This window comes from Pholcus phalangioides, unplaced genomic scaffold, assembly GCF_987345545.1.
Source record: "Pholcus phalangioides strain wild (caught in Gottingen) unplaced genomic scaffold, Ppha-v1.0 ptg000011l_1, whole genome shotgun sequence".
Lineage (NCBI taxonomy): Eukaryota > Metazoa > Arthropoda > Arachnida > Araneae > Pholcidae > Pholcus > Pholcus phalangioides.
This window is the reverse complement of record NW_028301604.1, coordinates 58,969,520-59,236,782: the sequence shown is the minus strand read 5'-3', so window position 1 is coordinate 59,236,782 and position 267,263 is coordinate 58,969,520. Positions and strand designations below refer to the sequence as shown.

Below are 267,263 nucleotides of genomic sequence, written 5' to 3'. Positions count from 1 at the left end.
CATGGTTTCGCTCGCATGGATTTGGTAATCTGGAAATTGCTTGATGATTGCTTCCAATAACATTTGAATCCCTCATGACCCCTTTGGGTGTTGCAATTCCAGAAATCCCGTCTTGGCGCGTTGGCGCGTCTCTATATTATAAAATATAATACTGACCGAATTTCATATTTATAGCTTCCAGCGATTTGGGCTCAGCGATAATTGCCCCATATAACTTTTGAACCCCCCCCCCCCCCACTTATGTCCTCCTTACAGTATGAATTTTGAGAAGTTCCTCGTTAGTGAGTTTTCCCATTACAAAATAAACTACAGATTAAATTTTATAAATATTGCTCCAGCGGGCTAGGCTCGACATGATTTCTCTCTATAACCTTTGAATCCCCTTAAGGGTCGAATCTCGAAAAACCCCTTTTTAGTTAGTCTTTACGTCATGAAATAAAACTGCTGATGCTGACCAAATTTAACAAATGCAGCTTCAGCCATATCAGCTTGGCGATAATGAATCACAGTCGGGACATCTTATTATATATATATACATATATATACAGATTTATTTTTTGCCCTTCAATACTCCTCCGCAATCACTAGATCGGGAGAAGTGGGTGTCCAAAATATTTAAGTTGCTGCTATAGACACTTCGGTTGAAGTATTTTAGAATTTGGATAAATGTATTCAAACGCATCTATGCTTGCATGTGGGAGACTATATTCAGCATTGATTCATGGACTATTAACTGGTCTTTTTTTACGTTTTTGAGGTAAAAGTATATAAATTTTCAAGGGTCATGAACATTTTTTATGGAATTTTGGGCTCAAAGTGAGAAGTTCCTGTATCACAATACTTTGTATCAGTTTAGGGAAAAAACAAAATGTCATTGATTTTCCTGTATCAAAAGGTGCAAAAAAATCTAACTCGAAGAATTTAGCATAAAAAAAACCATCAAAAATTGATTAATGACGTTTGAAATTATGATCTGAGCTAATAGCAAAAAGAATCTAACATGGTAGAATGGTTTTTTGTGCAAAAAGAAAGTAAAAACCATTTTCTGTTTTATATAGGTATTGCAAACAAAATTAAATCTAATGGGTGATAAGTTCTCTCTAATCAAGCCCAGAAATATATAGCCCATGATTCGTATAGCACTAATAGCATGCGGTAGAAGGGTGATTTGTATAAATATAACAAAATAGCCAGTTAGTACAATTATCATCCTGAGGGCGGGATATCCTATCAGTAGCATAGGCTCCCGTGTCAAGTGATGTTTTGATGTCCTTATCTAACTGCCTTAACATACTTACACTCGAAAATCTCAGTACCAAATTCTCATTAAAACGAGGCCGTCCAGGCCTGTCCGGGTAAGCCCCATGTGTTGGAACAGTACTGTCTGAAGTTGTGAATTACAATGGACCTCGAGCGCAGTACTTGAATTCATGTTTTATGTACTGACATATGTAATTTTTGCTTAGAGAGAGAGAATCAATATCAATCCGACAAATTATGTTTTTTACACAGAAGTCATTTTTGCATTTAAAAGATAGCTTCTAATAGTCATCTTACTCTCCCAGCAAGATCGAGTCCTTCTTCGATCGGATCAGCGAGATTCTGCCTTTTCAATACCAATGTCATAAAGTACCTTATAACTCCAGTTTCAAAGAGGTTAAAAAGCGAAAAAAAATCTAAAAAATTTTCAACTGTAGGGATAGAAGTTATCCCCCATTTTTTTGGTTTTAATAAAAACATAATGTGACTTTAGAAACAATCATATACTAAGATCCTAAAATTCGGATATAAAGCTTTATCGTAGCCAAACACATGGCTTTCGTTTTTCGTAGAATCTCATTTAAAATAAATTGTTTGCGATATACTTGTACTGTAATGTGGCGTGTTTTCAGTTACTCGGATATTAATCATATAAAATGACACTGAATAGGGACAAGAGACTGTTTTGCAGTTTTATGATGATGGACCCCGAGAATACGGAAGCCTATAAACTGGCCTGTTATATAGAAGACTAAGTCCATAGCTTAGAGTAAGAAATGAAAGTCCTGAAGATTAGTAATACGTACTACTATAGTTTAAGCCAAACTCAGAAGAAGTGAGTAAGATATTCAGTTGAAGTGCAGTGGATATAAAAAGCTTTGAGAAAGAGTGTTCAAAGAGTGAAACAAGAAGAGTGTTCCAGGAACTCGTATTTCTTATGAGCTGTCATAATCATTTTTCATTCGAATGTTTATAATGACAGCTTTCTAAGCTAAAGTGAATTTTTATAAATTAAAACGAAAAAACTTAGCCTAAGAAAATAAAATGATAATTTCTAATTAATTGTAAAATAAGGATTCAATTTAGTTCCTGGTCTTAAAAGACTAAACTTTATAATATGTTCTGCCAGAGAATCAGAGCTATCTTATCACGAGTATTTTCTGCTTATTTTGAAGCTGGTCAACATACCAATATATGAGGCGTTCAGAGCTAAAGTGAATCAGTCTATAAATTATAGTTTTGAGATAATCGAGGTTAAAGTTTAGTAACACTAGTTGAATCCTAAAGTGATTTAGAAGATATAATTTTCTTTTTATTGTTGTAGTATGAAGACTAACTTAAATATGGGTCATAATTTGAAAATTCAAAAACAATAATTAAGGTGGCAATTCAATTTTAAATCAGAATTTACTGGACTTGATCTACTTAGCTCAGAACGCCTCATATACGAAACGAAAGGTGGACCAGAATTGCCTGAACATAATCGTGCAATATCTTCAACAAACGTGGATGCAAAATTCTCCGAGTAGTTACAAAAACCACACGTCATTTTCGATAAAACACGTTTTATCCGCATTTATCCTATTCCCCCCCCCAGCTTTTCTCTGTATTTTAAATTAAACTATCTCAGTGAATATTGCACTTGGAAACGTAGAATTTCTTTTGTTAGCCTCAGGAGAAACAGGACAACAAATTTCTAATTGGGGTTTTGAAGACAGTGTGAGTGTAAAAATTTAATTTTTCAACTTTAATACAACCCCTTGAGACGTGAATGATACATCTGAGTTCAACACGTTATTTGGATACTTTTTCTAGTTAGGCGTGTGCCTCTAGGATGAACGCAGTGAAATGCGATGCGTGCTGATAGCTATGCTTCTGGATACTTTTTCTAGTTAGGCGTGTGCCTCTAGGATCGACGGTTCGCCTCTAGGATGAACGCAGTGAAATGCGATGCGTGCTGATAGCTATGCTTCCTTTTGTTTAGCAGATTAGGCCACGTTCACCCTGTACAAAAGGAGGCGACAGACGAGCATAATTTTTTGGAACATAAACACCCTACCAACCCTGGTCTATCTCGAACTTTTTTCGAGTTAGGGTGGATAAGGAAGTATGGAAGAAAAATGCGTTAAATCCTTCATGGCAGTGTTTCTCAAAGTGTGCGTCGCGTTTCCCAAGGGAGTCACCGACCTTTGTCAGGAGCATCGCACCGAGCCTGAACTTGAACTACCAGACAGATACTCACGTTAATATTCCTTACGGAACCTCCAAAGCAGCAGTTCCCAACCGGTGCTCCTTGTGCACTCTCCAGGGGCTCCACGGCCGCTCAAGGAAAATAAAAACAATAGTAAAATTAAAAAAAATAAATATGACAGAATATAATAAATAAATATATCACGATGCAGGATCGACATTTCGTCAAAAAAAATGTTATATTCAAGTCTATTTTTACAGATTTTCTTGGTGATAAACCTGCGGGAACCATCGACTCTACTCTACTGTACACTTCTGGGAGGAAAAAATACTCGTCATGCCGTCTCTGGGTTTTTCTCCGCCATCTCCTCCCGATACAAGAGCCGTATGACGTCGCCATTCGATTCGGAACGTAGCCGCCAAACCACCCCTCCCCGAGAGTGGTCTCGTCTCGCAACTACTGCTGCCACCTGGATTTCGCTGTCGAAGTGGGCGTTTCACCGCTTGTATTTAAGTGTCGCTACCCATGGACTTTCACGATGCAGGATCGACATTTCGTCAAAAAAAATGTTATATTCAAGTCTATTTTTACAGATTTTCTTGGTGATAAACCTGCGGGAACCATCGACTCTACTCTACTGTACACTTCTGGGAGGAAAAAATACTCGTCATGCCGTCTCTGGGTTTTTCTCCGCCATCTCCTCCCGATACAAGAGCCGTATGACGTCGCCATTCGATTCGGAACGTAGCCGCCAAACCACCCCTCCCCGAGAGTGGTCTCGTCTCGCAACTACTGCTGCCACCTGGATTTCGCTGTCGAAGTGGGCGTTTCACCGCTTGTATTTAAGTGTCGCTACCCATGGACTTTCACGATGCAGGATCGACATTTCGTCAAAAAAAATGTTATATTCAAGTCTATTTTTACAGGTTAGTTCGCTTCACATTTTCATACCAACTTATTTAATCTTTATAAATTTAATATTCTTTGTGTCGATCCTGCATCCGACGTTTAAAATTATTAGGTACTGTGTGTTTCTATTTTTTGCTCAACCATCAATTTTTTACTTAAAATATATGTGTGCTTTAAAGAAAAACCCTTTTCGCTCCGGTCCTTGTTACCACCATTCAAAATTGCTCCATTCAAAACCTCTTCCCTTTTTCCCTCTTGTCCTTTTTACCCACTTGGCTAGCTTGCTTCTACTGGCGGGAGATATCGAATCCAACCCTGGGCCTAGGGTCAGCCACTCCCCAACACGCTCTCAAAATAGATCAAATCCTTCATCTGAATCTTCGACTCTTTCGGATAACTCATCCATTCTCCGTAATATTCAAGACACCCAAGTAGCCATTCTTGACAAACTTACCCTCCTCACCCAAAAACAGGACTCATTCAGTCATCAGCTAAGTGATCTATCCCACCGTCTTAGTGCAGTTGAGGAAAAACTTTCCCCAGTAGAGGAACTCCAAAGCCAAGTCTACGACCTCTCCTCTAATCTCTCTGAACTCCAATCCTCCCTTACCAATAAAGTCATCGATCTTGAGGATCGTTCTCGACGGGATAACTTGATTTTCCGAAACATTCCTGAAGAATCTGACTTCGAGTCCTCCTCCACCCTCGAATCCAAAATCATCCAATGCTGTTCTGATCACCTTGACGTAAATATTACACCTAGTGAGATAGACCGCTGTCACAGATTAGGTTCCAAAAAGACCCACGGATCCAGACTTACCATAATAAAATTCAACAAATTTAAAATAAAAAGTGAGATTCTAAAAAATGCCTCGAAACTTAAAAACAGCAACATATCTATCTCAGAAGATTTCTCTTTCGATACACGCAAGCTTCGTGGTCAAATTTGGAGAGCCAGTCAAAAATACCGTGACGAAGGCATTAAAGTAAAACTTATCCACAATTTTGCACTCATAAATAATACCAAATATGTCTGGGATCCCGATATTAATGATATCCGCCCCATCTTCCCCGCTCATACTGCTTCGAACCTTTCTATGCCCTCCCTCTCCTCCCATATTTCCTCGGTACCCCCTTTAGGCTACTCCCCCCGAGCAACCCTTCCGTCTACACAACCTCCAAATTAAAAAATACCTACCAGTTGGGAACTATTAACACTCGCAGCCTGAAAAACAAAACTGATTTTCTAGAATCATTCTTACTCATCCATAATCCCCATTTTCTTGGTGTTACAGAGTCATGGCTAAATAATACAATCTCTAATTCCGAAATTTTGCCACCCGATTACAATGCTTTTCGAAAGGATAGAAACTCTCGGGGGGGCGGGGTCTTACTTATTTTCAAAAAATCTATCCCTTTAACTGAAATTCTATTAGATTCCGAACTCGAAATTGTTGGAGCCGAATGGCTTCAACCCAACTGTCCCCCACTTGCCATCTTTTCTGTCTATTTCCCTCCCTCTCCTGATTTCCACCTTTTTGAACAACTGGAAATTATTCTTGAAAAATTTTATAAAACACATTCTATTCTTATCTCCGGAGACTGGAATCTTCCCGGCATTGACTGGAAAAATATGGAATCCCTGTCCGGCAATCACGGAATTAATAACAAAGTCCTAGATATCTTCCTTAAATTTAACTTGGTCCAATCCATTTTTGAACCCACAAGAACCACCCTCTACTCCAGCTCTACCTTAGATCTCATTGCTACCTCCAATCGAATTTCAGTCCTTTCCACCTCCATCTTTGAGGGTTGCTCCGACCATAATATCCCAGTCATTAACTTTTCCCTCCGCCACTCTATCCCATCCCACAAACTCGCCCCTAAACGTAATTTCAACAAGGCAAATTATCCACTTATGCAAAATATTTTTCGCTCTCACTTCAATGATTTCTTATCCATATCCTCTTCTAACAATATCCACACCCTCTGGACCTCTTTTAAATGTATTATAGACAAATGCTTAACTACAGTTCCAATTAAAAATGTTTCTCCTAAGTCTTTTTTTAATCCATGGATCACCAGAGATATTATTCATTTAAAGAGGAAAATCCGCCGAATCGCCTTCAAATATAAAACTAACAAATCCAATTCACTCAAATCCATAATTTCAGCCTCCACCCGAGACCTCAGAAACCTCATTTCCGTCCAAAAGTCCAGATACCTCTCTCATTCTCTACCCCATTACTTAAAAACCAATCCAACAAAATTCTGGAGTTATCTTAGACCTAAATCTGTTGGTCCCACTTCCCTGAGAAGTTCAAATAAATATACATTTTCTCCTTCAGAGATGGCTACCGAATTCAATTTAGCTTTCTGCTCGGTTTTCTCAATAGACCCCTCTCCTCCCCAATACTCTTTTTTTGATTCTATCCACAACTCACCCCCTATATCCTTCTCCAAACAAGGTATCCTAAAACTTTTGAAAAAACTGAAACCCCATTCTGTTGGCCCTGACGACATCCCAAATTCTATTCTTAAATTCTGTGCTGATGAAGTCGCCGACTATCTTTTAATCCTGTTCAATGTTTCACTAAATTCTGCTACCCTCCCGAACGACTGGAAAATCAATAAAATTATTCCTATCCACAAAACGGGTTCACTTTCCAATCCCCTTAACTTCAGGCCAATAGCAATCACTTCCTCCTGCTGTAAAATCTTCGAGCATATTGTAGCAAAAGAAATCCGTATCCACTTAGACTCCATCAGCTTCTTTTTCCCCAACCAACACGGCTTTAGACAATCTCTCTCTACTACCTCTCAACTGGCCCTCTTCATCCACGACCTCTCTGGAGCCATTGATAAAAACCTACAAACTGATGTCGTATTCCTAGATTTCTCTAAAGCCTTTGATAAAGTTCCCCACGATAAACTTCTTCTCAAACTCTCCCGCCTTGGCCTTAACGTTCAATTACTTAATTGGGTGGAGGCTTTCCTAAAACACCGTAAACAGTTTGTTCATTTTAATGATCATAACTCGTCATCCGCCTCCGTAAAGTCTGGGACCCCTCAAGGATCGGTCCTCTCCCCGTTACTTTTCCTAATTTATATCAATGACCTTCCTCAATCCCTCAACTGCACCACTAGACTTTTTGCTGATGACTGTGTAATTTACCGTATCATTCTCCATCAATCTGATCAAGAACTTCTCCAACATAACCTGGCTTCCATCGCCGACTGGTGTTCCGTATGGCAAATGCCAATGAATATCTCAAAAACGGTTCACATGAAAGTTACCCGTAAACTTCTTCCTCTTGAATACTCCTACTCCATCAATCATTTACCGTTATCCCAAGTTTCACATATCAAATACCTTGGTGTCATTATTTCAGCCGACCTACGTTGGAACAAACACATCGACTACATTTACCAGAAGTGTCTTAACAAACTTTTCTTCCTCCGCCGCAATCTTAAACACTCTACTCGGGATATCAGACTTCTCTGTTACCAAACTTATATATCCCCCGTCCTCTCCTACGCCGCTGAAATCTGGGACCCTTACACCTCCAGTAATATAGACAAACTTGAATCTATTCAAAATAAATCCGCCCGATTTGTTCACGACTGCTGGTCATCTTTCATTTCTGTGTCCGAACTTAAAAATGAACTTCATCTCCTCCCTCTCTCTACTCTTCGTTTCATCTCTCGATTAACATTGCTTTATAAAATTTTCCATGGTCAGTTCAACATGGATACTTCTGGTATCTTAGCCAAACCATCCTACATCTCTAGAAGACTCGACCATTCCCTTAAAATAAAACCTATTTTTGCTTCCACTGACTGCTTTAAATACAGCTTCTTTCCTCATACCATTGGTGAATGGAACAAACTCCCAAGCTCTATTGTTGAATCTCCCTCTATCACTAGTTTTTTATCCAACATCAAACAATATCTTTGTCATTCTCAATCGCATCCTCTTGTATAGGCCCAAGGGCCAACAATATTGTATAAATAAATAAATAATAAATAAATAAATATAAATATTTTTAAATAGTAAAAATAAATCAGTAACTTTGATGAATAAAAAATTGCCCTACGGGACTCCGCCATAGAATTTTTTTACTTAAAAGGGCTCCGCGAATCAAAAAAGGTTGAGAACCGCTGCTCTAAAGTAAAGGGTATCTGTCGAGTCGCAGCGAGCTGTAGATATTGATTTGTGTACCTAAATATGCTTTGTAGTGATTCTTTTATACGAGTGAAAATATCTACCAAACTATTCCGGGAACCATGAATTGGGTGAGGGAGTCGCGGGGGGGACAAAAGTTTGAGAACCACTGCTTTATGGTGACACCATTTCCACCAAACTATCTGGATTTATTGGCAAGCTACAAACCTTAAAAGATTAGCGAAGTTCAAAATCGAACTGTCGCCAAATTCTCTAACCACCAACTCCGCAACCTTTCTAGCAACAATCGGTCAAATTTACCAAAAACTTGTCCATTGCAACAGCTTTCGAAAGAGAGTACAATGAACCATATCGGTGTTCTAGTTCAAGAGAAATTTAGCTTTTATTTTTTGTTTGCAATACAGTAAAACCTTTTTTTGCGGGCACTGGCGGACAAGAAAATTCGGCCGTAAAAGAGGGGTGACCATAATCACTGGTTTGAAATGTATACTTTTATTATATAAGGGGAAATTATTATTTGGCCGTAAAAGAGGGGTGATCGCATCTAAGAGGTGTCCGTCAAGAGGGTTTTTACTGTAGATTAATAAAATCAGCGTTTGTTGATTTTACCAAGTCGACATTTCAGTAGATATTGGCGATAATTCCATTTTGCGCTTTACCAATTTCTCAGCACTTGTTGCTTGCCATTAAATCCAAATATGCTGATAGAGGTGGTGCCACCTTCTAGGATTTCCTCTGCAAAATCAAATTGTCACCAAAATCCGTAACCGCCAATTCCTAATTTTCGTCGAATATCTAACTTACTTCGACGAACATCGATTTCAGTGATGTATATATATATATATATTGGCAACAAAAAACTAAATTTCTCCTGAACTAGAACACCGATATGGCTCATTGTAGGCTCTTAAGGGCCGTATTCACCGCCGACATGGTTTAAACTGTAGTCACAATTTTTGAATGAGAGATCAATATAGATTGGTTAAAAACCTGAATTTAACCAATCCGTTTCGATCTCTTATCCAAAAAGAGTGACTGCAGTTTAAACCATGTCGGTGAATACGGCCCTTAGAAAGCTGTTGCAATGGACAAGTTTTTGGTAAATTTGACCGATTGTAGCAAGAAGGGTGTTTGTGGAAATGGCGGTTACAGAATTTGGAGAATTCGATTTTGAACTTTTCCAATCGTTTAGCTCACCAATAATTTTTTTGTTAATTGGAAATTTAATAATAATAATAATAAATTTATTGGCACACAATTCATACAAAACGGGGAAGAGGCAAAGCGTATTAATACGTTTTTAATACGCTTTGATACGAACTTTGAAACTGGTGATGGGGTTGAAGGCGTTTAAAAAGGAGTGTAAGAGAGCAAGAAATAGCGCAAGCGATTTGAAATCGTTGGTGTTGTGACAGTAAGCCAGTATAGAAGTTGAAGGGCGAGCCCATAACTTCTAGGAATAGGAACGAATGCAGATTTTTTTTCACAGGCCCACAAAAGTTGTCGTCTATGCCCGCAAACTTTAATAAAGATCCGAGAACGAAAGTGGCCGTCCAGGTATGCAAATGAGAATGGGAGCATGAGAAAGCATGAATGTGCAGAGTAGAACGAGAGTTGCGAATGAAAAAAACTTTTACTGGAGCACGGCTTCTTAATTTTTAAGTTGGCTGCATTTCATTGGTTCTCGTCGGGCTCCGTTTCTTGTAAAATTTGTGAGAACGTTTCCCAATTTCCAAATTTATTTTTTTCATTGGTTCTTGTGGGACTCGGTTTCTTGTGGAATTTATGCAAACGTTCTCCAACTTTTTTAAAGTAGACGTCGGCCCCGGGAAAGTCCAGTTTTGGGCCGTCGTATTGGGAATGCCAAGTGGATGCCAAGCCATCCACATCAGCAACGAAATCCACAGTCATACTTTTCCAGGCCCGTCTGATGCCGATAGAGTGGCTCGAGCGCGCTTGCGTTGCCTATATTCGTGGCAGTACTGCGCGTTGGTTTTGGGTTCGGGCACAGCGTTTCTGGTGTCATTGTCTTCGTCATGTTGTATTCTACGCATTCGTGCGAAATTTTTCTTATTTTAGTTGTACTTTGCACTCATATATCGCGACGTTTTGAAAAAATCCGGAAATATTCAGTTTTTTTAAATTTACTTCCTTGTATCTTTTTGAAAATATTTAGGATACTAACTCCATCCTCAAAATGAGTTATAGCACATATAATCCTCTTTAAAACAGCACTTAGTTCACTGGGAGTAATTAAGTAATTTTTGAGATACGACATCCCCGTTTATAGACACGTGTCGAATCCGAAAACTCGGAAATCGTTGGTTCATTTTGCGCTTCAGCAGTTGCTGAGGTCAGTCTGCCACAAATAAAAAAATTGACACTAGCACAAACTTTAATTTTTCCTCTCTAAAAGGAGACCAAAATGTCAGCGCTATGTTTATTTCTGATGGAGTTATTGAAGTTTGAAATTACTTCGACAAAAATCGTCGCTCATTTGGACGCGATTGCTTCCCCCACACTCGGCATCAATTTTAAAGACGTTTTCACGTCAAAAAAATAGGGAATAAGATGACGAAATAAATCTGAAATAGAGATTAAGAAAGGATTTCTTTCTCATTTCTATCTATAAATATACCAATTGTGTCTTTTTTTATCTTGGCATTACACAACTGCAAATTTTTCTCACATTAGTGGTACTATAATACAATGTATATTTTTGTAGTATGAGTACAGGAACTTTACTTGAATATTAAAAAAAAACAACCACAAATACAAATCATTTAACTATCAATAGTTTGTTTGAATCGGTGATGTCGGTTTGTTCAGTATGATTTGTTGTTCAGAACATTTTAGGAAAAGTTCCATATTTCACGTCTTGAAGCAGACGCAAGGTCTGCTAAAATGTCAGAATTATATATGTGCACAAAAAAAAACAACTGGACGATCTGGTGACGGAAAAGATAAATCGATTTCTCAATCCAATCATTTTTATCCTCTTCCTACTATCCCTAACTCGCAGTTGCTCTAGTCGATTGGGAAATTCACTCAGTAATACCGTAGTGGGTCTTACCGAATTCGCTGAGCTAGAAACATCTCTATATATCTCACATAAATACTACAAGAATACACAAATACTACAAGAATACACAAATACTACAACAATACACAAATACTACAAGAATACACTAATACTACAAGAATACACTAATACTACAAGAATACACTAATACTACAAGAATAATGGAAGGCGACACATATATAGCTGGTGTTTTTTTCCACTGATGTTATTTAGCTACATTGAAGTTTTTGTTTGCCTGACGATGGTGAAATATAAAAGACTAAAAATCTTTAAGAATATCGCGTTAGAGGGGTAGAATTCTCCGTTTGAAATGGTTCGCCGACCTAAATCAATTTGTATTTTTGCACAATACGCCTTTTACTGGATGAAACTTCTAAAAATAAATATAGGTAATAAAATTTTCGAAAATATATGCTTCCAAGAGTTTTGACCTGCTGAATTCCCTAGAAATTTGCGCAAACTCTGAAATAAATTTTCCGAAATTCAGAACCTACCATGTCAATAACGTCCTACTTTTTGTATGCAAAAATATGAGCAGACTCCGACTACACACAATTACCTTTACTATAACAGCACAGTAACAGGGGCGTCGGAAGTGTTTGGAACTTGTGGGTCTTGAGTTTTACTTAGGAAATTTTGATTTCTGAATGAATTTAGTGGGTGTTCAGTTCCATGCCATTAATTACAGTGGGTGCTCAAGCACACACAGCACCCTGGCTCCGACGATACTGTCTGAAACATAATGGCTTTCGTAGAACCGAATTCCATGATCATGAATCTCCTCTACTTCATCACCATTCCCGTGGTCGTGGACGGTTTAATTACGAAATTGACTTAAAATACTTTTTAATTTTTAGTTTAGACTGAAATGGCATGTATCCTTCAGTAATGATTAAGGATTTCTATTTTATGAGAGATTCGCAATAAGCTAATCGTGACATCTTCATTACCATCTTATACATAAATTTGAAAGTATGTATGTATGTATGTTCTTTATACAAATCTACAGTTTTAGACCGATCGTCGCCAGATTTTGCATATATACCAAACAGAACCGGGATTGAACCGTAGGCTACTTTAAAATTTCTTCAGAGCTGGGCAAATGCCCGAAATGGGTGAAAAACTGTCGGGGCTTCAACAATTACTTTCGGAACGTTTACTTTGGTTACCGTGGTTTCCAACAATGAATAGACGTGTATATATGCCTTTACAATGGTTTGTCACACCTTTAATTCTGTTATTATAACAGTTTATTTTTTTATAACGGTTTGTAACTTTTCCAATCCTCCCAGTAATTGAAGAAAACCCGGGAAGAGCGCCGGGTATTTCTGCTAGCCTATATACAGGGTGTTCTGCAAGTGCTAATGCGGCCTTTATCTCATCAACCGCTCATCGTAGGGGTATAGTTTCAATTTAAAAAATGCTTAAAAGGCGTTTGAATAATATTCGCTGCACAAGGTGGACATATGACGTCACTAACAACAGAGAACAACAACTACGACGACAAAACTGGGAATAAAAATGTTCAACGCCAGCTGATGTTCAACGCCAGCTGATGTTCAACGCCAGCTCAATGCTTGCCTCAAATCATCAACACTCTGGCACGAAGTTAAAAAATTATCATTATTCACTAACATGCGAGTTCAACTGCAAAATGACTCAGCCCTGCAATCATTTTCACGTCAGTTGATCAAACTTGGCAATGGAAGAATTCCCGTAGACCCAAGCACTGGACTGATTACGTTCCAAAATGTATTTTGCCAGTTGTTAAATTCAGTTCAAGAACTTGCAGCCAAAGTCTTCCCAAACATTCAACAAAATCACCGAAACCATGAGTGGCTTTGTGAGAGAGCGATTCCGGCATCGAAAAATAACAGTGTGAACAAGATCAACGAAAAAATCCTAAAAATTATTCCGTGAGACTCCACATCTTACAAATCGGTTGACACTGTCACAGACTCAGTGTAGACAGTTCTGTATCCTGCAGAATTTCTGAACTCTTTGGATATTTCGGGTGTGCCAATACACAACTTGACCCTCAAAGTCGGAGCACCTATAATGCTTTTAAGAAATTTGGTGACACCGAGTCTGCAATGGCACCAGACTCTGCGTGAAGAAATTGCACAATTACATCATTGAAGCAACGATTCTAACTGTATGTGCCAACGGAGAAGACGTCTTTATTTCACGTATCCCAATTATCACTGAAGAAATGCCATTCGCTTTCAAGCGATTACAGTTCCCGATTCGTTTAACTTTTGCCATGACAATCAACAAAGCGCAAGGCCAGTCGTTAGCAGTGGATGGTATCAACCTACTTGAGCCCTGTTTTTCGCACGGACAGTTCGCGTGTTGGTAATCCTAAAAATTTGTACATCTACAAACCAGATGGAAAAACAAAAAATATTGTGTATCCACAAACGATTTTAATTAAAATCTTTTTGATTAAGAAATAATTAATAAGCTATACATATATACATTTTTTACGGGACGGGCAACGTCGCCGGGTATCAGCTAGTTAATAATAAGAATAAATCTGAAGATCTTCTTACTCCATGAACTCACCACAGATCATCTCTCTCGGGGATAGCAAGATAAATGTAGATTTTATAGTATACCGAATTTTTAGAAATGTGTGTGTGTGCAGAGCCTTCATTCAATTACCACTTCACAACTGGTGCTGCAGAAATGCGTGAGACGGTTTTAAAATTATTCATTGATAGACCAAAAAGCCATTCTCTCTCTGTCATTACCAAAAACGCAACTAACTCCTGGCCGGTATTTCAAGGAGGCTGTTGTCACTTCTACACAGTCACATATTGGGCAAAAGACTACTTTCGTTATCAAATAATTTTCCATTTTCCCACAGAAACAACACTGTATATGTCTGTTGAGGCGAGATCGAAAAATCGTTCATCTTTGTCTAAAATTCTCTGCTTCCTAATCATCTGATACCAGCATTGTCTGAATAACTCTCTTGAAAGCCAAAATATAACAACTTCTCTCTCTCTGGGAATAGCATAAACATTTTCTGAATAAAACGATTATGCTTTCTGCGGCTAATTATGTTAAGCGTTTCGGCGATATATCTATAGATCTTCACGTATCAATTCATTGGAGTAATTTATAAGATAGACGTTTCATTCTGAGACAGAGCTGAAAATCAATTTATTATGTTCACGCAAGATTAGTCACTGAGATTTTCTTCTAACGAAATATATGTGCATCGAAATTCACACGATTTCTCTACGCGCTTTCTCTATTACTTTCATTGTCTTGATAACATAACTCTGTGGAGCAATGGAATTTAGAAAGAATGCTCATTTACTTAAGCAGCCAGATAAGGAACGCTTGGCCAAAGCGGTTTCATTTCAAAGATTTTATGACGTTGAATCTCACATGAAAAATAAACCTATTTGGTGAATTATTTTTTTTAATTTCTATGTATGCATTGCTAGGTTGAGGCTGAGAGGATCTGATTTGGTTCATTTATTGAATGCTGGTAAAATTCTTCAATAAACGCAATAAATTCTTGAGTGCGTTCAAAACAGCATTAGTAAGTTGACTGTTCTAAGATTGTTGTTATTTTTTAATGGAAATTCTTTTATGATAAATCTAGATTTGGTTTGAGTAATTTTATACAGGAAATTTTATGAGCCACCGGCACCACGAAATCTGGGGGCTCAGACAATAACATTTGTGAATTTGAGCATCTCAACTGACCCTGACCTAATTATAATTGATTTGAAACATTATACAATGAAAAGCAATACAATAAATAAAAAATGTAGCTTCTTTTCGATTGTTTGCTTTTAGCTGAGGTAATCTACAAATTTCGTTTATGAAGCTAAGCACTTGTATTCTTCTTCCTCAAACTTTGGGAATAAATATTTAAAAAAAAAATGAACGAAACATATTATTATATGTAAGTTTAGAACTTTAATTCATGGTTTTTTTGGGATATACAACTAATCAAAAATATAAATCTCGGCTATTTCTACTTAAGGAAAATGCCTTCAAACTCTGTTGAGCCCTTCTCAGATCACTGTTATACACAAATTATATATGCATAAAAGAAAAGATACCTTTTCCCTAACAAACGCAGTATGATTCAGCGTCATTCAATTGAGAAATTCAAATTTTCTTCTCTTCAACATAATATTTACGGAGAAAAAAACCGACACCTTTTTTGCGTAATTCAAGTTATCGATAATATGACCTATAACATATCGTCTCCCTCATGCCAGAAGCATGAGTGTGCAAATTTTCACTTTTTTGGGTTTATCAGCTAGTTGGATTCCTTTATTTTGCTAACTTTTGTCAGAAACGCGAATTTTTAACCCCTATTGAAACACACATAACAAAGCATTTTAGGGAAATGACACTCATAGACTAACATGGGTAGAGCAAACATTCAAACGTCATTTTCCCCATTTTGGAAATTTGCACATTCATGCTTCTGGCATGGGGGTGGGGGGGGGAAGATATGTTAATTAAATTACATAATTAAAAAAAATGCTGCCGCAGGAAGTCCCACATCAAGGGGTTAGCGCACCAACCTCTCGGTGAGTATAAAAAAAAGACGCTGCCGTTCGGAAACGCAAATAAATTGTAGGTCCCGGTCTAATCAGCCCTCGTGTGCAGAAAATGACCGTGGTGCGACAAAAATGATCAAGTTATCAAAAACAAAAAACAAAAATTTTTGGACAACAGCGGTTTGTTTTTAGAAATGAATAGAAATGAGGTGATGAACGAAGTAATGATTTTAGTTTATCCTGGAATCACAAAATAATTAGTTTTCATCTTCCATTTTTTATGACAAACCGAATAATGGAAAAATTTAAATATCAAATGGAATTTTCGATTTCGGTCATTTGTCTCTTCACTGTTTGTTTTTCTAAATATGATTTTCGTGTTTGTTTTTCTAAATATGATTTTCGTGTTTGTTTTTCTAAATACGATTTTGAGTATTCTATTGTTAATAACATAATGGGAGCCGTACTGAGATGCCATAACATAATAAGATGCCGAAAACATTTTAAACTGTAATTGTTAGACTTCATGACAATTTGTAATTGTGATCGATTTCATGCAAATGCTTATTGTGTTAATCAAGTTAATTGTGTTGTAGAATTACAGTCAAAAGTTGGGATGCAACGTGTAAATCTTCCAAAACTTCTGAAATGGAGCTGAAAAAAAATCTCATCTCGTAATGGATGTAGGCAGACATTACTACCCAAAAGTCAATGCTATATAATATGAAAACATCAGATTGTCCCAAAAGTAGAGACATTATATGATATTTTGTACCGATACATTATGGTTTATTTTTTTATATTGTAACAGAAGTTATACAGATACATGGACGCATTTTTTCTGAATTTTTGTATAATATTTATAAGAAGATATACAGTGAAACCTCGCTACAATGATACTCGATATAATGATGAATATCGCTCTACGACGATATTTCTTCGTCTTGTTTGAAAATCTCTATACTCTAATGTTAAACTGCTGCCTCTCGACATAACGATAATCTCTCTACAACAATATTTTTTCTTGGTCCGCTAATTATCATTATATCGATGTTTCACTGCATACATATGTCTGGTATGCGTCTGCACCATATAGAAGGAAAAAATTAATTTTGTGTGAAAGTTCATTTTTAGAAAAAAGATCTCGATTAGAAGGACGATTTATGCTACACCATAGTTGGAGAGAAAGAGAATTTGAAAATGACTATTATGATTTGTGTGATGCACCTCCTCTCTCTTACCATTACAATCAGTTCAGTTGAAGCTTTAAGAAAATAGAGGTGCTCTAGCAGATACAATTACTTTCAATGAGTCAATTTAATTAAAATGAGGCAGTGAAGCATCATCACTTATAAGGGTGAATTTAGTGCCGAAGGCTCTGATAAACAATATGGTGGCTTGTATCTATCAGAAACGAGACCTTATATGATTAAGGGAAAACCCAAATGTTGTTCCACACGATAAACACAGCATTTTGAGTGAAACTATCACTGGCAGAACCCGGGAAAATAACTGTTTGATATTGTACAGCAAATTGAGCTCGCCGCAGTCCATCACGCTTGGAATCGAGTTTGCTAGATGACAGTTATTCCCCCCCCCCACTCCCGCCCACGCGAAGTTATATTCATTGCATTTTCTCTTCCTCAAGCTAATTTTCTCAGTATAATTTTTTATGATAGAAACTGATATCTGTGAATCTGATATTAACATTAATTAGTTATAGATCCTATTGAACCACTCTCTGAAACAACACGATTCTAAGTGAAATCTTTGCATCGTATTGAGTTGTTGAAAAAATTTAAGTTCAGTGGAAATGTTGTTTCTCAATAACGCTGAGAATGAAATGAGCAATAACACTATATTTAAAACATAGCTACTCGTACTTCGTCAGTTTCACATAAATAGCTCAGAGAAATATAGTTTATAATTCTATCTATAGTTTGTAATGGTCTATCACCATTTATGGGCGATTTACTACCCATAATTCGTTTCATTCCTTAGACATCATTCATGAGCTGAAATGGTAAATATAATAATGTGCAAAGAATTCACAAATTAATACCATACAATTAGATTGATGTTAATATTTATGTAGATAATAATCAATAGATAACGGTTCTTCCAATAGTGTAAATCATAGTTTCCCAAACTTTTCATTCCATTGCCCCCTTCTTCAGAAATATTTTTCTCTCATCGCCCCCCCCCACTCAAGTGAACCCATAGGATCCTATGTTAAATCCGTAGCTTCTATCACCCCCCTGGACCATTCCATCGCCCACCAGGGGGCGATATTGCCCACTTTGGGAAACACTGGTGTAAATCATCTTAGTCTGTGCCAAGTTTAGGGTAGCGGCAATTGGTGGAGTCGTCTCTGCTAAAACCACGGTATTTCGCTTCATCCGTATATTTTTTAGCATTATTAAAATTTGGGGAATTGCAAAATGAAACAAAATTACAATATAAAAGAGTGGGATTTGTTCGACGGAAAATTCTTATATTTCTTTTCAAATTGATGAAATTGTCGTCACAAACAATTGCTTTGTGACACACATTGTTTGAAATAATTATGGTATAAATATTGTTCAATCACGGATATAAAGTCACTAAAATGAAGAGTAATAAAAAAAGTTTGTTTTTTCACCTCCATGAAATAAAAACTATTTATTTCTCAACAGCACTAAATCCAAACACTCGCGTAGCATATGGAGTATTTATCGTTCGAAACTTGTCTAGTGTGTGTGTTATTTTTAGGGTAAATGCAATACGAAAAATCAGATAAGATGGAAAAAATAATGGTTGTAAAGGTATACATTGATAATTACATTAACAGCTCTGTTTGGGGGACTTGAGTGGCCGTGAGTTTTCTTCCTCAAGAGGAAGTAATTCTTCTGGTTAGAAAAGATTCTGAGAAGGACTGAGCAAGTTGCAAACAAATGAAATGACAGAACGTTTTTAAGTAGTTTTGATTGGGCAGATGTTTTAAAAAATCGGGTTGCAGCATTCACATGGTATGTTTACTTGTTAAAACAAAATGTATCACGTATTATTTTTCTATTACTGCAATACAAATCCACCTAAAACCCACTACCTAGTATCTTTTTACAGGCCTCTAGAGAACATAAAGTAATTCGAAAAGATGATAAATAAAAATGGATAAAATATTTACGAATAAAATATTTGATTTGAAAAGCATAAACTATAAGCACTCTAAGACCTTTATTTGATGGCAGTAAACTTGATGTAGAATGCACTTCAAACACTTCAAATTCTCGAGATCTCCATTATATACACGTGAACAACAGTGTTCGAGATTATAATTTGGACTCTAATATATGAACAGCCAAATTCCCATGTGATTTCTTGTGCATAAACCTCAATGATCTCTCAGAATGTTGCATCTATTTCTTCGGGAGATTAATTTTATGGAATAAAGAACAAATACACGGCATCACATAATTTTGTAACAAATGATGTCTAACTAGAAACAAGTATCGATCACTTATTAAAGTGAAACTCCTATTACCACGTCAATTACTACGACTGACACTAACTTCATTTTGATCCAAAGTTTGTAAAAGACTTCAAATGTGAGTTAGAGGGTGAAATTTCAAGAGTTTCGTCATTAGAGAGTACATAAAAGATACCTATGTCTATCCGCAAGCATTAAACAATTTATGTTAATATTGAGTGCCGTGTTACTAAAGGGTGTGATGAAATTTACAGTAGAATTGGCGTTAGTAAAACTTGAAAATGAATGATTTTTAAATCTCAATGATTTCAATCTGATGAAAGAGAGGGATGACTTTCTTTTGAAGATTTTGAAAATACTTAATATGTATATATTGCAGCTGAGGAAAGTAAAGGGACTGAAGCTTATATGGTACCGTACTTTACAGGTGTTATCACAAAAATAGATCAGGATGCCTCATAACACACTTTTATGTCTGATACAGAATCGATCATATTATGTCGATCATATCGACAAAGGGAAATTTATTACCGATTAACACCAGAACTACCGCACGGCTATTCTGACCTTAGTTTAAAGGACGCTTGTTTTAATCCAAAATAGATCCACATTTGCAGCTGCATCATGTATTTTTTTCTTTAGCGGTCAAAAAGACTGCTCCGGTAGTTCTGAAGAGGATGCGGAAATTCCGTAGTTCTATTGTTAAATTGGGTCGGTTAACTTGATAGTGTACTGCTTTTGGTTCTTGTTGATTCCGTTCAAATTTCTGGGCACGGAATTTTAACAATTCCTTACTTTTTACCTCTGTGAAGCATTGAAGAAAATATAAAGTAGACAATGGTTCTGCGCGACGAATCTTCAAGAAAGCCGTAACTACCACTGATCATCAGAAATGAGAGAAAAAATCTAGATCCGAAACCGAATCCAAACGCCTGGATGGGCCTCTCATTCTCACTAGCTTGTACGTTGTAAGTGAAATAGATCTATTTCTTGGGAGGGTGGGGGTGATAGACACTTTATTTTTGTCCAAGAAAATACTTTCTGCGATCAGAGTGAATATCTGAATTCATCAAAGCAAAGCCTGTTCCGAACAAAAATACTCAGTTGAATGAACACGACGGCAATATTCGCCAAATGTGGAAGAGTTTATAATGAATCAGTGATTAATGGTAACAAGTACTTTTTTTTAAACTTATTTAAATTTGAAGTCCGTTTTAACGAGAGCTCACAATCACGCCAAAAATTGTCGTTATAACAGACTTCTCATTATGAGCAAATTTGAATTTTTTGCTTTGTCAGGTTATAAATTGTAGAAAATTCCTTCTTTATCTGCATTACAATTGTCTTTTCGATAACTCCGTTCTAATATTAGCGAATGAACAGGAATGCAGTTGTGAAATTGATTTTCGGGATCACAGCGCAGTTTATTCTGATAGACATTTCTGCATAGAATTTCGTATCCTCAAAATGATTTAGCGTACTGACCGAATAATTAAAATTGTCAATAATTATATCACTATTCAATTTCATGACTGCACGGGCTCATTAACATTTTTTTCCTAATCTCAAAATCTCAAAGAAACTCTCAAGAGAGACAGAGCAAACTTTCTTATTGGGTTTGGTTTTTTAGGACAGGGTACATAAATAAAACGTAGAAGAAATCTATACCTTATTTGGAAATTTTTCTAATTGGAAGTATGCCTCTAGAATCAACAGTTCGCCAGTAATTTGTTGCCAAGGGAGCTAAGGTATCACATTGTAGGCATAGGTAACGTAAACACACTCGGACAATTCAGGCCGCATTTGACGAGCCTGGGTCCAGTACGGATGTGGATTGCAATTTTTTTTTACATTGCTGAAGTACATACTGGAGGGTGTCCTGTAAGTGGCCTTTTTATTATCAATCGTCCGTCGTAGAGGTATGATTCCGGTTTATAAAATGATTAACAGACGTTCAAAACCTACCCTGTAGCAGTATTGAGAGTGGAAATACAGTGTGTCACAAAATAAAAAAATCTAAATTTTTATACGGTTCCTGTATGCGCAAGAATCCAATTACAAATTTGTTGCCCTGTCTCTCCTAATGTCATGAAAAAAAATGCGGGAAAACGGTTTTGTCGCATTTATCGCTGTGCTTTCTCAAATTTCCTCCGTTTTTCGAATTCGAATATCTCTGTGAATTCAATCATACATTACCGTCCCACCCTTAGAGGCATACAGCAGGTCCTGAAGTTCAACGTTTCGAGATCAATCTCCCTTAACACAAGAAGTCCATTTTACTCAAAGCTTTCTCTGAAATAAAATTAGGTTATTTATATAAGCTACCTATTTCACTCATTCTCCCCCTTTTTTTGTGTTTCTCCAACTCTACATCGAAAAACAACAAACAAAATTAAATAAATAAAAATGGGAAGCAGGGCATCGACAAAATATAGATAAAAATCCCTGGGGAATATATCTGTGAATATTACACTTAGAAACATGGAATTTTTTTTTGATGGAATCAGGAGACAAGGCAACAACTATATTGGAAGTTGAAGCACAGGGGAACTGTATAAAAATTTAGATTTTTTTATTTTGTTACACACTGTATTTTGACTCTCAAAACTGGTACAGGGTAATTTTTGAACGCCTGTTGAGCACTTTTTAAATTGGAATCATACCTCTACAACGGACGGTTAATGAGATAAAGGCCCTGCTAGCACTTAAAGGACAACCTGTATATTACACGAATGACGTATTCACGAAAATAACTGCGTGTTATTTTCCCGATTATTAAATATTAATATTATAACTATTGCTATTAATAATCATTTTTTTTCTACAATTTGCAATAACATTGAAATTCTTGGTTATGAAATTGTGATTTTCTCTTTAAAAATGTAGAATAACTAGAAAGCCTTGAGATTCCATTTCCAATTCGCGCCAAATTTTTCATCTTCATATACTGCTGCTTATAAAAAATTTAGAGCAGTTTCATTAAATATGATGTTCTGATCGAATAAAACAATTATTTTTTTGATTATCACTCCATAACAGCATAGTTATCGGAGCAATAATCCCAAAATTATGCTTGAATTTCAGAAATGTGCATTTTTTAAAGAAAATTGCGTAACTGTGAAATCACACAAGTCTCCGGTTATTACTGTATTACTTTACAGAAGACTTTGTATTCTTTGCTCTCAAGTGCATTCAATATAATGAACCTAAACTAACAACTGAAAAACCATTTTTTTTGTTGGTTTTCATGTTTTTGCTCGATCAAATCTCACATTGAGCAGATATGCAAATGTAATTATTACGTCGAGTGACGTAGAGAGATCGTTTAAAAAAAAGATTGTGTGAACTACGAACAGACGGAAATGGGCATGTCGCGCGATTGAGATAATATAATATTTTTCTCTCCGTTTCAGTTACTATTTTTTTTTAATTTTGTGTCACAAAGACATCTCCTTATGCACCACACAGTATAACATAGGGCCATATATAATGGTACAATCAGCATATTTACCGTGGAAAACAAAAAAAAAAATTATAATACTTTGTACAAAAGAGAAAAATGATTTTCAAAGAAAATAAAACAATAATAATAATAATGATAAAAAATAAATAAAAAAATAAAAGTAAACAGAAAAAAAAATTTAAAATAATAATAATAATAAAAAAATAGAAAAATAATAACAGAAAAAAAAAACAAACAAAAATAATAGAAATGTGAAAAATAAATATATATATAAATTGAAGAAGTTGTGATAAAAGGAGAAAAAGAAAATAGTAAGAGAAGTAAAAGAAAGAAAAGAAAAAGGCGTAATCATGAAAATACTTAAAAATATAATAAAAATACGTAAAAGAAGAAAACGAAAAGAAAATATACACATATAAATACAAACAACACGAAAGAAAGAAAACAGAAGCATCTGTTCTTAATGCTATGTACAAATCTTCGAAGGGCACACAGTCTCTTTTGAGAACACCAATTTCGATGGTATTGGTGGCCATTGAATTGATAGCTTCCGTAGATCACGTTCAAATACAGTTCTGTGAATTGTCATCTTTGAACACTCAAAGATCAGATGTTTGGGATCCTCTTTCCCTTTCCCCCAACTGCATATGTCACTCTCTGCTAAGTTGAACCTTTTGAGATAAGATTTGAAATTTCCGTGTCCAGTTAAAAACTGGGTGACAAGGAAATCCGGAAAAAAGTAAGGTTGCTTTAACTGATAATGCACTTATGGAAAAAAACGTTTCGTCCATTTAGCGGTATTGGATTTTAAAAACTCGGTGTTCCAACTTCTGTCGACTTCTTCGCTGTAGAGGCGTTTCCAGATCGAATATGGAGGTTTGCATACTTTACCAATTCTTCGGAGAGCAGTGGAGGATTTGGCCATTCATCTGTTCCCTCGTTTCCGATAGTGCCACAGTAACTTCTCACAAATGAAAAATCTATTACTATCTTGTTATTGAAACAGCATTTTAAAAGGCACTGAACATCGACAATTAATTTTTCACTATTGGTTATGTCTTGAAGGGCAAGAAGAGAAGAGAGAGAATCACTGCAAATAAGAAAATTAGAGCCAGAGAATTCGATAACTTTTTTTAGAGCGAGATTAAGACGAAGGAGTTCCGTTTGGAAAACCGAGCAGTCACAAAACCGTCAGTGTTACCCACAATACCATACTTTTCCTGGATTATTTTATCGAAATTTTTAATTGAGATCGGTTTTCTGGCAGCCGGATGAGATTTTTGACACACTAAGCTTTCCATTTTCAGCAGCGTTGTCGTTCGATGAAGTGAAGGAGCTTCTAGCGAGCTTGTGGTTGAAGATATCGAAATCAATTGGAGGAATTCCTGCAAAGATAAAAGAGCTTCATAGCTTATTTAGTCCTATACCCCTTCACTATTCTTAGTAGAAACCTTCTCTGTATTTTTCTCATATATTTAGCGTTTATTTTTTTTCTAGAGACTATCACTCCAAACGCTTGAAGCATATGTGATTGCGGGAATAATCCTCTGGGACTAAATAAGTTTCATGGCATCAATGTTCACACTAAAATTATTTCAGAGAAGTTTTTTTGATTTGCGAGACAGGTAAGACATATGTTTTTTCCAGCAAAACTTGTTGTCAATGTGATAACACCAAGATACTTTATATCTTCGACATTTTCTATCGCGTTTTCACCAAGTTTTAAGAGCAGCTCCATTTCATCATTCATTTTTTATGTACCATCATAGCTTTGCTTTCGTTTGAGTTGAATTCTAACTTGAAGAGCTTTGACCATTGAACCATGAAATCAAAAATATCTTGAGCGAGATGGCAGACAGTCCCAAAATTTTGTCCTTTGACGACAAGAAGCAAGTCGTCAGTAAAAGCAATTTGATGGCAGTTCTGAAAACGTGACAATTTCTGCTTCAGTTACTATTGAAAATGTTATTTTCTCTCTGAGTTAAGGATTTGGAATAAACAGCTGTTATACTTTAGCATTAAAAAAATTCGTGTTGTTATTTGATTTAATTTAATTTTTTTCAAACAAGGGGATATGGGCCGAAGCACCAAAATCCTAAAACAGGGGCCTTCAATTTTTCAGACGTTGCGGGTCAAATTAAACTTTCCATGAAGCCCGCGAGCCACCAAGTCATACCGCATTATTCTTGGTTATTAAACAGGGTTCCTCAAATTGTGTTGAACACTCTTATTTACTCTTTTAATTTATTTCTTCCATTAAATTTGAATTTTAATTTATTTTCAAATAATTTCCTTTCAGTAATTAATTCATTAATTCTTTTCAATTGATTATTTTTTTATTTTAAGTCTGAAATTCACCCAACAAACCTGAAATAATTTTTTCATTAACTTTAATTTTTCATTAATTATGGAATTATTTCTTTCAAAAATTCTTAATTTTTTCACGAATTATTACTTCTAACAATTCTGAAATTACTCTTTAAAATTCTGGAACTAATCTTAACAATTCTAGAAATTACTCTCAATAATTCTGTAATTATTTCTTTATTCTACACTCATGTCCATAAATTAAGGATAATGCCAGCTCCGGCAAATAAAGGTTCAGAAACAAAACAAATGTTACTTATTCATAAAGCCCATTTATTAAACAAAAGATAAAGAACAAAAACGATGGTGTATGTACGATACCATTCATAAAAACTACGATTTTTGCTCCCTGGAGCAATTGTAAAAAATATCTCCTTTACAAAAACTTACTATTACATGGTTGGTATGATGGTTAATACATTGTATGTCTCCCATGCGATGAAATACAGTCCGTACAACGCCTAGGCATGCTGAGTATCAAATTATCGATGTGATCTTGGGGAAGATCACTCCACTCAGCAAGCAGTGCTCTCCGAAGTTCCGGTACACATGTAGGAGGTGGTTGACGGGCTGCAACTCGTCGGCCAAGCAAGTCCCACACATGCTGTATCGGATTCAAGTCAGGTGAGAATGCTGGCCATTCCATACGGGTTATATCCTCAGATTCAAGGCATTCGTTTACGATGTTTGCTCGGTGAGGACGGGCGTTGTCATCCATAAACACAAATTCTGCGCCCATGGCACCCCTAAACAAACGTACATGTTCTTCCAGAATGATGTCCCGATAAATTTGGGCTTTCATGGTTCCGGTTTGAACATGCAGATCTGTTCTGGAACCCAGTATAATTCCACCCCAAACGAGCAATGCTGCACCACCGTAACAGTGTCGTTCAATGATGTTGTCTTGGTGGTAACGGGTACCTGGCGTTCTCCATATGAAAGTCCGACGTGAATCAGACTGCAAGCTAAACCTGGACTCGTCGGAAAACATCACACAAGCCCACTGTGACGATGTCCACATTGCATGTTCTCTACTCCAGGCTAATCGCTGCCGACAGTGAGTTACCGTGAGCGGAACACATCTGACAGGCCTGCGAGCATAATAGACCAATATCTTCCAAACGTCTGTACACGGTTTGCCTTGAAACTGTGGTACCCGTGGCTGCAGATAGCCGACGAGACAGGTCGGATGCTGTGCTCCGTCTGCTTCTTTTGGCAGTTACTGCCAAATACCGGTCTTCATTCGGCGTTGCAACTCGGGGGCGACCTGTACTGTAACGTCTACTGACATTTCCGTTATCTTGGAATCGTTGCCAAAGTCTAGAGATGACACTTTGGGCAATTCTAAGTTCCTCGGATACTTCCATCTGAGTACGCCCACATTCCAGGCGGCCGATAATTCTACCACGTAAAAAATCATCCACATGCGTCCTCTGTGTCATAACTATCCGCTTATGGCACTGAGCGCCTTACAGAACTCTTGTGAACAATTTCACTTCTTTGCCACCATTCCTTATATACCTCCCTCTTACACTCTCGTCATTGTGACGTACTATCGGCATCATCTGGGTGCTTTCTGAAATTTGCATATCATTCTTGCAGATGTGTGTGATAATTCTACAGGTGAAATTTTTACTTTAGATTTCGATTTCCGTGTGATTCTGAATTATGCTTAATTTGTGGACATGAGTGTATTATTTTTTTCAATAATTATCAATTTTTTTCAGTAATTATCAATTTTTTTCAGTAATTATCAATTTTTTTCAGTAATTATCAATTTTTTTCAATAATTATTAATTTTTTCAATAATTATTAATTTTTTTCAATAATTATCAATTTTTTTCCAATTATTCTAAAATTATTTTTTTTATTAAGGTGATTGTTAGCATTTCTTTAAATTCTGTTACTATGTATACCTTTTGGATGCTGAATTTGGCCAAAATTAAAACGTAGGTCTCAAGAACTGTTTTGACTCTGAAACCTCCGAATCCATTACGACGGCACTTTTGTACAGCTTTAATATTGAATTTCGAAATTATATTAGTTATAAATACAGCAGTACAGATTTGTCAGTAGCCAGTTTGAAAATCGTTACTCTACTACTACTATTAAATACTCTAGTTTAATCGCAATTGTCATAAAACTAGAGTATTTAATATTACGGCCGAGAATTGCTCAGATCACTTCGTTTTTCTCAAGTTGAACGAATTCAGTTATTCAACATGGAAAATAGACATAAAAGTTATCCTGATGAATAGCAATTGCTGGCACTTTGTGATGGGCACAGCTCAAGAATATCCTGACGATGCTCCAGAACGAGACAAGAGACTGCATGGCGTAAGCAACGAGGTTACACGAATATTTATCAAGGTGTAGAACGAAAATTTCTTCCTCTAATAAGTAACACGAATGACGGAAAAAAAACGACATGTTTTGAAGGAAAATTTCAAACCGACATCCAGAGCCAGACTAGTTAGTATGTTTAATCGACGAATTTTACGAGCTGAAATTTTATCCAGGCAATAAGACGATTGGCATATTTTGCAAACGAGTTGCCAAGAAACAACTTGAAGTCAACGATGCGGGATTCAAGATTCTGGAAATTTTGTGCTGTTTCCAGTTGACTCGGCATTTACCAGAAAAATATAATTTGGAGCAAATACTATATCGTTTAGTGGACGAAGAATTAACTTTCCTGAACGCCGAGAAGCAACTTATTTGTAAAGCTGGTAGAATCTAATTGGAAGAAAAAGACTAACACGACAGCAATTGAAAGTGTATATGCGATGAAATCGACAACAAAACGTAATAGAGTTAAATCGGGTCGTCGTTACCAAATCAACAGCAGTGGATGCGTGTTGGGCAAACAAATGAACAATCTAGGCTTTCAACCACCTACGATCATCTTATGGGGCCGTCGAAATTCTGTAAATACTGTAAAGGGACTAATCACACACCTGGTGGATCGATGCTTCGAAAAGAAAAAGTGAGAGTGATCATCAGTGTGTTTGTGTGTGGGGGGGGGGGATACCCAGACTATGTTTTGTGATAGTGCGATCACCGATCAAGATCTCTCTCATCGACCATAAAGATGGAAGAATTCCTGATTGACACAGCAGTGACAAGTTTTGATGGTAGAGAATTACCATCACATCGGAAGCACTAGTAGCTGACAAGGACCATACATCCAAATATCCTTAGGGTAGGTGATATTGGTTATTATTTGTTATTAAAAATGTAAAAGGTGTGACGTTAACGTAATTGTAACGGATGTATTGTATGTACCAAGTATGAGAAGTTTATTAAGCGGAGATAGCTAAAATAGATTTAGGCGGGAACAAAATTACTTGGCATAAACAGCTGTGTTACTTTAGCATGAAAAAAATTCGTGTCATTATTTAATTTAATTTAATTTTTTTACACATTTTTTAATAAAAATGAAGTGTGGGGGAAAAAGTGTGTTGCGCGAAGTAAGTATTCTTGTAGCTGTTTAAAAATTGGAAAATCTAGCCGTGTTTTGACATAATAAATTATTTTATATATATACAGTAATTTTTTTTTATCATTTCTAAATATTTGGGAAACTTTTGGATTCTTTACGTTTCAAAGCTAGTTAATTACACAATGTTATTTTTCCCAATACCTCAAAGTAACTCTGAATGCACATTCAGAAAAATATATGACTTAAACTTTGATGAAGCTGAAAAATTCCTAGAAACACCTCTCAACATTTAAACACAACACATAAAAATAACTAAAAAACCCTATTAAATACTTCAGCTGTCCAGCTAACACACGCTGAGCAATTAGTTGGTTCGATTCTAGAGTTTGGATTGTTTATTGTTCTTCTTATTGTTTCTGTTTATTGTTTACAGTTCTTTTCTAGAAAGAAAATGTGTCCATTAGTATAGGGGTATTTAATCATCGAACTTTAGTAGCATTTAGCTCAATGCATTTGCTAATTAAAGGTCGTTCTTTCGTTACGAGTCTATAATATGACCGAAAGAAATTCGGGGTCTAGTAATTGAAAATATCTTTTCTATTTAACGAACGCGCAGTTGCCTCAGTTCTGCAACTACGAATAACTTCAAGATCATTTCGATTTTCCTATCAAAGGTACTATACAGTGAAAGAAGAAATTAAAATTGGTGATTCTCTCTCTCTCTCTGTTAATTCTTTTGCTTCCTAAACTGCTATAAATGTCTTGATGAAAACAAAAGCCAGTATTACTCGGCATAAAGTAAGTTATAGATGTTATAAAAATAATTCAAAAATTAATTTCTGTTATTATTAAATTTATTAAATTATTATTAAATTAAATTTTTTTTCTTCCATTCGATTAGTTTATATGCCTTTTCAATCATTTTGCAATTATTTTCGTAATTATTTCACTGATACAGAACAACGTGTTGAGAAGGCAATGTGTTAGAAGAAATAATCCATTTTCTTGCTAATTTATCTACATTGTTTTTTTGATTATGTGATTGATTTACATATTGATTTTGATTATATATATTGAAGATAAAATTATGTTATAAAAGTTTTTCGGAAAATCAGAAGTTCCTATTTGTAATAAAAGCGAATATACAGTTTTCTTCATCCAAGTTCTTCAACTGAAACACCAAATTACAGTCTAAATAAATTCTACATCTATCAATTTATGTCGCCCTTGACCGAAAACAAACGTGATACTTCTTTTAACACCTTCAACCGAAAGTTTTATAATACCAATCACAAAACTCGATATCTTTATATTCTCATATTTTATCGTTGCTTTCGCTTTCATTTTACGAGACCACGGTGAGTAATATGGCGACAAACTAGTTTAGTTTTGCGTTTATATTTCCGTTATTTTCATTCCTCCTGAGCCTAGAAAACCCCATCCGAATCAACTTGGCTTTATATATTCTATCGGGGGGGGGGGGGGTGTGATACGGATATAACCGAAAACATGAAACTCGTTTCACAGTCTAGACGTTGGCGAAGATAACCCAACAAATGGAATTTAAACTGAAAGAAAGAAGATAAAGACATGTCCGTCTCTGTTGATCTTTTGAGAAAATACTAAGCACAGTAAAATATTATTTCAAAAAAGTCCAAAATATACAAGATAAGAAAACAATTCTGGAGGACTGATATGATATACATATTTCGAGAGATATAAGATAAAAACGTCGTAGCTTAAATAAAACCAAAAAGTTTTCGCGTACGTGCGAAACTTTATGAATAGAAGTATAACTATATATGAAGTGAGAACTATAGTCCGTTTCAGGTTAACTTTGCAGTGAAGGGGAAGCCTCTTAACCAATGTATCGATGCGTGACCTTGGTAAGGTGTGGCCGATTCTCGCCAATCTCACTGAGAAAAATCTTTTTTTTATGTGTAACGTAATGCGTGTGAAAAAATTGCACAGTAAGTTAGTAATAATTATAGAATTAAAAAAAAAGAAAAACCACTGCCGAGATACTTTCAAAAATTAAAGTGAGGTTTTTGAAATCATTTTAGTGTGGCTATCTCCGGTGGAAAGAGAGATACAAGCCTAAACCACTGTGGGGGCCCCTCTCTCACTTATTTTATCTGAAGAGACACTAAAGGCAAGGAGCATCTGGAGAAACAGGTGGCCCCTGCTGTGGATGGAAGATGGCATTCGTGTGGGCGGAAGACGCGACTCGTGTAAACACTCTCCGTGATCGGCTCTCTTTAGGGGATTCGGAAACTGCTACTACCCCATGGACATGGCAATAAATAACTAATTTAAAAAAGGAGGACCTAAAACCAAAACTTCTGCACCCATAAAGAGCCTCTCACAATGGTATCGGCGCTCTCGTGGAAGAGGAACACTTCCTGTAATCCATGAGTGATTATCTGAATTCACTGAAGCCTATTTTCGGGAGAAAATAAAACTGATTGTGGTGTGTGAATATTCGTATTGATGTAAGTCTATAACTTCATGTAAAACTGAATGAAAAATTGTATCGTTATGAAAAATTCAACCAAATAATGATGTAAAATATATATACCGTATATAATTGTGTAACGAAAAAAGCACGATATTGATATTGGCGGGGAAGATTTCTAGGATATTGCGCCAGAATGTTCTTGCCGTTGCTATGGATTTTTCATAATGGTATATATATTAACCAATATTAATTCTAATTTATTAATATTGGTTAATTAATACAATTAATCAATATTTTTTCTAATTTACAAATTTAAACGAATGAACATCGGTTCAAAACGATATTTCTTCAGTATTTTTTTCAGAATCATAGAAAAAATTGAAATATTCTGAATACAGGATCATCGTAAACCAACGATACGTGGGAACTATATTTTGCGGCGAAGGAATACACTCTCTACTTTTTTCTTCACTGCAATGTTAACCTGAAACAGACTATAGTTTTCATTAGTTCCGAAATAAAATGTAGGTTTGATTACCTTAAGAAAAACAAACATGAATGAATGAATGAACGCAAACAATGTGTTTTTGTCATTTTCCTAACAAATTCGAAGCATCAAAGTTCATTTTATTTGTTTTCTAGTTTTTTGGAATCTATTAAAGTTCAGAAATACATTTTTTGCTATTTTGAAAAAAGAAAAATGTCTCGTAAATACAGATTGAAAACAAATAACTAAATCGGAATATGGTTATTAACTGCTTTCAGTAAACATGCCGAAAATTGCAAAATCGTTGTATTTTTTTTTTAAAGTGGACATCGTATCACCTAATTTTGACAAGACACTAAAATATAAATAAATTGAAGGGTATTTTGACGTGTAAAAAAACTATTTTTTACTAGAACAACATAAATTTTACAATAACATAAAAAACACTATCCAATTGTTATTAGCCTATCCATAGACCATTCAAAACTGCTGAGTAAAAACTTGAGATTCAGATTTATACTACACGCTTTAAAAACAATTTTATTTATGAACCAAACGCATCTCGTTTTTTCCTTTTATGAAAAAATTACTTCTCATGCATGTGCTTTCGGAAAAGTGAGGATATTTTAACGCTATTACTAGATTGAGCAAGACGAATTATACAGGGTGGTAACTATTGACAGCCCAATAATTGCACACGTGATTTCTTGTGAAAAACTTATACGGAAAAGTTTTTCCGTTTTTGGATCGGGAGAATATTAAGTGAATTATAGGGTTTTGAAATTTTGTGACGTGCCATTTTTCTAACGGTCAGTTATGTGCCAAACTCCAAACGAAAGTACATTTCTCCGCCAGCAGCGGGTTGCCACTTGTTGAAAATTAACTGAAATAATTTAAGTTGAATGCGAAAATGCCATTGCTTTAAAATTTTCGTAGCGACAGGTGACGTGGGGACATCAAAGTTGTAATTTCAATGTAAGTAAAGCTGACAGCAAGGGCTCAACGAAACACGGAGAATCAAGGTTTGAGCTCAGTTTATCAATCATAAATGTGTCAATAAATATACACGCAATATATCACTTACATCGTTCACATAAATTAAGAAAAATCCATGAAAGTAGCAGTAAATTCAAAAAATTCTTAGCGGATTTTTATGAAACTTGGAGAAAAGTACTGCGCGGAACACCTAGTAAGGTGTAAAATGAATTAAAATGAGTTTCTTCAAAACTTATATTTCACCACTACTACTCTTACTTTCAAGACATTTATGAAAAGAGATATATCTTAGCTGGGGTTGGCAAGCTAAGTTATCAGTTTACACTAATTGTTTTCAAACGGACCATGGGATGTATTTTAAAACTCGATAATAATTTCAACAAACATAAAAAATTAAAAATCAACACTTATTTTATAATAAAGTGGGAAATAAAAGGTTACGATATACCCATACGTATGAGCAAATATATATGCATATATCATGCATTGCTTATAGTATAACATATGTTATAATTATATAAATAATTGTAACTGTATAATCAATTATAAATATGTAATTAGTTATAACTATCTAATTAACGTTAGAAACCAGTGAAAATAAAAAACCATATATTTTATACTCTCTCTTTACCGGTACCATATTCAACCTTAACCCTTTCCGTGGATAGGACAAACCACGAAACTCCCTGTAAAAAGCACCATATCTTTATTTTTTTATGAAGTAGGCTTTCTTCCAGTTTTAAAAAGGGGAAAAGTGGGGGGGGGGTGATGGAAAAATGTGTTTCATTGAGGAATCGGCTTTCAAAATATTTGCGCTTCACATTGCTAAAATTTTGAAAGCAAGAAATTTTTCAAAAAAATTGAAGTTTTTAAGAAAGAAGGCGAGATATCTCTTCAATGCTGGTTAAAGGGTTAATGAGCAACTATTTCATAACGCAAAGGAATGTCAGGTTACTTCATTGTTCGACCAAGGATCGTCGGGTAAGTTTATTTGATCATTTTTGTCGCGCCACGATCATTTTCTGCATACGAGGGATATACAGACCGGGATCTACACTTTATTGCCGATTCCGAACGGCAGGGTTTCTTATACTCACCGAGAGAATGGTGCGCTAATCCCTCGGTGTGGGACTACCTGCGGTAGCAATTTTTTTTCCTGTAGTCATGTCGCCGTTTCTGTTGTAGTCATGTGTCAGGAAAGTTTTTGAAAATGACGAACCGGGTATAGAACTCGCGACATCTCTAAACATTCTTTGGTACTTCAGGCGAGTATTTTACCTGGGCTACCACGTCCCCGGGTAAGACTTTATTAAAAAACGTTTGTTTATATAGACTGCTTTTGCTACTAACCATTTATTATTCAGGTTATGCATAAGAAAGCTCTTTATGAAAAATATTATTATAATACAATCACTAAAACATATCAATTTTTCTGACAAAAATTTTAATATTATAAATTGATAAGATTAGAATTGACAATAAAAAAGAATAAAACTCCACATCTTCAAAAATACCTGGCTTTAGTAAAAACCCATGAAAGTAGGGTCTTTTATTGCTCTGCCAAGGATGATAGTCAATTGAGAAAGAAAAACAGGAAAAAAAGGAACTTTCGAGGGTAAACTAGTTACGCGAAATCAGATAGGCTGCAGAATAAAAAAACCCATTGAACCGTCTTAAGAAAAGGAGGATTAGCGATCAGTGATTGATTACCTGTTGTCCTTCTTTGTTGTTATTGAAAGAAAAACGATTTTAGTTTCTAAACGATTGTAGGTTCCGTTAGAAGTTCAAGAGAACCGAAACATTGCTGCAAAGTCAGTTTTTCACAGATCGTAGAGAAGTACAATCGTTCTTATAATAACATTATACTTTAATTGCTTTAATGATATCAATATAACAAAAATAATATCTAAAATCAAACATTGCATTGTATGTGTCAAAAGTATCGAGAATGCGTATTTTTTTACATAAAATATTAACGAAAGCAACATCCAAAAATGTTTTACCACCCTATTTATAGTAATAACTAACATACACCTTTGTAATAATTTTGATAAAAATATCAGAATTTCAATTTGACTTATAACAAAAAATTAAGGAAACGCTGTCTAAAAAGTATAGAGAAAAACGTATGAAACAGTGATTTTCCAAAGAAGTTTAAGAAATTTCCATGAAGTTTGATTTCACATTGACTTCAATTTGAGTAGTAGTGAAATGTGCGTATCTGGGCCGTAGGACAGTAGACCGAGGATAGTAGTGAAATGTGCATTTCTGGGCCGTAGAAGCGGCTATGGGAAACGTCGCAATTCTCTACTACTCAAATAAAAGGAAATTACGAAAACTCCTTTTGCATTTCGACACGCTATGGGTGTCGTCTTCAGAGGATAAACTATCACGCTGACCGAGGATCTCACTTGGATTGATTACCAAATCTAAACTCTCGGTTGCTCAGCGGAAACAAAAAAATTTTATTTTATTTTTTTCTTTCCTGAATTTTTTGTACGTCTCTAGAAGCAGCGAAATGTTATGCATATATAGAAGGTAAATCACAGAAAATAAATTAAATTTTCTAACGCACTTCTATTGGCACTTGATGAAAAATAAATGCACATGTCATTTTTCTAGTCTCTTTGAATTGTGACACCCTTTTGGTATTTCCATAAGCTCGTTCATTCTCCAAAAAAAGCTTTTTTCGGTTGCTCAATATACAATTACTACACAGCGCTTGCTGGACCTCACTTTTCAAACTGAACTTGCGACCACACTGCATTGTTTTCAAGGGCCAAATTTGATTCTGAAAAAAAATATACCAGTTGGGCACAAATGTACTGGGGAAATGACTAATTATAGGTCTATGAATAAACTAATGCATAGCACAAGCAGACTAATTAAAATACGAATAATTTTCTGTAAATGTGACTTAATCACAGTATAGCCTTTGTCAAACCATTGGCTTGAATATTTGAACAATAAAAATTAGATGTGTGCTGAGAAGTGAAGTACACAGTACAAATTATATTTGCTTTACGCGTGTTTCCAATTAGTTCATGAAGTCAACAGAACACTCACTATAAAGTGAAGAAACGTTGCAAAATTACTTTTTATAAATTTACTTTCAGCACGAGCAGAACCTTGCGTACCTGCATTTATTTAGAAGTTGCCAAGTTTTTCCTTAGATGTCGAAGGTGATCGTAAATACTTTCTACAGTAGGACCTCGATTATCCGTGAAAAGGATTAACCAGAGCGAAAAAATTACAAAATCTCGCGTAAAATGAAAGGGAGCCAAGCACGAAATTGTTGTTGCAAATAACGTGAAGTTGTGCGATGGGCATGACTATTTAGAGTATATTATTTCGTAATTATAGACGAAGGTATGATTATTTGGTTTATTCGAACTTGTTTAAACCGGTCATTAATGCACAACGGGGAACAGAAAAATAATCATTGTCCATAATGACAACGTCTTTAAATCCCAATTTTTGCTTTACTTATAGTTAGGACCACTGACTTCATTTGGCCTTGGAAAATGCCCGCATTCATCCAGCACCTCCTAGAGATAGGCCTCCTCACAGGTTTCCAAGTTCATCTGTAACGTCATTAAGACTGCCTAGCCAGTTTGCCACATTTTGAACCACAGCATCCTATTCCTTTTTTTCTTATTTTGGCGTACAATCTTCCTGGTTGGTTCACAAATACCGCATGGTGATTGGATGTGGGGCATAGAAATCGGCAATTCTGAGCCCGACTGTTTCTTTTCCGCACAACAATGATACTGCATAGCTGCCAACTTTGGAGATTGAGAATTGGGGAGGTTTTTGCGTTGATCCAAATTTTGCACAAAAATATATATGAAAGGGATTTTTGAAAATGTTCTAGTGATTTTTCATTGGTCAAAGTAAAATTGTAGGGATTTTTCCCCTTTCAGAAACATGACACCGTGCAAACCATCGCCGATGAGCACCAAGTCGCCAATCATTGCCAACCAATAGGTTGAATTACCTGTCATTACTACTCTCAAATCAAATGTCGCCATCGGGCCTGAAACGAGACATACAGACTGAATGGAGCATATGTTTAGGGCCACAACTAAGGATGGACAGGCGGGTCTCATGCCTCGGGTGCTGTACTAGAGGGGGCGCCAAATTTACCCTTCAACTGCTCCTTAACATTACACAGTGGTACCAAAATGCATGCTTGCCACCGCCTGACAAAGTATCTAGTTGTGGCCCTACATATGGTCAAAGCAGATACAAGTCATCTCGCCTATTTCGGATGTCAAAAGGCCGAATTGTTGCTGGCTGTTTGGCGAGAGAGAATTTTTCATTCTCGCAACCAAAAAAATATTTTTTGGTCATTTGACACGAAATGGCGGCAATTTACATTACGTTTGTGACGTCATTTGGGGGATTAAAAACGAAAGCAACGGTCCATCTCTCCGGGTAAATTCTTTGGGACTAACCTTTTCCTCAAAAGTAGGGATTTTTTACAATCACGGGCGAAATTCGGGAGATATAAGAATTTTTCGGGATTCCGAGAGATGGAGTATAAATTCGGAGACTTGGCAGCTATGATACTAACACGAGCAGCGGAATTTTTTCCTTCAATATTCTGAGGGAAAATGGACTACTTGCTGACATTACGAGTAGCATGCGGCGGCCTTCTATTTGATTCATCCGCCTGATTCACCCCCTTCCGACTTGCATCAAAATCAAAGAGAAGTTTGATTTATTAACAATTTTCTTGGAAGACCACGGGAATCACCAAAAATGTTCTTAGAAGACTCAATTGATAATTTTTGCTGCCTTCATGCTATTCAAATTTGAACGCCGCTATCCCGTTGTAATGTGATGTTCTTGACTTACTAGAATTGGCGGCCGTGGGCTCTATAGCCGCTTATCCTTCTGGTAAATACGTCTCTAATAATGATGTTTAAGTTGAAAATTGGTGTCATTTACTTTTGTGTAGACACTTTGGACTTCAAATTAATCAAGTTAGTTTTGACAAGTTTCCTTTGTCTTTATATATTTGACTACACTAGAAAAAATTAAAATCATTGATCGAGAGGATAAATTAAGAGGAAAATTGTAGTTTCAGCTGAGGTGAAATTATGAGGATAAGGGGAAAAAAAGGATCAAGTGGAAACCAAGATGAAGATAAAACAAAGGAGGAAATAATTATAAACGGAAAATGGATAGCAGTTGCACAATTCCTGCGAGTAATTTTACGAATTATATAATTATTCTACTTTAAGAAAGAGCATTAACTACTCAATAAATTTATTCTAATTTAGATATCGGCGCATACACAAAATGATAGTGGCGCAATGAATGAATGAACGCCAGGGGCTCTGCCACTGGACTTATCCCGTTGCCGAGATCTCTTCCAGCCCAGCTTCGTGGCAGAGTCTGGAACAAAGCGAGTGCACCTAACAGTCTGAGTGTGTAGCTAGTGTTGTGCTTGATATTTCAGTGCTGCCATTTGTACTTCAAATTGTGAGTGAAGTGTAATGATTGAATATTTGTTACGTTGTAGATCTGTTGCTCTCTGTGGCGAGACTTTTTAACGGGGAGATCGGCTCACATTCGTGCCTTGAAGTTGGAAACCACAGAAAACCAACTTCAGCCGACCACCACTGTGGCGGTTCGAACCCGGATCCTCGCGATGCGAGTCCGTCACTATAACCACTCGACCACCACAGCGGCTGATAGTGGCGCAGCAAAACTAAAAAAAATATATTGTCAATTTAAAACAAAAAAGGTTCATGTTTGAAGTTTTTAAACGAACTCATAGAACACGCAGAATTTTGAACACTTGCAATAAAAAAAAAAAAAAAAAAAAATGGCCTAGAATTATTTTTTACTAGGGCTGGTCCGATTAACCGATTAATCGGGTCGGTTAATCGATTAATAATTGTTAATCGCAGTTAAAAATTTTCGTTCAGTTAATCGACTCGATCAATTCGATTAAAATTTTTATTAAAAGTTTGTGAATTAACTTGATTTTTTTGAAAAAACCGATTAGATGTCTTATAAGTCATGTTCTATACAGAACATTTTGAATAAGTTACCATATTTAAAAGTATTTGAATCAATATTTTGATCAAATTAGATTCAATGAGAAATCAACTCAATTTCAAATTGAGTTTGATGAAAGTTTTGGAATACAATACCAAAATTTATTGTCTCCACTATAAACAGTAGTTTTTCGTATTCTTGGAAGCATCAGCTCATCTCCTGACAAGTACCATTCGAGAGGAGTTTCTAGGAAACCAACCAACAGTAAAATCGAAAGTAGTTTCGGAAGTGAATAATAACCAAAAATAACCGATTTAGAAAAAAAGACAAAATCCCAGTGAAGAAATTACAAGGTTTTGGCAATTATGTTTAGCATATTAAATTGCTCGAAGTGGGCAGTCTTAATTTATTAACCTATTCCTATATTTGTTTACATCTACTGAATAGGTGAGTGAAATGAATAAAATATATTTTTATAGCATCTATTAATATTATATAGTGACAAAGAATATTCTACTAAAATTCGATTAATCGATTAAAAAATGTTGATTAACTAGTTAAAAATTTTAGTCGATATTCCCAGCCATATTTTCTACTGTAAAGCTGAGACACACAAAGTGGTAAAAAAAGTAAAGGTTAACACAGCGGAAATTCCGAGATATTTTGGGTTCTTAAAACACTCTCATATCGGCTATCCCGAGCCTGTTGTATAAGTTTTCTTCTCCTGATAACAGGTTTTCCTTATTCCTATCAATTAAGTGCCAGTAGGCGGACTCAAGCTTCGTTCAAAGTAACGTCTGATTACAGAAGGGGAGATAGACGATACTTTTCTTTTCCCTTCGAGGTAGTATAGTATTATTGCGTACAGCATAAATAAAAAAAAACGATAGTTTTCCCTCTTCCTTGTTATTATTATTATTTTATGTTTTGGGGAGGGGGGGGGGGAAGGCGAAGCATTCATCAGCTCGCAATCGAAAAAAATATTCTTCTTGAAAATAGGTGGCAAAATTGCTAGAAGGTTTAGTGATTTCTAATGTGGCAGTTATAATGCGAATCAAAATCTTAAAAACAGCTCAAAGAGTTAAGATAGAGGAACAAATAAATAAATGTGATAGTGATAATAAGTTGCATTACCAATTCAGAAGATTCAGAGAAAACAGTAAGTTTCATGTAAGATATGTTCTAAATTAAATTAGTTAATTTTATCAATTGGTCAGATTTATAGAAAAAAGGGAGGCTTCAAAATATTATTTATTATTTTCAATAATAAATATTTCAATACCATGAAAAATATGAACTCTTCTCTTTCAGCTAGTTTTTCTATGGCATAATATATATTTCTATGGCATTATAGGAAACACAACATTTATGCAACACAAAATATTAAAAGGATGATATACACATCCTATTGAATCCAAAAGCTCATAATTCATAAAACTCTTATGCATAGAAGCATTCCGGGCGCGGTAGCCCAGGTCGATAAGATACTCGCTTAAAGTACCAAAGGATCTTCAGAGGTGTCACGAGTTCGGTGACCGGTTCGTCCTTGTCAGAAACTTTACTGACACAGGGGTACAACAGAAACGGTGACATGACCGCAGAAAAAAGATTGCTACCGCAGTGAGTCCCACATCGAGGGGTTAGGTGCACAAGCCTCTCGGTGAGTATAAACAAGGCTGCCGTTCAGAATCGGCAATAAGTTCACGGTCTAAATAAGCCTTGTGTTCAGAAAATGACAGTGATTTGACAAAAATTATCAAACAGAAGCATTTTAGTAGCATATACATGGGCATTTATGGCCAAGCTCACATTTAATCGATTCTTTTAATCCAAAAGTGATGGAAATATGTTTCTTTCTCCGCTCTGTAGCTTAACTCATTTCGAAGAATTATCAAATGCGGGAATAATGTTTAAGCGAAAAAAAATGTTCAATTTTGAACAAGAAATGCTTCTGATAATTGTTTTTAATTACGCTACCCTCTCATGAATTCATTTTGCATTCTAATTAAATCAGTTCAATTTACTTTCTGTTATCTTTTTAAATTATTTTTGCTACGGACGCTTAAATAATGTCTATGATGTTTTGTTATGCAAGTCGTATTGCTGAACTGTTTTTTTTACTCCTCGTATTAATAGAAATGAAGATAAATGGTTCGTGCTATTCCCCCTATATGAACTGGCTTTTATCTTTTGAAAACATTTCATAATTTTTTATCTTTCTTTTTCAAGAGACTTTGCATTGTGTTGAAAACATTAGATGGTACATATAAGCGCTGGTACATATACTTTTTAAATTGCATATCAATAATACCACAACCTAGATCGCTGTTTCCTGGAATGAAAATTAAAAAAAACTTTTTTTTAGTTAGTCAAATGAATTTAACTTTACCTGTGTGCTTTGGGCTCTATACAGGGTGTCCTGTAAGTGCTAATGCAGCATTCATCTCATTAACTGCCTGTCGTAGTGGTATGATTCCAATTAAGAAAATTCTAAAAAAAAAGGCGTTCAAAAATTACCCTGTACCAGTTTTTAGAGTGAGAATACAGTGGCATCAAGAGAGATAGAGCAACAATATCCACATTCAGATTTTTTTTTATTTTGTAACAAACTGTATTTTTCCTCTCAAAACTGATACAGAGTAATTTAGTTTTGAGTTTCATTTAATTTAGTAGTTTTGAGTTTCATTTAATTTAGTAGTTTTGAGTTTCATTTAATTTAGTAGTTTTGAGTTTCATTTAATTTAGTAGTTTTGAGTTTCATTTAATTTAGTAGTTTTGAGTTTCATTTAATTTAGTAGTTTTGAGTTTCATTTAATTTAGTAGTTTTGAGTTTCATTTAATTTAGTAGTTTTTAACACATTTTGAGCATTTTTCAAATTGAAATCATACCTCTACGAAAAACCGTTGATGACATAAAGGCCGCATTAGCACTTACAGGACACCCTGTATATACCACCTCCAGGTAATACTCGGTACATAGACATTTCAGAATGTTGTGGGAGAGCTGCAATTTTGAAAACGGTCTATCCTTTGTACAGGGTGGGCATGAATAAAAACCGGAAAAATAATCGAAATAAAAAACGGTTTGCCGTGACCTAGCACGGGAATTTTTTAAGACAGGAAAAAAAATAACTCAAAAAACAGCCGATGGGTGGTGACACTGACGTACACAAGTCAAAGAAAAGAAACGTGAATAACGAACAGAATGCCTCTAAATCGTTTATTACAGCAGTATGTGTTCCACATGACCACAACCACAGGCGATAACACATTGCAGGCGAGTCACGAATCCAGCAACGGTAGAGTGCAGCAGGTCCACATACACGGTTTACACCGGCGAACTGTTTGTGGATTAGGAACGCAAGTTCTTATAGTCGTCTCAATTACATATTCCCACAGAAGTCGCTCGTACCAGCGCCACCTATCGGCTGCTTTTTAGTTATTTTTTTTCCTGTCTTACAAAAAAAAATACCTGTGACCTAGCGATGCTAACCCTGCAAACCATTTTTTATTTCGGTAATTTTTCCGGTTTTTATTCATTTTCAAATTTTCTACGGACTTTTTGCCCACCCTGTATTTAAGTTTCCACATTCTGGTTTTTTTTACAGAAGTGCTCGCTGTAGCTCGCAGAATGTCAAATAACTGATGCTATCACGTGGAGAGCATAAATACTGGACGGTGGTGACGTCATTGGTGGTAAATTCGCATATTTCGATGACTAATCGTGAAAATTCTTTATTGTATATAAACTTTTGCACACACATCCAAGCACGAATTCCACCCCTTTTCGCAAAAACTTATTTTTATTACGAATTACAGCACTGTTTTTTGCATTCGAATGTTCAAATAATATTTTTAGAGAGAAAAGTACTGATAATCTATATTCTTCTGTAATTCGGTTTTTTTTTTAAATTTAAGAGCGAATTTCATAAGTGTCTAAACTTTTGCGATGCGCTGTACACTGCTATTCACTGAAAGTGTAACTAACAAAAGATACGAGTTATTGAATTTCTCCAACAAAGATATTTGCTGGCGAGAAAATATATAAAATATGTATGTATATGTAAGTATATAAAGGAATAAGGTTTTGAAACCGTGAGGTAAAAAAGAACATGCTACATTTGATACTTTTGTGAGCCCACCCTTCAGCACTAGTAACTTTTTAAGAGGGTGCACTGCATCTTCGCACACGGTGTTGTGTTGGTGGGTACAGATTTTCGATGGATGTGTCTGTGGAATATTATTCCATGTAAGTTGAATAGAGTCGGAGAATTTGACGGAAGTGTAGTAACTCGCCAAGACTTATGGTTCAACCTTCTTTCTATTATATCAAACAAATGTTCGATATCGGGTCATACCTATATACATTCTATAGCTGACATTTTGATCGTTTGCATCTCTTATGAGTGTTCATGTACAATTACGTTTGCCCAATTTCTAGTTTCTCCGATTATTTCTTCTTGTATTGCGTTTTTTCTGAACAGCAGAGTAATATGTCCATTCATGCATTTTTTCCTTATTTTTTATGACAGTATTTCAAAACAAAAAAGAAAACTAATCCCTTTTGTTTCAAGTTTGGCCCGTTGTAAATAAATCGGCTCTTATAGAAAATAAAAGTCAAAAAGGGTGGTATAGATATATATATAGCTTCTTGCTCCAAAATCTAATTGATTTTGTGTTTTAAGTTGTTAGTTTTGCATTAAAACACAAGCAGCTAGCTTCAACGATGGACTAAAGTGTTATTTAAGGAGTTTGACGTTCCTTTGCAGATCTAGAAAGACTAGAACAGAGTATTAAAAGTATTCTGCTACATGCATAAACTCATGTTGGAAACTTTTGTGATGTTTAAAAGTAATTGTTTATTTGTATCTCTTGTTCCAATGATCCGCATTTTTTCTTAGTAATAATGTATACAAAATATGAAAATCATGGTGTCAATATCTTAACAAATTTCCAACCTCTCGATGAGTATGAAAAACAAGCCTGCCGTTCGGAATCGGCAATAAATTGTAGGTCCCGGTCTAATTAGCCCTCGTGTGCAGAAAATGACCGTGGTGCGACAAAAATGATCAAATGATCAACTTAACAAATTTCAAAATGTGCATTCGCACAAACATACTCGTAGGTAATTTAATTTTAAATTTAATAGGAGAAGAAGCTTTCTATATATATATATATATTTTCATCGTACAAATAACTATTAATATCCTTCAATTAGTAGAGCGTCCCCCCAGAAAGAAAAGCAGCCTTAACCTATCTCGTCGACCCTATTCGATTAACAGTCGTGAGTGCGTTTAAAATGAATAGCATTTAAGCTTATGGAGGATTTAGAGTATCACTCTTTAGCTGCACCAAAGTTATTTGATGAACGTTCTTCTGAGAGTTAAATCGATAGTGACAGCCAGTCACATTGAAGTAAGAGAATTACTTATTACTTGGCTAATTAGTTTCAAACCCATGTGTTTACGTTTGCAAGATGATATGAAGAGTTTTCAGGCAGAGCAAGCTAATCCAATATCTAGTGGTGCAAAATATAATCTCAAAATCATTTATTTGATCCAGAGGATGAACGCGTAAAATAACCATTACTTTGAATTGAAATCTGAAATCCATCAATCACAAATAAATTAGTGACTTTTTATTTCATGAATAAATGCTAGACTATATCGATTATTTTCACAGATTTACAAAAGTTAAACTTGCATTACAAAAGAAGTGCAGTATCACCACTGTTTTTGAATTTTTTGAATATGTTCATTAACACATTGTAGACCGAGTTTTTAAGGAAAAGCTAAATTATCCCATCGCCTACGTATGAGTATAAAATGTGGTAAAATAACAATAATTCAGTTGAATAATTTTAGAAACAATTTTTTATATTAGTATGACCACACATTTATAAAATGATGACGATAATAAATAAATAAACAAAAATCAGTAGCAATATATAGAGTATATCAAAATTTATACGTCGATAGTTTGGTTATGTGAGAAAATCAAGGTGGCAGTAGCTTCTATTGTATAAAACTCCTGTATAGGATCCGAATTCAACATGTATTGGTTCACGTATTTTACATTTTGGAACATTTGTGATGAGATAAGCACTTCATGAGTATTATAATGTTTTTATAATTAATTTTGTATGCATGATAATTATAATGTATGCTAAATAACTTACGCTGATTTGGAAATTATTGAAATGAGGTTTTTTTTTCACAATGCATATTATTCTGTAATGCTCTAAAAATATGCAAATTTATTATAAACTTTTGAATACAAAACACTTATAGAAACTAATGACAGAAATTTTATAGTAATGAATTTTCAAGATAAAAATTTTGGCAAAAGTGCACTAAGGGTGTTTACTAATAAATGCGACGGAAACACAACTGTTTAGGGTTCTCTGATACATTTGTAATTTTAAGTATTGAACAAACATTTTCGCGAAAATGAAATTAAGAAAAGTGTTTATTTTTACAGTTTAGTTTTTTACACTTTATCTTTACTTGTACTTAAAATAATAATAAAAAAAACAAGGAAAATCTACACTGTCCACAAGAGAGCACTTTCTTAGCTTAAATGGGAAAACCTTGTTGTTTGAAGAAAGTTTTAACCGGCTGAATGCTACACATCAACTATTAAATACCGATTTACTTGCGCTTTTTGTGTACGAATGAGACACACAGGAATAACACGATTAGTGCATTTCTAAAGATGTTGGTCTTTATCGGTATCTTGAGAAACAACGCTTCAATACTCTCCTCTGGATACTTTATGAAAACTTTTCAGTATTTGAAAAGTGTGCTATATAAAAATTGGTTGAGAATCGGAAAACACTAGATCACTTTTTCTCGTGAGGGTAATCACTTTAAACAATGGAAGAAAAACAAAATTAATAGAATGAAAGTCAACCCTAATATATAGTATGTGAAACCTTGGATAGTTTATTTATAACCCGTCATAAATTAGAATTATTCATAGTTCTATGTGCAGTTACAATTCGATGTAATTCCAGCCAAATGTGTGATTCAATTTTCATTTTCTTCATTTATTTCACGTATAGGAAATTCTGAAAGCAGAAATATTTTGTAGTTTTGTATAGGCATGATAAATTTAAGGAAGTTGGTAAACGATCTTGTCTTCCCATGCTTTTCTGTGGGGAGAATCTCCTTCCTTTAAGGAACATTTAAAATTTTTCTATTCTATTTAAGCACTCATTTTTTTACTCATATTTTATGGATATTTTTATACAATTTAACGAGAGCATTTATTATTTTCATTCTTGGTCATTTTTTTCTCGAATTTTAACTTGAACAACATGCAATATTTTCGAATTAAATGCGGTAAATCGTTTTACCACATAAATGCTGTATTTAATGCTGTTTTTTTTGTCAATTTTCCTCCATTTTCCGAATTTGAATGTCTCAGCAAATACTGCTTTTAGAAACGTGGAATTTTTTGTTGGCATCAGGAGAAACCGGGCAACAACTTTCTAATTGGGTTTTGGAGCACACGGGGACTGTATAAAAAGTTTATATTTTTATTTTAATAACTATATAACCCCTTGAAACATGAATGGTATATATATCTGAGTGGTACACGTTATATGAATACTTTTTCTAATTGAAAGTATGCATCTAGATCAACGATTTGCCAGTAAAATGCCATGCGTCCTTTTACATATGCACCCGTATAATGTCTGCCATGGTTTGTGTTAAGGTGCGTATACACTAGCGCGCCGATCCTGCAACGCACGACCCCCTGCAGCAGTTCTAATCCGCTCGTGAGTACACAAACTTCTTTTGTGTTCCTTTCTTTTCTTTGTGTTCGTTGAAAAAACTGATTCCAGGTGGGTCCAGTGAAAACAGCTCAAGAATCGTTCGCAACACCTTACAAATTACGGAACAACCAATTGCGAATGCTTTCTTTGCATGATCTGCGCATTAGTGTATACGCGCCTTTATATGTTTAAAATACTTCTAGTGCAGGTAGAACAAAAATTGTACTTTGGTACAACCAATTAGCTCTCGTGTGCAGAACATGACCATGATGCGACAAAAAAAAAAAAAAAATCAAATGATTAAAAACTTCTATTTTTTTCCATTTATGATGATGGATTTAGACTAAAATAGACGTAATCTAACTCAGTATAAAAGTACTGAACTGTTTACGATGTATTCGTTATAAATGTATATCATTGCTTCGTGAGTAACAAAGAAATCTATGCAAGATCATCTTGCATAAACTAACTTGCATTCAGTTCATAAGAACATCTTTATGAAGAAATGAAGCGCTTTTTAGTTTGCTAGACATACAAATACAAGGCCACAACAGGTAAAATTGCCCAACGAGGTGGCTGAGAAAAGATGTCCATAACAAATATGTATGTCATATATTTCTAAAATACAGCAACCCAATTAAAAATGAAATTATAAAAACTAAAAACTATATATACATAATAAAAATATTATACAATGCCCATAAAAAATATGTATGGTGGTCTTATTCTAAATATGGACAGTTTCTAGATTTATCCCAACATATTTATCGTATTTCTTTTTAAACGTATCAATAGTGTTAGAATTTACTACCCTCGAGGGTAAGCTATTCCATTTATTAACATCCCTATTAGAGAAAAATTCCCCGTGACACCACAATTAAGGTCACAATAAAGTCACAAATAAGGTCTCTTGCAAAATTTATTTAGCTCAATCATTCCGATAATATCGAGTGGTTATCTTTTTTTCTTTGTTTTTTGATGAGATTGAAAGAAGATTTGATAGATCTTAACTGGTGAAATCCCGGCGTCTGTCATTCGTCTATTGAACTTGAGAGTAATGAATCGCATAACTCTGTACGTCTGTATGTTTCAAGGAAGACAGAATAGCGGATTGTTGTGATTGCTTACTACTTTACTTGGAAGAGATGAATTGAAAATTTTCTTTATTCTCCCAGAAGTTTGCCCCACCATGAGGAAAGCTAGCTTGCGTCAGTGAAATAATCTCGAAAGAAAACTAAATCGCGCGCGAGCGCGTCATCTTCGGATATCTTGAAAATTGCTCGAAGCAAAGCTGCGACCGTGGGAAATGCTTGTCATGAACTTATAAGCCTGCGGCATTGCTCGATCGATCGTCTATTTTAAAATAGACTTTCGTGAATTAGGCAATATTTGCTTTCGAACCATAGTTTCTTTTTTGTTCGTCGTTTACTGTAAGAAAACACCCAGAAAAATAAGAAAAAATATGCCAGTAAACAAACACTCCACATTATTCAGTCATATATTTTTGAATACATGTTAAATTTAAAATACAACTCAATTAAAGTTCCGTGTTTATTTTTTATAGCTTTACCATGTTATTTCTTAGTTTTCCTTTCATTTGATATTTCTGCAAAAATTGTTTCATGTGGAAATGAAAAGGCCTTAGTTTTTGTATTAACAGAAATAATTTTAAGTGCAGAGAACTATATTTTTTATACAAATACAAATACAACGCCACAACAGGCAAATTGCCCAACGAGGTGGCTGACTTAAGAACATCATGGATCCCCGAGCCATTTTTTGGAGGCCCTACCTACTAGTGCTACACCACACATGCACCCCGCCGACAACCCCCCCCCCCGCGGAACTCCCAACGAATCGGTGCATGCGGGAATGTGCGTGTACTTGTAGTGAAACCTGACGTGAAGTTTTTTTGTTTATCTGTAATGCTTGTTATGTGTAGTGCTGCCATCTGCCACCAGTTTTTCTAACTATGAGTGAAGTGTTATGATTGAATGATTTATCGTTGTAGGACTGTTGCTCTCTGTAGCGAGACTTTTTAACGGGGAGATCGGCTCGCATTTGCGCCTTGAAGTTGGGAACCACAGAAAACCAACTTCAGCCGACCACCACTGTGGGGTTCGAACCCGGATCCACGCATCACGAGTCCGTCACTATAACCACTCGACCACCACAGCGGCAAGTGTTTTAATCAAGTGTTTGATACACTGCACCAAACCGTGAATAGTGGTAATAACCATGCCAAATTAAATGTTGCTTTATGTGCATTCTTTCTCAAACATAGATAACTTGCAAAAAATTATCATTGTTTCGTCTAAGATACCGTTTTACTCCTGAGTTAAATGAGTTATCATTTAAGATCTCTAGGTATCTTGAAACTGTTGCTCTCAGCCACCACACACACACACTGATGCTTCGACTCAAAAGTACTCGATGTGTATGTTGTCTATGTTCGATTTCATAAGAGATATTCACCGCCTCTTGTGTTAAACATTCACTCAGGCTGCATTCAAGAATTAGCATTGTGATGATTTGAGCCTTATCATATGTCAAATTGTCTAATGAAGGTTTTGCATGCTATGGAGATCATAGATTAGTTCTTGTGACTCGATTAAAGACCCCTAACCTACGTGAACAACTTCTAAGGACGACAGGAAGCGGGGATATCTCTTTCTCTTACAATCACAAAATCAAGATCAATACTGCACATTCAGCTAAACATTTCAAAATTAACTGTTCATTGACAGCTGGCAATGGTACAGACGAATGGTTTAATGTGATGCACTTTTATATTTATATTTTTTCAACGAAAAATAATAGTTTAAATTATTTGGATCAGATTTTTACAAATATTACTGACATGATTTGAGAAAAGAGCCCAAAGATATTTCAGATGGTTAGAGAGTGAAGGTGAATATTTGTTTGGACTTACTATAACTCCAATGGAGTGTTCGACATAGCTTTCTTATCGTAAAAAATACTGCTTTTGAATCGTAATATAACTAAGGTGATATATTTAAAATACAAAGAAGATTCATGAAGAGACATATTATATACACTAACGAAATACTTCCTGCGTGCACATTGTTAGTAAAAATGTGAGTATATAACCATTTCACTTTTAATTGAAAAATAACAAATTATTACCAACTACAAATTACATTAAAGCATGTAAAGATTTTGATTATTATACAATCTACACAGTACAGTATACACTAATACCAAAATAAATATCTTCCTACTTTTGTTTTGTAATTATAAGATGGTACTGCTGAAGTATTAATAGTGATGAATTTTCATTTCCAAAGTTATCAAGTTGAATAGCAAATAGGAGTAAATAAAATTCTGCATAAAAAATGTGTTACAGTGATATCGTACAGTACGAGTATATCAAATAAATGTGAATTTTAAATTATAAACTATATTTTTTATTATAGAAAATGTTTTTTTTTCATTTTTCAAATTTATAGTACGCTCGAATACATACTGTTGAAACTTTTGATTAAAAATTTCAAAACGGGGTAAAAAAGAGAAAACTGTCATTTTTCATTGGAGGTGATAAAATGAAACAATTTTATCAGAGATAAGACCTAACAGAACTAGACCTAAACAGTCAATTTTTTTTGTTCTTACGTTTCTTCTTTTCTGAAAGACACAGTTTATCAAGCGTTCAAAATGCAACGCTAGAAAATTCTCTAGAGTGTCATTTAGGAACTCGCATAAAAAAACCAATTAAAAACTGAGTAGTAAAGAATTACTTCTGTTGCGTCCGTAGGCAACAATTCAACAGTTTTTGAAGGTGCACTGACATTTTTACTGACTGCTAAGTTTGTGGTTTAAACTCCTTTGACTTTTGAGCATTTGCACATGTACGCTCTTAAGATGAATATTCATAACAACCGAAAGTATGCTCGAAATTTCAAAGCCTCTTTTACGTCAGCAATACCTAAGGACATATAATAGCAGAACATGAAACTTAATGGTATAGAAACTCTGAATAGAAGCACTAGAACAACTATCAAAGGATAATATTTGTTTTAGTGAAAAAAATCTGCGATGCAGATGCTTGTTTCAAAAAATGTTTTTCCAAAATTTATTTCGTCAGAAGTTTAAATGTTTAAATGACATATATTAATGGAATGGCTCCCAGCAAAGATACCAGCCGTCGCTTCATTTGACTATCATACCATTACGATATAATGTCCGAAAAATATAAAGTGTGTTTCTGTTGGATCCTCCTTTGCTTTTACTTTCAAATATATGCTCCAGAAAACAGCATTCTACTTGCAACTTTTGCTTATTTATATCAGTTATGCCTTTCCTTTTGCGGAAAAGAAGGAAAGAAAGCTCTTTAGTCTAATTTTGAGCTTTTTTTCAACAGAGATAGCTACATTAGTACTGATCCCATTCTATAGCCTGATGAAGCTACTATCATCACTGTGAAACATAGATATTGTCGTTAATCATACGAACCGTCGTATCTTGATATTTTGATCATGATGATCTTGAATATATTCTTAATAATCGCATTAACACGATAACATGCAACCACCCTACTAAGTAGGATAGAAACGTAATTTTTTACCTGTGAAAACATTAGTTGTGTTTCATCATTAGATTTTTTTAGTCTTATATAAGGAGACAACACTTTTGGGGGAGCGTTTGAAGTGAATTTGGGTTTTCATGAAACCCATGGGCCAATTTTCAGTTCCCCATTTAAAATGCCCATTATCAAAAGAATATTTGTCTTTTGTGTCGTTTTCGTGGCTTTTTTTCAAACTGCTTAGTTTGACGGAGATGTAAGATATTGTATACAGCTTGTCCAGAAAATCCTTACCTAGGCCTTTTTTTTCTCAACCGTTGGTCACAGGAAAAACTTCCAATTGCAAAAATGTTTTAACTAAGCAAATATTCACATTATGACACATTTACTTAGTTACAAAATCTAACTTTTTATATGTTCCCTTAGTCGTTCTTGAAAAAATTTTTCCATTTCGGAAATATGAAAAACAAAACAAATGTCACTGCTGTGCGAACGACGAATATTAACAAAGACATTAAATTTTAAAGTTTGGTAGGGGATTCAATATTGTTTATAAATCGAACAAAACAATTGTTAAATTTGTACTCAAGCAAATAATGAGATATCGGTTATAAACATGGCTCTGATGTTTTTACATTGAGTGATTATAATTGATATATTTACTTTAAAAAAAACCAATAATATTTGCAAAATTACTTGTTTGCTGACCCGAAAGGGATTGAATCGGTGAGAAAAGAAGATCAGTACCTTTCCGAAATTCTCAATTCCAGATAATCAAGTTTTAAGTTTCAAAACCGGCATTTTTTTTGTGTGTGTGCGTATGTGTGTTCTTTTACTAATTCAAATTTAAAACATGCCCGGAATTAATGAAGGGAGGTTGGTATAGAGTACTGCTCTTACACTCAATGTTTAGGCCTACATTTATGGAGTCGATTCATAAAAAAGAAATACAGAAAAAAAGGCGGAATTTGGACTTGTACTGTTTATCTTCTGATTAAATTAATTTTATTCATTAATTTTGGCATACATAGAAAAATATAGCTAAACTAATAGAGAATTTCACTTACTAGTAAATTATAAACTAGTAACACTGAGTGACATTAAAGGAGATGGCAGCTAGAAGATGGCTTCTGAGCAGCAAGAAATTAAAAAAAAAATTCAAAATTTGAAATAAATATCTCGCTCAATTTTTGTCGTGTGGTGACGAAACGTGTTTTGTTTTCCATATTACAATGGTAAACAACTGCAAGGGTGAACTTTTTGTAGATGCGACTATAGGCCCTTGAAAAATATAAAGGTTAAATTTTGTAATTTTTTCGAAAATTAATTTGATTATGAAACCATATGAATTTTAGTTCATTTGAAACATTTTCACAAAGGTTTTGTCTACGACCAACGGCTAAGATAAAGACCTAAAAGAGGACTTTCTAGCCACGCTATATTTACGTATATTCGTTGAGTAACTTCATGTTGTTCCAGTATTTTTCAAGAATATTTCAGGGATTTAGCGCATAAGGGATATAAGACACACATATACTTAACATTGCACTTTTGCCCTTGTGCTCTAGACCACTCATTTGTAATTGTGGTACAATAACATTTTTTCTTCAATTTTTTTTAAAGATGAGTTTTCAATAATAACAAAAAATTGTCTTCTATAATATAGAAGACAATATTCTATTATTATAGATTATAAGCCGTATAAACTCTGTTTTAGAACCAGAGAAATATTCAATAAATTATTTTTGAAAAAGGGTCATGTTAAAGGAAGTTACTATTTTCTAGCTGCTCCAGAGCTTGAAAATTATATGAAAATACTCAAGAAGGGTTATAACTCCAATCAAGTCAACATAACTTCTATTCTAGGTCTTAGCGTTCGATGTAACACTGTGGGTAAAATGTTTGAGTGATTTTAACTTTTTCAAAAGAAACTTACAAGCACAACACGAACCTCTTTAATCTACTAGCATTTTCATAGTGAGAATATCATTGTAACACAAACAATATCACAACATTTTTTTTAAATATTCACTTTAAGTAGGCTGACATAATACCATACAGTATGACAGCATTTGAAAGGACGCCATCAAATATCGGCAAAGAATGTTACATTTTCATTCAATTTATCTTGATTTAACTAATTACTCACAAAGCGAATGGAAGTATGTAGGCACATTACACAATAAGTATTTTCTAGATCCCTAAATCTACTCTTTTCAATGGAAAAAATATTTCTATCATACCATTACACAAATAGCTCACTAAACATAATTGAAATAATTGTTTAACATCACTGACATTAGGAAAAGTTCATAATGCTATTCATAGCAGTGGCACTTCAACGGTAAAAATAGAACCTTGGAAAAACAAATACTCACCGAGTTATATAAAGTAAACTATTTATGACAAAAAATAGTTAAATTATTTTAAAAAATAGGTACTTAATTTTTAAAGTGTTCCAATGACGCGGATAAGAAAGTTTTACGTTAGAGAAGCATATTTATCGAAAGTGAAAGGAATTTTGTATGTAATGAGAGATAAGATGAGTATTTATCAGAGGAAAAAGAGAATTTTGCGCCATTTGAGCGCTTTCACTACTGATTTTTTCAGATCCGATTAACATCATCCTTCCCCACTTGGGGTAGATGCAACGAAATACACAATACAAACGTATTATAAATTTGCATTGCACATGCAAATGAAAAAAAAGCCTACGTAGAGAGAAAGAAACAAAGTACTAAATAATATCTCGAGAGTAAATAAGATCCAAAAATACAAAGAGTTAAAGCCAACTCATTTTTGTTTAACAAATATTGTCTGGATAATTCACACAGCTTCGAAAATACAAAACGTACTGCCCAATGTGACATATCGTTGAAAAGAAGAAAGTCTACGTTCCTGTATGGGTGTTTCGTAAAATTCAATCGGTGCGGTGACTAAATCAAATGGGTTTCGTACTATCAAAAGCCGAATCCTTTGCCATTGTTGAATGCTATTGTTGAACGTTTATTTATTATTATTATTCAACGAATTCTTCACCTTAACTTTTATGGGTACAATAATCTCACAGCCTCCCCTCAATTTTTTATAAAGATCGTGATCGAAGTGATTCGGGGTCGCAAGAAAAACCCAATTTTTAAAAATAAGGAATTAACATCTTAAGAAGATTCCTTCCTCAATTAATATTCGTTCGGATAGTCGAAAACTTTAAAAACCCGCTCATTGAAAAAAAATGTGATGCGTTAAAAAAAATTATATTGTTTAAAACTTTTTTAAATAATATTTTGTATAAGAAAACTGCGCGTGTTTTCTATCATTAATCAATACCATAAGTTATTAATGTAGCATTATCTAAATGTAGATAATAATAATATCATAAATTTCATTAGTATTGTATTATAAATAATATAATATATTAATAATAGTATTATATTAATATATAATAATCATCAAAAGCACACACAGAGACATATACCTTATTTTGTCCTTATTCAAGTAAGTAAAAAGATATTTGTGGGTCAAAACTTCCCATCCAGCTGATGTAGGGAAGTAATTTAATTATTTATTTGCAAGTGTTGTAAGTAACAACTTATATACATATATACCGATGCAGTTTATATAGAATATAAACATGCCTTCGTATTCATATTTTTTTCCGTTTCTCTTCGTCGATATAAGCATTATATCCAAGGAACTGAACCCAAACGGTCTAACATTATGCTTTCACCAACTAAATTCATCAGTTAACCAATCATCTGAGCATGATGTGCAAGTTCCGTTTAGTTCGGTATTCACACATTTATATCCACCCATTGAATCATATGATGTGCTGCTTCAAAATATACGTCATCATTTGTTCAAGGCGACATTGCCGTTGAGCTGCGCACAACTATAAATGTCGATTAGACGTTAGTTTGGTTATTATCGGTATATACACGTGTAAGTGGTTACTCAATCATTGACACCTGAAGTTTAGAACTCTGAATTATCATAGTGATTATATTATATTAGGAGGCGTTTTGGAATTTGTCTCGGTTGTTTGCGAATTATTCCAAGTGATTGTATTTCGTAATTATTATTCTAAATTTCCTATCTATTACAGATCGTGGTTGACACGGTTGTGGTTGTACGATCGTGACATTCATATATTTGAAGGCATAATGATATGATTTACTGAAACACGGATTATGCGCAAAACAGCAGAAATTATGCGATTATTATTCATTGCCATATTTTCCATGAAGCAGGCTCTAACATCCAATCACTTCACATATATTTTAACCACTTCACGATCGAGGACGTAATATTGTGTCTACGCCTGCGGATAAAACTCAACAAGTTCTCGCTGTTTTCTTTCCTCTCTCCTCATCATGGCGAGGCTTCGTTGTAACCCTACGAAGTTGTTCTTTCTACCTTCCTTATACTTATATAAAATTATTAGTGATTTTTTCCCCATATATATATGATGTATCCTTCTACTATATACAAAAGAGAACGGGTTGGGTGAAGGTTGAAAAAGAAATCTACTTCGTATACCTACTCTCTCATATCTCTTTCCTCTCTCTCTCTTATCTGTACTTATCTGTTATACTGGTTATACTGTTTCCTTTTCATTTGTTTTTTCCTTCCCCTTTTCTTTTTCTTCTACTTTTTTCCTTCAACGCCTTTCCCTTTCTCTAACGTGCGGTTAGGTTAGGACAAGGTTACCATATATATCGCTTATTCGCCAAATAGAGATCATCCGTCTCACCAATACATTGTAAGCGAAGTGGTTAAGCTTTCATTGTTTTCTGTTTTATCCTTTCACCTCTACAATGATAGTAGTGAAGTTGTTGGTCACTTACTACGTCTTATACCTAGTTGGAATTGAACCACGATGTTATTTGCCTGAATCCACTACTTAAAGAGGGAGGGTGATCCTGATACATTCGATCATACAGTGACATGTACAAAAAAATTAAATTTTTGGATTTGAGAGTTTTCTTAACAACTACAATTGTTTTAGCATGAAATAAATAATCGAACGCAGTTGAAACGGTTCCAGATACGTAAGTGGTCAGTGAAAAAAAATTAGATATGGACATTGCCGTGTTCAGTCATTACAAAAAAAATTTATTATTCAATATTTTCCAAATTTTGAGCAAATTTTAATGAAATCAGAGTCCCTAACGTCATGCGTCACAAAAAACAACACTTAAAATTGTTGAAAATGTTTTTAGACAACTATCCATATTCTTGCTAAAAGCATAATTAAAAATTTCCATATTTTAAAGTTTTACTTTTTCAGTAGCAAACAAGCAATTTTTTTTATAAAAAATATTCGGAATTTTATATGATTTTCAATTTTAATCAAGATTTATAATATATTTTTCAACGGATGCGAAAAAATATTCCGTCGATAATGGAAAAATGTTGAAAAATGTGCGGTTCATTAAACAGCATTTGTTTCCACTCAAATTGGGAAATGATAAATAAAATATATATATCGTAGAAATAAAATCAAGATATGAAAATATAGAATGAAAAAATAGCAAAAATAACTTTTCGAACGACAAAAACGTTAGTGCTGCTCACTTGTTCATTCAAAAAATGTACTTAAAAGGAGATTATTTGAAGAGAAAATGAATAGAAGTTGAAATTTTATGAGAGTGAAATAGAATCTATGCAGTAGGTCGTCATCAGGGAGAACCCCATGCGTGGTTCGAAAAGAGTATGCGTTTCTGAAGGGTGGCTATGTCTGATTACATTAAAAATACCAACCCTTGTTCCCGACGCCTGCCTTCTCAAAAAACATGTTGGACGAAAAAAATGACAATGAAAAAATATGTTGAAGAAATACAATACTATAAAAAAATATATACAGGGCTTTCAGATTATAAGCAAGATGAAGCATGAGAAAAATATATACAAAGTTACTAGAATACAGAAATTACAGGGAATATTTTACAGAGATGTATTTATTCATTTTTTCTTTAAATAATTTCCTTTTAAGTATATATATAGGCCTATATATATCCTTTTAAGTATATATAGGCCTATATATATCCTTTTAAGTATATATATAGGCCTATATATACATGGTGATTCAGAAAAGATGGGAAGAACTTTAAAAGGTAATAGTACACGCCAATACAAACAATTGTCATCAAAGAATGCATGGTCTAACATGAAACGCAAACGCGCTCTGCGTTTCGAAACGGCCGCTCCGCAAACGTTAAAACGGCATTGGTTGAAATTTATCGAAAGAAAAAAAACACCATGCATGCAAATGTACCCTGGGGAAGAAGAATAAACCGCGAAATTTGCATACGGTTTCTTCTTCCTCCTCAGGTTGCATATTTGCATGCATGGTGTTCTTTTTCTCCCGGTAAATTTCAACAGGAATGCCGTTTTAACGTTTGTGGAGCGGCCGTTTCTAAACGCGCTAGCGCGTTTCCGTCCAATTTAGCTATCAAATAAGATATATGAGCATTGACTGGCTTTCTTGTTTGTCAACTGATAGGAAAGACTGCGAACAAAACAACGAAGAAAGTCTTTCAATTACAAGTATTTCACCAGCATCAATATATAACATACTGAATATTTACATTTTCATAGACACATACAGAGAAATCTACTTTCTGACTTGATATATTCACAGCGTTAATTTTCGTTTTGATACGGTTTGACTTTACGATGATGTAAGTTTCACATAGTAGTGACATCTGATACGATTCCACGAAAAAGATTTACGTATTAAAAAAATATAATTACGCTACGCACATAGCAAAGAATATGCTTAGGTTAGATAAGTTCCAATTTGGAATGTAAAATCAATCGCTTGCTAATACAGCACAATAAAATTGAAATGATTTTAAAAAGAGAAGTTCCTTAGAGATAATACCGTTCGTAACTTCAGGTAATTATAAATCACATAACAAAAAGAGTTTATAAATATTTTTTTTCACGAATTCAATGATACATATATAGGTTTTGGGGCGAGAAATTCGGGAATGCGATGTAAACTAATAATTGACATTTCCTGCTTTAGCAGTTTGCTTAAAATTTACTGAATTAATTGGTCTCCCCCAAAAGGTGTTTAATATCAATGAATCGTTGTTTCTTTTCCCGGATCGGATTTAAAAAGTCACTAAATATATTCTTCAGGTTATGCAAATCCGTAACGTACACCAACAAAAGGAATCACTTCATGCACTCACCCTCATTCGTATAGTATACCAATAGTTCTTTCGATTTAGTTTTTCCCATCAAGATATACTTTAATGAGAGACACGACTTTAACGGGGGAAATGTCATAATGAAGCGATATGATAGAAGAGTTCTGGATAATTTCCTCTTTATACGAAATCTCATACCTCTGTACAAAAGGTTTATTTTTGTAGGTTAAAATGAAAGAAAAAAAATCTCTAAAACTTTATTCTCATGATTCATAAAAAAGATCAAATATGGAGGGATGCAATGGATCAAACACTGATATAAATCTTATGGAGTACGGATATGTTACATTATATTTGTATATCTATCTTTTGTTGAAAAGTTCCGTCCAATCAATAATACACAATACCCATAATTATTATGATATAAGAAATAAAATGAGTCTATTTGGTGTTGCAGAATTGCAGGGTTCTCTCTTATCACAATCAACAACCGAAACGAGGGCAAGTAAGTCGGAGCAGTTGAAGTTGAACTGAATATCTTCCTGTCCTGAATAGAACGAAATCTCTATTATATATACGTATATTATTTACGTGAAATAAAAATGCAACAGCTGCTACATTAAGGCCTGAAAAGTTATCCTTAAAACTTCACTTTAAAATTTAAAAATTTCTTCTCTTTGAGTTAAATTTTTGTTACATGCTTCAATCATTTTCACATTTTGTTCGTTTTAACTGCACTAGATGAAGTCGTGAACACAAAATGTTCACCATCTTTTTTTGAAAAATAAGTTGAACTATTCACATTCAGAAGAATCTGACCTTGTGCGATAACCGTATATAAGTAGATACAAGAACAGAAACAAGACAAATTCACAAAAACATATACGCACAGTATTACATGACACACATGACATTCCTCGATTATTTTACTACTACAAAATTCAATATTTATTGTACATGCGCAAAACTTGGCACCAATTTTCTGCTGTTGAAATCGAGACGTAAAATTGACCAAAAAATGAGAACTGCAAAACTTTATTTCACTCCATGACTAGAAAACCATTTAAGCTGGTTTCAGGTTTGTGATTTTTAATTTTACACCACACTGATGGCGTCCCGAGCTTCTGCTCCTTCTTTTAAAGTATTGGACTGATGTTTCCCATTCACGTATTCTTCTTTCGTTGCTGCTGCTTCAACGCCATGTTTTGTTGCATGAACTGTTACAGCCGATTTCTGATAAAATTCGCTGGAAAAAGCCGAACCTCGCATGCTTCTTAATGCTGTTAATAACCGAGAACGACTGTGAAATGGAACATGAGTGTCTTTCTTGCAGCAGCAAAGAGCTCTCTGAAAGTACCTTCGGAATCTGCGATTAAAAAAATAAATAAAAACACAATGAAGTAGGTTATAGAAAAAATCCGAATCTCTATTCAACTTTCTACTGAGTTCAATGGAAAACGATCTCATACTATGGATAAGCGTAGGCCACTCTATATCTATACACAGGCTACACTCTTATCGTTATCCAAAGGCTCATTCCTAAACCGTAGTTTTAGAAATATAATTTCAATTAAAAATGTTTCGAATGTCAGACATCACCTTAGAAGGTGTTTATGACTGTGTATTAAAATATATGCATTTTATTCATATTTTATGTGTGCTTTTGGGAAATAGATATACAGGATGCATAACAAACGGGGTATGACGTTTTACTGGCGAACCGTTAATCCTAGAGGTATACTTTCAATTAGACAAAGTTTTCAAATAACATGTAGCACTCAGATATGTCATTCATATTGCAAGGGTTTGTATAGTTATTAAAATAAAAAAAAATAACATTTTATAGTGTCCCGTGTGCCTCAAAACCCAATTAGAAAGTTATTGCTAAGTCTCTCCTGATGTTCCACATTTCTAAGTGCAATATTCACTGAGATACTCGAATTCGAAAAATGGAGGAAAGTTAAGAAAAAACTGCTCTAAATGCGGAAAAACTGTTTTAGTCATATTTAACGCTGTTCCCAAATTTTCTCCGTTTTTCGAATTCGAATATCTCAGTGAATATTCAACTTAGAAACGTGAAATTTTTTTATTGGCGTCGAAAAGAGAAGGGCAACAACTTTGTAATTGGGTTTTGAGGCACACGGGACGCTATAAAAAGTTAATTTTTTTATTTTAATAACTATACAAACCCTTGCAATATGAATGACATATCTGAATGCTACATGTTATTTGAAAACTTTGTCTAATTGAAAGCATACCTCTAGGATCAACAATTCGCCAGTAAAATGTCATACCCCCGTTTGTTGTGCACCCTGTATAAAGTAAGATGATTGAATATCTGTAAGAAAAAGAGAAAAAACAGCCAGGACAAGATATTTATCATCTATTCACATAGGTGCTATGTGATATTCTATACTATTCTGTACTCTGTGACAGAATGAAGAATATTGAGCACGGCTAAATGAATGCGCATGATAGTTATTCACCGGCAGCATTTTTTTAGGCATGTAAATAGTAAATAGGCATGATATTCAAAATCGCGTAAGAAAATTAAAACCATTTTTCAAAAGGTGTAATATCATTTTTCATTCGAAATTTAAAGAAATATTTTCTACCGTCACAGAATAACAAATGAATTTTCTATTGCCATTTCTCCAACAGTGCAGAAATATTTGTTTCCTAAAGTAAAATATGTATCTTCTTTTACCCATTCATTGGAAACAATACCTTGACGCTTCAGGAGCAACAAGAAATTTTTCTAGAGTGTTTGGAGGCGTGAAAAATAAAGTTTGAAGAGGGAGAAGTGAAAAAAATATTAGGTAACGAACTCTGACCTCATTAATAACACACCCAAGTGTGTATATGTGTGCTTTCGTAATTATTTTATATTTTATTTTACAAGAATGTTTTGGTGAAGTTCCGGAAATGGAATTTATACATTAATATTTAAAAGAGATAAAGAATGCCAGTGTCATATGAATATCAATAGTGCTTTTTGCACAGCGTTTTCAAGAATTTCATTACTACTCGAAGGTGATTCTCGATGTTTTGGGAAATGATTTTAGTATTTTTGATTTCATCACAGTCGCTTTCAATCAATTATTTTTCTCTTTACTACAATATTCAATATTATGCATTCCGTGAATTCTGTCAATTTTAAAGCGTTCCTCATGAAAAAGCTGATTAGAATTCGAGATCCGAGAGACTCCTTCACTTATACAAAACGATATAAATAAATCTCTGGGAATTTTATGATGTATTCCAAGAAATATGATTAGCACGCAAACGAAGTTATGAAGACGGGCCCATTTACGCATCGCCCTCGAGTTCTCTGCAATGATGACAGCGAGGAACTATTCGTCAACTCATAAATATGTTATTTTAGGAAATTGCTCTCAAAAACGAAATTCAGTCGAACCTCATTGAGACGAACTCGCTTAATACGCACACTGTATTATATATTATTAATTTTTTCTGGTGATATATGCTTTTTTATATTGGGTATTTTGGTTATATTTGACATCCATATTTTTTATGAGCATAATCTTTTCATCCACCTCGTTAGGCAATTTTCCTGTTGTAACCATTTGTATTTGTATGTAACATTGTCCCATATTTCTACATTTATGCTTAAGTACCAACGTTTTTTCCTAAAAAACACTTTGATAGTTTATTGTTGCTTGTGTTATTTATTTATTTTATTATTCACTGTTTCTATAAATTTTACTTGATGCCCTTATTATTTGTTTTGCGAAACTAAAGCGGAAAAACAGTTTGTTCTTTTACTATCGGAGGGCATTTCAGTCTCTCGGTACAAAAAAAAACTTATGGAACAGTTCTCTAATAACAGATAAATCATTTCCAAAAACATCATTGAAATAATAAATTTTATCATTAGTTTTGTTATTTTATCGTTTTATCGACATATTTTGTAATATCATTTTCATGCATGCTACTCTAGTTATATTATTAATTCGTAACAAAGAAATTAAATTACAATCTTTTTGAAAAAAATACAGTTTGCATTTATATATACATTTTAAGTACATAATAACTACGTGAACGATTCACTAAGAATATTTTATTTCTGAGATTACGTGTGTGTATGTAAGGTTTTATTTCTCGCAAATAACACGCTACCTCCTGTAATTTGCTTTCGTGTCACTGTAACAGTTATTTTCACTAATTATAGAAATACTAATTTATTTTCACACGATCTAAAAATTAAAATTAAAAAAAACAAAACCCCACTTTTATACTTGGTTCTTATATAGAAGGTGAAATTAAGGAAATCGAATAAGATCAGTGTTGGCCTCAATTTAGGTCAACAGAATGTTTTTAAAGAACAAAGTTTTTCGTTCCTTTTATGATTCAAAGTGGTATGAAAATTTCATTATCATTAACAAAATTCATAGTGCTTTTGCACATCCATTTTTAGTTTCTTAAATAAAACACACAAAAACGAGTTACAGTAGAGGAACACAATGATAGGTTTCTGGAAGCGAACCAAAACATGCGAAGGAAAATATATTTTCCAAAAAAAAAAAAGAAATGAATGCATTAAATTGTGTGAGAAATGAACTGAATATTTATGGAAGAATTCCTGAAACTTTTTTTTCGATAGTGTATATATATATATATATATATATATATAGACATGGAAATAATCGTCAATATTTTATGCTATAAAGCCTAGAAAAATTCATCCTTGCATTGAATTAGCGGAATCAGTCGAACCGTGTAAATGCATATTCAGCGAATATTGGAAAAATGAGGATCTGTTTTAAATAACATTGTGTTTAAAAGAGTTTGAACGAAATTCAGCGATTTAACCGAATAAATGACGTATTGGTGGAAATTGAATAGTCGATATTCATTCAGATGACTGTTCATTTGTTTCTCCTGTAATATATCAAAATAAAAATGAAAAAATCTTATAATAAGTTCGGAAAAACAACGTTTTAGCTATACCATTCCGCAACTGTAATCACAGGCTCGATACAAAATTTCATGGTTTCACTGGAGGCAATGAATAAATTTGCGGTTTGAGTGATAAAAGTTAGCGAAGCATATAAATGAGGAAATATAGATTAAATTTAATGATGAAAGTTTAAATACAACTTTTATAAAAAATATATCTAAAATTGTCAACTCGAACAACTTTGAAAAAATATGCCTTCAACTTTAACTTTTTAACTAACATGAAGTAAAACGAAGAATTTATTTGTAGTTGAAACTAGTAATCCTTGGCTGTGTAAAACTACCGATATAAGTTGTATATACACACAGTATAATATTATAACGTTATTCAGCCTAAAACGAACAAATATGTAAATAAAAGTGTCAACAGTAGAACACTTAGTTAATGTCAACACTATACAGAGGTTGGACAAAATAATGTGAACACCTGTGCAAAAAGAACACTCGAGTGAAGCTGTCGCATACGCCCACCCTCTAATGCGGAAGAGTTCTACTTAATAGGCGATAATGTGCACACATCAGTCTAGTCGTAGCAGTGATAGCGTTCGGATGCGATGTACAGGGTGATTATAAAAAAACTATCCCGACATATGGGCCCCTAACTATCATACCATTCACAGAAACTGAATGAAATTTTGGCATAAGGTATTTTGATGTATGCGCTCAAGAATGATATGGAAAACAACAGTGTCACTCTAACAGTTACGGTTACAGTGAGAAAATTTCGAAAATATCAAATGGCAACACCAAGTTTTTTGTATTGGAATGTGATCTCCATTGTGGAAAACCCTAAATAGCGTTCGAACGGCAACTGTAGCATGAAAATCACCGGCGGTAGATAGGCTAAAAGTGAGGACAACCAATAAGGACAGAGAAGCAGCATAAAATAAAGCATTTTATTGTGTTTCACAAATTTTCCACATTACCTTGTGGAGGACTAATCAGGCTGGGATCTCAGCCGAAGAAACGGTGTGACGAATGAAACGAACATTAATGCTCTGGTGCACGGCAAAATCCTTTTTACTTTTTCCTTTCCTAGCTCCGGGGATTTTCGTGCTACAGGTGCCATTCCTACGCTATTTAGTGTTTTTCAGTATGGAGATCGCATTCCAAAACAAAAAACTTGGTGTTGCCATTTGATATTTCCGAAATTTTCTCACTGTAACCGTAACTGTTAGAGTGACACTGTTGTTTTCCATATCATTCTTGAGCGCATACCTCAAAATATCTTATGCCAAAATTTAATTCAGTTTCTGTGAATGGTATGATAGTTAGGGGCCCATATGTCGGGATAGTTTTTTTATAATCACCCCGTATATTGGGGCGTTAAAACTTTGTTATGGCTGACCTCACAGATTTCGAAAGAGGCATGATTGTTGGAACCCGTCTTGCCGGGGCCACAGTAATGAAAACGGCCACCATCGTTGGTGTCGGGAGAAGTACTGTGTCAATGGTAATGACAGCCTATAGCAAACAGGGAAAGACGTCATCTACCAAGCATAACAGTGGCCGAAAGTCGAAGATGGCTGATAGACCCAGAAGGGTTTTGAAGCGGATTGTGTGGCCAGAAAGCACAAGATAACAGCATCCCAGATGTTATCTGAGATGAACACACATCTACAGGAAGGTCTATCGACAAAAACTATCCGCCGTGAACTGCATGCAGCAAACATACAAGGTCGAGCGACTATTCCAAAATCATTGGTGACACCATGCACTACCTTGAAACGACGAACATGGTGTCACGAACATAAGAATTGTACACAACGACAATGGAAGAACGTCATCTGGTCAGACGAATCGTCGTTCACATTATTCCAGATTAACGGACGTGTTTACGTTTGGAGAACGCCAGCACAAGCTTATGATGTTGACTGTCTCCTTCCTACTGTTAAGCATGGAGGGGGATCAGTGATGCTGTGGGGCGCGATGTCTCATCGTGGTCTCGGCCCACTTGTTGTCCTGGATGGGCGGGTTAATGCAGAAGTTTATGTCAGTATTCCCCCCCTGGCCGACCATCTTCATCCAATGGTGCAATATTTGTTCCCTGATTCTCGACCTGTGTTCCAAGAAGATAATTCGCCCGTTCACACTGCTGGAATTGTCGGAGACTAACTTGATGAACTGCAACACCTCGTGTGGCCCGCCCGGTCCCCTTATCTTAATATAATTGAACCTTTGTGGGGTATTTTGCAGGCCAAAATGTGCAGTAGGTTTCCACCTCCAAAGGCACGTTCTGATTTAGTGGCCTTTTTGCAGGAGGAGTGGCTACGTATCTCTGACTGTTATGCATGACTTGTATTTGTCCATCCCACGGCGAATACAAGCTGTAATTAATTAAAAAGGAGGGCCAACAGCCTATTAATAAAGATTTTGTCTCATTTCACAGGTGGTCATATTATTTTTTCCAACCCCTGTATTTGCTTATACTAACTTAAAAAATATACAGCTTATCTAGATAGTACCAAGAGCAATTAGAACAATTGCATTAATTTGAATATTAACGAAAAGAAAAATGTTGGTACGTGATAGGAAACTCGCGTTAGTACTAAGTTGTTGATATGAGTTGATGATACTAAAACGGTTGTGATTCTTATTGCTTAAGAAAATGATGCGTGTTTACAGTACCATAAAAATATTGTCCGTGAAAAAGATATTATAATGTTATGTGTGTGGGTGTGTGTGTAAATACAGTTATATAAATTCTATAAATAAGTAATAGGGAAAAATACCTGTTGTTCATCCAATAGTAGACGATAGGATTGTACATCGAGTTAGACATTGCTAGCCAGTAGATAGCTAAGTAAACTTGTTGTACATACGCCTGAGGATTGTTGATAGCCTCTGGATTATGATGCGCGTACAAGAAATACACATGGTATGGAAGCCAACACACTGCAAACAGCATAGCCACCACTGTCAACATTCTCGCTACCTGAACAAGGAAAGAAGCACCAACTATCATCATAGAAAGCGAAGTCGTAATGATGCATGTGGGTATACACAGCACTTCCTAGAGATAGAAGGCCTCCGTACTCTGCTTGCGACATCAGTAAGTAGTCCATTTTCCCTCAGAATAATCGGGGAAAAAAATTCCTTACTCATGCCAGTGTAATCGTTGTGAAGAAGAGAAATGATCGGGCTGGCTCAGAATTGGCGATTTCTATGCCCCACATCCAATCACTATGCGGTATTTGCGAGTCAATCAGGAAGATTCTACGTCAAAATAAAAGAAGAAACGAAATAGGATGCTGTGTTTCAAAATGTGGTAAACTTGCTAGGTAGTCTGAATGACGTTTATGGCAATCAGTGCAGAGGCCTTCTATCTCTAGGAGGTGCTGGTATACAACGACTATGGCAATTCCTTTTTCGCAAAAGCTGCCAGACAAAAAATAATGACCGAGAATGGGAATGGAGAAAAATGATGAAATTTTAAAATATAAATTTTTTGGTATGCAGGAACAACCTTGAGAAAGTGCTTCTTTCTTCAAGTGTATGACAATTTTTGGTGTATGTAACATTGGAATACGTTGATTCGGTGTGGGGATATTACTTACTATTTTTAGTGACATCTAAAATAGTTGAAACTTCATAACGATATCATAGTGTTGACGAACGTTTCAGTCTACTTCACCGGCTGAAAAAATAGTTACTCACCCAGCTATTTTTGATTAACGGTAATTGTCAATGATACTGTATTCACTTACCGTAATAACGGAGTATCTCAATAGCATTGCACATAATCCAGTAATTCATTTTGAACACTATGGCTTATAGAATATGCCTCATTATTAAAACTAACCCTATAAAAATGATCTCGCATGGTTTTGCTTATACTTAGAATTTTTCTTTAACATTTCAGTTATCAGTATTACGTAAACTACAAAAGGAAATGGTAATTTTAGCAGTGTCGGCTATTTCATCGTTTGCGTAAAAAATATATTTTGAAGAAGATAGTTTCACAGGAAAATTAAATTTTTTTTTCAACACAAACAATTTTTTATAAACTTATTTAGGCAAGTGTCCCTCTCTGTTAAAATAAAATGCTATGTTAATTGCGTTACTAAAAATGAGACTACAAGAATTGAATAGTCAAAAACTTACTCGTTGTTTTGACTTCACTGCCGATTTTTGTGCTTGTGTAACTTCTCCAATACCTTTGCTTCGCCAAAGGATATGAACCATCCAGGAATAAGTGACGACGATCAAAGATAATGGTATTACGTATGTGGTCAGCATAATCACAATGTCATAGCTGAGAGAAAGAAGGGTTAAGAAATTTCACATTTGAAAATATCTTGATTAATAATAATAAATTATATACATATTTTTCAGTAATAAAATTGAAATAGGGACAAACTCATTTTTTGAAACTGATTTATGATGAATGTGATCGGATTATGAGAAAGCTGATAAGACAACGCACAAACGAAAATAAAAACTGATGCAATTCTATATCTGCTTTTATATTTTAATATTTAAGACCCCCATACATTTTATTTTGTAAAATTCTTAATGTACAAATTGTTATGCACATGATTTCCACTATCAGAAACAGATAAAAACATTGCTAGAATTATTCGTGCAAGGCTGTATACCGTGGACCACATTAGATATATCTGTATCATTCATCATAATATAAGGCATCACATATGTAATAGGTTTCCTATGATTGAAACACTCATTCCGAAACTTATTAAAAGCACTATTTCTTTTGTGATGGTTCATACACTTTGTTTTTTCCCCTATAGTAACAAACCTACGTCTCTCTCGCTCAATTCTTCTCGTGATCATCGAGATTCATGATTTCTATATATTTGACTTGCATTTGGTGCAGAATCATCTTATAGGGTTCCGAGTCATAAAACACCAAAATCCAATCATATAATGACATTTAACATTTTCCAAAGATTTTTTGTGCCTTTCAAGCAAATAAAACGGAGTACTTAGTATATACGCTGTTGTCCAAGTATAAGAATTCCACCTTCTCAAGATAGATACATGTAGACCACTCATCTCTGATGATAATATAAATGTAATAATATAGAGAATAAAATACGAAAATAAATAAAAAATTAAAAGTAAAAATTCCAAGCAAAACTTAGTGGCTGCAGACTACGTTGAATGTTGAGATTATCTCAAAAACTAGAGCTAGTTCGGTAAAACCAACACCAGTTTAAAATCACCCCGAAATACCCTAAAACCGTTAAAACTTCCTGGGCAATGTGTAAAAAAAAATTTTTTTTGTTAAGTAGTGTAATTACGTAACATAAAATATGTAATGAAGATCCACTTCATTATTTAATTCATTCTTTATTATAACGAAATATAATGATGAACATTTTAACGTAAATAATACGCAAAATTGTTAAAAAAACGAACTGATCACTATTTATTTGCATTAGTTTATCAAGAATAAACGAAAACACTAGTCGTCATTTCGTTGTTCAAAGCAGAGAGGAGGGAAAGGGTTAACAAATGAAATTGGTACCAATTTCGCAGTGCTTTCCAATTATCACTGACAAGTGAATGGATGAAACATATACTAGGCAGAGATGTAGTTTCAACAATTACCATATACTCTATCTGATAACAATCATCAGAGAAGCACCGTCTGTCGGGATAGTTTTTTTATAATCACCCCGTATATATATATTATGAAAAGGCGAAAGATAAGTTACTGAAAAATTGTAAAAAGGAAAAATACGGATCAATGAGGAACTCGTTCTCAACTTGTAGTAGTAGTAGTAGTAGTAGTCGCAACTACTAGTGTCAACTTGCACGCATGATAAAATACCATTGCCTTAATGCAATTGAAAAAAAAAAAGATTCAAAATAAAGGAAACTGTTCAGTTCATAAAATTAAGCCAAAAATTGAGATTTCATTGACTCAATCTTATTTAAGATCAAATTAATAATAATGTAATCACTACCTATATTCCCAATAGATCTTTACGATCTGTCCGGGGAATTTGTTGGTGTGTTAGTAAACATCCATGTTCGAACCCAGACCTGCACAGTCAGAAGCTAGCTCCCTAACCACTAGACTGCCAGGCGGGAAATTAAATTAATTAAATTAAATTTTAAATTTAAAAATTTGTGAAATTAAAAATTTAATTTTAAATAAGATCGAGTCAATGAAATCTCTACCTTATGTTTCATTCCATGAACTGAGCAGTTTCCTATATTTTTAATCAGTTTTTATTCAATTACATTGATGTCTTGTTATTTTATCATGCGCGCAAGCTGTTTTTAATGCATTTTTTCCCGAAAATTTACAAAAAATTAAGTATTCAAGATATCAGTAACTTACCCCGGGCAAGGCGAATATAATACGCCATACGGGGGTTCCCTGGAGGGAGCATTCATTTTCTCAAGATATGTAATATATGTATTCACGATATGTAAAACTTTATACCCACATAGAATAGCACATACAAAAGAACATATGTATTAAATAAATCATTGGTAAAATTGTATTTTTAATGATATTTCTATTAGAACATAGTTTTTCACTATTTTAAAAAGTATGAGACCCTTAAGACAGAAATAATGAAATAATGCACATATACAGACAGATCGAATCAAAGACATTGACGCAAATAAGTGTGGTATAAACAGTAAATAATTAACTCGTGCTATGAAATGAAAATATGTTACATGATGGAAAAATTAATCACCATGATTTCCCGTGAGTAATCCGTATGCGCAAATTTTCTTACTTTGAGAAAAAATGTCATCCCATAATCTACAGTGGCGTATAATCCGTATGTGGAAATTTCTGGTTGTTAAATTCGTCACCAATAATCAAATATCAAGGAATGGAAGAGGTTTTCATTCAGTTTTCTTATAAAAAACAATAAAAAAACAAAATGAAAAAAAAACATTGATTCTTCTACTCGCATGAAAATATATATGAAAAATTATTTTTGAATCGTTCTTAAAAATATTTATTTTTAGTCAAATTTCTCAGGAAAAATAATTGCGGATAACACACACACACACGCAGTGTTTTATAATAAACTTTAGGAAAAAAATTCAGATGTTTTAACGTATAATCCGCTGTTATACGCAGGAAGTTGCGGTACATGGACTACTTATCTGTGAAACCGAAATTTCAGAAACACCCCACGAAATACACTGGCACAATATAATTAACGGGAGACTCGGGAAACATTCTGTGATATTAGCAATTTAAAACGAGACACAACCTTAACGAAAGAACACAGATTCAAATGTACATCCACATGCATTTGCACACTATTTCCTTTTATGAGTTCAACAAAAGCTCTTATTGTACAATTATCCACAACTTTTCCTAGGAGTACTTCCAATTATGTAAGTCCTTATAACCTAGTGGAACTACCATTAAGTGCAACGAACTCATTTTCCAAAATAATGTGATTTTTCGGAGCAATTTATTGTCGTTATTCCTGGAAAAAATTTCCTTGTGATTTCCACAGCACTACTATAAGATATGGAAAACTCACATCACCCGAAAAAATGTAAAAAGTTAACAGGCAAAAACAATAGGAAATGTAAATTATTATATTAATATCTTCAAAATGCAGTAATAGAGAATGTATATGATATTCAGAGATATCTGAATTCATACAAAGAAAAAGTAAATTTGAAAGAGAAAAGTCCGTTTGGATTTTCTTACATTAAAATCCACTCGAAATGCTCAAGTTGGTGCATCGGGTGATTTTTTAAATACTACTCACACTCCAAGTCTACCAAGTCTATGTTTTTTACTAAAAAACTCGTACTATGTTAGTGACGGATTGGATACAAAAGAAATAGTTGAAATATCAATTCAAAATTATTTTATTCACTCGCATAGAACGTTTAGACAACTTTCCAACAAGTCCTTAAAACAAAAGGATACGTCCTCCTTCATGAAAGGTTCTCTTTAGAATAATAGAATTGAAATAGATGGATAAATGAATAACACATGATTTTTAACAAAAGAATTTCAAGAACTAAAGAAACTGACATCCGTTTCATTCTTATGGTGGAATGCCTGTGTTCATATCACGTGATTTAATTTATTCGAGGGACTGGTTTGGGAAAATATTCTAGTAAAATGTATGCATGGGGAGGGAGGGGGACAAAAAAATTCTTGTACGTCAATGGTTAATATTTAAGAAAAATCTTAGCTTATAAAAAAAGACGAATTGTACATCTATTGAACGAATAAATTGGGACCGAGTTGGAGAACGTTTAGGTGTTTTATATACTTATTTTTTAAATAAACAATTAAAGTAGCTGCTTTTGAGTTATTTGACATTCCAAAACTAAATTCTGTAAAAATGAGTCAAGTTAGGCAGAGCATCCGTCATTTCCCCCTCAGTTTGTTGAAGCTTAAAATGTTATATATATATATATATATATATCCAGCAGGATATATTATTTCACCCAGATGTTCCTTATGCGTTAAAATCATGATCGCATATAGGATTTTCTTTGTAGAGAAATGGGTACGGATTCTAGATTTCTTAATAAGAAGCTGGAACGGTCAGAGTGAATAGAGAAGATGGAGCGCTGGATAAACAAAAAACCGGGATTAATCCAAACATTCAACTTTTTGAGCAAACAAGTGTCACTGGGCACCACATTGTAAACGAAATTAATAGTTCCGCAAAATTATCCTCTGAAGGAATACAGACTTTCGAAGACACCGAAGGCAAGACGTCAAAGTCTCGTGAAAGATTCTTAGACCTCTTTTCTGAAAGAATACCCTCCTGGAAATCTTTTTGAGGAGCTCTATCTTTTGTGTGCTTTGTAATGCAAACTTGCACATTTCTCTTTATTTGTCTCACAAAAACTCATCGTCAAGAGCATATTTATGGCAACGTTGAAAGAATTTTGTAGCTGCTTCGGGCTAAAATTTCGTGTGACTTCCATATTTTGTGTGAGGGTCAATGCACTTTTTTCAATCCCAACCTTTTCTTTTCAAGTTTGAAAAGCAGAGTACATAGCCATTAAAAACATTCCCAGGAAAATATTGTCATTTTCGATGTGAGATAGTATGAAAAAGGCCTTAATTCTTTAGCAGATAAAGATGCAGATGGTGTAGCTCTCGAAAAGATTTATTTTTTCATTTTAAAAAATTATAAGTCTAAACGTTTGCCAATCGCTTCTGGCTTGAATACTTGATTCAACATGCTGACTCTACAAGTACTATATAAACTACATATGACCAGTGCACAATTTTATCATTTTTGTCGCACCACGGTCATTATTTTCTGCACACGAGAGCTAAGAGAGAGAGAGAGAGAGAGAGAGAGAGAGAGAGAGAGAGAGAGAGAAGCGTAAAAAAGCACAGCCGTTTGAAATTAGTCTGGTCTTACCTCTGGATGCATGAAATGGTCATTAAGCAGCCAAAGATCACCTCTATCCATAAAACAAAATTAAGGAGATGCAATGTAAATGTGTTTTTGACGCAAATTTTAATAACCTATTAGCATTTGACTCTTTTTCATAACCACAAGTATATTAAGATATTCTAGACCTGGTATATTTTGAGGCAAACATTTTCGCAAGGTCATAGTTGCAGACATTTTGAAGAATTATTTTATTTAGATATTTAGTATTTTTATTTGTGCTATTCTATTATGGATTAAAAAATACGTAGCTGTAAGAAATAAATCATATTCTTAAACTATGGAGATACGCTTACGTTTCAGAGTTGCAGAAATAAAGCCCAAAATTGTTTGTTTTATTGTTGCAGAATGGTTTCGCAATGAACAGACATACTTTCTGTTCTCTGCAAAAGATTCATATCCAAGGGAATCAATGACGGTACTCATGATGATGCTTTTTCACCGGTTTTTTTTTTGATTTTCTAAAATCTCAAGAAATAAGAAATTTCTTCAAGTATTCAGTTCATTTTTTATGATGGTGCAGTTAAAAAAAAATACTTCGCTTTGCCTGGTATTTTTCTGAGGCTAATAGACCTATGTGATCTTTTAAGGAATCATATGATGATGATGTTAGGATGAATAAAAGATAAATAACATTAGAAAACATCGGCAAGCATCTAGATTTGAAACTCTAAAACTTCTTTTCAAATGCTTTAAAACATGAAGTATTAATATACCATCTGTTCCATCATCTAAAATTTATAAGTTATTTATTCTCCTTTTTCCTTTATTTTATTACACTTTTTTATCCTCTACAAAGAATATCATACTTGAAATTTTTTACATTAAATAATTTCAACTTATAAGTCAAACCATTTCACACTTCACAGAAAAAAAGTTGATTGAAAGTCTAACAAACACCATGCAGCTGGTGTGAAAGTATTTTTACGCGAATACAGGACTGGAACTAGGGGGGGGGGGTGGCAGGGGAAGCAACTGCCCCGGGTTGCAAAATTTAGGTGGAAACAAAGAAAACGATAATGGAATTGTGGAATTTTAAAGTTGCGGGAGAGGCAAAATCATGTTTGCCCCGGGCGGCAAAATCATAGTTACGGCCCTTCGCGAATATGACCAGTTTTCTACATACCAGGTGATAAAAAGTACGTTCAATGCATATTCCGATACCCGAAATTACATACACATACGCACAAGAATATTTCCACTTAAATTATTATGATAATGGCTAAAATAAAAAATATTTTATGAAAAACAACTACACTTTGAAACTCAAAAATAACTTTCTAATTGGGATTTTGAGCACAGGGTGTTCGTATAAATAGTTAACATTTTTATTTTAATACCTATACACAACCCCTTGCAGCATGAAGGACATATCTGAGTACTACACGTTATTTGGATACTTTTTCTAATTGGATGTATTTGTCTAGGATCTACGGGTTCACCAGTAAAATGTCATACGTCCTGTTACCTATGCACCCTGTATATCATGAACTAAGTAAATTTATTACTGTTGATTGAATATGTCTATAAGTGTAGTTATACATACCCAGTAGAGAAGTGACTCCAAAACTTCTCTTTGGAATCAATTTTTATGGGGGCGCCACTTTTTGGCCTCTTTTCTTACAAACTTATTTACTGAATGCATTGTTTTATTTTATTTCTTTGGCGTAGCCATCGAGAGGACATACCCCATCCTCTGTGTAGGGGAGTGTACGAGAGCCCTAAGTGCTCCTTAGCACCGATATTGGGAATCACTGCAGAAGAGCACTACATTATGTCGACATGAGCCAGGTGATGAGATTGTACATGTGGTCACTCTTTACCAGGTTTTATGTATACGCCAGGGCTGGACAAATCGGAAAAAAATCTAGGAACCAGAAAGAAATTTTTTACCTCAAGAAAAAGGTCCAAAATTATGTTTCTTTTGATTTTTTCCGGGCATAGAGCAACCATATTTCATGTTTGCAGATATGCTGCTATCAATTCCGAACGTTTTGTGCTGCTCTCAGCTTGCAATTTAGTAATCACACAAAGAAAATTTTAGACGCCAATACCAATTTTTTAAGTCGTCACGGCGACCTGGCGCCTAGAATTTATCCAGCCCAGGTATGTATATTTATGGTTTTTCTGGAAGTGGACCAAAAAAAATTCTTATGTCTGAACATGAAAAAAAAGTATTTCCTTTATATTTTCCAAATACAGTGCAATATAACAGTAAAATGAAATTTGAACATTTGTTTCTGGTAGGACATTATATTTATAATGTCATATATTGCTGAATATAGTGAGAGAGAAGAACGAGAAGAAAATTTAATTTTCAACTAAATCGTTTTCAATATTATGCTCTCAAGTTGTATCGGAATCTTCGTCTGGTGATAGTGACATTCAACTTAAAAACTGATAAAACACATACGAGACAAACAATAAAAAAGAGAGAAATAATTTCTTTATTTTCTAGGAAAGCTGTTAACGCTTGTTTAGTTTTTGAAAGCTGCTCTTTTCTCAAGTCGCTGAACTCATCTTAACGATTTTTCCATAAAAAAAAAAAAAACTCTTTACGTGTTCCTATTTTCTTAACGACCACTTTACTGCTCACTTTCCTCGTTCGATGAGAATTACAGAATTTTTGACACGTTGTCACGAAGATACAAGATACAGCAAAGTGAGAAATTTACTCGACATTACCATAGAAATATTTTGGTGTTCATTTTCTTACTGGGTTAAAAAGATATTGACTTGTTTGTAACTTGAACGAGAAACGCGCGCGCGAAAAGCGATATGACGCGAAAAGGTTGGCTTTACATAGGCTTAAGTATATTTTCCTCTTGTATATAAATTAAGTTATTCTAAGTTATTTTATTTTCCAATTAGTTCAGTTTTGTGTCAGTAAACACTAGGTGTAGTGTGTAAATGCATATACACAGTCATCGCTGCTTATTAGAATCACGGATGATGTTATCATTCTGATATTATTATCACTTTGCAAGGAAGCGGATTAACACAGTAACATGGAAAAAAAATTCATTTCTAGTTATCGAAACTTCGGAGAGATAATGCTATCAAATTGTTTCCCCGTCAAAAGATTTTTTGCGCATTGTGAAGCTAAGGTGTAACCAAACTTAATTTTTTTTCCTGTAAGTTATCGTCACCAGGCTACGAGACTATGTATGAAGCTAGAAGGTGTTCTCTCCCCCTCCCTTATTGACAAGCATTTCCGTGCATAATGTCGTAATCAGTCTATAGTATTCGCTGTGATCCATATACGTGTGGAGCTACTCTTGCAATGACCTTCCTATAGCGAAGGAAAGCAATTACCATAAAAATATTTTGGTCGCCCATTTTCTAACTGGGCTAAAACGATATTAAAATTGTTTGTAATTCAAGACAAGAACTACCGCGCTGTTATTTTCTGACCGATTTTTAAACTTTCATCACCGTTTGCAACTTTATTTTTCGAAATTTAATAATTTTGATTAGCGACTTTTCCTAATTCGTTCAAAGGAACCATTTGGAGCAAAAATGAAAATTTCAAGTCGTTGCATTGATTTTTAAAAAATACCTACTGAGAGGACATTTAACCGTCGCGACGGTTAAATGTCTAAACGAAATAAATGTTTAAATTATCTTTAAATAAATAATTTTATTTTTTAATAAAAACTAAATTAAATGTTTAAACGAAACTTAAATGTACTATGAATGCATTTTTTAGGGAAAATAAAACCATTCATTTTCTCTTCTGAAACTAAAGTGTAGAATCGTTCGTGTTTTCTTACATTTCAGGCGTAAGCAAACCTACAGTGTGGTTCAAAAGAAGATCTAATTCTTAAAGGTAGTAGAATGCATTGAAATGAGATCGATATTTTTAGTTTCACAGATATTTGGTGGAAAGTAGGGCACGAAGGCACCAGTGTGCCATTTGTGGATAAAGCCAAGGAGGAGAATCACATTTTATATTTGACCGTGACCATGCCTTTTGCATAGGAGGCGGAACCCTAACCCTGACGCAGGTCAGTTGAGCCCCAAGAATTTCTATGAAGCGTGCTCTCAATAGTTTATGAACATACAGGGCAATGCACGCACCCCCCCCCGCGTGTTTTATTGAATCCCTTCATTTTTCTGCCTCATCGGAACCACCTGAGTAGGAGGGAGGTGTCATTCGGTTATCGTGGAGCAACTTACATTCCAAAATTTTGAAATCAATGAATAATACGTATATAAATTTGAAAAATATAAACATTTGAGTGAGTGATTGACCATATGAGTGAGTGATTGAGTGATTGATCATATGAGTGAGTGATTGAGTGATTGACCATATGAGTGAGTGATTGAGTGATTGACCATATGAGTGTCCAAGTGAGTGATTGAGTGATTGACCATATGAGTGTCCAAGTGAGTGATTGAGTGATTGACCATATGAGTGAGTGATTGAGTGATTGACCATATGAGTGTTCAAGTGAGTGATTGAACATATGAGTAACCGAGTGATTGACCATATGAGTGACCAAGTGAGTGACGGTATGAGTGTCCAAGTGAGTGATTCATTGTATGAGCGACCAAGTGAGTGATTCATTGTATGAGCGACCAAGTGAGTGACGGTATGAGTGTCCAAGTGAGTGATTCATTGTATGAGCGACCAAGTGAGTGATTCATTGTATGAGCGACCAAGTGATTGATCGCATGAGCAACCGAGTGATTCACTGTATGAGTGACCAAGTGAGTGATTCATTGTATGATCGACCAAGTGATTGATCGCATGAGCAACCGAGTGATTCACTGTATGAGTGACCAAGTGAGTGACGTGCCATAACATCGAGAATGTGGCTATATCTCCTACTTTTTTTTTAGTAAAGCAGTTGAATACGAACACGATCAAAAATGCGTGTGTTTATATTAAGGTTGGGTGATATTGAAAAAACTAGCTGTTACCCACGGTTTTCTTGCGTGAATTTCATAAGCTGAAAATTTTTCAGCGATGATTTCCCCCATATAATATTTGAACCCCTCACGACACCTTTGACAAAATCAACTAATTAGACTAATTCTCTGACGTACGTGGGGGCTCGCTGGTGTCAGAAATTATGCTGAGCTGAATAGAAACTTATCTCCATAGTTCTGGGGCAATTTACCCTTCTGTCGATCTTTAACCATTTGCATCATATTTATATTGCATCTCAGTTGCTGTAGTTGCAACCTCATGTGCATACAGCTGATCATGCGATGCAAATGGGTTAAGAACGGGTCAAGTAGAGGCCTAATAACTAATGAAATATGTGGAACATGGCACAATATTCCTTGTTCAAAACACATAATTTCGATTAAATCTGGAAACGGTTTAGTCGTCAATAAAATGGATTCCTATATGTAGCACTTAAAAACTCAACAGATGTGAATCCATGGCACTTCAATCTATATACAGGGCGTCCTGTATGTGCTACTTCACCAAACATAAACTCTGTCCATACCGCTATATTGCAATTTACTGCCATTAGTGAGATGGGTTGGAAGTGAAGGCGCTGTCTATCGGTGGTCACCTCGAGTTCATTACGGAAAATATCTTATCTACATCCTCCCTTGGGTTCGAACCCGGGACCCTGACAACAACTTTCACGATGGTAGACGAGCATCTTACCACCATGCCACTCGGGAACCTCCTGTAGGCGCTAGCACAGCCTTTATCTAATCAACTTTCAGTAGTAGAATTATGATTCCAATTTAAAAAATGATCAACAGGCGTTCAAAAATTACCCTGTACCAGTTTTAAGAGTGAAAATACTGTGTGTAACAAAATAAAAAAATTAAATTTTGGTACGGTCTCCCTGTGCTCTAACTTCCAATTGAACAATTGTTGCTCTGTCTCTCCCGATGCCAACAGAAAAAGTTTAATGTTTTCAAGTGCAATATTCGCAGAGATATTCGAATTCGAAAAATGGAAGAAATTTGGAAAAGAACATCGTTAAATGCGGGTAAAATGGTTTTTCACAGGTTGACCGGATATACCAGTAACCGGTATACCAGTTGACCGGATATACCGGTAATGCATTTGTCGAGGGGTAAATGTCAATTGAATGGTCAAACAAAAAGCCACTCACACCGTAATATTTGTTTCAATAAAGCAGGAACAAACGGTACTTCTTAAAGCACGAAAAGAGAGAGAAGCACAGGAAAGTGAAGATAAGAAATTGACCAATCAGAATTTTGATGAATCATTATCGTAGTTATCGTTAACAGTAACCTTTGCTTCTTGGAATGGGTCAGTATGCTAGCATATTTAATGGCCGCCATTAATACTAAATAGAGTAAAAAACAATCAAATTAACATTTCATAGAAAATCTATGAGCTAAAGAGAAAAATCTATCTATTCAGCAATAGTGAAACACGTCCAACATCAATATAATGTTATGCATATTTTCTATAAAAACTTAATTGCTGTAATTTGATGATTTTTTTACTTCAAAACGGATTTAGCGAGTTACTGGATTTAACAAACATTTTCATTGGTAACAAGCTCCTTGTTAAATGCGGGTCCTACTGTAGCAGGGATAGGCCTCAAATGATGCTTTGGATTTGTCCCGCTTATTTAATTTTCACAGATAAGTTTCCATCTCATCCAGAACACCAACACACATGATAGAATCTTTCCCGAACTTCGTTTATAGCCAATATACCATTCCAGTGGTTCTCTATGTGGTGATTCCGCTACAACAAGAGACGGGAATAGTATGTTCTTCTCATTCGTAAACACTTGACTGATCTTAGAATTTTTTTGCATCATTGGCAGTCTTTTGGCGCCATTGCGACGCAAGTTTCGTAACTAGAACAACAAAATACCATCTGTAAATTGCTGAACCTTAGTTCTTGTATTTCCAAGAAGTGAATTAAGATAAATAAGTCACTTTCGATCTATCAGTTCCTCTCGATCAATGAAAGAGAATTAATGACAAAATAAACTTAATTAAAAAAGTATGAAAGAAAGAATTTACACGGAATAGAGTAGGTTGTATAATATACAACCATTGTTGAATAGTATACAACCATTGTTGAATAGTACACAACCATTGTTGAATAGTATACAACCATTTCAGGCTTTCATATATAAGTTTATGACATATCAAGACATGCATGCTATACAGTTGTGAGCAAATAAATTTCTTAGTTAACGGAAAAGATTGTGATAATTATCGATCGAAATGGATTTTTCATAAAGGGTAATCTGAAAATCAATTTATCAGTTTTTGTTTCAGATCAAAACATTTTTTTATGATATGCCGCTAAAAAAAGATATAATATGGTTTATATTAATAATTAATAACAGTTTTAACCCCTCAATGTTATTTTTTACTCACTTCTTTCAATGAAATATATTTCTTCTTCACTCAATGCAAGGATTCTTCCGAAATGGAAACCTGGTTTTTTTTAGATATTATTTATTTTTGAGAACAGATTATTCTAATTAGTTTATTATTTTTATATGCTTGCATGTACAGGATTACTTTCATAAACAGGTTTTAGCGATTTAATTACAGTCGGGAAGTGATTGCGGAAGTCTATGAGTGAATATTCGTTATTATAGTAGGTAGGGATTTTCGGCCGAGAGAAACAAGAGTATTTGTTACCATTTTTTGTTTCTTGTTTTTATCTGTCTAAAATGTAGCTCTTAATTAAATGATTATTTTTCAATTTTGGATGAATTATTTTAATTTAGTTAAAGGTTAAGAAATTTATTTTTTCGACGAAGTATATATTTCATTTTGTGTAAATTTCAATTGAAAGTTTTCTTATGTGAATAACTTTTTTAAATCAATAAGGTCTCGCGAAAATGCGTATTATTTATTTTTTTGAGATATGCACATCGAGGACTTTGCTGGCTACATTATTTTCACCTGTTCGGAATGAGACTCCTTGAAAAAAACCCCTATTTTTTTTCATATTTTCCATTGAGATATACCGTGGATCATTAATTTCTTTTTCTTTAACAACTATTCAAAGTACTTTTTAACATTATTTGTTTTTCGGAATTTATAAAACAGGCCTCAGCAAAAATCACTGAAGCATAGCATGGCCAAATTACACTCTCTTACGTTATAACTTCATAGGTAAAACTGTTGCGTCGGAGCCATGGGTGCTCGAGCACCCCCCCCCCTGCATTTTTTGGCGACGTTGAATTAAACATATATCAATTAAAAAAAATACAAAATGAGAAATTAATTCAAGAGCATAAAATTTTGTCGGAAAAGAAGTATTAGGTATAATATAATGAGAAAATAACAAAAAAATGCCGAATCATTTCATAGAACTGTGTGAACTTTTATCCGGTCCTCAATATTTGTCACCATCTCGATAATACATCTAAATATTGGATTTGAGAGTCTTCCAATATTTTTGAGCCCTCCCAGTATTTTCAATAACATTACACCTTTGTATACTGATATGTACATATGTACATGATATTATTTCTAATTCGATAACACGCTAGTCAGAGAGTTTCAAATCCTTTCTGTCTATGAAATTATTCTAATACACAACCGTTAACACAACCCCCTCAAGCAACGACAATCAGAGAAAAAAAAGGGGGGGGGAAGATTTCTAGTGAAAAACGTATTTTTATATCTACTCGTAGAAAAAATTCCTAGGGTTACTTTCTTATCTCAAATCGACGTACACACTAGGGAAGCGAAAAAATGGTGTTTGTATTTCTCCCATAGAACTTGCGACGTAATACCACGCCAGAGACGGGTTAAGCACTTTTCTTATTGGACATGGTACACCTCAGTTTAACTTACACATAATCAAGCTCGGATTTTCCACTTATGTGTCCATCTGGCCATCGGAGGTAGCACACAGTGCGCATGGTCCCATCCGGATATCTAAAAGTTCGAACTGTTGAATATAGAGCATTGGGAAGTGATAAAAGACAGCTCAAGAACCATATGATGGCAATCACTGCAGCCGTAAGTCTCTTGGAAATTCTTGGATTTAGGGGACGTACAATAGCGACGTACCTAGAAAAAAAAATTAAATAACAAATTAGGAAAAAAAGAGTTACTGCGTTTGTAAAATAAATAAATAAAAATATAAATATTTCACACTTATAAACAACTATTAAAAATTGTCAGCATTTGTATGCTCATAAAATTTCCATTCATCCAGTGTTTTTAAATACAGGAAATTGGGTTTTTGAATAGTTCAGGAAAAAGTCATTTTTAAATATTTAGGAAAAATATTCACATTTTTTTTCCAAATTAAACAATGAATTTTATTCAGTTAAGGTATTGAACTTGGACAGGAAGCAAGAGGTATACATTTGTGATTGCTGTCTTCCTTAAATTTTAGTATCTAAACTTTTGAAGGGTTTCTCTCTCTCTGAGTAATAGAAAAGAGTGGTTTGCGTAATAGAAAAAGTGGTTTGAGTCATAGAAAAGAGTGGTTTGCATAATAGAAAATAATTTTCGTTATCGTAATTTCGGGAAAAAAATAAGTTGTGGCTCAAACGGTTTTGAAGTTAATTTATGTCCTTGCGGTTTATACAAAAGTGTTTTCTATATTATAGCTTTCTTTTCCATTGATATTTTCCCGTTTTTTTTTATTTACTAGATATCGACCGACATAAGGGGATCAGAGAAGATATTTCAACTGTTTCTCTCAGAGCATATCATGCATGGCTTTTATCTCTTTTGTCATATATAACGAGCACCATGCTTTCGGATTACATCGATATCGAGTATATTAAGGAGAAAAGATGGAAAAGGAGCCTTTTGAGAAAAGGTTCAATGCACATATATGCATTAATATATGCATATATTAATGCATATATGTGCCTTTTTCAGCGATTCCGTTAAACTCATGTATGTAACATCTAAGTTTTTTTTGTTTGGTTCAAGCTCTATATTTTTAAAGCCAATTCAGTAAATTTTGTTTTAAAAAACGAAGATTTGGACTTTCGAATATCCTTTTTAGACGACTATTTGAACCGTGAAGCAAAATGGAATGAGTGAGATCTTAAGGTAAACCCGAAATAATATTAGATAAGTTGAGTAACTAAAATTTATATATATTTAAACGTTTCTTCATTGTTTTATATTATATATTATGCGCACTTATTAAGCCTATTCAACTTATCCTGTGTATGTGAAACATCATTCTTTGCTCGTTTATTTTTTCAAAATGTAAGATAATATTAGTACCCTGTGAGTAATCAATATGTAAATCAGCAATTTTGTAATAAAATACAAACATATAATATTTGCTTGGTAATGAACGTATTCAATTTATTACAAAAAATTCTTGTGGGTATTGGAATAATCTTTGGCATAGCTTTTGACTCTTTCTCTTTTATATTTATATTTATGATTTGATTTATTCTTTATCTGTTTCACTTATGTTTCATTTTAAATGTTTATGATCGAAATAATTACGATACAAATTTGGTTCGATTTCAAGAGCTGCGATATATCTTGACATTAAAATTTAAAAAAATTTGTTGTACATTGTTTGTTATTAAGAGAAATCATATCCCAGGGGAATGGTATGGGTAATGGTCTCTTGTATGCTTTCTTAACTTTCGAATCCCTGAAGAGCATTTTGTTGTTTTATTCAGAGGATTTATTAAATATTTTTAAAGGTTTTTTTAAGGTAAATAAAAAAAAATTTCAAAGTAAAAAACAATAAAATTGGTGAAATATTCTGTGAAATAAATTTTTCATACAGCAGTATTTATAATAACCTAACTAAGAAGAAGACCAAACCAATAGCAAAAAATGTGATCTTAAAATATCTTCAAATACTCTTTCAACTTTATAAGGAAAAGACTGAGGTAAGGTTAAACATGCTGGTATTTTAAAATAGGTAATTGCTAACAAATCTGGAGGTTTATATTACAGTTAAGTTCGAAAGAAGATAGAATAAATGGAATAAAAGTTATTCAAGTTCTCTGAAGGTTTTATAGCAAAAGCGTAGAGAATTCAGGCTCTTGAAAATTGAGTTTAGCAAGAAAATTCATAAATTTCAAAGTATCTGCACAAAGAAGGAAATTTTTGTGTTTTGTGAATTTGATGTTTCAATTAGAGAACAGAGAATTTTGAAAAGAAAACTGAATTTGCAATTTTTTTGCACATTGTTTTTGAATTTACAACTGCTCTACACCCGTTGTATTGGTGTTTCAAATAAAAACATCGTCTTTTTTTTTTTAAATGTCCGTATAATGTTATTCTTTTTTATATGCTCTGATCTCACACTAAATATGTGAATTTATATTGACGGCTATAATAATAACAATCGTATTTTCTCGATAAAAATTCTTTTTTTTGACAATAAATAGATACCTACTTAACAGTAGAATACACAGGATTTTCTCTGGGAAGACGACGGAACCCCGAAACACCAATCTGCGCATGCATGTATTATATACAGGGTGTATAGTTAAGTCTTAATTCACCCTCTATGTTTTAAACCGTTGGTTATAGAAATATGCAGTGAAACTCCCCTAGGCGGTCACCCCTATTCCCCAGCCACCCCCTTCGTGGTCAGTTTTCCTTGGAACGGACAATAGGCTCCATAGACAAAATACAAAAATCACCCTCATTCCGCGGCCATCCCTGTGTGCAGTCAGCGGTCAACCTGTCCGCGGCCACTTCCTTGTAGATAAGAGTTTAAAAAAAAAAATTTTGTGCGTTTTTTCTTCTTAGTGCATTCAGAGCTGGCAGTTCTTTTTGTATAATCTTTATCATACCTCTTCGGATCAATCGGATTTTCTGTTCATGTACGACATTATCAGGTTGGAGACATTTGTAAATAGGATGACAAAGGCTAATGTTATACGGTTGCTGCTAGCCGATAAGACAGTTTAAAAATTTACTCCCGGGGTGACGGTAAAGCAGACATATAACCTATGATCTGTACTCGATAGGTGAAGGATGTGAAAGTTTTGGCTTTGAGGATACTTTCGTCAGAGATTCAGTCGAATAACAGTGAGGGAGTAAAATAAATGTGATGAAAGAACATGTACAGTACTTGCTATAAAGAACGAACAGATCTCGGATAATACAGATTAAGGAATTGATCAGATGATCTGGTATTTCAAGTTTTGCATAAGATACAGCGAAACCTCGATATACGTAAGTCCCCTTTCACACGCAACGATTTTGTCGTGTCGTCCATCGATACCGAACCAAGAAAAATATCTTTGTAGAGGAATTATCTTTAAATCGACAGTCACAAAATGATCATCACATGTCATCAAATTTATGCCGCTGTGGGCAACTTTTCTAAATTGACGTTTTCAGTATCACCAAAAAATGTCCTTTTGTGTATTTATTCGCTGCAAAAAATATTTTAATTGATTAGCTGATAAAAAAAATTCAGTTAGATGTGTATTGCTCCTGTAAAGGGGTTTATTAAAGTACACTTTGGTGTATCACACAAAAAAGTAGCGATACCGAACACTTTCGGCGATAAGGTGATACCCAACACCAATATTATTATTTGACATCCTCGGAAGAACTGAAAGGTGACATGAGTTAAAAAAATATACTGAAAGATATTTTGAGTGAAAATTAAGTAAAAATAATAAAAGTTGTGTGTGGGGCGATTTCAAAATCTTCCTAAAAAATATTGTTCTAGAGGGCTTTATCATAGTAAAGGATATCGTTGTATCGAGAGAAGTGTAACACTACAGACTATAGGCTGTTCCAAACAGTATTTGAAAAATACCGTTGTAGAGGGTTTGTCATTATATCTAGTATCGTTGTAGCGAGGTTTCACTGTATATGTATCTGTTTTGTGGGCATTCTAAGTAAACCGAGCATAAGATTTTTTTGTGACATTGGAAACCGTTATTTTGACAAGCCCTCTGAAATGTGCTTTTCCTGTCATACAACCCCTATTCGGCGGTGACTTCCGCATACGGCCACTTTCTTGCGGAACGTCGAGTGGCCGTCTTAGAGGAGTTTCACTGTATTTTCAATTAACTCTTATAGCGGCAATGCCTAAAGGCGCGTATACATTAGCACGTCGATCTTGCAACGTACGACCCCTTGCAGCGGCTCTAATCCGTTCGTAGGTGTACAAACTTTCTTTGTGTTCCTTTTTTTCCACCTTAAGGATCATGCAATGAAAGTATTCGCAATTGTTTGTTCAGTAATTGGAACGGTGTTGTGAACGATTCTTGAACTGTTTTCACACACTGGACCCACGTGGAATCGGTGTATTCAACGAACACGAAGGAAAGAAAGGAACACAAAGGAAGTTTGTGTACGCACGAGCGGATTAGAACCACTGCGGGGGGGGGGGCGGCGCGTGCGTTGCAAGATCGGCGCACTAGTGTATACGCGCCTTCAACTGCTTCTGTTCAAAGTTTGCTGACAGAACTAGAGAGACAGTGGTTTCTTCCTTTCCCTTCGGGGCAGTATCATAGGCGGAGATAGACGTGAAGTTCTGGGGGGGGGGCACGATGATGATGGTGCCAATTCATAGAGGTCTCAGTAGAACCTAGATTATCCAGGCTAATGATGGGGGAAGGTGATCACGTATATAACCGAAAAACGCGATTATCCTTTTCCTGTCAGCCATTCTGCACAGTTCTAAAACATACAATGAGAATGACACAAATAGGGAATAGTGCTGGTCCAGCCAATGAGTCATCCGGTCACGCATCTGAAGTTACACCATTCTTGTGCCTTCTTTTTATTTGTAAAAAGGGCAATACATTTCAACTAACACCCCCTATGCCTGAGAAGTTTTAAAAAGGCATCGCGTGTAATTGGCTGTAAATCTTAAAATATACATCGGTGCTGGCTCTGGACGGGTGAAGACTCGTATCTCCACCCATTGATAGTATACGAATATGCGCACAGTATAAATAGAATAAGCCGGAGTATTTCTCTCTTCCTCGGTTGTTTTTTTTACTATTCTCCATATTGGAGGGGAGGGGGGGACAATCTCAGATACACAAAATCAGAAAAAAATATTCTTCTTGAAACAGTTACGGTAACCTGATCGGTAGAGACGTGGGTTCTAACGCATAGTGATAAACCACGACCGGTGTGTGTACGAATCCAAGTTCCACACAATTTTTTGTAATCTTTCTTTGTTGTGTTTTACTTAAACCATCATTGTCAGTGAGGTTATTTTTAAATATGTATACTTATTGCAGTTCCGTACACAATATCATGAACATTCAAGCACTTCAAAATATGGAAAACAGATGGACATCAGCAAGAACGCAAAACAAGCACAACTCTGAAAACATAAATACGTTAGGGGCCAAAAATATAACTCAGAACACACATTTTGACATGTAGCACCTCAGCCACCTCGTTGGGCACTTTGCCTTATGTGCTTTGTATTTTATATTCATATTTATAAACAAATGCGGCCTTTTACAGAGAGTTTGGTGACTTCCACTGCGGATCAGTGAAATTTTAAAAACCGCTTAAAGGGTGAAAAGATGTATCCAAATGACTTGCCAATTTTAGACACGTCATTTATTTTACTACTGACCATAAATGTGTAGTCCCAACTCATAATTGAAAAGTTGTTGTCTTGTCTCCACTGAACAGTATTTGCAGAGATATTGGTCTCTGAACAAAAGGGTGTCTCAAAATTTAGAAAAGTTTTAATAAACTGCAATTTTAAAGAATCTTGCGCGAATTTTCACGCTTTTTTTTCAAGTTTATCCCTTAATATATGCTGTTTTTTCCCTATCTCTGGCTATTTTTGGATCCAAATATCGAGGCGCGGTAGCCTAGGTCGATAAGATACTCGCCTAAAGTACTAAAAGATGTTTAGATGTGTCGCGAGTTCGATACCCGGTTCGTCCTTGTCAGGAACTTTCCTGACGCAGGGGTGCAACACAAAAACGGCGACATGACCAAAGAAAAAAGATTGCTACGGCAGGGAGTCCCACACCGAGGGGTTAGCGCACCAACCTCTCGATGAGTATAAAAAAAAAGCTGCTGTTCGGGATCAGCAATAAATTGTAGGTCCCGGTCTAATTAGCCCTCGTGTGCAGAAAATGACCGTAGTGCGACAAAAATGATCAAATGATTAATCCAAATATGTTGGCTAATTCACTCTCGGAAACAATGATTTTTGAGCCTAGGAGAAATGCAGACGAGCAATATTTTCTGATTGGAAGTTAGAGTTCTGGGACACACACATACACGCGCAAAAGTTGAAGATGTGCATAAACTACTTAATTTTACATACTATTCATAGCAAGTAACTATTTTAAAAAGCCTCAGATGATTTTTTGAGTACCAATTTTATGTTGAAAAACACGTAACTAATGTTTCGGTTTTCAGGATTTTTGTCTGGGTAAAATTAATCGCGATCGGTAGTTTAACGGAGCAGCGGCTTAACATAAAACATGGAATAAATGAGTTCCAGCAAACTTGACGCTTAAACGCAGACATCAGCAGCCATTAAACGCTATAGCAGCCAAGAGAGTCGCCATTAAACGCTATTTCATTATGTCTTTATTTTCTTGAGCAATACATTTTTTCAGTCAAGAGTTTATAAATTTACAAATAAACTTTTTCACATCTTGATATTTCTTTGTTCGAAAAGAAAACAATGGATGTAGCAAAAGCAGAACGTAATTGATAGCTCCAACGACTATGCAATTACAGTATTTTACGAACGGTACAATTTTACAACGGCGCATAAAAGAAAAATAATTAAAATATTATGTTGGTAAAAAACAAAAGAGGAAAAACAAATGCAAGAATGTGTGTGTTGTATTTTCCCCCCCTAATCATCTGGACGGTATGATCAGACAAGAAGAGGAAAAATGAGCGCATCCATATACTTATGTGAGGTTTACGGTGAATAACTGTATTTAAAAAAATCGAGAAAAACAATAATTTCCGCTTTATATACAAGATTGCCACGATAAGCTAAAAGCGTTTCAAGATGGAATTACCGCATAGATTTTCCTGTAGCCATGTTCATATCTTACTGGCCCGGTAATTCCTTATGGCGAAAAAAATGCATCACGTCCTACAAAGTACTCTCTTTGAGGTTTTGTTTGTTGTCATTTCCAAGAGCACAGACTAGACGTTTTTATTCTTCTGGTAGATTATATCCAACCACAGTTATTGATGCCCATGCTTTGGAAATAATCGAAGAAAATAACAAGCTTGCATTGACAGATTTAGCGTAAACATATCGATTTGTGTAGGTTGGCTCAGACGAGAAACAACTCTTGTAACAACATTTTTATATTTATTCAACGTTGCTCTAACAAAGTTATTGTGAAACACTAAGTTTATTTTAGATTATTTTTCATCTAAATTCGTTTTTTTTTGTATGACGTGAGCTCTTTTGTTCATTTTTTCATCGCTGTTATTGTCTTATAATCAGATATTTTTACTTCCCAATACGAAACTACAAACTAATTTGAAAGGTTTATGCTGTTGAATCTCATTAATTGAATGCTATTGATTCGTTCATTTTATCTATGTATGGAGCCTTGAATAACATCGTCCACAGGTTAAACCGATAACAACTGTCTCGGATGGGCCATTTTGAACACAGTGTATACTATCATATTATCTGATCTTCTTTGATAGATAGCTGAAAAGTGAAATGAGGGGAGTATTATCCAGATATGTTTGAAAGAAAGCCTAACCAAGACTGTCATCACAATTTCTTTATACCGAAAAATTAATCTTGAAAATAAATTTATTTTCTTATCAGAGCGTGAACTTTCCCATAATCTTATTTTATTGCCAACACCAGAATTTACGCCTTTTTCTCCGTTCAATCCCCAATCATAAGATGTATAGATATTTATTATTTACTGAAAATGTTTTTTCTATTTTACTTTGTTTAGAAAAAAGAGAGAGAGATCATACTCTTATTCAATCAACTCTTTTCTGGGACCTTTCATCTTTTCATTTTCAACCTCAGTCTCATAAAACCTCTATTATCTTCCCTCCATTACCTTCACTCTCATAAACCCGCTCTGAAAGGACCTAAGATGATAATCTGCTTTAGTGTTCGATTGATATTCATTTACGAATTTAAATTAAAATTGAACTCTTTTATATAGAACAAGCTGAAAGAACTCTTTTTTTTTTTTTTCAATTTCTAAATAAAATTTTTTTACTCACATTCGCTTGAACTTTTTCTAAAGTTGATTTGAATTCATATTTCTCATTAATCGTAATGCAATTAAGTAACTCTTTAATTTTATTTAGTGAGCTTCAAATAATTTTCTACGTCTCACATGTTTAAAAAAATGAATATAAGAGAGAATCAATATAAAACTAAGTAATATTTATATAAGATATAAAGTATCCATTTTTCTTTCTAGTAGTCGGTGAATTTTAATGAGCTGCTAATAAGTGTGAGTGACCCGATTATGGAAAAAATAATAACGCAAGGGCGCTTTTATTGCAGTATAGAGAGTTGTATATTTATATTTTCCATTAAGAAAAGGATAATAAATTTTCAGCAATTTTTCAAATAATATCTAGCGAGCTCAAAGTGTGGTTTACGGAAGAGAGAATTCAGCTTTTTTGTCCCCTTGTCCTTACTATGTTTTGTATTACATGTTACTATAAAGGATATAATTGAAAAACATTACCAACTAAACAGCATTATATTGTCATGATCACAATTCCCCCCTTAACACGTATTCATTCTATAAATCTACCTTCATATATATAAATCAGAAAATAAAATGCTCTGGGTTTCTTTCCTTCGCTTAAGAATCCTACATCACAATCATTTTATTTTACTATAACAGGTATGTACAGCTGCGACGCAGTCACGTCTAAATCGTCGTTCACATGACAAAAGACGTCATGCCATAACATGCTTTTTGATTTTTTGGATTTTTTTTAACTTTTTGAACCTACCATAAACGTGGCTGGTTGTCAGGTGTTTTTGTTCAACCAATTAAATTCTAGGAAGCTAAACAAAGGAAAACAAGAGTTGACTCTCTCGACCACTTTTCTGGTTTAAAGTGGTGAGTGAGCAAGTTAATTTTTGTTACTGTTGTTTAACTGATTGGGGATGAGTGAATATAAGAAAATGTGGATTAAAAAATGTCTTGAGTTTATATAAGAAATCAGATAAAAGTTAAATGTTCCACAATATCTTGAGTATTTAATTGATCAATGTATTATTTTATCTAATATGTAGTGTATCTCGGCTCGCGACAATATTATCTGAAAAATACAGGTAATATCATCAATAAGAATAAAGACACACTTGTTAAAATAAAGATACGTTAGACAAAAAAAAACGTTGAATATTTTTTTTTTGAATTTTTACAAACCGAATAAGTGAAATAGTCAAGCAAATATTTCTGCAGAATAATTTCGAAAATGCAATGTTCAAAAATTTTTGATTATGCGATTATTTTTAATTAATATTCAACTAGAGCCGTGCCTTCCTAACTTTTAATGACAAGGACGATATAAATACATGAATAGTTTTAATCGAAAATAATCACTATTTGAGTATCTAATATTAATAATGTTGTGGTGAACAGTATACGCAGTGGTAGCTGCACAAACTTTGAGCTCTTTTTCATTCTTCTAATATTTCAGTTTTTATTCTTTTGAATATTTTAGTAATTTTTCTAAATTTATGTTATATAGATATATGTATATGAATTATATATGTGTATATATATATATATATATATATATATATATATATATATATATATATATATTCATTAATTCATTCAATGTGAACTTTTTTTATTATATATATATATATTCATATGTAATTGTATATATATTCTGTTATTATATACGTCACACCTTCGTCTCTTTGCCCCGCCAAAACTTAACTATGAAAACCGAGGCTAATCGTCTGGGAATTACGACAAATACAAGTAGTTCAACACAGTTAAATTATTTTTGAATCTTTCAGTAGTTGCTTCTCTTTAAAAAAAACACAAAAATAATTCACTGTTATATAATGGTAGTTTACTCAAAATAAGAGTTCTTAAAACCCATGTTTCTAGGGCAACCGTTTTTGGGCACTGTTTCCACAAATGTTTTTGTACTGTTTCCTTGCTGATTGAATGAATGCTGTATTGAGTAACTCAGACATGCATTCATGAAAAAAAAAAGATTCAATTTTTTTTCAGGTTACTGTAGCGTACTTGGTCACGGAAATCGAATTTCGTAATCGAATAGACAGTGAGCAAAACAAAAGCTTTAAGCCATGTTTTCTATTGCACAACAAACTCATTCAATTAAGATAGAATTTCTCCCAATGTAAGAATTTTTATGAAGGAAAACAAAACTGATGAATAAGCAAAAACAATTTTCAAAGTACTGTAAATGTTTTTCTTCTGTGTAAAAGGTAAGAAAGTTTAGGTGTTTAAAACAATTCCGAACATAAGTTGCAATTAGGTGACGTGAGTTTTTGGTTTTTCATATCATTAATTGAGTGGCCACTTTATTATAACCACTTGATAGTTTTAAGCAAATGAGTTATGGCGTCACACTGTTGCCGCCTGAGGGCTATGATAGTATAAAAAACGGAAAGTTTATTTCCTAAAACAGTAATATAGGTGAATTGTTCATGAATTTGGGAAGTATGGGGGACGGGACGTGATTTGACGGACTTTGCAATATATGTCAGATTCTTTTCAGACAATTGAGAAGGCCATAAATACATTAACATACGGGTTATACCATCAGCCTGCTTATTAACGAAATGTTTAATTTTGGAAATTAGTATTGCCGGTGGCACAACAAGTGGATTTGTACGAAAGCTATCTACACACAGTAGTGTTTCTCATCGGTCGAGACGGGGCATCAGTCACACCGTCCGTAAGATAATGAATCTTCCGTTATTTCTTATGTACAACTTTTCGAGATCAAGAGCTCGACTCATAAAAGTTCAATTTATTGGGCCACGGTCTCCAAAAGATAGAAAATCATTGATTTATAAAATAGGAAGGTATGCAAAATAAAGTGCTAGAAAACGGAAAATACGAATAAAGAGAAAATCAAAATATTTTATGAAATAACTTCAAAAAAACTGTTACTTTACATCAGTGTGATACTTGACCTTGAATAACTGTTGATGTATTTTTGAAAGGCAGCATCTCATATCATGTTCTGGTTGTAATCTGTTCCTATTTTTAATTTTCATGACAGAAAGTGTAGAAAAACCATCTTCACATAGGTACGTACTAGGAAATGTAAGTAAAACTTTCGTAACTTCATTGAAGAGAATGTTTTTTTGTTTTTTTCCCAAACAACTTTTTTTCTTGCGCCAATTTTTATTTGATCGTAGTAATGATAGATAATTTTACCTGTTGTTTTTCCAATAGTTACTACTTCATATCTGAGGTTTCAGCAAATTTTTTGTGGAAGGACGTGGACAAGGTAGCAGAGGTACTGAGATGATACGAAAATCAAGGATATTGCCATTCGCCTAGTGCTGCCAAGGGTTAATTTGAAACAATGGAACGAGCCAGAGAAAAAAAAATTATGTTTTTCTCACACCATTGCTCGTTCCCGACTTACCACACACCAACTCTAGTCATAAATCGCCATATTTCAATTTCCAGCTAGTGAATTTGGATGGGAAAGGAAGGCGCCATCTATCGGTGATCGCCCCAGGATCAACAGGTAAAGAACTTTTCTGATGTTCTTTTGGCTGGATTCGAACTCATGGACCTTGACGGCAACCTCCATAGTGGAAGACGAGCATCTTACCACTGCGCCAATGGGACTTCCAGACCTACCTGGAGTGGTTTAAAAAGAGAAGTCACAACACATGCTTATGCGATGCAGTGGGCAGTCCGTAAGTCATAGACACAAGATTAACTTGTCACAACATAATTTTTTATGGGCACTATATGTATATTTATATTTATTGGTTAATATTAATTAATTATTGATTTTTATCGCTCTTATTGGGTTGCTGTATTTTTGATACAGTTTAGATATGTATTCAACATCCAAATTTTTTATGGGCATGTTTTTACAGCCACCTCATTGGGCATTTTGCCTGTTGTAGCCTTTGTATTTATATTTGTATAACTTGATCGAGAAAAGCAAAGTCTGGCTTATTGTACAACGTTTACAAACCAAATTTGCTCATACAAAAATCATGACTTTTCCCCGTCAAATTTCGAATTACCCAAAAAATTAGAAAAAGTTGGAATTAAACAGGAAATGTTAACATTCAATTAGATAGAGAACTCGGAAGGGGGGGGGGGCGGTTCGTAAAAGTTTGAATTATCCAAAATTCTCATAAACCAAGTTCGAATTAACCAGGTTCTACTGTATTTTAAAATCTAGCAATATACGTTCGAATAAACTTTGTTCTTGAAACACTATCTTTCCTACCCCCTCTGTTGGACGTACAACCTTGCATCATGAAACAGTGAAGACGCGTTGCACGTTCCAGCATCGTCTAGAGTTCCAACACGAATCTTTCATTCATTCAAGAGAATATCAACTTGTTCTAATCCTGTCTGATCCACCTCTGTTATTAGTTGCTAATCTTGATGCTTCAAACGATGCTGTCTTGTTAAGTACAGTTTAGTTTTAGCCTTTCAAAATGAACACTCATGTCTTTTAAGGGACTTTACGTTCGTCCCAGATGCTTCTACCCATTCGATGCTAATTTTTTTTCCAGTGAACTTCCTCATTTTGCGGCATATATTTTTTGATGTGTCTGTCCTTTGATATTTTTACTAGATGATTGTTGTCATTCCTTCTGAACTATTAATCAATATAGGGCTACTTACATTTCTGTTTTTCTTAACATCATGAGAAATTTCTTCACGTTAAGCTACGAACCCTCTGTTATCGAGGCATTTGTTATCCACTAAAATGACTCATCAACGATTTGGTAGTACTAGAACATTTTCCTCAAGCATATAATTGCGAACCAGGTATATGCATCGTGACATGAAAAAACAGGCTCTGTGTTTTCATGCGTGTGCGTGTATATATTGCATATTCTGTAAAAAGAAAAAAGAAAGAAAAGCAAAACTGCTCAGCACTGTGGACGGAGGCTTTGTTTCATCGTTTCCAGTCACAGTGGCAACGCTTTAAATATTTTGTATGTATTGTGTATTTAGATCATTCGAATCTTTCACCTCAACATGCCAACTTCATCTTTTCTTAATTGCCACACAAGTCTTCTCTTCACTTCTTTTGAAATCCCAAGCTGCGGTCTCCAGCCCTTATGTGCCACTGGGCACACGTGCAATTTTTCTCCCTGGGCATTGGGTTTAACTATCAATTTTAGCCAAATGGCTTGTATGTTACATCGACTTGATAGCTGTCTTCATAGGTAGAACGATTTGAGTGATTGATACTTGCGAGCACGCGACAAGGGTTCCACTCTACTATTAATTTTTGCTAATTTTCCCGTCACAACCCTGCCTCTTTTGAGGTAACGGAAGTAAGTTGCTTTGCATCAGTCTGGGGTTGTGAGCAGTTCTATCTATCTATCTATCTATCTATGTTGCATCGCGTTGTCTTCATGCTACTTTTTTACACGCTAACTTATGCACAATTTTAGATAAGTAAATACAAGATGGATCACACTCGATCATTAAAATTTGACGATATTATGAATATCACGAGTAATGGGTTGTCAATTATTAACCTTCATTTTAACGAGATTTATTCAACGATTACATCGTTCACTTGCTGTAAATTATTATATTTCTACGATTCATTAAATTTTTCAAATACGAAACAAAAAATTATACTTCCGATTTATTTTATTAAAATTTTCTTAACTCATTATTTGAACAACTTTATTAAAACATTAAAATAAGAAAATGTGAGAAGTTTAGTGAAATTTATCCAAGTAACTGAAATTACAGGAGAATATAAAAATTACGCGCAATCACGATAATTATTTTCACCGCAACATAAACATAAAATAAACAATAAGTTTTATCAAGAAGTTAAATGAGTTTAATTGATAGCAATTTATTTTAACAAGTCTTAACGCACAGAATAGCTTAGGGGAATGAATGGTAATGCATAAAAATTTTCTTTTCCGAGATTTAATTAAAACTATACATCATAGTATTTTTTTGAGTAGGGTAGACAGTTAAAAATTGTTATAATAAATTTTTTAGTCATGTCACATTATCTTTACAACCAATTTTGGGCAAATAAAAAGTCTAATTCATTTACGACCGAGCTCATTTACATTTAAGTCTAATTGAGGAATACCGTTCCCTTGCATCAATAAAAAGAAGGAAAAAAAACACGCGAACGAGTATTAGATGTGGTACGATCAAATCGACTCGAAAATAAACTTAATCAATAACAACACTACACTTCTTCGAATAAATAGAGAAAAAAAACTAACAACAACCGACAGCAATGCTTAATTTAAAATTCATATTAAGAAAAAAGAGGGAATTCGAGGCATTAGCATGCTTTAAGCTTTAAACTAATAGTTTTCTAGAAAGATCTCAAAACACGCAAAGGAGAAAAAAGACTGGTATGGTCGTAAAAATGATGCTCTCCTAACCATAGTAAATGATATGTGAAATTACGGGGGAAACAGTTACTCTATCGCAGAATTGTAAAAAAAAAACAGAACAGAAAACCACATTCGAGTAAAATTTGCGAATACAAAAAATATCAGTTCAACAAATAGAATAGCGAAAAAAGGCAAAACAAGAAAAACAACTTTTATTTAGAAACGTAACATCGGGTTGAAAAATGTATTTTCATGCTTACTTTTTACGTTCAATTTAGAACAGACATTGTTTTTTTAAATCAACCTATTTGATTTTAAAAAAAACAATAAATTAAATAAAAACCTAAATCTAACGCAAAATTAAATCGAGATACTGAAGATACGATAAACTCCTCTAAATATAGTGAAAAACAATGCAAAAATTTTCGGAAATTTTTTATGAACCACCATTGCCGAAAAACACTTAACTTGAAAATTTGAACTTTAAAAACGCATGTCAGCACTGCATTTTGAACCGTTTTTTAAACCATTGACAAAATGTGTGGAATGAACTTGATTACAGATTATATGTTTGTCGTGCTACGAAAGGTTCACACATCAACGATTAGTAACTGAAAAAAAAAACCTAACTTTGAATGTTTTTATTTTTATGTATCACTCATTATATAGTATTTATGTGTAATAATTTTGAAAATATAAATTTTCAAAATCGCCTAACCCCGTATTATGTTGTTACACATGAAAGTTTATCAGGAAAAGATTTCGAGATAAATTAATTTGATTTGCATAGTTATATAAATACCACCAGATGGTTCTAATGTTTTGTATAAAGACGGTTTAGTATCCCTGCACGGCGAGTTAAGAATTATGTCAGTGCCAGCTTTTTTAGTTTGATCACGTACAACCCACATGGAAGTAAGCCGGATACGAATGTCGCCGTTTCTGTTGTACCCCTGTGTCAGGAAAGTTCAGGCACTTCAGGTGAGTTTCTTATCGACCTGGTGTACCGCGGCCTATATCAAAGTCTTTGGAGATGACACTGTAAAAGAACGAACCATGCAGCAATTGTTCCAAAATTTTGATCGGTAATTCATACATGACCTCTAGAAATAAATTGCTTGGTTACTCAGCATCAGCCATCAGCAACGACGAACTGCAAACAATAGTAGAGTCTGACTCAGAGATTTTCCCATTTCGAGGCAAAATTCTCACAATTTGTTTTCCTCTTAAAAAGTCTTGCAACCGCGATATCGCCTACAATGTTAAAATTACACTCGTGAAAATATTCATCAACAGGCCAGTTTCTCACTTCCGATTCGGAGGCAGATGGCAGCACTCCCTAAATATAGAACATGTGCGAATACATGCATGCTCCGATATCTCATGTACAGCAACGTAATATATGATGGAATCGAGAGAAAGAATGTCAGATGGTGATAGCAAATTTTTATTCATATGCGAATAAATAGGAAAATAGAAAACAGAGCTAAAATGTTGGACGTCACAAGCTCCTCAATGCTAGAAAAAAACCAGGGCTGTATAGTAAGGGCTGTCTTACACTTTGAAGTTGTCACCATAGCTGTGTAGGCAGGGTCCTGCTGCAGGGCGGATCTGCTGCGTGACATCACTGCTCTGATACATTTTAGCACTTACTGTATTCACGTGGATTATTTTACAGTTTAGTTGCTAATTTCACTGTTTTAAGTGAGTGGATTCTTGTTCCTTTTGTTGTTTTAGTATCAGTGGTGTGCTCGTGGGTTATTTTGGCAATTCATTTTGGCGCTTCTTATGTAAATTAGTGATAAACAAATATGAATTGTGCGATCGCCAGGCCCGTCTTAACGCATGGGCTACCAATGTCCGTTAAAGATGTTCCTGAAGAAAGATATCAAATCATAAAACATGACCAGTGTACAGTTTTCTGGCCATCCGTGGATCCACACCAATACAGGGTGATTCAGGAAAGATGGGATAAACTTTAAGAGGTGATAGCACACACCAATACAAACAATTGTCATCAAAGAGTGACAAGTCTAACATGAAACGCAAACGCGTTCTGCGTTTGTGAACGGCCGCTCCACAAACATTAAAACGGCATTCCTGTTGAAATTTATCGGGAGAAAAAGACAATCATGCATGCAAATGTAACCTGGAAAAGAAGAAGAAACCGTATGCAAATCTACGTCACAGTGAATAAAAGGCGTAGACTCAGTATTACTAAAGTGCGCCATTATTTCGTACGTTACAACTGTTAGAACGGTTGCACGCGGAATGACTTCACAGGGCTGGCGTCCGTGCCTTTTATTCACTGTGACACAGATTTGCATACGGTTTCTTCTTCTTCCCCAGGTTACATTTGCATGCATGGTGTTCTTTTTCTCCCGATAAATTTCAACACAAATGCCGTTTTAACGTTTGCGGAGCGGCTGTTTCATGTTAGACCATGCATTCTTCGATGACAATTGTTTGTATTGGTGTGTGCTATCACCTCTTAAAGTTTTTCCCATTTTTTCTGAATCCCCCTGTATATATATAGGAGGGCGAATTAGTGGAAGTAAATGGCGTACGGTATATAAACGTCCCATATTTTACGGGATAGGACGATTATATTTCATTGTTCTTCTGGCTTGGAGGCCAGAATGACAATGAAAAAATTGGAGACCTTGGCATTCCCTCCTCCCTGCATCCATGCCAGTTTGTGGCCCACGAAGGATTTCCATATTACACATCTAGATGAAGTCGACTCTTCTAAAAGTTACGCCTCATTCAAATGAAATCAAAAAGATAACTAAAAATGATCGGAATGTTCAAAAGATGATTGAAATTATCTGTCTCTCGAAGTTGCTTTCAGTCAACACAATGAAATTTAACTAAAGTTCGTATTTCAACTGGATTAGAGAAACGTATTCTTGGTGGAAGTTACATCATAAAAAAAAACGAAATTTCCTAATTTAAGTTTTTCAATGGTTGAAGTAGCAAACCAAAATGAATATCCAGATATTAATGACAATTGGAAAGATAATTTTTGAAATAATTCAATTTAATGGGCAGTGCAGCTCTATTTCAAACTATCGTAATTAACAAGGTATCAAAGCGGGCTTGATCGGTTCACTTATAGAGCAGTGACGTCCGTTTTACTTCCGCCGGTAACGACTCAAGAGACAGCCCTTATTATATAGCTCTGAGAAAAAACCACATATCACTAATTAGGCAGCAAATAAAACAAAGGAAAAAGAACATGAAGAAATCAATAGTTACCTATCACAACGGGATTGAAAAATTTGTTATTTAAAATTCCAAAAAACTACAAATTTATATGTTTTAAAATATTCTGAAAATTCGAAACTTTATCGACATAAATAATGATTTATCAAAAACAAACGTAATAGCAGGTTATCCACCCATCTGATTATATAAATGAACGAAAAAAACATGAAAAATTGTGAGAGGAACCAAATATTTCTTAAAATAGTATATTTATTTTTTTAAATGAATAAAAAATTTAATTACATCCTCAGGTAGATGTACATTTATTTCAATAAGTATTCTTTAAAGCAGTGCTTTTCTCAAAGTGTGCTTCACCAACTTTTGTCAAGGGCGTCGCGGTGAGTTGGAGATATTGATTTGTGTGCCTATTTATGTTTTGAAACGGTTCTTTTTGCAAAATTATCTACCAAACTATTCTGGAGAGCCGCGGATTAATCCTGAATCGGGCAATGAACCCGCGGGTGACGAAAGTTTGAGAACCTGTTGCTCCGAATTGTACATTCATTCTTCATTATTTTTCGATCACCACATATGAGAGGTTCACAACCATAGTAGACCAAGTCCATTTATCTTCATTAGGGATTTATAACGCCTTAAAGTTTTTGATAGATAATTAACTCAGTTCAAGTGATGTAAAAGAATTAAATATATCAGAGTTCAGTTAAAAATATCATTTTTAATGCCCTGCTTTTACAAGTAATAAATCAGTATTTTTGTTGAGAATTTTTATAATGAGGACTTGGTCCACTATGGTTATGAATTGAAGCTTCTACGTGAAAAAATATGATGTTACAATGTATAAGTGACATTTCATTATGATTTGTTTTATATTATGAAAAATTCTTGATTTTGAAATATTTTCATTAGGTATATTTAAACTACATATCAATTACAATGAATAAAAAATGTTACCATTTGTCGTAAATTAATCACTGTGTACAAAATATTATCACCTGCATCAGTTCTAGAGGAAGCTTGGAGCCTAGTATTTGCCTTCACTGGAAGATTCTGAAATATACATGATGTATAGGTGAAATGTATGGAAGGAGATACACATCATATCTTTCTTTTTGGCCAAAGTGATCTTTCTATGGTCCGCTTACAATGCATTTTGACTTGCATAACACAAAAAAGGAACTTTCGTCCACGAACCTGTTTTTCCAAATTTATTTTTTGAAAAAGGAGATCCTCTCATTGAGGGTTTTTTTGAACTCTAACATGAAGGGATAAACTCTTACAACTCGCAGTCATCTGATATACAACCAACTGAAAGAAACTCCCTTGGTAACCTTTCTGTTAGGACAGCTTCTACCAAAGCTGTGGTAGAAACAAAATCATAATTTTTAATTTCGGTAAATCAAAATTTTGGGCATCTTTACATTCTTAATTATTCCCTTTCAATCACCAGGAATTCGAGGTCAAATGAGTCTATTGACTAGTTTCAACAGTGTAAGGACATTTTGATGTTCCGGGTTTGGCCACCACATGCATCAGAATATAGAATTAGTTCCTTATATTTAGAGGCTTTCTCTCTCAGGTGTCTCACAATAATGCTAGAAATTTCTTCAGAACCTCTTCCCCCTTCCATTTCATCCCAAACGTACATGTATCCAACATTATCATTGAAGGAATGTGCCTCAAAGTTATAAACATATTGATTACATTTATAATAAGCTACGGATTTTGAAAACTTAGGAAAAGGAAGTGCTTTTTGGTCGAATGTACAGCAGTGTCATTCGAGGCTTTATCCTCTCTTTATCCTTATCTGTTTCTATTTTCTCTCTAGCTTGCTGTGCTTTCCGCAAGTGGAGCTTCAGGGGCTCCGGCTCTGTGATGATGAATCAGTCAGTCAATAAGGACATGTTATTACAAGGCCGTAGCGAGGGGGGGGGGACTTGGGGGTCTGGTTCCCTCCCCCCCCCAAATGTGAGAAAATGGCCGAAAAAAGTGAAAAAGATTGCCAAATCTATTGTTTTATCACTTCGGTCCTCCCCCGAAATGAATGTGGTCCCCCCCCGGACGAAATTTCTAGCTACGGGCCTGTGCTATTATATATGTATAGATGATCTTTCGCATACGAGGATGAGGCGAAATAAAAAACGATATATACTGGATAAATACGCAGAGAAAGTAAAATATGTATGATGAAAGGGAGAGTTGCTAAAAATGCAGATGATATTTATAGTGCTTTTTTACATTTTCTGCAGGGCTAATTGAGTCATAAGTTTGAAGAAGGAAACGAGAACAGCCTGGTAACGATCTAATAGTAAATAATTAGTAGATCAATTACTATTAACAGCCCACTGATATCATGCAAACAAAAACACAATATCGTTCCCACTAGTAATGGCAAATTTTAGACATATTTTGTTCTCATAAAAATAGCAAATTCAAAAATGTGGGAATTTTCTTATTTTCCAAAAATCGAGGTTTTTGATTCGGCTCCTTCAAACTCACGATTATATTAGACTGAGACTGCAGTTCATAGTCAATTCTACGTGATAACGTTCTATGTATTTTTTAAATTATGTTCAACATTTTACATGCTCGTATACAATTTAGTAGCGTAATTTCTTGTGTACTGACTAATTGGATTAGCTGTCAAAGATTTTTTAGGGCTAATTTGGAATTCAAAATTTACAAAAGCTTTCAAGAACTTTATCATTTTGACAAGCCTTAATTGTTTTTATTCATGATTATGCTAATTTTGTCAGGTCTTCTTGAAAATATCTTCTCATTTTCCCGATCACATTTTTTACTGAAGGCTCGTCGAGCTAGAAAGACGGTGAAAGTCAATTGGAAATGTAAAAAATTTTTGTTTATAAACATTTTAAAATATTGTGGAAAATGAAGGTGGTCCTGTCTTTCATAATATGAAATTTGTTAAACAAAGGATTAGGATGATTTGCTGACGTGTGTAGGTGGAAGTTTTATGAAAAAATATACTCTCTATGGCAGAAAATTTCAATGAAAAGGAAACTGATGCCACAAAAAAACGAAAAAAAAGTAAATAAAAGGCATATTAATCATTTTTGGCAACTGCTAACTAAAAACAATTTAATTGACGGTCGTGTATTTCGAAACCCAACAAGGCCTCTTCACGTGTTTTCTTTAGCGCTTTCTCAACCTAATTACGAAAGGGATTTTTCTCCACAGGATTTGAATTTTGCGAACCAAATCATACCTCAAAAAGCTATTTACCTAAATTAAAATACAAATTGAATCTATATTAATTTTAATTCATAGTCTCATCTAGAAGTATCCGAGCAAGAAGTCCGAGCTCTCTTTTTAAAATAAATCAGTTGCGTTTTGATTACTTTGAAGTAATCAATTGTATATCATAAGTACATTAAAGCTCAACGTCATCTATATTTAGCCACGAATGTTTCATTTCCGTTTGGTAATATTAGGTTGCATTTACACTTTGAGACAGTTTTGACAGATTAACCAGTTTGATGAAGCTCAACAAACTCAGTCATATGAAACACAAACTCACGTAGAAATTGGAAGCACTCTCCTAGTTCGAATTACGATGAAATAGTCCATTCGTCATATTCGAACTTGAATGTGTTTATTTGAATATTATCAAAGCCTTCGTAAACGATCTTAATAGTTCTGTACGATTGGCATCTGTCAAAATTCACAGGCAATTTCCATAATGATCAATTATGGTCAACGTAAGGATATACAGTCATAACTATAATATAGTTATAATTTCGATCATCTTTCAAGAATTGACTATACTGTGTCCCTACTGATAATTCTCTTTAAAATTTACAAATCATTATTAGAAAAATCTTGAAGTAAGAATGTGATGTGTGATTAAGAAGAATAAGTTGTTAAATAAAACGCCATGAATATTATATCTGGGTTAAGTTGATTAGTATCAATCTCTGATTCAACAGGTTATGATTTCCTTTCTTGAGGTTTGAAATGTATAATTCCATTTTTGCATTAGATTCTGACTCTTTAGTCAAATTAAGAGGATCCATATGACAAGTATTTTAAACATAAAACTGCACACATAAAAAATGTGTGACGAAAAGATTTACCCGCTGTAAAATAAAAGATGATGAACATAGTAATATATGTATGTGGTAACGTCAAACTATTTCCACTGAAACAATGCATAACATTCAGAAAATGTTTTTTCTTCATCACTGTATGCTAAGTATGCTATGTTCGATTTAAAATTGTATCGTACTATATTCAATGCTTTTCTGGTGGATACAGTTCTAAATTGCATAAAGTTACGTTCAAGATACGGGTAGTACATTTTCATTCAATTTAAGAGAAAATTACTGATGGGAAGATTGAATTGACGTTTTTGATGAAAACTGCTGTATTCAAAAACGATTTGCTGGAAATAAGAAGTAAAAATAGAATGTGAAATCTAGTCAAAATAAGAGGTATTGAAATATTCCGAAGAGGCATTTCTGTTTTGTGAAATAACTGGCATTCACAGGAAGCAATGCTTTCATAAATTTTCAGAGAAATAGAAAAAAAATATTTCTTTCAAGTAAACAGAAAGTTTTCTTTTTATTTGGATCGTCAGCGATTCGTAAATCAATAAAATGTAAAATGTTTTCGGCTTAAATAAATATATAGCTCTTAAATCCTTCAAGATTAGTTCACTCTTGCGCCATATGACAATTTTTTTTCTTTCAAAATACTAAAAATAATTTAATACTTTACGAAATGAATGCACACGCCATTAGTTCCGAAAATGATTCACTTGTACCGTTCACCGTTCGAAGCTTATAATTACCTCAATTATTTCAAAAGATAAACTTCACTTGGCAAGTTGTTTAATTACTATTCCGAAGATCAGCAATTATATATATATATATATATATATATATATATATATATATATATATATATATATATATATATATATATATATATATATTCATTTATATATTAAATTCTTTTTAACTAGTTCAGTAATTTGACACAATCGGTAGTATATCACTGTATCGCGACACACATTTCATTTAATAATGACATGGCCACTGCCATTTTTGTTTTGCAAATAAAGAAATAATGATTTGGAATTTTTGAAATTTTTCTTTGTTGGGAACGAGATTATATCAAAAAATAATGATAGTGAAAGTGTTAATAGAAAAATTTGAGCAGTTTTTTAAATACAAAAACTATCTCTAAAATTGAATTTAACCTATTTCCGAAATAGAATTTAAAATATTAGAGCTCTTACAGGGTGTGAAAGTAAGTTCTTAGACACCCTTTATCTTTTGAACCGTTGGGTATAAAAGAAAACTTTCAATTAGAAAAAGTATCCAAATAATATGTCCATCTCAGATACGTCATTTATTTTACTAAGGGGTGTATATCTATTGAGATACAAAATTTAATTTTTATACGGTCCCTCAGTCCTTTAACTTCCAAAAAGAAATATATTGCTCTGTCTCTTCTGAGGCCAGCAAAAAAAAATTCCACGTTTCTAATAGCAATATTCACTAAGATATTCGAATTAAAAAAACAGAGTTAAGAAAAAACAGCGTGAAATGCAGATAAAACGGTTTACTCGTCTTTAACGCCGTTTCTCCTAAATTTCCTCCATTTTTCAAATTCGAATATCTCAGTGAATATTACATTTAGAAACGTGGAACTTTTTTGCTGACCTCAGAAGAGACGGGGCAAAATCTTTCTAATTGGAAGTTAGAGAACGGGGGATCGTATAGAAAAAGTAAATTTTGTATCTCGATACATATACTGCCCCTATTGAAATAAATGACATATCTCTGAGATGGAGACATGTTATTTGAATAGTTTTTCTAACTGAAAGTATGCTTCCATAACGAATGGTTCGAAAGATAAAGAGGGTGTATAAGATTTTAACTCCACACCTTGTATATTGAGAGAATATAAAAACAATTCATTATATATATATATATATATATACATCATCAGATATACATCATTTTCTCACTATATATATATATAGTGAGAAAATGATTCCCGATAATTATACAAAATTGATCTAAAGTGTTAATGAACGCATCTCAAGAAATGTCATCGAAAGCAAAATTAAGCTTAAGTCCAGTGATGATAGATGATCCGTTCTAGAAACAAAAACTCCGTGATTAACTTCCTTGAATATTTCTAAAACGTAAGTTTTGATCGCGATTTTCCTTGAATGCAAATTTTCCACTCAATAGCATCAAAGTATCGGATGTTTGAAAGTCCAAATCTAATATACTGTAAATCTTTATAATCAACAAAAAATATCTTTAGAAGAAAGAAAAATCTATTCAAGCGTCCTTTGGAGTTAGAAACGTGTAAATATATATATGCAGTGTGTGCGTGTATATATTGTATATAGCATTTATAGAATTATTTTTAAGGCTTAATTATAAATGAAGCATATTGTATTTCTAAAACAAAGCAACTAGTACTTGTGGTTAGTTACTAAGTCTCTTCGAACCATTTTCTTTCGCGTTTTACTATGGCCCTGAAACAGAATTTTTGTTATCAAAATTTCGAAAGCTGGATTCGTAAAATTCGTTTCGTGTCGGCCCACAAAAACAAAAAATAAAATAGAATATTTCAAATACAATTAGCGTTACCTGTTCGAAAAAGGTTTTTGAAGAGCTAATAGGAGTATCAATTTGTTTCAATAAAGTTTATTGTGAATATGTTTGGATAAAAGAAATTGCAATTTACTTCAACAAAATATTCGAACTAATATAAAAAATTAAACAAAAAATTAAAAAAAAAACAACCTGAGATAACTAGTTTAATTCACTTAGTTTCTCTGCAGCAGGTGCGTAGAACTGCTGAAATACGGTAGAGTATGTGTGTGTGGATCCCATGATCTTGTGAAAGTATCCCAGAGATTGGTCTGCAGTTATGTTGCATTCTGAGGTGGTAAGCCTCTCTTTCATAACGAGTTTTATGCTATAGAGCTCAGAATTGTGTAAAACGTTTCTGGATATGGTTGACATCTGGTGAGTTGTTGGCTAGGCTATAACTCCAATCCGAGATGGTGTTTCTCTAACCACGATTGAGAGACTACTGACTTGTGTGGTTGCATATTGTTGAGTTAGAAAATTCCGAACTCATCAGAATGAGTGCAGGACATTGGCCCATTAGAGATGATGTGCACGTCTGTACTCATTGGCGTACGCAAGGGGAGGAAGATTTTGGGGTTATAACCCCCCTCGAACAGAGATTATAGTGTTATTTTTCAGGAAAAAACGTAACCCTCCCAGAACAAAAAAAAAATTTTAACCCCCCCCCTCCCGAGAAAATTCTACGTACGTCTACATCAATTATTTCTGGAGCTTCGAATACACCGTACTATGGATTCATCATGTTCGCAGTTAAATTCTAAGCAGCGTAAAGAAAAACAGCGTAAAGCTTTGGTTTCTCTTGATCAAGATCAATTCTCTTTGATCAAGATCCTTTATTTTTATCCCACAACATTTAAAGGCAACATTAGGAAATTCATTAATAACTTATCTTACTCCCTCGTTTTAGAATGATAGTTCTATGTCGCAAACAATGAGTTTAAATGTATTTAGAAAGAAAAACTGTTTATATATAGTTTATGGCGGAAGAAAATAAGTAACCTAAATATAGCTTTTGCTTATATCAATCTATAATTTCACTCCATGCGATAAACATCGATTGTCTTTTATGCAGAGAAATCTTGTGAAATATACATTTTGCTGTCAAAGAATTTTCTTTTGTTATTAATATTTTCTTTTCCTACCCCAGAGACCGTGATATTATACGCCTGTGTATACTTCCAAACAAAAGTATATTGAAATGGTTTTGACCTAGAGAATATATTTTCCTTTCTTAAAATATTTTTCCTTTTACGACAGCATTCAATAAAAGAAAAAATAAACTGTACTTTTTTGATTTATTGGCTAGTCAAGCGTAGAACAATACTTACGAGAACGTAACGCAGATGTTGAATGAATGCTTATCATATTGAAGTTCCTGTGTTTGTTTCTTTCACCATGAAATATACTTGTGAGAACGAGAAACGGATGTTTTCGTTAGACGTGCTGTATTACGGATCTTTCAACTTCCAATCCTTCTCGTGGCTTCAAACCATCGTTCTGGGATATTTTCTTTAGGATTTTGAATTCCGAAATGGAAAAAAATGCGAGATTTTCTAACGTAATGTGAGGTTGCTCAAACAAGTGCCACTATTCTCCACTTTGTCATGACACAGCATAAGAAGGTGTTTTATATTTACGTACATATTTTATATCTACATACCCACACAAAACAATGCACAGCCATCTTAACGCGTATATTGAAACTTTGGGCACCCTAGAATATAATGGATGAGTATTTAGTTTCATGATGCTTATCCGAGAAGCATTGAATTCCAGACAGTGACTGATCGCTTCAAATTGAATGTTAATAATAGAAGAGATCATGTGATGTTAAGAAAGACGATCCTCGATGAAAATGTCACATCTGATATTCAGCATATTGATTCGTCTGTGAGTACGAAAGTGTTATCCTTGAACAGGAAAAGAAATACAAGTACTGTGCATTCAAAAAAATGTGTGAAACTTTTTTAATATTTGCCAAGTCTGAGTGATTCACATCATTTCTTGTTGAGTAAGCAAAAATACTACGTGAGAAACCTTCTGGAATAAGTTTCATCCGGATCAAATACATACAACGTACGTGTGTAGTTTGTATTTGCAAGACAATCAAAGCTTTCCGTTGCAAGGAAAAATGAATAGCGTCTCGAATTTTGAATAGCGTCTCGAATTTTGAATAGCGTTCATGTGTCAAATTTTGTGTTCTGCTATAAGGAAATTCTTCGCTCAGACTTTAAAAATGATTCAAGGTGCAATGACTCAGTAGAATTAGGGTTTCTGAGTGGAACTGGTGGTTCAAAAACAGCCACAACAGAGTATTGAGAGAAGTCGGAGGTAAGAACTTTCTTGCCAATTGAGATGCCACAGTTTCTGGGCGGTCTTTTTTCATAATTTTTGAACAATCGCAACTTTTTCGTTCGTTGTGGATGTTTGAAACAATTTCATACTTAATCAACCGTTTTTGTATCCTCGATCCCACTCATCAACTCCAGTTCAGCTCGTTACCGGCTTGCGTCGACTCAATCATTTGAAAAGTCTCAGTGAAGGATTTTCCTAGCAGGACACAAAATTTGATACTTGAAAGCTGTTGAAAATTAAATACTTGTATGACTTGCTTAATTCGTCGTACGTGTTTTGATATCGATGAAACCAAATCTTTCAGGTTAGTCTGTCTACTCAGCGGAAATTGATGTATCTGATTGATTTGGCAAATATCCATTTTTGAACGTTATAGTACAATTTTTACGATCATTAAGCACATTTTTTTATTTGAAAATTCCTTTTTAATCAGAGAGTGTGAAAACGTATTGATTTCTCAAAATTATCTTTTGACTTTATTACCTACGCCAAATTAATAAAACATTGCCAGTTAAGATTAAATTATAATTGATAATGGTAGCCGGAGACTTGAAACACTTATAAGCCGTTATGTATATAGTCAAGTGATTTATTAATTATGAAATGCAAATTTTCAAGGGATTTATTAATTGTTAGGGTATGTAATTGTTCTTTTTTTCAAACTCCCAGCTCAACAACATTCACATAGATAGCAATCATAAATAATTTTTTGGTTACCATTGGTTTATGGGAAATGACTCCATAAATTTGTCTACATAAATTTTTTTTTCTTTAATTTTTTCGAATGAATTTTGTGAATGGTATTGTACGATAATGAAATGTATTTATTTCACTTTTTTTGTTAAATTCACAAGTGTTGTTGCTCAAAATAAATCTATCTATCATAATTGTTTCGCAGAAGAATGACTTCAGATGACTAGCAACTGTTTCGAAAGCTTTTTTCTCAGTTGAACAAAGTTTTTAACGTTAAATGATAAAGAATAATATTACAAAAAAAACCACATTTGATTTAAATTTATTTTGCTGACGTAATATGTATCCAATCCAAAATATTTACGTTTTGATGATCAGTTATGCCTGTTACCCTGGATAAAAATATTGATAAAAAACTCAAAATATTTTTACTTATTCAACTTATAATCAACACGATTTCCTCATGCGTGAGTGTTACACAGAGGCACTTTTTTGGGTTCAATTATCAAATGATGACAGAATTTTTCTTTTCTTTCTCTTCTTAAAATCTTCTAATCTATATTAATACACATTAAGGGGTCTCATACCTTTTAACATAGGGAAAAACTATGCTCTAATAGAAATATCATTAAAAATACTACTTATGATTTATTTCAAAATGTTTACACATATTTTTGATCATATATAATATCTTATGCCAGTATAAAGTTTTATATATTTATAATACTTAATGTTTTGCCAATTTTCAAAAAAAACATTAAAAACAGTTTGCCCGCACGATAAAATACCATGATATAAATTTAATTGAATAAAAATTGATTCAAAACAAAAAGGACAACACACTGTTGAGTTCGTGAAGCGAAGGATTGGGATTTCATTAACTAATCTCATTTAAAATTGAATTTAAAATTATAAATTTTGAAATTCAAAAACTCAAATCTCAAACCTTTGCTTCATTTCATGAACTGAACAGTTTCCTTTATTTTGAATCAGGTTTTATTCAATTGCATTGATGTGATGCTATTTACATGCGCGCAAGCTGTTTCTAATTATTTTGAAAATTTGTAAAAAATTAAGTGTTAGAGATATGTAAAACTTTATACTGGCATAGGAGCATATACAATAAAAAATATGTGTAAAGAAATTGAAATAAATCAATGGTAAAGCAGTATTTTTAATGTTATTTCTACTACAGCAGTGGTTCCCAAAGTGAGCAATATCACCCCCTAGGGAGTGATGGAATGGTTCAAGTGGTAGAAGCTATGGGTTTCGTATAGGATTCTATGGGCTGACTTGAGTTGGGAAGCGATGGGAATAAAAATTTTGTAAAGAACGGGAGCGACGGAACAAAAAGCTTCGGAGACTATGTACTAGAGCATAGTTTTTCACCATGTTAAAAAGGTATGAAACCCCTTAATAATCATCAAAAAATAAAAAAACCCTTCGTGTCTGGCTTTTTATAATGGAGGGATGGAGGGTATTACAACTGAAAACGTAAAATAAGAAATTTTTACAAATTTAAGAAAGATTATTAACATTCATTTTACATAAAAATTATTCTGGAAACACAGGTAGTAGTCTGTAATTTAGTTTCTCTTAGTCGTGTGAAAAAAAACAGACTGTGCTTTTGAAATGTCTGTATCTTCTCAGATTCAAGTCTACTGAATAGCTGAAAATTATTTCGAAAGATTTTCTTGCTGAAACTGAAGAAAAAAATTAGAGTATTACGATTAAAAAAAAGGAAGTGGAGTGAAGTGAAGAAGTTCTTCTATTTGCTCTCTGGTTCTTATTTCAGGTTCTCAAGTTCCCAAAAAAAGTAGATAAATTAATCTCTTACGCATCCAGAGCAAATGGTTTTCGTTTTTTTCTCATTTCTATGGTAACTGCGTAAAACTAAGATTTTCGTTGTCGAGAGAAACAAATTGTCAGCAGAAAAATGCTACTGAAATTTTACTTGGATGTTTTTTCTACTTCACCATCCTCATTTCAGTTAGATTGTCAGTGTCACTGGTTGTATCAAAATATCTGCTACAACGTATTGGTGATAGTGTCTGTTATTTTGTTATGTTGAGGATAAATTATTATACAGGGTGTCTACTCTTATCGTTGCCCAATGGCTATTTCCTGAACCATCGGTATTAATTGGGAAAAATGTTTCAAATGATATCGCCCATCATCTTAAATGCCGTTCAAATGAAAAAAAATTAATAAAAATGTTACAAAATTTAAATTTTTGTACGCTCCCCTTGTCCTGTAAGTTTCAATCACAAAGTTGTTGCACAGTCTCCCTTGAAACCAACAAAAATATTTCCATGTTTTTAAGTGCAATATTAGCGGAGATATTTTGTTTTGAATTTGAAGAAAAAGGGAAAAATGCGGCGAAAGAGCGTAAACTAACGGACGGCTACTTTCCCTCATTTATGCTGTTCTTTGCCTTTTTTACTCTGGTTTATGAGTTCACTTATATATATATAGAAACATGGAGATTTTTTTGTTGGCTTCAAGACAGACAGGGTAACAATTTTTTTTTGGGAGTTAGAGGACGGGAGGGACTGTATAAAAATTTAAATTCTATAACTTATATATATATATATATATATATATATATATATATAAATACGTGTATATAGTATATATATAAATACGTAATAACAAACCAATATTAGCGCCTAAGGCAGCTAGAATATATAGTGTGCTAAATAAAAAGCAACGGATATGAATTTTTGAAAGCAAATAGCTTAGTACAAAAACGAAATCGGAATGTAATTTAAAATCTTCAGTCGAAACAAAGTAGAAAAACGATTTGAAGCAACAAAGCCATCTCTGGGTGCTTCATCAGGGGCAAACACCACAGAGAATAGCTGAAATAGCAAAAATGTTTCTGAAAGCACTTTACGCCTAAGGCTTAAACAAAAGTGCTTGTTCCCTTACGTTTTTGCCAATGTACCACATCAGAAGTCGAACAAACGAAATCGCGACAGCGAAAAATACAATCACATCGTACATGCACACTTTTAACATCAATAAATTGTGAATAATAAACAAGAGATGCGGGAAACAGGTTAAAACACCACATGTGAAATAAGTTTACCCTTTTATACAGCAAATAATTATTCTTGTGAGTTAATGAACAAACACACGTGGTGATGCCTCTTTTGAAGATATTTGAAAGTGATGAAGGGTATCTGTTGCCCACTATGGATTTCTTAAAGTTGCTTATCGCATCAAAATAATCCCCAGTGTTATTGCAAATGTATATTATTCTGCTGAGTTGATAGAAAATTATATTTTTAAAAATTTTTTGCATAAATTAGAATTGAAATTAGTCAAAAAATTGACTTTGAATTTGAAGTCATTCCTTTTGTCATAAATACCAATGAAAGCTGTGTTGTTGTGAATTTTGAAAAAAATTCAAAAAAGTCCAAAAAATCTTCTGAAATATAGCCATAGTAGGTTTTCTTTAGATTGAGAGTACTCGGATATATTGTATTACTGATTTCATGAAAATTCTGAAAATTGAAGATAATTAAGTCATCTATTTAACCACAAATTTTAAAACTAGTTCGCATAGGGATACTAGTAATTTGTCTGAAAAGATCTATACCATTAAAAAAAAAAAGAAAGAAAAAAAAAAAGGCAGTTCTCAAAAATGCAGAACTTGGGAGAGACACAAGCAATCAATTTTTTGCGTATTAATACAGTTTTCATATTTTCATATTTTTCGAATAAAAATTTACAAATTTTTAATATATCACCATGAGGAATGTTTGTAAACGGATTCTCAAAGTCATGTTTCTATAGATTGCAAATTACCATTCCTGAGAAATTCCAAAACTTTGTTATTATTATTTAATATTATATATATATGTATATATATATATATATATACCCTTACAATATATGAATGTGCTGAGAAATAATTGCCGGACTTGCAACAGAAGTATCTTAACCCCCAAAGCACTCCTATCATCCTCAGATGATAAGCTGAGTAACCTGCTCAAATCATCCTGTGATGATCAGAATTTTTTTTAAAGACGAAATTCTTTAAATGACGTATAGATGGCGTACGCATATACAGGGTGAATCCGACCTATTCTACCAAACGAAAGGGGGGAATACACGAGCCCAAGTTGACCATGAAACACCCCACCAACCCTGTTCTATTTTCAACCATTTTCGAGTTATGGTGGGCAATCGATTATGGAAAAAAAAAAGAGCCAAGTCTGAATAAATCAGAATTTACGAAATTTCTGAAAGATCTATACGTAAACTAAGCACACATTTGGAAAGAGCAGAAAAATGCTATAAGGTGTACCAATTTCATCGAAATATCTGGACTTGATGGCGAGCTACAAGCACTGAAAGATTGGCAACAGTTCGATTTTGAACTTTACAACGGTATATATATATATATATATATATCTGGATGTAATAGCGAGCAACAAGCACTGAAAGATTGGCAAAGTTCAAAATTTAATTGTTGCCAAAATTACCCTTGATTACCCTCATCGACAATTTCGCAATTACCCTTGTAACTATAATCGGCCAAATTTGATAAAAACTTGTTCATTGTACTAGCCAGCTTCAGAGAAAGAGCTTACATTAAACCATATCGGTTTTCTTGTTCAGGAGAAATTTAGTCTTTTGTTTGCAATGCATCACTGAAATCAACGTTTGTCGAAGTACATGTTCGACGTAAATTCGGAAATGTGGGTTACAGATTTTTTGGCGATCATTGATTTTGCATAAAAACTTCTATAAGATGCCTCCTTATCCTTATAAAAAAATAAATCCTATAGTACCTCTATCTACAGGACCTCCGTATTTAATAGCGAGCTACAAGCGCTGAGAGATCGGTGAGGGGAAAAATTGATTTTTGTCGCCAAAACCTACTAAAGTTACTTCGATGAACGGAGGTGTCAGTGATGTATTACAACCAAAAGACTAAAATTTCTCCTGAACTAGATCGCTGATATGGTTTATTGTAAGCTCTTTCTCTCGAGAGCTGGTGCAATGGACAAGTTTTTGGCGAATTTGACAGATTGTAGCTAGAAGGGTGTTTGCTGAATTGGTGATTAAGAATTTTGGTGACAATTCGATTTTGAAAATATTTCAGGGCCTGCAGCTCGCTATTAGATCCAGATATTTCAATGAAATTGGTGTGATGTTTTATAGAAGTTTTTCTGCGCTTTCCAAATATGTGCTTAGTTTGCGTGTAGGTCTCTCCGAAACTTCACATATCTGGGTTTTTCAGACTTGACGCATTTTTTTTCCATAATCGATTATCCACCATAACTCGCGAAAATGGTTCGAAATAGGACAGGGTTCGTAGGTTGTTTCATGATCCACTTGTGCTCGTCTATCACCCCTTTTGTTTGGCAAAATAGGTCGGATTCGTCCTGTATATATATATATATTTATTTATTATTATTTCTCCATTCTCTGGTAGGTTCGCTTGAGGGACTGAAGCTGAAGGTGGTACGCATAACGTATAGTCTTAAAAAAGTGCCGTGAATCGGTTTTGACAAATTATGAGAGCTTTCTTTTTGAAACTGCTACTCTGTTTAAACTTTCTTCGGCAAAGGAAGAACAATTAGTTTTGTTCCGCCGTTCGCTATACTAAGCTTGGAACATTTCCTCAGTGTCCAATTAAATTTTTGTCTTCAGGCTATGATTCAATTTCCAGCCATTTTTCTTTTCAAGTTTGCTTTTAAACAAAATATAAAAGAGATTTTTATTTACCTTTACTTTATACTTCATAAGATGAAATACCTGCTCGCTTGTTATCTTAAGGAGCAAATATTCTTAAATTAGCAATGCATCAAAAATAAACCATAACAGTTTCACACAATTCGGTCAAATTAACGGAAAAGAGCTGTTTTCGTCTCTGGATAAAAACAGAGGGGCCCACTTTTATCGCTGCGCAATAGGTAATTCCTAAATCGTTGGTCTCTTGGACGTTACTTCAAATTCCAAAAACATGTTTCAAATAATGTCACCCATTGTTCGAAAAGCCATTTAAATGAAAAAATATTTCTTGAAAGTTACGAAATTTAGATTTTATATGGCCCCTTGAGTCGTATATAAATCATATATCAAGTAAAACATTTTTCATGCATTGATACGTGAAACCAAAAAACAAAAAAATCATTCCTTTTATGAGTAATGAAAATGTTGAATTTGTTAATTTTAGGCATTTTCCTCATCTGGAAAAGCATCATTCTGGGCAAGCTCAATCTCATTTTCTGCATATTTGTAGTTCTTGGAGTTTCATTGATCGATTATCCATTGGCTCTGCTTCGTATAAGTTCATTCAAAACTTATGGTGGGTGGTGTTTTTTTTTTAAATAAAATTAAGGAGAAAAAGATAAAATGTATGAAAATAAACTACTGATTCCAGATTTATTATTTTTAAGATACCAATCTTACTATTCTCAGAAGTTTTTCGCTGGAAAAAGTGAAAAATAATCTGATTTATAGCAGATAATCTCTCATACAGTAGAGTGACGTATTTTATAGATAATATTTTATCGATCTTTTTGAATCGAAGTTATAGGTATTCATAATTCCAAATTGCCTTATTTTTTATTATTTTCATGTATGCGTTTTGGTGCTGCAGACATGAAATGTTTATCGATAACTGGTATTTTGTTTTCGTCACTTCTTTTTTATTTAAAAAAAATCATTGATCATTTTTGTCCACCTCGGTCATATTAAAAAAATAATACATATAACATATTATAGGTTTACACACATTCATCTATTTTCTGATACTTTCCCTTTAAGTTGAATCATCAAATTTCAAAAATTATTTTTCGGGGATGAAAATCGATAGATGGAAAGAGAAAGTTGAAAGAAACGATTCGAAAAAATACCAAAGCGTTGGGGACGGGAACGATATAATACGCTCAAAAGTTGCCAATAGCTGCATGGCTTATCTTTCGACCGACTCTCTGTTGGAATATCTTCGAAATCATAGTTCATTACGAATAGATTTTACCGACAGGTTTTTCAGAAATAAAACGCAGACTAATGATACAAAAACACTTTATACTCCCACTTGCGTTCTATTCATTAATGATAATAGCAGTGGCATAGTTCACAAGTGACATTATGGTAGAAGGACCATTTCATTAGAAGGAAAAGATCGTGTCGCGTCGTATGCACGGAAGTTCCTCAGACTGCAATCGGTGGTGCGTTACTAATAATTTAGTACTTATTGTTTGTTGAAATAACGCAATTTGAAAATAGTCATTTATCATTCGCCTCTAATATTTCTATTATGGACATGGTGTATGCGTGCGTGTGGTTACTAATGCGAATGCTTAAATTTTATATAAGCATGCATCTACATGACAAGAATTCTGGGTAACTGCGTAGACACATCTTCCCCCGAATTGAACAGAATGAACAAATGCAAAGAGTTTTTATGAATTATTTTTTATCTTGTAAATTATAACCCAATAGAATATAAAAATGTTATGAGTATGAAACTGTTGAACGCAAACAAATTACAGGAAAAGCACTTGATAATTTTTGGTTAAATACAGCCGAACCCATTTAAGTGGACCATTTAGACAGAAACGATGTCACTCTCCGCTGTTCATACGAAGTACGAAAGCCTGGATAACCAAGCGAAGATCGAGATGTAGTTCGGAAAGAAAATTCACATTCCACTGTGGGGAATCGAACCACCAATCTCTCACTGTCCGGGCGAATGTTCTAACCATTCAACTACAGGGGACAGACATTTTCTTTCCTTACAGCATATGTATGAATGCTGAATGGGACTGTGTATGGACAGCCTGACGTCGTAAGGGCTATTAGCTGAGCTAGGAGGCTGTCCATGCACAGTCATGTGCATGCCCACAGAGTAATGTGAATTTTCTTTCCGAAACTACATCTCGATCTCCGCTTGGTTATCCAGGCTTTCATACTTCATTTAGACCGTATCTACTTAATAATTTTGGTGAATTTAACCGAACATACAAAATATACTTTCAAATTTAATAATTCAATATGGTTAATATGCCTACTCAATGACAATATTATATTCCACATATAGCTTTTTACACGTAAATTATACTACACGCATGAATACAATCGAACAAGTTGTCTTTGCGTTTTACATAAGTAATTTCAAATATTTACTTAATTGCTTAATTCAATATCCCTTGATAAAACTATTTGAGAGTAGTAATGAGATTTTAAAAATGTTCATCTAATAAATTGGCCATCAAATGGAACAATACTACTGTAGTTACTTCAACTATAAGGATATCTTTTTCGTTTTTCACGCTTGTTGTACAAACAGGAAAACGCACGAAAAATTTTTGTATCCTCCTAGGGAGTTTCATTTATATTTTGTTCCAAAATTTTGGTATGAGAATATAATCAACGATGAGCTTTTTTTATGTTGTTTAAAAAGCTTATTTACTAAAACGGGGTAACAGACGAGCCAGAGTTGAACATGGAACTCCCTACCAACCCTGTCCTATCTCGAACCATTTTGATTTATGGTAAGTAATCGATTAACTGGTGGCAGATGGCAGCACTACACATAACAAGCATTACACAGAAACAAACTTCACGTCAGGTTTCTCTACACGTGCACGCACATTTCAACATGTACCAATTCGTAATATGAACGAGGTGCATGTGTGGTTTAGTAGTAGTGGTGGTTAATCGATTATGGTAAAAATGCGTTAAGTCTTAAAAAAACCTGAATTTGTGATATTTCTGGGAGACCTACACGGAAAGTAAGCACATACAGTCGAATCCCGTTATAACGAACTTCAAAAGACGGGAGAATTCACTTCGTGAAAAAGAAATTTCGTTATAAAGGAATGCCAGGTTTTCGCATTGTTCATATGTAAACTTATCTGGGGGATTATTAGAAAAGCGTTCGTTAAAACGAGATTTTCGCTATAACGATATATATATATATATATCTGGATGTAATAGCGAGCAACAAGCGCTGAAAGATTGGCAAAGTTCAAAATTTAATTGTTGCCAAAATTTTTCATCGCCAATTTCGCAATTACCCTTGTAACTATAATCGGCCAAAAACTTGTTCATTGTACAGCCAGCTTCAGAGAAAGAGCTTACAATAAACCATATCGGTTTTCTTGTTCAGGAGAAATTTAGTCTTTTGTTTGCAATGCATCACTGAAATTAACGTTTGTCGAAGTAGATGTTCGACGTAAAGTCGGAAATGTGGGTTACAGATTTTTGGGCGATAATTTGATTTCGCATAAAAATCCTATAAGGAGACACTACCTCTATCTGGCGAGCTACATGCGCTGAGAGATCCGCGAAGGGAAAAATCGATTTGACGCCAAAACCTACTAAAATTACTTCGACGAACGGAGGTGTCAGTGATGTATTACAACCAAGACTAAATTTCTCCTGAACTAGATCACTGATATGGTTTATTGTAAGCTCTTTCTCGAGAACTGGTGCAATGGACAAGTTTTCGGCAAATTTGACAGATTGTAGCTAGAAGGGTGTTTGCGGAATTGGCGATTAAAAATTTCGGTGAGAATTCGATTTTGAACTTTGCCAATCTTTTAGCGCTTGTTTCTCGCCATTAAATCCAGATATTCCAATGAAATTGGTGTCACTTTATAGGATCTTTTTTGCTGTTTCCAAATACAGTCGAGTTTGGTTATAAGATATACCCTTGGTGAATCGAGAAGTGTATGTCATAACCGACCTGTATATCATGAGCGGGGTGTTGGAATCGGATGAATTAGCAGTTGTATTATGCATACAATGCATTATTAAGATCATGGGAGACAAAATAAGCTCACGCGGGCACAAAATGGAATTGATAGCATAGGCGGATACTGAGGAGGTAGCAAAAGGGACGACCACTGCCCTCGTTCCCAAAAAGTTTTTTATAATTAGCATAGATGGTAGGGTGGAGGTGGAAAAATACATCCCTCCGGTTCAAAATACGACCGCCCCTCCTGTTCGAAGAGCCAATATGCGCTTATGATTGATAGTATCATGTATGCAGTATCTATTCGATAGTGATACTATCAAATCGTTGCTACTATCAATCATTGATATATCATGATTCGACATACACAATCTATACGATACTGTATATACTGTATTATACTATCCTACTATCAATCACTAATTGTGTAAATTGGAACCGAGAGAAAAAAGTTTTCCAAAGAATGCTTTGAGACAGCACATTGAACTATAAATCGTGAATGTCCCGGAAAAACGGAATATATGGTCACCTATAAATTTCTTGTCAAAAGAGGGAGGGGGTCGCAATGCAAAAAGTTTGGGAACCACTTCCCCAGGGCTCGAAGCATCGCTCATAGAAAATGCACATTTTGTTCTTATGAGTCTGGTTCTCAATATATTTTTTTATCCGTGTGTGTGTTTTTGTGCTTTTTCACCTTATGCAGTTTGTTATATCCGAATTATTTTCTAACTTAAGGGAGTCTTTTCTGTATGTTATAACCACAGTGTATGTTTAAAGCGGGGCATGTAATAATATGGGGTGAAAATGTATTGAAGTGAATGGGACAAACATCGGAGATTACCAAATCGTATTTTATATCCCCAAGGTCTATGGCATATCCGGGGTATCTTATAAGTGTACTCGACTGTATGTACTTAGTTTTTGTGTAGGTCTTGCAGAAACTTCACAAATTCGCGTTTTTTCAGACTTGACGCATTTATTTTCCATAATTGATTATCCATCATAACTCAGAAACGGTTCGAGATAGGACAGGGTTGGTAGGGTGTTTCATATTTCAATTGTGTTCGTCTATGATCCCATTTCATTCAGCAGAACATGTCACGTCCCCCCTGCATAAAATTGTAAATAATATTAAAACATGAGAAGGATATACGAAAATAAATAATTGTAAGAGCGAAATATGTGATGTAGTCTATGAAAATTCTTCAAATTGTTTTTATCATCTTAAAAGTAGTGTTTTATTTGACTACTTAATCCATCAACTCCGGCCATATCGCTATATGCACTGCAATTTACTGCCATCAACAAGTTGGGTTGAATTGAAGGCGCTATCTATCGGTGGTCACCACAAGCTCGTTAGGGAAAATATCTTGTTCGATATTCTGCCCCCAGTGCGAACCTGGGACCTGACGGCAACCTTCATGGTGGTAGAAGAGCATCTTACCACCACGAAACTCTGACGCGGTGTTACCGGCCTAGGTCTTATTTGACAAATTTGTCAATTGTTGGAATAAAACTAATAAGGAGGTAATTTACTAAAACGGAGGAAAAAATTTTCGGTTACTTAATAAATCAAAGGGTGACATAATGAACTGGGAATTGATAGCTTTTCTAGTCAACTTCTTAATTTTAGATTCATTTGAACTGCTAATATTTACATTTTAAATCTTCAAGTGCTGTCGGTCGTGATTATCTATTTTCTGCATTGATATTGAAATTTAGAACGTGAAGAAAATCAAAACATATATGCAACCATTCCCCGACTTGAATTTAGTTCCGGACATAAGTCGTAAGTCAATTTTTTGAAGTTGGAAATAGAGATATGAAAAACAGTATAAGGCCGGGATTACACCATAAAGTTTGATGAAAAATCTTTTACAAAACTTGGAAAAAAACTACCAATAAGAAGTCTATTGGTTACATTCACTCGAATATATCCGAATCGCTTATTGGTTACATTTTTAAAGTTTTTAAAGAACTAATTTTTTAGAACTTTTATTCTGTTTATAAAATTTAAACCTGGCCTAATATCCACTCGCTTGTCTAGGATGATTTCAGCTATTAGTTCAGAAATACCTTGCTTGGTTTAGAGTAGGGGTCTTCAACGTTTTACTCTCGAGGGCCACGTAAAAAATTTGTTGCGTTCCGCAGGCCACTCATTAACGGCGTAAGGGGAGGGGGGTGCCCCCCAAAGACGATCACAAACTAAATATATTTCAAAACATTTTTAAAAATTTAAACATTCAAATTCAATTAATTTTAACAAATATTAATTTTGAATGATTAAAAAAAAACATTTGAGATTATAGTGTCGAAAAAATTGCCTTTTCTGCTACATTAATACATTTGTTACTTGAAAATGCTTTTGAAAAAAAGTTGGTAAATCTAAATTTTTCTCAGAGATTTCTTGTGCCTCTAATGATAGATGTAGGTTGATCCTACGTACGCTCAGATACGAAAAAGTAAAAAATACTTTTCTTCGGACACATACTTAGAATAAAAATCAATTAATGAAGGAATTTAAAAAAAACTTGCATTTAACTGCAGTCACATTGCAAATCTGCAAATTCTAATTGTAGCACTTTCGATATCGACCGAGAATGGTGAGGAAAACATTTTAATAGAAATTTCGTTCTCGCAGAAGTCGGAAAATCTGTTTCTGAATTCCATTCCCAGATTTGAAATGCACTGTACATAATCGTCCGGTTTCCAAGTTGTAGATCTATTTACCAACTCTAATAATTTAGGAAAATGTATGCAATTATTGTTTTGCAAATGACGTTCTCAAAGGACTAATTTAGTTTCGAACACTTTCACGTTATAATAAAGATAATGGACAAGTAGGTTTTTTCCCAGTATATAAGCGGTACTTTAGATCAGCGTTTCTTAACCTTTTTTTGCCCGTAGCCCCTTTGAAGCATTTTTTTCTCGTGGCTCCCCTGTCTTACCCAGAGTCTTCGACCCTCATCTAAAAGCAAGATCCTTTATACGTATTGAATTGATTTTTTCAGTGAATTTATACGGAATGAAAATTTTGCAAATAAGATTGGCCCCCAGACCACTGGCCTAAAATTCATTGAGCTCCCCGCTAATTCGAGTTCTATTCAGGACCGTCTCAGCATCATGGGCCCCCTAGCCAGAGTGATGGTATAGTAGTCCCATACTTAACCGGAAATAAACAGCCTACATATTTTCTACTTATTTTCAAAATTTATTGTACTATACAAAATATCATAAGGTGGGGTCACTTATGGACATGAGACCCCCGGACATGACCCCTCACAAGAGTGGGACTGACAGCTGCAGCCCGGGACCTGATATAGTTTTCATCATTTTTTATTGCATACACAACGACACTAGCTAACTCCTCAACAAGTTTTTGTCAATACCACAAATGAAAATGGCTGCTTGTGCGGTATCTGTTGAATCCGTCGATTCTCTCATCCATAGCTACTAAGTAAAACAAAAATTCCTCACAATTTCGGATTTGAAGGTCTTGAATACATCTGCTGACAGATCCTCCACGCGTCTTGCTACTGTCACATCAGACAAACTAATGTTCGAAACAGCATGAGCCTGTGATAAGCAAAGCACATCAGCTACAGACTGAAGCATTCTTTTACGAATTCTCCATCAACGAAGAGCTTCCCACGTTTCGCAATTTTTTCTGCTATTATGTAGCCAACACGAACACAATTTTCAGACTGTTGATTTCTCCGAAGAATAATGACTTGACAGTTCAGCTTTGATTTCAGTTCATTGACTTTTTCTTTTCGAAAATGTCCCTCAATACAGATACTTTTCACTATGCTTGGTATCGTAATGTCTCTTAATATTGTATTCTTTCATCATGGCTACGCTCTCATTGCAAATGAGACGAACTACTTTATCCTTGTGTTCAACGAAAAAATAAAGGGATGACTTTTCTTGAAAAAAATCTCACTTTTTCTTCAACTTTCCTTTTTTTGCTATCACAGTTCGCCATCATGCATTTAAAGACTAAAAGGCGTCTTCAAAGACCAAAAACACAAGTAAACTAACTGTACCAATATGTACAAATCCTTCTTCCAATCAATCAAGATACATACATCCACCAGCTCCTTTCCCAATCATGCACCCAAGAAATACGATACTATGAAAATTCCGTTCATTTCTGCTTTCTCCCACTCAAGGAGTATAGGATGTACTCGAAGTTATTTATAGTGAAGAAGTGTGTATGGGGTGGGGTTTTTTTTGCGTTAAAGGCCTTATTAAGGAGCTAAATACAATACACTACACTGATCAACTTGTCCTTGTTATGTCTATATGAAGCTACTACTACTTAACCACATATGCACCTCGTCCATATTCCTCTGCGGAACCTCTAACGAATTGGTACATGCGGGAATGTGTGTGTACGTGTAGTGAAACCTGGCGTAAAGTTTGTTTCTGTGTCATGCTTGTTATGTGTAGTGCTGCCATCTGCCACCAGTTTTTCTAACTATGAGTAAAGTGTAACGAGTGAATAATTAATCGTTGTAGGCCTGTTGCTCTCTGTGGCGAGACTTTTTAATGGGGAGATCGGCTCGCATTTGCGCCTCAAAGTTGAGAGCCACAGGAAACCAACTTCAGCCGACCACCACTATGGCGACGGTGGGGTTCGAACCCGGATCCTCGCGATGCGAGTCCGTCATTATGACCACTCGACCACCACAGCGGCTCTGTATAAAGCTGGGTGACTTTTTTCTTTGTCGAAATCTTCGTTTTACCCTATTTTTGAATGATATTACGTTAATCGATCGAAATGTTTTATCGGGCCATCAAAATAGCGACGGCGGGCCACGGGTTGAAGACCCCTAGTTTAGAATATTAGGAATTCAATATTCAAGATTTGGAGTAAATCAATGGTACTTGTGTATATTGAAACGAACTATATATTTGTGAATCTTAAAACGACATTTGCGAAGTTTAACAATGAACAACAAAGAAAGTCACTTAAAAACAGGAAAAAGTTTGTTCAAAACATATCACATGAAAACCTTGTATCTATTTCTTGAATAACTCACATAATTTTGGAGAATCTTCGTTCGTATCGCATGAACTCATTTTCACGTCCAACGTAATGCCACCATATGCATTCAGAGAAGTGCTACTTTCAAGATTACTATGAGCTGTTTTCCATCCCTCCACCATTTTCAAATCACCATATACTATACAGGGTGTCCTTTACGTTCTAATGCGGCCTTTATCTCATCAACCGTCCGTCGTAGAGGTATGATTCCAATTTAAAAAATACTCAAAAGGTGTTCAAAAACTACCCTGTACCAGTTTTGAGAGTGGAAATACAGTGTGTCACAAAATAAAAAAAATCTAAATTTTTAAACGACCCCTTTGTCCCTAACTTCCAATTAGAAATTTTTTCACTGTATTTCTTGAGGCCAACAGAAAAAATTCCATGTTTCTAAGTGCAATATTCGCTAAGGTATTTTTTTGAATTCACAAATCGGAGGAAAGTTATGAAAAAACAGCAAAAACTAACGGACACGAGGCTCCTTTCCCTCATTTATGCTGTCCTTTCCCAACTTTTTTCAGAGATTTTGAATTCGAATACCTACCTTAGCGAATGTTGCACTTAGAAACAAGAAGTCCTTTTGTGCGTCTCAGCACAGACAGGGCAACATTTTTCTAACTATAAGTTAGAGGATATATATATATATGGGGACTGTATAAAATCTTTTGACAAGCTATATTTTCGCTCTCAAAATTGGTGCAGGGTAATTTTTTGAGCATTTTTTAAATTGAAACGACAGACAGTTGATCAGATAAAGGCAATATCAGCACTTAAAAGCACACCCTGTGTATAAAAATTCGATTTTAAGAAAACCGATGAGAAATATTTTATGCTTTAATTCTGAACTTCAAAAAACAAATACACCATTCCAAATTATTACGCATGAAATGAAACATCAAAATCTGAAAGTTGTTTTTCCCGGGGAGTCTACAATCTTTTGATTATTCTTGTATATTCAATTTTTTAACATACATGCATGAGGATTTTTGTCCATAACCATGCAAGAAAGAGTAATGGGTAAAATGGGATTAAAGGGAGTTTGATGTTTTTCAACCGGAACTTCCTAAGTACTATGCCAGAGTTCACAATTTTTTTATCATGCAATGTATATGGGATGATTACAAATAAAGATATACGCTATACATATAATACATTTTTTATGAACTATAAAATATGAATAAATATATATTTTTTAAATTCTGAAGACCGCGATTTTTAGAAGTCGAATGATAAGAAAAAACACAGTGCTCAAGGTTTATGCAGATGGTAGTTATTCCAAATTCCGTAATATAAGATTTTTGGCTCTTGAATTTAGGAATTTCAATTGGCAATAATTATAATTGTTAAAAATATAATGTTATTGTGAACAACGTTATAACAACAATGCTAATTTATATTTATAATAGGTTAAACTGTTGACAAATAATTACAATGTCGTAAAATTTATCGTTGAAGACTTTTAGGTCTGGCTAATGAGACCAGTTAAAAATTTCTTTTAAAAAATTGAAAAAGTAAATAAAACAAATTCGTCAAAAAAAAATTGAAAAGAATCTTTTTCCTCTAATTATAAATCGTAAAATGATTTAGCATTAAATATATTACGTTGTTTAGTATCTTGATCAGGAATTCGCTATTTAAAAATCTTGTCCTCTCTGATACTGATCGTGCCTAACTTTTTTTATTTATTTTTTTATTTCACAAATACAAACATGTAATACACAAATTCAGACATGTGTTACACGAATGCAACCATGCAGTACACAAAAATCTAGACATGTTACACAAATACAAACATATAATACACAAAAAATAAAATGGATGCACACATATTACAAACAAACACTTTGTAGCCTCAAGGGACTAAAAAGTCCTTTCAGCAGGCCTAAAAGAATAAGCTATATAGAATTTTTTTTTTTCTCTTGCAACAGCATTATTATATTTATTAGATATGTGTTCAAATGTATTTTCGCTTATCTATATATCTGAATAATGTTCACAATTAAGTTGCTTTTCGTAAAGCTCAATATAATACAACCATCGTACACCACTTCTCTCATTTATTATTATACTCTTTTGCTCTTTCAATGCTTTCATCTAAATGGTTTCGTAATCTATGCAACTGACGAAGTCAAAAATCACATGATTTATGTTTTTATTATTAAATTGATTTCAGTGTGAAAAATGTTTAATATCTTTGGGGCAATCAAGGAAAAGCTCTTTTATATAATGTTTTATTTGGTTTTGGCACTTGATAAACTCGACTATATCTATTTGTAGTTCTATTTTGATTTCTTTGTTTGCAATTATTTTTATCATTTTAGGGGTCAATTCATCATAAGCACTTGCTTTATTTCCCTTTAAATCCCTTATAACATGTTTTAACTGTTCTTGATTTATATCAGTATAAAGCATGGAATTGATTGAATTGCTAGTAGCATTATTTTGTTCCAAACAATGGGTACAAAAATTATTTTGTTCATTAGTATTTGGAAAGTCATTAGTATTTAAATTCCTCGTAATAAAGAATTTAATGGCCAAATCCATTGGATCTTGAAAGTTTAGAAGTACGTTATGTCCAATATTTTTGTTTGAAATATTTTCATTGCCTGCGTTTATCTTTTCCAATTTCTTTAAAGTTGTTTTTAATATACTCTTGTTTAATTTTTTTAATGTTTTTTTTCAAATTTGTTTCATATTCCTTGTATTCCAATTTGTATGAGACCATTTGAGGATTCTTTTTGTATTTTTTGTAAAGTTTTTCTTTATAATTTATTTTTTTTAATATATCTTCATTTATCCAGATTTCTTATCTTTTTTTTAGGCTTTTGTTTTACTGTCCTGGTCCATAAATTTGAATTCAACATTAAAATATCCATAAATCGTTTATATTTATTATGAGAATTACCATCTTCAATGACATTGTTGAGATTCAGTTTCGAGATAAAAGATTCAAATTTTTCACAATTAATGATTTTTATATATTTACTTTCCTCATTTATACTACTCATTTTTGTCTGCAGAAAGTCTATGTATCCCAATACAGGATAGTGATCTGTAATTTGGGTTTTAAAAACAGTAAATTAATGAGCACAGTTTTGTTTATTTCTATAAAAAACATGATCAATACATGTTTGTGTTATGTCTGTGTTTGTCTAGTAATTTTTTCATGTAAAGGGACTAATTCATTTGTTGCTAATACATCAAAATATTGTGACGTTATGCTATTTTTTTGCAACTACTTTCATAATGAAACCTGTGTTCAATGGAATCAAACCAAAGTAATCAAATCAAGTTTAAATTTATTCTACTGAAGAATGCTGTCAGATGCATTGATATCTATCAAGAATATTTATTAAAGCAGGAATATATAAGAATAAATTTTGAAAATGTGTGTATATGTTTCTCGAAGATACATACTTTTTCTAAAGCTTTACTTTTGGTATTTATGAGACAGAGTGAGAAACCAATCATCCGTTATGGCGGCAATTTTTATTCTAAAATTTTATTGGGACACTTTTTTCCCCGTTTCTTAAGGTGTCAGTAACGCGCTTCCATTTTAGGAGCATTTAAACCAAAATATCCTATTTACGATTCAATTTAGTGCGATCCTTTAGAATATAACAAAAGCTCAAAAGAAAAGCGTGGCCAAGTGTTCCGAAAACTCCACAGTATGAGCAGTAAAATAAATTCATTTCTTTCGTGACTGAAAATTTTCTAATATATTCTTCAATTATTATATAGTGTATAGTATGGTGTGGCATTATTGTATAGTGTGGTATGAGTGCGACTAACTATACTAAAACAAAATTTTTGATAATTCTTATCCTCAGAACTTCAGCAGTTCTAAGGTGTCATTTCGATTTCGAGCTTTTAGTATTAAAGTTCAATAGAGTGTTGAAATGTTGTGTAAAAAATTTAAAACTAAAAACTTTTAGTAGTTTGATCTGTTAAGTGTACGTTTGTATCTCCGTTGTGCGTGTGTCTGTTCATAGTTTTTCTCCAATTTCTAGATAAAAGTTAGCCTCAAGTTTTGGATGAATTCACTCGCTCTTAGATTTTCAGCAATTCACGTTTTTACATACGCTTTCTGAATAAGCGCACAAATTAAACGTAAGAAAGTTTGATATATTGACCTTACCGAGGCAAAAATCCTCAAGGTCATTATAAGATGAAGCTATTATTATTCAATAGAGCATTCCCTTTTGTCTTTTTTCACACGATGTTTGGCTGTCCTTGACTTCTCGGGACATTATTATCTCAGTTGAACAGTAATACGCATAGGATATATTTATCTCACATTATGCTAAAATCCTCTCATTTTGTATTGCAGAATCATAATCTCTATGCCATCTAAATTTATCCTATCATAGGGATTCTAACCAAAGGGGAGGCGAGGTATTATTAGGACGGAAATTTCAATACAGTGGAACTTTGTAAATTCGAACTTGATTAATTCGATTTTGGATAATTCAAACTTTTACGAACTCCCCTTCAGTTTCCTATCTGTTTTAATGTTAAAATTTCGAACTTGATTAATTCGATTTTGGATAATTCAAACTTTTACGAACTCCCCTTCAGTTTCCTATCTGTTTTAATGTTAAAATTTCTTGTCTAATTCGAAAGTGGAGAAAAAAACTCATGATTTTTGTATGAGCAAATTTAATTTGGAAAAATTCTACAAGACACACTTTGCTTTTCTTGATCAATTTGTTGAATCATCAAGACTGTGCCACTTTATACCGATTATATTTTTTCAATCTATAAATCAAGGTGTAACATTCAAAATCTGAATCTTTTTTTTCGTCATTAAGACTATGGAAAATATCGGAAAGTTCAGATTGTAATACGTTAATGAAAGTATATGTCTTTGATAGCATAAAAAGATAAGTAAATGGTAAGAAATTATTTTGTAAAAGATGATCATGAACTATTTTCGTAAATCAGGCCTTGAACATGGTCAAAAAATTCTGCAGTGATGCTTATTCCAGAACAGTGGAATAAAGTAGAAGCAAAGATCAATAATTAAAATTATAAATTACTAAAATTTGGGAAAAGGTTTCTTAAATGATGATAAAATTTTAATAATTGATGATTGTTATCCCATGTGAATGTTGATTATTAAGTTGCAAATTGTAGTCATTTTCCAGATCAGATACAGGATAGACTAATTGGATAATTCGAACTTTTTCCAGTGACTTTGGACTTCGAATTAACCAAGTTCGACTGTAATTACTAAGATACTATACAGAATTCTGTTAAGCAACCACGTAATATTGTTATTCCGTATTATTATACTTTAAATTAGAACATAAACTTTGCTATGTCCAGAAATAGTGAGGTGAAATGCTGCAAATTTTCCAGAAAAAAGAGGAACGTAACTGGGAACATTTATTCTATCTATGAAAATATTTATACATTTTTCAAATGTAACTTCGGGGATGCAAAAAATAATCCTCAGGCCGTAATATTATTTTTCCCCTTGCATGTCCAAGTGACTGTTTTATTATATTGTAGAGGTAATTACAAATCATTGATATTACCCATTGATACTCTTTCAATTTTTTTTTCCGAAACACCATATAGTGATTGATAGTATAAGTTTTGGAGACCAAAAACAAACATTTTTATTTTCTGTTACTGTTCAGCATAAAAAAGATCTTTGAAAGCCAAAGTTTTGTCTAAGATTGAAAAATTTAGTCTGAAACTAGCGCACGAAAATATTTGTAATTTTTGCGCTGAGGAAGAGATAGATATCTTTTAATAAATCTTCAGTCCCCCCCCCCCTAATATTAAAAAAGAGGATAATATAAAGCTGTATTTGAATATACGAGATTTTGACTTGAAAAGTCAACTTAATAGTCATATTTCAAGTGCATTTATCGTTTCCGGTGTTGCCATAGTCCTCGGTCAAGGTTTTTCAGTACAGAACAATCGCTCTGATTATGCGTGACGTGATGACAAGATTCGAAGACTGATTTGTCAGAAAGTACTGGGATAATGGTAAGAATTACAATATTAAGTGAATCCGTAGAAACGACAAGTAATTTTACAAATGAGTTGGCAAAAATGTACTAAATAATGGCTCCTAATGCACATAAATTTAATTTCTTCAAAAAATAGGTAGCTAGTGAGTTCAGCATGATTGTCGAGCATGTCTATCATAAAATTAAAAACTGAGAATATGTGTGTCTGTGTGATCTTTCCCGATACTTTTATTGCGAGCAACATTTTGACAGTCCAAAATCTGTTTGATTACCTGTATTTATATACTTTTCTATGAACAAAGGTCAAAATTGATCAAATCAATCATCAAATCAATAAATGGTATTAGAGGAAAACTTTTATTGCAAACACACAAGATGTTTAATAACACACGGATATTTCGAAGGTAATGCATGATGATATTTTAAGAAACTTTAAAATATATTTGTATTTACATTATTCAGGTTGATCGTCAGTTTCTGTATTTACAACATTCGTTTAGAAATCTGTCACGATAACTTGTTGAAAATTTTAAACTGTCAATTTTATCGAATTTTTCTCTGCATTTGTGAATGCGTTCTGTGGATAATTTTAGGAAAGAAATCGTGTTTATAGTTGAGCTATGTGATAGGATACCTAGCGTGACGTTCATCTGAAACCACCGAATAATTATTGCGCAAAATTATTATCGCTCTCGTATCAGTTTAGCAATAGCTATGGATTAATCGGTAACGGAAGGAGTTCGTGATGAACTACGTTTTAATCGAAAATGATTATCACGTGGTGATAACTCTAGCAGTGAGGTTGGTGGAATCCAATGTTGAAATAATGAGTTTGAACTAATCGCGCGGTTACCGCTGCGTTGCATAATGGAAATTACAACTGATATCGACGTCCGTTTCGAAATGGATATTTATACTAGAACTTAGCTTTTAACATTTTTTTACTAAAATATGTTATTGGACTAAATTTTTTCAACCAAACATTATTATTGTCGTCTCTTATGAAATCGCAGAATTATTGAATTCATATGAAAATCTATCTGTTTCATTAAATACAGTAAAAACCGAAATCTGATATAATAAACTTAATCTTAAATTCGACTTCTCACTTCTAAATTCTTAAAACTAATGCATGTTATACACTCACGTCCATAAATTAAGGATAATGCCAGCTCCGGCAAATAAAGGTTCAGATACAAAACAAACGTTACTTATTCATAAAGCCCATTTATTAAACAAAAGATAAAGAACAAAAACTATGGTGTATGTACGATACCATTCATAAAAACTACGATTTTTGCTCCCTGGAGCAATTGTAAAAAATATATCCTTTACAAAAACTTACGATTACATGGTTGGTATGATGGTTAATACATTGTATGTCTCCCATGCGATGAAATACAGTCCGTACAACGCCTAGGCATGCTGAGTATCAAATTATCGATCTGATCTTGGGGAAGATCACTCCACTCAGCAAGCAATGATCTCCGAAGTTCCGGTACACATGTAGGAGGTGGTTGACGGGCTGCAACTCGTCGGCCAAGCATGTCCCACACATGCTCTATCGGATTCAAGTCAGGTGAGAATGCTGGCCATTCCATACGGGTTATATCCTCAGATTCAAGGCATTCGTTTACGATGTTTGCTCCGTGAGGATGGGCGTTGTCATCCATAAACACAAATTCTGCGCCCATGGCACCCCTAAACAAACGTACATGTTCTTCCAGAATGATGTCCCGATAAATTTGGGCTTTCATGGTTCCGGTTTGAACATGCAGATCTGTTCTGGAACCCAGTATAATTCCACCCCAAACGAGCAATGCTGCAACCACCGTAACGGTGTCGTTCAATGATGTTGTCTTGGTGGTAACGGGTACCTGGCGTTCTCCATATGAAAGTCCGACGTGAATCAGACTGCAAGCTAAACCTGGACTCGTCGGAAAACATCACACAAGCCCACTGTGACGATGTCCACATTGCATGTTCTCTACTCCAGGCTAATCGCTGCCGAAAGTGAGTTGCCGTGAGCGGAACACATCTGACAGGCCTGCGAGCATAATAGACCAATATCTCCCAAACATCTGTACACTGTTTGCCTTGAAATTGTGGTACCCGTGGCTGCAGATAGCTGACGAGACAGGTCGGATGCTGTGCTCCGTCTGCTTCTTTTGGCAGTTACTGCCAAATACCGGTCTTCATTCGGCGTTGTAACTCGGGGGCGACCTGTACTGTAACGTCTACTGACATTTCCGTTATCTTGGAATCGTTGCCAAAGCCTAGAAATGACACTTTGGGCAATTCCAAGTTCCTTACTTCCATCTGAGTACGCCCACATTCCAGGCGGCCAATAATTCTACCCCGTAAAAAATCATCCACATGCGTCTTCTGTGTCATAACTATTCGCTTATGGCACTGAGCGCCTTACAGAACTCTTGTGAACAATTTGACTTCTTTGCCACCATTCCATATATACCCCCCCCCCCTCTTACACTCTCGTCATTGTGGCGTACTATCGGCATCATCTGGTGGCTTCCTGAAATTTGCATATCATTCTTGCAGATGTGTGTGATAATTCTACAGGTGAAATTTTTACTTTAGATTTCGATTTCCGTGTGATTCTGAATTATCCTTAATTTATGGACATGAGTGTATTTTAACGTTAATAAACTATTCTTATTACGTAAGATGGTAATTTGATGATTGAAACAATAAAAAAGTTTTCTTAGGAGGAAGTTCTCTGCAGTATAGAAAATAAATAAGTTATAGAGAGAAATATATATATGCATCAACTATTTTCATGTTAAAATCAACAGATACAGTAATACAGTAGATTCCACTTAATAGAATCAGCATCTGGTATATATTCTACCTAATGCCTAAGTTTGCTTGAAGCTGCCATTTGACTGGAAATGCTTATGCTGATTAGCATATTCCTACCCAGGTGCGTATAATAATTTGTCCTTTCGGTGTATTTAATAGCCATACCATTGGAATTAATGGAGAATAGGAGAAAAAAAGGAAATATATAGGTTATAAACTCGTATCATATATTATACGTGAAAAAAGATAACATTGTTACACCGTGTAAACAATTTTTCATTTGCATGTTCTCGATCCATCTCATGAGATCTTTTCAGTCTTTTTTTTCTACCTCAATTTAATGCCGAAAACACGCATCTTTTTCAATTATGGTATTATAACAATTTATAACTTATTATTGCATTGGAAAAAACCAGTAATTATAATATTATTTGAACTTTATATATAAACAGATAATTAGTTCCTTGTTTCTCATTAAAGATTTCCAAGTATTAATCCCCCATACCGTCAAATAGTATGGGGAGGAAATGATTAATAAAAGAATAAATTCTTATCCAATACCAAATTTTCAATAATGTTGTTCCGGACTTATTTTGTATAGAAAGCTTGATATAATAGAAGTATGTTTAATTAAATGTTGTAAACGTGGCTTGGGATTTAATAAAATTAGAATTATGAAGGACAAAACCATGCCTGAAAGTATTTAATGAAAATGAGAGACTTTAAAACTACCGAAGCAAATGAAAACCAGAAGTAGACGTCTTACTTTGGTTACGATTTCTTTTTTCTCTTAATTTCTGAAAATAATATTATTCTTTTTTTCTAAAAGAATAAAAATTACTACTAGATATTCGCAATAATGAGTTTAACTTATGCGTTTTTTCGTTCATGAGAGCAGCTACTTCGTAAAAAGTTACAAGATACAACATTATATGAATAAATGCAAATATGTTGTACTTCAGTATTTTTTTAAGTAAACAATTAATTTTTGAAACATCGCATTTCAGAATTCAAAATTGCATCTTCAAATTTGACGATGAATATGTGTACATGTAAATATATCCAAAAAAGAAAATAATATTTAACTTGACGATGTAAAGCGGTGATTTACATCGTCTTGGGTCATTCACGGATGCGCACAGCAATGACGGAAAAAAAACGAGTAAAGTAATAAAAAAAAAGTGCAAAATATGAGTTACGACAGAATATTCAAGGGAGTGCGCAAGTTTTCAACGTACTTCTGGGTGTACGAACGCCCGTGTATTCGTGGATATAAGCATGCCTTCTGTGCATTTGTAGTGGTATAAGCAAGCCTCTCATGCATTTCAAGGGGTTTCGTACGACTCCTACGCATGTCAAAATTTACACACACTTCCATTTCTAGAAGTAGGAAAACAATCCTACGTGAATTCGAGGGTACACATGCTGCCTTCACCTGGAGTAGGTGTATATATTAAATTATACTGTATTGTAACTATATTATACTGTATGTTTAAGTCTTCTATGCATTTTTAGGGATGCTCAACCCTTTTACGCATTTATAGCGTATGTGCAGCATGAAAGGTTGAGACTTCTGATGTAACGGATCAATCTTTGAACATGTGTTTGCACTTAAGTCGTAAATTTGGCTTTGTATTGCTATTCGTAATCGGCTTTGAACAGAACGAGTTACTCCAATAAGCTCATTCAAATAAATAAGATAATTGAGGAACGTCAAAATATTTTAATTGAAAGTTTTTAATGTTTGACAAAAATGTAGCAAAAAAGACTACCACGCTAACACAGTTTCCGTAAAATTTTCAAGGGTGTTCTTTTCGTTCTATGCGCTGGTCAAAGACTCTTCATAGAATTATGATTCCAAGTATAATTACTAATTTGAGATATATATATATATTTCAAATTTCTTCCAGTTCCAGTGTAAACTCGCACTCATGAAAATAAATAATTTTCATTTAGCAATGCGAAATTTTCATTTGAATCATCGGGGTTTGCCTTTGCCGCAAAGGAAATGCAAGGTCGATTTGTTGACTTTTCAATTTATTTGAAAGGAATTTCTACCATTAAAACTGGAAACTAGAGAAGTTCCTGTTTGCTGATAGCTATACATGGATGTTGATAACTAACCAGTACTAGATATTTATTACCAGGAACATCGAGGATGAGACTAATTTCCTTCGAGGAAAAAGGACATCTCACAGAAAATGTTACATTCTCTTCAAATTTGCATGCTTTTGTTCTCAGCTAAAAATTTATGATCCTCTATTAATTTTGTAGTAGAAGATTTGACGTGTTTAATTAGCAAAATTGTCATTACTTTCTAACAATATAAATAAGGAAAACGGATGTTTTATAATGATTTTCTTGAGAAGAGTTTAGAAGGGTTAGCGATGGTGACTCAGTATCTATATTTAGTTGGTGAGTAACTTTGTACACAAGTAATGTGTCAAGTGTGTCAAAAGACAAATACACTAGTAAATGTCTGCTATTTAGAATTTGTTTTATTCACCACATTTTCTCATCAATTCATGATGTTTCAGCCTGACAGTCGGGTGGTAAACGTGTCAAGTTTTGCCTCGACAGAACTTGTTCGAATACCGCGAGAGTGGCTTATTGGAACTCGTTCGAACACGACTTCAATCTGCAGTTTCCTTCCTGTCTAATTTGCCTTCATGGACATAAAACTAAATCGGCTACAACTACAACTGTTCAATCTCGTAGCAAAGGTCATTGAAATGAATTAATTCATAACAAAATAATTTATCTGTCTATTCGTTTGTACAGATCAGACGCTGCCGTAAAAATGAAGCTGAGTGCCAGCATTAAGTCGGAAATGTTCGGACGTTCTGATTAGTTGCTCGAAATCGAATTATTTGATCGGTCTATTCAAAGTTTCTTAAGGCCAAAGGATCTTTCATTCAGTTTTCATAAGGAATTTTTTAAATGTTATTGTAATAAAATATGATTTGTATAAGAAAAATAATTACTCATCGAGGTTCATTATCACGACACTTCTGACACAGCGTCAGTAAGTGACGACCCATTGGCATAGAGAACATAGTCACTTATATATCATCATGGTAATTCACGATAGCATCTGTTTGTATAAATTAAAATTAGTACACTAAAAAAACTCCTTTTAATGCTCACCCCTCAGATGCGGTCTACCCTCTTTTACGCCCAAAAAGAATTTCCCTTGTACCACAAAAGTATGCATTTCAAATCCCCAATAAGCGGTCACCCCTCTTTTACTGACGATTTTTTTGTCCTCCTGGTGTCCGCAAGAGAGGGGTTTCACTGTATCTTTAAACCTCACCGTTGAATTTGACATTAAATATATATTTAGTTTTATAATCAAGCTTGTCAGTCTATGAATGGAAAGTTGGGTGCTTGAACACAAAAAGATTATAAAAAAATATTACTAGGCATTATGTGTTTCTTAAGAAATAGTATAGATAATTTTATTTCGTTTTTTTAATCCATTTTTTACAGATCACTGCGCATTTTGTGTATCATGATCTGTCATATTTGCATTTATATTTTTCAACGCAATTAATAATAATACAAAAAATAGCAATTATCTAATTTCAATGACACTGAAGAAATTTGAGGAAAACTTTTTTTTTTTTTAAAATACCATGAAATGACATCTTGATTATTATATTGCATGGAACAATATAAGTTATGTATGAATATACAGGAGTGATTCATTAATTCCCCTTGCAGCATTTTATTTGCTTGCCGTTGATTCTGCATGCTTAGAAAAGTATCTAAATAGCGTGTAGAGCTCAGCTATGTCATACATATTACAAAGGGTTGTATAGTTATTAAAATAAAAAATTAACTTTTCAAACGAACAACCTGTCCTAAAAACTTCAATTAGAGAGTTGTTACCCTGTATCTCTTGAAGCCAACAAAAAATTTCCACTTTTCTAAGTACGCTGGGATATTTCAATATTCGCTGAGATATTTGAATTCAAAAAATTGGGGAAAAGTTTTGAAGGAACAGCCTAATCTCCAACGGACGCTGTTCTTTTCCAACTTTCTTTTGATGTTGAATTCAAATATCTGGGCAAATATTGCACTAAACGAGGATTTTTTATGGCCTCAGGAAAGGCAGAGAAAAATTTTCTAATCGTGTGTTATAAGACAGGGTGTCCGTATAGAACGTTATTTTTTTTTTATTTTATTTTAATAACAATACAACCTCTTGCAACATGAATGACATATCTGAGTACTGCACGTTATTTGGACACTTTTTCTAATTGGAAGTATGCCTCTAGCATCAACGATTTAACAGTAAAATGTAGCAAGGAATTATTATATACTGTATATACACAGTATTTCATCTTTACTGATCTTCGTAAAAGAATATTCAATTTTTTTTAATTTTTCAATTTTCTTTCATCATTACCACACGTGAGTGGCAAGTTATATGGTAGACGAATAACAATCAAATAATGATAAGAACATTTAATTTTAATCCATCATTTTCAGATTTTTTTTATTTGTATCTCTTTTCAGACGTAATGCATTTTTCTGCCGACTATTTGTAGACTCAAATTCGTTATGTGATTTCTACTCAACCATTTGTAAGATATTTAGATCTCTAATGAATATTAAACCCATCATACTGCGACATTCACTATTTCGTACGTTTAAATAGTCACTCATATATATACGAAAGAATCAGTGCTTCAAGCGAATTCTTTCAGTAAAATAGCAAGTTTCTATTGCAGTTTGGTTTCGCTTTTCTGAAAGAGTCATTTTAATTGAGAAGATTCATTTATTTTTTGGCAAGAATTCTTCTAGAAAAGTGAAACAAACGTTCTTCCTCTTATTGCGCCCAAAGGTGCACTTCTAATTACGGAGATGCTTCAGGGTATTTAAAGACAGGCAAAGCTTGATAATGTTCATCATAGTACCAAATTCCCTGCACAGAAACTAGAAAAGAATCTGGCAGTGTTGGATAAAAACTAAACTGATGTATCATAAGTAACAGTTACGGAATTTGAAGTTTGTAAACTCAAGTATATTGGAATCAGAAACCGAATTTAATGGAATTTTCAAAATGAGAAGGTTTGCTGAGGTTCTGATTTGAAAAAAAATTGGATTTTTGCATCATAAACAAGCATTTAGCTGAATTGAAAAAAAGCAGATTATGTGAACGTGTTGATGAGGAATTGAGAAGGTACTTTGTTTAAAGCAGCACACTTAATGCTGCATCAAAAGTGTTTTAGAAAGTTTATTAAAATGAAAAAAACAATTCATTTATTTATACTAATTTTAGTCTACTAAATTTAGGATTTTATGACACAAATTTATAATTAGCTGAAATTTCCAGGATTAGCGGAATAGGTGTAGTGGATAGGTGTAGAATGGATTCTGAAAAGTCCTCCAATTTCTCATGTGCGCTTCCATCCAAGTGATTTTTTCCCCATACCTCAGTCGAAAACCATCATTTTTCAATTCTAGAAAAACCTGTGCGGCAGGAATGCCTGTTTTGATTTATACCTACGTTTACCTAATAAAAAAAATTGTAAATGAGCTGCAAATTGATTTATTTGACGTCAAGATGCGAAATTTTAATGGTTAAAAATTGAATGTTGATCTGTTTTCGCCTCGTAAGTTTGAAATTATCGACGAACTGTAAAAAGTGATTTGAATGTGTTTTGTGGTCCTAAAAGTGGGAGGACTGTTTTGTTTTAATTTGAAGATCCGTTGAAAAATTGGTTGAGATATTTATTTTTTGCTAAAAAGGTCGTTGTGATCTCAAAGTTGAATTTTTCGGGTGCAGATAGGTACTTGATAGGTAACTATGCAATTTGGGGCCATGTTTGGTGTTAGTGATAGGTAACTATGAATGTTTCCAAGTTAAACTTCCGCGACTAAAATAATTCTGACTGAGATAGCTTCCTAAAGTACATAAATAAATAGTCGTAACAAATTTTATAGCACTTTATTACAGTGATTACCATAAAAAAATTTAAATGCCACAGATATAATACAATAATAGTAGTAATACTCGTAAGAATAAAAACAAAACTCAGTCTACAGTTCATATATCAAAAAATTTAGCCGTCATTCATCATCATCATCATCTTCGAAACCGTTAGTAGAAGGAGTTGAATTTTAACTTGTCTCTCCTGAGCAAGAGCTGCAAAACTTGCAACAGTGGAATGTTTGCCTTCTTGCATCTTGCTTCACAGTCTCGTGCTGCAGTTACAGTCAAATCTCGATAAGTCGAATGTGCAGCGGCCGACAAAAAACTTCGAGTTATCGTTAGTTCGACTTATCGAAAATCTCGATTCCAAACTACTGGAAATGAAGAAATTTGCACAGATAAACTACTCTAATGCAATCATATTTAATTGGGAATCAAATTAATAGTGTGGAATGGATGATTAGTTTGAATAGAGTCTTGCCCGAATAATGTCCTTGTTTTTTTCAAGAATTTTGATACGGTATTCGGATTCCTTACTTTGGAACAACAAATTTTTTCTTGAGAATTGTATTTCTTTTCATTTCATCGATAATTTGTTTTTTTTTTCAAATCTGAAGCTTCCATGATTTTTACTTCGAATTTTTTGAAAAATCTACGCACAATTAGAATTTGTGCTGACGTTGAATCCTAAATCCACTCGCAACTGGGCGAAGGCGAAATATCGATTTCGAGATTTTGACAAGACCAAATGTACAACAAATGAATTCCAAACGCAGATGATCAAGTTGATTGTAATTGGTGAGCGTTTATCAAAAAAAAAACTGGGGTAGAAGGGGAAAGGGAGATAAAAAAAGTTATTTTATTTATGTACGCCACACCTTCAATTCCCCACTGGGGGAGAAACTAAAAATGCAATTGTTTTTTTAAATTTCTCTCACTCCCGAAAACTTTGACTTAGAGGAAGGAACATTCGAGTTAAGGGAAAATTTTAACATTTACATACGAAAAAGTTCTGGGGCAGAGTAAAAACTTCGACTTAAACAGATATTCGAGGTATCGGAGTTAGAGTTATCGCGAATTGACTATTTTTTAGTCACAAGACATTATAGGATATTGTAGGAGTTCTTCGGAAGCTGTAAGAAGCTCAATCTACATTCCTTCATGAACCACTCCCATTCAGTAGAATCCAGGTTGTTCCCCAGCTGCTATTGGACTTTCAGATTGGAAGTAGCGCAACAACATTTGAATTAGTCTTGATTTGTTCTCGGAGTTTTGTTTAATCGCTGCCACCATATTTTCATCAAAAACTATAGTTTTAGACATTTTTGGCATCATCCTTTTTTGCCTCTCCTCCCTTTTAGTTGATAAACACACGTGTATCCATCAAAAACCACTGCCTTACATGGAGAAAAGTATTTCTGCACAAACCTAACTTATTTGATTTATATATCTCTGCAGGAGTAAGTTTCACCCCAAGCCAATGCGTGCATAAGAAATCCTCCATCTACAATAGACGAGTAGGTTGATGGTGGACACGCGACTCAACTGATTCGGTGATAGCTGCTAAAGTTGATTTTGTATTCTTTCTCAAGAAAACCTCATCGAAAAGTGGGGGGGGGGTTTGAGAAGCTAATTCATATTTGAGATGATCTCGTAAATTTTCATTTGACTGAAAGCAGCAATCCTGGTAAACAACTGCAGAGGATTGAATATTATGTTATATATACTCGCACCTCGACAACCACACTTTCATTCCGCTTATTATCAATGTATTGCTTGTGGCAGATATTCGCATAACTCATTTCTCTCTTTGAAGTTTAGCTTCCCCAAAGAAACTTCCAGCAACCGAGGACAGTAATTTTTCACAAACATCTTTTGCATTGTCACAATTCGTTTTATCATCAGCAACCAACCCACTAGCTACATTACTCAATAAGTGTGTAGGAAAGTTATCATTGAAAGGACTGTCTGTGAAGCAACAATTAATTGAATAGCTATGCGAAATCGGAATCATCTCATGATTGTCTGGAAGGCCGAAAGTCAACATGTTGTTCTGAGGATAGAAAGACTTCTGATACTTTTATGTCCATAAGGCATAAAGAAACCCATCGAGATAAAGAGGACGTTGTTGGGAAGCTAGGAGTACTTTTTTTTAAGTAGGTACCTATGTGGCAATCCCATGGGGTGAAATGGGGGGGGGATGCTGGAATATTTTTAGAATTTGATTTGATTTCTGTACTTTAGGAAGCTATCTCTCTCTCTCAGTCGCGAAAGTTTAACTTGGAAACATTCATAGTTACCTATCAAGTACCTAACTGCACTTGAAAAATTCAAATTTGAGATAACGATCCTTTTAGCAAAAAATAAATATCGCAACCAATTTTTTTCAACGGATCTTCAAATTTAAAAAAAAAACTCCTCCCACTTAGGACCACAAAAAACATTCAAATCACTTTTTACAGTTCGTCAATAATTTCAAAGTTATGAGGCGAAAACAGATCAACATTGAATTTTTAACCAGGAAATTTTCACATCTTGACGTTAAATAAATCGATTTTCAGCTCATTCACAATTTTTTATTGAGTAGACGTAGGTATAAATCAAAACAGGCATTCCTGCAGAGTACACAGATTTGTTCAGAATTGAAAAATGATGATTTTTGACTGGGATATGGGGAGAAAATCACTTAAGCCAAAAAGTGCTTGGCGGTCATCTTTGATCCGACATTTTGGATGGAAGTGCACATGAGAAATTGGATGATTCAGGATCTATTCTACACCTATACAGGAGTTAATCGTGAAAGTTTCAGCTAATTATAAATTTGTGTCATATCGACCCTGATTTAGGCCTAAAGTTACTGGGCTATTATAAAATATTTTCCAAATCTTATTCTATCTACTACAATAACATACGGTATGTGGATTTTCGAAGAATCCTCTGATCATTCATGCACACAATTATCATAATATGCGGAATCAATTGAGTGAAACGGATAATAAAATTTCCTTATTTGTGGTTGTTTCAACTGCCGTATATAACTTTTGGAAAATTACAAAATGTACGAAAATAAAAAAATGTCAAATATATTTTTAAAATCAAACCTCTCTATTGGATAAATATTTACTATTTCAAAATGAATGAGTTTTTAAAGTTATTTGTCTTAAACGAAGAATGTAAATACTGTACATAGCTTTTACGAAACTAGTATTTTTAACCGTTTCAGTACCACATTATGAAAAAATGAAATAACTATCACGAACAATTTTTTGTAGGTCATTTTAGTTCTAATTAAAGCCTGAAAGCAAAAAAAAAAAAACTACATTGATTTGATAAACCTGGTACTTGGAAGTTTCAATGTACAATTCAAATATGTTGATGGCCACACAATATAGAAGCCCTGGGAAAATGACACCTTTGTCCAAGTGAAAATCAATCTCACGGAAAATTTCTAGAAAGAAGGGAAAGTTAGGAGAAGAAGGTAATCCAATCATAATACCACGCTTCGATTGGATTTAAACAAAAGCACCCAATTAAATTTGTGTAAAATTAAAAAAAAAACATATTTTTTAAATACTCGGTACTTTCAAAAGTCAGAAAGGCAAATTTAAGTGCGTTTCACGTTTCTCAGTCAATTTTAATAACAGAAAGCAGTTTCATGTAATGGAAATTCTATTAACTGCTCAGGAAAAAAAGATTCTATATTCATGGAGATCACACTAAGTAATGATATTACTAACACCACATATATCTCAAGGCCACTTCCTTATTTTATTAATTTCGAATTGAAAATAAAATCTAACAATATCCTATTTCACAGTACTTCTCTGGTTTCTTTTCACATTTGATTAATAGTAAGGTTCACATTTTCGATCGCTCAAGGGCATACACGCGTAAGGTTTTCTTTGTTTTGATATGGTTGAATAGCTGATTTGAAAAATTAAAACAAGTGAGCTCACTGGCCATGAATTGTTAACTTTTTCAATTGATCGAAAAAAAATTCAAAGCGTTGTTTTTATTAATTTCTCTAGAGGTCTCGCAATAATTCATTAAATTATTATAAACCAAATAAGAGAAATATATTCAATTTTCTAATCCTTTTACACTAAAAATGGTAAATTAGTCCAACCTTCACATACTATGTATTTGAATTCAAATTTGTATTGACTGAAATAAGTATAAATAATAAAACCCTGAGTGCGGGGTGCTGTATGCAAATTTAATTTTTCCCACATGTGAAATCTCAAAATATGTTAGTCATAAAAGAAAATTAGATTTCTCATCGCTGGTTTGAATGATAAAATATTTTCGGCCTATTTCTATATACAGGGTGATTATAATTAAATTTCGTTTTTGAAAAGGCTGTAAAAAAAGAACCACTGGTCAGAATTACCTGACATTTCACCTGAATATTCATGAAGCAATGGGATTTTGTCTGGCACAAAATCTTATCACGAGTACAGCGCCATCTATCGGTCAATTTTGAACTATTTTTTCTTTTGCCAGACAAAATCCCATTGCTTCATGTATATTCAGGTGAAATATCAAGTAATTCTGACCAGTGGTTCTTTTTTTACAGCCTTTTCAAAAACGAACTTTAATTATAATCACCCTGTATATTTCCCAGGTATCAGACATAGTGGCGATGTGTTAGAAAATTCTATTGACTAATATGTTCCGATACATTTTTGTCATATATATAAGCAAATAATCTTAATGCTATTCTGATAAAATTTGTATATATAAAGCGCTAAATTCTTAAAACTATTTATTTTTCAATAAATAAAAACCTATTTCTACATAAAACATATTTTGCTTGAAGATATTAAAAAATTCTATTCATATGCATAACAGTATGTTTATGGACGACATAATTAAACGCATGGTTACAGTAATGTTCATTATAATAATGATCTTCCATATGATGTGAGTAAATTTTATAACGCGTCACTGAAACTGTACTGAAATATAACGGTTCACAATTGGCAAAAAAGTTAGCATGCTGGCTGAAGAAAATGGCTTGTCTATAAAATTGCTGGCCTGTTCTATACCAGATATAAAAAAAATCTGAAACACTTGAGGAATATAAGGTTACGTATATGAATTTGGTGTAAAAAGATATAGTTATTGTAATACGGATCAAGTTTCCCAACCTTTTTGTTCCATCGCCTCCTTCTCCTGAAATTTTTTTGTGCCATCGCCTCCCTCTCCAGAAATGTTTTTGTTCCATCGCTCCTCAACGCAAGCTAATACAAGGATCCTATATTATACCCATAGCTTCAACCGTCTCCTTGGGCCATTCCATCGCCTCCCCAAAGGGGTGACATTGTCCGCATTGGGAAACACTGTAATAGATAGTTTACATTTACTTATTTTTCCAACTGGATCAGTGTTTTTCAACGCATGGTCCGCGGACTTCCGGGGTTCGTGAGTACTTTGTGAGGGTCCATCATTTTTTCATTACTATCATTGCATGAATGACATATTTTGTGCTGCGAATTTTTTTTTGATATGCCAATTATATAACAATACATTTTGTATTTTATGGATGGCGTAGGACGACGTCGAAATTGGCCTTATGACTCTACGGGGTGGGGGCGGCGGTGCATTGACCACACTATAGTGGGTCCGTGACATTAAAAGGTTGGAAAACACTGAACTAGCTGAAAAAGCATTAGCCAGATTACAGTGGAGTATAGTATTCCACAACAAACTGAAGCGAGAGAAATTTAAAAACTTTGGAAGAATCATACACGAATGTTATATGCAGGAACTTGTGAAATTCTTTTTATACGGTAAATTTCTACATGGATGAAGAAAAAAAACAACAAAAAGAGTGAAGAAGTCAGTTATAGATTCAACTACAGTGAAACTTCCATAAGCGGTCCTCTATTCCACGGCCAGTTTTTCTCGGATCGAACAATAGGCTCCATAGACATAATACAAAAATCACCCCTATCCCGCGGCCACCTCTATATGCCGTCAGCAGCCAACCTGCCCGCGACCACTTCCCTGTAGATAAAAGTTGAAAAAAAAACCAACTCTTTTTTTTTCGAATCCATTAACAGCTAATAGTTCTCTTTGTATAGGCTTTTGTATAAACTTATAGTTTTACTACATCTGCCTAAATATATTTTTGGATCAATCGGATCTTCTGTTGTGTGACACCATCTGCTTGGAAACGTTTATAAATAGGATGACAAAGACTAATGCTTTTTTTATATGGTTGTTCCTCGACGATGAGAAAGTTTAAAAATTTGCTTCCCGGGTGACAGGATAAACAAGACAAGTAACCTATGATATTTACTGAAATGTTTTTTCCTGTCATACAATTTTTATTCAGCGGTCACCTCCGCAGACGGCCACTTTTTATGGAACGTCGAGTGGAGTTCCACTGTAATTGACATTTAATGGATTCATATAAGGAACAGTAAATGTAGTAATAACTCGCTTCAGCAAAAAAAATTACTAATTTACTAGGCGGCTCCTGTAACTAAATATTTCAGAAGATCAAAAACTACAAATACATATGGAATTTTTGCAAGAATTATATTTGAATCACTAAATTTTCACGCTGTGTTAACTGAGTGAGTTTCTATGAGTTACGTGGTCTTTTGGAAATTATGCACTGAGAGAGAAAAGCTGCAATATTATGAAAGGTCATACTTTTTTTTAGAGTGTCACACAAAAATGTTGTGCATAAAACCCAAAAAAGATGATACAGCTATGTATATTCATTTTTATAAGCCTCAAAATATATAACTATCATCCTTATACAGTATTAAATGCTTTTATGTCCAAAATATGCGAACACAGTTTAATAAACCAATGTCATTAACCATTTTTCTAATATCTCTATATGTGTTTCTTATAGGTCTTTGGACGTAAAAATTACCACACCACAAAATATATAGAAGTCCATTCTAAAAATAAGACTATTTTTAGACTGGCTGCAAGTAATGATATGTATAATACTACGAGAAAATCTCTATATCACATTTGTCCACAGACTTGCAGTTAGCATGTATCTTATACGTTACCAACATGCTGAATTTTACATATATATGTGGAATGAATTCGATCCAATGAATTTTCGAGCAAGATTCTGACCGAAATAAGACTTAAATTCCCATATCGCATGTTAAAAAGTCATCAGTGTGCATTTGAATGCTATTCGGAACACAAAAAAATGATGATAATGGCTGACTATGATCGTGCTTTGTACATCATTTTTCGATATTTCGGAAAAAAGAGCAAAAAAAGTCATCGCATCATGATTTAATGCTTATAATATTTTTACTAAACAGCCATAGTCCATTTTCTTATTGCAAACGTTGGAGATCTTTTTCTTTAAACATCTTAAAATATTTGTTTCCTCTGGTTCATTAACACTAAAATTTAATATAAATATAAGTGTCTCACAGGAAATTTTCATACTTGATCGCAAGCTCCATGTTTGTCATGTTTCACAAAAAAAAAACACAGTTTTCTCGCGCACTGCACGGAACTGGATCAAGAAATACAGTATGTCACTGTTAAAAGTCTCAATTAAAGCTGTGCGAATTCTTACTTTTTTGCATGTTTCTCACGCGTGGTTTTTTTGTAAAAGTTATTCGCTTATGTGGAATTGTGTCACTCGCAATCTCCCTTTGAAGGTACTTCTCCACGAGAAAAGTAACTAAGAAAAAAAGCCTCGTCTCAAATAATGGATTAGAGTCACAAAATTTTCATATTTCTAGTTTATTCATTTTCCGCTTGAAATGTTTAGTTTTACCCTTCCACCCATGAATCTCAAGGAAAGCGAAATGAATTAATGAGGTTAAAGTTTTAATTTTCTTAATTTCTTAATTTTCGTAGTGGTCTGTGACACATTTAGAGATCCTATATGTGCAATGTGGCGCAGTTTTGGAGCACTTAAGCGGCTATCTCTACATCACTCAAGTTACCCGCGGGACAGTCCCAGATTATCTAAGTGATCAATGGCACAGTTACAAATCATTTGAGTGACGCGCGACACAGTTCCAGAGCACTTTAAGCGGCTCGCTACACATTTCTAGAACACTTGAGCGGCTCGGACATATTTCCAGCTCACTTGAAGGATCAGCGGGACATTTAGAGATCACTAAAGTGATTTCTTTAAAGGACTTATTAATAGGAAGAAAGTTAGGTGCCCACACACAAACTAGCGAAAAGTTCTTTTCGCTTTTGGTACACCCAGTAAGATGCCATTAAGAATATCTCATATTTTTATAAAGGGCGGTTGATGACGTAAGCATCATTTAAACCCCCTCCCCTTCCCTGTCATCAAAAGTCAGTAAACCCGAAACCCCTTACCCCCATCGATGCTGACGTAATACTTGAATCACCCCATATATATATATGTCATTAATTATATCAGTTATATATATCAGTTATCCATAAGATCTTCCCTTTTATGTCCTGACCCTTATAGTTTTATTCAAACACGGAACAAAAAAGGTTCTGAAGGAAATTTAACACACTTTATCAAAATAAAAAAAATCAGGGCTAACATTTGAGGACTCGTAGAAAAACATAAATAATATTAATTACCACTATTTGGTCTTTCTTGATTTTGAGAAAACATTTTACTTCATCTTTTACAATATGCTGTAGTCAAAGCTTTAGAAGCAAGTTGAATAGAGACGATCGACTAAGATTTCATTAAAATCTATGACAAAGCAAATGCAACCGTTCATTTCGATAAAGGAGAAAAACATCAAACTTGAAAAGAAAGGAGTCAAACTGCAGAAAAAATGTGCCACATGTGTCAAAAATATGTTCATAATACATATTTCATGTACTAAACTAATTCACTGAACTAAAATTTGAAAAGATCTAAAAAGATCTCAAAGTTTTCCTTTGATTTTTGTCTTTGTCATATTTAGTTCATAATACATATTTCATGTATTATGAACTAAATATGACAAAGACAAAAATCAAAGGAAAACTTTGAGATCTTTTTAGATCTTTTCAAATTTTAGTTCAGTGTTTTTCAGCCCGTGGTTCCATGAGTAATTCTTAAACGGTCGGAAGGGTCATTTTCATATACTTCTATCGCATAAGTGGCACATTCACTGCTGAAAATCGTAATTCATTGCTTCGTAATCGCAATTCAACACGCACACGCACATTCTAACATGTACCAATTCGTTAGAAGTTCCGCAGAGGAATATGAACAAGGTTCAAGCGTGATTTAGTGGTATTTTCTCTCTTTAGGAGCGAGAGAAATTTTGGAGGCCATACCCACAGAAAGATTTGGCACGAGTAGGTACAGTGAAAAGCTACACGAATTTTTGCTTATACGCAGAGCATAAGCTAGGAAGAAAGAATGTTTTCAGTGGAAGAGCGTAAGTGTCGTATGAATATTACTGAGGTATTTGAAGTTTTCAACGAGATTATTATAAGAGACAATGGGTTGTTAAACACGGTCAATCGAGTTCTTCGACAAGATAACACCGGTATCGATTGGTAATGAACAATTTGAGATTATGGTGTCACTGAGAGTTTTTTCTAACAAATTGTTTTTTCACTAAGATACGAGAATACAATCTTATGAAAAAAATGTCATTTTTTAAAATGTAAGCTACAGGGTGATCAGCGAATAAGCCCTTATTTCAAAATTAAATATCTCTACAAAAAAGATCAATAGAATTATGCGGTAAACGATACGTTTATTAGCAAAACTGTAAGAATGTTGTACAGAAATTTCGAAAATTTAGTTTTTGTTTTAATTTTTTAAAATTTAAAAAAGAGAAAAACAAAACAAGAGATTTTGGGGTTCCGAAAATCCTCATTTGTGTGAAGAGAAACCACTGCATTCGCCTAAAGTTACTGCATGGGCTGCGGTATGCGCCAGAGGCATTATCGGCACCTTCTTCGTGCGGGAAACGATTACTACTAAACGTTACGTTACAATTTTGGAACAACTTGTCAGCACACATGGCGCATACCGCAGCCCATGCAGTAACTTTAGGCGAATGCAGTGGTTTCTCTTCACACAAATGAGGATTTTTGGAACCCCAAAATCTCCAGTTTTTTTTTTTTTTTAATTTTAAAAAATTAAAACAAAAACTAAATTTTCGAAATTTCTGTACAACATTCTTACAGTTTTGCTAATAAACGTACCGTTTACCGCATAATTCTATTGATCTTTGTTGTAGCGATATTTAATTTTGAAATAAGGGCTTATTCGCTGATCACCCTGTATATAATATATATTTTTTTAATATCTCCTGATGTCCTATTAACATAGATTTTTCTTTTGTCTTAAAAAAAGCGTCGTATTAAAATACGACACTAGAAAAACGACCTCTTTTCTGAAAATTACAAGTTCAATTTTTATAAATGCACTTCGTGCAAAAGTAATCATCCAAAACAAATTTTCTTGAATTTGTTTCTCTCTTTGTCAAGTGTTCGAAAGTTCCAACTATTGTAAAAAGGTGCTGAAAAAAAAACTATCTTATCGCAAGGAACACGCTCTCGCTCAATATGCATCAAGAAATATTTTATACGTTTAGCAGATGTAAAAGACGAATATCTAAAAAAAAATCATGCTGTCGCGAAAAGACCCATATTTTCCCCAAAGTTCAAAGTTCTGACTCAACATTTGAAATAGTATACGTAGTTTTTATCATATTTCAAAATGTTTTAACAAAAAATAAAAGGAAAAGTAAATGCGCTACCTTTTCAAACACAAAGTAACGCAATAAAGCGGTTCATCCTCAAATAGGTTATCAAAATTTGTTTTCATAGCAGATGTTAATGAAAAGAACTGACTTTCTAGTTTAAAAAATTCTATAGTGTACGTATATTAATTTCTTATTTTCGACTCTTTTCGTCAAAATACGAATTTAGAAACTGAACTTTCACTGGAACTTCATTTTCATCCTACATTCATTGATAGAGCACCGTAGAGAAAATAAGAAAAAAGGAATATTAAATTCAACTTTTTTGTATAGTATCTGACTTTTTTTTGTTCCATTTTTGAAAAAAAAAAGTTTAAAACAAAATTCTTTCATACTTACATTTTTTTTTGCAGAAAGACTGAAAAGAATTAATAAGTGCATTTAAAATATACTTATTGGAGCCATTTTCCCCAATAGCTTGTGTGTATGTTGAATTTGTTTCCCCCTTAACTTAGCTCACACAATAAAAAGACATTTCCACATTATAAAAAAAAGTTTTTTAGGCTATCAACACATTATGCGATGAAAAATGTGGATCCTTTTTTTTCATGAATAACCATTCACGACACACAAAGGGAATATAAAATTCTCAGCTTATAAATTGACTCAACTTGCTGCTCGCTTTTGCCAACGCTTTCTGTCGTCTATGTTCAGCTCGAATGAAGTACGTATATGATATAGATAGAGAATTAAAAAAAAGTAACTAAGAGCAGAAAGCATCGACGGTAACTCCATCGTTGAAGTCTCAACATTCTTTATTTCAATTTCCCTATTCTTTGGACATAGCCAACAGCAGAAATATTTTGAACGATACTCCCTGCAATTATAATGAAAGGAAAAACGTAGACGCAAACTAATATTTGATGTATGCACCAAAATTTGAATGCAAAGATTCTCTAACTTATCTTTTTTGCCATCTTTACTGAAACAAATAAAATCATAATAAATATATGGTAATTATACTGAAATAAAAATCTGTGCACAAATTAAGACTGCAAGATATATATCCATAAGAAACTGTCGGTTTTAAACACATGCATCAAAAACATACTTCTATCGATAGTTTTTGAAACATTTTAGAAGCATCTGGAACAACTTGTGGAGTACTTCTTAACATACGTTTACTATAAACATAAAATATAAAAAAACATAAAATTAAAAACTATTCTAAGATGAATTCATTTTAAATCATAATTTACGTGACGGCTAAACAAAATATATAATATTTCCCGTGAAAATCTTCAGAATGAATGTTCGGATTTCTAACGAAAAGCGCGCACTTTTTATTATGGAATTCAACTAGTTTCAATAGTAATAACTCGAAAAGGTTAGCGGATTATTTATTGCGAGTAAAATACGGATGATAAATCAGAGTACATTCCAACCTACAATATATTCATTTCGAAAATAATCAACGCTTACATTTCAAATGCAAACGTTATTGCTTCTAAATTTGCTGCTTTGCTGAAAGACTTATCCAGAAATCAGACAGCTTAATTTCGTAAGAAGGGGCGATCGATAAGAAACTCATCATAGCACCTCAAATCTCAAAGTTTCATATATTTTCTTGTCCTCGCGACTTTAATAAAGATAGCTTCTTATTCGGTAGTTTCTTCGTCAACGTTTCAAATGAAATATTCATTAGTAAAAGAGATAATATCGTGATTGATCTTTCGCTAGATATATATATATATATATAGATAGATATAAAACTGGAAAGATTCTAGAAATAATGTACCTCTAGAAAGATTTTTTCTTAAAACATATCTCTCAAAGAAATATTGACAGGTGGCTTGAAAACAGAAACTCACGGAAGTTATGTAAAAGAAAAAGAGAAGAAAATGAAGGTGTAGTGTCTGTGGGACTTACATATGATTGATGTGGGACGCATTGACTGCCAAACCCTTTCAAAAACTACGACTATTCCTCCAGCGGATAACAGCAACAGTAATGCATATTTTGCATAACTGTGGATGGTAAGAACTTTTGGCACTTGTTGTGAAACTTAACGTGTACACGTACCGTCCTTGTGTGAAGTATCGCTAAATAAAGCATTTTTCCACCCATTATTGGCTTATCATTTCTGCATCTTCATTTATCCTCCAGCTGATCGGCTCGGAGATTCCGGACATACATTCCTATGTGATTCTGTTTCATTTTTGTGTTTTCTACCTCCTCTAAAAGTTTGTACGTTGAGCTTTGAACCATTCTGTACATGCATCACGATATATATTATTAGAAGATGAAAAATATATTTATAGTTGGAAGATAATAGCGCACTAGATGATGTGTGGCGTGAAGGCGATTTTTTGTGGGGATAATTTCATTATGCCATAAAGCATCTTCACAAATGAAAAAAAAGAAGAAAAGACGCACAAGATTTTACTTTAAATTTATTGATCCTCATATACAATGACTATTGATAATAATTTGCCATATTTAGATAAGTTATTTTAATCAAGTAACAAGTAAAATTTATGAAGGCACGATAAAATATATATTGCTCCATTCATCAAGCAAATACACATTCTTAATTATATTAAACATTATAACATTATAATCTGCAAAATGACACTCAATCACCATGACGCCATATTTGCGTTTCGAAATTATTGTATAAATTACATTAAATACAAATACAAATACAACGCCACAACAGGCAAATTGCCCAACGAGGTGGCTGACTTAAGAACATCATGGATCCCCGAGCCCCTACCTACTACTGCTACACCACACATGCACCTCCCCCCGCGGAACCCCCCCCCAACGAATCGGTACATGCGGGAATGTGCGTGTACGTGTAGTGCAACCTGACGTAAAGTTTGTTTCTGTGTAATGTTTGTTATGTGTAGTGCTGTCATCTGCCCCCAGTTTTACTAACTATGAGTGAAGTGTTATGGTTGAATGATTTACCGTTGTAGGACTGTTGCTCTCTGTGGCGAGACTTTTTAACGGGGAGATCGGCTCGCATTTGCGCCTTGAAGTTGGGAACCACAGAAAACCAACTTCAGCCGACCACCACTGTGGGGTTCGAACCCGGATCCTCGCATCACGAGTCCGGCACTATAACCACTCGACCACCACAGCGGCCATTAAATTTTGTTATTCCTTCTTTCCAAATAATGTTTGTTTTTTTTAATTTTCATCCACAAATTTTTTGTTTTTATTTTTTTTATCACAAATGAAGAGGAAAAAGAAGTAATTTTTGCATGTGGTATATATAAACGCGTCGTCTAGCTAAGAGCGGATATACTATACATATGCATAATAATAATATGGCAATTTCTCTTACTTTTGATGCATTAGAAGAGCTTGTATTATTATGAAGAATTTACCGCGTATGTATGATACTCGCATTGTCGTAAATCAGTCCTAAATTGCTGGGAAATCCATATTACTGAATGAATGGTTTCGTTAACGTAGTTGACTATTAATCACTGTCTCTGACATAATCGTACATATCCGATACACTCATCCGAAGTCCAAAAAAAATTGCGCTTCGTTTTTCCCAAAATTATTACAATGATATATTTCTGATATGATATCATCGTTATGCAAGTAATCATAATTCACTGTAAAAGGGCTTATTTCGTAGGAAAAAATAACCACCTAAAGTATAGCTATGTATGAGTTTTGCTCCAGATTCCGGGATGGATGCCTTCGAAAAAACTTCATTAAATCGTAAGGAAGTAAATAATTTTATCGTATCTTCCACACAGACGTAACCGAAGTCATTTGCATAGCCAGAAATGACATTACTCAGGATATTTGGATTTCTGCCTAGACATCCATACTCTGAAATGTGTATCTGTTGGTGTTGAATTTCCAATAATTCAGCGTATCCTCAAATTTTATACCTCTGTCTGACCATCCCAGATTCAGATTCAAATGATGACTGAAGAGCATTGAGGAACACGGGTAACAAAGCGAAAATATAAATTGGATAAATTTTAAATAACGTACATGAAATTTTCTTCTCTGAATTGAAATTATCACCCAAAGTATTTTAAGGACCCTATATAAAATCCGCATTATTGCTATTTAATACTCAATTTTTTTTCATATTCTTGTAATGAAATATTTATGATTAAAAAAAATAAATACGAACTGTTACAATTTTTAGAATTACATTTACATTATAAATATTTTTTTCAAACATTTTACAATCCTATATAAAAGTAAATGAGATTTCACATGTCTCAAAAATTTTAATTATTTTTAAAGAAAAATAAATTTTGAGGAAAGAGAGAAATGGATAAACTTTATTTTCTTGAAATATTTTTAAATCTGATCGAACAAATAAAAAATATTTAATTTATTTTATACATTTTTTTTTGCAAAATAAAAACATTAAAATTGTTTTATAATTTGGTTAATTTTTAACTAGGTGGTCTAGTGGTAAACGCGACAATCTCTGTCTCGACTGATCTAAGTTTAGAGCTTGAATGTCTCCAACAGTCGTTTTGAATGGCCTATAAATTGTAGGTCTCGGTCCAATTAGTGTGCATTAAATGAGTGCTGGTCGACAAAATTAAGATTACCGACAAATTTAGTAGAAGATTTAACAAACGTTGTAGAGTATATAATATAATAGTTAGTATTATAAGGAAAAATGAGAATCCTAAAATTTCATTTTGAACGTTCAGCTGGTCGTGAATATTTTGGAAACTTATCCTCATTCAATTATTATTTCAAAAGCATCCATTTAGAATTTCTTTTAACTGTTGCCATATTTTTAAGTTAGGTCGAGTATACTTGCTTAAAGTATTAATTGAAGTAATCTTTTTAAATAGCCGAACAAATTAGTGCAGTTGGTTCCATTTTACGAGCATTATGATACATCTTTCATAGCTGGAATAACTGGAAAGTTTTCAGAATCACTTTAAATATTGCGGTTTTTGAATATCTGGACTAAGAAATGGAATATAAATTTCAATCTAACCCGATATCTGTATTATGTAAACCACTCACAAACATATACGTGTATATATATATATTAACCTCTTAAAACAAAATTGTTTTACAATCTACGAATAATTATCATACGTTGTCAGAAACTCCTGGTGGCACAATAAAAATGAGAACAGTATTACGGAAATAAATAAATACGAAGAAGAAAAAAGTGCCCAAAGACATAAGCAAATGATGAAAAATCTCATAAGATAAACCTGAAATATGCTACGTAAATATTTCATGAAAAACAGTAATAATAGTGCTGTAAGCTCATTGAATTTTCACGCTGATTATTCTCTATCCGAATACACAGAAAATGCGTTAAGAGGTATACTTGAGAGAAATTTCTTAAAAATATATACATATATTTCAGATAATGCACACTGAAAAGTGAACAACTATTTGATATGGAGACATGAATAGATGACTGAATATCTTACATTGCTCTTTTTGCCTTAATTTGCAAAGCAAAAATTCGAGTGCAAATACCTTGCTTGTATAGCAACTTACTGATAGTTTGTGTTTAAACTTGGCGCCTATTTCATGAGTCAATGAATTCCTTTCATGGAAAACTGCTTTATAAATTTATTTAATTAACAACTTACGTTTATTATGGGATTTAGTTTAACCTTCCTAAATTTAACCAGTTATCTCAGTAAAATAACCTTAATGCATTTTTATTTTCCATAACTGCGAAAAAACTTTTTTTGGTGTTAATTTTTTGTCAATCGTGAGCTTCAAAGTCTAAAGGTGTAATACTGCTTTACATTTTCCCAGGTCAACGACTGATAAGCGTTCTAATAGAACTTTCTTTCCGAAATACACGATTTTGCGTAGATTTTGCATTTTTTATTTTTAGTCCCAAAATATCTTGTATCGCAAAATACTAATACAAATACAAAGGCCACACTAAGCAAATCGCCCAACGAGGTAGCTGAAAAAATTATGGTCGTAAAAAATATGGATGCCAAATATAACCGAAATACCCAATGTAAAAGCATATATCACCAAATACATAATGCACTGCCCATAAAAAGTATTATAGTTGTCATATCTAAGTATGGATAGCTTCTCGATTTATCCCATTAAATCTGTCGAACTTCTTTTTAAACGTATCAATTGCGATAGAATTCACGACATCCGGAGGTGAGCTATTCCATTTATTAACAACCCAATACATAACTTATAATTAGATACACTGCTCAAAACCCTCAAGGAAAATGTAGTTTTTATTCAGTTGTGATTTTTAAGCATTTTAATTGATAAAATATTGACTGAGAACAATATTAGGTATTCACAAAGAGTTGCGTCACACAATCAAAGAAATTTTAATAAATTTAAATAAATAATATACATCCCGTAATTGTTTTGAACAGTGTGGAAGGGAATGCATTATAACCTGTTTCATGCATTTATAAAATGAACAATAAATTGTGGAGGAAAAATTGAATTATAATAAGTATAATATTTCTCATCAATATATAGTGATAAAATAATTTGAAGTCATGATTAAGTTGTATTCCTTTTACATCTCTGACAGCATTTTATCAAATAGAGTAAATTCTAAGTTCACATCTAATTCTGATTAGTCTATTGTTTCCTCAGAATATTAAAAATGTTTGATTGATTTTTCCTGCTTAATTAATTTCATTGTTATACTCGTTGGTGTCATTTTTCAATTAATGAAATCAGAGAGAACCAGAAATACAGCACGCTGATTGAAACTAATGAGCTTTGTAAAATGACGTCAAAATCTAATTTTGACCTACTAATTAATTTTTTCACTTGTTTACAGCAAGTATGGTGTTTCATTTTGGCGGTGAGGAGAATATGAACATGTGTGAAAGTTCGTATCTAAAAAAAACGATATTAAAAAATATATATAAATTCCCTCATTTGTAGGCTGCACCTTTTAAATTATCAGTGTAATGTATAAATCAAAGAAAATATGACATGGTATTTCATAAAACAGCGTATTATATAGTATTTAAATACAGTTGAATGCATGAAAAATTGGGAAAATTATGAATCATTTGCTTGCTTGAAAAACAGTATTAAAAACGATTAGCATTCGTAACTTATAATGCATTGCAATTCAAAAAAAAAATTGAAGCACACGTAACGAAGTACATATATGCAAATATTTTTAAATATGCTAATGAACACTAAGTACGTACTATACTTTGGCAAAGTTACTACCTTTCCTGAGCACACACACAACGCTGGATATTTTTATTACTTTTATAATAGAATACTACTAGAACTATGTTAAGAATTTTTAAAATTCTTCATAGTAGAAAAATTTTTTTTGTTTGTAAGTGACCGCAAAATTAGTACAGTAGACTCTCGATAATCCGGCCAGTCCAGTAATCCGGCGTTTTTCTTCAAGCATAGAAGACGGCCTTTTGCTTTTACATCACATTTGTCTCTACAATAGGTGGACCATTGCAAAAGACACTTCATGTGCACATGGATTATAGTTGCTACTACTGCCCAAATAGGGCATTGTGCACCGTATATAGAAACGGTTGTCAATAAGGAAAGAGTACACCTTCTGAGTTCCTACATAGTCTTGCAGGTTGATAATTTATCGGGGAAAAAGTCTGATTCAACCTCAACGTGAAAATGTGCAAAAAACTTTTGACGGAATAAATAAATTGAGTAGTCCAGTTACAAAACTCGTTAAGCGCCAACCAGTTTTTTTTACAGAAAGTGAAAAAGAAACATTTGTTGAGTATATTTTTTGAGCGGAAGCTTGTTAAAATGTTAATGCTATGTTATTAAAATTTTACATTTTAAGCAATCAGCTCGAAAAATACACTCTACAAAGTTTCTTTTGCACTTTCTGTGAAAAAAAAAACAACTGGTTGGCGCTTAACGAGTTTTGCATTTGGACGACTCAATTGATATTATGTGAACCAAAATCCAGATAACTATAAACAAATTTTCTCTCACGTTATGATATTGGTCCATTCCGTACTTTGAAGAAGTCATAACAATAATGAATGATAAAATTATTCGTGATTCCTAAAAGTGGCGTCTACTGTATTATTCAAATGGGCTTTTTCAACAAACTTCCAGTTATGTGGCGATTTCGATAATCCGGCACACCCTGGTCTGATGTGGCGGATTAGCGAGAGTCTACTGTACTTTAAATGTTCTGAAATGCATCAACAAAACAACAACGAATACTTTTTTTGCATATTGAGTATTAAAAGAGCAGGATAAATAATCCATAATTTTTTCTATAATATTTTAATATTTCAGTTTCTCCTTTCAGTAGAAATTTATTATGCATAATTCTTTTATATTTCTTTTATATAACAAATATAAATATATATATATATATATACGCAGAATTATGCATAACAAGTTCTAATATATTGCAATAGTAGAAAAATGTGAGTCTGTGCAAGTCTCAAAGCAAAACAGAAAAATAGCTATTTTTGGCTGTAGTCCAGATATGTCTTTCACCCTAAAATGAAAAAAAAATTGTATATATTTTTGTTCATTTGAATTTCATGAGGAGTATTTATTCCTGCGATTTTCTATTTGTTTTACACCTGTTCGAAAAATGTATCAAAATTTTATTTTTGCTCTACCAATCCTCTCTTTCAAGTTTGTGAATCCATACATCTAAATCCTAACATTTTATAATAAATTTGAAAGAAAGGTAAAATATTTTTGGAATTTGAGTTCTTAGTTTGGAAACTCTGCAGCTAATTCTCTTTTACAGAACTGACCAGATCGATTATCCATATTGCTGTTGCACTGAATGAAATTGAGAGGTAGCTAATGAAAATACTTAGCTAATTATGTAGTTATAAATTAACGAATTAATTATTCATATGAAATGCAGACTATCATTACAGTTATTAGTCTATGGAGGGAACCAAAAAAAACAGCAACAATGAATTTTTTTTGTATACTTTTTTTTTGTTTTCTATTCGGTATAATGTTCTTACTTTGATAGTGGCTAGTATTAAAAAAAAAAAAAAATTCAAATTTATTTTATAACGCAACAGAAATAAAAAAAACTGAAGAATTGTCTACGACACATGATTTGAGCATTATGAAATTTGATTTTAGAATTAAATCTAGTTAACCTCCACTGTGGTCCACTCCCATAAAAGCGTTAAAAATACTTTTTTTTACAGATAGGGATGTAAATTCGTGTCGCATCGTAAATATGGTTTTAAAAAATCAATAAAACAATTCAAAAAAAGTCATTTTCTCACTCTGTTTGATCTCATGCACTATATGAATGGAAAATATTAACTCTCAATTTGGTCTTTAAGGTGAAAAAAAAACACTTTCTCGTCACAAAAAAACAAATAACAATCGTGAAATCACAAGCATTATACTTTTGAGTTACCTTAACTGGGTTCGAGCGGCACGGGTAAGAGGTTAAAGGAACGTGTAAGTCCTGGTCGCTAAATATCTCAGTGAGAGGATGTACTAAGTGAATGAATGAATGTCATTATCTTGAATTTTACTTGAGATCTCTGAACACTTAAAATTTCAGCAGTTCTTAAAATTGACACCAACAATGAATTTACTCTTTCTAGATGAAAAATTATGTTATTTCTATAGCTTTTCCATATATTATGATTTATATAGCCATATAGCCATTGCCGCTGTGGTGGTCGAGTGGTTATAGTGACGGACTCGCGATGCGAGGATCCGGGTTCGAACCCCACAGTGGTGGTCGGCTGAAGTTGGTTTTCTGTGGTTCCCAACTTCAAGGCGCAAATGCGAGCTGATCTCCCCGTTAAAAAGTCTCGCCACAGAGAGCAACAGTCCTACAACGAAAAATCATTCAATCATAACACTTCACTCATAGTTTGAAAAACTGGTGGCAGATGGCAGCACTACACATAACAAGCATTACAGAGAAACAAAAAAACTTCGTCAGGTTTCACTACACGTACACGCACATTCCCGCATGTACCGATTCATTGGGGGTTCCGCGGGGGGTTGTGGGCGGGGTGCATGTGTGGTGTAGCAGTAGTAGATAGGGCTCGTAGGTAGGGTAAAAAAGGGCTCGGGGATCCATGATGTTCTTGGGTCAGCCGCGTCGTTGGGCAATTTGCCTGTTGTGGCGTTGTATTTGTATTTGTATTTGTGCTGCCATAACACTATAAAATGTATTTTCTAAAATGCAATAAAATTTTTGGAAAAGAAATTAGTGTGTAATGAGTTGTTTTTTACTATATATTTGCCACGTATAATCAATTATGTATCGGACCACAGAGGGTTAAATGATCGACTATATACTGTATGCGAGGGAAAATCACAGACACTTTCGTACCAATCGTATATCAGAATAAGCTTTGATATCCACTGCAATCGTATTGGCTGAAAGATTGTCTAAGAACACTTGAGAATAGAAAGATTTCCATTAGCTGTTTCCAGAATAATCATCGTGTCACGAAGAAGATAAAAAACCAATTACATTGAGACTTCTGATCTTAAGACTTTTTATAGCTAGCGCCAACAGCTGATAACAGTTTCTTTCGACCACCAGATTACATGGAATATTTTCACCTATTCATGTCTAGTAAGATGAAAGTATCTTCATTTCCCCTTGAAAAAAAAACACTGTAACACGCAGAAACTAATTTCTTTCTTTTTTTTTAAGTTTTTGGACAACAAACTTCACCGAAAAATTTCTAAACAACTGATCAATCTTGGGTTTCGTGAGACCGTTCTTCCGAAACCGATAAAGGAGTCTCCCGAGTTCTTGAACATTTCCAGACGGAGCTGCTTATCATTTATAAATCATTTTCTTTTTTCCAATGACATCAATAAACAGAGGGAAAAATAATATATGATATTTTTTCACAATATAAGAGACTGAAATAACATTAAAATTCCTTTTTTATTTTGTGCACCTCATTCCTCAAGCTTATCCCTATAATTACCTGGATATTTGTCATACTTCACATTCTTTTCTGAGGAAAAATTTGGCATATTGTTACAAACAGTGAATATATAATAGTGATGAAGCATGGTGTAATGAAGCATGGTAATATAACATGCAAATCTGCAGCGTTTCAAACTCTATAAACCATACTTATGTTACAGCGAAACAAATCCATTCTTTGACGAGTTTTATATTTTTTCCTGAAAATGATCCAATTTTTAAAATGAAAGAATTTTCACAATGTATCAATATTACCGACGAACATGATGAAGCTTTACACGTTATACTGCAGTCTACGCCGCTTAATGTGACTACATCGAGACTCAGGGTTTCTGGTAACAATAGCCGAATGATATTTATATCCGAAGGAAACCCCCGTTTTCGAGTGCGGTGACCACACATCCCGTTAGGTCGGTGTGACGTGAACATATATTGGTAGAACTGGACATGTCTGATTTTCTTTCCTTTCACAACTGGTTGCAAATTGCTCAATCGTTCCAATTTTTTGAATTCTGAAACAGGATTATTTTTTTTTTTTTGCGATAAAATCCTGCATTTTTGTTATTCAGCCATTGAGAGGCGTTAGAATGGAACTGTCTAATGTATATATCATGAAATTACGACATTTTTCTTAATGTACAATACGTTTCATAAATCCCTTGAGAAATTCTTTCGGAAAAAAAGAAATTCGAATCTGATCGACTGAAAGGAACTGAAGGAAAGGGCTTTTTTTTTATCGCACATTTCACTTCACTATAGGAAGGTCATTGCAAAAGCAGCTCCACACGTGCATGAATCACAGCGAACACTACTGATCGATTACAACATCAAGTACAGAAATTTTCGTCAACAAGGGAGGGAGAGGGGAACACTTTCTAGTCTCCTACATAGTCTTGCAGCCTAATAACGATAAAAAAAATAAGTTTGGTTAAACCTTAGCTTCAGAATAAGCAAAAAGCATACTATGGACAAAAGGAATTGATAACATTATCCGAAGTCCCAATTACTATAAACGATTTTTTACATTTTATGATATTGGTCCGTTCCGTTCTTTGCAAAAGTGATGAAAATACCCGTATTATTACGTTATTCTTGATTTTAATAAGTGACGTCGATTATATTCGTATATTTTAAATACAGGGTGGGCGAAAAGTCCGTAGAAACTTTAAAAATGAATAAAAACTAGCAAAATAGCCGAAATAAAAAACGGTTTGCAGGGTTAGATTTTAGCGAAAGCCCACCTCTCAAATGCTTCTCTCTGTACGGTGTCCGCTGGTAAAAGTTCATGACACGACTGCAATCTGTAATATTGCGGACCGAGGTAAGCCCAAGCGTCTGGCAGCTTCACGAGCACTCTGGTCCCTGCAGATGATTCGGACGCTAACGCCTCAATTTCGGCTGCAACACGCGGCGAACGTGCCTTCCTTAAATTGACACGGTCGTCCGGCACTTACACGATTCCTGGTTTCACGTGAAAAACAACTTCACCAACAAAGCTTTATCCTCCGCACTCAGCATCCTTGTTCACATACACGGTTTGCAACGCTGAACGGATTATGGATTAGGTGCGTGAGTTCTTATAACCGTCTCATTTGCATATTTCCACTGAAATCGCTCGTACTAGCGCCACCTATCGGCTGTTTTTTTGTTATTTTTTTTCTGTCTTAAAAAAATTCCCAGCTGATTAAAGATGTGCAAATAAATCCCCGGAATTTTCCATTTATCGCATATAGTACATTCATACGGTAAATATGATAATACAATAGGTGAGAACATATATAAGACATTCAGGTAACATAAAATACCAGGTTTTCTCTGCTTTTAGGTACGGCCTCCAAGTGGAACAGTGATAAACAATTTCAAAATGCCCCCCATGATGTCACTGTCTCGTTCGGTTGTCACCATCATAACAATTGCTATAGGAGAATATTTGTTTCTCCACTTCCAGAAATTTACTTGGGAAAGTTTTTAAGAGTGCTTATTAATTATTGGAAATGTGCCCAATAACTCGAAACCAAGTCCAAATATGCATCACAAGTGCTTTATTTTATTGTGCTATGCTCATTTTTAGCAAGCGATTCTCTCCAGTTAGATGGAACGCTATTTGCTATTTTTCACGGATGGTGTGTCGAGTAATATGGGAATACTATGAGCATTATCTGAGTTGGGCTAGAATATCTCTTCAAGATGGGAAAGTTTAGTAAGAAGAGAAAAGGTCTAGAAATAATGTATGCCCTGTTCTCTGTGAGCCCACCTTGACTGTTTTTGAGCAGAATAGGAAGATGGCATTTGTGACTCTTGTAAACAGGCTATTACACCACCGCATCACCAACTACAAACGAAGAAATTTTCATTATTCACTATCATAGACTCATTAAATCTTGTTTTTGATCACTTCGGATTGATTTTCTTCATTTTTAACCCCCTATTCCCCGTGTTACCCGACTATTCCACATTACCCTACGAAATTTTTTTTTAGATGCCTTTTTCCTAATAGTTATTATATGTATTTTTAAATACGATACACTTATCAATGCAAAGACAAGAAACTAAATTTTATAGGAACAGAGGTTTCAGGTTTACACCATATTTCGAATTGTAATAATCGAAAACATAAGTGTTGGTATTCCATACTACCCGAATGTACTACACGTTGTATTGTGCACCGCGACGTTCACTGTTGCTCGATAACAAACGGTTACGTGCTGAGAGTAATGTGTTGGAAGCGGACGATTTAACGGGAAACATGTTCACGGCGCCGGCGGCACACAACTGTTGTGATTCTAACCCATGTACCTAATATTGGGAAGAAAGATATTTATTTTCATTTTTATTCTAATCTTCGATGTGTGTGCTTGTGCTTTGTAGGTGTAGTAATGCAACTGCAATATTAAAAAATTAGGCTTAAATTTATATAATCCACCATTTCTGCACATTTTGGTTGGTTTAAGGTCTCAACCTGACCGCTTGTGTTCGATTAAACGAGAGGCATATCCAACACAACGTCACAACTCTGAGAACTTCCTAACTTAACATGATTTGTTTAAACTTGAACAAAAATTATTAGTTAACCAAACATAATGTTAAAACATACTGCAGTAAAAATATTATAGCATTGATTGAAGTGTGCGGCTATCTTATATAGTGGGTGAGGGCGTTGCAATAGATAACTGGAAACGATCGCATCATCACTTTGCATATGGAATGCAGCACCGCCACAACATTAATTAATGGGATTCTTTGTTTGTAAAAGTTTATAAACATGATTTTTACTCTGTAATATTCAGGAACAATTTAGGAACGCATACATTGCAGTCTCACCCAGATCAGAATGAATATCTTCATTTTCTTTTCCTTGCAACATAGCCTTACGTTATCAGGAAAAAAAGCTGATCATTTTTAAGACGGAGATCAAATATTAGGGGTGAAAAGTTCCGCTCGGAACACGACTTGTTGCCCGCTCAGAACATGTCCACTTCGAACACGATACCAAATAAACTGATACATGTAAGATAATTATCTGTATTCATGCTACAGAGAATAAGGATGAGTACAATAACGCTAATACAGAACAAAATTCTCCCTTTATCGTATTTTCTTCGCCGGAGACAATAAGAATATGAAATGTGTGGAAATTCGCAGTTTCCTGGAATGAATTGTTCTCTATCATAATTCAAATAGATCCAATGATTACTTAGCACTTGGAATTTATTTGTCTTTATAAGTCTAAAAAGGGAATCCTTTGCAAATAATATTATTTCTTGAAAATGCTTTATGGTTTTCAGAATAATATTTTCAGAAATGCACTTCTGGGATTTAGTTGCCAAGTTTTTTGCACATTTTAGCTGATGCTTTTGTTTTTTGTAATGTTTGAAACTGATTATTTTCCAGTTTTTAAAAAACACATTTCTAGAAACAATAGTGCACTAACTCAACTTAGAAACTCAAACTCATGGCTCAGAAAATAAAAACAAGTGGAAAAAAATTTATTCTTTCTTTATTTTATCACCCAATAATTTTAGTGATCATACAGATATATATATATATATATACACACACACACATAGAGACATGGAAAATATAATTTTCTTCTTCATTAAACCACAAACAATGATACAAACTTTTGTGCTCCCAAGAACAGTTTAATAGATATTGTGCATTCATAAAACGTCTACTTTAAAGCATGATCAGTCACACACATCAATATCACCAGCTCACTGCGATGGCTCTGGCAAAGTTTGACAACACCCCTGACAGCCGCAACGCACACTTTGAGAAACACTGGTTTATGCCCTTGTGCTTAGATACAACAAAGTATTGTACTAAACCTGTGTCATTCCAGTTTCCTCTGAGTGAAGAAAATGAAAAAATAATAGCCCAAATTTTTTAAGCCTTTTTATAATTGCATTTTTAATTGGGTTGCTTTGCAATCGCATTTTTAATTGGTTTTAGAAACATATGACATCCATATTTGCCATGGGAATCTTTTTCTCAGCCACGTCGTTGGGCATTTGCATGTTGTGGCCTAGTGTTTGTATTTGTATAAAGGCACTATTTTCATCTCAGCTCCGGCCACTGTTATTTTATTCCACATAGTGTCAAAAAATGAAACCATACCCATAGACGTCAGAGGCTAATGCATCAACTTCACAGCAATCAATTCTTCTCTCGATAAAATGCGCTTGTTAGCCAAATACTTTTTTTTTGCTTTTTTATGAGCGTTTTTTAGTGAACAACTTGGAAGAATATCGTGAATTGTGTTGAATTCATGGTGTGACAAATTTTTCTCAAAGACACCTTCGAAAAGTGATAAAAAATACGAGGCAAAATATTTCGAAATTTTTAGGATATTATTTTTTTTTAATTTAGGATACTATTTTATTCTTAGGATACCATTTTTTCGAAATTCTAGGATACTTCACATTCTACTCAGCTTTAATTCTATCAAATTAGTTTGTTCTCTTATTTATCTCTCTCATAAACCCTTCAGTCGTATCAACGGCTTTTGCTACAAGAAAGAAAAACTTAATTTCAATCTTTTCTGCAACAACAATTCTTTTGATCTAGAAGAGGACAAACAACAATTTACTGATGTCGTTCACCAAACAACCAACAAAATATTTTTTTTCCCGGAAGATTTTAAGATTCAATTTTTCTATTTTTTTTTCCTTGATTTCCACACATTTTCAGAAAAAGTTGTTTTCTTCAAGACGCCGCCGCTATCATCAAAAATTATGAACCGGTAGAAGTATCTTCACATGAACTTATAATGCAGAGGTATTCAAAATTATTGAAGAGGTGTGAATGTTTTAAACAGCCAGCACGCAAGTAGATGAAAAAATAATAAAGCATATGATCGTATCGTAGTAAACGACTCTCTCTTGTCCCAAAAAAATGGATGACGTATATTACGTATTATTACTTATTCGGTAATTTGAAAAAAAAAAATTTCTTGCTGTTGAAAAATTCTCCATAGAAAGCAAATTGAATCATTCATCTTTTGACTTTGATTCACTTTACCCAACCATCATGGAAGTGGTAACAAATTTAAAAAAACTAATATAACATTTCCATATCTTATAAATTCATTGTCCTGGGAAAAAATTAATAACGACACAGGGACACCAAAAACAGTTTTAATTTAATAAATGAATTTTTCATGGAAATAATACTGTATACTTAGGAAGTACGAGGATTACGGAATAGTTGGGTAATATGGAATACTGGGTTTTCTCCGCCTTCAGGTATGGCCGCCAAATAGAACAGCGATAAACTACTTCATGCCCCCGTCAGCGTCGCTCGGTTTTCACCATCATCACGGATGCTATAGCAAAATATTTGTTTTTACGCTTCCAGAAATTTACTTAGGCCAGTTTTCAAAAGTGCTTATTAATTTTGAAAATGCGCCCAATAATTTGAAACTAAGCACGATGTACTTAACAAGTGTTGTATTTTATTGTGCTTTGTTCATTTCTGAGATAGCGATTCTTCCCGGTTAGATATAGGATATTTTTTCGAAGAGGTGTGTCGGGTAATCTCTGGAATATCTTAAGTATCATCTGAGTGAGTGAGAGAAAGTTACACCATATTATATATATTATATCCGTGCTAACAATAACGAAACTCCCAACTTACTAATTAAGTTATGCTATACAGGGTGTTATGTTAATGGACCGACAAACTCAGAGGGTTGTTACTAGACATCAAGAGGAACAAAAATTGCAATGGAACATGGTGTCGCAAACCACGTTGAGAGGGTGAAAATCGCGAAAAACGCATGCAGGTTTCGACGTCACGTTGGAATGACAAAGAGTACAATAATAACTACAAAAAAATTTATTTAATTCATGATTACAAGAGTTGTTAGAAGTGACGGCCGCTGACGTCATTGCACAGTCTATAACGACGTAAAAACGATTCCCGGACGAGCTCGAAGATTCCAAGTATGCTTTTGATGTCTGTCGCAGCAACGACAATCTAACTTACGTCGTACGCAGCGCGTGATCCTACCCTAGCGCATGCGTTTCGCCACGCTGCTTACGTCAGATATGGTGAACGAACCCACGAACGCATTCACGATCAACTGGCATTCACCTTTCGTTTCCTCTGGACTCAGAGCTTGCATGCGTTTTCGCGATTTTCATCCTATCAACGTGGTTTGCTACACCATGTTCCATTGCAATTTTTGTTCCTCTTGATGCCCTACTAACAACCCTCTGAGTTGGCCAGTCCATTAACAGAACACCCTATATAAGTATGAAGAAAAGTGATATGAATTTCTGATATGAATATGAAAGAAAGTAAATGAGATTATTATACAAAAGAGCGGATTCTTAAGAAAACCTAGAAATCAAACCGTTTCTATTACTAGACTCATAATGACAAAGATCATGGCTTTCTCTGAAAAAATAACTGAGTGCTATCAATGGACAAGGAGAAAAAAAAACTCGATTCTAATAGACACAAAGAAAATTTTCTAAGATGGTTTCAGTATTGTGTATCATTATTTGTCTTATCACCAAAGGCACACTTTGGCTTGAGAAAAATTCGGGTTAGTTATCTTCTGATATGATGGCTTTAAGAAAAATAATGTTCATCTGGCAACTTTGCAATAATATAATCGAGTTGATGCTGTCTCAGAGATGAATCATGTCAATATCAAGAAAGATTTCCGTCTACTCAGTCATATTTTACAGATGCACAGCACGTCATATTTTGCGAATAGCGAATGATACTCTCAGAGAGATTCTTAAAAGCAAACCAATGCAAAAAAGGTTATGGTATACGCAAAGAAGGACGTTCAAATTGATATCTATTTGGAGTTGTCTATTGTCTTTCTTTGATTCTATTGCGGTATTGATTAGTAGCGGTACCGTAATATTACTGAAAAAGCAGGCTTTAGCCTATATGTGAAAATGCCATGTATAATTGAGTAGAGTGAAAATAAAAATAAAAAGTATTACACACTACGTTAGTCCTAGAAGAAGTTAAAAATGAATTTTCACATAAGTATTTCTCTTCTCCATTATTTAGACGTTGTATCGGGAGAATACGACACCCCGACATCAACACTATAATTCCTTCCTTATTGTATTGGGTGCAACATTAAAGAGTTAATTTATAGTTTGATTGAGACTAGACATTAAACGAAGATGTATTTTTCCATTAAACTAAAGTGTTTAGTCTTATTAAAATACTTCTGAAAGTGAATAATACTGATGTCGAAAAAAGATCGATGAAAGAGGAACTCTGGTCCACAGACACATTGCTTCCTCCATCCACAGAAAAGCTAATTATAGCGTTGATTGATGAACAAATGACAGTAGAATAGGACAATGAACTTAGTTCACTGTATCAATATTTACTACTCTAGCGATTGTCTCAACTGTCATAATGGTATGGCACAAAACCAATTTGTTTCTATTATTTGCTTTTTCTTTTCTTAACTAATTTGTCACATAATGTGTTTTTCTAGAATCTTAGTCTAGCTTTCAGTGCAGTTGCCTCATTCTCTTCTGTACCGTATTGGGAAAGTGTATGCAATACAGTATGGAAAAGAAAATGCTTGTGTTTGTCAATATACAAGGTGCATAGGAGAAAGTCCTTTATCCTAGAATAACTCGCGAATAGTTGATCGTAAAAGCATACTTCCAATTGAAAAAAAAATTCAAATCCAGTGGGAATCTCAGATATATGTGTCATACATATTGCAAGGGGTGCATAGTTATTTAAATAAAAAAACTTACTTTTTTTTTGGTTACCCTGTTCTAAAAACCCCATTATAAAATTTGAACCTCATTTTTAAAGTTGTTGTTTTGTTTCATGTTGAATTTGAATTTTTTCATTTTTTCTCACCAGTTCTGCGAATATCGTAACTTCTCGGTTTTGCAAATTTTTGATTTTCATATGCTGCATTGCAGCTCTTTTTTCCCCCTGTAAATCCTTTCCATGAAATGGATGGGTGACATTGAGACCCCTCCCAACTTGAATGCTGTTTTGTCATATGTAGAAAAAAATCTCGTCCACACAACATATACGCACAAGTGAATATTACCTGGACACATAAAATTTAAATCAGCGATATAAAGGGAGAGAAGGGAGAATGTGTCTAAAAGTTTCACAGAAAATTTCTGTCACGACTGAAACATATTTTACATTGTGTTAATTCATTAAAAATGCACTGGATGTATTTAGCAGGGTTGCTGCTAACCCGTAGATCGTGAATATAAGTTAGGTCATCTGCCTGACAGCTGCATGAAATCTATTACACGTGCCTTGAAACTAACTATTTCACGACAGAGCAAACATAATTTGCACCAGGTGCTATATTGATGGTGAGGAGAGACAAAAATACATTCGGTATGACTAAAGCAAGAGAACTTCATCTGATAGAGAAGTTGTCAGGCTTGTAATTAGTACAAAAAAAACTTCAACTTACAAAGAATTCATTCCAAAAGTATTTGAAAATACATTTTTCCCTGCAATCTTTTTTTTTTCATTTCATTATTATCTCTAATATTTGTTAAGTGGATCTTACGTGAGTTATAAAAATTCCTTCAAAAAAGCAAAGTTTATGGTAAATGTCAGTTCACAACACATACGATAAGAATCACCATGAAATCAATATGAAGAGATTTCTTACCTGTCTATGCTGATAGCTGTTATGGTAAATACTGACGAGGCTACAGAAAGCGTCCCAATGAAGTAAAAAAATGTACAGTACGGTTTACCAAATGGCCAATCACTGCTTAACATATAAACAAAACTGAAGATGGTGTTGAATATAGCCATCAATAAATCTGTGACAGACAAGTTTACCAAGAAAAAGTTGGTAACATTTCTCATTCGTTGGTGCGCAAGGACAATCCAGATTACGATAGAATTTCCCAATACAGCAATAGTGACCATTATGCCGAAAATGCAACCCCACAAAACTTGCTGCCATGTTGGTAGTAGATACGGTTGAGTAGCACTTGGGTATTTCCCTATTTTTTCTGCGCAGTTAGAAAGTGGCTCGTTGTGAGAAGTAAGATTAACAAAATCTTGCAAGTTTTCTAAAGGGCTAGTAGTCGTTAACTGCAGCAATTGAAGACATCGTGCTAAAACAGAGATATTATATGGTAACTCAGATGATTCTGTAATATTGATTGGCGCTGCATCCATCTCTAAGAAAAGCTAAGTTGCCTTAAACTACTTAAAGAACGTAAAGCCAATGAGCAATTTTCTTTCAGGTAATAGATTAGTCACCATCAGATGCTTGCCATCGAAGTACGAGCTTTTTTTTTTCAAGTCGTTTTGGTCTATTTCTGAGACTTGTCTTATGGCTGTCTTCTCTCGCAACTACAGAAAAAGATATTTAAAATTAATTCATAAAAATTGCTGTAGAATTATCAATAATTATTGTAATAATTATTGTTATTATATAATAAATATACAGGGTGATTACTTAATTCCCTTGACGCATTTTACTGGTGAACCGTTGATCTTAGAGGTATACTTCCAATTAGAAGAAGTATCCAAATGACGTGTAGAACTTGAATACGTCAGTCATGTTGCAAAGGATTGTATTATTGTATTAAAATATAAAAATTAACTTTTTGTATATACAGACACCCTACACTCAAAAACCCACTTAGAAAGTTGTTGTCCTATCTGTCTTGAGGCTATCAAAAAACTTCGTTTCTAAGTGCAGTATTTGCTGAGAAATTTGAATTCAAAAAGTTGAGGAAAAAGTTGGAGGAAAAAAAACATCATAAACTAACAGACAACACTTCTTTCTCTGATTTATGCCGTTCTTTCTCAACTTTCTGCCGATTTGTAAATTCAAATATCTCTGCGAATATTACACTTGGAAACTTTTTTGTTGACCTCAGGAAAGACAGGACAACTTTCTAATTGGGTTTTTTTTGAGGACAGGGAGCCCGGATAAAAAGTTTTTTTTTAATAACTATACAACCCCTTGCAACACGAATGACGTACCTGCGTTCTGAGCAATATTTGGATAGCTTTTGTAATTGGAAGTATGCCTCTCTAACATCAACGGTTCGCCAGTAAAATGTGGCAAGGGAGTTATCATCCAGCATTTTCCACGCAATCGTGAGATACCAATTGCGGGACAATAAATGAGTGATCGTCAAATAATAATGGAATTACTTGAGTTGATTCTTAAAATTGTGAGATCAAAAGAATTATTCAAATAGCATTCGCGTTTTTGCCGTATCCGTTATCTGCGTTAGTTCAGTTTAGTTTAGAACCGAGCACGCCCAGGTTCTGTCGCTTTTGCGATATAAGCTCAGTGATCGTGAGATCGTGGACGTGCCGGATTATCTGCGTTATATCAACTTATAAAATATCCTTTTTTTCTGATGATATTACGGAACTACAGTATATACACAGGAAAACCTATCTTTTGCGGACACCAACGGGACAACAAAATTCGTCCGTAAAAGAGGGGTGTCCGTAAAGAGGGGTTTTACTGTATATACAGGGTGCATAGGTAACAGGGCGTATGGCATTTTACTGCGAACCATTGATCCTATAGGCATACTTCCAATTAGAAAAAGTTTCCAAATAACGTGTAGTACTCAGATATGTAATTTATGTTGCAAGGGGTTGTATAGTTATTAAAATAAAAAAATTAACTTTTAATATCGTCCTCGCGTGCCTAAAAATTCAATTAAAAAGTTGTTGCTCTGTCTCTCCTGATTCCAACTAAAAATAATTCATGTGCTATATTTACTTAGATATTCATATTCAAAAAACAGACGGAAGTTGGAAAAAAACAGCAATAAATGCGGGAAAACCGTTTCACCAGCATGGGTTTTATGGGTTTTTGAGCGCAGGGTGTCTGCATAAAAAGTTAATTTTCTTTATTTTAATCACTATACAACCCCTTGCAACATGAATGACATATCTGAGTACTACACGTTATTTGTACACTTTTTCTAATTGCCTGTGTGCGTCTAGAATCAATGGTTCGTCAGTAAAATGCCATACCTATGATCCCGGTATATATAAAGCTTTCCTATTGTGTCCGACAATCTGTAAACTATTGTATCTGATCGTCATACCATCAGCAATTGATTGCAATACAATGAATGAGATGTAAATTAATGTGTGTTGAAATTCATGAGAAAGATGTTCAATTTGTGATAATTTATTCAAAAATTGTTAAATATTCAATCATATTGGTTGAGGAATGACAGATTTCGGAAACTGGGATTCTTGAATGAAATTTTGACTCTTCACGAAATGTTAATTTCTCTGTTCGAGGGCAATTTTTCATCATAGTATCAGATTGCTGATTATTATTCCAAGATACCCTAAGCTAAAGAGTTTATGATGTCCCAAACGATATAAAATGGAACTGAACGAAGGAGACCCATAAATACATTAGCAAATTTCAGATAAACCCTTAAATTTCGACGAAAGCGCTAATGACAACAGCAACGTAAATGACCTCATTATAAAAGTACTTATCGATGTTCGGAAATTACTAATACCAATTTAAAACGCACCTTGTAATCACATTACTTTAATTAAATATCATGAATTTTGTTTACTCCGTTTCTGAAATTTAATTATGTAGCCTTTTTGAAACTGTGATCACGCGCCAATTTTCTAAGAAAGTCATAAACCGGAAAAAAAAATATTTTGTAAACAAAATTTATGATTGAAATAAATTAAGTACATCAAACTGTCGTATGTCATACCTTAAGGAGGTAAGCTATTTCATTTTACACAACCCTATTGGAGAAAACATCCCTGCCACACCACAACCTAGAATTGCCCCTTACCAATCGATATTGGCATCCACTTGTCGAAGCAGTTGAATGACGGTGTATTAATAACTCATGGTCAATTTAATAAACCCGTTGAAATTTGAAACACTTCAATCATATCCCCCCCCCCCCATCTGCGCTCTTCCAATGTAAATATTTTCAAAAAACCAAGTCTCTCTTCATAGCTTAAGCCCCATGTACCATCAAGAGTACGGGTGTGTCTTTTCTATACCCCGTCGACCAAGTCAATGTCCCTCTGTAAGTATGGTCTCCAAAACCTGACGGCATACTTTGATCCAGGACGGACTAAGCCCCGGAAAAGTGGAAGGATCACTTTAGGAGAATGTGAAGAAACCTATTTGAGAATAAAACCGAGCATTCTATTCGATTGTTTGACCACCACTGGACGATATTCAGAAAACCTAAGCCGATCATCAATAAGAATACGTACCCAGATCCGTGATCCTATTCACAGCCGGAATAATAACACCATTCAACTAGTTAGTGAAACGTGGGTTGTTCAAACCAAAATGAGCGACCAAGCACTTTTCAACGCTAATAGACATGCTCCGTTCATTTGCCCACGCTGCAATCCTGTTTAGGTTGGTCTGAAGCAACTCCCTATTACTTTGATTCCCGACTATCTCCATTAGCTTCACGTCATCTGCGAATTTGCTAACAATCCCGTCAATACCCGAATTTATCGATAAAAAGTGAAAAAAGTATAGGGCTAAGTCCGTTGAGGGACTCTACTTGTGACACCTGTCCAGTCCGAGAATTCCTCGTTCACATAACCCGTTGTGCCCTATCTCTTAACCACGATTCCATCCAATTCATCAAGTTTCCCCCACTGTCATGTCAAAACGCTTCAAGAGTTTACCATGTTGGACCCGATCTAATGCCTTCTGGAAATCGGCATTTTTGCCCTCACCCAAAGTCTAAGTCACGTTATCATAGAAGCAAAGGAGGTTTTTTACACGACTTCCCCTTTCTGAACCCATACTGATTATCAGCCAATACATTATTATCGTTTATTCACTTCACCAATTCTTATAATTGCCTTTTGGTAATAATTAACAAAATTTTCAAGAGGAAGCTCGTCCAACTCACTGGACGATAATTCGACATGGTTTCGCGAGTGACCTTTTAAATTTCGGATATAAATGTATATTTGTTGTTTGGAACAATGTGGGAGTTTTCCCTTGAGAACGACCTACTCATTGTTCCATTTATCTTTTTATTTTCTCATTTTCTTATAATTTTAATTTCTAGTGTGTGGATGTATATATATATATAATTAGTTTTCCGTAATTATATCAAGCTATATGTGGTACTTGTCGTTTTTAAAGGTTATTATTCATGAAAAACCATTGTGTGCGCCTATCGATAATGATGCTTCAGACATTCCTTTCAACTATGATTATGATGACCCAATTTCTCCACCTCGGTATTAGCATGCAAAATATTCATTCATACCCTGCAGCAACTCTCAAAATTTATGTGATGCTCAACGGTTGCGGTCACGTATTAAACACTCAATTTATGCTTCTCAATAACGCCGAATGTGGCATGGCGGAAGAAGAACCTAATATAGGAAACTCAAAATGTTTAATTAAACCATGGGAAATAAACCAAAAGTATGTATATTTATTAGAAAAATGAGTTATCTGTCTCGCCGTATCCTTCTTATCAGCAATTATTTTATCGCTGAAGACTTACATTGCAAGATGGGATACAACCTATTTATATTTGGAAGTTATTTTCTACATTTTGAAGTACCATAATGTCATAGAACAGTAATACGGTGATGAAAATACAATAATTATGAAAAATTCGATTATCACGGGGGAAAAACGGCACTCATGAAAAGTTATTCAAATACTGAAAACTGTACACTGATATACTTATATACTCGTATATTTCATAAACTTACTTATATACGGACGCATATATTTTCAAGCGAATAACTTCGAAAGTACGCATGTACGAATATATACAAAAATATGCATATTCTATGAAAAATGTTTACATATTTTACAATGTATGTATATATATATATATTGTAAAATATGTATGCTCTCTTTTTAAAACCATAATTTAACAAAAACTAGAAAACCCCTGAACATAAAAAATGTGGAAAAAGAATTCTTTGAAAATTTATAACATAATTCGAATTTCGACTTTGTGTGGATTACAGTTTCTCTTAGAAAACAAAATCACAAAGTTGATAACTCAGTTTTATTCCCATTTTTCTCATCTGCCTCTCTATTTGTAGTACGAATGTGGACTAAAGATCAGCCCCATTTGTTCCCATAATATCTGCTTGCAAGGCTAATGCATTTTCTAAAAAAGAACGTAGTCCCATATATCAGCTTTACTGCAGAATGAATTTCAATCCCCCTCAAAAGTTCTTTTTTTCTCCGCATTAGGCCGCCGAAGCAATCTTGAAAACACGCCGTATTTGACGGAGTGATATCCATATGCAAATGAAGAAGTTGATCTAACTCACGAGACAGATACGTTTACCATAAGAATAGAAACGAGAAAAAAACCATCCAAAATTTTAGTGTGTAGCTAATACTGAACATAAAGGGACATTTAAACTGTTTCTACCAAGACACACTGGCTCCGTTTACGGAACAATTTGTGTAACTTCATTTTCCTTTTTTTACTCTACTGTTCGATAAATAAACATAATTTCAATTTGATACCAAATATCTATTATATATATCGGAGAGTAAAAACTTGAAAAAAATCATGCATAGCTAAATAAGTGATGCGAAAACGTGAGAAAAAAATAGAAGTACAAATATTTTATGTGCACTAGAACTGAAAATGATACTGCGGGGTTTGTTTATGCAAATGTTTGCATAGTACATATCAAGTTGCTATAATAATAAGAAAACCATTATCATCTGTTGCTCCAAGATCAGTCCTTAAATAAGATTGCTTCGTTTAAAATGACATTTTTTTTTTTCATTTTTACATTTGCAAACATGAAGGGATAAGATGAGCTTGTGTCGCGATAAGAGGATTTTGCTTGTTTATTGATATATGAACTTGAATAATGTGGCGGTGTGTGATGGAATTGTTTTCTTACATTCTTACGTATACGTTTGAGATCACTATGCATTTTACAGGAAATTCTGACGAATCGACACGGCATGCGAGTATAATCGTGTTGAGTTACGCACGATTGTAAATGCTGGAATATCAGAGGTGCTCGATTCTGCTGAAAATCAAGAACGCCTAAGCTGATTTGTATTTAAAGTGATTCGTTCTTGTAACTAAAACCTTGTTAAATACAAATACAAAGACCACCACAAGCAAATTGTCCAATGAGGTGTCTGAAAAAATTATGCCTATAAAAAATATTGATGTTAAATATAACCAAAATATCCAATATAAGAGAGCATATATCGCCAAGAAAAATGGTATATAATACTGCCCATAAATACACTGCCCATAAATATATCGTACTTCTTTTTAAACGTGTCAATTGTGTTCGAATTCACAACCCCCGGAGGTAAGCTATTCCCCTTATTGACAATCCTATTAGAGAAAAACTCCCTGCGACACCACAACCTGGAATTGTCCCTTACTAAACGATAATGTGTAGCCTTGTCGAAGCAGGTAATTGACGGTGTATTAATAACTCATGGACCATTTTATCCAACCCGTTGAAAGTTTTGAACACTTCGATCTTATCCCCCGACACCTGCATTCTTCCAATGTAAACATATTGAAGAAATCGAGCCTTTCTTCATAACTCAAGCCTTGTGTGCCAACGAGAGCATGTGTGTAGCTTTACTCTGCACCCCCTCAACCAAGTCTATGTCCCTCTGTAGGTATGGTCTCCAAAACTTCACGGCATACTTCCGCGCAGGACGAATTAAGCCTCGGAAAAGCGGAAAAATAACTTTAGGAGAACGGGAAGAAACCTTTTTCAGAATGAAACCGAGCATTCTAGTGGCTTTTTGGACAACCGCTGAACAATGTTCAGAAAACATAAGCCTAGTAAATCAATAAGAATACCCAGATTGGTGATCCTAGTTACATCCGGAACAATAACACCATTCAACTCGTAAGTGAAACGTGGATTGTTCGAACCAAAATGAGCGACCGTGTAATTGTCAACGCTAAACGTCATGCTCCATTCATTTGCCCATGCTGCAATCCTGTTTAAGTTGGTCTGGAGCAAATACTTATCGCTTTGATTCCCAACTACCCCAATTAGCTTCACGTCATCTGCGAATTTGCTAACAATACCCATTGATACCCTGATCGAGTTTATCAATAAAAACTGGAAAAAGTATGGGGCCAAGGACACTTCCTTGAGAGACTACACTTCTGACACCTGTCCAATCAGAAAATTCCCCGTTCACCATAACCCGTTGTGACCTAGCTCTAACTACGATTCTATCCAATTGAGCAAGTTGAGCCCAATCTCAATCTCATGTCAACGCTTGAAGATTTTACCATGTTATACGAATACAACGCCACAACAGGCAAAATGCCCGACGAGGTGGCTTGAACCGGATCTAATGCTTTTTGGAAATCAAGATAAACTACGTCGACGTTTTGGTACCCTCAGCAACACTACTTCTGTAAATCTGTGCAACTAGCCCCAACAGTTCATTTGCACATTCCCTAGGATAAATATGATCCAGTCTTGTTGCTTTGCTTGCACATACATTTTTAGAAGCTTTAAGACTTCCACATCTTCCACCTGAATATCGTTGCGGTTTTATCATCGAATGACTCATTCGTACTTTGCATATTACCCCTTCTCTATTGAAAACTGGCGCGAAAAAGTCATTGAAAGCCCTATTAGTGAAGATATCGTAAATTTTAAACCTTCTCACTGTATCAGTTTTTCTTACTTTTCGTTAAAAACTCTCAGGGTAATGGATTTAATAAACAATCACATGTACAATGATTAAAAGAAATATTAACTGGGGAAAAATTGTTGTTTATGGCCGTGTTCTTTATACTAAGAAATATATCTATATTTTTTTTTCACACACACACAAAACTTCATGCAAGTATTTGACGACATCGTACGTCGCGTTCCCGAAATTCCAACTTGATTTAATCTACGAGAGTTCTGGATAGATAATGAATTTAAGTTATATGCGACTCTGTTGTTTCCTCACTCTCTCTCTCATGTGATGAATGAATGTTATTTAAGTGCATTGAATTCTCGTGTACCAAGTGGCAGTGCTCATTTTTTTCAGTGCAGTGCACTCGTGATTTTAATAAGAACATGTCGTTACTTGATGAGTAAAACTGAATAGATGAGTTTTTTAGATTGACTGAAGAAGTGTCGTCTCCCCTAACAATACGTGGTGTTTCAAGAAAAGTGTCCAACAAGAATATAAATGTACGGTGTATTTTTTAAAATTCAAGTAAAATATGAAAACGGTCACCAGACAGAATGAAATATTTCTGTGATAGTTGAATTCTCTTTCCCCCCCTCCCAGAAAAAAATCGTGATTGTTACCGTTTTTTGGGGTAGTATAAAAAATTTAATTTTGATAATAAAATAATCAATAGTAACTTTTGGAAGGTTTTCCTTCCAAACGTTATTCATTACTGTTCATTACGTTTGGAAGATATTAAGTAAAAGAGAAGAGGAAAGCAATATTTCCAATTATTTTCAATGCATATCTTCATTGATTTAAGTAAAATTATAAATTCTTTGTGTACGCCATTTTATTTTTCACTTTTTTTCATTTTGAAATATTTCTAACTTTATACAATAAAAAAATTTTGGTGATATGGGCCAATTTTCCACTTTTTCGAATGATGCAAATGGGTTAAGGAAAAGAAATAATTAAAAATTAATCATAAAAATTAAAATTACTAAAAGATATGTATTAAAGCAGTAGAAATTTATAAAATTTTAATTTTCACTGAAGAGTATTAGGAATAAAAATAAATGTAAAAAACAATCATAGAGTTAGTTGTATATATACTGATCCCTACTGTTGAAGCATCTAAGATGTATGGAACAATGCCTTATTATTTTTCAATTTAATTCAATACTATCATTATAAAGATTTATCTAAAAAGGTAAAGATAGTTATAAACAATTCTTTTGGCAAATACGTTAACTGAAATTCTTGGGAATTCAGCTCAAAGCATTATTGAGGAGGAAATCGGTGGAAATCATCTCGGAATGGAATGATTTGATTAATCCTTTTATTTCTAAGTGTTATGAGTTACTAATGAGTGAAATTATATAAATTAAAATAATCTATTTATTCAGTTTATTATCTATTAATGAATTTAAGAAGAAATGACTGTGATGTAAACAGCAATGTTTAATGAAATTTTTATTTTAATTTTCGATTAATTTTATATTGAATCATAAAAAAAGGCAAAAAATTATCCCGAAACGTGAAATTTATCATGATTGTAAACTTTGAATTTAGTTAGTGAACAATATGTATGTAAATAAAATTTCTGCATTTTCACCTCTTGAATTCACATTTCATAATTTTATTCATAATATCTCCGAGGCACATAAAAATAACGCAAAGTTCAATTTGGTTGTAAGGTACGCAGAATGTGAACAGACATGACCATTCGTTCACGCTGTTTAGTTTGCATCTACTCTACTAAGAAATGTCATCTTTAGTTTAACGTTTATTTTGTCAAAATCATAATAATTTATCACAAAAAAGGTTCATGTTTCATATTTCTTTTTACCCTTGTTTTAGCGTTTCAAATCACGTAACGAGAAAACAACAATCTTGATGCATGCAATTCTATTTAAAGAATATTTGGACCTCGTGACTGATGATAAATATGTTTCTTTCTGAATTCACATTTGCCATCATAATAGCCTTTTCATTGTTCACGACTACTGGAAACTTGTCGCTCAGATCTCGCGAGGAATTTCGAAACAAGAAGACGGCTGATCAAATGAGCTTTGTACGTGACTACAACTAATGGCAATAATATCCTGTGAGAATCGTTTTGCAACACTAACAAATAGTAGGTTGCAGATATGACTACACTTTTACATCCTTACCTTCGTTTCGTCAGCTGTGACTGATAAATTTTCAAATAAAGTGATAATCACAATAACTCTTGTCATTGATTTCATGTAGCGAAAACGTAGCCAACTTGAAATTAAAGTGTTAATTTATTTGAGATTTTAATATATAAGATCAAAACTATTTATACAAATACAAATGCAAATACAAATACAACGCTACAACAGGCAAAATGCCCAACGAGGTGGCTGATAAAAAGATGCCCATAAAAATATGGAATTATCAATCCCATATCAATTGAGAAATTACGGCATTTTCCGAGGACGTATAGTCTTCCTACCCAAAATTGCATATTTGTTTGACATTATATATTGAAATAAAAGTCTGAGAACGTGCCAAATCATTTAGGAATTTTTAAAATGAACTAAAATAACTTTGTTTTTAAAAATCATTACAGTTTAATATTGTGCAATGTGCAATGTTTGCATGCATTTTCGTGAAAATAGCATGGATATATTCACAAATACATGTTTCTTATAAAAATTCCAATTTTTCACTCGTGTTTTTTGTTCATAACATGCAGCACTTCTGAAACTTGTCGTATTTCTGACGTTCTGTGTACGCGTAGAATGGTACCAATCATTTTACCAGATTGGTAAAGAATTCGTAAATAATAATAATAATCAAAATCTATTAAAATAATTAATATTTGACCAGTTTTTATAGCACCTCTATATACATTCTTTTTTTTTTGTTTTGAATCATAATAATAGTATAAACATAATAAATTAGAAAATGTAATCATGAAAATTTATTTTTTCTTTAGGAAATAATCAATTCTCTTCTTTATTCTAGTACTTATTCATTGTTGAATCAACAGCGTTTAGATATTCTAAATTAATATTTAGCTAATAATTTATGAGAGCTATTTAGTTTTTCATCTAACATACAGTGATACCTCGTCCAACTAAGATTTTTTTTCGTGATTTTTTTTCCTCGGCTGACGAATACGGATTCGGCTAATGAACATTTTCGTGAAAATGGATGCACGTGCTAATATAAAACAGCTGGAGCTAAATTTTCAGTGCCAATCGTCATCACGAATTGTTGTTACTCGAGTCCAATTAATTCTTGCCTACCTCGAAGTATTTTTTCAGATGCACCTTCACTTTTCTTTCTGAAAGTTTTTGAATAATTTCATTCAAAATAAAATAATCCAGCTAATAGGAAATGCATTGAAAAAAAGGAAACTGTATTTTCAGAGCATACGTTCGTTCTTTCAGTGCAAGACACTGAGCAGTCTGAACATTCTAGGCGATTATCTTTGCTATCTGCATGTATCAGACACAGGAATGAGTTGACCAAATCACAAATGGATGAGAACAGCTACTAACTTGTCTGGGTTGTGGCAACAACAGCTTTATTAGACTAAAGCTGGTGTTGTTTGTGTGTACATTAGTGTAAATTAAAAAGATCTTCAGCATCTCTCATCTTCTTGGAGATTCTTATTTATTCAAATTTGAAGCTGTTCGTTTTTTTTTAGCCTATAATCAGTTTTTGTCTTTTTTATAGAGTTCCTTGGTGTTTTAAACCTTATCTCAAATTTTTGGCAGAACCTGGAGCAAATCAAACGATTTTCTATAGAAACCCATGGAAAATCACGTTTCGGCTTTACGTAATTCCGGAATGAATCATCATCGTTAGCCGAGGTGTATCACTGTATGATTAGAACTATACATTTTTTTTAATCGAAAAAATGAAGTATACAGTAATCTCTCACTTATACGCCTTCTCACGTATGAGACGATTTTCTGCACTCCCTTTCAAAGATATAGCATAATAGTGATATTCACTTATACGCCTCTCTCACTCATGCGTCTTCATCTTCTTGTTCCCTTGCATTGACGTATAAGTGAGAGATCAATGTGAATTGCCCAGATGTATATGTCCAGAGATAGATTTTAAAGCATTGAAGTAGAAAACATGATTGTTACTTCAACAGTGAATGTTGAAGCTTATTTTGAGATTACCGTAGTATATCCTATTACTGTTTTCGTCTATTTGAAATTTGGTCGTGTGAAACTCGAAACAAGTCTTTTTGTATCACGTTTCATCCCTAATGGAAACTATCCGTTTCGGAGAATTACACCTAATATCCTTCTTCCTCGTATGTTTTATATGTGGTAGAAAAGCATTACCAAATAGAGTTTATAGACATCACACACTTAGATGAACTGAACTGAATGACTGGACGGTATTTATGATATGAGATTTGGGAAGAAATTGTTCATGGAAAACAAAATTTCTCTCATAAGTTTCTTCCGGGCCGCAACTGGAAACAAAAATTTACTCTGTCGCATGGGGGCCGGTGTCCATTTTTGGTGCCTCTCTTTCCATAATTTTGAATGAAAAAACGGTCAACTCGTCGCCGTTCCTGATCCAGCGTCCGGGGCACCAACCTCCCCCCCCCCCCTACATTGCCCCTGACTTCCTTTTTGTTCAAACAAGCTTTCTATGAAGTTATTAAAAAAAATTATATTAACTATACAAGACAGAGAGTTTGTTTTTTTAACTATTTTCAGAATTTATTATTGTTTTTATTATTCTATCAACTTATGCGGTTATTTTCTGCACCAAAATTATTTACGAAAAAAATTACAAGAGAATTAAATTCATCAAGTTTAATAGTGAAAATTATATTATTCATCATGAAAAACTTTGTTTTTTTAAATGTCAAGATATTTTAACAGTTTCATCTCCATGATGATTGTTTGTATATCTAGTGGCGGTTGGTGAGTTTCGAATTATGGTGTTGAAGAAAAAAATTCTTTTGAAAAGCTTATATGTAGTACGTATACATCTCTCTCTATATATATAAATATATATATATATGTATATATATATGTATATATATATGTATATATATATGTATATATATATGTATATATATATGTATATATATATGTATATATATATATATTATTTATTTATAATTATATTATTTTTTTGCGTGACATAACTACTATACATCTCCCAGACAGCTGTTTCCCGAAACTACGGAGGCTACAGGAACAACTTTTTAAAACAAAAATTTTACAAAGAGCTTACCATACACCAAGTTTTTGCCTGCGATTGACTAGCGTGTGAAAGGGAACCTGTTTGCTATAGAGTCAGGAACATCGAACTGGACAAATAGTGATTAGAGCAATGTGATGTTCTCCGATCAATCACGGCGTTGTTTGCAGAGCGATTTTTGTAGCATCATCTTCCAGAGAGAACGTATAACACGTTCTCACTCTCTGAGAATCATAGAGTGACATTTTCATCACAGCCGACATAAATTTTAATAGAAGCACAGCTCTCTACCTTTTCGGAACAAGTTCTGCTAATAGAACAAGGCACAAGGGAATGAGATTCAAAAACCTGTTCTTTTTCTCCTATGAATCCATGGTTTTTATTCATGGACTGTAGCGCGAAGCCATACGACTATGTTAGTCAGAGAAATTCTGTAATTTTCAAAGATATTCCTCACATGTGAGGGCCAGCAAGGTTTTGTGGATTTGAATCCAACTGAGCAATGGGGGGAAGCTCTTGAATGAAAGATTCAAGCTCGCCAGTCCAATACTGGGGTCAAAACTGTTCTGCTGCAAGAATAGAAATTTATGTCACAATAGTTGATTCGATCCTCGTTAATAACATGAACATCGTGTAACCCAGCTAGAGGTGATATATTATTTTTGAATCAACTGTGTGACAATATGGCTTATTTTTTATCAGCGGTCGAGTACTATCTTCTATTTTCTCTTTTTCTCCCTTTAATATCTTTAACGTAAGTTATGCAATAATGTTTTTACGGGTTCTCAATTGTTTTCTTTATTTGTAGTAGTAGGACCCCGATTACCAGAGTATTGATTAACCGAGTTTTGGATTATACGAGATAATTTTCAGAAATTCATTCAAAAAATTAGAGAGGCAAGTAAAATGACGTGCTAAACTCCTAGAGTGCGAGAGATTGGTTTACAAAATGTCGCAGAGTGTAACGAGAGCACTATAGGTTGTGAAATTAGAGAGTTTTTGCAAAATGGTATATATCGCCCCTTTGGTGAAGAGGAGGGGTCGATGGAACTGTAGAAGCTACAGATACATGAGATCTTATGGAGGTGGTTTAGCCAGGGAGCGACGATAGGACTTTATTTTTGCTGAAAGGGGGAGGTCGATAAGGACAATAAGTTTAGAAAACTTTGTGTGGAAAACTTTCTTGAACCATATAGGTCGCGAGAACCATTATGAAGCATTTAAGAGCACATTCGATGGCAGAAAACATGAAAACACTATTTTTCAAAGCACTGTATGTAATCTTTGAAATGTTGTAAACGCAAATAAATAATAGTATTTCATGTAATTTTTACTACAGTATAGTCATTTATTCGTTCTATATTACATTGTAATTAAAAATAACTTTTGAGTGATTTTCTCCTTTTTTGGCTTCATTTATTGCATTTAATGCCACAATTCTTTAAGGTCTGGATCCATTTTATCTCGGAAAATCGAGGTCCTACTGTAGTTTAAAAACCAACTTCACCCAGATACGATTCATTCGATTCATTTTACATTGTTATACATATATTTCGTCTCATTCATACAAATAACCATTGTTTCTTACTTTTTGGTACAAGTCAATATTATTCTGTTTTCTCAGAACTTATCATACCAAAGCACTAGTTACTAGAATTCTTAGAATTTCAAACATCGAAAAACATAAATAAACGAATATTCACAAGGGTGATATATACGTAGATTAAAAGAGTTATTCATCGAAAGAGATTTTTAAGACCTATTTGTAGCCTCTCCGCAATAGTAATTACCCACATACACTGATAAAAACAAAATTAGCTTGAAAAATGTCATGCTGACCCGTGAAGGAAAACAAATGGGTTTTAACGCAAGTTTAAACGCGGACACGTATTTTACATCTCATTAAGCGCGTGCCCATTGAAGCGATCAGCATGCAACGTAACAAGACATTCTCTTCACTATCGTGAAATACAATTTCTATCTGCGCAGCATTCACGTGCACTCTGGGGTGATACGATAATTGATATGGTAGATTTTCAAACACGGGTAGGGTCTTTTATAAGCTCAGTTGCAATTGTGAGCTCCTCATCATTTAGAGAAACTCAACTGAAGAAGAAGTCAATTCGCGACGGGGCCCGCCACTTCGTGAATTGGCCAATTCATAAAGTGGCCGGTGATCCCTGGCCAAAGTCCGATAACAAAAGACACGATTAGGTATCATCGTCAAGTTGGCGTATTTTTTCGTGATAATTATGTCCACGTTAGTCATGGCAACCCATCAAACCGGTCACGATGCGGTAATCATTTTTTTTCTTCAGAATTCAGCAGAAAAAACTATGTTTATATAATTATTTTTATAGTTTTTCGCTCAAAAATTTCATTTTTTTTCCTCTCATCACATGAAGCTAATCCAATATAGCTGCTATATATAGACATGCATCACACGTTGGCGAATAAAAAAAAATTATTTGGCTCCTACCTCTTACATCAGCACATCGAGCTTTGGCCAGGGATCTCCGCCACTTCGCGAAATGGTCAGCCAAAGTCCGAATCATTCCTGCAATTCGGACTCTGACCAAAACGCTTTTCCACTTCGCAAAGTGGCCGGCCCCATCGCGCATTGACTGCATTTCGGGTTTTGGCAGCAACATATATACAGTACATGGAGACTGGGGAACGTCTATAAGTGAATATTTGGTGAATTTATAGTACTCTACTGAGTTTGAAAGTTGCATGAAACGCCAGTGTTTTGTAAGTACGCAGGCCCGTAACTAAGTTTTGTTCCCGAGCTGAGTGCGTGATCCTAACCCCTCCTTTTTTCTGCGCATAACCCTTTCAGGAGAACCCCAAAGAAAATCCCGGCATGGGGGCCCCGAAAAAGCATGCTATGACCATGTAAGTACGCATAAATCAAAGATAAGAATATTATGCTCTCAGTAGGGACTTACAATCAAGACCTGATGTTGATATTTAACTTCAAAGGGTGAATATTTATGTACCATTAATGCGATTTTCTTATTGAAGAGTGTGTAGATTTATTTTCATCTACTGGTTTTGATAAGAGCTATCAAATTGTTAAACCACACATAGGAGCATAAATCAAATGCTCCTCCCAGATGTGGGACCCCTTTCACGATACAAATAGTTTTCTTTAGTTTCTTATACAGAAAACTTATATATATCAACGATCATTCACCGTTTCGGACATTATTTTAGGTCCGTGGAATAGAGTTTAATGCATTTGTATTTCACTCTGTAATGGCACAAAAGTTTTCAGTGCCAATGTGGGAGAAGTAGGTGGGTATTTCATCGAGAGATCTTATTGTATAACGCAGGCTCTATTGGTTTGGATGATAATGATTGTCTTAGATATACAGCAGCCAAATTATTTTATTGTTAAAAAAAAGGGAAAACAAATTAAAAACACCATTTCTATTCTGCACAATTGCGGAGTCCGTCAAAATTAGGGACCATGTGCTGCTGCAGCTTTCACCCATCTCTGGGGGGGGGGGGGGGCTCTGAAAGTCGGATGAAATATTAAATGGAAAGGTGAATACAAACGTTTACATAATTTTATTTATTTTCTCTTTTGCAGTCCCCCTTGAACTTCTAATCAATCGGGTTGAACTGAATGAGAGTAGATAAGTCAAGGAGCCGTAACATCGTATCAAAAATGAACAGTAGTTATTGCCACCACGCATAATATTATTTAAAAATATAATGTGAGTTATATTTGGTTTTATATAGGACTTCATATGATTTCTGAGATCAGAAAATCATACGTAGGAAAAATTCATTGTTCTGATATGTTCGCGTCTTTTATATCTACGAATTTATTTAAAAATACATTCCCTCAGACAAAGACAAGTGGGATAAAATATGATTTTGAGTGAAAATAACGTGTTTTTAATTTCTCACATGAAAGGTTTTACGGTTGCTTTGTTATGTGCTCACACGTGGCATAACAATAGTAGCGAGGAATGGTGTCTCTATTTCTTCCATTCAACTCCCGACGTAATATTACGTCAGAAACACTGGACGGGTTAATTTTCCTAGTTCTGAAAACAGTCTTAAATCTTTTTGATCCGGAATACTGTTTTTAAGCCAACGTTTATTTTTCCCTCACTTCATCGAGATTATTGAATCGCTTTTCTCTGAGATCGTTCTTTGTATATTGGATAAAAGTCACACAGTTTAATTCCGCTAATAGGGTAGGCAGGATATACTATTATCCTTTTGTTCTTCAAGAACTGTGTTAAATAAGCGGAAGGTCATGTGAGAGTCGAAGCATTGCAATTGCAAAGGAATAAATTTCGATCACGCGTTTGTCTCTCTGCTGAAATATAAGCACACAATATAAGAAATTGGTAGACATCTGTGGTTCATATTCTTGAATCTTTGACAGAACCAGCTGGCAATTAGTCCATGAATAAAGTTAAGAAATTATTAAAAAATTTGAATAATGATTTTCGACAATTTTTATTAAATAGTCTGTTTTGAATGCTTTTGTTTGATGTTTTTCTGGTTTTTCACGGCCGGATCATCATCAATTTGTATTGTTTCATTTTTGAAAAGTGTAAAATCTCTTGTAATTATCTTAAATTGCATCTTATACATCTTGTGGAAGCATACGAATGGTTTACGTTGCAGTCGCTACTACGTCAGCGTTTCTCAACCTATGGTCCACGACGATGGCAGAGATCTGCTGACAGACTTGAGGATTGAACTCTAATTGAATGAAATAACATTGTATATTATTGCGATTGATGCTAATAATATTCGTTTAGGTTCAAATAAAAAATTAGACCTTTATACTTAGTGTAATCTTATCTGATCGAGAAAAACACGGCAAATTGTGATCCTAAATGCGAAATATCGCTAATTGCATCCAAAAAATGCAATTTTCAATGAAATTTTTAATTATTGGTGAACTTGCTGAAGGGCGGAACAATAAAGGACTGAAACGAATCACAATAAACAAAAATAAATTTCATGAAAAAAACAGTTCAATCATGACTAGGTGACTATACGTATTTCATTGAAAAAAAACTGAAAATTGAGATCTTAAATACGGACTAATACGGGACAATTGTCACCAAAAACGTTGCCATTAGTCAGTAAAGTTTTTGTTGCTAAAATTACTGAAAAATTACCAATACGTGAGAAGTCAAGGAATATTGGTACTCGTAGTGAATTGAAATGCAGTTCACGGGAAAAAAATTGAACATGACAAATATATGAGATGAGCAAATTATAGCCATAATTATCATGATTATATACTGTAATTTATAAGTTATGAAAATTTTTTATTCGAATTCACGATTTTAGTAAAGAATATTAATTTAAATGAACTTCGTTGAAAAAACAAGACAACTGTGTAAAAAATAATATCCTAACGGCCAAAAATAAGTACCTACTGCCTAAAAATAATAGAACCTCCCGTAAAATATGAGACACGGTCACAACTCGTGCTGTGAATTACATTGTCCGTTGTATAGTTTCACATATTTTACTGGTTCTTAAGTACAGAAAAATTGAGCAAGACTGCTCTACGTGGTTGCACATCCCAAAGATCACAAGAATCCGCGCGTAAGAGTACACGCATAGTCCCATATCAATGAGCGAACCACTTCACGCAAGACTGATGCAACTCGGTAGATCGAGACAAGAAACCTATGTATATAACCCGTTGCTCTTGCAATATTGCTATTTCAGCTATTTTCGTGTGCACCTACGTATGCCTGATCTGGAATTTCATTGTCTCTGCTTGAGAAATACTACTCCGATGAGATTTAAAACGCGCCTTGTGTGAGAGCGGAAATGGATATAAACAGAGACAAGTGAGATGAAAAGCAAAAAAGATCATTTCACCTTCAGAACTTTATCCATTCAATTTTCTTCAGAGCGGAATGAAAAAATATCCAAAAAGTCTTATCATCTCACTTCTAGATTTAAAGAAAAAAGAAGTTGTGTGTGTTGATAGCTTAAACTATTTACCTGAGATAGTAAAGATTTTATACTTACAAAAATACTGTACAATTCAAAAGAAAAAGTTTTGATTTCTAGGTTGTATAAGGTTTCAATTCGTCTTCAAGTTTTTTTTAGTAGAAGTTTTCAAGAAGTTTCACTTGCTTTCGGGGAAAAAAACATTTTTTCCTTTTAAACTAAAAACTTATATACCAAGAACGAATATCGTGTATTTCAATCTTTTAAACATTATTAGGCACTCAATGTCCTGTATTTTCAGAAAATCAAGAACTGGGTTAAATATAGTAAATACATTAACTTTTCCGCTCTAGTGCTTCATATCGTAATATTAACTAAAATTTCACCACCTAACTAGAAGTTGATCTTAAAGTAAGGCTAATGATAAAAATAATCACTTCACAAAAAATCCATGAACTCAGAACTGTAAGAAATCAACTGAATTGATCATGAACTTCAATTGTGAACTTAACGGCAAGATACTACGAATGCGAATGTAACAAAACATTTTACATAGTAGTCAAGACACAGTGGAATAAACTAGCTTCTGCTATACGTAGAAGTTTTCTAAAGTGCGTAATGAAAAGTCGAAACAACTATTCTTACGTGGTATATAGTACTTCGAATTTTAAAGATTAATAAGAAGAGGAATGTATGCGTGAATAATTATTCATGTAAATACGAATTTTTGTGGACTGCGAATGTGAAGTACTTATTGGGAAGAAAACTATTTCCGGTGAAACACCAAAATAAACGCGATTCATAACTTTATTTTAATTATCTTATAACCATGACAAAACAAAATATGTTTTCATGCATTTTAGTTTCAAAGACGAATGAATATTTTAATCTATCCGAGGATGATGTCACTGTCAGGGCCAAATATTAATTTCCCCCTGTATAATAAAAGTATGTATTTCAAACCCCCCCCCCCTAATTAACGGTCTTTTACGGACGATGTTTTTTTGTCCCAAGATGTACGCAAAAGGAAGGTTTTGCTGTATTTTGCGATGATGTGGTGCACCAGAGATATGGCGGAATTTTGAAAAAAAATGGCTTTTTATAGATGTAATCTTTTTTTTATAACTAAAGATTTATAAATTATAAATTTCTGAGCTAACAGGTTAAGTAACTTCACAATAAATTCCTAGTGCTAAAAAAATATACTGATTAAAAATTACTTTACCGTATATTTTGCTTTTACAAATTATATTATTTTTTAAAACTTCATTAGAAATATAGTGAAAAAGGATGATACCCTAAAAATTTATGAGATTCAAACTTTTTTTTAACACTTTCATTGTTTTTTTATCTGTTCTTAAAATAACTCCAGTTTCCATTTTTTTTCTCACAACACAAGCTATTCTACCAAATCGGAAAACGAGGAAGTTTATGGTATGTTTTAAGAAAGCAATACCAAAACAAAGCACGTTCGAGCAGGAAAAACCAAGACATATAAAAATGATAATCTGACAAATATGGAGACATTTCGTTACTACTACCAAACATCTAAATATTCTGGGCTTATCTTTGGGTTGAACGAGAGGTAATTTTGAAAAATTGGAGTGCAAAAGCATATAAATGTACATACATATATTTTTAGAATAATAAACGTGAAGAGAAAAGCTTTTCCAAAATGAAAGTCAGCCATTTTTACTTATTAGATCATGCTCACAACTTGTTACTTTAGCTAAGAAAAACGGTTTCTTTGTGAGAAAAACACTTTAATATATAGTGAATATATATGAGGTTTATTCAATTCAAAACAAAGAAAGAGAAACTAATGTCCTCGCTGCTACTGTAAATGTATACTTTATACGTAACGTATAAAACGAAATGCGATTGAAATACAGCATCTAATGTAATCATCAAATTCTTTTCTAAAATATATTCATATACTTGGTGGAATTCACAGAATCAGAAAAAAAATCACAGGAAAACTTTATTTTTTCCGAAACGCGTAATCGGATATGCAAAACGATACAATACATTCCATCATTTTGACATTTTCCATTATCGTGATTTTAAAACTGTTGTCACAAACGTTTCCGTAATGTTTCCACATGCATGTGATGCGAATGCGATTAACTGATTCTTTCCACCAAAAAAAAAATTGTCACTGAAGAAAGGCTTTCATCGATGTGCTCAAATATTCTCCATTTATGCTTTCTATGCATACTATACAAGTCCTCTGTCTCTGTCATATAATAACTCAGGAATTCTTCAACAACTTCTAACAACTCTTGAAGTTTTTTTCATACAAGAACAAGTTTTCTTAGGATTGAAAAAATATAACATGAACTAGCTATTTACGAGAGTATTTTTTCCGCATTATAATTAGCTTCGTGAATGTTTTATCTTTATTCATTATTTTTGTGGAATAAAGTTATTCATTAAAATAACCCGTTTACTTGAATTTAAGTCCATCTTATATTAATTTTTCGGGGCATTCTCATTTTGTATTAAACAAAAGTTTTCATTTTCTCTCGCTTTCACTTACCTAATTTACATTTAATTATGTATCTGTTTTAAACTTAATGAAACTCCTTAACATATTAAATCAGTTATCAAGTATTCTGGATGATACCAGAATAACTGAACTTTAATGTTTTTTTAACCTTTTCAGGTCAGTTCAAATGTTTTTTTTAAATATAAAAAAAGGAAATACAGAGATAAAATTTAGACATGTGAGTTAAACTATAAAATTTGGGAATTGAAAAACTTGGGCATAATCTATTTTCTCATCACATCTTCATTGTGGAATAAAATACAAATGTCGTTTGAAAATTGAGAGCGGGAGAAAATTTCAAAATCTTGCATCAATCATCTTTTTTCAATTTTAATTTTAATTTTTTTTCCCGAATAGTTATAATATTCCCTCCCCTCACACGCACAACTAAGAAAAGTGTTGAATTTTATTAATATTCAATGATTTGACAGATAAAAATAACTATAACGAACATTAGCCAATTATACCAGTTTTATATACTGTACATTAACAAAATTTATTAAGTTTTCCTCATTTAATCCTTAGGATAAAGAAACAATATTTAATACTTGTTTGCCAGGGGTATTTTATGCATTAGGCTTTCACGACTGAAGTTTCTTGGCTCAGTTCACAAAATTATTATTAAATTAAAAATAATGAAGAGAGAGAGCGAGAGAGTGATGAATGAAATATGATGGGAATTTCTCAAATGTACTCCTGTCTTCACTACCGCTAAAATAAAAATAATAACGTTCGTCATCAAATGAACTTACGCTAATATTGCTCAATTTTGCGTACACACACACAATTTTTTTTTTATTTCAGAGACTTGTAGTACATAAAAAGTGAAAAGAGACAACATCAGACTGACAAAAGAACTGTTCCGAAAAACCACACACAAGAAAAGAAAGAAAAAACATACTATGTATTCGTTTTGTGGCAGAACCGAGATCTTAGAAAAAGCCCTCCCTCATTGTTCTTTGCTCATAAAAAGCAATACGTGACCAATATCCAAGCAGTCATTTCTTTCACAGAAGACGCTATAGTGATGACTACCAGTTCCAGCATTATCCCCTATCTTTACTGATGTAAATGATTTATTACTGTCAAACTTTTTGGATTTAGTTTGAGACATGTTATACTTGTATTCCACTCATTTAAATACGTCTCACAGCTTGAAATCTTTTTCCGTGTCTAAACCTTTCTGATGAGAAAAATGGTTCTATTCATTCATCTCAGCATATTTTGATGTCTAGAAATAAAGTATTAGTAGTCTATTAGTCAGCTATGCATTTTTCATTGGTGTTTGTATCGCCTTCGTGTCGTGCAATATGGAGTTAGGGGCCGTTAATATATAACGTCAGCAGATTTTTTGCCATTTTTTTGACCCCTACTCCCTCCCTTGTCAGCTAAAGTTCGTCAGATCGGCTTGCTACCTCCTAACGCACATTGGGATCATAGACGTACGCGGGGAAAGGGGTTCCAGACGATCAAAAATTTATTTATTTTTTATGAAAAAGAAATACTTTAAAAAATTTGAATTTCGGAAGAAAATACCTTTGTATTTTATTATAATCAATTTCTGTTGATTTCAAGGCTATTTGAAGGCTAAGAACTCGAAATTTCTCTAAGAAATGCGATTCACTCTCTAAGCCATATATGCAAAAACCCATGGCCCGCGGGCCAAATATGGCACACTACCTCAAACTTTATTTTGTAAAAATGAACTAAGAACAAATCCAGAGCATTTTAGCTGCCCGTAGCACATTTACAGATCACTTAAGTGACCCGAGACACATTTACAGCTCACTTGAGTGACACGCGGTACAGTTCCAGAACAATTGAGCGTTGTGTGGCACATTTAAAGATTTCTTGAGTGAAATGTGGCACAGTTTTAGAGCACTTAAGTGGCCCCCGGTGTAGTTCTACATCACTCAAGTTACCCGCGGCACATTCCCAGATTACTTGAGTGATCCGCAGCATAATGACGTATCCCTTGATTGAACTTTCTTTCACATAACGATTATTTTTTGCACATAAGACGAGAAATACATTTTATAGTCGATTCCTTATGTCTTTTCGTTCATTGCACTCACCAAGATGTTGATGCACTAGTGGCATATATAATGGGGGTCTTTTTTAAGCGGCCATATGTTTTTGTCGTCGTCTTAGCATTATCTGTTTCCAACAAGTGGAAGTAATACGTATTGAATGTTTCGAACTCATGGGACGTTGGGACATAATTTGGTACGGCAGGCGAATGTCATATTGACGTACGCTACGCTTTTAAGGAAAACAGAAATCGGTAAAAATCAAATCTACAATTGGGCACGTAACTCGACTATTTAATTTCACTAATTTTGCACGTAGTCGAAATCACTAATAACCTTTCCGATTAGTGTAATTATTTATAGTTTTTTTTCATTTAAAAAAAAAATTGACAGGACTTTAGAATTCTTGATTTCGCTCAAATTATCAATCTAAAAATCTAAATTAACCTCTTTTACCACCGTCAAGCACACACAGTAGTAACATGGTTAACATTACAGGATAACAAGGAAACAGTTATTTTCCGGATATTATGCTGAGGTGAGCTTGGAAAGAAAAGTCATCACGTCTCCGCCGGGACTCGAACCCAGGCCCTCTTGCATACCGGGCAAGAATGCAAGAGGGCCTGGGTTCGAGTCCCGGCGGAGACGTGATGACTTTTCTTTCCAAGCTCACCTCAGCATAATATCCGGAAAATAACTGTTTCCTGGATATCTCTGGCTGAGAAAAAAGCCATCTATATTACAGGATAATTTCTAGACAATTTCAAAAAACATCGCTAGAAAAAAGTGACTTCTGATGACTAAACTTCATACGGCTTCAAAAAAGCATAAAGAAATTATGGCGCGAATTAATACAAGATGTCTCAAATTCTTTGCACGGCAGATATATATATATATATATATATATATATAGTTCACTTCAGAAACCTACTTTCAATTAAAAAAAGTTTTTAAATAACGTGCAGTTACTAAAACTATCATAATATTTCTTAGGAATGTATACAGAAAAGAAGTTTAATTAAAGAAATTTAATTTACAATTTCTGTGAGCTAGAACTTTCAATAATTGATCATTAGATCACTTTTTTTGTCACACCACGGTCATTTTCTGCGCACGAGGGCTAATTAGACCGGCACCTGCAATTTATTGCCGATTCCGAACGGCAGCGTTCGATATTTTGCTTTTTTTTTTCACTCACCGAGGCTTCAGTGTGGGACTCCCTGCACCTTGCCACTGTGGTGGTCGAGTGGTTATAGTGACGGACTCGCGATGCGAGGATCTTATGCGAGGATGCAGATCGACATTTACATTTCACTAATCGGAAGTTTTAGCACATAGGATCTACATAAAAAGGTAATTTTTCATGTATACAACCCTTTGGGAAACATTTTGAATGACCGCACGTCATAAGAATACTTTTTGTAATTGAAAGTATGTTTCGAAAGTCAATGGTTGCAGAGATATCTGCTGTGCAAACAATTTGGGACAGCCTGCATACCTTGTGCCCGAGTGGCATGGTGGTAAGATGTTGTCAGGGTCCCGGGTTCGAACCCAAGGGAGGATATCGATAAGATATTTTCCCTAACGAACTCGAGGCGACCACCGATAGACAGCGCCTTCGCTTCCAACCCATCTCACTAATGGCAGTAAATTGCAGTATAGCGATATGGCCAGAGTTTGTGTTTGGTGAAGTAGTAGCCTGTATACCTTATCGTCATAAATTAGAGAGAAATGCTTGCTTGCTTTTTTTCAGCAGCAAATGTTTGATGAATCATCCTTTACTGTAGCCTTACAGGGTTGCAAGAACAGGAGTACCTAAATTGCTCTTCTGATGCTTCCAGAATGCAAGCGAGGATAAATGATAAGTATAAAGAGAGAATGAGGAAGCATTTCGAGGGAAAGTAACTCAATGATGAAGATGCTGCAAAAACGCAAACGATGAGAAGAAGGGCGCAGTTTGATTGGTCACGTTCACAAAGAAAGTGTTTCCACAGAAAGCAAACGTAAAGATGCTATTGCGCTCTTATTTTCGTCAATGAAAATAGTAAAGCTGATCGTTGTGATATATATGACTCAAACGCGTAAGTGGGTTGGTATTGTAAAAGGTTAAGGTCTGTGGTAAAGCAGTTCTGTTTATAAGTTCATTGAACCAAAAATATCAGGTTAGGTGTTTCTGTTGGCTTTCCTCCAAAGTAAAAACATAAACATCACATACATGTCTACTTCTCTATATGACTTTACTCTAAAACGTAGAGATTTTCTGATACAATGCAGGTGAAGATTGGACAGAATATATCAAAACCACTATTGTGGGTTTTGTGCTCGTATGCTACTAGCTCTCTATTATATTTTTATACACGAACATTTTCAAACATGATTTATATATAGGTAGTTAAGTTTTCAAAAAAAATTAAATATATATGCTCATGTGGAGTATATATATCTAAATTTATACAAAGCATTTCATAATTCATTCTCACTGGTTCTTGTGTTAGTTATCTTCAATTAGAGGACAATATTATAAAAATAACAATTGTATAGAAAGAAATTATGAATTCGTTGAATAAATATACAGGGTGATCAGCGAATAAGCCCTTATTTCAAAATTAAGTATCTCTACAACAAAGATCAATAGAATTATGCGGTAAACGGTACGTTTATTAGCAAAACTGTAAGAATGTTGTGCAGAAATTTTGAAAATTTAGTTTTTTTAAATTTCCTTAAATTTAAAAAAAAAACTGGAGGTTTTGGGGTTCCGAAAATCCTCATTTGTGTGAAGAGAAACCACTGCATTCGCCTAAAGTTACTGCATGGGCTGCGGTATGCGCCAGAGGCATTATCGGCCCCTTCTTCGTGCGAGAAACGATTACTACTGAACGTTACGTTACAATTTTGGAACAATTTGTCAGCACACATGGCGCATACCGCAGCCCATGCAGTAACTTTAGGCGAATGCAGTGGTTTCTCTTCACACAAATGAGGATTTTCGAAACCCCAAAATCTCCAGTTTTTTTTTTTTTTTTAATTTTAAAAAATTAAAAAAAAAAAATTCGAAATTTCTGTACAACATTCCTAGTTTTTCTAATAAACGTACCGTTTACCGCATAATTCTATTGATCTTTGTTGTAGAGATATTTAATTTTGAAATAAGGGCTTATTCACTGATCACCCTGTATAAACATTATTTTGAAACAAATATAAAACAAGAAAGTTCTGTTAAGAGAATCAACTGCAAATATCCATTCAAAAATTCTCGATTCCGAGAAAAAAACTGGAAAACTAAAGAACTATATACATATATTTCGAAACTAGAGTTTCGAAATATATGTATTTCGTCTAGCAACTAGCAACATCGTCTAGCAACATTGCATAGGCCTTCTGAGATTAATAATTTTTACCTTATTTATAGCCTTATACTACAACTCAAGAGAACATTATTTTTTAATATAACTATCAATATGTCAGACGATTATGGTAAAAAAATTATTGAACTAGTATATTTATACTAGCTTGTCAGTTTTTTATTCATCTATAAGCCGATGAAGAACAAATTCACCTGATCAAGTTTGGCGATTATGTGTGTGCGTGCGTGCGTGTGTGTGTGTGTGTAGATGCGTGCATGGTGCCATGATATCTGCTCTCTCTCTCTCTCTCTCTCATGGTAGTTTTGTTTTTCTTCAATTCCAGAAAGGTTAACAAGTTATAGAATATCCTATTAAGTCTCTCAAGCGATAAATAACATACTAATCCTGCGCAAGGGATCGCTTAAGCTGCAAATTACTTCTGTTCACGTTTCTTCAGTTTGATTCGCTCGTCCTTCCATGGGTTGTTTGTACAAAATGTTTATCTTTCCTGTGCCTATCATGAATTCCTTTTGCACTGTTTCTTCCTTTCTTATATTCGTTCCGTTTTTGTTTTCTTCACGACAAATGAATACCGTTTCTTCAGAAACCATGGATTCAGTTCAATTATCAGTCTAGTTCAGAAACAGATCCTATGGGAATCCAAACAGTTTTCATAAAAGACACTGTTCACCTGCAACTTTTTTTCGATGAGTATTTATCACTCACATTTATTGATGCAGTGACACGACATAAAAATAAAAAATATAATCCAAATATCATGAAAACAATATTTTAATCGATATTCGTTATATCATCACATCAACGAAAAATTTTAAATGTAAAATCAATCAAGTGGAGGTAGCTGTATGAATATATAGAGTGCCTAATTAAATTTGCAGTGCTCTGAGCTGTATACAGCCTTAACTATCCATTAGAAAATTAATGGAAGATATATTATTAAATAAATTAATTTGAAGAACGCCAGAATGAGGCGATGAGGACAGTTTCCGAAGCTCCTTTACAAAGCAAAATGACCGCATAGCTTTAAGAGCAGAATCACACAATGGTTTTTAAAATAGCAAACCAAAGAGCAAACGTCGTTCTAAACTCATCATCATATTCTTTAGTAAAGAAATGGGAATAGAGAGAAATGGTTCCGCTGGAAATGTTTGGGTACCCGGACTTGAGATGTTTGGTAAAAAATTACAAAAAATTAGTACGTATGTGCAGAATATTTGCGCAGAAAAAACACTCTCTAGTTTCAAAATAGTAATTTTGAACGAAAATTTAAATCTGAATCTGTTAATGCTGTCCCAAAAAGTGCGCAGGTGTCAATTTAAAACTTTTTATTTAAAGATTGGAAATTTATAGTTTACATGTCGCTTTGTATAAGTGGTGCGAAGATCGGTATTTTTCCCTAGTCGTGTTTTTCTGAGTTTTCTTAGAACATTTTTTTCCAGATCTCGATCGAGAAGCCAAGCCGTGTGGTGTAGTGATGATACGTATAACTTTTGGTATATATATAGTTGGAAATAAAGGCGCTGTCTATCACCGGTCACCTCAAGCTCGTTAGGGAAAACATCTCTTAAGTTTTATATTACATATCTCTTCCCTCGGATTCGAACCTGTGACCGTACCATCAACCTCCACGGTAGCAGATGCGCATCATACGACCACGCCACTCGGGCGCCAGCCATTCCAAGGCTGTGATAAATATTTGCGGTGAGGGATTTCTTTCCAGATTTTTGTATTTGTATTTGTATTTGTTGTAATTGTATTTGTATTTGTATTTGTATTTCCGCCGAAGCGGGACAATGAAATGCGGATCCTATATCAACTGCAACAGATGGAAATGAAAGCCTAACTTTTATGTTCAAATGTGGCGACATTGTCAGAGAAAAAATCTCAAAATCAGCAAACAAAAAGAATATAAGGACAAAAACAAATCATAAATCCATAACACTAGCATCGTTATAAGAAAAAAAGTAAATTCTCCTCCGTGAAGGTGGGGGGTTCAGTTCGGTAGATTAAAGTTTTTATAGAAATGAAAATTTCTTACAGATTATGGTCCCCACCTTTTTCTTGCGTTGAAATCACTGGCTAATAAAATATGATCATAATTTGCATAATAATTAATGTAATGAGGAACGAGATAAACTCGGAATATATATAAGATTTTGAATCTGGCGATAAATATGAAGATACGAAGAAAATAATTTCGTATATGTTAATACACTGGTGCTCAAAATTAAGAGAATTTTTACTTTTGGCCGATTATGTCCAAAACTGCTAGACTACTTTTAATGAAATATTGTATTTACATAGGTCATTGTCGTACGCCGGGGGGGGGGGTTCTAACTCCCCCAAGTCAAGATTATAGTGATATTTTGCAGGAAAAAATGTTAAACTAACCCCCATTCATAGGAAAAAAATTGAACCCCCCCATTCGAGAAAATTCTGCGTAAGCATACGTCATAGTCGATATAATATAAACAAAATAGGCATACAACAGTTATTGTACACATGAATGGTCACGCGTAAGACGCGTCAGTGCTGGATGGTCCAACACAGAGCACAGAGCTTACGATATCGAACAAAAAAAAAGAGTTAATAGTGGGTATAGTCCCCTCTTAGGCCTACTGTTAAACAGGTCGCACAACGTGAATTTATACTGGAAATCCGGCTGCTTAGTTTGTCTCTGTGGCAGTCAACCCCACTTCTCCTGCAACTCTGTTTCCGACTTCTGGATGGTTCTTCTAGGAGGGGAAGACGAGCTGCAATTGCCCTTCCAATGTCCCAGGCATGCTCAACGGAGTTCAGGTTTGTAGATATGGCTGGTCACTCCATCCGGCGAATATCTTCATTTTCCAGAGATTCGACGACCATGCGAGCTCCATCTGGACCCACGTTGCTACTATCTATTAAAATGAAATCAGCGCCAACTGCATTCTGGAAAAGGTGAGCATTTTAGGGTTCCAAGGCTTTCATCCCTATACCTAACAGCAGTCACAGATCCTCTGCTAAAGACATGGAAGTCTGTGCCCCTATCCAACGTGATGCATACCCGAACCATCAAACTTCCGCCACCGTAGTGGTCCTGGTTCTCTCAAGATAAACTTACGTTGAGAATCAGTTGTTAGGCTGAATCGGGATCCGCTACCGTGTCGTCCAACATCAGAAAAAGAGACCACTATGGAGACGGAGGTTTGAGGGTTCAGGCAAGCATCACGTTGAATGGGCGCACAGACCACCAGAGGATCTGTGACTGCTGTAAGGTACAGGGATGACATCTTGGAGTCTTATGTTTGCCTTTTCAGAAGTGCAGTTGGAGCTGATTTCACTTTATTGGATGACAGCGCGCGTCCACATAGAGCTGATATGATCGACCAATTTCTGGAAAGTGAAAATATTCGCCGGATGGAGTGATCAGCCGTTCGGCAGTGGTGCATCTTACGGACGACCATGCATCTTTACAATAACTGTTGTATGCCTATTTTGTTTGTATTAGTATATAAGCCTATGTGCATACCAAATTTCATTGAAATTTGTCCCGAGATAATTGACCAAAAGTGAAAATTCTCTTAATTTTGAACACCGGTGTAGTTGCATTTGATAACCAAATAGGAATGGGCGTAAACAATGATTTTGACTCGTGAAGCTTTAGACTGATATTATACCGAAAATATATCCACAGCTTGCTCTACCGATCGCATGTTCCCTGAAACCCTCCTGTAAAATGAATTTAAAATCTTTTTTTTAGCTCAGAATATAGTGCGCTGTTCCCGGTTTCAGAGAGGAAAAAATATTGTCCATGAACAAAATGTCCAAATATTGTCCATGTTGACCAAACATTTTGGAATATAAACTTGTTACAAATGCCCTAAACATTATAATATATGAATTCGGATGAACCAACATTATTAGAAATGGCTGATTGTACTGAAATAGAGATCCACAGTTATTAAAATTCTCTTGATTTTAGTATATTATTTAAATTAAGAAGTATAACAAAAGACGAACCGGTAAGAAGTATGCAGAAACGGCACTATATTGCTGCAGGGAATTACTCTTCGTTATTGCCGTAATTGTTTGAGGAAACTCGTTACTAATTGGGTATTTTTGAACTGAAAAATATGTGTTTTTTGTGTAACGAGAAAAATTTAGTGTCAAGATGACCGAGTTGAAAAAGAATGGATGATTAAACCCCCCCTGATCCATTCTATATATATATATAAAAGTTAAGAATGTAAAGAGCTTATTTAACGAGCTGTGGATACGCGTTCAAGCGATAAACGAATGAACGTTCGATATTAAGAAAGAGGTGAAAAAAGTGTTATGGTCGTATTTATCATCATTTTTTGTTTTTAAACTTGAAAAAAAAATTGTTTGTCTTCAAGTTCTGATTTCATATAAATTTTTCTCATACATTTTTCTCAAAGAAAATAGAAGATCGGGTTCATTTTCAGACCAACGACATTTCGGAAAGTTAGTTTTTACTGGTGTTTTACCACCATAATGTATACGTATTATTTAAATTATCCTAAGTATACTAGTATACTAAAATGTAAATAATGAACTGAGTTGATCGAGACTTTCGAACACTTAAGATAACGTGATGTTACGGAATTTTTTTTTATATTTTGTTCAAGAAATTTCATACTTTAAGGCAGCGTTTCTCAATCTTTCAGTATTTGTGACCCAATTTTCAATCATAATTTTCACCGCGCCCCCCCACAAGTGCAGTACAGAGGGGCACCCCCCCCCCCATGAAATTTTTGGAACTTTCATATGGAATATTACATTCAAATAATTTGCTGAAAATTACTTTTATCAACTTATTTTAAACGAAAATAAAACAATCTTTCCTCTGAGAAAGTCACGAAAATACTGAACAATATGGGATGTATTCTAATTATTAAATACATTGTGCAGTACTGATAAAGTCCTATTTGAAGTGTATTATATCAGTGTAAATGCGAATTTTATTTTTTATTATCTTATAATGCATTTTGTTTTGCTTTCCTTTCAGAGTAAAATAATCATTTTTTTAAATAATACATATTTCTTTCGATATGCTAGCGCCCCCCTTTCAGTACTGGGGGGGCGAGCCCCACAGGTTGACAATCGCTGCTTTAAGGGGTATATAGCCTCAAGAAACTATCAATTCTTTGGAAACGTACTTGATCATCTTGACATTGGCTTAATTCTATAAGCCTTGTATCTAAATGTGAATTCCTTCTGCCGATTGAGCCACTCTATCTTTTTCGCTTTAGGTGCCAGCCATATTTTTTGGATATTTTCCAAATTCCAACAATAGAATTTCCTCATACATTCTAGACACAAAAAAAGAACTGAAAGGGTAAATCTTATTCTCTGCCAGTGTACTGTACAATGAAAATGCTGCAAATTTGTATAATATTCTTTTTCATTCTTTCTCATTCGTTTCATTGTATCTTTAATCAAATACGCAATAAAAAGTTAAAGTTGGTAATGTACGATTAGAACTGAATTATTCGATGTATGCCTACAATTTTTTTCTCTAGAAGTTTATCTGCCAAATATATAAACATAGAGAAATTTCATTTCAAGTTATAAATGCCCCAGAACCGATATTTTTCAAACTTTTAATTCAAAGAGAAATGCGTTCAGGTTTCAATGTGCTCACATATACTGTATATACAATGTATTATGAATATAATGTGTAGGGGAGACTGTTATTCACTTATTTATTATTTATACAATATTGCCTAGTCAAGGCCTACGGGAATGCGGTGGTGAAGTTTGACAGAGACGATTGATGTTACAAAGGAAATCAGAAACTGTTGTACAATCAATAACGTTTGACGGGATGTTGTTCCAATCGGTATTGCCTTGTAACATTATTTTTCAAACTTTTTTTCCAAAAGACAGTTTTTCCCGTAAAATTTCACTGAATTAATTTTTAGTACTGTATGAAACATCGGGTAATAATGACTTTTCTGTATACTATAGCATTGAAATATGAATTTGAGAGCGGGATAAAATATTCCAGGGTACAACATTGGATCTTGTACATTGAAGCTTGTACCTTGAAACTGGGTAAAATTACAAAGACAAAAAAATACAAATAATAAAAATATTACAATTAGTATTAATAAAAAATACTGAAAAAATGATATAATTAGTTTTTTTTTAAATATAAATCTTATAATAGAAACAAAAAACATCAAAATAAGGACACAAATATAATTATTCATGTATGTGCTGTGGTAAAAGCCCGAGGACTGGTAAAACCTAAGTTTTACTTGCAAGACCTAGGTTTCACCAAGGCGAGTTGGCAAAAGCTTGAAATACATACTTGTAAACGTTTCCACTTCGGACTTCTATCAAGTCAAAGCCCGTTTTTAATGCATCAATTAACCATCACGAACTTATTAGTTCCTGCCGGTTTTAATTAATAAATAATTGTTGTTATGTAATAATTATAATTCATAAATGAATAACGAATTAATTAAACGCCATGAACCATCATAACGCTGATCATCAGGAAATAAGTTCATGGCGGTAATTAATGATAATTTTCAAAATTATTCAGTTAATCAATTAACCATTAGTTATAATTACTAAAGTATTATTATTAATAAGCGTCAGGAATTAGTGAATTCATGATAGTCAATTGATTCATTAATACGGGCTTTTACTGTTCGGAGTAAATTGATAAATTAATTTACAAGAGAATTCTTACTCACTTAAATGGCATTAGGAATACTAATGTTCATGATGGTTAATTGATTGATTAAAAACTTGCTTTGACTTGATAGAAGTCCGAAATGAAACGTTTACAAGTGTATTTCAGGCTTTTACCAACTCACTCTGGTAAAACCTAGATCTTACCAGTAAAAACCTAAGTTTTACCAGTCTTCAGGCTTTTGCCGTAATATATATACAGGGTGAACCCGACCTATTCTGCCAAACGAAAGGGGGTGATAGACGAGCCCAAGTGGATTATGAAACAGCGCACCAACCCTGTTCTATCTTAAACCGTTTTCGAGTTATGGTTGATAATCGATTATGGAAAAAACTTGGGCTGGTCCGATTAATCAGGTCGGTTAATCGATCATTTGTTAATTGCAGTTAAAATGTTTAGTTGAGTTAATCGACTCGATCAATCCGATCAAAATTCAATTAAAATTTTTGTTTACAGTTTATAATTTTACCTGATTTATTTGACTGAACCGATTAAATGTCGTGAACTATGTTCCTATACATAACATTATTTATGACCGTATTGAATATTTGAATCAATATTGTGATTAAATTTTTCGACATGAGGAAACACAAATTCAACGTAAACTAGTGATGATTTCTAAAATTACTGATTTAAAAAAAACGAGATCGAAGTTAAGAAATTCCAGGATATGCAAGCATATTCTAATGCGCAAATTTTCACTTTTGGGTTTATCAGCTGGTTGGATCACTTATTTTGCTGTTTTTCCAGAAACGCGCAAATGTGCATCCTCAATTGAAACACATTTTACAAAATATTTTAGAACAACTTCCATAAAGTAACATGGGAAGAATAAACATTGAAAAGTCGTTTTCTAAGTTGTAGAAATTTGCACTTTTTTTTTGTTTCTGGCAAAGGGGGACGATATTAAATCGCTTCAAGCGGGCGGCCTTTATTTGTTATAATCTACGTATTTCTATTTTTATTTACATCTATTCAGTGGATAGATGCGTAAAATAAATAGAATATGTTTTCATAGCATCAATTAAGATTACATAGTTACCAACACTATATATATACAGGGTGATCACCGAATAAGCCCTTATTTCAAAATTAAATATCTCTACAACAAAGATCAATAGAATTATGCGGTAAACGGTACGTTTATTAGCAAAACTGTAAGAATGTTGTACAGAAATTTCGAAAAATTAGTTTTTATTTAAATTTTTTAATATTTAAAAAGAAAAAAACAAAGCAAGAGATTTTGGGGTTCCGAAAATCCTCATTTGTGTGAAGAGAAACCACTGCATTTGCCTAAAGTTACTGCATAGGCTGCGGTATGCGCCAGAGGCATTATCGGCCCCTTCGTGCGAGAAACGATTACTACTGAACGTTACGTTACAACTTTGGAACAATTTGTCAGCACACATGAATGCAATGGTTTCTCTTCACACAAATGAGGATTTTCGGAACCCCAAAATCTCCAGTTTTGTTGTTTTTTTTTTAAATTTTAAAAAATTTAAAAGAAAAACTAAATTTTCGAAATTTCTGTACAACATTCTTACAGTTTTACTAATAAACGTACCGTTTACCGCATAATTCTACTGATCTTTGTTGTAGAGATATTTAATTTTGAAATAAGGGTTTATTCGGTGATCACCCTGTATATATATATGTATATGTGTATATGTGTATATATATATTTTCTATGAATGAATAACATTTGAAAACATTCGATTAAAATTCGATTAATAGATTAATTTTTTTTGATTAACTAGTTAAAAATTTTAATCGATTCCCAATAATAGAAAAAATATGTGTCAAGTCTAAAAAACTGTATATATTGAATGAATTATTGAATTAATATAATAATTTGAACTGTAATATATTTTTATTAATATTGTAAATATAATTATTATATTCACAGTGCTTTTGGTATGATTGAGCACTTAGTATGGTTCATCCGGTGATAGCATAGAATATACTCACTGAACTCACAATATTGAGAAGAAACACAGCAAAAACAAGTTCACATATTTTTTTTACTAAAAGGTGTGCTTACGTGCAAAATCTCTGTCAAGGTCACACAAATATTTAAAACCACTCAGATGCAGGCTTATGTACTTCTAATGACTTTAACTCAAAAAACATCTGCCAGAGAGAATGCAATACTGTACTCTTAAAATTATTTCAAATGTTTCAAGGTTTACTATGCTCTCTCGAGGTTCAATATTTTCCTCTACATTATAGACTAAAAAAACATGTTCTACGAAAAACGTTACCGCAATTCTCCGCTGTTTATTCGGAAAAACACTTACACATAGCATGTCCTATTTTATTTTTATTATCAAGTGAAACCTCTGATAACTATCGTGTTGCTTGATATGAGTTTCAATATCGGCCTAATATGTTATGAGTAGTTTTACATATATTATAGACCTTCTACTCAAATTCTTGAAAATTCACAACTTTAAGCAATTCTGGAAAACTAGCAGCTACTTTAAATTTTTGAATGTTCGTGTGAACATGCTGCAAACAAGGGATTGACACCCAAAAGTGGATAAAAGCTTTTACAAATTTTGAAGAACATCTGAAATAAAGTTATACGCTGTTCCTAACATCCATCGACGAAAAATCGTGGTAGCTATCGATCATTGGCACTGTCATGGGAAGAAAACTTTTTTCCTCTAAATTTTAATGCATTTAAAAATGCGCTAAAACTTGTACTCTTTCTAAATTTTTTTCGCAGTTCAGATCGTCTTGAAAAAACGTTTTCACAAAAACAAAGTAAACTTTTTTTTGGTTCTTTCAACAAAAAAACATCGAGAAAAATTCTCAAAAAAAAATAAAGTGAATTAATGCTGTCTGATTGATGAAAAAAAAAATCAAATCTATTTTATTTTCAGTTGTTGACAGTTTCAATATTTATAAACAAGAAAAAGAAATTTTAGTGAGAATAAAAACAAGGAAAAAATAAAAAAAGTAAGTAAGAGTTTATAAATAAAATAGTTGTAAATTGAGGTTTCTTTGGTATTAGCGTTACTGCATAGAGGTTTAAAGAATGAACTTTTTTTTTAATCACAATAAATAAAAAGACAATATTTGTTATGACTCGAAATGATTAATAGGATACGATACGATGTGATTCAACCGGCTTCTTTTGACTCTCGTTTATTTCACAGTTCACTTCCTTGGAATTCCTTACCAGAGAACATCTATTTTTCCGGATAATTTTTTTTTTTTTTTTTGAGTGAAGGTCCTAAAATTGCTCGTGACATGACACACATGTGAAACATGCGTGTTTTCTTGTTTTTATTTTATTTATTTTTTTTTTTTTTTGTGCATATTTCCAAGTTTTCTTTTTGATTGAATTTTTTTCGAGTATGAGATTTCTCAGCATACTAGATGGAATTGTAAACGAACATTGGGCACATAAGTGATTAACGAAAACGTAATATTCACCAATAACGAAAAAGAAAAATTCCAAAAAGCATGATATGTTTCGAATGCGAACATGTAAAACATTTTCAGCCGAAATACTAAGATCAAAATCAACGTTACGAGTGCTTCTGGAATCTGTCCATTACTTATTTCTCCGCCACTACATCTACAACTGTCATTTACTCGACTGCGTGAATTTCAGCGCATAATCATTAATGTTTTGCATGATTTTTTTCCATAAACTGTGGTAGCAATTCAAGTAAAGGAGAAAATACTAAAAACAGAAAGACTTCCAAAAAAAAATTAGAAAAATATGTTTGATTTCTTCTTCGCCAAAATTCAAATTTTCCACAAAGAAAAAGAAAACTTTTCCAGTAATGGTCTATGAGAAATATTTTAATAACGAAAAACTTTGAAACATATCCCCGACCGGAATGGTAGTAAGCCTATGCATATGATGTTTTGGAAGTTTCTAAGGAGTTACATGAGAGTTTTCTTCGAATATCAAATAAATCGGCAAAAAATTCTTTGAGTCAGAATAAATATGAATATCTGTATAAACGTCGTAAGATTTACATCATGAGAGTGAGTATGTATAATGTGTCTCTTACTAATCACAGTCAGTTTATAAAATCAAATTATAGAATCAATAAACTGCTAAGCATCTGTTTCATTCAACATTTTTCCATATTCATTCTCTGCTAGAATTTTTAATTCTACAAGTTGTTTCAGTTCTGGTGTAGGGATCATTTTTCAAAACGGTGGCATAAAACAAAATCATCCCACGAATGTTAGTTTCAACTCAGGATCATAAAAAGTTAAAAATATATTTTAATTGCATACAATGACAGTAAAAAAAGGTGAAATTCCATTCAATTAAAGAAATATCTATTCATTGTTCATGCAAAAATCATTCCCTTTCTGAAACTTGAGTCATGTTTCACTAAGAATAAAAAATTATTATTAAGCCCGTGAATTCCTACGATCGTTTACAATACACCACCACATGAACTGCCCTGGGTTTGAATTAAATAAAAAATATTTCACTATAATTTTGTGCAGGCAGTTGGAAAAAAACGTTTGCCAATTTCAAATGCTGACGTTGTGCTCAATTACGCTGATAAATGTTCATATCCTTCAAATTCGTTATCATTAAATTTTTTGCATTACTAAATCAGCAATAAATTTGACAAAATCATACCTGTCCTGAATCATACCTGTAGTCGTACTACCCGGGCTATCAGCTATGAATGCAAAAAGGCTTGTTCTAAATAGAACTAAACTACATGAAACCGCTCAGTAGCTTGGCAACGCCGTGGTCTTGTGTGGCAAATGTGAGCCGATCTCCCCATTTAAAAGTCTCGCCACAGAGAGCAACACGCCTACAACGATAAATTATTCAATCATTACACTTCACCACCAGAAGATCTGCCACCACTTAGAAAAACTGGTGGCAGATGGCAGCACGATGCATAACAAGCATTACACAGAAACAAACTTCACGTCAGGTTTCGCTACACGTACACACACATTCCCGCATGTACCAATTCGTTAGAGGTTCCGCAGAGGAATATGGACGAGGTGCATGTGTGGTTTAGTAGTAGTAGTAGTAGCTTGGCAACAAATGATATCGTCGATATTGAGAAAGCTTGCTGTGCCAGTTATAGTTGAAATTACGTGAATAGTTTTAACCTCTTTACGATCACGGGGCATAGTATTACGTCCAAACCACAGTGAAATAAATTCAAACAAGTTCTCTGTGTTTGCTTTCCTCTCTCTTCACCATCGCGAAGCTTTATAGTAACCCTATCAAAAACTGAAAAGTTGCTTTTGCTTTCTTTCTTTTCTTTCTATACTCCTATTAATAATTTTTTCCACACATATAATGCATGTTTCTACTATATACATGTAAGAGCGAAAGAGAATACGCAGGGTGATGGTGAAAAGAGACTCTAAAAAACTCTCTTATCTACCTTATCTATTATAATTTTTCCTTTTATATATTTTGTTCGTTCAACATCTTCCTTTTTCTAACGTGCGGTTAAATTAGGACAAGATTACCAGGTTTATCATCGATTCGTCAAATAGAGATAATCCAAATTTGTTGCTAAAACCTTGTACGTAAAATTGTTAAGGAATACGTGTAGTATTTCATCAGCAATAAATTTATCATAGCAATTCAGTCATTTTTAAAATGAAAAGTAAAAATCCAAACCTTCATCTAACCACACACAGTTTTGTGATTGTTTCTTGTTAAATACTTATATAAGTATGTACTTATTATATACAAATACAAATACAAATACAAATACAACGCCACAACAGGCAAAATGCCCAACGAGGTGGCTGATAAAAAGATGCCCATAAAAATATGGTTGTCATATGTTTCAAAAATACAGCAACCCAATTAAAAATGCAATTAACACAAATTACAAACAATATATACACATGATAAAATATTATACAATGCCCATAAAGAATACTTGTGGTTGTCTTATTCTAAGAATGGATAGCTTCTCGATTTACCCCAACATGTTTATCGTATTTCTTTTTAAACGTGTCAATTGTGTTACAATTTACTACCTCCGGGGGTAAGCTATTCCATTTATTAACAACCCTATTGGAGAAAAATTCCCTGCGACACCATAACCTTGCATTGTCCCTCACCAATCGATACTGGTGTCCCCTTGTAAAAGCAGTCGATTGGCGGTGTACTAAAAGTTCATGGTCCATCCTATCCATCCCATTGAAAATTTTGAACACTTCGATCATATCTCCTCGACACCTGCGTTCATCCAATGTAAACATATTCAAAAAATGAAGTCTTTCTTCATAACTCAAGCCCTGTGTGCCAATAAGGACACGCGTAGCTCTTCTCTGCACCCCTTCAACCAAGTCTATGTCCCTCTGTAGGTATGGTCTCCAAAACCTTACAGCATACTCCAGTCCAGGACGAACTAAGCCTCGAAAAAGCGGAAGAATGACTTTAGGAGAACGCGAAGAGACCTTTTTGAAAATGAGACCAAGCATTCTATTCGATTTTTTGACAACCGCTGAACAATGTTCAGAAAACTTAAGTCGCTCGTCAATGAGAATTCCCAAATCGGTGACTCTAGTTGCATCCGGGATAGTGACACCATTCAACTCGTAAGAGAACCGTGGGTTGTTCGAACCAAAATGAGCGACCATGCACTTATCTACGCTAAACGTCATGCTCCATTCATTTGCCCATGCTGCAATCTTGTTTAAGTTGGTCTGGAGCAACTCCCTATCGCTTTCATTCCCGATTACCCCCATTAGCTTCACATCATCTGCGAATTTGCTAGTAATTCCATCGATACCCTGATCGAGTTTATCGATAAAAAGTGAAAAAAGTATGGGGCCAAGGACACTTCCCTGAGGAACTCCACTTGTGACGTCTGTCCAACCAGAGAATTCCCCGTTCACCATAACTCGTTGCGACCTATCTCTTAACCACGATTCTATCCAATTCAGCAAGTTGCCCCCTATTCCAATCTCGTGTAAACGCTTCAAGAGTTTGCCATGTTGGACCCGATCGAATGCCTTCTGGAAATCAAGGTAAACAACGTCGACATTTTTGCTCTTACCCAAAGCCTTAGTCACGTAATCATAGAAGCAAAGGAGGTTAGTTACACATGACTTCCCCTTCCTGAACCCATGCTGATTATCCGACAATACATTATTCTCGTCTATCCACTTCACAAACTGCCTTTTGATGATAATTTCCAAAATTTTCGAGAGGGAGCTCGTCAAACTCACTGGACGATAATTAGACACCACTTCTCTACTACCCTTCTTACCCATATGTACTCGTTGTAAGTATGATTATTTAAACAAGTGCATGAGATTTTCTTTTCTCACTTTATTTTCAATTATTAGTATTTCTTCGTGTCGCGAATCATTTGGTTTACTATCGCAGTTCTTTTCTGTCGCATCGAAAATACTCACAATACATTATTCATCACGAAAAATCACTTCTTTCCCTTTTACGTAGGAAAAGATATTTATTCTGCTTGTTCTTGTATATTACAATAGTTATTACTCCTTATCATAGTCAGATACAAAGTGTGAATCTCAGAATGAACTGGTTAAAAATATACCTGTCAAACACATAACTGTTCATGTTTAGAATTATTTTTATTTCACTGGAAACAAAATTGATGGGAATTTTGACTTAATTATTATTTTTTACGATTCGGAGACTTTCTAGTGATTTGTTTGCGTGTAGCTTGTCAAAATTTAACATTTCAAAAAGAATTTCGGCGTTTTTGTACATAATGAACAACGGCGATTTGTTTGCTTGCTTTCCTTAAATGAACCCTTGCTAAGATTGATATTTTGCGTTTCAAATATAAAAAAATGGCAGGTGAATAAAGATGAGAATCACTTAATGATTTTTCGAAACTCTCCAAATTCATTCCAATCTCATTGTCTTTTTCTTTCGGATAATACTATATTAGTAAAATAAATATTGGGTATCATATATTATTACTCGATAATTTCGAATTATTGTTTATTTCATGTTCCATTTACCAAAATTAGTCACTTCTCAAAATTAAATATTACGATAAAATTATTTATCAAAGGATGACGTTACTCTCCGCTATCCATACGAAGGTTTTAACAGCTGGCTGATGCGAAGATGAATTTAGTAGAAAAAGAAAATGCAACTTCCCTTGAGTGAAATCGAGCCTACGCCATTTCACTTGCCGGGTGAGCACCCTAGACTACGAAGGCAAAGAACTTCAAACTTTCCTTAGAGCTCGTGTGCACTAAACGGGACAGTACGTGGACGATCCGATCTAATTAAGACCAAGCTCACGATTGCTGACGCTGCCACCAGATAGTGATTTATCAAAGGATAACGTCACACTACCATACAAAGGTTTTTAACAGCTGGCTGTACGAAGATGAATTTAGGAAAGGAAAAAAGTTCAACTGCCCCCTTGCGTGGAATCGAGCCCATGTCCTCTCACTTGCCGGGTGAGCGTAAGAAAATAATGAAATCCGTCGCCTTAGTAGTCTAGTGGTCTAGGTGCTTACTCGGCAAGTGAGAGAACGTGGGTTCGATTCTCCCGCAAGGGCAGTTGAATTTTCTTTTGGTTTTAAATTCCTCTTCGCATCAGCCAGCTGTTAAAAACCTTCGTACAAAATGAATTATATCATAATAAAATCATACTGTAACCTTTAGACATATATATGAATCATATTAATATCATTTATAAAATTTTTCATGAAAAAGTATAAATGATGGAATTAGAAACAGTTGTTTTTTTTTTCCTTTCCAATATTTTCAATTTCTTTTCTTTCAATTCGATGATATACAATAACTTTATAAAATTTCTTCACGTACGTTTTACGTGACTGAGTACTGAGAAAACAGTATCGCAATAAAACTACTGCCAACGATGGGAGATATTCTGAGCGAGGAAAATACTCCACATATATAATTTGTTCATTTCTCTTTTATTGCTTTATGTCTTTCTTTCACCGTCTTCGAAAACTATATTTTGTTTATGATATTGAAACTCTTTTTTATGATATATATGTTAAAGTAAATGTGATAAAGGCGTTTTTTATATATGATAACCGATTATTATGCATACTTACCAAGAATTTTGGTGAGACTGATAAATTTGCCTAAATTTATCACTTTTACCGACGATTATGCCAAGTACCACGTCGTTGGTAAACATGATAAATCCGTACAATATGATAATTCATACATAATTCATACAGGTATTGCATCATTATATCGGGGTACGATCGCAAAATTTGTTATCCGCTAAAATTCGGGGTCCTGCTGTATCCATCACACATACTAGACTCATTTGGAATTTTTTTCATATTTATGAAATTCAATAATTACACTTGGGTATTATGCATAATCACAGATAAAGAGGATAAATTTCAAGTATTTATCAAATTTACCAATGACACCAGGTTATTATGCATAATCGTCTTTAAAAGTGATAATGTTTCCAGTATTTATCAAATTTATCAACGACGCTTGGGTATTATGCATAATCTCCAGTAAAAGTGATAAGTTTATCAATACGATTGGTAAGTATGCACATAATAAATTATTAATGCGTAATAAGTAAGTATGCATAATATTACAGTTATCGTAACATATATATAAAATTCCGATGCGATGAACCTAGAAGTGTTTTTCACACGTCTTTTCTTCCTTTGTTAATTTGAATATTCTTCGATCTGCATTTAGTGCCAAATATAAGTGATCGTTAACTTTTTTATTTCTACAAAAATTTCAATACAGTCGAGGTTCACGTAGGACTTTTACCATGGAGTTCAAGAAGCAGCCTTCGTGACTACATTGCTCATTGACATTTTACGTCTTAAACGGCTCAAATCTGCGGTTGGTATGAATTTATTTTAAAGAAAGCTCCATGTTGAGAAAAAAGAAATGAAATGAATTTATCGTTTCCAACACCCAATAAATAACGTCAAAAGAATGTCTTGCGACAAAATCCATTGCTTTATGAGACAGCATCAAAAATTTTGTACTTTTAGATATCCAGAAAAATTCAACTGTATTCTTCGCACGTTTCTTCAACATATTGAAAAATACTTCATACTTCATGCGCAATAAAAGTTTTTACGTCGCAGAAATGAAAAGAATTTTATCTTTAATGCTATGTCGTTATATTGATATCAGAATGGACCGCTCTATAAAATACTCACGCTTCAAACAACAAGTGATAGCCACCAAAGGTCGAGCAAGAACACGTGGCTGGACATCTGCACCTTTTTTCGATTGGGACTATACAACAAAAACTTTCACTACAGCTTTTAAAAGTCGCATCATTACTTGTGCATAAAAAACATGCGAGAACATTCCCAGCGTTTTTATTATTTGTGAATATGAGACTGGTGATTGCTTTAAAAAAATTGCGAGTCTCATGTTCATATTGAGAGGAAGGTCTACAATTCCGGCACGGCCTTACTCTTTTTTTGTATGAGCAAAACGATGGATACGGGCTTTGCTCAATTTCCAACAACACAAGATATACGACTCATTATAATATTTCGGGTGAGCGAAAAATAAAACCAAGATCAAGGAACACATGTATTACGTAGAAAGTATGTGTTTTTTGCGCCAGTATTAGACTGTGTTTAAATATGTGAATATTTCTGTTTTTGTGGGGTGGCTTTTTTTTAATAACAATTTTTATTTGTTTAGATGTTGGTTTTTTGAGAATGTCGTCCAATCAAATATATTTTCTCTGTAAATTTCACGAACGTTGAATTTCAACTTTTTTCAGCCAGATGCTATGAAACAGTTTATTTGTGTTTTTATTTTCTGCAAATATATTAATACTCGGGAGAAAAGATTAATGTTTCTAAATTTTTTTAAATATTTTTGGGATGGTCTTTACTTGACTATTTTGAATCAAACATTTTTTGACGGATGCTAATAACGCTCTTTTTTCAAACCATGTTCATCTTAACACGTTAAGACGATCGTTATAATAATAGCATGCACAAAACAAAGTATGGTTGCCCATTAATTTCTCGCTGATGTCTGCTTGATGAATTATCAATATGTTAAGGGAACTAAATAACTGCCGTATCTTTTGTTATCGAAAGTTTTTGGAAAAGTTGCTGTCATTTACTTGTTAATGACTTGAAAGACTTAAGCGTAGCCCAAGCAAACTAATCAACAACAATAAATGATCAACAAATAGAACAAACCTGGTCGGTAGCTTCTAAAAATTTCCATCTCAATTTATCTGTTCGTAAAGCCAAAAATATGTAGGACATGTGGAACACGGTCCTAGTTGCACTAGACAGTAATTCAAAAAGTTACTCTAAATCGTCCGAAATCTATCAGAAAAACTACTTCTCTCTCCCGATATATTACTGTTATAATTCTTTTTTTTCTTTTTTTTTTTTGCTTCAAAGAAAAACTTTGTAGGAAAATGTGATTAAAATTAAATGAAATGATTTATAAGATATATCTTGAGAGATGTTTTGTGTTGACTGTCGTAATTCACTTTAAAAAGCGAGTTCTTGTTTGAGTTTTTCATGTCGAAATTTGATATTCAACACTAGAGACTGGAAGTTCAAGCAAAATGCCATAAATGCCTTTTTTGCCTATTTTCGAGCTTTTCTTATAGAAATGTTCCTAAAATCCGGCAGCATTTGAACCGTTTTTTGGAGTTTCCTATAATACCAACGGTTAAGGGATAACCATAAGATCGGACACCCTGCATATTTAATCGTTTATTCAACTTATTTATTAATCAACTTATAATCGTTTATACACTTATTTTCAATTATTATCATCTGCGACAATTTTTTCTATCTATTCGAAGTTGTTTTTCGGTTTTTATGAACTCATATTACGTAAGAGCCGGACCTTGAATCGTGGGAACTGCATAGCCGCAGAAGGCACTAACTGAAATGGCCAATTTTTTAAAGCACCTACTGAAGGGGGGGGGGGGATTTTTTTCACAAAATATATTTTATTCGCTTACAATTGAAAAATGTCCACAACCGGTTATGGCTTAAGCAATGGTTAACACGCTGCCGGGTGAGGTGCAATGACAAACTTGTCTCGTAGTTGTTAGATTTGGCGATCAAAATTCATTATTTTATCCACAGAGGTCTGAAAGAACCTTCTCAGGGTGAGCTGATGCATGAATGAACTTGATGTCGCCACAATCTGTGAACGCAATCTTTCTGTCATTTCATTATATATGGAGGACAGATGGCAGCACCAGCAAGAACACAAAACAAGCACAATTCTGTCAACGTAAATACCTTAGGGCCACTTTCGGCATGGACTGATTCGTTAGAAATTCCCCAGACTAATGTGTACGAGGTGCATGTACGGTTAAGTAGCAATAGTACTGTCATTACGGTAAACGCAGTGGAAAACTTTGCTATACGATAAACCACTTTCACATAGGACAATAATCCTGTCGTTTTCTTTTATCTGTCAATCGTTGAAACTACTGTCTACTTCTTCTTCGGGAAGGTACCACAACCGATGATGATGGGAAAAAATGCAAGCGAGCATTGAAATACGATTTTGAAGTAGCGTACACGAAAAATGAAGAACGGGAAATTAGCTTGCATACGCTTTTTACCCAGTGTCTTATCCCCAACCTCGACGTCCCTTCACAAGTGATTGGATGGTCGAATTTCGACGATAGTAACTAAAAATGCATCTTTTTCCTCATTTTAGATGTCTTGCAAACTTTAAATCAAAAGCATCACTCTTTTAAGATGTTGTGATGTTTAAGATAAACTTTTTTTTTCACCTATAGTTTAGTCGGTATCATGACTTTCAACCTTTTCTTCCTCCTCACAACACTAGTTTTATTTGGAAACTCAGTTTATGAAATTTTGAGAAAAAAAATTTATGAAAAATTTGCTGAGCCAAGAATAATATTAGGTATATAAAAGATGATGAGAGAGAGGCATGTGGATGAACGATTATCATATGAAGCGAAAGAAAGGATTATTTATCAAAGAAATGCATATAAAAACGCTTTTATTTCACGTATTTGTGTTAGATGTTAAGCTCACCAGTGTCAGTTCATTGGCAGCTCATGTTTGTATGTGTGTATTTCTCATTACTTTCTTTAAATTCGAAAAACCTCTAACCTTTCGAAAATTGAAAAAAAAAACCTACATCTGAAAAGAAAAATTTAAAATATTTAAATGCTCCTTAACGACACAGAAAAGAGTAAATTCAAATGCTGTGGCTTTTTTCATTTTTAACTTTCGGAACTTTGAAAATACCAACTTCATTTCATATTCATTCACATACAAAACACCGTATTCTTAAACGACGAAAGATGTCCCATTTCATCTATACTCTTATGATACGTCATTTATAGAAAAGACAAAAAATGCTATCACTCAGATACCATCATTATGCATATCTTTATTTATTTAAAAAATACAAGCACAAAAATAAAAAAGCCCAGTAAGTTTGCAAATATGAACACAAGATAAAAATAGAAACATAGGTACATATAAAATAAAAATAAGATGAAAATTTAAAAAATACATCATCATTATTACTGCATCTTAGAAATCGGTACAATGGAAAATTTTTCAAAACATTAGAACGATATGAGGAACATAAAAAAGATTACGGCATCTAAGGTTGATTCGTGGGCAATAAAAACTAATGAGCTTAAGAATATCAGGTGCATCAATATTAAAGTGAAGAATTTTTACAAAAAATCTTTCTGGTAAAGACCCTGAGACGGCGAATTTCAAGTGAATCGTAACTGAACGTTGAGAGAAGTATTTCGTTTTATAAGTAATAATTATATGACTGATGTTTCTTAGAATACACATCATGTAAAAACCTGTTTTGAACACGTTCAATTTTAAATATATTAAACTAGCTATAATACCCGGCGCTGCCCGAGTTTTCTTAATTACTGGGAGGATTTAAAAAGTCACAAAAACCATCATAAAGGAATAAACTATTATACATAATATTGGCAGGATTAAAGAAGTGACAAACTATTGTAAAGGCATATAAATGTTTGAAACGTATTGCTAAGGAACCACGGTAATAAAAGTAAACATTACAATAGTCATTGTTGAGGCCCAGAATCATTGTTGTTCGACAGTTTTGTTTTTTTTTTTTGTCCACTTCGGGCATTTTCCCAGCTCTGACGAATTTTTAAAGTAACCTATCGTTCACGTCAGGTCCCGTTTAGTATATTTACAGAATTTGGCGACAATAAATCTAAAATTGTAGATTTGTATAGAAAACATACACAGACAGAAAATCAATTTTATATATATAGATAAGTGACACGGATTCTAAATTATGCTACAGCATTCCAAAACATACCGAACATAGGAATTGAAAAGCAACAAGATAGTTTAAAGATTGTGAAAAAGTTTACTATTATGAATTATAAAACCAAGATTTCTGGATGTTTTAGATACCATATAATTAATATGTTGGTTAAACGAAAAAGAACTGTGAAATAGTACACCTAAATCTTTCCCGAATCAACCCTTTGAAGTAATTGACCACCCATACTATAATCACATATAAGTGGAAAATGCCTCCTACTGTAGGTAATAAATTTACATGTATCAATGTTTAAATACAACTTATCATTTACACACCATAAATTAAGTTTGTTAATAGATAGATGTAATTTAGCAGCGTAATCGACATTATTAATAACATGAAAAAAATTTGCATCATCAGCAAGCATTAAGCATTTAGTATCAATACAATCAAGTAAATCATTTATAAATAAATTAAAAATTAAGGGACCCAAAATCGACCCCTGGGGAACACCAGAGTTACATGGATAACAAGAGGATTTACGACCATTAAAAATTACTCTATGAGATCTCCCAGTAAGATATGACTCAATCCATTTGAGCAGATGTCCAGAAAAGTCCCAACCCCTGATCTTCTGAAGAAAAATAATGTGATTGATTGAATCGAAAGCCTTAAGAAATCACTATCAACAACATCAATTTGCTGCATATTAACTATAGTTTGTGCTATAACTTGAGAAAGTTAGACTAAATTAGTTAATGAAGATCTCGTGGCAATAAAACCATGCTGGAAACTGGAAAACCAGGAACGAACGTGGTCAAATTCTTGCCTATATAATAAGTTCAAATAGAATTAATTTTATTTATATGTCGATAGTTTAAAACAGTGTTTCTTAACCTTTTTTTGCCCGTGGCCCCCTTTGAACCATATTTTTTTCTCGTGGCTCCCCTGTCTTACCCCCCCCCCCCCCCAGAGTTTTCAACTCTCATCTAGAAGCAAGACACTTTATACGTATTGAAATGATTTTTTTCAGTGAATTTATACTGAAAAAAAGAAAATTGGCCTCCAAAATTAATTGTACTATACAAAATATCATAAGGTGGAGTCACTTATGGGCATGAGGCCCCTCACAAGAGTGGAACTGACAGAGCTACATCCCAGGGCCTAATATGGTTTTCATCTCTTTCTTTTGTTTTTCATACAATAAATTTCATATAGGGAAGGGGGTGTGAAAAATTTAGCCGGGGACTTGAGAAAAACCCCATCCTAGGGAACTTGTTGCAAAATGTAGGTGGTGAGGCCTGGGTGGGTCCATGCCCTAAAGAAGGCCCTGGTTTTATGGGTGGTTTTGTTGGATTCTCTCTCTCACTGTAAGTGTTAGTCACTAATATAAAAAATTTCTTCACACCTTAATTTTTCTTCTCAGCTCTCCAAACCACCTGACATGGCCCCTTTCTCTATTATCTTCCGTGGCCCCCTTGAAGTATCCCAGTACCACAAGGGGGCCATATGGCCCCCGGTTGAGAACCACTGGTTTAAAACATCAAATTTGTCACCACTTTTGAAGACAGTCAACACTGGGAAAGTCTTCCAAATTTTAGGAAAGATACCTGAACTAATAGAGATATTAAAAATGATAGATAGAGGGACGGCTAAATATGAGTCACAACCCTTAAATTTGTATAATGGAATACTATCATTGCCTTGGCCTTTACAACTTTAGAGTTTTTTTATAGCAGACAAAACATCAAGTTCAGTAATGGAACTAAAAAAACAACTATTCGCAAAATCATAACTTGGTAGTTCAGTCGCAGACAAGTTGTTGGAGCAACGAAAAGCTGAACTAAAAAATCCACCAATAATAGGAAAATCAGATGATGATCTGCCACATGACACTGGGAAAGCAATTACGACAGAAAGACCAAAACTTATGAGGGTTGTGAATAATATAATTTTCAAGTGAAGAAATATATAATTATTATACTGAAGATGCGTTTTACGCTTAAGTTCATCCCGGACGCTACGCAGATTATCAATAGATTCAGACTGACCATTTAGATATGAATTAAGTAACCTATTTTTCCTTTTGATCAACAATATCAGAGGAAAGCCATGGTGGGAATTTACTTTTTTAGTCTTGAACTTAGGAATACACTTATTCAATATGTTGTTAAGTGTAATACGTTTAGGTAAAGTTTAATAAATTGAAGTCTCTATCTCTAATGCTGGGTGATACGGATCTTCAGTTACTAGAGAGTTCATTGCTTTATGAACATCAAACCTAAGGCAATTTTCATTAACAAGATTTACCCTTGAATTTTACCTTTTACCATAAGAATTTACAACATTATTTAATTCGAGAAACGAATGGACCAAAATGAAATTAATCATTTCAGATTTAACAGTTGTAAAAGAACTGATATGAGTATTCGATTGACAATCGATCGAAGACATTAAAATGGTCAAAAATTAAAATATCAGATTTAGAATTAGATAAAATATCAACTGTATTGTAAAATTCATTATACAATGAATGACTAGACGATGGTGGAAAACAAATAACACATACATGAACGCTAAAAAATTGAGAAAGCTTAATGTTTACTCAGACGTCTTCATTGGAAGTTTCAGCAACCGAACACCTAGCTGACAAAAACTATGTCTGAGAGACAGCAAGAAGCACACCACCACCTCTTAACCTATGGGAGTCACTACGATCACGTCTAAACGCTATATATCTGTCGTCGAATAATTCATCACTACATATATAATTTACAAGCCATGTTTCCGTTAAACATATTACATCATAGTTACAAGAAAGAACCGAAGTAAAAAAATCATTTGTTTAGTTCGAAGACCTCGGACATTTTGGTAATTAACAAACAGTCGATCTTTAGTAGAGACCTGAGAGTTCACTTTAACAGATGGTCATTCCTCCGATTGCACTGTCTGATCAATATCACCACTGGACGGAACATCACTACGTTCATCAAACAAATTTTTGGTACACTCTTGAACTCAAAAATGTTCACACCCTTAAACCAGATAATAGGATCCATCAGCTTATCAAAATTACTGAGATCACAACTTAATACAAAAGATGCATATAAACTAGAATTTCCAGTCTTGATTTTTACACAATCATATCGAAATCTCAAATCACCAATTAATTGAGATACATCTGAAGATGAGGTATCGACATGAAACCTACTAACCAACACTCGTTTCGATACATGCTGTGGTACATTTTGATTTTCTCACGGGCCTCAGAAACAGAAAAAGTACTCACATTAGGAATAGTAATGGAATTAACTAAACAACACTTAGATTCCAACTGATCAATTCTTTTAGTTAAGGTTTTGAAACCTTCACTTAACTTCTGATCAATAGATTTGACAATCGATACCAAATACTGGAAACCAGAATCACTAACATTTCCGTTGTAAAGATGGACGATCATCATCGGCAGCAAACCCGTCAGCACCCACAGTCTGTTCAAATACAACTACATCTTTGGAATAATTATCAAAATTGACCTTATCTTGTTGATTAGAAGATATACTACTAGTACATACTTTAACAAAAATCGGCTGCGTGGCACTCAAAGTATTATTAAAGGTTTTCAAAAACAGAATTTCACATCCATAATCGGAGCGCCAGGAACACCTACATCACTTGGTGTTGCCATCGCACGCATGAAATCTTGGAGTCCTGTTATAGTTTTTTTTTCGGGGGGTGTTTTTGTATTAAACATATACCGCGCATTTCACATCAGCTAAAAAATTATTCGACGTTTAAATATAATTTAATAACTTAAACTTTAGGCTCTTTCTTTAAAGATCAGGTTGGCAACTGCGCTAAATTTCTTGAGTATCATAATTGGGGGAGAAGAACGTGCCATAAAGAGTTTTCTTCATTCGAAAAATGCTCAAAATGTGGCACATCAGAAAAAATATTTTATAATAAAAGAGAAAGTGTATTTCACCAAGCCTCCAAGCTCTAAGTCATCGATAATAAGCCTATGTAATTGATATTTTTTTTATAACTAAAAACGGTGGTTTTCAGCCGTTAAAGATCAAACAAATGTTATGTAGAAAAAAAAAAGGGTTGATCTAAGAAAAAAAAACAAAAATTCGGAGAAAAACTATCTTTTCTATAAAAGACGTGATTTCGGCCTTCTTTTAAAAATAGAAACAAATAGAAATTTCCAAAAAATGTAAGAAACGAAACGTAAAAAAAGGCAAATGAATCATAAAACGAAGTTTAAAAACATCGTTAGAGCAATTTGGACACATACGTATTTGTTGTGAAATCCACTATAATAGCCATATGATAAAAATTTATCCTCTCTCGCACTATCTCAGGTCATCACACATCATCCTTAAACAAAGTGTTAATGAAATAAGTTAGGGTACTACTGCCATATACAATTAAAAGTTCATCGTGCACTAGGCACAAGTTACGGATAATGTACGAATTCTTCGTGAGTGACGGAATTATTGCGACTCTAAAGAAATCAGTAATGGATTTCAGAACCCATACCGGTCTTAACAGCATCTTTAAAACCGATTAAAAAAATTTTCGCTTTGCTGCTTGGTCTTTTTTTATATTGATAAGTAGATTATAATTTTTATTATTTTTTTGGTTTTCTCATGGTTTTATCACCTATATGCGACCGATAGTGCAGAAATCCTTATGCCAGTTAGAGCAAGTTTTTCAAGTTCATTCAGCTAACTTTTGTACAACACCGTACTGGTAAATATAAATAAAAATTTCTCCGATGAGGCACCCATGAGGGAACCCACGGCAACCGTTTTCAAGGAGCGCAAAAAAGCTCTTTAACCAGGAGACGTTGTTAGAATGAGCGAGCGTATGAAGAGTAAGTATTGTTTTTCATTGCCTTACCACAATTTCATTTTAGAATAACATCTGAATGATATTCACACACACACAAAGTGATCAAACTGATCACATGACATCACACTTTTATGCTTCTTGAAAACGACACCCGTGAATGCTGAAACAATCGTCGAACATAACTTTATTGTTATTTGCTTTAGTGCTACGTTGTTTTTTCCCCTGCATTTCTAACCTCGGAAAAACTAATTCTGCAACTTTTGTACAGGGTATTTGAAAGAGAATCATCCGATTTAAAAAAATCATAACTTTTCAGCTTTTAATCCGTTTTGATCGAATAATATATAGGTACAAAGAGGGAAATCTCGAGTTTCACGCAGATGCTGACAGGTAGCACTAACGCTTTTTCTTCGGCCGCCACTTCAGTATTTGTCAAGATTGGCTTTTCCCACAGTTAGAAACAGATTCGGATGACTTCATTTACCAGCAGGAGGGGGCGCCACCACACTGGAGCTTGAACGTTCGAGAATTTTTGAACAACCTCATTTCTAAACGATGGATCGGTCGTACGGGACCTAACGATTCAATTAAACATCACTGGCCTCCAAGATCGCCTGACCTCGCAGTGTGTGATTTCTTCTTGTGGGATTTTATAAAAGACTACGTTTACGTGCCTCCCCTTCCAGCTACATTAGCCGAACTGAAGATACGCATAACAGCAGCCATGGAAACAGTGGATGCAAGCATGCTCGCAAAAGTTTGGGACGAATTTGACTAACGTATAGACATATGCCATGCATCACAAGGTGGACATATTGAGCACCTTTAATGCACCTTTAATTTGGTTTGTAAAAAACCTTTATAATTAGCTATGTAATATAAATTAATCTTAAATGTCTACGTTCAATATTTTTCATAATATATGCATTTAAAATCAGGTGATTTTTTTTTAAACACCCTTTACATTAAACTTTTTTCAGAATATTTGCTGTTTCAGTTATTTCAAACCCATTTCTTTTGATGTGACTCTCAGAATCACTTTCCATAATTTTTATATTTCGTTTTAGCCAGTGACGTTGGAACCAAAAGGTTACTGTTTATATCTCGCAGAATTGCACTATCCCAGTATTAATTCTGAAATCAGAAATTTTTTGTTTTTGTTACTTAAACTTCGTATGCTGCTGAAGTTGAGCACCCGCACTAGCGCTTAGAAATTGTGAGCTCTTTATACTCAGCACATTATCAGCCAATCAAAATCAGGCTACTGTGACGTCGTAGAAACATCACCGTATGTGTGTAAAGTGTACCTCCTGCTGCTATATATACGTTTGATAACTTATCGCCAAGCACAGCGTCTATTAACGATTTCGCTTTTATTTTGTCACGACGTCTCGTTGCTCACACGATAATATTACAGTGACATATAATTTAATAATACTATAATATAATGATCATAATAATAATGATAAATTACTTTATATAATAATAATGATAAATTACTTTATATAATAATAATGATAAATTACTTTATATAATAATAATGATAAATTACTTTATATAATAATAATGATAAATTACTTTATATAATAATAATGATAAATTACTTTATATAATAATAATGATAAATTACTTTATATAATAATAATGATATTGACATGCAATAAATACAGCGGCCTGCCGCAACGCAAGTTCTAGGTTTCGTTTCCTAATGAATCTATTTTCATTATGAACCAATAACAAAGGAATGGGTCGGCACCCTATGAATCAATAAATGATAGCAGGGCCCAGCTTCTCTGAGCGCTCGCTTCGCGAGCCGTTATTATTGTCAACTTGATGCAACTGAACCCCATTTGGATTAAATCAGAAAAAAATGAAAGCATTTTTTAGTGATTCAATAAACGGTAACTTATTATATGGGGGCGGCCCCCATTCCCCTGTCTCGTCACGTTCGCTGTTTGGGAACACCCCCCCCCCCCCATTCCCCTGAATCTGACAATTGGTGTGAATTATTATATAATAAATCACATTTATATACAATGTGCAACGGTTAAAAGAAATTAAATGAAATAAGAGATTAAATTTTTGAAACGAAGATGGACTCTACCAATCGTGGTTGCCGAACTAGAGTAGAATTTAGTATATCCATTATTAAATGTCGCCAGGAAATATGGTGGCGCCAAATGGATCAAAAGTTCCGGTAGCCTCGCGGTCCACTGTGACGTTTCTATGACGTCACAGTTGCTTGACTCTGATTGGCTGGTAATGTGCAATAGTATAAAGAGCTCACAATTTCTAAGCGATACTGAGCACCCACAGATCTAAAGCACTTCCGATCAAAAAGGTTTATAGAATATATATTCCGAGGCTTCCGATGCTTCTGATTCATTCTAATAGGTTTATGTTTGGAAGAAAATTGCGGTTGCGATTAGATGACAGCAAACATCAGTAAAAAATATTTTCCATTCCATATTTCTCATCAAATTGGTAACCGATTCACGGCATTTTCCGACTAGTACTGTATGTGAAGAGTAGATATTCGTTTGAGTAATGTTGTCACAAGACCATAGTAGCATATTGACCAAGTCGTTGATGGTTCTATTGGGTTCCAGTTTCCGCTAGAGTACCCAAATGTGTTACTATTATTTACGGGTAGATGGTATATACGTGTAGACACGAGTCCGACGAAAGAAAGAAAGCATAGATACACACACAATCTGTTCTTTTTTTCCGCTTCCCGTACTTGTGTAATACTATCAGACCATTTATAAGATATTGAATAAGGTTGTGAAGTTTCATTGAAATTTCAATGTCAGAAATTGTTTTTTAAGACACCATATACATTTACAGACTATTTCAATAAAATATACAATTAAAAATTTTAATTTCAATAGGCAATTGAAAAATGCCCAGGCGTACCGAAAGGACATTATCGTAATCTTAAACAAGATATTTTTTCTTTCAAACTCGTACTTGACATGTTATCTCACTTCAATACTGGTTAAACTTTACTGTCATAAAATGGAACGAAGTTATGTCTAACTTCCTTATATAAACATTAAATTAATTTATTATTTTATTTATTATTTTTTATTTATTATTATTTTTTATTTATTATTATTTTTTATTTATTATTATTTTTTATTTATTATTATTTTTTATTTATTATTTTTTTTAATTTATTATTTATCAAATTAATTATCATAAAATTAAATTAGCGACTACATCAAACGAATTTGACAAAGAGAAGTAGTTGATTAAAGTGAAATGTATAAATTATGCAAATTAAAACCTGGTACATGAGAAAGATGCATGATGTGATTTAAACTTTTTAATTAGGAATAACGGTAATTTATAATTATTAAGACAATTTTTTAATTTCCTGTTTTCAGCAGGGTGAAAAAGTGAAAATTTGATTTTGTGTGTATGCATTCAACTTTTTTCTTCATATGAAAGATTTTCATTTGAATAAGATTAAAAAATATATTTTCATTAGTTTATTGGGGCGCGGTAGCCCGGTCGATAAGATGCTCGCCTAAAGTACCGAAGGATGTTTAGAGGTGTCGCGAGTTCGATACCCAGTTCGTCCTTGTCAGAAACAAGGACGTTTCCTGACACAGGGGTACAACAAAAAACGGCGACTTGACCGCAGCAAAAATTGCTACCGCAGGGAGTCCCCCATCGAGGCGTTAGCGCACCAACCTCTCGATGAGTATAAAAAAACAAGCCTGCCGTTCGGAATCGGCAATAAATTGTAGGTCCCGGTCTAATTAGCCCTCGTGTGCAGAAAATGACCGTGGTGCGACAAAAATGATCAAATGATCATTAGTTTATTAGCAGTCGGTGAAAACTCTTCTGGGACCATTGTCATTGTTTGTGAATTGAAAAAAAAGATAAATGAAAATACATATTTTACAATCTTTAGAAAGATCAGATATCCACTATTTAAATCATAAGTATCAATTTATAAACGCATGTAATATCTTGGTACTTCTCTCTACATATCCTCTTCAACCCTGAAACAAAACCGGCTATTAAAAAAAAAATTTTTTTGATTCATTTGTGTTTATTGTATGTCAAAAGGCTCCTTAAAAAACAAAGTTACATTTATTGTGGCGATATCTTTATATTTATTGTGGCCATTTGAGTTAGGTACACTTGAGTATCTTTCAAGTCATAACTTGAAAAAAAAAATCATTGAAAACTATTTAAATCCAATTCAAAATCATTAAACCTGGTGGTAAATATATGTGCACTTCTAGAACGAAGAGGTTATAAAAATTAAAAATTACCAACAAAAATACACAAGATGAGTGAAAAATTTAAAAAAAATTTCCGTAAACTTCTTTACTAAACTTTAAGTCAATTTATGTCAATACTCAATAAAAATTATACCGCATACTTGGATCAAAAGAAACAATCGGTAGAAAAAAAATTGATTAGCTAAAAAGAAAGGTTAGACTCTAGTATCACTTGTTTATTAATCTTTTACGAGACAATTCATTTGGTTGGGATATTAAATCCGTAGCTTATTTTACTCGTGTAATCCGTTTGGTAATGGGTAATGAAATTTACGGTTAAGATGAGCTTCGGGCTAAAGTCTCTTCCAGTACAATATTCGGAGTAGGAAATTTATAGATGAATCATGTATACGTATACAGTGAAAACGTTGTGTGTGTGTGTGTGTGTGTGTGTGTGTGTGTGTGTGTGTGTGTGTGTGTGTGTGTGTGTGTGTGTGTGAGGTTTTGTTCTTCATTTTATAAATCTTTGAGTGAGTAGATGAAGTAGATGGATCATCACATATTAGCAATGTGATGATTAAATTAATGGTAGGAAATAAAGTGTGCTAACTCGATGAATAAATTGCTAATTGTTCGAAGGCTGTATACATGTGTACTTCACTGATATCACAGACAAAAAATTAATTCATTAAAAAACTGTGATGCAAAAATATAATTGAAAAACATAACATGAAATATACAGTAACACATATTTTATATCAATTTGTTTTTATTCTTTGAGTCTGTCACGCCACTATGTGGTATTAACTTTGTCGCATTGATTAACATAAAACTTGAGCTCATCTTTATAGTGATACCAAACTAACGTCTGACGTTCAATACAGCTTTTTTTAGAAAAGTATTTAGGTTAAACTGATCATCACTTGAACCTAATGTGTTGATAAAAATACATTTATTAAGTGTATTTTTTGTAGCGATTGGTACACTAAAGTATATATATGTGAATCGTTTTTTCTCTACCAACAATAATCCTAAAAATGCATTTCCTATTCGGCAGCATATTTTTATCACAAAAAATGTTCTTAATTTACGAATTTCATCAGCGTTGTCAAAGTAATGAGATACTGTTGTTCATTCAATACTAGTAATGTATAAAAAATATCAACCCTGCTCCTCGTCCTCTTCGCTCTAGAAGTTTTTAACTTGTTCTTATTTTAACTGTTTTAAATGGTTTTTAATGATTATTTTTTTCAAGTTAAGATTTGAGGTACGCGTAAGAGTACCTAGCTCAAATGGTCCTAGTAAAGATATCAACCCAAATTGATTAATGAATGAATTCCTTTTTTTTTCTTTTTAAAGGGCATTTTGACACACAATAAACACAAATAAATCAAAAACCATTTTTTAATGGTCAGTTTTGGTCAGGTTTGAAGAGGTTACCACTAACGCTTCTTATACAATTCTTACTTACACATAACTGTGGATACTTTAGTATCCACATTTTAATAATAAAACCTACCCTTTTAATATTTTGACATAAAAAAATACATGCAATATATATGAATACGGCATTAGATATTTGTTTTTGAATCTAATTTACAAAGTTTAAATAGTTTCTTATATAATCCTCAGATTTTTCAAGTTTCATATTCAAAACTTGACTTGAAATTAAATATTGTGGAGTTGATTAAATATTTTATAAAAAGGATGAAAAATTTTCTGAAAACAATATAAAAAAATGTTCACTCACCAAAAATTCAAGTTTTTTCTCAGAGAATGACAAAAATTACTTGTCACACTGCACATTTGATTTCATTTGCTTGCAGAAAAAGAAGTGTTTATTTTTTAGAAATTAGTTTTTTTATATATTTTCATTTAACCTACAAAGAGAGAGAATTTTGTTGACATGTGGATGTAGGACCTGATGCGAGTGGTTTTATGGGTGCGCAGGACAAGAAAATCGTCCGTCCACTTCTTTGCTGCTGATGCTTCGCTTTGGCTGAGAAACTACCAACGAAAACGAAGTGATGTTCGCACACACACAAACGCGCTTCTTCTCTTTTCTCCCTCCACCGAAAAGAGTGATACTGCTGACATCTGGCAGAAAAACTTGGGGTTGTCCACAAAGAAAAAAACTTAGAAAAATAGCCTTCTTGCCTATGAACCCTTTGAAGGGCAGTGCTTTCACTGCGAAACCACCTGTTTGAAAACATTTTCCTCAGCCCGGTGGTGGTTTATGGGTGGGTAGTCGAGTTGGAAAAATATGTTTTCTAACATTAAAATAGCAATAAAACTAGAGATGGATGATATATATTTTTTTTTTTGCTCGGCTGAGATAAATGAAATCGATAGGCTATCTGGATATTATGCCGAGGTGAACTTCAGGAAATAGTGCAAGGATCTCTTGCATACCGAGCTAGTACACTGATCATTATACCACAAAGAGACGATCTTTTTTTCCTTAAGACACGCAAAGTAGCGTCACTTGCTGAGTAGCGACATCCATCGCTACTGCCGCTACCTGGAGGCCATTATCTGAAGTTAAAGAGAGGCTGCAATGTCTCTCTAAGCAAGTCACGCTGCTGTGTAATTGTTATAAGCGCCAACTGAAGCGGGCCGATTTTTTGGGGTCGCCAACTGAAAGGGGACGATTTTTTGGGGTCGCCAACTGAGAGGAGGGGGCGATTTTTATCACCAAAATATTATTCGCTTACACTTGAAAAATGTCCAGAATCGGCCCTGATGGTCAGTGTGCTTGTCCGATAGGCAAGAGATCTTAGATTCGATTCCCGGTGGAGAGAATGACACTTTTTTTCTGAAGTTCACCTCCGCGTAGTATCCCCAGAGAGGCTATTGATTTCATTCAATAAAGCTATTAGATGGCAGCACAAAATAGTTTTTTTTATTGACTTATATGTGAACAAACTTAGCTACTAGAAGATGAAAAGTTTTCATTTTTCTCATTTCATCTCAAAAAATTTGATCAAAAATGCCTAGACAAAACTTATAAATTTTTTAGCTCATACTCTCTCGTTTTCTGAAATCATAAAACGAAGAAAAATTACTGATAATTTCTATACAGCATACTCTCTCTAATCTGGCTCATATCAGACCAGGGTGTGCTGGATTACGGGAAGTAAGTTGAAAAGGTCCATTTGAATAATACAGTAAAACCTCCGTTTTGCAGGCACAGGTGCGACAAAAAAAATTCGTCCGTAAAAAAATGATGGCCGTTAATCAGGGGTTTGAAATGTATACTTTTATTATACAAGGGGAAATTATTATTTGGCCAAAAAGAGGGGTGACAGCATCTGAGGGGTGTCCGCCAAGATAGGAGTTTACAGTATAAACTTCTGTGCCCGGACATGCAGTAACCTTTTTCCTCTTCTATACTCAAAGAAAACACCCCAAAAACGCTGGATTCCTGGACGGGCCGGACTATCGAGAGTCTACTGTGTTTTGTTTTCCCAAGTTTTTAAGTGGATTCATGAGTAAATCGCCCACTTAGAGTTAAGAAGTGTGACATTTTCTTGTTGCTAGGGTGTAATATGATATGCTTACAAGTAAGGAGACTTAATTATGTGTTTTTGGGGAGGTTGGCGTCCTTGTCCTTTTCTGAAGAAAAAGACAAAAGGTAAAATCCAGGTACCAGTAAAGTGTACATCACAAAGGTATGCCTTTTATAGTATCAAAGAGAAGCTCTACTGAACAATTACAATGTGCAGTACTTGTAAAATGCCAATGTGTTCTTATCAGAAGAATGTCATATGTTTTTAGAAATTTCATGTTTGCAAAAGTAAGTTAGAAGAAATAAGTAATATGAATGAATTTCGTATATAAATTCTTATTGAATAATTCTAGATAACTTTTTGTAGATTTTATTTCGCACGTTTTTCTATGTTTAGTATTGGTTAATACAAAATCGTGCAAGTACTAGATTTGTCATTGAATTTTTAAATAACCTAAAAAATTTCCAAAATTTTCATTTTTTTATTCATATTAATTATGTTAATCAGGACCTTGAAATACATGGGGAAATTATTATTTGGCCGTATAATAAGGGAGACCGCATCTGAGGGGTGTCCATTAAGAGGGGTTTTACTGTAATTATCCATCATTTCACTTGTCCTGATTAACGGTCACCAATCTTTTACGCATGAATATTTTCGTCCCGCCGGTGTCCGTAAAAGAGAGGTTCACTGTATCACTATATTTATCCAAGATATAAAACTAACATCTTGACAATTCATAAATATCATGTTCTATAGGGGCAGTGGTTTCGCCCCACTAAATCACCGCCCACCTCCCTTCTCAAGGATGAAAAAAAAATCTCACCATATTCCACATTCATAAAGGCCCAGACATTTCATTTATCAAGTAATTTCATTAAATACTGTAGAAAATAAAAAGCGCCCCTCAAAGGTTAAAAACTTTCTACTATTCGCTAATAAGTCCTCTCCCCGTTACTTTTCCTAATTTATATCAATGACCTTCCTCAATCCCTCAACTGCACCACTAGACTTTTTGCTGATGACTGTGTAATTTACCGTATCATTCACCATCAATCTGATCAAGAACTTCTCCAACATAACCTGGCTTCCATCGCCGACTGGTGTTCCCTATGGCAAATGCCAATGAATATCTCAAAAACGGTTCACATGAAAGTTACCCGTAAACTTCTTCCTCTTGAATACTCCTACTCCATCAATCATTTACCGTTATCCCAAGTTTCACATATCAAATACCTTGGTGTCATTATTTCAGCCGACCTACGTTGGAACAAACACATCGACTACATTTACCAGAAGTGTCTTAACAAACTTTTCTTCCTCCGCCGCAATCTTAAACACTCTACTCGGGATATCAGACTTCTCTGTTACCAAACTTACATATCCCCCGTCCTCTCCTACGCCGCTGAAATCTGGGACCCTTACACCTCCAGTAATACAGACAAACTTGAATCAATTCAAAATAAATCCGCCCGATTTGTTCACGACTGCTGGTCATCTTTCATTTCTGTGTCCGAACTTAAAAATGAACTTCATCTCCTCCCTCTCTCTACTCTTCGTCTCATTTCTCGATTAACATTGCTTTATAAAATTTTCCATGGTCAGTTCAACATAGATACTTCTGGTATCTTAGCCAAACCATCCTACATCTCTAGAAGACTCGACCATTCCCTTAAAATAAAACCTATTTTTGCTTCCACTGACTGCTTTAAATACAGCTTCTTTCCTCATACCATTGGTGAATGGAACAAATTCCCAAGCTCTATTGTTGAATCTCCCTCTATCACTAGTTTTTTATCCAACATCAAACAATATCTTTGTCATTCTCAATCGCATCCTCTTGTATAGGCCCAAGGGCCAACAATATTGTATAAATAAATAAATAAATAAGTTATACGTGTCACTCACTCTCCCAATAATTCGCAAATTAAAAATGAATACATTAAAATTTTTTCCTCCGTGATGACGACGTTATTAAATTCATATATTGTTATGTATATTTGTAGCGTAAAAAATATTAAGAGTGGGGAGTATTCCAGGCTAAAAATCTACAAGAAGTTTCAAACTTTAACTTCTGCAGTTGAAGTGACTTTGATTCGTTTCCTTTTAACGTTTTGATACATTTCTCAATTGAAAGCTAACTGTTGCTTCCCCCGTTTCCAATGAATTCAATAAGATTTATAAAAGTTTTGCGAGATGCTTTTTTTTTCTCCTTTCGCTCTCAAATTCTAATTTCTCTCTTCCGAATATTAAACCGGAACTCAAACATTTTCATCATCTGATGTCGTGGAAGGAATCAAATGAATCATCTCTTCATGTTTCCAAGAACTATTCCTTCCTTTCTTATTCCTATTCTCATTCCTATTCCTAAAATCGATGGAAATATGTGTGTTCCGATAACACTTAGTCTCATTTCATTTGGACACCATTTCTTATTTTATTACTTTGTTATAGTAACACGTACCAATGTTCGAGTTGAAAATGTCCATCAGTATTGACTATTGGATATATACGTATTGGAAAATGTTATCGGCCATAACTGTTTTTATTTGATATTTCAATGATTGCTATCTTTCAGAGACGTGAAAAAATTAAGATGCTTTAATAACGAAAATGTATTGAAAAGTATTACACTGAAATTTTTCTCACTTCGTTTTTACCAATTTTTCATTAACTTTAACATATTAAATTTCAGGGTGGGATTTGAAGAAATTAACAAAAAAACCAAATGAAGGAAAAGTATTTTTTCCTCTCTTTCAATAAATTTATTCAAAATTAAAATTTGAAAGTCAAAGTCATAAAAAGTCAATATTTAGACAACGATACTTTTGATCAACAATATTTTGTGAGTATATATTTATGAAAACATGTTTTTGAGGAGGATAATGTTTTTTACTTTAACAGAGTTAAAAGCTGTTTAATGTAAAGATTCAAAATTCACTTTCATTTTGAAAGTATTTGCTCTTAAAATTCTTAGAAGAATCTCAGGACTGACTCAGTGTGGTGGGAGGAAAAGAATTTGACTTTTGGCAGGTTCATCTATTCCTTCATGTTCGGTTTTGATATTCATGTCTCGCTTCTTCTAGAAAACGCGTTAGGTCTCTTATGACGGAGTCACGTGAGCGATTCTGCACGTTGCCGAGTTTTTTAGAGTGCTGTTTGGAATATCTATTACATTTTGACTTGAATGAAAAGCCATATATTTCTTAATTTTGTTCAGCATATTCGTTTTTTCTTTAAATTTTTCTCTGGGTCACTATTAAAAAATATCTCGTCCTTTTCCAACGGCCAATATAGATCGGCAATGCATCGGCATATAACCAATACATTAATAGGAGCTGCTGATGTGTTCACGTCTGCAGTGTATTGTTTCTTATCTTCTCTGTCCTATCTTGAGAGATAAACGTGTACGTACAATGCTTTAATAAAAAAAGAATTATTGATTCCTAGTTTGTTTAGGATTCCAGAAAGAATCAATTAATCATACGCACATAAATTCTATGATATAAAGCATAGTTCCCCAAACTTTTTGTCTGTTTTCTAGCCTAGCAGAGATGCATGCATCAGCAGTCATGAAACTCCAGTATTTGGGAACATTCTAGAATTTTGGTATGCTTGTTTGTGAGATGATATAGGGTGTCCGGAAAATTACCACAACTTTGAAAGCGATTAATGATAATTATCCACAAATTTTGCCAATAGATGGGCTGCCGTCTAACTTAAAGTAAAGATCACTTATGAAATTCCCATGCGTCTTATTTTTTTAATGAAGCAAAAACCATAATCGGATTCATATTTAGTAACTGGAAAAATATTTTTCTGCATTTTTTCTTTTCCTTTTTTTCGACATAAAATTTGACATCGCTACCTTAAACAGAATGCAGCGTTTTGAGAAAAAAATATAGAAAGATATATTCATAAATAGTTAATACAGTCGAACTTCGATTTATTAAATTGGAAGAAACCGACAATTTTATTAGTTAAATCTAGGAAATCGTTAAATCGAAGTGAAATTGACCAGGAGCATAAACGTACTTGAAACGGCAAATTTTAAAACCTACTTACTTTAGGGTTGCTGTTAAACTTATTTCTCATTAGAATATATAAACTTAAGAATAAAGTAAGGATGCGCATGAAAAAATTGCTTAATAGAAGTTTTTTTCGTACGTCCAACATTTTTAAAAATTTAAATCGAAATCGTCATTTTTTTACCTAACGAAAGTGTTTTCTCTCAAGATGACCACCCATTCTTTGCTTATCAAAACAGAGCACAAACTTGAAGTAACTTCAATTCTTTCCTGAAATCTAAATATGCGGTGCACAATGTTTTATGGTATTGGTGTACAACAATTAGCCACCGAAACCACAGACGGATTAAGGTCGGTTAAGGCCAAGGTTGCAGAAGAAAATGTTAAGCACCTTAAATTAGAAAAATACTTGATGTTGGGGTTTGCGGAGCTCTTCAGAAGTAGGTGCCTAGAGCGCGCACTAGGTGTGCAAGCAGTTAAATCCGCCTCTGACCGAAACCTTCTGACGCACACTCTAAATGGCTTTATTGTCTTCTTTACTCAAAAAAGGGAACATAGATTCCCACTCTCATTTTTTTTTTTTGAATGAAAAACTGGAGGTCCAATCCTGGGATATCATATCTTCGGATTTTGGGTGACGAGAAATAAGAAAAAAATTACGCAGAGTTCGGAAAAAATTTGTTATATCGAGTGTTTTTATTCGTTAAATAGAGGTTCAGCCTTTATTTTTGTTAGAATTTCGGAAAAAATCGTTAAATCGAGAAATTCGTTGAATCGGAGTTCGTTATATTGGGGTCAACTATACCCACAAGGATGCTTTCTTCAACTTCATTTCTATCAGATCATTTCTTAAGTCAGCCACCTCGTTGGGCAATTTGCCTGTTGTGGCGTCGTATTTGTATTTGTATTTGTATATCACAGTTCCTCTCTATTTGACATTCTATTCCAGTATAATTCATTCAAAAGGAGATCTCAAGAAAATGTCATTTCGAGTAAATAAAAGCATCGAGGAAATGTGATTAGTGAATAAAATATATTGTATATACATATGTACGGAGTTTTTAGTTGAATTATCTGCTTAGAAATCGTTTGAACTTTAAACTGGAAATGTCTTTGTTTGAAATTAGTCTTTCGGCTAACTCCCAACCCAATTGGTTAAGGCAAATCGTAAAATTCCCTAGTGGGCTTCCTTTGTAAGCATCAAACACCTATTATACTGATCCTGAGGTAAGTGCTTTTCGTATATTTCCCAAGATCTGACTATTGAGGAAGGAAATAAAAAGGAAAAGACGTGAAATAAGAATGTGGGTGAATTTTAAACTTTTCTGTTCGAATTAATTTCACCATTCAATAAAGGGTAATTTATTGCGTGAAGAAATTCCTTTTGGGAAGAAATGAAATAAATATAAAATCGTGTTGTTTTATATTTTATTTTCTTCTTATTTTTTCAAGTTCATCAAAAACCATACTATCATAAATATTTCAGGACAATTATAGATTGTATGCCAAAATGAAATTTTTAGATTGCATGTCAGTCTCAGAAAACATTTGTGATGTGAAAGAATCGACCAATTTATACGAAATTTGAATATCTTGTCAACAAAATGCTGTTGTGTGCAACTGCAGTACGCAAAATTGTAGCGATGTAATCGGTTGCGTCATTGGATAGCGCTCAACATTAATTCTTTAATCACAGAGATTTCCCCATTACAAATACCTGGGTGTGATAATTTCTGCCGACCCCTTCGTTGGAACCACCACACAGACTATATATTTCAAAAATGACTTCAAAAACTTTTTTTCCTTCGTCGTAAACTAAAATATTCCACCCTCCACCTCCGACATCTATGCTTCCAAACTTATATCCTTCCTGTCCTTTCCTATGCCTGCGAAATTTGGTATCCCCATACACAAAGCAATATAGATAAGTTGAAATCTATCCAAAATAAATCTACCCACTTTATTTTAAACTCTGCTAGTGTTCCTCTGTTTCCATCACACAACTCAAACGCCAACTTAATATCCTTCCGCTTACCTCCCGTAGATATATCGCTCGCCGATCCCTACTTTTCAAAATTATTCACGGCAATTTTAACATTGACACTACTCACACCCTAATCAAATCTTTACATTTTTCCAATAGATTCAATCACTCCCAAAAATTGAAACCTTTTCTTACATCCACAGATTTCTTCAATTTTAGTTTTTTTCCCCCGTACAATCATTCGTTGGAACAACCTCCCATCAAATTCTGTAGACTGTACTTCAATCTCGTATTTTGTATGTAGCCCTATGAGCTACTTACCCCAACCCGGCGAATGTGATTCGCTATACAGGGGTTCCCCGGAGGGAACATTTATTTTCTCAATTTAAATAAAACTATATATGTTAAAATATATATACATTCTATCCCCGGGAGAACCATTGGCCCCCGAGGTTAACAATTCACCTTACAAAACAACTTACATTGCATTACAGTTAAAATAACAAAACAAAAGATCACTACTACTATTACAGCTTATATTGTACCTCGGGCAGCGCCATTAACATCACGCGAGCAGGAATTTGATGTTCCCGAGGTTATTACATTAAGACGTCATTATTGCTTTAATAAATATACATTAGTATACATGCGTTTTATCAGTCTCCCAAATGTTGAATATATGATAAATTCATATTATCTAACATCGAGTGGAACATACTGACGCAAACCAGTTCGAAATAATATAAATTTATTCAAATAATATGACATGAATAAATAAAATTCCTATAATAAACATGAATATATTCAAGTATTAAAATGAAAATGAACAAAATATTAACATGTTATTTGTCACTACATCAATTCCCTATGTCAAATCCCATCACCTTATATAGGCCTTGGCCAAACAGTATTATATAAATAAATAAATAACTGCAAGAACAATTGCTTCACTTTCTATTAAGCTGATTAACACAACATCATTGACACAGAAGGGAAAATCTCTATATGATGTATTGCTATTTGAGGTAATTACACTTCATAGAGAAGATGTTATATTATATTATATTATATTATATTATATTATATTATATTATATTATATTATATTATATTATATTATATTATATTATATTATATTATATTATATTATATTATATTATATTATATTATATTATATTATATTATATTATATTATATTATATTATATTATATTATATTATATTATATTATATTATATTATCATACTTGTGATACTTTAGAAAGTACAATAATTGCCTAAAAAACGTGTTTCTCTTTCATTTCCGCTCCTCACAGTGTATACAGTGAAACCCTGATATAACGGATCATGAAAAATTGCCGTTGCAAAGCAGGTGCTGCGCAGAGAGATTACCGTTATATCGAGAGCAAGCATTATCATCAGTTGCCACCAAATTTGTGCTGTTTTTGGTACCTGTTCGGAATTGGCGTTGTTAGTATCATCATAAAATGCATTCACAAATATTTATTCGCAACGAAAAATTGATTAGTTAATTAATAAAATTCACTTTGTTGTTCCACACCAGTTGAAAGTGATTTACTGCACAGCAATTTTGTGTATTACACAGAAAGTAACTTCATGGCAATTTCATCTACACTTTCGGAAGGTGGATAGTACAAACACCCTCGAAAGAACAAAAACTGGTGAGAAATATAAAAATATACTGAGAAGGTGATTTTGAGCGAAATATAAGAAAATATCATTGTAGCGGTTTAAAAATCTATTTAAAAAATATCATTGTAGAGGGGTTTATCGTAGCAAATGATATATCGTTATATTGAGAGGAGTTTAACATTAGACTATAGGCAATTCCGAGCAAAATATCGTTGTAGAGTTATCGCTAAAATAGAGTATCGTTGTGGCGGGGTTTTACAATATTTTGGGTACCGTTCATAAAAACTGACTCATAGCTTTTCAAATAATCACTAATTTTGTGACTTTTCTCTAATTTATAAAAGCCATTGTATATTTTATCTGCTCATACACCATCAGACACCTAAGAAATTTCCATTTCGACGTATAATTTTCATTTTCGAAGCTGAAACAAACACAAGGTCCTTAACAACTCACCTTGCAATTTCGAAAGGTTATAATCAAGACTGTTTTTTCCGTGATTTAAATTTCTTTCGATCTGTTGGTTCATTATAAGTGTTATTCTGTAGCAAAGTGAATTGGCCGGAAATCATCTTGCAACATTTACATTGCAGCAGTCAGAAATTCTGCTGCATCAAACCAAAACTTGTGCGTGCTGACTTTTTCCTATGTATAGTATACAGGGTGTCCTGTAAGTGCTGATTCGGCGTTTAGCTCACAAACCGTTCGTCGCAGATGTATGATCCCATTTGACAAATGCTCAAAATATGTTCAAAAATTATCCTGTACCAGTCTGGAGAGTGGAAATACAGTGTGTGACAAAATTAAAAAAAATCTAAATTTTTATACCAGTTCTTTAACTTCTAATTACGAAATTGTTCTTGTTTTTTCCCGGCGCAACAAAAAAATTCTATGTTTCCTAGTGCAATATTCACTGAGATATTCGAATTCAAAAGCAGAGAAAAGTTGGGAAAGAACAGCGAAAACTAAAGCGCAACGCTTCTTTTTCCCCATTTATGCTGTTCTTTTCAAAAATTTCTCCGATTTTTGAACTCAAATATCTCAGCGAATATTTCACTTGAAAACATCGGGTTTTTTTGGCCTTAGGAGAGACAGGGCAACTTTATAATTGGAAGTTGGAAGACAGGGGGCCGTATAAGAATTTTGATTTTTTTTTATTTTGTGACACACTGTGTTACCCCTTTCAAAACTGGTGCAGGGTGATTATTGATCACATTTTGAGCATTTTTTAAATTGAAATCATGCCTCTATGACGAACGGTTGATGAAATGGGATAAAGTCCGCATCAGCACTTACAGGACACCCTGTATACTCTTACCAATTGTATAAATATTTGTTCTGCCCCATCAGGTTTCGGACAAGATTATCAAATTTATTCTTTTTCTTCAATGTTTCTAAATTTTGTGCATCAATTCATATAAAGCAATTGTTTTGTTTGAAAAGAAACAAGTGGCTGGTTTAAGCTGAATGGTAATGATGCAATCTGAGTTTGTGACGTTGATAAAGCGTTGAACTTATTTTTCCAGGAATGAAAAACAAAATATTGTTCACACTGAAAATAGAAATCGAGAGAGTAGGAATTCCCCCTGTTATATCTTTATTTGTATTGAATCCCATTTATTTTTTACTGAATTTTCTTTCCTTCTCTTTCTCTTGATTATCTCTTTCCTTAAATGTGTATCACTTCGAAATGCATTTCTATTGTCTGATTTAAAATTGAACATTTATTTCGGTGTGGTACTTTATTCGTTTTTTATTTTATTTTACAATGTTCTAATGCACTTTGATGCAGTTTAAATAGTAAGAAAAGAAAAAATCTAAACTGATCATGTAATACTTTCCAAAAATATTTACTTGTCTCCGGTTGAATTGGAGATAAATAAAGGAAAAAGTAAATAAATGTTATAGTCAGTAAATGACGCGTAAATGAATCGCACACAAGTGAGATTTTATATCTTGAACTTGAAGAATGTAATAAATTATTAACTTTTTTTCCGTAATCATGACTTTGAAGAAGATTCCCAACTTATTTATCGCCATACCTATAATAGCAAATTTTGTACAAATTTATACAGTAATAAATGAATTTACGATGAAGTTTGGAATCCCACAGAAATACGTCAAACCGACTCAAATGAAAAACTTTGGTCTTAAAAAAATAAAAAAATTTAATAAGAGTGAAAAAAAACTTTTAAAATGAAAAATATATATATATTTGAAAATACTCACGCACAATCAAACTTGGATCTCCTAAGAATTCCGATTTTGGGAAGAAGGAAGGATACACATCTGGTGCAGTAATGTGCTTTTCCGTCTCAATAACTTTCCGAAAAGTTTTGCATAATTTTTCAGGAATATATATCAGAAATATAACTTCAAGTTTTTTTCAAATTAATATTTTTTCACACTTTCGAATTCTTCCCACATTAAAATTTCTTTCGTGGCTGCATATTTGTTTCTATCGCATATAAACATTCTAAAGATTTAAAAGTAAACTTGAAATTAATTAATTGAAAACAATGAGAATAATACCGGTATTTTTTTATGCACGGAATATTTGATTGTTTTCGTTTCATTGATCAATTAGTGAGACTATTGATGTAAAATAATAGTTTTCATTGCAACAGAATTCAGTAGTCATATGTTTAGTTATGATAATTAATTTTTGTCAAGTTAGGAAACTCCAAATATTTATTTCCTCCTCAAATAGTAAACAATGAGATAAACGTTTTACTTAACACTTGGATTATAATTAAATATTATATATATATATATGTGTGTCACGGGAGAACTGATACATCTCGATAAGTTAGATACATTCATTAGTTGCATTGCTCCACTGTTAATTACTCATTCTTTCAGAAGTTTCTTTTATGAAATCGATGTTTTTTGTTAAAATATTTGAAAGTAAAAATCACGTGCTCACGAAGCTGGTTTGTTTAAATGTTCATCTTGCAAAATAAAAATTTCAAAACTCTGATTTGAAAGATATTTTTATTTGCGAATTCAAACGGGGTCATTCTTCATCAGTTGCTGCTGGTAGCATCAGCAAGGTGTCTGAAGAGAATACTGCCACCTATAGAATCATGCGGCAATGATTTACGCTGACTTTGAATAAAGATAATCGATGAAAAACGTGACATGAGTTTGCAGCAGAGGTACGTGTCCACTATAAGACATTTTTTCAGGTTTTGGATCTGCTGGATAAGGTGGGGAAAAGCCGGTCACTTGAGTTTCTTATGAATTTACAACTACCAATTTGACATTTTCCCTAGACAGGAATGAATAGTGAACTCTACTACATCGCTTGTTCGAATTATTATCTGTCACAAAAAGTGGGTCCTGTAGGATAATTGAAAATGATCTACTTATGAAAAATATAAATTTTTATGGAAAAAGTTGTTGCCTGCAATTTAGTGCTCTTCTAAAAATCCGATTCAATCCTGTCATGAAGTCACATCTTGTAGTTTATTTTCCACGGACGAAATTCCATAGTGCTTCTGTTAACATAGTCATAGAATATTCCTGATATTCCATGAATCCAGGGCAGCTCAGCAGGACGAAAAGGTCACCTTATCAAAACAGTGTTTCAATAACGGCTTAAAATGGAATGATGAATGTAATATAAAATCAGCTTGAGTTTGTTACCTCCAGTCGTAGTTGCTATTCGTTGTGAGACAGGATCTCACCAAGTGTGAAGAACTTGAAATTTGCCTTGCGTTTAAAGCTATTAATATTCTCGCTAGCCACCTGGCATGAGATCTGCATTCGTAATGAACATCGGCCGCACACGAAGATTTCTGCGAAAATTTAATGTTTTCCTTCACAGCAAAGGAATCGTAATGTTCCGGAAACTGCATTCACAAACCATGCCTAATTTACGCATAAGCAGTACACACTGATTTCAGTTATGATTTTAGATTATTTTGCAAAGCAATCGCCTTTCGATTCATGATTACACCTGAATTAACCGTTCAGTGAGCCATTGCAATCGTAAGTACCCAAAGTACCCATTGGTTGAGAGGTTGAAATGAAATTGCGTTTTTCAAAAGAAGTGATGCATAAAACATGTGATTTATAATCTCAGATGCATGTCCGGAGAACAAAAAATAATAATTTTCAACATCAGAGAACATTCAACTTTTTGTTATGCATCATTTTGAGGAAGATCATACTTGGAAATAAAAGCATATGGGAAATTTGGGCTTATCTATAGTGAATTTGTATAAAGAAGCAGAGAAGCGACCATCGAAGTCTTTCATTTCTAAAAATTAATCATCCGGAAATCTCTTACAATATACAGAATGGTAACTATCAACCGCTCAATAATTATACGTATGATTCCTTGTGAAAAACTAATACAGAAAAGTGTTTTCCGTTTTGGGATCAGAGGAATATTTAATGAGTTATAACGTTTTGAGTTTTTCTGATGTGTCATTTTTGTCAGTTATGTGTCAAATAACCAACGAAAGTAAAATTCTTCCTCAACAGAGGTTTGCAGACTTTTTGAAAATGAACGGAAATGTTCAATCTCGTTAGAAGTCAAAATCAGTTATTTTATTGCACGATTGGCGCTTTCTCCTCTTCGTATAGAGTTATGTTAACCTTGTTATTACGTGTTACATTCACCCCACCACATTTTGCAAATTTATCACCAGATTTGTAAAACGTTAGCCAAATGAGACTTATTGGAAAAATTGTTTTCCGAAAATCAACAATTTTTTGTCAAAATGTGGTAATTTGTTCTCCTTTACTATCAAGTCAAATTTTTTGAGGGAAGGTACATTACAGTGCGTAGTGTTTACTGCGTGATCGTTTTTTTTACGCTGTCGTTTTAATCAGATTACGTGTTGATCAGGGCAATGTTTTTTGAGTGTTTTTAAATTTCATCGAAACTGTTACGCGTGAAAATCTTCAATGAAGAATATAAAAATGGTAGCTGATGTGGCTGGTGGAAACGGCCAAATAATAACGGCATTCAATCAGATACTTTTAATCAAATTAATTATTTTATGAATCGACATATTCGAAATAATTAGTGTGGTCTCGGATTTTTTCTATTGATCGAGTTACATTTTCATACCAATTTCTACATGTCGCAATAAATATTTTTCATTTCAGTCGCATCGTTTGCGTCATAAAGTAAAAAAAAAAATTTGCTTGTATAAACTTTTTAGATTTCGTTTGAATTATCGTATTTGCCGGATTATTAGATGGACATACAGGGTGATTCTAAATTCATGGAACAAACTTTAAGAGATGATTTAAGACCACTAAAAACAAACATTTCTGGTCATAGAATGTGCGGTAAAATCGCAATAGCAAAGATTGTAAGGGGTATTTTTAGAGAGTGCAACAACAGCACTTCACCAAAAGCAAATATCATATTTTTTCTGATGAATTTACTGCGATAAATATGCTATTAACCATTCGAGGGTGCAATATCACCTTCGGATTGGATTGGAGTGTGTTTTTAATTAGTGCTAGGACCATCAAGGTTATGCCGCGCCAAACAATTGCTGCAATAAGTGTAATCAACCATTATAGGGTGCAGGGTATTTTAATACCTTCTTATGGTGCAACCTGGGTAACGCAAATTCTACCACAAAGTCATTATACCGCTTAATCATTGTCTGGCGCAGCATAACCTTGATGATTCTTGCACCAATAAAAAACAAACTCCAATCTAATCTGAAGGTGCATATGCATCCTCGAATGGTTGATAGCACATATCACAGCAAATCCGTCGAAAAAATATGATACATATTTGTTTTTCGGTAAAGTGCTGTTGTGCACTCTGTAAAAATACCCTCTACCATCTTTGCTATTGCGATTCGATCGCACATTTTATGATCAAAAATGCTTGTTCAGGTGTCTTACATCACCGCTTAAAGTTTGTCCCTGAATTTAGAACCACCTTGTATAAGATGCTCAGTGCACTCTTTCAAACGTTTAATACCGATTTCTTAGTAGAACAGCAAGACAGACTCCGTCCATGCAGATCAACGTCTTAGTACAGACATAACGGATTTTTCAATTAGCGGCTAACAATCATTTCGTTTTAATTTTCTTCAATTCGTGATTACAGTATTTAACAGGCGAATGCAGAATATTCAAATTACTACAAGAGCTGTTAATCTCATTACACGTGAAAAGTTATACATAAAATTTACAGAAATCGGTAACGGCAAAGTTTCAAGTGTAAATTAGCATAGAGCCTAGATTGGGAAAATTCAATCACATTGACCGTCAATCATGTAACAGTCAAGGCTTGTTTTAAGGAACGCTTCTATTTATGAGGCAGATGATAAGAACAATTACACGCGATAATGGTAAGAACTCATTTAACTCTGAATAAGAGACACCTCTATTTGAATAACAAATAAGGTGTCCCTTATTCAGAGGTTTTACTGTATACCTGCCAGCTCGCTATAGTAAAAATGAAGCTGCTGTACGGTTGTGGGGGGGGGGGGGGGGTAAAATGATTTCCTGAACATAGTAAAGGTCCTGGTTCAATCCCCACAAGCGGTACAGAGATGGACGGCTTGAGTTTGTTTTTTGCAGTTTTTCAACTTCGAGCAGCAAATGTGGGCCAGTCTCCCATTTAAAAGATAGTCTCCACAAAGATCATGTGGACTCACAACACGATTATTAAAAAACGCAAAAATCCAGGCTTCTTCCTCTTTAACTTCCTATTTAAAGGGTAGGTGGCAGCACATTTTGATCGCTGGTGTATAACTTGAACACTCATAAATACGTACTGTATATATATAGGAACACACACACACATTTTTATATACGTATACACAAGGTGTATAGCTAACACCTGACACCGGAAAACACAGGCGAACCGTTGATCCTAGAGAGGAATACTTACAATTAGAAAAAAGATTCAAACAACGTGTGGATCTCAGATACATCATTCATATTGAGGGTGTTGTACTGTTACTAAAATAAAAAAATTAACTTTTTATACGGACACCCTGTGCTCAAAAACCCAATTAAAAAGTTGTTGCCCTGTCTTTTCCGAGGCCAACGAAAAAAAGTTTCACGTTTCTGAATACACGCAATATTCGCTGAAATATTGCACTTGGAAACGTGGAAGTTTTTTTTTAAAATTATTTTAATTTTATTTTAATAACTTTACGACCACTTGCAATATAAATGACTTATCTTAGGTCCACATCTAGGGTCCACACGTTATTTGGATACTTTTACTATTGGAAGTACTGTATGCCGCTAGGATCAACTATTCGCTAGCAATTTGCAATACCAGGTCAGTTTTAGTATGCATCTTGTATACCTTTTATGTCAGCTGGTTGATTTTTTATTTGTTTTTGAAATGTGTCATAAACTTTTCTTCCACCCTGTATTTTCGTAGTTTTGAAAGAAAAGAAGGAAGACTTAATAAAACGACTTGTTCGGTTTCACGCTGTTTTCGATTTGTCTTTACTGATTCATATGCTATCGGTTGGCTAAAATTAAGGTGTGTTCAAAAATGTGCCTTTACTCATTAACACAGAAAGTTTCTTATCCTCACATTAGTAATACATTTATCGTGAGAAGCTGAACGAAAAGAATCGTTTCCATACGCTTCCTTTGATTCCTACTTTGCGCAATAATATGAAAGCACCTGGATAAAAAATTGAAATAAGCTTTCGAGCAACAGATGCTTCAAAAATTTACTGTTAATTTCAGTAGATAGGTAAAAGTTTGTGTCACAGTTCGAACCATGTTGATTAGTACAGTTCCAGTAACAAATGTTCAAAGTTATGTTTCCAGAATCGCTAGAGTCATGCTTTGAAGTAAAATTTGAAGTTGCCCCGATTCCTTACCCTTAACGAATTCTAAACTAGGTTGAATAATTTTTTTTATTTCGTGAGGCTTTTTATTTTCATTATAATTTCTGATTCTAAACTGGCTGAACGAATAAAAATCATATGATATTTAGTTATTCAGAGACACGTGTATTCGCTGGAAAGCTGTACTTCTGTACTTTTTAAAGGTGTTAGTTTCTATTATCATGACGCTGTTTTCATAAATATTGCAACTCTAACGATTTGAGTTCTGAGATCTTGTTTCTCGAATTCTTCAGCCAATATAACCATAAACATATTCAGCCGTGCTTTCGAACATCCCCTAACAAATTCAAAATAAATGAGTTTTGCGGTTTTTTTTAAAATTGTGAAAACGCTTTACTTGCATGAAAAAGAATTTAAGAATTGTGTAATTTTGTTATTTTTTATAATTGAGCCGCAACAGTATTTTTTGTTGTTGTAGACATTCAATATACGCCTATGACATTCAATATTTTTTTCAAAATTTTATTTTTATATTTTTATCAAAAATTCACAGCATTTATTTTTCACCATGCGAAAAATTATTGAATTTTTATAAATCAAGGCGTTACTTGCTCTAATATTTCTCGGAAACAGGTGGAATAAAAATAAACTCATTAACTTTTTTTCTCATCTCAGAAGTCATTTTCCAATAACAAATACGATTTATTCCTTAATTATATAAGTATTCTCTTACTTAATCTTTCAAAGAAGGTTTGAAAAAGGTGTGTGAGAATCGTCGGATTTTTAATGATTTGATTTTATATTCTTGAAAGTAAAATTGTGTAATATCTCCCATTATCACTTGCGTTTCTATTTTCGTTAAAAAAAATTTTATGTATTTCAGTCATTTATTTTGATTACGACCAAAATTTTTCAACTTTCTATACCATTCGGTTGTTTTTCTCCCAAAGTACAATAGTACAAAAAAAATAATAAAAAATAGTTATATTTATATTTACTTTACTCCATAAAGTAAAATAGTAAAAAAATAAATAAAACCAAAAAAGATGGCTCCCGTCCTACAGATACGTTTATAATATAAATAATTGCCAAATATTTTCAATTTCAAACAAAGTGAATCAATTTGCTAAAAATCGAATAAAGAAGAAGCCACTTTGCTAATTTTACTTTGTAAACGATACCGAAGATGCTTTCTTTTTAGTAAAAAACAATGATTACCGAAAAGAAGTATGCAAAATTGATAGAAAAAGAAAGAAATGTGTAATATATCAAAATATTTGAAACATTTTCCTTACATTTGAAACGGCATCGAATATAAATATTACAGTTTAAATCTTTAATATTGTATATCAATGTTTTCGTACGCTGCGATGCCAACGAAAATATTTTGTCTCAAGCCTTGATCACATTCAATGACATTTTTCTTTTGTTTTCCAGTATACAAAAGGTGTCTGCAACGTTGAATGTTTTGATATGAATAAAAACATTTTGCTGTATTTTATTAGAAAATCTCACTAAGATAACATATGTGAAAATGTATAAATGATGGAGTAGGTTGATACATTTTGTTCAATAATTTTTTTTTCGTCGTCTCTAACAGTTCAAATACATATTCTTCTCGATAATTCAACTCGTTTTAGTTTTCTTAAAAGTATTTTTTTCATAAACAAAGTTATGAATTATTGAGCAATTATTTGGTCGCGAAAGTCAAATTCTTCCCACCTTAGGGCAAGTTGATACAAATCATGAATGAAGCGTTAGTAAAATGTAGCGTAGCTTAATAATTATAGCAGACGAAAAAAATAACAAGAACATAATTTTATTTTTCCTCATAAAAATAACATCACCAATCGTTTATGGGCATCTTTATTTAGCCGCCTCGTTGGACATTTTGTCTGTTCTGGTATTTGTACTTGTTTTTGATTCAGAGAAAAATTTTATCAAAAGATTATAGAAGAAAATGAGATTCGCTTATTATTAATAATAATTGTTCAAGTGAATCACATATTATGCTTATTTTGACGGTGCACTTTATTACCAGTAATATGCATCAAATTGTCGGACATGGAAACCTCATTGGCTAGTGCCAGCTCATAAATGGTTCCAGATCATATCGACCTCACCAACTCATCTATATAACCTTGTCACCATCAATACCGTTTTAATTAAAATAATGTAGATATAATATAATGCAAGAAACTTGGGACAACTGAGTTTTCTCAAAGACTTTGTCACAAAGAAATATTTGCTGAGAACTAATTCAGGCCTTGAAAATTATTTTCATATATCGAAACAAGATATTTTCGCAAGAAAATATTGTCTTGATCATATACACGGTCATTCGATTATCGCTGATAATGAGTATGTCCCCTCCCCCTACTGACGTAGATCTGCGTATTTGCATACGAATCCTGCTATATCAATTTACTCCAATCTGCACTACATGATTCATAAATGATATAAATGCGTTTATACAGTGTTTCTCTCTTATTGCTGTTCAATAGATAATTGGCTAATAACTAATTGGCAACCTAAACCATTAGTCTTAGAGGAATCTCCTAATTGCAAAAGCTGTTTAAAATATTGTCACCAATCATCCTAGAAGCCATATAAGTAAAAATAGTGTTTCTTAAAAGTCCCAAAATAAAATGTTTATACTGTCCGGCCATCTAAACTACACTGCTCAAAACAATTAGGGGAGCACATGGTTTTAACAAAATTACGCAAAGATGTATACCGATAAGTAACATAAAATGAATCATCCATAATTTAAAGCCTAGCAGGAAACGGAAGAAGAAAACTTCATATGCAAATCAAAGTTCATGACGTCAAAAACCAGAAAAAGGAGATAAGGGCAGAAATCGGGATGTTGCAGAAACGTCTGTTTTACTGCCGTAACTATGAAATTCGATTTCGCAGTATTTTTTTTTGAGACAAGGTGATTTGAGGATGTCTCAACAACGTGATTTACCGGAATAATCCATGGCATGACGTGTTATAGGCAGACTGGAATCCGGGCAAACACGACGTAGTGTCGCGGACGCTGTTGGAGTCGCCAGAAGTGTTGTTGCAAGGCTGTGGAATCGATTCCAAGAAACAGGAAATGTTAGACGTCGACCAGGGCAAGGTCGGCCACGCGCCACTACAGCAACTGATGACCGGTATGTACGGTTAACAGCCCGTCGAAACAGAACAGAGAATGCTTCGCAGCTGCAAAGACGGTTGCTCTTGGCAACAGGACGAACGGTGTCCAGCCAAACAGTACGTAATCGGCTTCATGAGGGAGGGCTCTATGCACGTAGACCAATGGTCTGCATTCCGTTGACCCCACGCCACCGTGCGGCCCGAAGAAGATGGACTGCTGAACATCGAGATTGGGAGCAACATGATTGGAGCCAAGTGCTGTTTACAGACGAGTCCCGATTCAGTCTGGAGTGTGACACCCGACGTGTTCTGGTATGGAGGGACAGGGGCACTCGAAATAACCCCGCATTCGTTCGTGAAAGGTCACAATACAGACGAGCTGGTTGGATGGTATGGGGTGGAATCAGCATAGGCGGACGTACGGAACCTGCATATCATTCGGAATGACACTTTGACGGCCCGAAGGTATGCAGACGAGATACTGCGACCTCATGTCATCCCTTACGCTGGAGCCATTGGAGATTCCTTTGTTTTCCAGGATGATAATGCCCGACCGCATAGAGCTCGTCTGGTGGAGATCATGCTTGAAGCTGAAACAATACAGCGTATGGAATGGCCAGCGTGCTCTTTTGATCTGAATCGACGACGCATTGCTGCGCGACCAAGGCCGCCTGTTACGGTCCGAGACTTGCAGATTGCACTTCTTGACGAGTGGAACAGTATTCCCCAAAGTCTGATCGATAACCTCATCGCATCCATGGCAAACAGGTGTGCAGCAGTCTTAGCTGTTCGAGGAGACCACACGCCCTATTAAAACTCGTGCATCATGTCTAAACAGTACTTTTTTTTATCGTTTACTTGTAACCAAATTGTTGCCCTAAATCATCTTTTCATGTTTTTTCCATATTTTCAAAGAATTAAAGCTTAATTCCAAATTTTTTTACGTCTTTTTTCTGTATTCCGCGTTGATACGCGTGTACTATCCATTGTATGCCAATACGTGGCTGTCTCGCACGGTTTTCTTCACTTTTTTGCTTGCTCCCCTAATTGTTTTGAGCAGTGTATTTCAATAGAATGGGGCCAAAATATTTCGGAGCTCCTTGAGCTCCAATTAGAAAATAAATAATTGAGAAGTTATCATCAAAAAAAGCCAAAGAGAAGAGAAGAAAAAAAAATTAGTTTACAGATATGCTGAAAAATGACAAAACAAAGCATGAGCAGACTTAAAAAAATTAATGAAAATTCAGATATAAATTTCATGATTGGTGACAGAAGTAATATCGGAATTGTTGAAAATTCAAAATCGATGAGAGTTTTAAGGCTCGTTGGCCCACCCTTCAAAACGCTACTGTACCCGGGTGCTATCTGTCATATTTTGTAAAACAAGTTTCATTCACTGACATGGTACCCTTCCTAAGGCCATGGCACCAAATTCATCAATTTTTAAGTGCTCATGGTAAGCTGTTTCCCCACTCATCATTAAAGCTACCATCTATTAATAACTTCAAAAAAAAAGCAAAAAAGATTATTAAAATATTTTAAAAATTAATTAATTGACAAACTAATTACTTAATTTATTTTTTTAAATTAATTATATGAATTTCTCTTTTATTAAATCAGTCCCAATCCCAAAAATATTTTAATATACCACTACTAGCAAAAATAGCCTTAAAGGGTTAAACAAATTGAGCAGGGATTACACTACAAAAGTTTGATAAAAGATCTTTTACAAAACTTGAAAAATAACCAATAAGCCTATTGGTTACATTCGCATAAATGTAACCAATAGGTTTATTGGTTGCTTTTCAAGTTTTGTAAAACTTTTATACTGTAATGTCAGCCGCGCGCGCGCGCGCGTAAGCATATTCCTTATTCAGAAAAAACATAATTCTCCAGTCAGGCTTCAAGGAGCCATAAAAAAAAGCAATACGGTTTTAAGATTTCGTTTATGGCCATTAAGAGTTGTTAGGGTGCTCCTGATGAAAAAAATTAAATTATAAATTAAAATTACATTCCTTTGCAAAATAATTTTGGGTATTCTCCCCATCTCTCAACAAAAGACTCTTCAACTTTACTTAGCTCTAACTAATTAATTTTGATACTGAAATTATTTTTAACATGTCAGTGCATGAAGATTTTTTTACTGAATATGATTTATAGGATTATAAAAGACCAGTACGTGGTATGAAAATTCAAATTTTTTTTCAATTTTTAAGAAATAATTGTGTGACCAAACTTCTTATATGGTATGATAGCATTTATATATAAAAAATTTTTAAATTGGAAGTTTGCTATAAGACTAGCGGGCAAGTAGTTGACTGTTGGACAATGATAAGAGAAAATATCTTGTCTAGTACTTAAAGTAAACATATTGCTGCAAAAATTATATAAATAGTGATTATTTATTATGTCATCTTTCACCTGTAAATAATCGGTGATGCAATTTTCTGTAACTACCGCTAAGTCAGCACGTTTGGCGACAGCTCCGATTCGGCAATGTGTTGACGCCAAACCAGAAATGTAAAGATGTCACGCGAATCATCGATATCATTCTAGAAGGTCTGTTTCGTCTTTATAAGTGACGCCGCTAAAACGGAACTAGAGAGTTCTAAAATTTTAGTCGGAAGACCGGTGTAATCTGTAGATCGCTCTCGCTATTTTTAGATCACGTTCCATCAGGATCTCTGCTTATAAATGTGTAAACAGCTGTTCTGTGGAATAAATCTGTGACGTCCTGCATTTTCTTTCATCCTCTGCTCATTTCAAGGACTTGTGTGAGACATTATCCGGAACAATGTTCATAAAAACAGGTATGAATTCAGATATTTTTCTTTTTCTTCTTTATTGTATCTTCTCTCTCAATTTTCTTTCATTTTCAAATATTTTTTTTTGCGCTTTTTTCAATGCTTGTTTCAATTTGCTTCTGCCAGACAGATTAGGTAAACGAAGTATATAAAGAGTGTTTATTTGTATAGCTTTAGATAAAGTGAACGTATAACGTATGATGAGCGCTGCAAAATCCCTCGAGATCCAACCTTAAAATTTAACGTTTTAATAAGATAGCAATGCTATCAGCGCGTTTCACAAGCGTAAATTACCAACGTTATTGTTCTCATTATTCCTTTAATTCCCTAATGAAACATACGCCTAGTTAGGTTGTTCGAATTCGCAGTAATCTGTCTGCGATGGACATGTTATGTATGCTCATTCGCTTACAGCGGTTCAAATAGTAAAGCAAATAGCCATGTTCTATCATGTCATATTCATGCGTTATTATAATTCTTTTCACGATACGCTACATCTAGCCACATTGATTAATTCACGTTTATACTCAGATCTTTTATCTTGATACGTTGTGTTCTGAAAAGAACTTATTTTTTTTCTCGAGTGTTGAATATCCATAAATATTCAATCATGGCGAAAAATCAGGGAGTATTTGATTATAATTATTATTTCATAATTTCTTACAGCATAAATAAATTAAATTTCGTTATGAAACTGCAAAAAAAATTGGCCAAGTAATCAAATTAAAAACAAAAATTAATGAAGAAAAATGGGAATTTCTGTTATCTTCTCATTATAATCTAAATTTTGAATTATGTGCATTTTGAATATTTGGTCAAACAGCTAAAAGTGTCTTCTATGATCATTTAGTCATTTACGGTAGTTTGTAGTTAGAAAAAAATGTTGGACGCGTTATAAACTGATCAGCTACAACAACGCAGATTCAACTTGGAAGAAATCTGTTGATATTTTGTGAAATGTTGTTCTCGGATATACAAATTTTGAAACATTTAAGTATTTCTCACTGGACTGGTGCTTGATGATGCCCAAAGTTCTTCAACTATTCCGTTGGGAAGAGATAACGTGAATCCCTTTTCCATCATAAAATGGTAGATAAACTTGAGAAAAGTCCTTGATGGAAATTTTAGCACTTTCAGTCTGCTATAAGATATTTATATTTGCTTTCATGAATGAACAATATGATTCACGTTATATTCAAGTTCCAATATGATTTATATATATATATAAGATTTATATTATATTATTTATGATTATATATATATATTTATTTATTTATATTATATGATATAAGATTTAATGATATAAATCTTTGAATACCCGTTGAAGTAAATAAATATCAAAGTATTATAAATCATTGGCTTTTTTCTCTTCATCTGTATTTCTTGTCATAAAATAATGTCTATGAAACTTCTCATTTCATCTCAATAATGAACAAAATTCAAACACATTTTTCGTCACTATTCTTGACTAATTCTAGCATTATCCAGTCCAATTTAGCAAAGATGCTAAGTACAAATTGATTCAACCACTGTGAGTAGACGAACGCGATTCGATACTTTCGAAGAAAGATAATTCCTTTTCAGAAAAGCTTCATCTTTTATTACAGTTCAGAAGGGTTTGCAAAATATAAGGCTAATGCAGATGTTTCAAAAGAGGCTGCACTGTGATTTCTGCTGTGGTGCTTACATGATTTGCATTTCGCTATATTTTTTGTGGCTGGTTAAACTAGCTGAGCGAGAAACTCTGTAGCATTTTTCTATATTTCACAGAGTTTCATTCCTATGATTCCAAACAATCATTTTGCTTTCGATTGATGTGAACGACGTGACTCTTCTCGGCCCAGTTGTGCTTATTCAGGGTGTGCTACAAGTGCTAATGCAGCCTTTATCTCATCAATCGTTTGTCGTAGAGGTACGGTTTCGATTAGAAAAATGCTCAAAATATGTTCAAAAATTACTCAGTACTAGTGTTGAAAGTGAAAATTCCGAATGTAACAAAATAAAAAAATATATAAATTTTTATACGGTCCCCCGTCCTCTAACTTCTAATTACAAAGTTGTTCCACTGTCTTTTCTGAGTCCAACAAAAGACATGCTATGTCTTTAACTGCAATATTTGCAGAGATATTCGAATTCAAAAATCGGAGAAAATTGGGGAAAGGACAGCATAAAAGTGAGGGAAAACAGTGTTGTTTGTTAGTTTTTGCAACTTCACTCCGATTTTCGAATTAAAATATCTCAGTGAATATCGCAGTTTCAACATCAAGTTTTTTGAGCTCAGAAAAGACAGACAACTGTCTAATTGAAAGTTAAAGGGACGAGGGGACCATATAAAAATTTGGATTTCTTTTATTTTGTGATACACTGTATTCTCACGCTTAAAACTGGTACAGGGTAATTTCTGAACTCCTTTTGAGCATTTTCTAAATCGGAATCATACCTCTACGACAGGCGATTGATGAGATAAAGGCCGCTTCAGCACTTACACACAGGACACCCTGTGTATAGAACATGTACTTTACTACTTTTACATTTTTTTCAATATTACTTTTTTATGTACTTCTTTCAAATATAAAAAAAAAATTAATAAATTCCCTAAAAGAGTATTTTTTCCATATAAATGACAAAAAAGTTTTTATACGGAATCTACATACGGAAACTCTCTTTTTCTACGAATATACTCTTTTTCATAAATTAGTGTTCTCAGTTAAGAAACTGCTGACTAAACAGCCCAATAGTTCTTTACAAAAATTGATATTGACAACACAAAGATTAGAATAACATGGAAAGTAGCAAAATTGGTTTTTTTTTCGGAAGCTGCCCTGGAAAACACGCATCGAAAAGTTACGCTTGTATGTAAAACAAAAGAAAGGAACATTAGAAAGAAACATTAGATGAATGAGATGGAAAAATAAAATACTTGAAAATATATAGACGTCTTTCGCCAAAACAGAATGTGATACTTTCTTTTTTTCAACAAATGGACGGTTGCGTGAGTTATTTTTCTTTATGATGATAATTTCAAAGATACACTGGAGAGACAATATTGTAACAGAGTATTACAGTAAGAATATACAAAGTGATTAAAAACACAGATCTGCGAAATAAAAAAAACTTTCAGCTGCATGGGATATTTTTGGTTATTTGTATGTTTTCTTTGGTGGCTGAAACCGAAAATAACCATTATTTTTTCTCCATCACCTACAGATTTATGGCAAAATAAAGTTGGCTTTTTATTAAAATATACACTGGTAAAGAAATAAAGGTGAAAAAGTGTGCTTTTATTACGATAGGTAATGAAAATATAAAAGTCTTAATACAGTCAAACCTCGTTAATAAGTCACTCTTCGGAGAACAGAAATATGATGTCGTAAGCGAAGTGACTCATTAAACGGAGTTTGTCATAGCCTTGCTGATTCCTGTCTTTATATTGGATCATTCATGCAGAGAAAACCAAATTTTAGTTATTCAAACGAGTTCAATCATGAAAACTGATTACTATTAATGTTTATTTGCTACATAATTACGCATTTGTACAGCACAAAATATTACCTTTATCGATCTTTGAAAATTCGCAAATGTTTTCGCATGTTTATGAAAAACCAAAGAATTCTCGTCTTCTAAGGCAGTTTAATTTTTGGAACATTATTAAATGAAAATTAAATATTCATTACGAGTTCGAAAAAAAAATAAGTTTATTTTTCACTGAAAAAGACGCTGGTGAGTTTTATTTGAGGGGGATTGGAAGTTGAAGAAGCGATCGTTTTTTGCAAGGGAGATCTAAATTGGGGGCGCGGTATCCCAGGTCGATAAGATACTCGCCTAAAGTACCAAGGCATGTTTAGAGGTGTCGCGAGTTCGGATACCCGGTTCGCCCTTGTCAGAAAACTTTCCTGACACAGGGGTACAGCAAAAAATGGCGACATGACCGCAGAAAAAATTGCTATCGCAGGGAGTCCCCCATCGAGGGGTTGGCTCACCAACCTCTGGATGAGTATAAAAAACAAGCCTGCCATTCGGAATCGGCAATAAATTGTAGGTCCCTGTATAAAATTAACCCTCGTGTGCATGAAATGACCATGGCGCGACAAAAATAATCAAATGATCTAAATTGGAAGTTGTCTGTTGTGCTTTCCAGTCCTGACAAATTTTCTTAATAGGGCAATTTTTCATATTCCTCCACTATAACGCTACTTTGGCTTTACAAGTGAACGAACTACTTTTTTTTTAATTTGGAGAACATTCTGATTCTAAGATTTGTTTAAAACGTCAACGTCAAAGAGCCGACAAAAATATTGAGTGGCTTAAACTTAACTCTCTCTCTCAAAAAAAAAACATGAACAACATCGGTGAATTTCTGCCACAGACGCTTTTTTAGCAAAAGTTGGCCAAGAACTGCAACTCGTCAAGAACAAAAAATCCCGCTGAACCATTCTCAAATAAGAAGTCGCCCAGTGTTAAAAGAATATGTCAAACAAGCCTGCCTGCAGTGGAAGGGGCGAGGAAATGGATGCTTTAGTGGATTCTGCTTGAAATGCTAGGTGAAGTGAGTGAACGTTGAACTTATCGTGTATATTGTACGAAGAGTTTCCGATTTGAATTGTAATTTTCGAAAGGGTGTTCTCATAAAAGTGACTCATTAAGCGGAGTTGGTATCGTATTATCAGGAGTTTAATAACATTAGAACCCCATAGAAGGTGATTGGTATTTACAAAAAGTGACCCGGTAAGCGAAGTGACGTGCTACCCGAGTAAAGCACTAACGAGGTTTCACTGTATTTCTATTAGTTTGCAGTGTTGAACAGATGATCTTTATTCATTGCTGTTGGCTGCGGAACTTTTTTTTTATTGTCTTTAATGCTTCTTCTACCACGTTTTCGTTGCAACCAACTATAGCTATTTTGCTCAAAAAGTAGAGCCAATATGACAAGACCAATGACAGATTCGGAATCAGCTTCCCCCCCCCCCCTCAATTACACCCTAAAATCACTGAATTATCTTTGCAATGATTTACTATATTTGTTTATAACGCACAGTTTCAATGTGATTTGTATGCTGTTTATTGTATTACACACCACTGAAATTTAATTTTCACTTTATATCAAAAACTAGACGTGATGGATTTTTTTTCCAGTAATCAGCATCCTAAAAACTAAAACACTAATTCTTTTCAAGAAAGTTTTTCATCGCAGACGTGTGAAGTTAGCTCTTGCAAAAACGGAAAAAAAATACACGTGCTTGATTATATTAATTTATTGTCGCATTTTCTTTGAGAAAATTTTTCAGACCTTCAGCAAATCCTTCAACGAAACTTCAACAAGACATTTGTGTGAAATTTACGATAATATTTCCTAATTTGCTGCTAACTATCTAAAAGTACCTGCACTATGGCACATTAGTGTTACCGATATTCCATCGATCAGCTTTATTTACTGTTGTTTTATAGAAAATGTTTACTTTACGTGCATAAAAAGTATACTTTGAGTGATGATTTGTAATATTCATTTTGTCAATTCATTATCTGAAAGTAAGTACTCCAAATGTGAAAACAAATATTGATATAGAGCTGTGTAAGTTTGAGCTGTATGAAACATTTTTTTATTTTTAGTAGAAATATATTTTCTCGCTATAGTGTACCCATAGAGAGGTCAAGAAATATTACAGCATACGAAATTCGGGATTCACCATATACACAGGCAGATGCGGTTTCTGCTTTCTGAAATATGAAGACATCCGCAACTCTGAATGACGGAAAGTACAGTAGATGAAATCAAATTTTTATAAGAAACCCTACTTTCTAAAAATTTGTGATCACAGAAATACGATATTGTCATTTCGTGTAGTCCCTGTTTCAAGTATCCATCCCGTAACGTGCCAGATTGAAAAACATATGTAAGTTAAAGAAATATTACATTATTTTTGCTGTAGTACAAGTATCAAAACCGTTCCTTGATTCTCGGAAATATTCCTCCATAGATATTGATTTCGAAAATGTGTTTAAGAACATTAAAGACTATCACTTTCCTAGCCAAACTTATATTATTATTGTACTCTAGACATAAATACTGTATATAAACTTGAGACTGTGTAAATTCTTTTCTGTCGCAATATACATTATATATGCAGCATGTACGGTATATACGCTCACATGTCAGAAAGAGCTTCTGAAACAGCAGAAATAAAAAAAAGAATTCATCAAATAGATTATATTTAGTTTCCAAAAAGACATAATCAATTAAATCACTACTCTTGGTACTCTTTTCCTTAGTTTTTGTTGTCTAACCGTCTATCTTATCTATGCTGTTTGACTAGTTGAATTACCGTAGTACGCTTTCAGAAGTAAATTTTTGGTTCCTGCAGATGATTCGAAGCGTGGCTGCTTATACAATACGTTTTTACTCGTTGTTTTACTCCAAAAACATTTTATTCTAGCTAAGTATTACCTCCTACTAAGAGAAGGACAGAAGAATGTTATCATTCTCACCATATATTACCTTATCAAACACTCATAGCTATGTTTTGATATATATATATATGTGCTATGATTTCAGTGCTGAATCATATCTTGACTTTTATACAAATAAAAATAAAAAATCAGGTAACACAACAAGCAAACTGCCCATCAAGGTGGCTAGAAAAAAAAACGCAAAAAATTTAAAAAAGAAAGAAAATATATTTGAAAAATGATAATATTGGAGAAAAAGTCCATAAAGATATGGTTGGCATAGCCTAAATACAGCATCCCAAAGTTCATTAGGAATAATTAAAAAAAAATAAACTAAAACAACTGAAGGTATATACACTCCCCCATAAATATGGTTGTCATGTGGATAATTTCTCGATTACTTTTGTCTTCATCTGCACTAAGAAATCAAAGTGCTCGAAGCATTCGAATAACTGCGGTAACCTTGGTAAAAAGAATGAATAATTATCTATGAACCTGTTATGAGTTGAATGTTTTAACTATTCTACAGTGTCAATAATTAAAGTTCTGGGGTTTCAACAACGTTGACATCAGAAAACTAGGACCTTTGAAAATGACTTGATAAAGAGATAGCAAAGAACTTGAGAGCCAAAAAAATTCTCGTGAGAGCAAAAGTTTTCGACATTTACCACTAGATTGCTTATTATATGCAAGTTTAATACACATACTAATTTTTGAGCAAATATGTGACCAAATTTCTTTAGCTTTGAGTACATACACACATCCATTTCCGTTCTTATTTCTTCACTGAACAGTATGTCTTTGAAGTACAAGAATTTGCTTTGCTGATGAAACTCTTTTACGAGCGCGTGATTCCACACCACAAAACTATGTGAAGATTTTCGGTCTTTAAACGGGCCTTGAAAATTCTTCCCATCCTTTTCATTCTGACATTCCTGAAGTTTTATAATTTTCTAATGGATGTTTACAACTGTAGACAGCTTAAAACACGCTAAATATAATTATACACACTCTCTATTTCACTCCAAGTAGAGTGAGAGGTTCTTTCAGTCAGAAAAGAGACCCCTTATCTTTAACTATTAACTATATTTAATGCCATTTTCGAAAGCCTTTAACACTAAAAATACCGCACGGGTCATCCTGACCGCTTCTCAAACTTTTATCACCATTTATAACTCTATTTTTCAAAATTTGAAACTTTTCCACCGTAACTGTTCTTAATTCGTCAAAGGAATCTTTTGGAGCAAATACGAAATTTTTCAGTCATTCCATTGATTTTTAAAAACCACTACTACTAACTAATTAAACTACTACTTGCGAAGGTTTCTTTCTAAGCTGTGTTTCCGACTGTTGAATATTACATAATACTTATTATTTGATGGTCTGGAATGACTATCGGAAGCGAGTTATTGTCTTGCATGAAAGGCACTGTAGTGTCTTGCTTAGTGTGTACGCAAATTTTGGAGAAAATTTGAAAAAGTTGGTATAAAAAATGTACAGACATACGCACACAATTCGACGCTACTAGATGTAAAATAATATAAGTATCGAGGAGAGGAAGAAAAAAAGAAGCAAAGTGTAGCACACTTACGAGCTTTAACGGCACGAATTCCTCTGCCTTTTTTCTCATAATTTCGTGTGGCATATATCAAGTCGCAGCGTTTCGGCAAAAATGATTGTGTTTGCGGCTCATACATCCCAGCGGCTTATTTTCTGGTAATTACTGGGAATATGGGAAACGTATTCCCAGACTCCTTTCCGATAACAAATTTCTGCCGTTATGATTAAGTACAGTGGATGTATTGAAGAACCCAGGCGGTACGTTACAAATAAAATAATTTTGTATCTTAGGATGCAAAAACCACTCATGAGATCAGTTTCAAGTAACATAAATTGGATACTGTTCGCTCATTATCAACGATCCAAATTTACTTCCTGATGTTCTGAAGGAGTGGTGCATATAATCAACATTGGCTTTAGATAGAACTTACTAATGCCGATGTTGATATAATTAGAACTAAAATAACAATTTTGAGATAGGCTTTATACTTTGGTCCTGTTAGAATTTAGTTCTCATCTTTGTATTAGGAATATGAAACAAAACACAATCTAATTAAATGTAATTACTCATACTGCATCAATATTCTGAAAGAAATTTGTGAATTCCCAAAAGGTTTCATTAAAATATCCTATAGGAAAGAAAACGCATTGAAGATCGAACATACTACATTCTTGTATCTAAAAAATATTTTTAAAATGTCACTTCTAAAATATATACTGATCATGAAAAAAGCTGTAGATATATTCTTGAGAAATAAAACTGTTTTTTCAATATATTCCAGGAATAAAAATACAAAGGAAAAATGTGTTTCTAAAATTTTGAAAAGTATGATTTCTTCCAAGCATAGTATGGTACACAGATATTTCTAAAAATTATGATAAACCATTGAAATATGCCAATAGATATACCACCAGAATCATGATTTTGAGATGCTTTCTATTTTCTGACGTATATATAAATGCATCATTCTTTGTTGGAAAATGTCTTTCTGATTCAAACGTATTGTGCTAAAGACGTTTCTAGAATACTTTTAGATGAACGCACAGACGCTTTGTCTCAGAAACCTTTTCGCTTTCAATCAACTTTAGCAAGTATATTGAAGACATGCTTTTATAGCATATTTTCCTTCTATTTTGCTCTGAATGTCACTTCTATTTCTTATAGCAACTTGAGAGGACTATTGTAAGAAGAGCGTCTAGTGGTCGCAATATTTCAGGACTTCGTATAGGCTAATGAAAACTTTACAACTTTACATGTGCACGTAGTATACACTCCGAGGTACGTGCTTAAAAATCATGTTAACGACATTAAAAAACACATTTTTTATCGCAATATTTTATCGCTCTGTTTAGAACAGCGTTTCCCAACCATGCCCTACCAAAGCATATATGAAATCCAGATGTCCCCCCCCCCCGGAATTCTTTCTGTATTGCTACTAATACACTATGTGACACAGTGTGAGTACACAAAGGGATACCATTTAGAGGCGCCACCGAACGGACGAGAGATCTTGTGGAAACGGAAAATTAATTTACCTAAGATCTGCAACGAGGAAACTACAACAACTCTTGGGCTATCTAATAAATAATAAAGAAACTATTTTGATAATAACTGGGAGCATTGAACAATCCACTAGTGATTCGGAAGTAGAATCTGAAACATGCAGATTCAATATAGAGGGGCGCACTTAGGCTCCTGAACCATAATATTTAAGTAATACTCCTTAAGTAGTATGATGGTGGTTTTGTAACCTTGAATATTTGTATGAGCTCATTATGACATTTGTTTAGAATATATGTGACGTACATAGTAATGTTTATGTGTATCTGCAATTATATAGGGAGAGAAATTTATACTATGTAAATACCGTATATTTTATAAATATATTGTGCAAATATGTGTGGGTAATTCAAATGTGATCCTGACACCCAGCACTGTGAACGGAGGCTGTGTTTGATTATTCTCGCCGCACTTTTATAGTATGATAGTAATTTTGTAACCTTGAATATATATTTGTATAAGCTCATGGTGATATTTGCACCCAATACTGCCTTCATAGTAATGTTTATGTGCATTCCCAATAGTATAAAAAGGGAAGTTTTTCTAATGTAAATAATGTATATGCGTGTAATTCAAATGTGAATGTCCAGCACGGTCAACGGAGGCTCTGTTTGATTATTTCCGTCGCAGTGCAGGCTCTGTGTGTATATATTGCATATTCTGTAAAAGGAAAGGGAAACAGGACTGCTCGGCGCTGTGGACGGAGGCTTTGTTTCTTCGTTTCCCGTCAAAGTCGAGGCACTGTATATATATATATTTTGTATACATTGTGTATTTAGACCATTCTCAAATCTCTCCCACTTCAACATGCCAGCTTCTTCTTCTTTCTTGCCCACAAGTCTTTTCCACACTTCTTTCGAAATCCGAGGCTGCGGTTTCCGGCCCTTATGTGCCACTGGGCGTACGTGCAATTTTTCTCCCTAGACATTGGATGCAGTCACCCATTTTTGTGAAATGGCTTGTACGTTTCATCGCGTTTATGGCTGTCTTCATAGGGAGAACGACGCGAGTGATTCGATACTTGCGAGCACGGGGCAAGGGGAGCCACCACTATAAATTTTTGCTAACTTTTCCGACACAACTCTGCCTCTTTTGAGGTAACGGAAGTAAGGTGCTTTTCATCAGTCCGGGGTTGTGAGCGGTTCTATCTATCTATCTATCTATCTGTGATGCTACTATTCTTTCTACTCCCCCCTTCCTCGGTGAAACTTCATAGTTTCATAAGAAAGTTTTTCTTTTTTTTTCAAATCTAAGAACCATTAGTTTTTGCTTTGCCTCCTTAAGTTTTAAAACCAGAGGTCTTTGTCCCCTCCCCATTTCTGTCTACAATTACCTAGTCAAAAGCAGTGTGATTCGTCGCATCAGGGTTCCTCGCAGAGACTTCGGGGGTCTGTGAGCTTGGATGAGAAAACAATTGACTCATTGTTTATACATTGCTATACACAGAATATTATTTTTTAAAGGAGTTCATGGCTTTCATTTTTCTTTATTTTATTGGCACAGGGGGGTCCGTGGACTTTATCTTACTAGCACAAATTTTCCGTGAAACAGAAAACATTAAGAACCTTTAGGAGTTTGATTAAGGTCCACTGGAAGAGAAAAACGAAAGAAAGAAATCAAGAAATTTTTCAAAAGTTAAAAATTTGAACTGATATAAAAAATGAAGGGAGTTACGACGATTCCAAGTCTTCAAAGAAAAACTCAAATTTCCGCCCTTAAAAAGCGAATTGCCCCCTTGTGGGGCGTAAGCCCTACGTTGGGAATCACCGGCTTAGAACGTATAAAAACGTCGATAGTTTAATTTCTACTTCTAAGTACAATGTCACAAGTCCACAATGAAAATGTGAATTTTGACCAGTGGCGGCTCGTGGTCGAATGTTCTGAGGGGGGGAGGGGGCAAAACAAAATTTCATTCTAAGATACAAGTAGTCAAAATTTTCACAAATATTATTTTTCTAATATATTTATTCTGATTAATTAAATAATTTGTGTGTTGAAATTTTATTTTCAATACGGCTGTTCAAATGAAAAAAATTCATGCCTAACCTAGCAGTATAGAAGTAAGGAGTCAGTACAGTATGCCTGACCACAACTTTTTCCACAAGATGAATTTAGTTGTTTCCATGTGCGTGAGTTGTGTAGTGTATGTGTAGCGAATGAAAAGAGCAAGGAGAGGAGCTCACTAATCTTTGCAAAATGAGCACTCATCGAGACAAAACACAAAAATAACGCAGTCGAAGGAATTAGAAGTCATAAAAAGGGGCAAAAGTAGCAAAAAAAAAAATTCGTTTAACCCAGTGGTGGGGGAACTTTTTTGGGGGCGGGCTGAAAAAATAAAATAACAAAATTTTGGTGGGAAGGATATATATTCAGCCGTTTATTCATAATTGGAATTTTTATGCTTAGTAATGAAGTGGGGGATGTTTTCTACACTTTGAAGGCTGCCACGTTTTCATTGCAAATGAGACGCAATGGTTCATCCTTCAAAACAACCGTGAAAAAATAAATATGAGTACAGCATATTTATTGCATATTATGTTCAATTTTTTTGTCCATGCAAAGATTTTTAAATTAATTTCTATTAAACTTCTCACAACTGTATTTGCCATATGCGAAAAATGGAACATCCCCTTGAATGAATTTTTTTTAAATCACTGAAGTTGAAAACTTCATTGGTCAAATCTCGATAAGTCGAATATGCAGCGGCCGACAAAAACTTCAAGCTATCGTTAGTTCAACTTATCGGAAATTCCGATTCCAGAGTGGGAAAAGGAAATATTTATTAAAATAACAGTGCTATATTGACAAATACCTTATAAGTAAAACATATCAAACTACTCGAGATTAAGAAATTCAGAAAAATAAGTTATTCTAACTTCATCACATTTTATTATTGAATGATAATGTTTAGAAATACACTGAAGTGCCAAAAGTCATAGGTACACTCTTGATATCGTGTGGGACCTATTTTTACCCGGCGAAGTCCAGCACTATTATCTCATGACTTTTGGCACTTCAGTGTAAACTAGACGTACATACTTTATTATGGAAACGGATGCATACATAATACTCGTGTAGATGAAATAATTATAAATAAAGTCTATACAAGATTCTTTCTGCCAAAAAAATGCAGTGATTTTCGACTCTCTCTCTTCTTTGTCCTTTCGTGAGAAAATCATTCACTTTTTGCAAGCAGAAAAATAAATCTGTTGACTCTATTGTTAAATGCTGAATTTTATTGTTAAATGCTGAATTTTATTGTTAAATGCTGAATTTTATTGTTAAATGCTGAATTTTATTGTTAAATGCTGAATTTTATTGTTAAATGCTGAATTTTATTGTTAAATGCTAGATTCTGTTGTTAAATGCTAAATTATGTTGCCAAGTGCTTAATTAAATTGATGAAATGCGAAATTCTGCTACTAAATTCTATGCTTTAAATTTCTCTCAACCCGAAATTTTTGACTGAAAGGAAGGAAACTTCGAATTAAGGGAAAATTTTAACACTAAAATATACGGAAAATGTTCTGGGGCTGAGTGAAAACGTCGATTCCAACAGATATTCGAGTTATCAGAGTTCAACTTATCGCGAACTGACTGTATTTTGAAATCTGCGGCGGACTAGATAGAACCTCTAAGCGGGCCGTAGTTTCGCCTATCACTAGCTTAACCAAAGAAGAAAAACAAATTAGGTTTTAACCAAAGAAGATAATTTGAATATAAACATACTGCAGGGAAAAAACCTATTAGTCTAAAACCCCGACATATTTGTACAACATTCATTGTATGCGCGAGTGATATCCTAAGTTTTACCGAAAAATTTTATTGCTAAAATAGTTACCAGTTGTTATCGACAGATGCCACTTTCAAAAAAAATTTCAACTTCAATATCCTTTGTCGGCGATGAACGTAACTATTCTGACAAGGAATTTTTGTTGTTTAACCACTTGCCTGACTTGCTCGGGCACGGGCATCGTAATCTTTGCCCTAAGGGCGTTAACAAAAACTAAACATTTAACTAAATCTGCACAAATGATATGTTGTATGTTAATAACGTTGTAGTCAACAACACTTGTCACGGCTATTTCATTTTCTCGAAGTTTGTTCACTGTATCCGCGATCGTAACTTAATGCTGTTCACATGATAACAAGCCTATCTCGAAATGAGTAGATGTTAAGGTATCCGAATACCTTAATTGTCAATTTTCTATAAAATGGTACTGGAATGAACTTTAATAATATTTATTGATAGAAAGTGTCCCAAAATGGTGAAAACAACAATACATTTTGGACTACCTATGTAATTTTCTATTTTTAAAAAAAAGGCATCTTAATGTCAAATTTTAATCAGAATTCATGTAATATTTCAAACACAATTGCAAAAAAAGTACATGAATGGAATGTTTTGTTATTCTCACAGTATATTTAGCTAGTAATGATGCAGATTATAAACCAAAATTTAGAGGATTGTATGATATGCTTATAAGTTATACTTAAGTCTGTTAATGTAGGGGTGAGCGGAGTAATGCCGAACACTTAAGGGAAATCTCTAATTACACAATTATTTGTTCATAAAAAAATTTACTACAGGTAGATACCGTTTCATTACCTACTAAAAAAACAATTTACTTTATAGTTAAAGTTTTCATATAAATTTTTTTTTTTGTAAGAGAATTTCCCCGTGGATCGAAGCAATACCGAAAGGGGTCAGATAAGTAAGGAATGTAGCTTCCGTTACGTAGTTTTTTATGAAATTAATTAATTTAATTACTCCGGCATGCCCACGATCTCACGATCAATGAGCTTATATCGCAAAAGCGACAGAGCCTGGGCGTGCTCGGTTCTATACTATACTACTTAAATGACATAATCAACTCTAGAATCAATTGTTCCTGTGAAAATATACAACTAAGGTGAACATAAAGCTAATAATTACTTTTGATCTATATGAATGCTTTTCAGGTTCTGAAAATGTAAGTAACATTTACGTCTATGTTCTTAAAAAATAGCAAAAATAACATCAACAGCAGAGTTGAAACTGGCTTAGAACCTAACGCTGCCTACAAAAATCGCAAATAAAATTTTCTGCAGCCTCTGCATTCTGAGAGCATCCACCCAGAACACAAACGACACCTGAACCAGTGTTCTTTGTTCTTACCGAATTGACCACACATAAAACAAATGTTGCTTGAGTTAGACCCCTTTATCGAAGTAGCAAGAGGTATCCATGAAAGTCGTTAGATCGACGTCGTCTAACTCGTCGTTATTAGCCTACATAATGTTTTGTCAATATTATCTTCATCTTCCCATGATGATTCAAAATATGTTTCTTCTGCACTTTTTCTTTTGAAGTCGTATTGGGGTTTGATTTTAGACAGTTTTTCTTGGGTTTTCGCTTTCTTCTGGTTCTGTTTTGTTAACCTTTGAATTAGTCTCTTCCATAATTTTTTTTTCCTTTTATTCCGATATTCTCTCGTTGTTTTTGTTCTTGCTTTGTAAGTTTCTTTAGTGATTTCATTTCCTTAATCTTTTTCTGTAGTTCTTTTGTTTCGAGTTTTAATTCTTTTTCTTTAGATGCATCTTCAGGAGGAATTTTTTATTTGGTGTCCGTGTAAAAACAATTGAAAGTTGCTTTCTTAAACCAGATTTTGCCAGTTTTAAGTTAAGACAGGGAGAAATTTGTTTAAATGCATTCCAGAAGCACATGATGTAGATTTTTACGCATTCAATGAAATTGATCCACCAACTTCAGGTGCATTTACACTTGAGCTTGGGTTTTTCTCTTCAATCGAAATATTATCAAATATTGAAGTCCCGTCTTCTCCTTATTGGGTACAATCAACTATGATTAGTAACAGGGGATTCATAAAGTAGTATTAACCTCTTCAACTGAAATGACGAGTCCAGCTCACCATGAAATTGTATATCTGAGTGGTGCTGTCTGAAATAAATTGCATTTTAAGAGGTGAAGAAGGCCTAATATACATTGAAGCCCCGTTCACATATGCAAGATTGGAGGTTGCTTTGGTGATAATTACCGGCATGGCAACTTTTTTCTCCTCGTAGAAAAGATCATCAAAAAAGCCCATCTTTCTTGGGGTGGCTTGGTGGTCGACACCGACTTTTCTCACATAATCCTTTGCACCGCGAACACTACTGTAAGCTCCTTCGTCGGCCATCTTGAATCAAGCACTTCCGTTCAACCCACGTAACGAGTGACGACTTCCGAAAAGACGAGGGGGATTACCGGCATAAAGTAAACGTCATGTGAATGGTTTGCAGCGAAAATCCCCGTTACCGGGAACTTCCGGGATGTTTTATTGCACATGTGAACGG

The 267,263-nt window shown here is 34.0% G+C and overlaps 1 protein-coding gene across 1 annotated transcript; it reads right to left on the bottom strand.

The window, feature by feature from the left end:
• Positions 1 to 58,619: 58,619 nt before the first annotated feature.
• LOC149080634 (tachykinin-like peptides receptor 86C) lies at positions 58,620 to 228,549 on the bottom strand. Its single transcript, XM_089239788.1, has 6 exons — positions 228,192 to 228,549; positions 169,295 to 169,992; positions 81,485 to 81,703; positions 67,422 to 67,572; positions 66,050 to 66,252; positions 58,620 to 59,703 (listed from the first exon to the last, which is right to left on the bottom strand). The coding sequence occupies exons 2-6, from the start codon at positions 169,813 to 169,815 to the stop codon at positions 59,433 to 59,435; spliced, it is 1,365 nt and encodes a 454-aa protein (XP_089095914.1). The 5' UTR covers positions 169,816 to 169,992; positions 228,192 to 228,549; the 3' UTR covers positions 58,620 to 59,432.
• Positions 228,550 to 267,263: the final 38,714 nt, after the last annotated feature.

Coding starts and splice junctions, on each gene's coding strand:
- LOC149080634 (XM_089239788.1), bottom strand. CDS start 169,815: ATGGATGCAGCGCCAATCAATATTACAGAATCATCTGAGTTACCATAT. Junction 81,704..169,294: donor ACAGCTATCAGCATAGACAG/GTAAGAAATCTC, acceptor TTTTTTTTCTAG/GTACGTCGCTATTGTACGTC. Junction 66,253..67,421: donor CAGTGAAGTCAAAACAACGA/GTAAGTTTTTGA, acceptor TTCCTTGTTCAG/GTAGCGAGAATGTTGACAGT.